Source organism: Spodoptera frugiperda, chromosome 12 (genome assembly GCF_023101765.2).
Source record: "Spodoptera frugiperda isolate SF20-4 chromosome 12, AGI-APGP_CSIRO_Sfru_2.0, whole genome shotgun sequence".
In the NCBI taxonomy this organism is placed as follows: domain Eukaryota; kingdom Metazoa; phylum Arthropoda; class Insecta; order Lepidoptera; family Noctuidae; genus Spodoptera; species Spodoptera frugiperda.
Genome location: NC_064223.1, coordinates 14,298,837 through 14,546,099, shown reverse-complemented (window position 1 = coordinate 14,546,099; position 247,263 = coordinate 14,298,837). Strand labels below are relative to the sequence as shown.

The 247,263-nt window shown below is 36.8% G+C and overlaps 14 protein-coding genes and 1 long non-coding RNA gene across 20 annotated transcripts; 9 read left to right on the top strand and 6 right to left on the bottom strand.

Moving 5' to 3' along the window:
* Positions 1 to 6,485: 6,485 nt before the first annotated feature.
* LOC118262727 (cytochrome P450 9e2) lies at positions 6,486 to 14,745 on the top strand. Its single transcript, XM_035574297.2, has 8 exons — positions 6,486 to 6,622; positions 7,020 to 7,222; positions 7,881 to 8,016; positions 8,098 to 8,193; positions 9,127 to 9,348; positions 13,118 to 13,218; positions 13,497 to 13,665; positions 14,016 to 14,745. The coding sequence occupies exons 1-8, from the start codon at positions 6,502 to 6,504 to the stop codon at positions 14,180 to 14,182; spliced, it is 1,215 nt and encodes a 404-aa protein (XP_035430190.2). The 5' UTR covers positions 6,486 to 6,501; the 3' UTR covers positions 14,183 to 14,745.
* Positions 14,689 to 17,526, top strand: LOC118268700 (putative nuclease HARBI1). Its single transcript, XM_050697653.1, has 5 exons — positions 14,689 to 15,030; positions 15,388 to 15,584; positions 15,851 to 15,983; positions 16,325 to 16,463; positions 16,547 to 17,526. Exons 1-5 carry the CDS (start codon positions 14,689 to 14,691, stop codon positions 16,969 to 16,971), a joined length of 1,236 nt encoding a protein of 411 aa, XP_050553610.1. The 3' UTR covers positions 16,972 to 17,526.
* Positions 16,808 to 144,926, bottom strand: LOC118268702 (myb/SANT-like DNA-binding domain-containing protein 4). 3 transcript variants are annotated; one of them, XM_050697655.1, is made up of 5 exons: positions 144,627 to 144,926; positions 123,984 to 124,094; positions 18,036 to 18,215; positions 17,515 to 17,954; positions 16,808 to 16,957 (listed from the first exon to the last, which is right to left on the bottom strand). In XM_050697655.1, exons 1-5 carry the CDS (start codon positions 144,762 to 144,764, stop codon positions 16,912 to 16,914), a joined length of 915 nt encoding a protein of 304 aa, XP_050553612.1. In that variant the 5' UTR covers positions 144,765 to 144,926; the 3' UTR covers positions 16,808 to 16,911. The 3 variants fall into 3 exon arrangements, with proteins under 3 accessions (XP_050553612.1, XP_050553611.1, XP_050553613.1); XM_050697654.1 differs by having other exon boundaries at positions 16,815 to 16,960; positions 144,627 to 144,921; XM_050697656.1 differs by lacking the exons at positions 123,984 to 124,094; positions 144,627 to 144,926 and adding exons at positions 22,229 to 22,445; positions 22,543 to 26,679 and having other exon boundaries at positions 16,815 to 16,960.
* Positions 144,927 to 145,304: 378 nt separating this feature from the next.
* LOC118263071 (tubulin beta-4B chain-like) lies at positions 145,305 to 147,013 on the top strand. The gene is made up of 2 exons (XM_035574847.2): positions 145,305 to 145,543; positions 145,659 to 147,013. The coding sequence occupies exons 1-2, from the start codon at positions 145,487 to 145,489 to the stop codon at positions 146,940 to 146,942; spliced, it is 1,341 nt and encodes a 446-aa protein (XP_035430740.1). The 5' UTR covers positions 145,305 to 145,486; the 3' UTR covers positions 146,943 to 147,013.
* A 2,124-nt stretch (positions 147,014 to 149,137) lies between these two features.
* On the top strand, positions 149,138 to 150,964 carry LOC118263072 (tubulin beta chain). Its single transcript, XM_035574848.2, has 2 exons — positions 149,138 to 149,361; positions 149,571 to 150,964. Exons 1-2 carry the CDS (start codon positions 149,305 to 149,307, stop codon positions 150,843 to 150,845), a joined length of 1,332 nt encoding a protein of 443 aa, XP_035430741.1. The 5' UTR covers positions 149,138 to 149,304; the 3' UTR covers positions 150,846 to 150,964.
* A 140-nt stretch (positions 150,965 to 151,104) lies between these two features.
* LOC118263070 (tubulin beta chain-like) lies at positions 151,105 to 153,049 on the bottom strand. The gene is made up of 2 exons (XM_035574846.2): positions 152,806 to 153,049; positions 151,105 to 152,439 (listed from the first exon to the last, which is right to left on the bottom strand). Exons 1-2 carry the CDS (start codon positions 152,860 to 152,862, stop codon positions 151,147 to 151,149), a joined length of 1,350 nt encoding a protein of 449 aa, XP_035430739.1. The 5' UTR covers positions 152,863 to 153,049; the 3' UTR covers positions 151,105 to 151,146.
* Positions 153,050 to 153,989: 940 nt separating this feature from the next.
* Positions 153,990 to 163,093, bottom strand: LOC118263069 (alpha-1,2-mannosyltransferase ALG9). Of its 2 annotated transcripts, XM_035574844.2 has the most exons (10): positions 162,850 to 162,995; positions 162,642 to 162,679; positions 161,356 to 161,522; positions 160,927 to 161,113; positions 159,472 to 159,671; positions 158,765 to 159,042; positions 158,418 to 158,575; positions 157,690 to 157,874; positions 157,127 to 157,348; positions 153,990 to 156,606 (listed from the first exon to the last, which is right to left on the bottom strand). In XM_035574844.2, exons 4-10 carry the CDS (start codon positions 161,052 to 161,054, stop codon positions 156,317 to 156,319), a joined length of 1,461 nt encoding a protein of 486 aa, XP_035430737.1. In that variant the 5' UTR covers positions 161,055 to 161,113; positions 161,356 to 161,522; positions 162,642 to 162,679; positions 162,850 to 162,995; the 3' UTR covers positions 153,990 to 156,316. The 2 variants fall into 2 exon arrangements, with proteins under 2 accessions (XP_035430737.1, XP_035430736.1); XM_035574843.2 differs by lacking the exon at positions 162,642 to 162,679 and having other exon boundaries at positions 162,850 to 163,093.
* A 3,096-nt stretch (positions 163,094 to 166,189) lies between these two features.
* On the bottom strand, positions 166,190 to 169,772 carry LOC118262897 (pre-rRNA-processing protein TSR2 homolog). Its single transcript, XM_035574551.2, has 4 exons — positions 169,550 to 169,772; positions 168,564 to 168,699; positions 168,247 to 168,383; positions 166,190 to 167,873 (listed from the first exon to the last, which is right to left on the bottom strand). Exons 1-4 carry the CDS (start codon positions 169,652 to 169,654, stop codon positions 167,697 to 167,699), a joined length of 555 nt encoding a protein of 184 aa, XP_035430444.1. The 5' UTR covers positions 169,655 to 169,772; the 3' UTR covers positions 166,190 to 167,696.
* A 282-nt stretch (positions 169,773 to 170,054) lies between these two features.
* Positions 170,055 to 187,281, top strand: LOC118262823 (DNA topoisomerase 2-binding protein 1). The gene is made up of 25 exons (XM_050697174.1): positions 170,055 to 170,284; positions 170,802 to 170,953; positions 171,098 to 171,230; positions 171,748 to 171,855; positions 172,249 to 172,508; positions 172,988 to 173,163; positions 173,831 to 173,928; positions 174,339 to 174,455; positions 175,039 to 175,263; positions 175,612 to 175,795; positions 176,239 to 176,379; positions 177,758 to 177,942; positions 178,368 to 178,540; positions 179,086 to 179,285; positions 179,744 to 179,938; positions 180,464 to 180,583; positions 180,899 to 181,048; positions 181,298 to 181,452; positions 182,314 to 182,418; positions 182,546 to 182,596; positions 183,100 to 183,280; positions 183,858 to 183,997; positions 184,435 to 184,635; positions 185,456 to 185,679; positions 186,296 to 187,281. Exons 1-25 carry the CDS (start codon positions 170,195 to 170,197, stop codon positions 186,486 to 186,488), a joined length of 3,957 nt encoding a protein of 1,318 aa, XP_050553131.1. The 5' UTR covers positions 170,055 to 170,194; the 3' UTR covers positions 186,489 to 187,281.
* Positions 187,282 to 189,353: 2,072 nt separating this feature from the next.
* On the top strand, positions 189,354 to 190,182 carry LOC126911264 (uncharacterized). The gene is made up of 2 exons (XR_007705781.1): positions 189,354 to 189,582; positions 189,735 to 190,182. It is a non-coding gene; the product is annotated as an uncharacterized LOC126911264 (long non-coding RNA).
* On the bottom strand, positions 190,104 to 197,425 carry LOC118262818 (uncharacterized). 3 transcript variants are annotated; one of them, XM_050697343.1, is made up of 6 exons: positions 196,542 to 196,704; positions 195,399 to 195,577; positions 194,502 to 194,668; positions 193,569 to 193,735; positions 190,576 to 190,681; positions 190,104 to 190,248 (listed from the first exon to the last, which is right to left on the bottom strand). In XM_050697343.1, exons 2-6 carry the CDS (start codon positions 195,574 to 195,576, stop codon positions 190,156 to 190,158), a joined length of 711 nt encoding a protein of 236 aa, XP_050553300.1. In that variant the 5' UTR covers position 195,577; positions 196,542 to 196,704; the 3' UTR covers positions 190,104 to 190,155. The 3 variants fall into 3 exon arrangements, with proteins under 3 accessions (XP_050553300.1, XP_035430324.1, XP_050553301.1); XM_035574431.2 differs by lacking the exon at positions 190,104 to 190,248 and having other exon boundaries at positions 190,314 to 190,681; XM_050697344.1 differs by lacking the exons at positions 190,104 to 190,248; positions 196,542 to 196,704 and adding an exon at positions 197,279 to 197,425 and having other exon boundaries at positions 190,316 to 190,681.
* An 8,075-nt stretch (positions 197,426 to 205,500) lies between these two features.
* On the top strand, positions 205,501 to 207,384 carry LOC118263077 (cytochrome P450 6k1-like). Its single transcript, XM_035574858.2, has one exon. The coding sequence runs from the start codon at positions 205,616 to 205,618 to the stop codon at positions 207,104 to 207,106; it is 1,491 nt and encodes a 496-aa protein (XP_035430751.1). The 5' UTR covers positions 205,501 to 205,615; the 3' UTR covers positions 207,107 to 207,384.
* A 2,572-nt stretch (positions 207,385 to 209,956) lies between these two features.
* LOC118263048 (cytochrome P450 6B6-like) lies at positions 209,957 to 211,781 on the bottom strand. Its single transcript, XM_035574806.2, has one exon. It carries the CDS (start codon positions 211,743 to 211,745, stop codon positions 210,258 to 210,260), a length of 1,488 nt encoding a protein of 495 aa, XP_035430699.2. The 5' UTR covers positions 211,746 to 211,781; the 3' UTR covers positions 209,957 to 210,257.
* Positions 211,782 to 214,990: 3,209 nt separating this feature from the next.
* Positions 214,991 to 218,277, top strand: LOC118262778 (uncharacterized). The gene is made up of 3 exons (XM_035574374.2): positions 214,991 to 215,143; positions 216,413 to 216,772; positions 217,227 to 218,277. Exons 1-3 carry the CDS (start codon positions 215,101 to 215,103, stop codon positions 218,186 to 218,188), a joined length of 1,365 nt encoding a protein of 454 aa, XP_035430267.2. The 5' UTR covers positions 214,991 to 215,100; the 3' UTR covers positions 218,189 to 218,277.
* A 4,911-nt stretch (positions 218,278 to 223,188) lies between these two features.
* On the top strand, positions 223,189 to 225,064 carry LOC118263005 (cytochrome P450 6B6-like). Its single transcript, XM_035574731.2, has one exon. It carries the CDS (start codon positions 223,287 to 223,289, stop codon positions 224,772 to 224,774), a length of 1,488 nt encoding a protein of 495 aa, XP_035430624.2. The 5' UTR covers positions 223,189 to 223,286; the 3' UTR covers positions 224,775 to 225,064.
* Positions 225,065 to 247,263: the final 22,199 nt, after the last annotated feature.

The following is a 247,263-nucleotide window of genomic DNA, read 5'->3' as shown; positions in this document are numbered from 1 at the left end:
GTTAGGTTAGGTTAGGTTAGGTTAGGTTAGGTTAGGTTAGGTTAGGTTAGGTTAGGTTAGGTTAGGTTAGGTTAGGTTAGGTTAGGTTAGGTTAGGTTAGGTTAGGTTAGGTTAGGTTAGGATAGGTTAGGTTAGGTTAGGTTAGGTTAGGTTAGGTTAGGTTAGGTTAGGTTAGGTTAGGTTGAGGTTAGGTTAGGTTAGGTTAGGTTAGGTTAGGTTAGGTTAGGTTGGTGAGGTTACGGTTAGAGGTTAGGTTAGGTTAGCGTTAAACCCTCCAGGTTAGGTTAGCGTTAGGTTAGGTTAGGTCTAGGTTAGAGTTAGGTTAGGTTAGGTTAGGTCCTAGGTCTAGGTTAGGTTAGGTTAGGTTAGGTTAGGTTACGGTTAGGTTAGGTTAGCGTTAGGTTAGGTGTAGGTTAGCGTTAGGTTCCAGGTTAGGTTACTGTTAGGTTAGGCTCTAGAGTTAGCGTTAGGTTAGGTTAGGTCTCCAGGTTAGGTTAGGTTAGGTTAGGTGCAGGTTAGGACTACCCGTTAGGTTAGGTTGAGGTTAGGTTCGGTTACCCGGTCTAGGTTAGGTTAGCCGCTCTAGGTTAGCGTCCAGCGCCTAGGTTAGGATTCGGCCCAGGTTAGGTTAGGTTAGGTTAGGTTATGCGTTAGTGTCACCGGTTAGGTTAGGTTCACCGTTAGTGTTAGGTTAGGTTAGGTTAGCGTTAGGTTAGGTTAGGTTGGGCTTAGGTTAGGTTAGGTCTGCATAGGTTAGGTTACTTCTAGGTCTCAGGTTAGGTTAGGTTAGGTTAGTCTTCCGTTCTCCTAGGTTGTGGTTAGGTTGAGGTCCTAGGTTAGGTCTAGCGTTAGGTTAGGTCCTAGGTTACCGTTAGGTCCCTCGGTTAGGTTAGGTTAGCGGTTAGGTTAGGTTAGGTTAGGTTAGGTTAGGTTAGGTTAGGTTAGGTTAGGTTAGGTTAGGTTAGGTTAGGTTAGGTTAGGTTAGGTTAGGTTAGGTTAGGTTAGGTTAGGTTAGGTTAGGTGAGGTTAGGTTAGGTTAGGTTAGGTTAGGTTAGGTTAGGTTAGGTTAGGTTAGGTTAGGTTAGGTTCACAATCCCTCCGCCCTCAGAGAGACTTTGGTGTTCTGACTCCTTCACTATCTGGTAGAGGCGCTCGATGGCCGATGCCACCTGGGTCCTGATCTCCGTTTTTAGGTTTCTTGCAAGGCCCAGTTGACGTTTGGCTTGTTTTAGCCAGTGTCGCGCCTCCACCGTGCGGTTCTCGAAGATTCGAGTAGGCGTAGGGGACTTCGGCGAGGGTGCGAGCTCAGGAGACTCGTAGTCTCGAGCTTCCGAGCTCTGTAGCATGCCTGTCGGAACCACACTGCGCTGTATTTTCGCAGGTGTAGTGGTGGTCTCGTAGACCAGCTTTCGGGTGGCGTGTTTGGAAGTCGCCAACGTTGCAGGACTGTGAAACATGTTGGAGAAATAGGGATTCTAATTTCAAAGAAATAGGAGCACCCGGTTTATAAGGTAAGGTTGAACTGTTAGGTCCCTGGTAAGGTTAGGTTAGGTTAGGATAGGTTAGGTTAGGTTAGGTTAGGTTAGGTTAGGTTAGGTAAAGAGGTTAGGTTAGGTTAGGTTAGGTTAGGTTAGGTTAGGTTAGGTTAGGTTAGGTTAGGTTAGGTTAGGTTAGGTTAGGTTAGGTTAGGTTAGGTTAGGTTAGGTTAGGTTAGGTTAGGTTAGGTTAGGTTAGGTTAGGTTAGGTTAGGTTAGGTTAGGTTAGGTTAGGTTAGGTTAGGTTAGGTTAGGTTAGGTTAGGTTAGGTTAGGTTAGGTTAGGTTAGGTTAGGTTAGGTTAGGTTAGGTTAGGTTAGGTTAGGTTAGGTTAGGTTAGGTTAGGTTAGGTTAGGTTAGGTTAGGTTAGGTTAGGTTAGGTTAGGTTAGGTTAGGTTAGGTTAGGTTAGGTTAGGTTAGGTTAGGTTAGGTTAGGTTAGGTTAGGTTAGGTTAGGTTAGGTTAGGTTAGGTTAGGTTAGTTTAGGTTAGGTTAGGTTAGGTTAGGTTAGGTTAGGTTAGGTTAGGTTAGGTTAGGTTAGGTTAGGTTAGGTTAGGTTAGGTTAGGTTAGGTTAGGTTAGGTTAGGTTAGGTTAGGTTAGGTTAGGTTAGGTTAGGTTAGGTTAGGTTAGGTTAGGTTAGGTTAGGTTAGGTTAGGTTAGGTTAGGTTAGGTTAGGTTAGGTTAGGTTAGGTTAGGTTAGGTTAGGTTAGGTTAGGTTAGGTTAGGTTAGGTTAGGTTAGGTTAGGTTAGGTTAGGTTAGGTTAGGTTAGGTTAGGTTAGGTTAGGTTAGGTTAGGTTAGGTTAGGTTAGGTTAGGTTAGGTTAGGTTAGGTTAGGTTAGGTTAGGTTAGGTTAGGTTAGGTTAGGTTAGGTTAGGTTAGGTTAGGTTAGGTTAGGTTAGGTTAGGTTAGGTTAGGTTAGGTTAGGTTAGGTTAGGTTAGGTTAGGTTAGGTTAGGTTAGGTTAGGTTAGGTTAGGTTAGGTTAGGTTAGGTTAGGTTAGGTTAGGTTAGGTTAGGTTAGGTTAGGTTAGGTTAGGTTAGGTTAGGTTAGGTTAGGTTAGGTTAGGTTAGGTTAGGTTAGGTTAGGTTAGGTTAGGTTAGGTTAGGTTAGGTTAGGTTAGGTTAGGTTAGGTTAGGTTAGGTTAGGTTAGGTTAGGTTAGGTTAGGTTAGGTTAGGTTAGGTTAGGTTAGGTTAGGTTAGGTTAGGTTAGGTTAGGTTAGGTTAGGTTAGGTTAGGTTAGGTTAGGTTAGGTTAGGTTAGGTTAGGTTAGGTTAGGTTAGGTTAGGTTAGGTTAGGTTAGGTTAGGTTAGGTTAGGTTAGGTTAGGTTAGGTTAGGTTAGGTTAGGTTAGGTTAGGTTAGGTTAGGTTAGGTTAGGTTAGGTTAGGTTAGGTTAGGTTAGGTTAGGTTAGGTTAGGTTAGGTTAGGTTAGGTTAGGTTAGGTTAGGTTAGGTTAGGTTAGGTTAGGTTAGGTTAGGTTAGGTTAGGTTAGGTTAGGTTAGGTTAGGTTAGGTTAGGTTAGGTTAGGTTAGGTTAGGTTAGGTTAGGTTAGGTTAGGTTAGGTTAGGTTAGGTTAGGTTAGGTTAGGTTAGGTTAGGTTAGGTTAGGTTAGGTTAGGTTAGGTTAGGTTAGGTTAGGTTAGGTTAGGTTAGGTTAGGTTAGGTTAGGTTAGGTTAGGTTAGGTTAGGTTAGGTTAGGTTAGGTTAGGTTAGGTTAGGTTAGGTTAGGTTAGGTTAGGTTAGGTTAGGTTAGGTTAGGTTAGGTTAGGTTAGGTTAGGTTAGGTTAGGTTAGGTTAGGTTAGGTTAGGTTAGGTTAGGTTAGGTTAGGTTAGGTTAGGTTAGGTTAGGTTAGGTTAGGTTAGGTTAGGTTAGGTTAGGTTAGGTTAGGTTAGGTTAGGTTAGGTTAGGTTAGGTTAGGTTAGGTTAGGTTAGGTTAGGTTAGGTTAGGTTAGGTTAGGTTAGGTTAGGTTAGGTTAGGTTAGGTTAGGTTAGGTTAGGTTAGGTTAGGTTAGGTTAGGTTAGGTTAGGTTAGGTTAGGTTAGGTTAGGTTAGGTTAGGTTAGGTTAGGTTAGGTTAGGTTAGGTTAGGTTAGGTTAGGTTAGGTTAGGTTAGGTTAGGTTAGGTTAGGTTAGGTTAGGTTAGGTTAGGTTAGGTTAGGTTAGGTTAGGTTAGGTTAGGTTAGGTTAGGTTAGGTTAGGTTAGGTTAGGTTAGGTTAGGTTAGGTTAGGTTAGGTTAGGTTAGGTTAGGTTAGGTTAGGTTAGGTTAGGTTAGGTTAGGTTAGGTTAGGTTAGGTTAGGTTAGGTTAGGTTAGGTTAGGTTAGGTTAGGTTAGGTTAGGTTAGGTTAGGTTAGGTTAGGTTAGGTTAGGTTAGGTTAGGTTAGGTTAGGTTAGGTTAGGTTAGGTTAGGTTAGGTTAGGTTAGGTTAGGTTAGGTTAGGTTAGGTTAGGTTAGGTTAGGTTAGGTTAGGTTAGGTTAGGTTAGGTTAGGTTAGGTTAGGTTAGGTTAGGTTAGGTTAGGTTAGGTTAGGTTAGGTTAGGTTAGGTTAGGTTAGGTTAGGTTAGGTTAGGTTAGGTTAGGTTAGGTTAGGTTAGGTTAGGTTAGGTTAGGTTAGGTTAGGTTAGGTTAGGTTAGGTTAGGTTAGGTTAGGTTAGGTTAGGTTAGGTTAGGTTAGGTTAGGTTAGGTTAGGTTAGGTTAGGTTAGGTTAGGTTAGGTTAGGTTAGGTTAGGTTAGGTTAGGTTAGGTTAGGTTAGGTTAGGTTAGGTTAGGTTAGGTTAGGTTAGGTTAGGTTAGGTTAGGTTAGGTTAGGTTAGGTTAGGTTAGGTTAGGTTAGGTTAGGTTAGGTTAGGTTAGGTTAGGTTAGGTTAGGTTAGGTTAGGTTAGGTTAGGTTAGGTTAGGTTAGGTTAGGTTAGGTTAGGTTAGGTTAGGTTAGGTTAGGTTAGGTTAGGTTAGGTTAGGTTAGGTTAGGTTAGGTTAGGTTAGGTTAGGTTAGGTTAGGTTAGGTTAGGTTAGGTTAGGTTAGGTTAGGTTAGGTTAGGTTAGGTTAGGTTAGGTTAGGTTAGGTTAGGTTAGGTTAGGTTAGGTTAGGTTAGGTTAGGTTAGGTTAGGTTAGGTTAGGTTAGGTTAGGTTAGGTTAGGTTAGGTTAGGTTAGGTTAGGTTAGGTTAGGTTAGGTTAGGTTAGGTTAGGTTAGGTTAGGTTAGGTTAGGTTAGGTTAGGTTAGGTTAGGTTAGGTTAGGTTAGGTTAGGTTAGGTTAGGTTAGGTTAGGTTAGGTTAGGTTAGGTTAGGTTAGGTTAGGTTAGGTTAGGTTAGGTTAGGTTAGGTTAGGTTAGGTTAGGTTAGGTTAGGTTAGGTTAGGTTAGGTTAGGTTAGGTTAGGTTAGGTTAGGTTAGGTTAGGTTAGGTTAGGTTAGGTTAGGTTAGGTTAGGTTAGGTTAGGTTAGGTTAGGTTAGGTTAGGTTAGGTTAGGTTAGGTTAGGTTAGGTTAGGTTAGGTTAGGTTAGGTTAGGTTAGGTTAGGTTAGGTTAGGTTAGGTTAGGTTAGGTTAGGTTAGGTTAGGTTAGGTTAGGTTAGGTTAGGTTAGGTTAGGTTAGGTTAGGTTAGGTTAGGTTAGGTTAGGTTAGGTTAGGTTAGGTTAGGTTAGGTTAGGTTAGGTTAGGTTAGGTTAGGTTAGGTTAGGTTAGGTTAGGTTAGGTTAGGTTAGGTTAGGTTAGGTTAGGTTAGGTTAGGTTAGGTTAGGTTAGGTTAGGTTAGGTTAGGTTAGGTTAGGTTAGGTTAGGTTAGGTTAGGTTAGGTTAGGTTAGGTTAGGTTAGGTTAGGTTAGGTTAGGTTAGGTTAGGTTAGGTTAGGTTAGGTTAGGTTAGGTTAGGTTAGGTTAGGTTAGGTTAGGTTAGGTTAGGTTAGGTTAGGTTAGGTTAGGTTAGGTTAGGTTAGGTTAGGTTAGGTTAGGTTAGGTTAGGTTAGGTTAGGTTAGGTTAGGTTAGGTTAGGTTAGGTTAGGTTAGGTTAGGTTAGGTTAGGTTAGGTTAGGTTAGGTTAGGTTAGGTTAGGTTAGGTTAGGTTAGGTTAGGTTAGGTTAGGTTAGGTTAGGTTAGGTTAGGTTAGGTTAGGTTAGGTTAGGTTAGGTTAGGTTAGGTTAGGTTAGGTTAGGTTAGGTTAGGTTAGGTTAGGTTAGGTTAGGTTAGGTTAGGTTAGGTTAGGTTAGGTTAGGTTAGGTTAGGTTAGGTTAGGTTAGGTTAGGTTAGGTTAGGTTAGGTTAGGTTAGGTTAGGTTAGGTTAGGTTAGGTTAGGTTAGGTTAGGTTAGGTTAGGTTAGGTTAGGTTAGGTTAGGTTAGGTTAGGTTAGGTTAGGTTAGGTTAGGTTAGGTTAGGTTAGGTTAGGTTAGGTTAGGTTAGGTTAGGTTAGGTTAGGTTAGGTTAGGTTAGGTTAGGTTAGGTTAGGTTAGGTTAGGTTAGGTTAGGTTAGGTTAGGTTAGGTTAGGTTAGGTTAGGTTAGGTTAGGTTAGGTTAGGTTAGGTTAGGTTAGGTTAGGTTAGGTTAGGTTAGGTTAGGTTAGGTTAGGTTAGGTTAGGTTAGGTTAGGTTAGGTTAGGTTAGGTTAGGTTAGGTTAGGTTAGGTTAGGTTAGGTTAGGTTAGGTTAGGTTAGGTTAGGTTAGGTTAGGTTAGGTTAGGTTAGGTTAGGTTAGGTTAGGTTAGGTTAGGTTAGGTTAGGTTAGGTTAGGTTAGGTTAGGTTAGGTTAGGTTAGGTTAGGTTAGGTTAGGTTAGGTTAGGTTAGGTTAGGTTAGGTTAGGTTAGGTTAGGTTAGGTTAGGTTAGGTTAGGTTAGGTTAGGTTAGGTTAGGTTAGGTTAGGTTAGGTTAGGTTAGGTTAGGTTAGGTTAGGTTAGGTTAGGTTAGGTTAGGTTAGGTTAGGTTAGGTTAGGTTAGGTTAGGTTAGGTTAGGTTAGGTTAGGTTGGGTCAAGAATGGAAGGACATGCGCTCCACACTGAGTCCAGCGTTCACCAGCTCGAAGATGCGTCTGATGGTACCTTTCATGGTAGAAGTCGGAGAGCAGATGATGCAGTCACTACATCAAAGTATAAAACAATCCAAAGGTGAGTTTCACAAATGAGTCATCATCCTTTTTGTCCATATCTTTTTGTCTCATCTCTTTTTTGTCCATATTGCATGTGCGAAGAGTCTCCTTTTTTTAAATTCGCCTTTAGATTTCATTACATATTCGCCATTTTTAACCATAAAACCGCCTGTGTCGCATATATGCGACGCATATTTCCGTGTTCCCGCCGCTCATGTTGTATTGCTGCGACAGAGAACATAACTACATTATGTTTTCGTTCTATTCAGACGATTACTTGGTAATAAAATATTTAACTGGGCGGTTAAAGGTTTAATGACATGACTATGATCATCATTACTTACGAAGTAATAAAATATGGGAATGCGAAGCAGTAAATAATATTTGGGGATTTTAAAACCTGATACTCTTTACAGATGGCTCCATAGACATAGAATGCAAGGACTTAACGACCAGATACGCCAACGATGTGATAGCGTCCTGCGCCTTCGGCTTGAAGGTGGACTCTCACAATGATAAGAACAACACCTTCTATGCCCTGGGCAAGGAAACCTCCTCGTTCAACTTCCGACAGATGATGACCTTCTTCATGCTCATTAATGCACCAGCTTTAGCTAAGGTACGGCCAATAATTTATTTTGTTAAAGCCTTAACAAGTTCTTTCCTTTTTTAAAAACGTTGCCCTACATTACGATGTTTTCCTGTGTCGTGGGTACGTTTACAAACATACAAGTTCACATACACATTACACACAAAAGAATTTTTGGTATAAACAAAAAGTTGCTCTTGAATCGAACCCACTACACGTTGCGTGGCAGCCAGTTACCCAGCCACCGCACTGACTGTGCAGTCGACCATAACTGCCTAAAGAAAACTGTTGAAAGCAAATCCTCCGCTAAGCGTCGGTCACCAGTTACCGACGTGGCGGTTACCCATGTTAATCAATTGTTCAATAATAAATGTACACGACAATTACATTTAAAATGTAAATATTATGATCGACATGTAAACATTGAGTCATTCATTCAATAATGTATTCTATACACACGACTCAAAGTTCAAGGTCATTTTGCCGCGGTTGCCATAACAAAGTAAGTGTGCGAGCGACGCAATTAAAATTTAATCTACCGGTCACTTGTGTGTAATGGTATAGTAATGGTATTGATATAGAAGATAACAGTAAATACAACATAATATGAATAATTATGTTAATACCACTGCCATATCTGTAAACGATCAAGATTATATTTCAATGTAATTTCTACTCTATCCCGCAGTTACTAAAGTTGGATTTCCTCTCCGAGTCCTCCAAGGAAGCATTCAAGAAGCTAGTGCTTGGCACAATGGAAAATCGAGAGTTAAAGAATATCATCAGACCCGACATGATCCATTTGTTGATGGAAGCTAAAAAAGGTAAACATAAGAAAATATAAAACACTGATAATGTTAATATAATTGATAAGAATGATATTAATAATGACTTTTTAATTACAGGTAGATTGACTCATGATGAAATCAAAACCAATGATCTAGCAGCCGGATTTGCGACCGTCGAGGAATCATCTGTAGGACAGAAAGAAATCAATAGAGGTATGTATTACGTGGTGGTTGACTGTCGTAGTGGCACGGATGTTTAAGACGCTCGCTTCTCACACATGAGAGAGCGGGTTCGAAACCTACCAACGGCAAATACCAATGCGACTTTTTCAAAATTATATGTACTTTCTAAGATTGTTTAGACACAATTGACATATGGTGAAGAAAAACATCGTAATGTAACCTGAGCTTATAATTTCTAATTACAAGTTTGAAATCGCCAACCCGCATTGAGCAAGAATGTTGATAAATACTCAAACCTACTCCATGCGAGAAGAGGTTTTGGTCAACAGTGACCATTAATAGGGTGTTGATATGCTGTATTACAAAGTAAAACTTAGTTTAGACGTCAATGCAGCAAAAACTGATGCATTTAAAGCTGTTATTTAAATAATTTTAGCTAAAGTTGTTAGTGGATTATTAGATATACAAAAATGCAAACAACGTCACGGTGATTGACGGCCAAAATATGAATGATATTAAAATCTCGTTAGATGGATAAAAACGTTTGATAAAAAATATCATTCGTACAAAACACGGATGTTCATTTTAATAACACATTGACTGAATCTGTGGATTGTATACGAATCACTTAAAACCTGTATTAGTACTAAACTTATTCTTACGTCATTCACGACTTTACTGACTTGTGCCAGCGGCTTTGCCCGGTTTTCTGTGGGATTAAAAGTAACCTATGTAATACATTTTATAATCTACCCCTGTTCCAAATTTCATCTTGATCCTTTTAGACGTTTTGACGTTAAGTGATATTAGATATTATTAGTTATTAATTTTAATGTCTCTATCCGTACTTTAAAACGTTTTTTTCATTAATTAGATATTATTATAGAGATATCATCATATTATAGAGATTATAGATCATAGAGATATCTTCAACTTAACTCAATCACATCATTATTCTTCTAGTATGGACTGACGAGGACCTCGTGGCGCAAGCAGTACTATTCTTCATAGCTGGTTTCGAGACAGTATCATCAGGAATGTCCTTCCTTCTCTATGAGCTGGCTTTGAACCCCGATGTCCAGGATCGGTTGGCGCAGGAGATCAAGGAGAATGACGCTAAGAACGGCGGCAAGTTCGACTTCAACTCCATACAGAATATGGTCTATATGGATATGGTTGTGTCAGGTAAGGTTTATGAAGATGGTTAATAATTATTGTAGAAGTATTTTTTATGGTATAAGGTAAATGAGTAGACGGAACACTTGATGGTAAGCAATCACCGCCGCCCATGGATACCAGAAACACCAGAGGCGTTACATGTGTGTTGCCTTTTGGGGAGTTAGGAATTTAAGGGTTGTAGGGGAATTGTTGAGGATTGGGAAGATTTGGAAGCGGAGTAACTGGGCCTCCGTTAACCTCACTCACACAGCGAAACACAACGCAAGCGTTGTTTCACGTCAAGATACCTACAAATTAATATAACGTAATAATTCTAGAAGCTAAGCTACAATAGAAATTAAAGTAGCACAAACTATAAAACAATAAAATAACAATAATGTTAGAAACTAATCTTTTTTTTTTTTTTTTAATTTATTCAATTCAATTCTACAATTAAGTTTATATAAGTTAATAATCGCCAAACTGCTTTGGCAGTTTGCAGGCGTTTCGCTCATTAACATAATTACACATGTAGAATATCTAATTACTAAATGAATATCTATTTACGTACTCCCTTATTCATTACTTACAATGTTTTATTTATGTATTATTTCTATTTATACACAATTTATTTTCTTTCCCGTATCCAAGCATATTTTTAATTTTTCTTTTTAATGTTAATTTACATGTTATTTTTTTATCTTCCCTCAATTCTTCATACTTATTACATAATCTAGGTACCACATATTTTCTAGTTCTTTCCCCATAATAATTATTCACTTTTAACTGTTCTAACTTGCCCTTCTTGCTCGACCTTACACTGTACTTAAATATTTTTTAAGTTTTATATTCCTCCATATAATATGTTTCTAGTGCTATTAAATATCTTACTTTTTCATCCACGGGTATAATATTACATTCTCTAAATATTTTGTTATAGTCATCTTTACATTTTTGTTTTGTTTTTTTATCCACTATAATTTTTAGGAATCTTAATTGTATCTTCCTAATCTCTTCTATGTATGTTTTAAATGTTAATCCATAGCAACTTAATCCATAACTAAACAATGAATCAGCCAGTGCATAATAGACCATTAGTAAAGTTCGATTATCTACCATTCTTTTGAGGTTATGGAATTTACTAAGAAGTAATCTTAATCTATTGCATATTGAAGTTACCTGTGGTTTCCAATTAAATTTTTCATCTATTAATAATCCCAAGTATTTGATAGTACTTACAAGTTCCACTCTTTCACATTGACACACACTGTTTTTGTGTAGGCATTCAAATGAGTGCCCAACTATGTTAATATTATTGGTTTGTCTTGCGATTCCACTGTAGGGTGAATGTATATGCATACACTTTGTTTTATTAGCGTTAAGTATTATTTCATTATCGTGAGCCCATTTATTTATTTTATCAAAATCATTTTGCATCTGCGCTTCCATCTCTTTTATGTTTTTGCCGGATATTAACATACACGTATCATCTGCATACATAAACACCCCACAGTAGTCCACTACATTCACCATGCTGTTTACATGCATTATGTAACCCACCGGTCCATATACGGATCCGGTGGGTACACCCAGTGTGACATTCGCCTCTGCCCCCTTTGTACCATCTACAAAGGTACAGAGCGTCCTGTTCTTCAAGTAGCTAGAGAAGAATTTGTTAGTAGGTCCACTAATACCACACTCGTCCATAGCTTGCAATAACTGATCGTGGTCCAGCGTATCAAACGCCTTTTTGAAGTCTATAAACAGTGCTAGTATTTGATCCCTATTGCTAAGTTTCTCATTTATGTAATCTGTAAATAATGTCAGTATGGTATTAGTGCTCCTACCTCTCCTGAAGCCGTGCTGACAATCAGTTAATATTTCATTACTTTCCAAAAAATTACTTATCTGTGCTACTACTACTTTTTCGACAATTTTGTTAATAACAGATAATACAGCTATAGGCCTGTAATTAGTGTAGTCTAGATGACATCCTTGTTTATAAATGGGTCTAATCAGGGCTTTTTTTAGATTTTCAGGGTATATTCCTGTTTTTACACACATATTTATGAACCTGGCTAGTATTTTACTAAAATCATTATTTAAAAATTTTAAATCCTGTACCCTAATCTGGTCCATACTAGGAGCCTTGTCATTATTTAAGCTTTTTATAATTTTACTCACATACTCAGGAGTTACCTCTTTAAATCTGAATGATACTATGTTTTTATTTACATATGTGCTTCTATCTAAGAATTTGATACTACAACTATGTTTTAATTTTATAATTTCTTGTGTAAAAGTATATGCAAATTTTGTACATATATTATACATGTTATCAGTCCTTCCTAAGTATTTCTTAATTGTGCTATCAATGGTAACTTTTTGTTTACCTATCCATAAATTAATGTTATACCATATTTTTTTAAAATCACCTTTACATTTGCTTAATTGTTGCCGTCTATGCCTATTTTTCGCAGCATTCACTGATTTATTGACTTTATTTCGTAGTTTCGTATATTCTAACCTCTTATTCATATTTGATGGTTCAGCCTTCCAGATCCTAAATAGTTCATTTTTCTTTGTAATTAAATTGATTAATGTGTTACTCACCCACGGTTGTGTTATTCTTCTATTATTTTGATTAATCATAACCATACTTTCAGAGTAAATGCTGCGGAAAACAAGACACAGTTCACTATACAACATTATTGGGCATATAATATGCATATAGTCCATCCAGTCAACACCGTCAAGTTTTTCTTTCACTAATTTATTACTCAACACAGCCCGGCCAACACTATTATTGTTAAACTTATTTACGCACGTTTCACACTCAATTCTTACGCCTGTCATATGATGATCTGATAAGCCGCATGCAAATGTGTGCGTGGAGCTGCACTTGGCCGCGCCACTGACTTGCACCCACACATGGTCAATGCACGACGTCTGTAGCTGTCCTTCAACTATTGCTTCCCTAGTTATCGTTGTAGTAGGCAACGCAATCTGTAGGCCGTGGCTACACAGAGTATTTTTATAGTTACTTATTAATGCATTCTGCTTATTTCCTAATAAGTCTATATTCATATCTCCGATGATGATAACGTTTTCTTGAGTGGGTATATTCTCTAATATGCGTTCCAAATGTTCAATAAACTGCACTTTGTTTTTGTTTGGAGGTCTATATATACCAATAATGTTTAGCGAATAACTCTTGTGAAGGTCTATTTTTCCGTAAACAACTTCTACTTCTGTGCTGTACGACTTTTCTTCCGTAAAATTTAAATTTTCTTTTATATACATCAATATTCCCCCTCCTCTCCTGTTACTTCTTGTGTATTCAAGAGTATTATATCCATTAATTTTAAATAATGGCAGTTCTTCATTTTTTATATTTATTTCTGTTAGTATTATTATGTCTATGTTAAATTTATTTGCATTTAACAACACTAGTAATTGATTGAATTGTTTTTTTAGGGACCTGATATTAATATGTATTATGTCTATATCTTTGTTATTTTTGTTCAAAATATAGGTACTCCATTCTTTTATACATTCATATTGATGAAATTCATAATCTTGTTCATTTTTTTGTAGCTGTAGAGGATCGAATTTATATGTATTGACAAATTTCTTAGTGTATCCCAGGCCTTACTTATGGAATGTTATTGGGAATCATTCTTGGTGGCCACTTCATTCGTGGTGGTTTCACTATGTCCTCTGCATCGCGGTACACGTCCTCCTGATCTTGCTCAGGTGCTTTGGGTGTATTATCTATCGATATTTTATTTTGCAGAACTTCTTCGACTTTGGCCACCTGGCGTTGCTCTCGACAGACTGTGCACTAAGGACTACAACTTGGGCAAACCGAACCCTAAAGCTGAGAAAGATTTCATTGTAAGTAAAACCTTATTACACATACATAAGGTAAATAACTACTTTTTATTTTAATGTCCGTCTCGTAGATTATTTGAAAACATTAGACACGTATATTTTATTTTCTTACGGAAGCAAATACTTTTGAAGATATATTGATTTGAATATCGTGTGACGTCATTTGTAGATACGTTTTATACATAGAAATGATGTAAGTTTAGAAGTGGGGGCAACCGATTCCTAAATTCGCCTTTGTATCAAATAAAATATTTTTAACGCTCAATACTTTTGTTTTACAGCTTCGCAAAGGCACCGGAGTCTGGATTCCAGTGTACCCAATCCACCGTGACCCTCAGTACTTCCCGAACCCTGACAAGTTCGATCCAGAGCGCTTCTCAGAAGAAAACAAACACACGATCAATCCTGTTACGTATATGCCCTTCGGTGCCGGACCTAGGAACTGCATTGGTGAGTGGGATTTGAATTTTCTTTTAGCCGGTAAACGAGAAGATGGATTACCTCATGGTAAGCAATAGCCGCCGCCCGAAACACCCGAGGCGTTTCAAATATGTTGCCGGCCTTTTGAGGATTAGGAAATTAAGGGTTGTTGGGGAATCAGGGATAGAGAAGACTGGGAAGGGGTGTAATTGAGCCTCCGATTTAGTAAGTCGATGGGTATATAAAGCTATCTACACTTCATTGGTATAAAAACACAAGAAAATAGGCAGTTAATAAACATGCGAAGAAGGAAAATGATAGTTGAAGTTTTACTGGTGTAAAAAAATATTCTAAAGAAAACTCTGTTTCATATTCTACAGGGTCCAGATTTGCACTATGTGAGATGAAGGTAATGGCCTACCAGATCCTGCGTGAGATGGAAGTGTCTCCTTGCACGAAGACCTGCATACCAGCCAAGTTGTGCAAGAATACTTTCAACCTGAGGCTCGAAGGGGGACACTGGTTGAAATTCAGACCAAGGACTTAGAAGAAAATAAAGAGCATTTTATTTAGTTTAAGCGATATTCGACTTTATTACAAAGAGATTTGTCTGCCCTTTGAGCAATAGGTAATTATTGCCAAAATATTATTTGTTGTTTGTGACACAAGTTGATTAAGTATTCATAATGTAATTGTTAATAACTATAAAATCAAATTGGAAATCTATTTGTCAGCTGTTTAGTCTAGATTCATGTTCTGTATCCTCAGTACGTATTTGTTTTATGTTCAACGAGATCGAAACGAGAGTACGTTTCGCGCTGTTATTGGTTGGTTTATTCGTACTGCCCAATCAGGGGCCGTATTATGAACTCTTATTTCCAGTCAGTTTACGCCGTGAATTGAATTGCCTGGCTAATTCGTATTATGAACACTACTGCCAGCCAGTCAGTGGTCACGTGACAACACAGACCGATTTCTGCACGACTTTTGGCTGGCTGGCTGTCGTTTACGCGTATTATGAACTCTATTTTGACGTTTCAATTGCCATGTTAAATGTCAAATTATGACTTTAGAAACCATTCAATAAAAGCTTCTCACTTGCCGCTTAAATTGAATTGTTTAATTTTGTTTTGGGTTTTAAATATCACAATGTGTGACGAATTAATATCCTTCGATTTTTTGGAAAGTGATGACAGTAGTGACGAGGAGGGACCTAGGCACCAAATGGTCAAAAGGCGTAAAATACGCCAAGAATGTGATCCATTCTCGATCGAAGACCGGGAATTTATCAAAAGATATAGGCTTACCAAGGATTTGGTACGGAATCTTTGTGATGAGCTTAAACCTCATATGTCTGTGCCAAAAAAATCAACAGATTTGTCTGTAGAGACCAAGGTTGGTACCAAGCTGCTTATTTTTCTAGTGCACTGAATAAAAAGGCCATGTATTTATATATACATATTTGGTATTATTTTACATTAATAAAATAATGTTTAATTAATATCTTTAGTTGAACATTCATATATATTTATCTTAACATTAAATACATCTATCTTTACAGGCACACCTAATACGATAAATGCAGTACTTATAAATTTAAAAATAAAAACCAAATATCTGTATGAACACAAAATTAAACTTAACATTAACCTAATACTTACTTACTAACATTTACAAATTATAGGAACTCTTTAAACAATTATACACCAATTCAAACAAATCCAGCCATAACTAACTGTTTTGTCATTTTAGGTTTTAGTTGCATTATCTTTTTATGCGACTGGGTCTTACCAACGTCCCATTGGAGATATTGGCTCACACTCCATCTCCCAGCCAACAGTTTCAGTTGTAATAAAAGAAATTACAGCTTTATTGAATTTGCCTCAAATAAGGGCAAAATATATTAAGTGGCCACAATCATCATCAGAACGCCGTGCTAATGTTGTAAAGTAAGTTTAAAAAAACATCCTTTTTTTATCATGTACTCCACTACTACCACCAGGCATATAAATTAAATACACAATACAATATACTACCACCAGGCATATTCATAGCATGTTTACAAAATAGTGACCATATAGGCCTAAACTAAAACTGCCTAAGTGTGGCAAAAAAATAATAATAGACTTAGACTTAAGACTTACTTAGATGTCTGTGACTCATGTCTTTAAATGTATTAACCAGGTTCTTATTTAAGATAAACTTTGTTTTTCAGATTCTATAATAAATTTGGCATGCCCGGTGTGTTGGGCTGTATTGATTGCACCCATGTTGCAATTATTCGCCCGCAGGAACATGAAGAGAGATATTACTGCAGAAAACAATACCACTCTCTTAATGTACAATTGGTAAAAAAATTCATAAATAATTATTAGGATTTATTTAAATTAAAAGTAACAAAAATTAAAGTTATATTTATAATAAAACAAGAAACTTAATAACTATAATTACAACATATTTTAGATTAGCAATGCTGACATGGAGATTATCAGACAAAAATTAAAAAGTAACAAAAATTAAAGTTATATTTATAATAAAACAAGAAACTTAATAACTATAATTACAATATATTTTAGATTAGCAATGCTGACATGGAGATTATCAGACAAAAATTAAAAAGTAACAAAAATTAAAGTTATATTTATAATAAAACAAGAAACTTAATAACTATAATTACAATATATTTTAGATTAGCAATGCTGACATGGAGATTATTAGTGTGGATGCTAGTCATGGAGGTGCATCGCATGACTCATTTATTTGGGAGAGCCATCCACTTAAACCATATATGGAAATAATTAATAGAAATGAGTCTGTATGGTTACTGGGTATGTAAAAATAATAAATATAAATGAATGTAATTATGAACAGTACACAAATTGGATTTTCATTGGTATTAATTTATTTTTAGGTGATTCTGGCTACGCCCTGAGGAGGTACATGATGACTCCAATTGTCAACACCTCTCCAGGCTCTCCAGAAGCCTCTTACACTTACCTCCACACAAAAACCAGAAATATAGTTGAAAGAACTATAGGGTTGCTAAAAGCAAGATTCCGGTGTCTATTAGTACACCGGGTCTTACATTATTCACCCATAGTAGCAGCCTCAATAGTCAACGCTTGCACAGTGTTGCACAATATTTGTGTAAGAGGCAATGTAGTAGAAATACCTGAATTGTCAGAGGAGGAGTTGGTGTACGAAGCAAGCATGCAGCAGTCACAGCCTCACCATGCACAGGGTGCAACAGGCAGCGCCCGTGAGTTGAGAGATGGCTTAGCTGCTAGAAGCGCCCTCGTCACTCGTCTCTCTGCCTCCCGTTCTTCTAGACAATAATTTTTATATACATTTATTAATGATAAACAAATACAATGTAATATCTTGATTTGGCTCACGAGGTTGTCGACATGTGGAATGTGGATTTGGCTATCGTTGTGCCGATAGTCGTATCGGCCAACGGATTAATACCCAACAGCCTCACCTTAGGAGGCTGGGGTTGGGCGGATGGATCAAGGGCCTGATGCAGAAGGCAGTACTCCTCGAAACGGCACGTATTGTGAGGAGGTTTCTGTCTCTGGAGCCCTAACCACCCGGTAGCTTGGACCATGCTCCCGCTAATGGTCGGCTCCTATTTTTATATTTTTAAATATTATTTTATTTTGTATTTTTTAAAAATGTAAATTTAGAAAATTTTAAATAAATGTTAATAATAATAAATACAGACTTGGTTAAGTGGGACCTGAATAAGTGAGAAACCTCCACAATGTTATGTTATGTTATGTTCACCTCCATTAATGGAACCCTCTGTAAATGAGACAAATGTTTATTTGAGATGTCTCACTTAACGAGGTTTCACTGTATAATAAATGTATGTATTACCTGTCCATTTTATCCGCTATTTTATTAATTCCTATAAGTATTTGTTTTAATGATTCTGCATTTTCTCTTTCCACTGCCAATCTTTCTTGGTCCACTGCCAATCTTTCTTGGTCCACTGCCAATCTTTCTTGGTCCACTGCCAATCTTTCTTGGCTTAATTGTACGAGTTGCCGGCGAGCCTCCTCCTTGCTCATGCCACGTCGCCGGCGTGAACGTACACGGGGTACTAAGCGAGGGAGTGGTATTTCCCCTTGAAGAGGTTGTACCAGAGGAGGCTGTGTTGGTAGCCCCTCCTGCTGTGGTATTACTGGTGGCACCGCTGCCGGCGATGGTACCTCTTCCTGACGTGATATACTCTCAATTAAATTAGGTGAGTCTGCAGGCCAGACAACCATAGCCCCTTCTGTTGCTGCAGCAGAGCTAGTGATGGCTTGTGGAGCCTGAAATGTAATATATATTTAAATTAACTATGCATTTTAATAAAATTGCAAAACATATCATAAATTTTGTTTAATACTTACAAAAGGGTCCACCTGTACATTAGGTAATCCACTACCATAACCCTCACCCATTATTGATATAAATTTTTTTTCAATGTCGCTGAGAGGAGGGACACTTGGAGGTCCGCCACCAGTCTGAGTCTGCGAAAGTCTGACTGTTGACGCCCTTCTTTTCAATTTCGATTTATAGTCGACCCAATACTGCAAGAAAAAACCAACTACATATTATTATCACATATTACATATACTACATATGTAATGGATGTACAAAAGTGTATTATTTTATAATTATACAGTTAGTATAATGTTATGTGATTGTACATAGGTAACACAGACAGCAGTAATACAGTTTAACACAATAATCTTAAGTTAAGTACACTACGGGCGTTTAGGGCCGACTGGCGACGTGAGGAGCGGTGGGGACGCCGCGGCTTGCGTTAGCGCGCGAAGCGTGTAAACGACGCGTCGGATGATATTCTCGCTACACACTCCCCCTCTAGTTCGGACATAGCGCCCTCGCGTTCGGACTAGCATCGAATTTACGGGGTCGACCACGCTTGCGCTTCTTACGAACCGGAGACACGATGTCGCCGACGAATGGCGTTAAGTGTGACTCATGGTACCGTCCAATGTGTTCAGCTCGCGTAAGTCCCTCGATAACATAAATGGTGGAACTTACCACTTCCCGAATACGATACGGGCCGTCTCTCCTAGGGATGAACTTCGCGGTTTGTCCACGGCCTGCGTCGTTCATACTCTGCGAACGAAGCCACTTCAATATTTATCGTCGGCTGCGACGTGGAGGAATCGTGTGTATAAGCACTTTGGAAACTTACCTTCCCGTCGGCGGCCGCGGCTGGTGCATCTTCCTTGCACTTGCCTTTACAAGTGGGACATTTCGACCGTATAACGCCTTCACGACCGCAACCATAACAAGCTAACTCATTACCTTTCGACTTACACTCGTCCATCGTGTGTCCGAAACGTTTGCAGCGTGCACAGCGTGGTCTAACACGTTTAGAAGTCGCGCTACTACTATCTATGTTCGAACTAGAGTCGGACGTAGTCGTTTGAGGGTTGACATTTTTCACCGCAGCCGTTTGCGGGTTAATATTTTTACCGGTCGAGGTTGAAGGGTTATCTTTATCACGTAAGTTCGTGTTCGCGGTATTATTGTTGTGAGACGATGTACTAGATTGGTTCGCTTCGCCCAGCGTCTCCTCTACGTACCTAGCTCTCTCAAGTAGACAGTCGACACTACTTACGCTATCACGCGGAACACGTTTGCGGATTCTACGGTGTAACAGGCCATACACTATATCGAGTTGCATTTGTTCTGGTAAAGGATATGGTAACTGCGAAATGTTAGCACGCACACGCGAAATTTATACGTCGGCACTTTCACTTTGTTGTTCTGTCGCGAATATGTCGCGTAAGATCCTGTGGGCTGGGCGCGCCGCGCCGTACATGAAGCGCAGCCGGCGTAACGCGTCGTCCCAGCTTTCCACCGTAGGTCGCACTCCTCGCCACCACACGGCGGCGTCTCCGGTCAGCAGCATCGGCAGTCCTCGTAACGCGTGGTCGTCTGATACGCCTGCGCACTCCTTGTATACGAGCACGCTCTCGATGAATGCTTCCACGACGTCCGCGTTGCAGGCGGCTCCATCGAACCGAGCCGTGCACTCCTGCAGCAGGAGGTTGAGTCGACCTCCTCATCACGCTGGCCAGGATCCTAGATTGGTCTTCTGACATTGTGATCATATTCGTATCGCGTCGGTCCGTTGTAGTAGGTGACGCCGCCGCCATGTTGTTGTCCGCGGCGGTTCCCGCCACTCGCGTATCCGTGAACTCTTCGTCACTATCGCTACTGCGGTTCTCGATGGCCGTCTGTCCGCGCGTTTTCGGCATCTTCTCGAGACACGACGATTACAGCCTCGGTACAGTAGGTACACAACAGACTTCAACAGAGCGTGGAATACGTTCGCACTCGCGTAGGTACTTTCGAGCACGAGCCACGAGTTGGGCGCAATTTTTGTAATGGATGTACAAAAGTTTATTATTTTATAATTATACAGTTAGTGACAATCACATAGGTAACACAGACAGCAGTAATACAGTTCAACACAATAATCTTAAGTTAAGTACAAGGTAGGGCGCCGCGCGACGGAGTCGCGCGCGCATGTGCTTTCACTACGGGCGTGTAGGGCCGACTGGCGTCGTGAGGAGCGGTGGGGACTAGGGAATCCAATCCGGACTATCCGTAATCCGAAAAATCCGGATATCCGTACATTTTTACTCGAGTTGTCAATCCGGATTCGAAAATCAAATCCGCGGATTTTCTGAATAATAAGAAATCGTAATTCGCAATGACATTATCACGCGTATGTTCGGCTCGCGTCCTCCAGAGGTAGTGTTGGTTATTCCGCTTAATATAATTCGGCTAATAAATCGATTAAAAACAGTTAATAGTCATTAATAGCCAACTATGGATGATACTGTTAATGTTATTTTAGTGATTGGAAACTTCCCTTCATGGTTTTCAGGCTTAGTAATGTCAGATTAGACTTAATTTTCATCATATTTCTTTATCTTTTTTTTTTTTTGAGGGGGAAAATCATCCAATGACTTCTCCCGCCCTAGGTGAGGCGAGAGGGAGTGTCTTCTTCTGCTTTGAACCGGAGCCCCGGTAACCTTTTACGTTGTCCGCAGCTCCGGGTCGGGCATCAGCCCTGCTGGGCCTCATCTGTGGTGGTCTGGCTCTTTGAGGCGCGCGCGGAACGCGACGCGCTGCACGCACGGGTCTGGTTCTGGTCGGGCGGCGAGCTACCCTTGCTCGCCGTCCGCAGACCCGCACTTACGGTGGCCGGAGATCGTCACGCGATCCCCGACGCCCGGAGTGTCTACTGCGGCGGCTAGGACGTGAGGAGGATCGTTCTCTCACGCGCTCCGTCTCCTCCTTAGCTAGCATGACTGCTTCGCAAAGGAGGAGACGGCGTCCCATCCCCCCTCGCTCCGCACCATGGCCTGAACCAGAGCCGGACGCGAGAGGTCACCGTCGCCGATCACATCCCTAAGGACACGGCGGTGCTCAGCCCATGCAGGGCACACCGCTACTGTATGCTCCACTTATAATATTATAATATTATAAAGCTGAATGAAGAGTTTGTTTGTTTGTTTGAACGCGCTAATCTCCAGAACTACTGGTCCGATTTGAATAATTCTTTTTGTGTTGAATAGTGCATTTATTGAGGAAGGCTATAGACTATAAAACATCACGCTATGACCAATAGGAGCCAAGCAGAGCGGGTGAAACCGCTTGGAAGTAGCTAGTAGTAAATAAATGTGCACTTTAAAACTATTCTGTAGGTCTACTCTAATTCAAAGAAAACGAAGTTTTGTCCAAAACTTCGCAGATTTCGTACTACAATTTTATTCTATTTATTGCGAACTTACGGGAACCAAAATAAACGAATGAAATGAAGATAAATAAATAGGTTTTGATATGAAATTAAAAATAAAACGTTATTTCAAGTAATTCTATTAGTAAATCAAGAAAACCTACAGCTGAAGATTAAACGAAATTTCGGATTCGAGAACCGGAGTAGGCCCCCTCTGGTCTATTTAAAAATTTTCAATCAGCTATTTACATAAATTTTTGGTAATTAATTTTTTTATGCTTAGTTATTTTTTTAATTCCTAATCAGTCATTTAGTTTTTTATTTGTTGCTCAAAAATAATTTCCTGCCTAATTACTGCTAGAAACACTGGATTCTTCAAAATCTCCTAAGTTTGGTACATCGATTGGATCGGACGCTAACGGATTTATTTCTGGTGTATTAAGAAGTACAGGTTCATTACAGTCACAGGATATTTCATCGATTTCTGATGTTGAATATAAAAAACTTCATATTATTAAACTAACATAAGTAGATTTGTTTATTTTCATGAAAAATCCGTAAAATCCGGATAATCCGGATTGGACCAAAAATCCGTTCTTAAAAATCCGGATTTTCAAAACACGGCGGATTTGCATTCTCTAGTGGGGACGCCGCGGCTTGCGTTAGCGCGCGAAGCGTGTAAACGACGCGTCGGATGATATTTTCGCTACACATATTATTTTGTTAATTTGTATTAAAAGTCTTTCATTAATCAATTAAGAAGTTTCATTCAATGTATAAGTAGAATTAAATGAAAATATAATAATAATTACTCACAGTACACCAATCCTTGCCGCTTTTCACAGCGCCTTCACCTTGCGCGTTCAAATGCTCGGAAACATTTTCCCACATCCTCCTTGAATGTTCCCGAGCATGAGCGCTTTTATTATATCCTAACGCCACCTCTTTATTAGTATTTAGGAAGTCCCACAACACTTCTAGCTGGTTATATGTTACCCGTCGACGACGATTTGGTAGACTTTCCGAAGTCGAGCTAAATAAGTAGATAAGAATTAAAAAGCCGTTTAATACGATTATATTAGTAAATTTTACCTATGAAATCATAATAATTCATTTTAAAAAGTACTTACGCCATTATTTCGTTCTTTGAACAAAGCACATACAATGCCACCAACCACTTGTAATTCCCGCCTCTCGTTGAGTTGAATCAACCGCAGTGTACAAGCTGCGTTCGAAAACTATATCTATATCACATAACGTACAAGTCCAATTTAAATTGTTATCCAAGGTCAATATTATTTGATTTATGTTTCACTATGTTTTGTACGTATTGTTTTATGAAATATACTATTTTGGGAATATATTTTATTATTTTTTAATACTAAAAGAAAACCGTAACTTACCGATAAAAAAATATGTATACTTCCGAACGCTGCCGGCAAACATTACAAACCAGCCATAGACAAAGTGAACAATTCAGAAGGCGGCCTAATAAATGTATGTCATAATACGAATTTTAGCCAGGCAGTTTACGGGCGTGAAGTGAATTGCCTGGAACTTGCATGGATGTTTAAAAGTTCATAATACGGCCCCAGGGGCCGTATTATGAACTCTTATTTCCAGTCAGTTTACGCCGTGAAATGAATTGCCTGGCTAATTCGTATTATGAACACTATTGCCAGCCAGTCAGTGGTCACGTGACAATACAAACCGATTTCTGCACGACTTTTGGCTGGCTGGCTGGCGTTTACGCGTATTATGAACGCTATTTTGACGTTTCAATTCTCATTTTAGTTGTCAAATTACGACTTCCAAAACAATTCAATAAAAGCGTCTTACTTGCAGCTTAAACTGAATTGCTTAGTCTTGAAAAGTTTGTTTTAGGGTTTTTATTTAGTGTTTTTATCATAATGTGTGAGGAATAGGTAATAATTGATTTTTTGGCAAGTAGTGACGAGGAGCCGAGGCGCCAAATGGCCATACAGCGTAAAATACGCTAACAATGTGACCCATTCTCAATCGATGACCGTGAATTGGTTAAAAGGTATATTCTTACCGAGGATTTAGTGCGAATCTTTGCGATGTGCTTAAACCTCATGTCTGTGCAAAAAACATAAAAAAAACATCAAAAACATTAATTGCAAAAACATTCAGAAGATGTCAGCCAAAACTTCCCATCGACATCAACAGAAGAGGCTTTTAAAATAAAATAAAAATTCAACAAGTACTTGTAGCAACCGAATAAAATTGCAAATAAAGGAGAAGGGGACTTTTGGGCCCAGCAGTTAACTAGTTGAAATGTATATTAAAAAAACCGTCATATTTTTCTAAGGGAAATCACAAAATATGGTACCTTGTTTCTATCTATACCTAATGCGCTCTAACAAGGTGCGGCTGACAGATTCAGTAACGTTTCGTATCACTCTTGAAAGTTGCTGCGATTTAAAAATTATGCCTTAATATTTTAGCTGTATCACATTCGTATTATGTTAAATCATTCGAATGCGTAGTTAATTAAAATAAAACCAACCGGAATGTTCTAATATTCAATTAAAATCTAATGAAATGAAAAATAAAGTAAAGTGTTATGCGTATAACGTAAAGCCATAGTCGTGTTTAGTGATGGGATGTACGGCTACGATGGATAGGTAGTCGATGTTTTTTTAGAATAAAAAACGAAAATCGTGCGTCGTTCAATTATCATTCTTAAAAAACCTTTAATTATGTGGGTAAATCCACTGTAGACGCGGCTCTCTCTGTCCCAACCACAGTGACATTATCTGAGCAGAAATATGTAGTAGGCATTTTTCTAGACATTAGGATAATGCGTGGTGGTACTATTCCAACATATACAAACTAATATATCCTTGTTTTCTTCACGGTTCTGTAAAACTGTAACTCTGAAACACCTCAGGACTCGGTCATAAAATATTTATTTTGACAAGTATATACACGTAGTTAGACTGCACAACTAAATAACACACACATTTCATAAAAAAATTCAAGAGAATTAAATGTATGCTGCGAGTATCGATAGCGATAAAAAAAGATTTTTCTAATGTCCATCCCTAAAGAGAGACGTCAACGTCATACTGGCATCTGTCAGCCGCACCTTGTTAGAGCGCATTAGGTATAGGAAGCGAGAAAACTTAAATTAAGTTATAAAACTAAATAATCATTTATGTATAACGTACTCCTTGATTTAAACTTCTTAAAACACTTCTGTCTGACATCAGTCAGTCACCGATTGACAGATGACACTCGTTCGTTGTGTTTCGTTCTGAGTGCGTATTTTCCATATTTTATATTTTAACCCCACGACCTCGGCTTTATAAAGGACTTTTGACGGATCTTGTATCTCTAAATTACCTGACTCTCTATTTTGGACAACTGTTTAAGCCTATCAATCGGATATTGACGACATGGATCGCTGTGTAAATTGTACGATTGCGACTGGTCGCAGTAACTCTATTGGCAGAAGAGTCTTGGAAGATGTGGCGATTTTATCAGTTATTCGTCAGTGGCGTGCATCACAGCATGTATAATATGGTATCTCAGTTGGGAAAGATACCAAGAAAATATACGTACCCCGACTGCCTACACAATTCTAAGATGACATTCTCCTAATTATTGAAGATGAATAATACATATTTTATACTAATATTGGTGTTTTATTTATATATCCTCCTGTCCCTTTTTTAGTTTTTAAAAGGTTAGTGCCTACTGCTTCTAATGGCCTATGCACACCATGTTTTTTAAACGTGCCGGTGCCGCGCATTTGTATCGATACAAACGTAATTGTTTTTGTTTCATTTTCAATGTATAAGTAGAATTAAATGATAATGATGATCATTCCTCACAGTACACAATTCCTTCCAACTCTTCACAGCGCCTTCGCCTTACGCATTCAAAAACTCGGAAATATTTTCATTTTCCCACATTCTCCTTGTAGGTATGCTTTCGAGCATGAGCGCTCTTGTTGTACCCCAACGCACCTCCTTATTTGTGTTGAGGAACTCCCACTACACTTCCAGTTGGGTATCTGTTACCCGTTGACGACGATTTGAAGGTCCACTTTCCGAAGTCAAACTAAATAAGTAGGTAAGAATTAAAAAAAGCCGTTTAAAAGGATTGTATTCGTCAATTTTACCTATGAAATTGCACGAATTCATTTTAAAAAGTACTTACGCCATTATTTCGTACTTTGAACAAAGCACATACAATGCCACCAACCACTTGGTAATTCCCGCCTCTCGTTGATTGAGTTGAATCAACTGCAGTGTACAAGCTGCGTTCGAAAACTATATCTATATCACATAACGTACAAGTCCAACTTAAATTATTATCCAATGTCAATATTATTTAATTTATATTTCACTATGTTTAGTACGTATTGTTTTATGATATATTCTGTTTTGGAAATATATTATCTTATGTTTCAATACTAAAAGAAAACCGTAACTTACCGAAAATAAAAAATGTATACTTCCGAACGTCGCCGGCAAACATTACAAACCAGCCATAGACAGAGTAAACAATTCAGAAGGCGGCCTAATAAATGTATGTCATAATACGAATTTTAGCCAGGCAGTTTACGGGCGTGAAGTGAATTGCCTGGAACTTGCATGGATGTTTAAAAGTTCATAATACGGCCCCTGAGCGACTAACGCGCTCTCTTTTCAATTACTTTAAACGTAAAGCCAACTCATACTATGGTTACTGGACTTAATGCCCTCATATTGCAAGCATTTAGTATCTTTGTGTGCTTTTAAGGGTACTAGAATAAGACCCTAAATTATAATTGGTTTTTTAACGAGGACTGATGTATAAGAATAATTTTGTTTTACACTAAAATAATAGGTGCAATATGTGTGATTTTAATAATATAATTTGAAAAGGATCGTTTATAAGTCAGTTCCAGCTGTTTGATTGAACCATAATTTTTGGATGCTATCTCCCCGGCAAATATGATGGCGCAATTAAACAGTTTACTACATACTATTATGATGTTTTGTTTAGTTATAACTAAGTTTAATTTAATGTGATATATGTTTTTATAGGTTAAGGTTGTTTTATTACAAAGTATGTAGGTAAGTAAAATAAATGAATATGCTACTATTTGTTGTATCCTTTTTTAATACCAGCGCCATCTTCTTATTTAGTACCAAAACTGCTATTCCTATTTTGGCTAGAAAATATAGGGACTATGGAGTACACTCTCTGAGTACGGCACTCAGAGTTATTTAATGGTAACTTATCCCACTTCTTAGCAATTGTTTTCGAAACAATATTGTGGCTAAGGAATAGTTTAAGTAACAATCAAATGTCTCTGAGTGCGGCAGTTAATGAGAAGAGTTGTACATTGATTAGTACGTTTCTAATTCTGTATTTGGTAGTTTGATTATAGTATAAGTTCTTGTAAATAAATCTGGTAAAGATGAAAACTTACTTTGATTAACAATATTTACAGAAAACAATAACAGATGGCGCTGTTACCAAAAACCGACGCGCCCCCAAGAGTGCTAACCAAACTTCCTGATAACGACTTTAGTTTCAGGTCACTCGCACCATAACGTGAAGGCGAGAACATCCATCAAAGTTACTACCTCCATGTCAAGGAACTGGGCCAAAGGAAACTGCATTTAGGTCGTCTATAACTCACTCTTTGTTCCTTTTATATTACATGTATCTTTAAAATAAGGTCGGCGTACAAACAAGGTGAGGGGTCGTGCACATGAATCAGAGCTTCGATTTGAGACGGGGAAATAAATGTGTGTGGTGCCTTTGTTCTCTTATTTTCATTCGGAGGACGTGTGCAAGTGTGTTGCGAATGGAAAGATGAGAAATAAAACAAACTAGGATTGATATTTACATCATTTCTATGCCGTGTGTTGATGGGAGAATATATTCCGGATCTGCGGACTACTATAAGGCTATTATCCGTTATTACTCGAGAATTTATATAAAAAAAATAATGTAAAGAAGTATATACACATTATTTACACATTTTGAGTATGCATCCGAAAAATTACGATGTAAAGAAGTATATACACATTATTTACACATTTTGAGTATGAATCCGAGAAAAATGCGAATCTCCAATGACTACTTATTTCTTTCTCGCATTATGATATTAATTTTATAGCCCTTCACTAAGCTTGCAGTTAGCCTACATGCTATAAAAGATTCCGCACCTAACATCTTTCCATCAAGATAATTAAACTTAAGATCACTTGCTGAAATAAGTTCAATCAGTTCACACTACACTAATTTCTTCAAAACTACTTACTATGGTCCTAAGATCCGCGAACAAAATAAAGTGGTCCTTCAACGTCACCAACTTACTCAACACACTTAAACTAGAAATTAGTTCAATTAAGAGCATAAAGTAGGACTGTAATGTAGTCTACATTACCATCATCAATCTACCGTCTATCACTATTAATCATTGCCCCGTATCTTCCGAGTTCCGAGTTCCGACTACATGTAAATATGACATTTTCGGTAGCCCATATTTTACCGCGACGTGGGTCGCCGCATATGTTTGAGCGCTCGCTCATATTATGAAACTGTCGTTCAGTTTATGTAAATTTTAAGTTTATGTTGTTGTATACCTTTTGGTTACGTTATATGAAGTTGTGGGGTAAACTTATATTGCATTGTATAAGGTTTAGCTTCTTGTGGTTCAGCGAGCTTTAGGATTTTTTTATAATAACTATTGACAGTCGGGATTCATACAACATTAACTAAAAATAAAGGTTTACTCTCGTAAGTATATTGAGAATAGCTGTACTAGTTTCAAGTCACAGAGAGACTCTTCCTCATGACCAGCGTGTTCGGACTTGGAGATGTCGCCGACGGAACTAATAGTACCGTTCTCAGTATTATATTTACGCGAGTAAATCGTTAGTTTTAATAATTGAGTTTCAAGTTTTGTGAATTCATTTTATATAGTGATCGACTAAAATATTTTCTTTCTTTTAGTACCTTATCTACTGAAAATGAAAAAATCTATACACTCGTACCTACCTAAATAATTCGTAAAAGACCCAATCATTATTTCTTCCAGACAGGCACATGAACCATTTGTCAAAGCTGAAAGAGCAACGATTTCCACTCTATCGGTCAAACAAAAAAACCTTCATTAATATTACACGGCTTTTTTCCGATATTTCGAAACATATTACCCATAAGTAATTTCTCTTCCCAATACTACCAAAATAACCCTATACACAGCAATGAAAATTCATTATTCGTACCTGAACCTTCGCTCAACTATTTCTGTGACCCCGTTTTATTGGTATAAAGGAATTCAAGACACGCCGTGATTATCCGTGCGTTAAGATTTGCCGAAATACTTGGCTTTGAGCAACTATGCGTGACGGAGTTTATTCCTGAACGTGCAAGCTCTTGACAACAATTTATGAACGTTTTTAGGGTTGGACCCGAGTACTTATATCCTTAAACTACGACCAGCAGTATCGTGACTAGAGATAGGCAAAGAGTCTGGTTTGAACTAGTTTTCACCAATCGGTAATCTGCCCATCTCTATTGGTGACCTAAATGTGATTCTCAAGTTACCTCTAAAATTCCATCTTCAAAAAGGAGCCTTTGTCAAGCATTGGATGGCTAATATTATTGACTTTACTTCGTAACTCGGCTAGTTCTTTACAGTTGGCATTTTAGGGGCGCTTTTCCACCAGAGATGTGCTATGTAGGTAAGCTACGAAGATGTACAAGTTAAGCTGTGAAACTATGTGTTTCCACTAGGGGTCTACCTTTATTAGTAGAATTTTTTTGGTCATAATTTTATTTTGCATAACAACGCATGGCAGAAACTTCATTTCGCAGAAAATCATTTGGTATACCATCATTTGCAATACATTAAAAACGCATAATTTTGTAAGTCAGAATCATCTTTAGGCATAAATTGAAACGCATAATAATTGAAAGGTAGAACCATCATATTGCAGAATGTTCACTGTCAGAATCGTATTTTGGCATAAATTTCATAACCATAATAATTAAAATGTAGAACCATCATATCTCAGAATGTTCACAGTTAGAATAGTCTTTTGGCATACTTTTAATATCCATAATAATTGAAAGACTCATCTATCACGCAAGTATGCAGCATGCAAGCAAGCATGCAGCATGCAAGCAGGCTTGCAAGCAAGCATGCAAGCAAGCAAGCAGCATGCAGCATGCAGCATGCAGCATGCAGCATGCAAGCAAGCATGCAGCATGTAAGCAAGCATGCAGCATGCAACCAAGCATGCAGCATGCAAGCACGCATGCAGCATGCAAGCAAGCAAGCAGCATGCAAGCAAGCATGGTTTCCGTCACGGCTCCGGCGCTGCGGGGCTCCGGCGGCCCCACGCGCGCTAATCGTCGCAGACGGCTTTCGCTCACCACCGCAGCTTCGGCTTGTTGGCCGGCTTCGCCGGCCAGCCTCAGCAGCGGCGGCTCGCTCATAGCCGCCTGCTCCTCAGCCCGCGGACCGCCTCGCCCCTCCGCGCCTACGCGATTTTAAATTGCACTCTAGGGGTAGGACAGACAAGACTACGTGCAGTCGGTTTTGCAGCGATTCGGTTCTGTCACTTCACTAACTTTTATTCTACCATCTTCTTAATATGCCAAGTGAAATTATGCCAAACAATCGTCGCTCTAAATAAACGTTATGTGAAGCAAAATTATGCAAAATTAAGCTTTGCCAAACGTAATTATGCCAAATATCCACCGTCTTAAAAGTATGCCTTTGTAAATTCGGACATATAAATATTCGGCAAAACAATAATTATATTAAACAATTTTTATGCCATATGTATATTCGTTTAAAGAAAATTCTGCCAGGTGTGTTATGCCAAACAAATTTCGGAGCATTAAAATTCTGCCAGATAGAGGGAACCCTTCCACTAGTGCTAAGCTACATGAACCAATAAACTTTGCTTGGTGCAAACCAAACGCATCCACAGCAATGTAGCATAGCACATAGCTGGTGGAATAGCAACATAAGGGTCGTATATCCTACCCTTTGGGCACCTTATAACTAATTCACCCGCTGTCCGTCTTCCTGTCCGTCAGTCACACCACTGCGCTCTATATGTATTTTGAGCTTAGATAAACATGATTTTTACAGTTTATAAAGACACCAGTGTCATCAAGCTATGTTAATTATCTAGATATATCTAGAAATTCTGAGACTAAGGTAAAACCATTGTAAAAAAAGCTTGTCCTTTATAAAAAAGTATAGCAATACCATTTCACGCTAATTTGGAAGAAAAAGAGATGTAATTGAACAGAAAGAGACCATTATAATGCTTCTGCATCAATAATTTACTTACTTTAGTTTACTAATGAAACCTTTTTTCCAAGATATGTAATCATTATTTTTATTTGAAATAACATAAATATTAGATATGTCGATCACTTAAAAGGAGACACTACAATATTTTGGATGTATTTTACGAAACATTAGGTAGTGTTCTAAATCATTTCGTGAAATAAATAAAACAAATTTTATATTGTTTTAACTTTGATTTTTGATTCGAAATGTGTAACGTAAACCTTCCTCAACAGATAGACAAAAAGCGTAAAAAACTGTCCATCAGTTTCTAAGTTTATCGCAAATAGACAGAGATACACTCAGTAAATTAAACAATGCAAAGTCTCACTCCTACCTAGACCTACTACACCAACGATCGAATCAATATCAGCCACAGAGAAAAAAAAATCAAACATTTTAGCATTCAACCCGCTTCGCGCCTCGTCTAGTGACAAAGCGCAATCGCTCCGGTCCCGCAGACCCCGTCACCACGCACAGTTACCCGTGGTAATAGCTTTTCTACCCGGTTGGGCACCGTCGAGTACGTTACTTTATTCCACTTGTTATTATTCTTAATCCTTTTATACCCACCCCGAGCGGCGAAGGGTTAAATTTATGCCATAAATTTTTAGTTGTCTTGAAATTTTGCATGAGTATTAGTTGTGACTTAGGGAAAATTTATGATCGTATGAGCTTCTTCGTAATCTTATGAGCGGGATTTTATGTAAATATATTTTTGTTTGCTGAATTAAATTTCGTTTATGTGATACTAGCTTCTGCCTGCGGTTTCACCCACATTCACGTCAGATAAAAAGTATCCTATGTGTAATTTCAAAAAATAATCTACCCTTGTGCAAATTAAATCCCAATCCATTCAGCCTTTTTGACGTGATTGAGTAACAAACATACACATAAACACAAACTGTGAGGTTGTGAACTTTCGCATTTATAATATTAGTAAGAAATAAGATGAGTTTATAATAGATACTTCTATTTATAGGAGACAGACATAAGATACTTTTTATTCACGAATTTTCTGAAAATCTTACGGGAACGGGCAGAAACGGGTTTGCGCGTACTAAGTGGCAGGCAGAAGCAAGTCCAGAATAAAACTCACTAGTTATAAAATGCCAACACAGCAAAAACTCACCGTGCTCATACAAACGATGACCTTTCAAACAATTCCTACTGATCTAAGTTGGCCGGAGTTGGGAACTTTGTAGGCATTCAGCGCTTACAACATTTATTGCAAGCGTAGGCAAAGTTTAGGTGCAAACTGTAGTCGCTCTATAGAACTCCGTAGTTCTTTGTTAAAAAAAGGAATAAAGGTCATAATAGATTGTTTTTTAAAACACGTTGCCCCGTCCTGTGCTGTGCTATTTTCTCCTGTGCCGTGTGTGCGTTTACAAACATACCGTATTCACATACACATGACGCCCAGACCCGAAACAATAATTAGCGGATCACACAAAGAGTTGCTCCGTGTGGGAATCAGACCCGCTACCCGTAGTACGGCAGCCGGTTGTCCAGCCACCGCGTCAACCGTGCAGTCGTAGATTACCTGATGGTAAGCGATCCGCACCACGTATGGACACCGGCAACACCAGAGAAATCACGAGTGCGTTGCATACTTTTGTATGCTTTCTTGTAAGTTTATCTTTTGGTTAATTATATCATTACAACTAAGATATAGGGTATAGATAACATCATCTTGATGTATCAGCTATAAGGTGATTAGTGTTGCAGTTAGGCCTCCTAATGACTTCCGACCCGGAGATCGACCAAACCAAACCATATTTGTATTATCTCTATCCCACCCAAAACATAAATGTGAAAGGCTGCCAAGTTCGATAATATTGGAATGCTTCGCCTATAAAAGAAGTGAGATCTAAATAAGTACCAAGTTCCATACACAGACCTCAGTTAAAAATGATATAACAAGTTGGCAAGTTTTCACACACTTTGTTATAAACCTACTAAACGTAATGAGTCAAGTATATAATTTTCTGTTAAAACTTGCCAAGTTATATCATTTTTAACTGAGGTCTGTGTATGGAACTTGGTACTTATTTAGATCTCACTTCTTTTATAGGCGAAGCATTCCAATATTATCGAACTTGGCAGCCTTTCACATTTATGTTTTGTGTGGGATTTCATTTATTTTTGTTAGGTTTATTTTCTTTTTTTCTTATTTTACTTTACTTTGTCTAAATACAAACCTTCGTAACGAATTTTAGGTCGGTACGACCATTGGAAGATATAGATAATTTTTTTGTTTTAGTTCCTTAGGGGTATGAATTTACACCTTCATTATTTTTAAAACCGTCTCACACTTGGCCATTTTCAGATTTTTTCCTTTACCTTGACCTAAAGACCTACCTCCATGCCAAATTTCAAGTCAATACGACCATTGGAAGTGGTCTAGGTTTTTGATGAGTGAGTGAGTGAGTGAGTGAGTCAGTCAGTGAGTGTATAGTAAAAATAGCGATTTTCTGACGTCTATATCTCAAGACCTACAATAGGTACATTAATGAAATTTTGTATTTTAGATAAGTAAGTAGATCTCGACAGATACTAGAAATTTCATATGCGTAGATAAAATAGATTTTGAGTTATAGGTGGGTCGAACTTGGCCCGAAATGGTTCGTGTAATATAACCCACGGCCGGTGTGTCGCTTTTTTGCTCGAACTTGGCGGATACACTGCCGTGTGTCTAGATCATGATAAATTACTGTAAAGCGACTTTTATTACATTTACTATTAAATCAATTTTCCTTTGCACTCAAATTTTCTATATAACACATGCCAACTACAAGTAAACCTTACACAACTACCTGTAGATCACACAACTATGTGTTTTGTGCGAGCATCGAATATTTTGGCCGACCCGACTTAGGATTTTGTGGTTTGCAATGGCCTTATGTTACTGACGAACTACTATAACTTCCCTTTTTATGCGTGGCATAACAACAAGTCTATAGCTCTGTACTTTTTATGGGATATAGGACTATTTCTACAATATCACTAAACTGACAAATGTTCGTAGCGACGGTGACAACCTAGAAAAAAATATTGTCGTTGGGAACACCAAAGGCAAGAAATCGCGCGTACGTTCCCTAACGAGATGGAGCGATTAAGTGAAGAACTCGTCCTTAAGATTTTACACGAGGTTGTAAGAGATGCACTGAATAGAAGCCGCTGGAAGCAGATCATCCCTTCCAGATGTAACCTTGATGCTGACCACGATCCTGAGACATGAGGGCACAACCAGAGAGAGGGAGAGTCAAACGAAGACAAGTATTTTACTTTTTATCAACAGTCTGCAATAGTCCTCTGTTACTATGAACCTTCTCTATACGAGAGATTTTGCTATAAAGCCGGCAGAGACGATTTTTAGATCACAGTTTTTCACAGCAGCAGTCAACAACACACATCACATATCATATCAACAGCCTACAAGTGAATGCTACTGTTTCGTACCCGCACTCTCAAGCATGAGAAGCGGGCGTCTTAAAACCCCGTGCTACCATGACACTTCCAGGTCATCGCGACAATAGTCACAGTCAGCAGCACAGCGACATGATGAATATATTTATTTATTTAATATTTAACGCCTGGCGTTAATGCCATGGGAATTATCTAACAGTCTGACCAAACTGACTGAATATGTCAATGTAGAAAATAAATAAAAAGTACAGTCCAAAAATCCAATAGTGAAATTCAATTTCAGTAAACACGGTCAACCCCAAACTTTGTAAATACATAAATAAATAGAGAACCATACAGTTTCAGCGGAATCCTACTAATTCCCGTTGCAAGTTTAATTTGTGCCAGCTACATTTTACACGTGTACAAAGTTAGTTAATTGAAAATAGCTTTTACTGGCCCGCTAATTGAAAAGGAAAATGTAGCGTAATGTATAGTATAAATTAAAATCAAAATTGCTTAATTAATAGTTGTCAACAGAATACATGATAAGCTGTTTAATTTTTAAAATATTAGTGAGTGGAAGAGCCGTTTTGACAAAAAATTACAACATAAGAAGAGTATGTAGGTAAAGGTGCATATTTAAATGTAACACTTACAAATGTGTTCAGTACTTACTTTGTAAAATAAAAAAAGTAAAATTCCTTTTAGAGTTTTGAATTTATGTCCTTTTTTGAGGAAGGAAAATCATCATAACTTCTCCCATCTTAGGCGAGGTAAGAGGGAGTATTAGACTCTTTACTGACTAAAAACCACCCCGTTCCTATTCCCACCCCGTTTCTATTCACCATTATACCATAGGGCCAAAATGACGAATATTCTACCTAAAACAGTTCGTCAAATAACAACTTTATTTTTCAAATTCTCCTCTTTCTAACATTTTCCTTCACAAAGCGATCAGATCAAAGAATAAGGATCGAGTTTTCCTTACATTTCAAAAAGTTGCATTTTCTCAACTTTATTTCGCACGAGTCAAAGCATACACAAGCACATTTGATTCCGTATATCGTAACTCAATGCAGTTACCTGGTCCTTCGAGACGAAATGGTACACGCGACTCTAGAACGTTATTTCATACATTTTATTTCTCTGGAGAGCTGAAAATGGCGTGGTATTACGTTATTGCATTTAATATAACATAGAGACTGATTGAGTTTGTTGTAGTTTATTCGATTTGAGTTCAGTTTGTGACTAAAATACTAACTAGTTAATTTTAGATTTGATCATTGGTTGAGTAGTCGTGTGCAGGTTCTTTGACTTCATTTCCAGATCAGATTTTTAATGGGACAAACCCGCCACAACCTTCTAAACCACTGCAACTTCTGTAAACCAGCACCTACAGTTGATTTTTTGTATCCATGAAAACACCAGAACACTGAAGTACGACGTGTCCCAGGGATTCGGAGAAAATCAAACTGCCTATAATATTTAACCTGGTCTAGTCTTTCTTTTCTATTCTTTCCTTTTAAAATTATATCTTCTGATGATCCAAGACAGTTTTTCATATCCCTGGGACACGTCATACTTCAGTGTTCTGGTGTTTTCATGGATAGTGTTACATTTATAATAATACCTCTATCTAATTTTTGCAGAATAAATAGCGGAATCCGCATAAATTTTGCATAAATATTTTTTTGTTTAGTATAATAAGGAACCATATATCTTTTACCTACATACATTAATAAAGAATAGAAATACAAACAACAATATACTTATACAGATAAATAAACAATCATTTTCAATGTTTAGGGAATCAAGCGTTAACTATACATAATAGGGTAGCAGTAACCAAGCCTCCCTATACTAATCACTTTGCGGATTAAATAATTACGTTGTCGAGTGTAATCTGTCACAGAAACTGGATTACGCGTATTGGTAGCAATTCTCTAAATTATTACAACATGTATCCAAGGACCAGGATATCAGAGATAGTGGATTAAATTGAGTTATACGCTAGAAGTATTAGAGATTGACTTCTAAAGGTGGAGTTAAAAAAAATTGTACTTAGTACAAATCTTGGCATAAATTTTTGCTAAATGTATAAGCCAAATTGGTGTTACAACAAGTGATTATTTATAATGGATTTTTTAAAGAATACCAAACCTTTTTTTACCACCCCGTTCCTAATAATGGCTGCTTTGCGAGCCAGAGCTCCGGTAAACCCGCCAGGTAGTCCACAGATCCAGATCAGGCATCAGCCCTACTGGGCCCGATCTGATGGGTCTTTCAGGCGCGCGAAGTATACGAAACCTACACCTTCATTTCAGTTTTAGTTTTAGATGCCTCTGTTTTTTTAATCGCAATGTCAACACAAAGCTGATATAAATGCACCCTAGTTTCACGCAAACCAAACTTTAGATTTCTCTTTAGAGATGAAACCGTTAAACTTTCATAACGCTAAACATAGTTTTACAAACATACTGTTAAACATTTCTATTTAAAATCCTGCACATAGTTAGGAAACGAGATACTATCAAAAAGTAGTTACACAAATAAAAGGATATGTTTTGAGTAGTTTAGTAAAATAAGTAATTAACACGAAACTCCTTCAAACATGATAAACTAGAAATTTTGCACATGGCGTACCAAAGGACCCAGTTGTATTTTGTTTTAAGACCATATTTCCACCGAGCTGCAATTTCTGCAAGCTCTTCATAAAGGCGGATACACACGTGCTGAGTTAATTTAGACACGTAATACCTGGCAAATTATTCTGTTGGCTTAAATGTAGGTTGCAAAATGTAGTGATATTCATGTTTAAAATTTGGTTTATACATTTTCGCTTCATTTCTACCAGTACCAGAAAGATCTGGTTCTTTTTTTCCATGAGTATAGAATCGATGTTTAATACCATTCAGCTTAAGGTAGGTGGCAGGATATAAACCAATTGTCTGTTACTTACAAGACAAGATAAATTTTATTGTTTCTCTTTTAAGCTTCCAGCCATACCTTACTAAAATGTTTGGAGGTAAGTTAGATCTTTAAAAATAGTTTGTACAAAATATTTGACATGGAAACAATTATTTATTAATCTTTGTCACTTTTGCGCTTTCAGCACGTCAAAAACTATCTCACCTCTATCTTAACTACACAACAAGCTATTCTAAAATTCCAATCAAGCTCAACTCTCACGCTAACCTCGCTCCAAAGACCTTAGCCCATAAAAATTGACCTATCTACTCGACAATTTTTAAAATAAACGTAGAGGCGTGACATTATAACTTGTTGGGTTTCCTTGCTCAGTGCACCCAACGCGATGGGATTACTATGCTCTCGGCAGCTGAAGGCAGGATTAACGTTTAGTGGCTCAGCTTCAGAGCTCAGAACGTGACGATATTACATTTATAATGTAGGTATAAATTCAGTTCCATCTTTTCTGGAGATTTCAAATATTATGACCATTTATTTCTTCCATAACATAGGACATCATCATAGGATTCATCATGTTTTTGGCTACCATTCATCATTCATTATTATCATCGCCAAATTGTCATTATTAAGTGTTTGACTGCCAATAGAAAACTGTTGAAGGCAAATCCTCCACTAACGTTGGTCACCGGTGACCACCACGGCGTTCAATGTGTTAAATACAACTCAGAAACCAAAGTCATCGCCTTGTACTTAGCATAGAAAGCCTGCAGATTTTCCTATAATAATAAGGTAAAACAGGTATAAAAGTTACCATATTTCATCTTCTACTAGCCAAGATAACACAAAACATACACACCCAAGTATCTTTATATCGCAATGGAGTCGATTAATATCAATTTGAATTACTTCACGCGAGGGACTGACTAAAATATGTAAGTACTTAGTTGCCCAATACTGGAGTAATTCACTTATGACTTGGAACATTATTATTTACGAGGGCAGACGCTCAAGACATCCCCAGATAGAATTCTTGACCTTAGGAATTAAGCAGAACAAATGGACACTTACATTTAGCTTACATCTTCTAAACGTTGATAAGAAAATCACCTAATTAATATGAGAAAATGTTGAAACTGTAGAAGAATGTAGTAACCATCTGTCTTCTCCTTGTCTTATACTAAAACAAATATCTACAAAACACAGGCAAATTTCGAAATAAGAGTTTCTTAGAAATAGTAATACAACGCCGTAGCCCAGTACAATTAATTTCACTTAAAATGACGTAAAAACTTTACCTTATAGAACAAAAACAAAGTTGGCTAAAGCCTGGCAAAATTAAAAAGGTATCCATTACAATCAGTTAGGTTGGACGGTAGAATATTAATTAAACGGTTCGTGAATAAAAGAGAAACATATTTCATGACAATGGGCGGCCATTTTTTATTGGACGTAAAGGTAGGTATATAGTTTGTTTAGCTACATTGTTTCCCAATTCACATTAGCTCACCGCCGCGGCCGCCAAAAATGTATATTTACCAAACATAGAACGTCACTTTTCACCGACCTTTTTACTGATATCACAATATTGTCACGCACGTCAAGACTTTGAATTTCCACGAAGAGGTAGGTTCGCAATGCCATTGTACAATGTACATCCACTTTTCACCATTTTACTTTTATATTATTTTAAATCAATGTTTCAGAGTATCAGTCCAGTATCTGCCGACAAATAAAAAATACAAGAATATTATTGTTCATCGAAGTCAAATAATAAAATCAACGTAATACCTAGGAACGTTAAAATAACTAAAATACATTTGTATTTTTAATTCAAATATCAAGTTCAAAGAATTATTTTTGTATATTTAAATCACGAACTGTTTCTGTATCGAATAAAAAAAATATATCTCGTGACTCCGAATTCCAAAATGGAATGTGTTCGATTTTCATAACGTATTTTTATTACAATTTGATTTCCATTGGCAGAATGAAATGAAAGAAAAGGATAAAAAATGTTACATGTTTTGCTATCCTATTAGGCATAAAACCCGTTTTAACCAGTCGTCATATTTCGCGACCTTTAGCTTTGTTTATTTATAATTTCATAGGAGAATTTAATATTTTTAAACAGTCCCTTTGTTCCATTTTTTGTAACATTTTTGTTCTTTGTTAATAAGCAAGTTGTTGTAATATTTTCGCGTATAATAATTTAAATATTTTAGTCAGGTTTTTTAGTATCTAAGCGGCGATATTATTTATGATAATGGAACGACGCCCTTCGTCGAAATATTCACGGAATAATTTTTAATTTCCCTTTTCCTTTCATCTTGAAACTAAGAAATGTTTCAACGTGTTCGTAGAGAACTAATTATTATACTTTCTATTTAAAAAATGTAGAAACGAGAATTTTTCCGAGAAAAAATGGTTCTGAATAAGAAACAAGCGGTGTACTTGTGTAACTCGATTTAAAATGAATTTATGTTACTGTTTCATTTAAAATGTATATGAGCCGGCGGCAATACGAGCTCTAACAATTATGAAAATAAAACTACTGCGTGCTGTATCGCTGGACTTCAATTATTATGACGTAGGCAGTGTAAGCCTGAGGCTTTCTATTGTATTTCCCTCTATTTATTTCGAGAATACATTATTAAATACAGTATATACTTGTAATGAGGAATGTTTCCATTAATTGGAATATAAAAGATGTTTGAAGCTTCTTTTTATGTATTAACAAGAGGTTGCTAGTTAGTCTGATATCTTTTTAAAATATTACGGTATTTTTAAGATTTCTCATAAAATCATTCTTGAGCTTTGAACTGTTTAGGAAGCCAAGCCTTTAAGTATAATTTCTATTAACAATTTTAGTTTCTTAATTCTTAGCATATTTATTCTAGTATCATAACATTCAGTAAGTATAAAACAAAATCTTCAGGTTTCTAGGAAATCGTAAATTTCCCAGAAATGGGAAACTAGAAAATTATTTCAAGAAGGACCAAAACATAAATATACTTCTAAATTCGGACCATGAACGTGACTTGGCTTGAATTATAAATTCTAAATTTGGACATCTTAGAAATGTAGTTAAAATCGTTAATATCGAAAGACTTGTGTGTAAATTAGTCGTAAAAATGTGTGAAGTAGTGAAACGTGGATTATATGAACACATTTACAGTAAAAATAGATGAAACGAAATACAATTTGAGCAACGATTTCATGAATTTTGAATCACGAAATGTGTTACATTAAAAAGGTGCATATAATGATTATTATGGTGTCAGTGGCTAGTGGCGGCTTTCTATTAATAATCATGACGATGATGGGAATAATATTATCATAACTTAGATTTAATTAAATAAATAGTATGCTTCATACGAAATCTCGATAGGACTCCAGATTACCATAAACCAACATGGTCCTTCATCACCCAAAACTGGTCCTTCGGTACAAATCTAAATTTTGCAGCAATTGAATCTGTCTGTCACTTCAAGGTTAAACATTAGATAAGGACGAGCGCACACTGAACTGTCCCGACTGCGCTTAAAAGCCAACTGTCAGTATAATTACAGATTATTCAACTTTGTTAACTTTAGTTCAGAAGTTCGATGCGCCTGTGAGCCTGTGACTACGGCCGTTCTGTCCCTAACTTTATGTAATACTAATTCATTCGTTGAGCGTGAGAAGTATTTTAAACAGTTACAAGAAGCTGGTGTAACAATGTAATGTAATCATGGCGTTAATTGTGTAATTTATTTTAATTTTAAGAAAAGACGTTTTGCGTGTTTTAATTTTGTACTAAATAGAATTCAGCTGTGTTGGTCGCAGACTTGATAGTTAAATATGATGTATTGAAGGTGATTCTTGACTTTTTGTACAGTTATTTATTTACTAGTATTAAGGCATGTCAACAGAATAAACACAGTTAAATAAATTAACTAAAAATAGTGAATACGACGTCGAAGTCGCCGCGTCTGCGCACGCTGCTCATGAAGAAGAGTCCTTCTGTGACTCGAAACTAGTAGAGCTCAGTATATTTACATGAGTTAACTGCGTAAGTATAAGGCAACTGGTCTAACAATTCGAACAGTCTACGTCACAAAAGTCACAGTGTACAAAAGTTAAGACATATCCTAACAAACCCCATTGCGTTCAAGTATGACACATGATCAAAGCAACAATCAAAGTATAGCACCATTTAAATTAAGCAGATGTTTGTTTAAACCAAGACCACGTTCATTTATTACAGCTTCATGTAATCTTTATTCACATGAAACAGAATCGCATACCATTGTCACATTGGTCCAACATTATGACGCTTATAAGGGACCTGACTACTTCAAGTGGAACCTTTCCTTTATCTTACCGTATGCTCATTTCTCGGTCCATTCACAAAGCTATGTTTTGACTGTAACATATTGTCTCTAAATGGTAGAAACCTTGATCTATTTATGTGTGTGTTGTTGTGTCTTTGATAATTGATAGTGTTACAGATTTTTACAGAAAACTGTTTTGGCATCAATATAATTTCTGCTCTCATTTCAGAAACCCGAAAACCATGTTACACAAGTAAATATGTAATAAAATAGAATAAAAAAACACGGTATGAAGCTGAGAAAAGAAAGAAGAGATTCTAGTGTCATTCTAAAATGTTCATGTTGTATATGTCCTTGAAATGTGTACTTATACTTGTATACTAGAGACTTATTAATATTCTCACCTTTGGTCCTTTTCGTCACTTAAACGCAAAAGGTAGAAACTAAGCATTGCTGTGTCATGTAAACGTGTTCCTTTGATACACTTACAGTTAGGCGGGCGTGACAAAGCGCTACCTTCGCGCCGAGACAAATTGGTCCTTTTATATGAATATTTCAAAACGTTACTTGGTTTATACAAAGGAGTAAGCATGTGAGTCTACTAGTAGTACTAGAATTTTCACCATACTTTTGCTTTGTTTAAAGTTTTGACTAAATAAAGATTGCAAAATGCATACTGTCTTTATCTTTTACTATAAAAGTCTAAAGTCTCTTCTAAGGTGGTTACAAGACAGTTATCTCTGCATCACCCAAAACTCAACTAGTAGACAAACTCTAAGGCATTTTAGTTGATCTGTACAATGTACATACCATCGTATCATCATCATCATTATCGTCTTCATAATCATGGTTGATTATGCGCCTTGTTGTTACAAGGCATCCAACGACTTGTATATCAGTATATTTTAAAAAAATAAAGGAAAAGAAATGAACTTTACAAAAAGGAAATTTAAAATCACTAGCACGTGCTATTCTCTTTGTCAAACACAATTTCCACTCATAGTATCTATATAACAAGTGACTATTGTAAATAAACTGACATTTTTGCACAATAGCGTCGTCCAATGGTGCATAGTTGTGCAAAATGTATTGTGCACGAACAACATATTGTGTTTGGAAACACCTGATGCGTGGACCATTGAAACGTTAGAGAATTTATTTTCGTGTACGTTTAATGGAACGGTTTTTGTCGGGGTCTGTATAATTTATAGGGGACATGGATATTTTTGGATTTGTTTTTTTTTATTTTGTGTGTCGTATTTTTTGAAGTTAAATAATACTTGTATAGTTACATAAAGTAGGTACTTTTAAGTAAAAAAGAATGGATTATTTTATGTAACGTTTTATTTCTATAAATTACAGATGATGTCTGAATTTAAACAGTTTTCCTCTCGTAATTTAAAAGACCAAAATATAAATAGAAAAAATATTGCTTACAAGACCCCGAAGGTAAAAATATTCGAATAAAAATACCAGCAACTAATAAAAGAAATCACCAGCAGCCACTTAACAAATAAACCCAACTCAATCACTCTCAACTCAAACACAATACTACTCAAGTAAATTGTTTGATTAAACAATAAAAATAAAATAAAATAAAACAAAAACAAGTGAGTAAAATATCAATCCAGGCAGAAACATTCAACCTCTTTTATAAAAAAAAAACGACAACTTAACAAAAAAAAAAATTCAATCAACGTACTACAACTACAAGGAGATTTTACTCTGTCTCGGAGTGATACCAACATAATAACAAGAAAAAAGATGGCCGCCAATGGGTCACAGTGCCGATGAATCAACAAAAACACTACGCTGTAGTAGTGAGTGTTCATTATTCTGAACATGCCACAACGGCAGGAGTAACCTTGGCATTGGGGGCGGAGTGACCTTGGCGCGTACCCAAGCGCCAAGTGGCTTGAAGCGTAAGACTACGGCGGGTTAAATAAGGAGCTTGAGCGTCCAAGTTACAGGAGTTACGAGATTTGAATAAATTATCGAGAAGTTTGTTTTGTATAATAATTTTGTGACGTTCGAATAGGAAAGTTATGAAATGTATTAGGGTAATTATTATGAACTGTAAGCCAGTAAGTACGTTTAAACATAAACGTATAAAATAACGGTTTACTGATTAATGATTAGAAAATAAAAGCTCTACCAGTTTCAAGTTACCGAGGGACTCTTTAACATGAGCAGCGTGTACAGACAAAACTCGAAAGTCGAAACTAGTAGACTTTTTCTCAGGATATTTACGTAAGTAAACCGATATTTTTAGTTAATTTAGTACGTCTCATTAGAGTTATCTTAAAATCTTTTGTCCCAGTCACAACAAAGACGAGCAACAGTTCCTCTCCTATCGTAATATACGACAAAGCTTAAATACACCACACCTCCGCCTGGAGACTGTACCAATATACAAGTACATATAACAATTTATTTATAGTAATAACACCCCCATCTCGGATCTAAAGCCTCCTTATAGGGTTGTCACAAAATATCTACTAATTGAAATAGAAATGTAATATAACGAATGAAAGCTTGTCAAATTCAAATATTGATTTTATTTACGTTATGACTAGCTTTTTTATAAGTAGTTGCAGAGTGATGACAATGTCCACACCGAGTTGAAATAAACCATAGTTTCATTGAAGTTATATTTATACAGAACTCATAGTTTATTACTAGTTCATACTTATTTAATTGTAAGTCTGTATGGTATTTAAAAGAGAACCCTATAAGTAAAGTATGAAGTAGGGTTTTATATGTTATACAAACTGAGAAAGATAGCAAATCAACGCTATATAAATTGGACTACTATCAAAGCTTTAGTGTTTACAAAAACAGAAACAAATTCCCCCTCTACGTATCTAATAAAAATAGTACAGCTCATGCTGCCTAAAGATAAACAAACGTGACTTTACATACATAAGAACAAAGTTCAGAATGCCATCGATCGCTTACAGAACAAAGATATTAAACACACATATTCCAATCAAAACACAACCTTGTACCCATTGTAATACAGTGTACATTGAATTTAATATTCAATTCGTTCATATTTACCTTCGCTACATCTCATAACTTGTTACAATTGTACACATTTTAGGCAAACAGTAGTCTTACTTTCATTTCTACTCCAATAAAGTCAAATCCTCAAGAGAACGTCCCGCGATATGGTCCTAAATAAATGATATTAAACGTGAGTTGTTTTACTGGTGTTTGTTCTTTATTATTTACCTTTGTTACTTCGAATCCCTAAAGTAGACTGCCCTATCTCCTGAAGGTTAAGGGTGAAAGTCCATTATCGGGGTTAACTGGCGCATTATCGTTTTGGTCCTTTTATCCGAATATGACAGTACGTATGGGGACGCGTTTTATAGACTGTAGTGAAGTACTACTGTTAGTATTATTAGCATTGTAAACTATAGTTTTCTCTAGATTCTCCCATGTAAATAGACTTAGACTGAGCTACATATATGGTGTTCCTGGTGTCAGTAAGTGGTGCTAATAAAATACTATTAGCTCACAATGTTTGTTGACTTCAAAATTAGTAGTCTAAATATCATCGATTTAAGTCAAGTATCTCTTTTTTGATCATCAGAAACCATTACCCTATAGACTCAAAATCATTCATATGCCAGATCTTCATAATCATATGACAAAACCACGCCTGACATCACATGATTGACTAAATCAAGCGTTAGAGTTGCCTATAATGTCAGCAGCGCCACAACAAAAGTGTAAATCGATCGTCAAATGCTAAAATTAAACTCGTCTTTAAATAAATACAGCGACGCGAGTACATTTACTGTGATTGGCAGCCCTAAGGACTAGACTACAAATAGTTCTTGATACATTGTCATGAGTTTATGACATTTTCGTTTTCGGTTAATGAGTGAATTAGATGTTTTTCTAAAGATTACTAAGTAAGTATTAAATATTAGTGATATTTATCAATATGAGTTATTGAGTTGATGAGACTTTTATGACTCATCATAATTATCATCATATCAACCATAAGATGTCCACTTCTGAACACAGACCTCTCTCAAACCTCACTTGTTCACTCGTGCGAGTGTGTATGTTGATGTTTGATTTGTTTTAATTTTCAGTCATTTCCAATATAATATTATTAATTATAATATTACTAACGAAAGATTTATACAATGTACAGTCAACACACAATTTTCATGTAATCATGTACAAAGATGATATTATTTTGCTTTTTCATAGTACATTAGTCAGCATTTCTCAGACAAGAGAAAACTAGTTTACCTTTCTTTGGATTCGATTAAAGAAACTTCCAATTTTGCTGAGCAAAAACTGACCTAAATCAACAGGAAAAACTTAGTAATTGACATCAGATTTGTTTGGAACATGACGAATGAGAGAACAATATACTTTCTAACAGTTTTCGATATGGTACAAAAAATAATGGATGTATAAAAAATTATAAGGAAGAGTAAAGAAGCAAAGATACATATGTATGTAATAAGTCAATAAGTTAGAATAACTACGAATTGAAGCCATTGTTTTAATTAAATTATTACTTCATAGTACTTATCTTGAATCAAAAATGGCAATAAGTTAGTCAGGTTTATCGAGCCCTTTCGAATAACAAATCTTCAAAACCTAATTAAAGTCTGTTGTTGTATATGAGACTAAAAAATTGTCGAAGATAGAGTGTAAAATATAAATAAGGCAAACACCATAAAGTTATTTAAAACATCTCAAACGTGGTCCTTTAGTACGCGAACAATCTCAAACCAAAATAAACTTAAATCGAGAAAATAAACAAACTCCAGCGAGAGAAATCACGACGATCCCTTTATACTAAAATCGGTAAATAACATTAACATAATGTTTTATACATTTACTCTAATATAAGAAAACAACCGAGGGAAATCACAAAGGTGGTATTGTAATAAGAAATTATTCTTGAATTTACACAGTAAATAAATAGATCAGAGTTTCAAGTGAATGCCGGCGGCTACTTCGTGAAATTCTCTTAAGGATTGTAGGAAGTATATTCTTTGATACGAATGTTTGTGAAGCTCCTTTGACTATCCGATGTCAGGAGTGGCGGAGTAAAATGTATTTTCCGTATTGTTCTTAAAAATACATTCTTAAAAGTATGTTAAAAATTTCCTACATAATTTAAAAATAAATATTTTTATACACATTTAGTAGGACGTTTTGGAAGTAATACAAAGAATTGCATTTCCAATTATGTGATTGAATAGATTTTCTCACACATCAGACCAATATTTAACAGAATGTGGGAAATAGGACCAATTCTTCTCTGAAGGACCAATCTTATCTGAGCACCTCTTTAGCCTGTACTGGGTTCCAAAACGAATTGCTTTTTATTAAGAACATTATAACTTTTGAACCGTAAACCTTCTTTTGTAGACTCTTCGAACAAACATAATTATAGCCTAAGCAATTTGCACGATAATTATCGAGCTGCTGGTTAGCGTGTCGCGAGTTTAATTCCCACACGAAAAAAAGGCTTTCTGTGATCCACAAACCCTTGTTTGAGTTCTGAAGCTGTTGTCTATGTGATTCCCAGGCCGTAGTCTTTGGACCACCAGTGGCTCGCAGAAATACACAATAGAATACCTCTATTCATTATATAGCTCGTATTATGCTATCAGAGGAACACCTGATTTTAATAATTCCAATAGCACATTTGTAAGACCCATGTAATAGTAATAGTGGTCCTTAACCTAACAAGAATGATATAAAAGTGGTGCTTAACCAAGAAACGGTTGTGAAACCCTACTATAATAAAACAAAAAACAATCACTAAAAACAAAAGTGTATCTTTCTGTTATTCCGTAACATAGTTTTTCTATTTCTCTCATCAACGATACTGTTCTACATTATTTACTCTCGTAATTAATTACTTTAGTACATTACCGTAATGTAATTACAACATATGTGATGTTAATAATTTTCTTATTTTTTGTTCACATTCAGGATAATACAATATTTTTTGTTCGATTGTAGGATTAAGTAACATGTATGGTTTAATGTTAATGTAGTTAATGCTTATAAATATAAGTTCACGTATACTTATTTTATTTTGCTTATATGAAAGTAACTCTTGTTCTTTGGCGAATTTCCATATTTCGGATTTTGTCGCGCAAAGATACTCCGAGCATAGCTCTCTCTCTCTCTCTCTCTTCTCTTTGCAGGTGGCGGCTTGTCGTTCTACGTGGAGGACCAAGGGGGAGGCCTTTGTTCAGCAGTGGACGTCTCTCGGCTGATGATGATGATGATGATGATATGAAAGTATGGCTACAATATTGTTGTGAGATTTCTGTTTTATAAATAAAGTGCTTTCTACTGTAATTAATCACGTACTGCTTGTTTTTTTCCGTAGTTGGTAGGTATATTGTATTGTTGATAACATTGCCCGAATGTTTATTTTTTAATCTTTAATGGTTACAATATACTGCAGTTTACATAAAAAAAGTTATTCGTCATCAAAACTTATAATTCCAGAATAGTATTAATAGCATACGTGCCGTAATGTGTACCTCTGCATACCTCGTCTGGGTTTAAAGGTGTGCTGTTAAATTTGTAAACTCACTCTTATCCGAGTTAAGACAAAAACAACAGAATAAGCAGTCAGTGATATTTTGAGCATTTTGCATATGTGAATCTTTTCAATAGCAAAAAACACCAAAATTCTACAAATAAATGAGATACGTAGAAAGGAACATTACAAGCCTCTGTAAGCAAAACGATAAGGAAATATATTCGGAAATTGAACTGCTTAGCCCCCGAGCGACGACGACGAGCGTGAACGTAGTCATTTATCAGGACGTGTCAAAACCACACCGCTTTGGTTTGCGGCATAGCAACGGATGTTAGGCAACGTAGGGTTGTGTCTGCGATGTATTGTTAGGAACTAAACGATGTTAATAGGTTAGGGGGCGTCCATAAATTACGTGAGGTGTTTTTTCGAATTTTTTGTCCCTCCCTCCCCCCCTGGTGAGATTTCGTGAGATTTTCTTCAACCCCCTCCCCCCGTCCCCAATCTCACGTGAGATTTTTCAAAATGTGGGTTTCTTATGTAAACGAGCTGGATTATTGTAAAAAGAAAAAAATAAATTGCTTTGTGCTTTTATTTACGACTAGTTAAGACTAGTAACTAGTTAAAACAAGAATATCTACTCTAATTCAGTCCATGGCGAATCATGCGCGGTCTTAAGAGAGATTATTGGAATCAACATGTCCATATGATTTTCAGTAAAATCATCTGCTCCTTCAACTTCGTTCTGATCTAGCCACTCTAAGCCGTTGGCGCTTGCGCACAGTAACTCATTAGCTCGTCTTGTGACAATCCGTGAGGGTCGCACTTTGCAAAACATACGTGCTTGCTTAGCTGGTATAATGTGGGCTGCTCGCCTGTGCTCTGCAGCTCTTGTGACAGATGCGTAGTAAATACCGCATGAACTGCAGCATCTTTTCTCTAAATCATTACGTACACTTGGGCAATAGAGATCATAAGGTGTACTGATGAAGGCATTCAGGGGTTGAATCGGTACGCACTGGCGTATTAGAAATGGAGCAAATGACTTTCCGTCATGCTCTTTAAAGTCCGGAATTGTCAAATGTCCTTCAATCTGAGTGATAGGGTATGGAGGTGGCAGAAAACGGTCGTGAAGAATCATATGCAGATCACTCCGGCGTGGGCTGCAGCACATTTGATCATCGCATTTTACTACCTAAAAAAAAAATTAAAAACAATTACCCTTAAAAATTAAAAAAAAATAGACACGCATAAAAAATTGATATGAGCCAACTAAAATATACCTGGAGTAAATATTGGCTCTCTCTAACGTGCTCAGTGTACCATTCTTCGGCTGGCAGGTCTGGAACGCTGGAAGTATCATTATTCGGGTCTATATATTTAGCGACTACTTCGTGTCCGTCAATGCACACTGCAGACCATATTTCAGCCAAAATTTCCCCTGCCTTTTGGAAATTATCCTTTTCCAGACTTTCGTCTAATGTTCTGCCGCTAGAGTCAAGATGCGTCCCAAAAGAATCATGGGGGAGAACAACGCCTGTCAGCTCTCGACTGAGTGGAGCCATGCGTCTCTCTACTCTGTTGAATGCACTCCTGCCAGGGGCATTAGTTACAATAAATACTGCGTCCAAATCATATTGTTTAAAATGCTCTATGGCGTGTGCGATCACTTTGCGATATCGCGGATTCTCGTCAGGCCCACCGTCACTTGAAATTATCAGAACAGGTTTAACTTTGCTGTCTTTATTCTTTATAAATTTGGAAAAAGACTCAATCGTTAAGAGAGTGTCCAAGTCTTGAGCGTGGCTAGTTGCAGTCGACGAAGAGTGCTTGCCACTTCGTATTGCTATGTAAGTTGGTCCACTATATGAAACAGCTTCTGGTCGTCCCATCTCATTAGGTTTTACTTCGCACAAAGCATACACGCTTGGAATTAATTTGTGCCCCGAAGCAATCACAAAGTCGTGATCTGGTAACGACACTTTGTATTCAACGTGCATTAATAATGGCGCCTGCTTGTTTGCCGCTGTCAGGCCAATGGGAACGCGGGCTTTGTCATCCTGAGATAAAAAAGTTACGGAGTCAGGACCAAGTACTGAAGCTATCGTTTCCAGCGACCTTATGGAGGCCACAGCAAAGTATTGGTCTTGGTGTGCTTTATGATGGTCAGCTTCAGGACGACTCAGCTTCACCGGCACAGTCACTACATGACGCTTAGCTTCTCGTGTATTTGCCCGTCTAGGCAATAGTCGAATATAAGTAGCACTTCGTGAAATATTGAATCCCAGCTCGCTTAGTTTATTTGTAAGTTCTGAAAGCGTATGGACCGTACGAACTATCTCACAACGACGGCGCTCTTCAGCAGAAGCACCAAACAAGGCTAAATCACTTATTGTTTTTAGCAATTCAGACTGTTCTACTTCTAAACGTGGGCGCCCAGGGCCAGCACGAGGCGTCAACGACTTAGCTGCATCGGGATTCTTTGAATCCCGATGCAGCTAAGTCGATATAACACAGATATAACACAGTAGTTAAAATCGTAGTGTCACGTTTTAAATATCTCAATTCTTACAAAAACAATGATACAGTAAAACAAACACAGTTATCTCCAAAAATATCACAAAATCTCACACTTTAATACAAATGGTAGAAAATAGAACACAAATAACACTATACGTCAATCAAAAAAAAAGCAAGCAAAAGACGGATTATCTGTCTCTGAATAACTGACAGTATGAATAGAAATCTTTATTTAGTAGTCGTCGAGTCGAGTGGTAAGTTTTATTTCCATTGCTAGCTGTGTAAGCAGCTTAGATATGCAATTGACAAGTCGAGGGAGTGATGGATTGCTAATCTGCGGATATTGTCGCTTTTGTGTGTGAATAAGTTATGTTAAAAAGACGGTTTGATTTTATGTGACGGTAGAAATAGTATGAAACGTGCGAGTGCCTGTTTTTGAAATATGGCGTAAAATACTCATAAAATAGAAGATTTTTAGCAATATGCTTGTCCTTACCTTACATTTAAAATTAAGAGTGAGTCATAAACATAGATTCTGTACACTCTTCATAATCGATTTCATAATTGATTTATCTTAAAAAATATAAGAATAGAACATGTTTTTAAAAAGGAATCACGTTCAATTTTCTTAACCGCCTCGCATTTTTTAAATCAGGTAATATCCCTACACCCTTCATCTAAGTCTAAAAAATACGATGCTGAAAACTGCATCAAAATCGGTCCAGTAAAACGCGAGATAATCGCACTTAAACAAACATACTGAGAACCTTCTTTTTTAATACTTATAGAAGTGAATAAACTACAACTACTTCTAACGTAACTCCTCATTTCGTACCCAAAGACCGAAGAGTACCATTGAAAAACTATTCACTGAAGGCACTACATTACATTATTTACAGTCTTCCAGTCTACATTCAGACTCTGTAAACAGGCTTCACAAATAGATAATACAAAAACTATTACATGCTACGTACGTGGTGAGAATCGAACGTTGAACGAACTGAGAACGAAATTGTGTTTGGAAACTTTTTTGGGAAATCGGCGATAAACTTTATAGTCGATTACAGTGAGGTAGCCTGTTGAATATGGAAGCGTTATGTTTTTTTTTGTGAGGATTTTTTTATGTTCCATTTTGGTAGTTCTTTTTTTGTTTATTTTCGAATTTAGGTTAAAAGTATTTATGTGCTTCGGCTATTTATATTTAAGCATTAAAAAAAATTGACTGCACAGTTGATACGGTGGCTGGGAAAATCGTTGTCGCGCAACGTGTAGCGAGTTCGATTCCCGTACGATGCAACTCTTTGTGTGGTCCACAAGTTGTTATTTCGAGTCTGGGTGTCATGTCTTTGTGAACGTGTATGCTTGTAAAAGCACCCACGATACGGGAGAAAAACACAGTGTAAGGCAACAAATTTTTTTATTGTTACTTTTATTTTAAAAAGACCTTTACTACATACGTCGCTCTTATTACATATGACACATAATAATAAAAATTGATATCTCTACCCCTTTGATATAATTACACTAAAATTTTACAAAGTTAAAAACTTATTTAAGATATATACAGTCCATAAAAAATAATCTCCACGGGGAAATTTCGTAGCAAATCTAAACGCCTACGAGCCTCGTAGCTCACCGCTATCGGCTACGTCGATCGTAGCAAATTGTGCCGGATATCGTAGCATCGAGCTGCTACAATCGCTACGGAGATCTACGATTTCCTACGAGTTATTAGGAAATATGCCTTTCAGTGGAGACAATGGTGTTTATGGAATTATCTAGATAGCTTTGTTAAGTATTTATGGATTTTGATTGGAATAAACAAATATTTTGATTTTAATATGTAAAACCGCTACAAACAATTTAGTTAGGAGTAAAATTATCTTACTGATTCAAAAAAATATGCATTCGAAGTTAGCAACATTGTAAAAAGACATCGTTTGTTCGCAAAACGAAACCAAATAATCCATTACAAAAATAAAACAGTTGAAAAAATACCAAAACAATTGAAAAATGGCATCGAGATAAAATCAGAAGATACGTGTGCTTCTATCAAAGTATAACACAATTTGTACGATTGCGGCTCGAAGGAATTGTTCCTCGCCTCGTGGACCACAGACCAAAGCCACTTTTGCCACAAATTGCCAATTTTTGATGTCGGATATAGAAGGCTCGGTCTTCATTCAATCTTCCTGACGTTGATAAGTTACGGGAAATAAATTGAAATGAATTTGTGATTACTTGGCCTACTGGCATACATATACCAGTTACTGACTTTGATTGGAACAAAGTGTGATTGGAGTTTCAGTTTAAAATTGTATTGCTGTCGATATTTGCAAGAACTATGAGCTCCAAAATATATGTATTTGATTTCTTAAATGCTTTTTACTTTTAAATTACATCATGCTATTCAAAACTGTATAAAATTCCTACAATTGTACTTTAAAGATGATGCACATCATCATCATCATTATCATGCATCGGTTGTTTTGCGGGCTGCTACGATTACGGACCCCAACTGTGGTCGAGGCTTTGAAATTACTCGTATTCAAGTAACCATCTATCGGACAATTACATTGGTAAACCATACACATAATCAATTGTATTAATCAAATATCTCTCACGATAGCCGATGACAGACAGACTGACAAAACGATTCAATTAGACGTTTCAATCAAAAGTGCCTAATTAAGGATTAATTGAAATAAATCCTTTGAATTTGAGTTTAATATATTTTCTCATATTGTAAAAATAAAAACACAAATATGCATTAACCCTAAATCGTCCAAGGTCACTGACAACCACTGCGTAATCATCCACGATCAATCATGACTCGACCATCATAAAAATGATTGCCACTAAACCTTGCCATAAAACTATGACAATAATATCCAAGTATATTATTACGAGGATACTGTTTAACGAAGCTGCGATCGACGCCATCATTTTATGGGGCGCAGTCTCAGTTTGATTGAAAGCACTTATTCTCGAGCTATGAACTCGTATTTATGATGTTATTATTTTATTGATGGAAGTCACTTTAGGGGGTGACTGTCCTACGACCTCGGGTAGTGTTTATTGTTGCACTTTTAAAGATAATAGGTAAAAGTAAGATAGATCTTATCGTAACGTCAATGGATAGAATCCCAGGTGTAAAAGTACAGTACTAAAATTTGCAATAGGTGATGTCATAAAATCTTCGGTTTTATAATATTTTTGATTGAAAAATGTACCAGACAGTAATAATAATGTATATTTCGCTAAGTAATTTCTAACGTTTTTGGTAGAAAATATTATTAACTTTTTTTAATATTTGTATATACATATATTGTAATCAACAATTCATCATTATTGTGTCAGCCACAAACGTCAACTGGTGAACAGACGTCCACCAGTAACTTCCAGATAAGTAATTTATCGCTTCAGAACAAAACAAAAGAACAAAATCGAATATCGATTCCAGAAAATTCTCAGAATGTTCAAAAAGTTATTTGAAAAAACAACCAGACATACATACATACAGAGAGAGCAATTATTCGCTCTCTCTTCGTTTAATTGTCTTTTTTCGTTCAGTCGACAGTTCAACGTGAAATTGCCATAGGAACGGCGACAACCGCTGACAACGCGAACTGAAGTGCCACGTGGTATGTGCAGACCAAAGAACACCTTTTTCCCAATAGCATAGAGTAAAATTTTACTTGTAGCAGTCAAAGCTATTTTTTTCTGCATGTATGCTGGTGGTGCCGAGGATTAGGTTGTAGATTTGCATTTGTTTATTATACCTAGTATGGAAATATTTACTTTTCCTATAGATAATGAAAATACAGAGATATTTCTGAGATTGTAGGCTTTCTGAAACCCAAATTAATTCGATTTAGAGACCGATTATTCCTTATTGATGATTCGGTTATAATAACGAAATCAACAAAATACAACTACACAAAATAGATCACCCAACCCAATACAACCCAACCATCCCACGAATCTTTATTCAATGAACATAATCTGACCATGTCAAAGACAATTCGTTTAGCAAACTCAACCCGATCCGGTTTGGCCTACATTTTACACCGAAACTAATTTGCCGGCTGATTCAAACACCTGAATCCTACCCCAGGTGGTCCCGAAACGACGACCAACAGTAATTCGACTAAGATGGAAGTTAAATTAATAAGAAATTGTAACTGTTGCTCGTCTTTTGTGGGTTCTTAGTTAATTTTAGGAAGTGCGTAAAAGTGTAAGGATTTTCCGTAAAATAAGGTAGGTAAAATTTTAAGTTACCAGTGGTACTTGCTCTCTATTGAGTCAATAATGAAATCTAGCTAGGAACTAGCATTTGTTCGGATGGTTTTAATATACTTTTGGTCCTATGTGATAGTCTTACTTAAATCTTTAAATAGTCTAAGTAATTTTCGGCTCATAAAAAGATAACTTGACTGCACGGTTAGCACGGTGACTGGACAACTGACTACCGTGCAACGTATAACGCGTTCGATTTCCGCACGGAGTAACTATTTGTGTGATCCACAAATTGTCGTTTAGGGTCTGGGTGTCATGTGCATGTGAACTTGTATGTTTGTAAACGCACCCACGATACATGAAAAAATCCTAGTGAGAAGCAAAGTTTAAAAAAATACAAAGACCCTAAAATTCAGTCATAAAAAACCAACGTAGTAACGACCTCACGATCAAACCGCGGCCCGACGTCATCAACTTAAAAAAATAAAGGGGTAAAGGCACCGTTTACAGCCCGTGCCAATATTCGCAACAGCAACAGCTGTATCGATCGTATGAACCAGGTCACCAAGCACCTGCAACTATCGACCAATGTTCTAGAACATTCTGTTAATGCCTGTTTTAATAATTAGGTCGGTGTTACATACATTATTTTTTGGTGTTTCGATTAAAAATAAGCTAAAAATTCGTCTTGTATCTGGTCCTGAGTTCCGAATCTGGCGTTATCTGGTCCTAAGTTCCGAATTTGGTATTGTCAGTGTTTGAGAGGAGTCATGTTACTACGTACGACACTACGTTTTGTCTGAAATGAGCAAGCGTTATTAATTTTGAGCTACATAATCTATGCGATACTTGCGATCTTTGCGATCAATAAAAAATTTACAGCGTAGGTATTAAACGTATGCTGATTTCTTTGGGCAGAATACATTAATCATTTTCTCTTCGCCAGCGAAAACAAGAATCCACGCAAGCGAATCACGTAATGGCAACGTAAACGTTGGTCCTACCATCCGAGCCTGATTACACCGACCACGTGACAACCGATACTACACGATCTTACCCGATCACCAACGAACGTGATGTTAATTTGCACGTGCAGCTTATTCACCGAGTACGGATATTAGGAGTACCATCTAATAGCGAATCAAACTGAGCTCTGATAAGCATGTATCTTTCAAACTGCTACCATTAAACTGCTTTCCTAGGGTAAGATAACAAACCCTTGACTCATCTTTTTTATAGAGACACAAATGGAATTATAGTCCAGCAGTGGACACGGGTTATTGAATATGATCTACACTACTAGTATTTTTATAATAGTTATCGTGAAACTAATTAGTTTACGTGCGTAAATTTCTTGGAGAAAAGCTCTACTACTTTCTAGTATGATGAAGAGTCCCTCTGTCACTCGAAGCTAGTAGAGCTTGCCTACATTAATGTACGTGAATAAACAGTTTTTTAGAAGCTACAAGCGAATGTAAATTGCTTTATATCTTTATTTGCGAAAGGTATTGTTTTTAACACACCTTTTCACACACCAGGATGGTACTCCATATCTCTTTTCTCCATGATAACAGTCCGCCGGTAGGACTCGAAGTCATTTGACCGCTATTACCAAGTGTATCGGGCAATTAAGGTCGCCACCTTACTGGGGAGTAATCACGCATAATTGTGTAACCCCAAAGCCATTGGGAGCTGTGAACGTGTTCGATGATTTAACTTGTTATGTGCTAGAGAGCAAACGTGCTGTAATTTCCAATTATTTTCAACGATGTACTTGTTACGATGTATTTTTGTAATTTTATGCACATTTGCGAAGAGAAAGAGAATGTTTATTCTTAGATGACTTAATGGACAAATCAAGCGGCTCGACCGGAGTTATACCACGGCCTTACAGAAAACCGACGTGAAACAAGGCTTTCGTTGTGTTTGATTGTGTGACTGAGGTTACTGAAGGTCTAATTATCCTATCCTCCTTCCCAATCCCTGATTCCCCAACAACACTTAATTTCTTAACCCCCAAAAGACCGGCAACGCCTGTTCTTGGGCGATTGCTTACCATCAGGTGTTCCGTCTGTACATTTACCAGCGTATACAATAAAAAGCAAAGTTTTGAAACAATAAGAAAACGACGAACATCCACAATTTTTAACAACGTAATCACGATCGAATCTCTGAAAAAGCAACGACCATTACTAATACCAATACACATATACACAATTTTTAGGTTGAAACAATTTGTTTTGCTAGCGAACATTTTGAGAAAAAATTGTGGCAAATAAACATCTAAGAAATCGTTTACTATCGACAGATATAGAACAATGTGGCGCCATCTATAAATACAATAATATAAACAAAACAAATACTACGTCTCAATCATCCAATGTGCTTATTTTAACAAGCATCCAGCACATCAACCTACGCTATACACTTTATAACGTTTTCAACTTTATTTTATAAGAGATAAGTTCGAAAATCGATTGCTGAAAATTAACAGATATGTATAGCTTCATATGCTGTTCTTCACTACTCACAAATCTCAATGTAAACTCATTCTATTAAAACATGAGTGTATTCTATTAATAATATGGGATGATGGTCAATGCCCTTCGTCCGCAACGGCCACATAGTGCCAACGCGTTGCCATTGGCTCTCGCTGCCAACGTAAACATGACTGACAACTGTTGAATAAAGGATTAGGTTCGGACCGTTTTATTTATGAGACGAACAAAATGGTGATTCTGAGCCTGAATTATACTGTGAATGGGACATTGTGGCAGCCATTACGGTCCTAGGTGGCGCAAAGGCGGAAACTAATGTTTCTCCGTTCCTTAAAAATGGCCATTAACAGAATAAAGTAGATTTTGCAAATAACAAAGTTACATTGCTCGTAAAAAATATGCAATTAAATCTATTCTCACTAAAAGCTGCTAATTTTGTGTTAGGGTAGTCTAGTAGCGCCTATTGCCTATTAGAAAACTTTTAAAAACCTAAACGTTCCAATAACACTTCGCCTCACCTAAGAATCGAAACCGAGACATCGCACTGTAGGCCCACTTGACTGACCACTCGATCAACTTGACTGTCTAATGAGGAAACCTGCGCTTATAATTTCTAATTATAAGTTTTAAAATCGCAACTTGTATTGAGCAAGCGTGGTGATTAATGCTGAAACCTTATCTGTGGGAAAAGAGGCCTTTGGTACGCGGTGGCCACTTACATCTGTTGATGCGATGCGATATGGTCCCAGACTGTTGCCACACAAAGTCATTGAACCTGTAACTCTATAGCGCTTTCACAGACTTAATGTATTTCCTCCACAAAGGAAAGATCGTTTCAGTACTGATTCTGAACGTTAGATAAAATTTGGTCAAGTCTAAGCTGTACTTATAGAAGTTTTGTATTGAGATAAAAGCTATTGAAAGTGGCACATAGAGAGTCTCGGTTTAAGGTTTATAATACGTGAAAAGGTAAACAGGTGTATTTAATGGTGTGGCGACATGTGACAAGTCACAGATGACGAACAACTCGACGGATGATGTCATAAATCCTACTTCGCACATATGAAGTTTACATGCGATTAAAAATGGATAGAAAATCCCAACGAATTATAGTTGGGCAGAAGCATGATCACCATTTTAAGACCATGGCTATGGCATGATTACTGATCTGATAATAGTTATGTATTTACCAAATATAGCATATAAAATTTGACTTTGAATTAAACATAAACACTTTAACACAAGAGCTGGTCAATTCTCTTCAGTTAAATACATTTGATATAGAAGAACTGAACATTAGATTCAAATGATTCAATTACCATAATTTCCATACTGAACCCCGAAAAATATTAAGTAGAATATCTTTGTTAATGTATTCGATGAAGGAAATTACGCAAATGGAGAAGGACACCGAATATAATGGAGTGTTTGATTACATAATGGAGAGTGCTTCTGTTTAGTGATCAAATGCATTTTGAATTATAATAATACTAGCTTCTGACAGCGGCTTCGAGTGGGATAAAAAGTATCCTATTACTTAAGTCGACTTATACCTTGTCTGTATACCAATTTTCATCAAATAAAAATCCGTTCATTAGTTTCAGCGTGATTGTCGGACAATACAATATTAGTGTGATGTATCACATTTCTACCAAGGTCGGCAAAGTTGCAAGGGTTTATTGTCAGTTATGTTATGATTACTTATGAGTTGGTAATTATCCATGTTACATAACTTGATGCTGATGATCAAGTTATAGTTCGGACGTTTCTGTAGCAACAGAAATGCACAAATCATACTACGGCAGCAAGCAACATTTTTAAATTCCAAATCACAACATTTCAAAGAGTGTATTGACGTATATTATATTTTTATCCAGTATATTGTAATCCAGTCTCCCATTTCTAATACGACGTGTATACAAAGCGAACTTTTAATACTGAGCCATTAACACTACCCAACATTTATTTTATCTCTAGCCTTTTTAACCAATTAGACAGCAACATTATCAAAAAAAAAAATCCACTAAGAACCCAAAACGCTACAACAGTAGAATCACCAAACCGACACGTAATAACGTACGAAAGATCTTCCCGTCAAGTAGATCCTCGTACGCTGGAGCTCCGGATTACATGCCGATCGCAAACCAATTTATTTCCTCCATTAAACGTGTGAAGTGATACAGAAAGCGGAAATTTTATACTTGTATGTAACCTATGAAGAGATTCTCCGCGATGAGAGAGAAGTGGAGCATTCTTTTATGTTTCGTTATTAGAGACTCCAGTTGTTATATTCGCGTGCATTGTTCTTTGTGAAAAGATACGAGTATGTTATTTGTGAAACAGCAAGAACTTTTTAAGATATTTTAATTAAAATATTTACTTTATTTTGATAAGTCCAATGCGTTTTAGTTAATTCTAGCTGTGTTTGCGATAAGTCCAGTGCTTCATTAAAATCTCTACACTCACACTTAACCCTAATATTATAAATGTGAAAGTTTAGTTGTTTGGATGTTTGTCCGTCAATCACGTTGAAACTACTCAACGGATTTTGATGAAACTTGGTATACAGACAGTGCACGAGCTTTTTATCCCACGAGAATGCGAGCGAAACCGCTGACAGAGGCTAGTATTGTTTATTAAATCGTTACACGGTATTTACTTTATAAAGTGGTAAGTGACATATTCATAAGTAAACAGTCTCAATAAATAGATAAAGACTTAAATTCTTACAAATAAAAAACTGATTTTCATGTAACACACTAAAACTGCCACAGCCAATAACAGGTGGTGTGACGTAAAGTGGACGCGTGTGATTGGTTAATGCAATATAGTAACGCATCGGATTGGCTGAATGAATGGCCACTGCAGACATAGAACGACATTGATTGGTGCCACGAGTAACCGCTGAATGAGATTTAAATTTAAATCCATTTGTTGCGCTCGGATCGAGAGCTCAATATTGGATTCGTGTAAAAAAGTAAAAATAGTAAATTGTGAGCAGCGAGCACCTTGTTCGAGAGAGCTCTCTTCAATTGCAACTGTCTTTTATGGGAATCTGAGTTCTTTTTTTCCTCATTGATATTTTTTTTTACATTTCTTTACTAGTGTAAAAGGATCATCAAGATGAAAGATCTTCATAAAATTAAGTAAATATTAAGTACATGTAATGTCATATTATTCAGTTTTTCTTCATTATTTAATGCAAGAATGTATCTGCCTGACATGCCTTAAATGTGGTTCCCGTTCAGGCAGTTCTGGCAGGCATATCTGTGCATGTAGAAGTAGCTAATATAGGCGCACTATTTATCACACACCGCAAATGTTTTCAGAAAAACCTAACAAAATCTTTTGCTGTTTAAATATAATATCGTCCAACAACTCCCAGTTAGAAACAAGAGAAGCAAGTTCTCTTACAACTAATGAGTGCACTGTTGTAAATGAACGTCCATTTATTGCAAGCGACGGACTCCACCGTCGTTGCGTACACGTGTCGTCATGTAAAAATACTCCTACATGGCTAAAGTGTAATTACATTTCTCTTAAGAGTGTTTCTCGCCGGAGAGAGTAAGTTTTTAATTGTTTACAACTTTAATGGTAGCATGGCTTTTTTTACACCTGCTCGCTAGATGTAGGTAAGTGGAAGAGTTTTAGTTCACTCTTTATCTGTTTTTTTTTTATTTTATTAGTCTCATACAATATCAAAATTAACAGTCTGTCACTGTCCATTGCTGTACTAGAACTATTGTAATGAGGTGTTACCCAATTTCTGCCAAATGTATAATTGTTAAAAATTGTCGTGGTGGCCCAGTGATTTACGACGTCCGCTTCTCATGCGTGGGAGTGCAAGTCCGCATCAAGCAAGCGTGGTAAGTAATGCTCAAACCTTCACTGTGCGAGGACCTTTGGTCAACAGTGGCCACTTACGAATGCTGATGTTGTTGTTCAAGTTGTATAGTTATTTAGTTAATTCGTTTTGACATTCGTGGTAATAGTACGCTTATCAAATGTATCTACTACCTATACATATGACATTAAACTACTCGGCCTGTCACAAAATGCCTTCCAAAATAACTCTTCACATGGTTACCGTATATTTTACTTCCTTCCATTTCCACACACAAAACATTCACAATACATGCCAATACTAATGATACACCACTGAATACCAAGCTGATTATAAGAACCAAAATTGCTTGCAGGCTAACCACAGAGCACTCTATCAATGGAGGCTGACGTCGTTTCAATGTGACGCTATATTGGGCCCTCTAATCAATTCGGTCGGGTCGCGGCGAGTCCATCAATTGACGTCGTTACTTCTATTACAGTATTTTACTGCGGGAAAAATGGAGGTGATTTGTGGCTGTGTACATTTTAGGTAATTAAGTTTCTTGTGTATACAGATACATACATATAAAGTCATGGCGGTTTTTTTATGGAAGAGGACAGTAGTAAACGTGCATACGTGTCACCTGGTAAGCAGTCAGCGCCGTCAATAGACACCCGAAACACCAGAGTAGTCACAGGTGCGTTGCCGGGTAAGGTTGCCCTTTAAAAAGGAGTACGCTCTTTTCTTAAAGTTTTGAAGGTCGTATCGGCTCGGAAATACCGCCGACGACAGCTCACACACTGTAGGTAGAAACTACAGAATGCTACATATTCAGATTCACGCATAGTCTAGTTGTATAAGCACAACAGATAAATAATAGCAGTACGATATTTCCACATTTAAAGAAAAAAAAATACCAATGAACAATAGACCTTTTTCTTTCTCTTTATTACAACAAAATGAACTAAAGATACCGTTTATATAGTATCTAATGCTACCAGCCTGTACGCTTTTATAGGCATCACGCAAAAAATATTACAGAGAAGGTCTAGACTAGCATATAGGGTACTTTTTATATTGGGAAAATAAACGAGTCTCATGGGCACGAATTGCCACGCAAACGTTACTTAGAAAGGGTTAGTCATTTTTGAAAAATATGTTCAATTTATTAACAACATCAAGTATATTATTTCCCGAAGGAGTAGACATTTTTGATGTAGGAGAGCTATACGTTACGTCGGCCGACTGGACCGGAATGATAACACGGTCGCGCAGAAAATTGCCGTGAAAAACTTTGGCGTTGTGTTTTGCTGTGAAAGTTATGTTACCAGAGGTCCAACCTTAGCCTAAAGGCCTGCCGTGGCAGGCCAAGTCCAAGTGCGTGCACTCGGAATTCTTCGTAGAGTAATTTTCCACCAGGTGACAATGTGCTCATTTACCCATTATCCCATAAAAAAGATTATAAGTAATTTGTAGCAAATATCATCATTAGGTGCGTTACGTTGCTGTGGATGCGTTTGGCTTTCTCCAATCGTATTCATTAGTACGTACATATAGGTTAGCACTGGTGGAAACGGACTCAGCTAAGCAATGTTTTTGATATGGAAAACCGCGTGGAAATGGTCAGATAGTTTCACAGCTTGGCTAATAAATCTTCGTAGAACAGCTACAAACCACATCTCTGGTGGAAATTTTTCATGTTTTTGCATTCTCCTTTATTCTAAATCGAACAAGCTTTCATAACATACTGAATAATGGTTATTTTTCCACATGACCAGACCGATTTCACCTCGAAATTTGATGGCGTGGGTCTGCCCATATGAAAAGGGTAAAGGTACCATTTATACATATCTATTTGAGGCCACCATCAATATTAGAGGAAAATATTGTTCCTTTCCAAAAGGTATAGTCCTGACCGCAACCCTTTAAAACTTTAAAATAAATGTTTTCGTTTCATTTTAAATGTGGTTTCTGTGAAATGTACCTAAAGAGAGGTAGATAGAGTTGAGATTTTTACTATTGGTTTTGTAGTTAGAAGAATGACTGCTGATTATAAGGTCTGGATCTGTATTTCTAGGATTAGATGTCTCCTTAAAATGTTATATGAGGCTCCCTCTCGCCTCTTGTGTGTCAGACTCCTTCTGACTAAAAACCACCCCGTTCCTACTCCTGCCTTTCAAGCCGGAGCGACCATGGCTTCCGCTACCCGCTAGCAGCTTCGGATCAGGCATCGGGCATCAGGCGTCAGGCGGCCGGTACCGCGCGTTTAATTGAATTTTATTATAAGGTTTGGATTTAAATGTTATAAATGAAGTTCAAAAATACATGATTTTTCAATACGATTTTTATGATTATAGGATAGGCTACATTACCTTTCATTCCGTGAGCGACACTGAAGTAGTAATTATGAAATTAGTATAATTAACTAGATCAAACTACAGTTCACGAACAAAAATTTTAATATTAATTTTGGTTTACCGACTGGGAAATCAACACCTGTCTCACTTAAACTTACTAAATGACGTCACAATACTTCTGCACTACAGAAGAAAAATTCCAGAGTAAATAATTTGACTGCACAATTGATGCGGTGGCTGGGCAACTGGCTGCCGTGCAACGTGTAGCGGATTTAATTCACGCACGGAGTAACTCTTTGTGAGATCCACAAATTGTTATTCCGGGTTTGGGTGTCCTGTGCATATGAACTTGTATGTTTGTAAACGCACCCACGACACAGGAGAAAATCCTAGTGTAGGGCAACGTTTAAAAAAAATGTACTTTAAAAGCTATTGCCATCACATAAAGGCCTCCAATAACGACTTTAGAAGCAGCAGATGGTGGATCAAGGGGGTCCTGCATAAATACGGGATCAAATATCACTCGGACCTCAGTTCGGAAAGCCATTCCGGACCCGACCATTTGTGTAAGGTTTTTATTATAATAGTTCCATGAATATGATAGTGACTGCTAGACTACTTGACCTTAAAAAGTATTTGGGTGACTTGAAGATGGGCTCGGTGTCTAGTAATGTGAGTACCTAACTGGAAGGTACTGTTAAGTGTGGTGTGTGGATAAGTCAGAATATTAAAGGCCGTCTTGGTCCATTAAGTGTGGGAGAGCCATGGTTCGGCACGAATGGGCCGGCTCAACCGAAGTGATACCACGGCCTCACTGAAAACCGACGTGAAACAACGCTTGCATTGTATATGTGAGGTTACTGGAGGTTACTTTGGTGTTTGGTGTTTTATGTGTGCATGCACGGCTGCGATTGTTGACCATCAAGTGTTCCATTTGGTTGTTAACAAACTTATAAGATAAAAAAAAACAGTGTTTGCTATGATATATAGTAATAAACATTATGATATGACTTTCTTTACGCTTCTGTTTAGTATATTCGTATTACAAGTTGTACTCTGTATACACGTGTCTTTCCTCGCAATGTCGCAGTTATTACGAATAAACCACGACTCATTAATATTTGCAACTTACAACTCGTTGTCAACTCAAACGTTGAGTTAATTAACTTTTTCACGAACCACAGAATTAAAATTCCATCAAACAATTCTGTTTGTAGAGATCAGTGGTCACAAAGTTGAATTGGAGAGAATTTGTGAATGTATTCAATATTCTTTATTTAATTTATTTTTATTTTATGTTTAAGATTTTGATTCCCTTAAGAAGTGAACAGAGGTGCACATGCACATATACGCCAACCAATGTAACTCCCGCTTTTCACCAGTTATGTTTTGAGTCCCACGTAACAGAAGATGACCCTGTTACTATACAATCTTATGTATTACGAAGAAGGTAAACAAAAGTCACAAAAAACGAAAGATTATTATTCAATCATGTTATGAGCGTGGTGAAAATGTAGACAATGGCATTAGAAAGCCAATTAGAAAGTCTGGCACGGCGTGGTTCCGAATTGTAGCTGACAGCGTGCTTACGGCGCGCCGACTGTAAGCTGCAAGCGCGCAATACATCACTTATGTTTATACGAATCTTGAAGTTGGGATAAGGAAAAGATTTAAAAAGATGCATGTGTTCTGTGAGACATAAACTAAAAGGGAGTTTTCGGCGGAAATATGTGAGTGTAGAGGAAAACGAAAAAATAAAATACGTCAATAAATTAGTTCTCAAATAACAATCACTAAGATTGTCTTTAACAACAAAAATAACTTTAAAGAAACATCAAATAAAAATACAAAAAAAAGAAACGAACACGCGATCACCTTGAACACTTTTAATGTGTTCGGAATGTGCGTAAAAGATTAACAATGCACATTAATCTCGTTATCAAAGGCTAAAGGTAATGGCCGACAGATGGAGCCGCTGTGGTTAATGTGTTCACTACAATAGATCTTAGAAATTTTATAGACTTTACACAATTTTATAGCGTGTGTAATATAATTGGTATTTCCTGAAAGCATTGACATATTAATCTCGGTGTTATCTACGTCCAAAGTCAAAGTCAAAGTCAATGAATCCTAAATTTTGAAGCGTCATATTAAATGGTCCGTCAGTCTGTCTGTCAGTGAAGCTAGGAGCTCATTTATAAAGCGACCAGAAAAAGAAATAGGAAAACTTATATGGAGCTATGAATATACAAATATTGAAAAAAATATGTGCATCTTGGTTTAATATATTCAATTATTAACATGAATTCAGTTCTGTTCTGATTACATTAGTGATTACTAATCAATAACGTGCAATAATTTTACTTTTTTGCGACAGTACAGTTTCAAGTACACCTATTTTCCAAAGCTATGATATTTTTACAGTCTCGGCGTAAGTCCGGAGTACTAAAATGATGTCTGTTACGGACAAAAAATCGCGTGTACTCGTAGCTTTATCTTTACGAGCAAGTACTTGCGATATGGAAAACTTTATGTTTTGTTGAAGAACGTCCAAATGTCTTTGAAGCCATTTAGATTTGAAAAAACTGATGGCTACTAGCTATGTGGAACATTAGGTCATACTTTAAGTTGTCTGGTTCAACAGTCAGTTTGATCGCTGCGCCAAAGGAATAGACGTACATTTTGGGCTCGTTGTGTGCTAGACATTTAGTAAATTAACTAAAAATCACGGTTTTCTAACGTAAACTAATAGAAAAGCTCTACTAGTTTCGAGTTACACTGGGACTCTTCATCATGAACAACATAATTTACGAGAGAAAACTGTGAGTTTTAGTAAAATTTAAGTTTGCTCTCTGCAAAAACCTAGCTGTTTAGTAGCTTAAAACTTGTTAAAAAAAGTATTATCAAAACAATTTGATAGTAAAATTAAACAATATGGACCAAAATTTCAACAACAAATTCATACAAAATACCTTCGAATATACCTACACAAAAATATCACTTAACTGATGTAGTGTAGTCAATTTGATTGATAACAAAACGATAACATTTGCTACCATTTTAGCAAATAGACTTTCCGCGAATTCATGATTGTTATTCCACGCTGTCCAGCATTTTAGACAACATAACCGTAATGTTTGATTACTAAAGATAACACTACACATCAAATCCATTACACATTACAAGTCTACCGAAATAAAAACCATAAAAATATACAAACAAACGCATTGTTTAATCTTAATACGACGTGGTCAACTGCTCATCTCAATCAACTTAATATATAAAATTAAACCTTACTTCTAATGCGATAGAGACTATATTACATTACTACAACTGACATGTGGTTACCAGGGCCGGCATTGAAGTTAATACTTGCGCGTTGGTGAACATTGACATTACAAAAACATGGCTGACATGAAACAGACGTCAAGCGTAAACCGAGAACAACAATAGATACGCTATTACATAGTAAAAAAATGTAGTTCACAACACGAGTTCAAAAAATCAATCAAATATACTAAGACCTAATTATACTCAGCTTACTACGACTCGGTAGCAGCGCAACAATCGCCGCGTCGTATGAGCCTCTAGGATGGCTTGAAACTAGTAGAGTTCCTCGGCAAACAGTGACGTGGGTAAGCCGATAACATAATAATTAATTTATTACGTCTCACGAAAGTTATTATAAAACCTATTATGGTCCGAATTTCTTCGTACTATGCCCTAAGTATTGGCACGTACCCCTAAACTTTTGGAGAGCAACAAGCATCTAAAGACACTGCAAAATGGCAAAGTAAATGTCGAGATCCAGCAATATTCCACTAACTACAGAGATTACCTCGATAAGTTTCCAACTTTTAAACTGACAACACCATTTTGGAAACTAGCGCCATCTACACACGCCAAAAATGACAGCGCTCTTTGAAACTTCTCCCTTACTCGCATCAGAACTAACCCAATTACACAAACGTTAGCAACACATTCGCAGAATATACAGTTCAACAGTTTTGTAGAACAAAGTGTGGACCAAACATTGCAATGTTAGTCAGATTGACTGACAGTTGATTAGTTTTCCGAGAAACCGACGTAAATAAAGTAGTAGGAGTAAACAAAGCAGTAATAATTATGTGTTCCATAAATATTTAGAACATGTCTACTGGTACTCTTTATCCTTGTCTGTCAAACGACTTGTTTGGGTTCAAATGACCCTTTACATTGTAAATAAACGAGGTTTATCAAATAATATTTTTGATTAAGATATGTCACGTCGCGTCGTCACATTTAAACGTTCTCTACCACCGTATTATAGTGTAGGGTTTACTAAATGAAACATAACTAATTTTCAGACCACCACAGATGGGGCCCGGTAGGGCTGATGTCTGAACCGGAGCTCCGGACTACCTAGCGGGTTTACCGCGGCTTCGGCTTGAAAAGCAGGAGTAGGAACGGCTTGGTTTTTAGTCAGTCACACTCCCTCTCGCCTCGCCTAAAGCGAGAGGAGTCGTTGGATGATTTTCACCCTTTAAAAAAAATTCAGACTCTTTGATTGTGCATTTTGCACAGAAAGTGCTAAGAGCATTATTATCCTTGCTAAGCATGAAAATCAAGATTCAAGTGACCTGAACTCATGAATCAAAGATTAAACTCACGTGATTCTTTATGTCTTTGTTGAGACTAATGCAGTGACATAGGGCGAAAGTCTTTGTCATTGAAAATTTTATTGTGAGAGCGGTCAGCCGTGTAGAAGATAAGAAGTTTGACCTTGAGAACACCAGACGGGACAAGATAGACGGATTTTAAAGAAACCATTTTATAATAGGACTTTATAAATCGTAGTACAATTGTGATTGTTGTGGATTATGTGTGCAACGTCACGCCTTTTATCCCAGAAGGGGTAGGCAGAGGTGCACATTACGGCACGTAACGCAATGTACACCAACTTTTTACCATTTGTGTTATTAATCCCATGTAATAAAAGGTGAGCCTATTGCCATATACCGGGCACAATTCCTGACTCCGCCGTGCTACTACTTTAGAAGTTTTCCTAAAACCGAAAAAGGCTCAGTAATACTTTGCTATTTAATATATCACCAGTCATGTAGGTAATTTATCCAACTATACCGAGGATACGTAATGGTCGCTCTGATTGGTTGATTTATTTAAGCCGGCCAATCAGAGTGGCCAACGCGCTCTCGTTTCGATTACTTTAAACGTAAAGCAAACTCATACTACGGGTACAGGCTATTTTAAACAATGCACTATGCATATCAGCTAAATAAAAAAAATAATCCTAGAAACGTCATGCAAATGTCACTCGTTTGACATTAATGACAGGTGGGTAAATAAAAACAATATGGCGGCGCAACCCTTTACGTCTGATGCTCATGCATTATTTATTGTTTTGAAAGGAAAGTGCACGCTACACTGAGTCGCGGTGGATGTTGAATTCCAAAGAGTATTCATATGAATGTGGATTACTCATTGCGGTTTTACATATGAGATATGGCTATTTTTATTTATTTATAGAATGGTGTATGAATAAGAGGCGATGGTCTTTATTCAAGTAATGTGAAATATGTTTTACTAAAAATAAGAATAAAAGAATATTTTCAACAGGCTCACCCCCTATTACATAGGACTTATAACACAAACGGTGAAAAGTGAGTGCACATTGTATAGCGGCATTACGTGCCGTAATGTGCACCTCTGCCTACCCCTTCGGGGATAATATGGCGTGACGTTCTGTTGTTGTTGTATTTTATTTAAATTGCAGTTCGTTACGAAAACGAATAAATACATTATATTTTGGTTATTCAACCAAAAAAAGGTTCTAAAAACATAAAATTTCAGCCATCAACAACATTGTTCCAATTTAAATAAGACCCAAATAAAAAATATCACTTAAAATTGTGCCTGCGAATGAAACACGCCTGATGGATACTTTGAAACGTGATGAAGAGGGTCCATTGAGAACAATAGTCCAGCATTACTCACTGTCAAGCGAAACGTACCTAAGTGTTATTTCAAAAATGAGATTCGGAACGATTATCTTAAAATGCGACACGATTTTCATTGCTGTTGTTCCGAAGAGCGGGGTTTGAGTACCTCGTTTATAAAGATATAATTTTTATTTTCTGCTGAGCAATCATTCATAATAGTTATCATTTCGTCTAGAGATTTGAAGGTTCAAGCGACCATTTTTTTCTTATTTTGTTAATAATAAACCACGGCTGAATGAAAAATAAAAATAATAGAATCTTATTGTGTCTACGCTAACGCGAACGTTGGCATCAATTAATTATTTCACCGAAAAATATTCTACTATTTCGTTCGCTGATTTTTTATTTTTTTCTAAACTCATTCACCTCTCCTCTAATTTATGGCTAGATTAGGTTCCAAATGAACATAAAAAACAGTCATAAATATATCAAAAATTTCAAGCCACAAATATCTTAATCCCCTATGAATAAAGCTTTAACAGAAACGGGAAACAAATTGAAAACCCTTACTAATCCCACAAAATTCTTTTTAAAATCCTTGGAGCGCGCGGTGGAAAAATAATCCCATGATTTTGAAAGACATTCGCCCCTTATTACTTACGCTTTGATTATCTCCCAAATGTGGGATGTTGTGCATCGACCCATAACAGAGTGCTAATATTGTCTGATGTAGATAAAGTCGAGAGTCGCGTGAGTGCGGTATGGAAAGTGATATTGTATTTCTGATCTGACTGAAACAAAACCTGAATTAAATGACAAGGGAATTTGAACTGTATTGTTGAATTTATGTAAATAAGTATGTAATGTACCTACTTATTTACATGTACGTAATTCATTCAGTTCATCCGTGATCATGGCGCTTGCAACAGTGCCGAAATATCGGAAATTCAAAGACATTAAACACGGTAAATATCCCGTCTCAAGTTCTAATGATAGTGTTAGTGACCATGTCATGTATGTAATTGCGACTGCACGGTTGGCGCGATGGCTAGGCAAATGGCTGCCGCGCAACGTGTAGCGGATTCGATTCCCGCACGGAGCAACTCTTTGTGTGTTCCACAAATTGTTGTATCAGGTTTGGGTGTAATGTACATGTGAAATTGTATGTTTGTAAACGCACCCACGACACAAGAGAAAATCCTAGTCTATGGCAACGTTTAAAAAATATATACATTTTCTGAACCCACACACTACCATTGCAGTATAAGTTTACTTATACAATTAGCAATGTCTTTATAGCTTTTGAAAGTAGACTTTTTCTTTATGTTACGTACTACTGGCGGAAATAAGGCAGTTCCTTTCAGAGTCGGTTGAACAAAAGCATATTGTGTGCAGGCGGGAAATAACCTCTATTCTCTACAACGTTGCTTTAACCGTTCTTAGGGGGAAAAATGACGTGTCACACATGGATTTTTCGTCAGTTTTATTATACATTGTATATAGAACGTATCATTATCTAAATGCACATGTAACTAAATATTTCGATTGGACCCAGTAGGGCTGATGCCAACACGGAGCTGTGGACTGCCTAGTGGGTTTACCGGGGCTCCGGCTCAAAAAGCAGGAATAAAAACGGGGTGGTTTGTAGTCAGTAAGAGTCTGACACTCTCTCGCGTCGCTAAAGTCGGCAGATGTCAGTGGATGATTTTGAATTAAATATCTGGCACTCCCTCTCGCCTTGCCCAAGGCGGGAGAATTCATTTGATGATTTTCCCCTTAAAAAGACTAAATATTTCGGTAGTTTGCAAATATTTTCGCAGGATACAAATATCCAAAATATTCTCAATGTCAATTTAGCCATAAGATAACTCTCATTACGATTAGAGAAACGGGACCCACCTGTATTTATAATTAAGGACCTATATCAACATTCATCTCTAAATAGAGATGAATGGAGATGAATGTTGAGGGGTAAGGCTTAGGATAACAGACACGGTGTTATATACGATATTTGTATTGATGTCTTCCGTGATCATAACTAACTATCCCTTTAGACAATGAGTACAAAATGAATAGGAATCCGTCACTCAATCTACCCAAAGCCACATCACAATAAATCTTTGTTTACCATTCATCCAGCGAGGGTATCCCGTAAACAATACCTACTACAAACTAAACACAACATCGGCTATAAAATGTGAAATAACAAATCGATTTTCTGTCCCTTTCTAAGTACAAACATTAATAAAGGACAGCATCATCCCTTTGGCTTTATTCCAAGTTTAGGTTTATGACAGGTGAACGTTTCAGGGCATAGCCTTAGATGTTTTGTAGTTCTGATATGAACTTGAACATTTCTTTCATCTGTACACTAGACGACAGATGTCTTTTTGTCTGTCTGTTCATGTTTTAGACAACTTTCCCTTTTGACTAGAAGCTATGTCTGACCTTGGAGAAAATATTGTCTGTTTTTAAATATCACTGGTATAGCTTAAGTTATTATATCTTTATACATATATAGCATGAAGATTACTAATATTACTAAAATGAAACTGTAGGATCTTTTAACAATATGTTACGTGAGTTCCATCGTAACTTGTTCCAAACTTAAGACTTAATTCCATGATAACTAACGAATTAACTAATTCAGCCTCTGCCGACAGTGGTTTGGCTAAAATACTAATAAATATTCAATTATCTAACTAATAAATACTCAATCATATACTTGAAAATATTAAGAACAATGCCATCATATAGGGCAAAAACCACCAGAGAAAAATGTGATATTACGTTTTGGAAGTTAGAAAAGTACAACAAATATGAACGAAGAGGACAACACATTACATTTCATACATTTTGATTACAAACAACTCCAATGCAAGAACCAAAATAATATTTGAAACGAAACGAAACATTGATTACATTTTATGGTTTACCATCCAAACATTAGAACAATCACCTTTTAACATGAATAAATAAAGCGACCGCGGGACAAACGTTATTAATAAATAATGGTTTAACACTGAACATATTGAATCGTCAGTAATTTATTCATACATTTGTTCCTATCTTTATTACTAAGTTAATCGGATTAGGCACGGCCTTCTGTTATTGTTATTTTTATTATATTATCAACTAACATTTTCATCGCAGTAGTGTCTGTATTATAAACCGACTAAATGAATATAGGGATGATGACAGGGTATGAAAATTAAAAATCTGTTAAGTCCGTCAATTAGGTAATGAAAATATATTTATCTATCTCATTTATTTTATAAAAGTTTCAGGTTTCATGACTAGACCCATTTTGATGAATATTTGGTACACATCTGCAGTCATTTCTAGATCTATTTGGAGGAATCTTTGGTACCTATAATTGACAAATCATAAAAACTGTTATAATCTAGTCTATGCATCCCCGTCGTGACTTGAAATTAGTAGAGCTTTCCTGAATTGGTTCACGCCGTTACTTTAAATAAATTTAGTATGTTTGACGATAGTTTTTATACATAAACTAGCTTTTGCCCGCGACTTCGTTCGCGTGGAATAGTGACTTCCGGCAAATTTTTGGTTTTAACCACATAGTTCCCGATCTCGCGGGATCTCTTCAAAAATGAGATGTGGAAGATATTCCAGGGAACTCTTCAAAAATCAACATAATGAGCTCTGCGTTTGAATTTAATAGATGTATACTCACTTAGGGCATTGAAAAAATAGTTTAAAAACGGACTTAAACTAACTTAAAACTAAAGAAAGCTACGAATTACGAATTTATAACAATTAAAAAAGAAACTATATTACAACCTATCCTCTATGCTATAATAACCAAGCTTAAACTAAATAATTTAAAAGAAACGACTTAAATCTAATCTAATTAAAAAAAAATAGACTTACAATTTTATTAAAAAAACCAACTACAGTAACTACTAATAATCGATATCAAACTAAACCTACGTTAAATAGTTTAACCAAAAAACCAGGAAAACCTAACAAATAAACTTATTAATTGACAAATACAACGAAACCAATTTAGAATATACGAAACAGCAGGACCACTACAGACAAATAATCATACGACTGATAATACACTTTTTCTACGATAGTACCGAAGCGCTCGGCCGATACCCAACCAAATGAATGTAACGAAACCATAGCGCGATCTATTTCGATCCCAACGCCATCTATCGAGGATAAAGACAACTTGGATTATTTATTTATACTCCGTTCGGGCATTTTCTTTACTAAAAGTTTAATTATATTGATATTATTTTTTTCATACCTTTTTACTATTTATTTACTTTTTTCGATGAATTAAAACAATAACATGAACCGAAGTCGTGTAACGATCGACATAGAATTATCTATACTCCGTTAGAGCATTTTCTTTGTACTAAATGTTTTATTATATTGATATTATTTTTTTCATACCTTTTTACTATTTATTTACTTTTTTTCGATAAATTAAAACAATAACATGAACCGAAGTCGTGTAACGATCGACATAGAATTATTTATAAATAATTTATTTCTTATTTTTATTTTTTGATTTTTGAAATAAAAATATATCTATGTCCTTTCTAAGGTTCTAAACTATATCTGTACCAAATTTCAAAAAGTTAATTACATTTTTGGGTTCGACATCGACATAACAATAACCCCTGCTATTTTTTTTATTTTTATTTTCAATGTACAGACAGCACTTTTCTACGATTTTATTATATGTATAGATAGACTGATAGTTTATCTATTATAGCAAAAACAAAACCAATACAAATAGACCATATTTTTTTTAATATGTTTCTGAGTAGCCTGTATTATGTTTTGTTAAATATCTAGCAGTACTAGGTATTGTAATACAGTTCCAGACAGTACTAAGCGAACAAAGCATTAATATTAATGATGCTAATTGAAGATTCTGATTAATTAATTATGATTATTTGCCTTCAGCTATTGTATTAGTACTAGCAATTGTATTATCTCGCTAACATTATAAACTAGCTTCTAGTCGCGACTTCACCCGCATTCCCGTGTAATAAAAAGTAGGTATGGGTAACTCTCAGGGTCGACACCTACCAACGGCAAGTACCAATGTGATATTTCCCCATTTATATGAACTTTCTGAGATTATGTGACACCACTGACAAACGGTGAAGGAATCGTAAAGAAACGTGGGCGCCAAATCGCCAATCCGTATTGAGCAAGTGTGGTGATTAAATGCTTTTTGCTAATTTTATTATTGTATCTTGAACTTAAGGTACCTAACAATACACCAGCTTCGTTTCAAGACTCCATACTTTCACCAAGAACCTCAAATCACAAAAAGTGTTAAATCCCAGAATCAAGATTAAAACCCGTTAGTCTACAGTCAGCCCTTACAATTACTTGACCGAGGACCTGGAAATCTCCATAAAATATAAATAACTACATATTAATATAATAGAAGTTCTTAGAAAACTCATTTATATTATGAATGTAGAGCATTTCATTTGATTAATTTGCATGTTTGAGGCGTAGGCGCCAACTATGAGGCCATGGTTAATACAATGGGTGAATATTATGAGTAAGATCCTCATTTCATATTCGAAGATAAAGAACATTATTTCTTCGCTTTGAACTGACTTGCGACTGCACGGTTGGTGCGGTGGCTGGGCGACCTGCAGCCACGAAACGTGTAGCGGAATCTATTCCCGCACGTAGCAACTCTGTGTGATTCACAAATTGTTGTTTTGGGTCTGGGTGTCATGTGTATGTGAACTTATATGTTTTAAACGCGCCCACGACACAGGAGACAATCCTAAAATGGGGCAACATTTGGGAAAATAACTTTTTTTATTGTAATATATCGTCTCATAGCAAGATTTATTCATTATTTAGTTATATTATATTCGTATATTTGAATATGATAGGAACAATGCCAAACTCAGTAGAACCAAAAATCAAAGAACAGATATTCAAGAATGTGATAAATATAAAAGTGACAGGAATCACTGGTGCGCGAATTTAATTTGAATATGATGGATGTTCGGCTTCTTTTAGGGATTTTAGCAAATCCTGTTTCATCTGCTGCCGTCAACTTATTTAAGGTGTTCACGCGTCAGTAATATCCTGTTACTTATGCCCTAAAATATAATGTGTGGTTGTTTTGCTTACTCATGACCCAACGGGCATGTTCTAAGATTAAAAGCCTCTAAAATAAAAGATAAAAAGAAAGAATATGTAATATCGAAAATAACTGAAACATTTAACCAACTCTAGGATCGAACCTGAAACCTAATCCTAGTAGTCTGAATTTTGTTCCTGGCTGCGAACTACCTAGCGGGTTTAACGGGGTTCCGATTTGGAAAGCAAGAGTAGGAACGGGGTGGCTTTTAGTCAGTAAGAGTCTGACATTCCCTTTCGCTTTGCCCAAGGCGAGTGTCATTGGATGATTTTGCCCCCTCGAAAAAAAGCAGCCTGAATTACATCAATCTACAAGGCGGTCCTTGCAAAATAAAATCAAAAACAAAATATATCTATTTCAGGATACGACTGAAAGGCTTTGACAAGTCAATAAAGATCGTGAAACTTCAGCCGGGTAATATCACTAAATACTTTAAACGAAATGTATAAATTAACGTAAACAGCCTTAATCGTATTTTACATTAAATTTACAAATTCTGAATTAAGATCAAGAGATTAGCGTTACGAATAATTTCAGCTGGGAAATTCTTGTAACTATGAGGATTTTCAGGCATTAGTTTTTTAGTAACGAATGGTCTAATGCCGGGTACAGACTGAAGCCTCGTCGCCTTTAGGAACATTTGTCGAGCGACATGTGTCCCCAGAGACATCGGACGATATCAGACGACGTCCGAAGTCATCGCCGCGACATTGTTGAAACTGTTCCTTGTTGCACAGTTAACATTGTCGCGGTGGTGTCGTCGAATTTACCTAAGTGTAGGAGAGCTACTTCGGCACGAATGGACCGGCTCGAACGGAGTGATACCACGGCCTCACCTGACACGGCCAAAACTGACGTGAAACAACGCTTGCGTAGTGTTTCGTGATATGAGTGAGGTTACCGACAGCCCAATTCCTCCCTTCCCAATCCCGGATTACCTAACAACCCTTAAATTCCTAACCTCAAAAAGGCAACGCGCTTGTATCGCTTCTGGTGTTTCAAGTATCCATGGGCGGCAGCGATTGCTTACCATCAGGTGATACGACGGCTCGATTACGCCGGCGTGTTCCATAAAAAAAAATCTTCATATAATAAACATTTTTCTGTGAAATTTTAAACAGATAGATTATGGTCTTTAATAACAGATAAGAGAACTTGTGAGATAAAAATTCCCTAGTTTTTTAACTCACGGGAACGCAGCTAAAGCCGTTTGGCAGAAGCTAATGGATCGTAAAACTTAGTGAGGTTATTTAATGATCGTACTAATAGTTATTTCTTCGAATATTCGTATGTGAAAGCGAAGCAGATATGTTTTCTCAGGGGAAGAAGCTTACGGGATTATACCAGGATTAAGAAGTATATCATCATGGGATGACGTGAGGATTATCTTTATGCTAAACTTTCTGTATTCTTAAAGCAACGTCACGCCTTTTATCCCCGAAGGAGTAGGCAGAGGTGCACATTACGGCTCGTAAAATATGTTTATTCGGACTATAATGTTTATTGATAAAACTAAAATAAACATTGGTCGAAGGCCTATTGAGAGTACGGATCAGAATTCTATTCTTTTTTCAAATAAACCCTGTCAAAAGTCTAGTCAAAGTATTGAGATTTGATCCGAGAATTGTTTGTAGTGTTTAGAAGTACAGTCGTTTCTTGTTACCTATACTGTAAAAAAACCCTACAATAGTAAAAAATTCAAATAAAATATTTATTTCCAAACACCAAAACGATAATAATCCGACAATCCAAATCAAAGGGGACCAATAAAATAAAAATCAATTCAACAATAACAGCTATAAAATAAAATAAAAATAAAAAAATCCTATAACCAAAATTATTGAATTGGATCAATCTTTTTTTCAACGCATTTCAATTTATTTTCCCTTCAGCACACCCCTACCGTGAGTTGCCAGAGTTCGTTGAATCAAAGAGATCCCTCGCTTGGTTCAAGTTGAGAGCGAGCTAGGGTTGGCACAATTATTTATTTACAATACGAAAGAGGTCGAGAAGTGTTCGCGACTTCTGAAGTTATTTTAAGTTTGGCTCGATGCTATTGTTCGATTGTTCTGTTATTCCTTTCCCTTAATCCGATTGTAGATTTGGTTCAGTTTTAAATTTGAGTTTTGAATGTACGGATTGGTAGTTCAGGCTAAACTGTGCCTTCTATGCTTCTAATAAGGTATGATTTACAATGGACGATGCATCATACATTCCCATTCAAACTTTAAAACATCGTGTTTGTCTTTCTATTACGTCGCAACAAAGGCACTAGGCATAAGGCACTAGGTTTGGCCAGCGGGAGCGCTCGTGTTTCTATGCTCATACCAAATCGACCCAGTCCGTACACAAATTTTCATCAAAGTCCAAACAAACAAACTTTCACATTTATAATAAGTATTAGTGCGATGATTATAATACCTGGAGGCTAGATAAGAGGCTAAACAGTAAGCCCACGACATAGCTTTGACCATGCAGGCAAAACCATGGGCAGAAAGCTAACTATACTACAAATAAAATTATTTGCCAACGCGTTGTTACAACACATACAACCGTTTCAACCTCACAAAAGCCACCAGACCTAGTAAAATAAAAAAAAAAACCGCAACCACTACAAAAAAATATATATATTTTAAAAATAGAAACAAAAAAAAAATATATGTTGAGTTTCCAGCCAGGCCTACTTTGATTCTCTTTTTAATTCCGAAGTAGGTCGCGGCACGCTCGCGGTGTATCGGTAGCGCCTCATGAGAGTCTAGGACTTGTAATGTGGGCTATTGTACGATGAAAATGTAGGGAATACGAAAAACTGGGCCGACTGGTTCGTAGTTAGTTAACAGAGTTTTAATATTTTTTGCCGACGTTTTTGTTGTGTGATTTATAAGGCGTAATAATAAAGTAGGTAAGGTGCACACATAAAATGGAACAATTACAATTCATGAATTATGTTTTGAGTCCCACATATAATAAGTGAATCTATTTTTTTTTTCAAAAATCCTAGTGTAACATTTTGACCCGCGAATCGATCTCCAAACTTGTTGATCGGCAGTGTCATTTACAACCACGTTACTAACGACTTACTGATTAAATAAGTCAAAATAATTTATTTCAATTAATCACTTTTATTTCAATTAATCACAAATTAGGCACTTTTAAAACGTCAAAATTGAATTGTCCGTTGGTCTTGCAGTTTCAAATGGAGAAGAACGAGCAAGAAACTCTAATGATTTTAAAATCATTATTCAATAATGAGGTCTTATTAAAAAATAAGACACAAGTACAAGAGTTGATTGCTGCAAACTTTTAGAAAGGACATTTGAATTTGGAAATCCAAGAGACGGTAGAACTTTTTTCATTTTCAAACTTCAAACTTGAACAAACCTCCAATCAGGGAAACCCGAAAACTTGGTGACACACACACACATACACAAAGTATTTACTTTATAACTACGCCAATTGTCTCACTCACACAGTCACAATCACAAGTTTGAACTTGAGTCTTGAACTGGGAGGAAGAGTTTATGACATTTCCATTTCGTCTTTAATTTTTTAATTTTCCAAACTGGTGAAGCTTGTTATATTCTACTCAAAATATAATCTACATAGAATTAAATTCGCAGAAATATATTTTAAGACTTATTTTAACAATTTATTTTTTATGGAATAAGCCGGTAAACGAGTCGACGGATCTCCTGGTAAGCAATTGCCGCCGCCCGTGGACACTTGAAACACCAGAGGCGTTACAAGTGCGTTGCCGGCCTTTTGGGGGTTAGGAATTTTGAGGTTGTTGGGGTAATTGGGCCTCCGGTAATGTCATTCACACAACGAAACACAAAGCAAGCGTTGTTTCACGTCGATATCCTGTGAGGCCGTGGTATCACTCTGGTGGAGCCGGCCCATTCGTGCCGAACCATGGCTCTCCCACTCTAATTTCCTCAAGTTTTATTTGAGGGAAATTTTGAAACCTAAAATTAAGTTTTAACTCTGATCTTGACCCAAATCTTCCACTCGTCTTAATTAACCAATCAAAAACAATAAAAAAATCAGCCTAACATCGAAAACTCGTCACAACATTTTTTAACACAACCCGTGACGTCATTTGATTACACATCATCACCTATTACATACATACACATATTTCATAAGCATGGCAGCATTTTTTCCCACCAGGGAGCCTTTTCTAAACGTCACCGACGCGGATTGTATTGGCAGATTTGACAGCTGTCATAGACACGTCATCGGTGTGAATATCGATTATAGTAATCGAGTGTTACGATGTATTTTGTATCGATATCAGTAATGTATTCATGAAAAGTGACGTTTTATCGAGTTGGTATGATTTTTTGGTATCTGAGACGAACTAATCGAATCTATTTTTGAGCCTGTATCTGATGTATGACTGTATTTAATTAATAACTGTTGGTAGTGGTACCGGTAGATTTAAATTCACCATAGTGGGTGGCCTACTCTTCTAGTGCCTGTTGTTAGCCCACTTAAGGACATATCACTGCCGTTTAAAAATGCCGTTCCGTTTACCTGTGTGATGATCCTTACTCTACATTATTGATACCGGGCAACAGCGTTTTCTAAGGGTTTAGTAAGAGTTTATCTTACGTTCAACGATATCGAAACGAAACTGCGTTTAGCGCTTTGATTGGCCGGCTTTGATGGAACAACCAATCAGAGAGCACGCAGTCTCGTAAGCCTCTAGCAAGCCTAAATACCAAGCGACGAGATGACAGCAAACTCTCCTATTTAAAGGAAGACCATAGTCCAGTAATGAACTGTTCATAATATTCTAACTTGTTATTACTCATTGCTTACAAAATACACAAATAAAACTAACTTCAAAGTACTAAAGTCTGGCCAAGTTGTTATGTTCATTTCAATCACAATAGAGCTTAAGATCAGTTGAATATCATGTAAATCTCAAAGTGTGAAGTCTAGTCAAGTTGTAAAGTTATGTTAAGTTAGGAGTAAGTTGTGTCTGTGACTTCTGCACTCGGATTATGACGTCCAACTTAGTGGGATTAAGTTAAAGTTGGATACGGAGTATTCAAATGATGAGTTTCATACTTAAAGTCTTAAACTATCTGGCTGCGGAACGAGTTATTCATACCATATCGTGGGAGGATTAAAAAGTAGTTAAAGTAGAATTATTTTATAAGTAATTTCATATGTATTATAGACTTTATTCTCATATAATAAGGAAGTGAGTCTCTTGTATGTATAGATATACTATAGTACGAGACCTCGTTCAGTGGTCTGATTGGCCAGTGTGTAAACCAACCAATCAGAGCACCGAACGCGCTCTCATTTCGATCTCGTTAAACGTAAAGCAAACTCGTACTAAGGGTACAGGCTACAATTCAGACTTTGTAGTAACATACCTGTTATAACATAACTGAGAAATTTTAAATAAACCTAATAAATACAGAAGCGATTCACTGGTAAAGTCTACTAAATACGTAATAAAAACCCACAATAATACTTTGCTCACCAATCAAACCCGAGATCCTTTGCTAAACTGTCACGACAACTGGAAGTTTTCAATTACTTCCATTAATGTATAATGACGTCATCGACCGTCTTAGGTTTTGCGAGCTATTTGATCGGCTAATGGCGCGCCTACGCACATACTTGTACAAGTTGAGCAGATTCGACAACTTATAAAACTAATTATAAGGTAACCTAACCAAATAAGGCCTACCTTATTTTTATTACCGCCTAGCTCGTCGGTTTAAAATGACAATAGGCTGACAATTTCAAAATCTTATATTTATTTATTAAACTTAGTAATAATGGAATCAAAATGGCTTTAGAAACAAAAATTACAATTTTGTAAACACAAATAACTAAAGTGTCACTTTGGCCTTATTGGGAACCCTATGTCTTAATAAGGCCTCAATAAAAACTAGTAAGTATTCAACTTCTTAATTATAACAAAACTTTGTCAATGCTTATAATAAATGTAATGAGATCTTATTAATTAATTTTGGTCATTATACATCAGGCTAAACGAGTTTCTCATCATGTAATACCAAGTAACATCTTTGAAGTCATCGGTACCCCAGCATCAGTCAAACGAATGAGAATAACTTCTTGTTCTGTAGCCAATTTAGAAACCGACCCAGCTTTCGTGTAGTGGAAACCACTCTTTAGATGATGCGTACTTCTTTGGAAGTTATATCTGGCTGCAGCAGCCTACCGGGTAAAACAGGGTGCATAAAATTCGAAGGGTGAATAGATACTATGAAGAATTTCCCGATATCCATTCACCCCTTTTCTGTATCTATTCACCCCGTTTACCCCTTTCTACCATTTTAACAGCGTTTTCCATCTTTTGCAAAATCCATTGGCTTTCTTTTTGACAGAAGCTGGTGATCCGTTTTCTATGAAATTACTGAAAAACAACTATGCCGTAATAAGGCCTACACGTTTCTTTTGTAGGCTTTATTAGGGCATGGCACATAGGTAAACAAAACAACGATTATATGAAATACACCGATATTATAGCTATTTCACTAATGTGAGGAGATGGCTAAATGTATAATTGTCATATAGACAAAACACGGCACGTCGTATACTGATAAATATAAAAATACTAACAGTTTACGCTACTAGAATTTTATAAAAACTAAAGTGCGCTCCACGTCGTGATTGTTTTCGACTGTAGGTTCCAACAGAATCGCGGCACGGGTTGCTTGCTGTGCTCAAATTAGTTAAGTAATGTGCATGCACACTTCTACTAACTTTGGCGACCATTTGACATCGGGAAGAGGGAAATTTTCAAAATAGGCTTTATTGGGGCATAGGCCTTATTTGGTTAGGTTACTATATTTAATTAATTTAATTAGCTCTTTGCAAGTTTATCTTGATTACCTATACTCTCGTAGATGTATTTTATTACATTTAGTTAATTGTTTAATTGGTGTCATCCAAGTCAGCCCATACCCTGTCTGTATACCAAATTTCATCAAAATCCGTTCAGTAGTGCGGGGTGATTGACGGACAAATATCTAAATGAACAAACTTTCACATTTAGAATCTTAAGGTAATTGTCAACATGCAACGGCAATTGACGATTATAAGACAAAAGCTTGCATAGAAAAATCAAAACTGTGTCCACTGAGCGACAATGTTGCGTTTCTATCACTACCAATTCAATCCGCTTTCATTTGTAGGTGCATGCATTCGTCAAATGCCGCGGCGTGGACATTGAGCTCGTCCTCACGTCCCCACTAGGAACATGTTCCTTGTCGCATAGTCAATAATGTCGCGGCGACATCGCCCGACATAGCCCGATGTCTCTGAGGACACATGTCGCTCGACAAATGTTCCTGATGGAGACGAGGCTGTACTGTCTCATTTTTAGCCTCTCCGTTATGTCAATAAAAGTATGTACATTTCATCATACGTATATTGATAGAACATATCTTGTTAACCGCAACGAAATATCGTTATATTAGATCTGTCAGCTCAAATATCCTTCGAATTCATCTGTTCCGCAGATAAACAACAACATGACACGAGATGATAATCTTTCAATATTATAAATGTGAATGTTTGTGAGTTTGTGTGTCTCAATCACGTCAAAATTGACTGCACGGTTGGCGCGATGGCTAAGTGACCGGCTGCCGCACGAAACACTCTTTGTGCGATGCCCAAATTGTTGTTTCGAATTTGGGTGTCATCTGTATGTGACTTACATATTTGTAAACGCACCTAGGACAGGTATTACAGACAGTACAGGAAAAAATGCTAGTGTGCAATAAAAAAAATGGCTGAAGGGATCGGGATGAATTTTGGAACTGGGGTAGATTATGGTCTGAAATAACACCTAAGGACACTTTTATCCCACGGTACTGCGGACGAAGCCACTGGCAGAAGCTAGTCTTTGACGAGTTACTCCTGAAGCTTAATCTACCCACCAAGTTTTGCTTAAAGCCACAATCGGTAATTCAGTTACCACAAGTTTGCATACACACGGCTTATTATTGCGGTTAACTAAACGTAGGGTCTTTGAATTCATACCTTGCCTAAGGCGAACCCTTTCATAGTGAGTACCTCCATATTACAGGGCTCATAGACCCACGTAAAGTTTACTTTGAACCAGAAAAAGTACGATTTAAAAAACCGAACAAGTAATATATAAAAATATTAAGTTAATGTTAAACTTAATGTGCTTAAATTGTATGGTCATCAAATTTTAAGAGAGTATACTAAATGTCGGATTGATAAGACGTCAAGAAGAGGATTATATTTTTTTTTAAATTGGCCCAAACAACACACAATTCAAGCTTAATTAAAGTGTTTAAAAAATGCCTCGTTTGTTGAGCCAAACAATGGGTCGCAACTTGGATTCTTGGTTCGGGCAAAATTATAGCGAATTTCCTACTCCGATTCTCGAATCCGAAGTTTCGTTTAATTTTCGGCCGTAGGTTTACTAATAAAATTACTTAAAATAACGTTTTATTTTTAATTTCATATCAAAACCTATTCTTCTCTCAAAACTTATATCTTCATTCGTTCATTTTTGTTCACGAAAGTTCGCAATAAATAGAATTGTAGTATGCAATCTGCGAAGTTTCGGACGAAATTTAGTTTTTCGTTGAATTAGAGTAGGCCCGTATTTGGGTTTTGTGCACGGTGAATAGCAGCGGGTTAATAAATAATGTTACTGGTGGAAAGTGGTCGATACATTGTATATATCTGTACCGCTTTCTACCTCTTCGGTAATTAAAAAGCGTGATATTATAACTATAAATGATTGTTTTGTTGACAGGATTGTTTGTTTGCTCCACTTTCACGAGAAATAACAGAACGATGGATTAATGTGATTTGTATGAATATTTCATGTGACATAGTCATTTTTTACCGCGGGAAACTATAGCGTTCCAACGGAAAAAACATGGATGGTAATTCCTGTAGTTTTTTTTTATTAATGATTTTGTAAAACTATTTTATTTTTTTATTTGGATTAGGAAATCTCTTATCTCTTTATTAATCTCTGAAAAAACATAATTATTCTAGTCTAGAGAAGCCCCCAGACCACCACAGATGGCACCCAGTAAGGCTGACGCCAACCTGGAATTGCAGACTGCATAACGAGTTACCGAGGCTCCAGCTCGAAAAGCAGGAGTAGTAACGAGATGGTTTCAGTCAGAAAAAATCTGACACTCCCTCTCGCCTCGCCCAAGGCGGGAGAAGTCATTGGATAATTATCTCCCCTCAAAATAAGGGTAGATGGTATAACATAAATAAATAATCATTACACGTAGTTACTTCAAACTGAAATCATTAATTGCATTCATGTGTAGGTATATAGATATTATTTCTGGTTCCGAAATTTGAGACAAGGGTCTCAACTAATAGCAATATAAAATCCTTTTCTACTTTTATCTTCTTTGTACCATTAACTTTACCATGTATCAAAGGTCAATCGAATATAACCCATCGAAATCTCGTTACACGTTCTCAATCGTTCGAACTTACTCTATTCTTGGTAATTTGTCGAAGACGAACTAAAAGTATCTCCTAAGTACACTCTATCTTAAATATTTAATAGGTTCCAGCTTTCTACAATATAGTAATAGATTGCATAAAGTTACACTTCAACCAATTTGCGGATTGGTCAGATTTCAGAGCTTCGTGCAAGCCATAATTAATAATGTAACGTCACGCTGTCTTTATAATATCACATTGGAAAATATAGACAGAGGTGTAACAAAAAAAATACTAGCATTTATCCAATAACATTAATTAAAAGCGACTATTTTAGAAAATCTATCAAATTTTTAAGTGTGTGAGAGCCATGCTAATATGTGGAACTGCCTCACAGAAAACCTACGTGAAACATGAAGCTTGTGTTGCTTCGTTGTGTAAGTGAGGTTACCAGAGACCCAATTACCCCCCCCTCCTTCCCAATCTTTCCAGCCCCCGATTCCCCAATAACTCTTAAATTCCTAACGCCCAACGGCAACGCACTTCTAACGTCTCTAGAGTTAGAGACCATCAGGTGATCCGTCTGCTCGTTTACCGGCTTATACTATAAAAATAAATTCTAAAACCCCTTACTACTAATCACATTTGATACTTTGATTGACAAGCACCACAAAAAATACACATTAGTCAACATTACCCAAGTATATCACAATCACGTCACGGTCATCACGAGAAAGTAAACAACTGCGCTGTTTGGTACACGCACACCAACAAAAACATCACAAAAACAATAATTTTCCATGGAAATGTTACCGTTTTATCTTCCTTTTATACTCAACACCCATATCGTATAACTTTTAATGTGTCCCCGAATTGCTTTTGTGACATTTGAGAAACAGAACGGCCGTCAAATGATAATGGCGTCTGATTATTTCCGCGCTCTCCTGTCTGACTAATATTTGGACTAACTAAGCGCGGATATTATATCGGTGAGTTCTGATAGACTGACTTTTTCCAAGGTAATTAAATTAAAGGCCTTAGAGATTGAATTTTTTTTTTGTTGTTTTTTTTTTAATAAAATCGTTGCCCCACTTTAGGATTTTCTCCTGTGTCGTGGGTGCGTTTACAAACATACAAGTTCACATACACATGACACCCAGACCCGAAGCAACAATTTGTGGATCACACAAAGAGTTGCTCCGTGTGGGATCGAACCCGCTACCCGTTGCGCAGCAGCCAGTTGCCCAGCCACCGCACCAACCGTGCAGTCCTATAAGTCCTGAATATTGCGATGCTAACAATAATGAATACGTCCATATGCATGTCCTGTTGCAAATAAACTCTCTTTTTATCTTTATGTTTATCCTAGCGATTTAATACTGCCCTTAAGGTTAAGCGGACTATCTTTTACGACATGAGTCGTTACTAAAAGAAGTTATGCATGTTTATTCGAATTATCTCCGGTTTTTACCAAAACTAAAAAAATATATTAACATCTACACTAAGATAAAGCTGAAAAATTTGTTTATTTCTTTGAATGCCTTAATCTGAGGATCTGCTAATCCGATTTGAAAAATTATTTTTGTGTTCGATAGTCCATTTATTCAGGAAGGATATCGTGCTGAAATCAGGTGCCGAGCAGTGCCGGTAAACTGTGCAGGAGTAACTAGAATAACATAAAAATAGTGCTCTATTTCTAACCCGTCATAAAAAGCCAAGCGTTTATGCGTAACTAGATTAACAAGCTAAAAAAACAATTACTATCATCCCACAACACCTATCACAACCAGCATTAAACACGTGTAAGCTTCATTAAAGAAACCAAAGCTAAAGTAACATAAGTCGACCAAACACGTGCTCAAATCGTTAGGAGTAAAAATACCGAGCAATTACCAACCTACGAGACTTAATGAATCGACTGTTACAAGCACGACTTCTCACTCTTCTACGCAAGAAGATTCTCGAATCGCATCTAAAAATATTATAGGATTTTTCTTAGGGCAGTTGCAATCATGACTTCTTTCTGAGTTCAAAATTGTCAAGAAGGTTTCATTATCATAACATTCGTATTCATAAGGCCAAGTAAAAATTGTTGGTGATTTAAAAAAATCGACTTCGTCAAGAAATTTCTTGTTGTGGTAATTAGCTAGTTGACTGATAGCAGTAGCTTGTTGTATTTTTATCACAATAAGAAAACAACAAAATATCGCGCGCGCGTTTTTTTTGCGTGATCAGCTGTTAGCAGCGAGGCGCCCGCGCTCGCACGCGGGCGCGGGCGACCAGTTATTTGGTAGGTATTTCGGAACTTTACTTAACTTTACTTTGTTATTGTGATAAAAATAAAACTAGTGAGTATACAAATAAAGTTTCTTTAGAAAAGTTGCTTGTAATTATGAATGCAATCACGTGTTTAAATAACCTTCACTATTTACCAGTCACCCTATTACCCTATAAATGGCATAACGTACAAAAAGTGTTACACCATTTAACATTTGCACCTCTAGACTAAATGTGCCGCTATGTACTTACGAGATTGTATTGCGGTGCATAGAGCCTTATTAGTGACGTCACAGCCTCATTAGGAGGGTAATGCGACGCCAAATTAGGTTAGCACAGACCTTTCAGGCCTTTCAGGCAACACAGGAAGGAAATAGAGGCGGCCTATTTATAAGGCTCTTAATGTTGTGTGGTTATCTTTAGTGTTTTAGAAGGGTCGCTTGTTATTATGTATTCTATATTAAATTCTAATGTATACTGTACTACATATAATACTAAATGAACAGCTTTCTATGAGTTTTAAATGTTGAAACAACCTTTCGACGGTTATGTTTTTGTTCCACGATTTCTCGACAAGTTTCAGGATATGCCAGGGGCCTATAATTATGATCAGTTTGCACGTCATGGCTAGTGTCGCACAGCCAAGACCCAGAGTGAAGTAGAAAATCGATTAAAATTCCAGTAAAATAACTATCCTGCTTGACCTGAAAATTAAACCCAAAACCTGCAAATTAGTCGCGCCTGCATCTGGCCCTCATTAAATTAAAAATAAATATAAATCCACCAAAATATCAACAAAACAGTTAATGGATATAGTAATTGATTACAATAAAAGTCTTTATTCACCAATGTGTCCAGTCACCAATGTCCTATTAAAATGTAAAACATAAAATAAATTAACTCTTGAATTCAAGAATAAATACAACCATATTCATCGTTAACAAATTATGAATAATGCGTACAAAAGGACCAATTTACCTTATCATTATTGGGAAATGTCCACATCAATATATTGCAACCAATTTATTTGTAAAGTGCATTCTGATGATAAAGCATCAGTTAATTGAATAAACTTCCATTATTGATTAATTAATAAGAGTTTATTAATGACTGTGTTTGTGAAATAAATGGATTTTACAGCTGAATGAGAGATTTAAATTATTATCGACTAGCTTTTGCCCGCGACTTCGTTCGCGTGGAATAGTGACTTCCGGCAAATTTTTGGTTTTAACCACATAGTTCCCGATCTCGCGGGATCTCTTCAAAAATGAGATGTGGAAGATATTCCAGGGAACTCTTCAAAAATCAACATAATGAGCTCTGCGTTTGATTTTAATAGATGTATACTCACTTAGGGCATTGAAAAAATAGTTTAAAAACGGACTTTAACTAAAGAAATATTATAATCTTTCCGAACTTAAGATGAAAACTAACTTAAAACTAAAGAAAGCTACGAATTACGAATTTATAACAATTAAAAAAGAAATTATATTAGAACCTATCCTTTATGCTATAATAACCAAGCTTAAACTAAATAATTTAAAAGAAACGACTTAAATCTAATCTAATTAATTTATAAATTAGACTTATAATTTTATTAAAAAAACTAACTACAGTAACTACTAATAATCGATATCAAACTAAACCTACGTTAAAAAGTTTAACCAGAAAACCAGGAAAACCCAACAAATAAACTTATTAATTGACAAATACAACGAAACCAATTTAGAATATACGAAACAGCAGGACCACTACAGACAAATAATCATACGACTGATAATACACTTTATCTACGATAGTACCGAAGCGCTCGGCCGATACCCAACCAAATGAATGTAACGAAACCATAGCGCGATCTATTTCGATCCCAACGCCATCTATCGAGGATAAAGACAACTTGGATTATTTATTTATACTCCGTTCGGGCATTTTCTTTGTACTAAAAGTTTAATTATATTGATATTATTTTTTTCATACCTTTTTACTATTTATTTACTTTTTTTCGATGAATTAAAACAATAACATGAACCGAAGTCGTGTAACGATCGACATAGAATTATCTATACTCCGTTAGAGCGTTTTCTTTGTACTAAAAGTTGTATTATGTTATATTTTTCATTGCTTTTTACTATTTTGTAAAAACAAATTTCCAATGAATTAAAACAATAACATGAACTGAACAATTGTAATTACACCATTGCGCGATCAACGCCATCTATCTACGGAGTATAGGAACAGCCCGACATTGTTCAATTCCGTACTATAAGTACGAAATTGAACAATAGATGGCGCTGTATGTCCGGAATAAATTTATATTTTATTTTTTTTTATTTTTATTTTTATTTTATTTTTATTTTATTTTTATTTTATTTTTATTTTATTTTTATTTTATTTTTATTTTATTTTATTTTTATTTTATTTTATTTTATTTTATTTTATTTTATTTTATTTTATTTTATTTTATTTTATTTTATTTTATTTTATTTTATTTTATTTTATTTTATTTTATTTTATTTTATTTTATTTTATTTTATTTTATTTTATTTTATTTTATTTTATTTTATTTTATTTTATTTTATTTTATTTTATTTTATTTTATTTTATTTTATTTTATTTTATTTTATTTTATTTTATTTTATTTTATTTTATTTTATTTTATTTTATTTTATTTTATTTTATTTTATTTTATTTTATTTTATTTTATTTTATTTTATTTTATTTTATTTTATTTTATTTTATTTTATTTTATTTTATTTTATTTTATTTTATTTTATTTTATTTTATTTTATTTTATTTTATTTTATTTTATTTTATTTTATTTTATTTTATTTTATTTTATTTTATTTTATTTTATTTTATTTTATTTTATTTTATTTTATTTTATTTTATTTTATTTTATTTTATTTTATTTTATTTTATTTTATTTTATTTTATTTTATTTTATTTTATTTTATTTTATTTTATTTTATTTTATTTTATTTTATTTTATTTTATTTTATTTTATTTTATTTTATTTTATTTTATTTTATTTTATTTTATTTTATTTTATTTTATTTTATTTTATTTTATTTTATTTTATTTTATTTTATTTTATTTTATTTTATTTTATTTTATTTTATTTTATTTTATTTTATTTTATTTTATTTTATTTTATTTTATTTTATTTTATTTTATTTTATTTTATTTTATTTTATTTTATTTTATTTTATTTTATTTTATTTTATTTTATTTTATTTTATTTTATTTTATTTTATTTTATTTTATTTTATTTTATTTTATTTTATTTTATTTTATTTTATTTTATTTTATTTTATTTTATTTTATTTTATTTTATTTTATTTTATTTTATTTTATTTTATTTTATTTTATTTTATTTTATTTTATTTTATTTTATTTTATTTTATTTTATTTTATTTTATTTTATTTTATTTTATTTTATTTTATTTTATTTTATTTTATTTTATTTTATTTTATTTTATTTTATTTTATTTTATTTTATTTTATTTTATTTTATTTTATTTTATTTTATTTTATTTTATTTTATTTTATTTTATTTTATTTTATTTTATTTTATTTTATTTTATTTTATTTTATTTTATTTTATTTTATTTTATTTTATTTTATTTTATTTTATTTTATTTTATTTTATTTTATTTTATTTTATTTTATTTTATTTTATTTTATTTTATTTTATTTTATTTTATTTTATTTTATTTTATTTTATTTTATTTTATTTTATTTTATTTTATTTTATTTTATTTTATTTTATTTTATTTTATTTTATTTTATTTTATTTTATTTTATTTTATTTTATTTTATTTTATTTTATTTTATTTTATTTTATTTTATTTTATTTTATTTTATTTTATTTTATTTTATTTTATTTTATTTTATTTTATTTTATTTTATTTTATTTTATTTTATTTTATTTTATTTTATTTTATTTTATTTTATTTTATTTTATTTTATTTTATTTTATTTTATTTTATTTTATTTTATTTTATTTTATTTTATTTTATTTTATTTTATTTTATTTTATTTTATTTTATTTTATTTTATTTTATTTTATTTTATTTTATTTTATTTTATTTTATTTTATTTTATTTTATTTTATTTTCTAGGTTCTAAACTATATCTGTACCAAATTTCAACCAAATCCGTCAAATAGTTGCGGAGATTAATGGTATAAGCATAGAATGTTCGACGTGATTCTTTAATTTGACATAACTTTTTTATTTATGATCCGATTGACATGAAACAAACACTAAATGTAAATTTAAGCATCCCACAATATATTCGTGAAAACCGCATCCAACTCGGATCAGCCGTTTCTGAGATTAGCGCGCACAGACGAACAGACAAACAGACAAACAGACAAACAGACAAAAAAAAAGTTAATTACATTTTTGGGTTCGACATCGACATAACAATAACCCCTGCTATTTTTTTTATTTTTATTTTCAATGTACAGACAGCACTTTTCTACGATTTTATTATATGTATAGATTTATTATTGGCACAGAAAAAGCTTTTAAAACTTAGATCTTCATTTAGGATAAATTGCAATCCTTGGTCGTCATTGAGTATAGTAAATTATTTTGAAATAGGATATTACATTAATGGAACAAACCCAATCCTAGTAACATTATACTCGTAAATTTTTGTTTGTTACTACAAAAAGGCTAAAGGGATTAAGATGAAATTTGGCACAGGGGAAGAATATGGTCTGGAATAAATATGATGCTTTTTATTCTACACAGATGCTAGTGTTTTATAAAAACAACTCAACTATTTTACAGCTAATCGTATCTTTCTTTGAACAAATTTAAACGTCGCACTTTACTCTCACCTCCATCTGACTCCTACATACAACAATTCTTGAAACTTAACCAACTTGCTTGACAGCAAAGATGACATTATCTAATACATATACACCATCTAATTTCACAAAACAAAAAGCTTGATTGAGGTCTTAATGCGATAAGGTGTAACTAAATGACATTGCGACTTTGGTCCTTTGAGTCTACAAACAATAACTTTTGTAGACAATGAAATGTTACTTGAATGGGGGACATCTTGCAAAATTATATTAATTACAAAGTTAAATTGTATTTTCTTTACTTAATAGGAATTGTATTGTAAGACTGTGGTAGAACGGATATTACTTGATGGTGTCATTTATTCTTATTTTGGCGGGCTACCATTTTGTTTATGGAAAACAATTATATATTTTTTTATATTCCGAAAACTGCCTCATTGATGAGATTACTGAGTTTTATTAAATATCAATAAAGTATACAGTATAGAGATCACTCATATAACTTAAATGAAACTACAGGTATTACTAGTCCACAGAAGCCGAGTAAATATTTCAACGAAAACCGAAAATGTATTGATCTTTGGGTTAGCTACTGGGCAATTTCGTTCATTTTTCGTATATTGTCAGCCAATATAATAACTAATATGTGTTTTAAATTAAGTCATAAGAGGCTTCCCCATACAGTATACTAAAATTAAAAATATTCAATAAAATACTTAAAAAGCATTTTTACGATACAAAATAACAATTCGCTCCAAGCACTAATATCAAAATTGTTGTATGTTATTCTATACAATATAGGTCACAGGTATTGTAACAACCCCTTTGGCTATACCAGGTATGATATCTTGTTATGTCATGTTATATTAATTTTCTGTATCAGAGCCTCCCAGCACAATATTAATAATACGTTAATTATATTTTGATTAATACGTTCACAATACACGTTAGATTAACAATATAATCATGTGTACACGCTTTATATATTAATACACTAGCTTATTATTACTAGGTCTAAAATATTTGGCTACATGAAAATATGTACTTATGAATAAGTAGGTTTTAATAGAGCAAAAAGCGAATGCTTCACCTACAACTCTTTTTTTTTAAATACGTTGGGATGGGATACACTAGATTTTTCTCATGTGTCGTGGGTACGTTTACAAATATTAAAATTCACATACAAATGACACCCAGACCCGAAACAACAAATGGTGAATCGTAAACAAAGAATTGTTCCGTGCAGGAATCGAATCCGCTACACGTTGCGCGGCAAGGTTGCCCAACCACCACACCAACCATGCAGTTAAAACTAATTCCAATCCCATTTTTTACTCGAACCACTAACAGTAAAACTCGCATTACACGTAGACGTGGTTCCTTTTGATGAAATTAATTTGATGCTCGACGGAGCAACATAGCGGGTGTCAGGAACACGACCAGCCTCAAAGAGATGTACAAAGATAGGAGTACAAGGAGAGTGAAGGATACTTGATAATTTTACTCAGTACATTGGTATTTTACTAGAAAAAAGTTTTGGGACCGACTGCGTACCAAAGGACCACGCTTTAGGCGATTATGTTGTGGCCGTTTGTAAATGTGGTCCTTTCTATCTGTCTACGTATTTAGCCAGTAGAATTTACCTGTAGCATTCATGTTTGTGTATGAATAGTTTCTCAGAATTTAATTATTATTATTGCTTTTATGGTCTTAGTGGGCGTATATGACTGTGTCGCGTTATATCAAGCTGAAGGCTTTGAAGTTTACGAATAGCTAGTGATTTTACAGCCATAAGTTTTTGTTTTAAGCTTATAGTAATAGTCTCGTATTGGTACTATACAAAAATAATTAATAAAATGATGGAATATTACATATTTCATTAGCCAAAACTCTGGTTCAATATTACGTACTATAATCATTCAAAACTTTCTTTAGTAAATAATTAACAACCGTTGAAGAAAAGTCCGCGACACAGCTGTGACAATTAGTCAACAAAAGTAACTAGAAACTGGACAAACTTCTTACTTCTTCACTTCTTAGATCGAAAGGTGGCAGAATTTTGCAGAAATCACGCGTCAATTCTAAGAACTTTTACAAATGATCGTTAAAGTTTATTTCGAGGCAGTTTGTAATTTAAAATGGAGAGGGAATAGTTAATGTGACTGCGTAGTTTAACAGGCAAAGTTTAGGTTAAATTGTGCTTAAAGTAAGTAGTAAATAATAGTGAAAATGTTCTAGACTTAAAAGTCAGGCGTAATCATTTACTTAATCACTATTTCTCCTTATAGATTAAGTTCCTTAGAGATGTTAAGAAATTTCTAATAAGTTGGTTGCTTGGTATTACTCGGAATGTTAAAACTAAATGGTTTTCTCTACTTAGAAATTATCTCAAAAACCAACAAGCAACCACGCCCTCCTTTTTCGGGTAAGTAGGTGAAGTTAAAATGCATACTAAATTAAACATAGGGAACAACCATGAACTCAGCTATTGAACATAAAAAAGATCTGGTTAAACTGTACACAAAAAGAAATCTACTTACAACGTTTTGACTGCACGGTTGGCGCTATGGCTGGGTAACCGGCTGCCGCGCAACGTGTAGCGGGTTCGATTCCCGCGCGGAGCAATTCTTTGTGCAATCCACAAATTGTTGTTTCGGGTCTGGGTATCATGTGTATGTGAACTTGTATGTTTGTAAACGCACCCACGACATAGGAGAAAATACTAGTGAGGGGCAACGTTTAAAAAAAATCGGTACTTATACGTCCAGACTAAGTTTATTATAATTAAAATTCTAATATAGCACGTTTAAACCACAAGCACATAAAGTTAACTACCACCACCACCACTAACCAGGACCACGAACTATAACTACGGTTACACCTGTACATTGTTCATATCCACATGTTCGTAACGGTTCTCAAGAAGTTTACGAAGCCATTAGTTAGGAGCGAGCTCAACAGGTGACGGGAACTAACTGTGTAGTGGAGAACACGCTAGTACTGCCGCACTCAGTGTTGTTATACTAATTAATGTGTAAATTGAAGATATTGTACATAATATTCGATGTATGTCTTACAAACACATATTTTGGTAGTTATATTATTAGATTAATGTAAAAAGAAGAGACAATATAATAAATACGTTGAATAAACACGATCTTAATTCTGAACTATTATAGCTATTGTTACAATCAGAAGGATTTTATAAAAAAATGCCTAATGACTTATGGAGTGAACAAAAAAAAGTGTTCAATTACAAAATGTATTATAGTAAAGTTGCAAAATTGCAATAGGGGGTGAGCCTCCGTGCTACTATTGAGAAATTTTCGAAAAAAGAAAAAAGCCAAGCATTACTTTTATATGTATCTCAATAAGCCCGTTTGAATAGGGCAGACGTGCACCATCGTAGGCCGCATCATCACTTACCATCAAGCGAGATAGCGGCCAAACGTCGACCCATTTAACATAAAAAAAAATCTATCACATTGACTTACTATACGACTTAATAAAATACAGTTAATCACAAAATATGGACCGAAGGACCAAATTAGGACCAGACCACTATCATTAAACTGATCCATAAAAGCGATATGAAATTAAAAGAAAATAAAGCGGCGTGGCCATTATGACCAACTTAATTTAATAATAAATCGTTACGGCCATTACTTTAATAATTAATTTTTGCGATAAATTATCTGTATGAGGATAATGGGATTGTTTTAATTATTTTCGTATTAATGGTATCGATAAGTAAAATAATTTAATGAATCGGTCGTGTGTAAGTGATCATTTTGTATGATACATTTCGTAATTTGAGCTGAGAACGATATCGAAAGGTGCGGATTATACAAAACTGTTTTTATTTTTAATTATTATTATTTTACCAAAATTATAAGATACACGATTTGTAACTGAGTTTATATGTATGTGTAAATATTTCATAAATATGAAAAGAATTACCTATGTTGACTTCTCTGCATTAATTTAAAATCAAAATAAAAACACGAATTTACTTCAAAAAATCGTCTACAAACACATCCATCAACTAACTAACTACGCAATAAAGACGATAGATCCACAAAATGCGCCATTAACCCTTAAAGAAACCACGTCGGTTCAATTAAAAGGCCGTTCCAAAGGGGTGATGCCAAATATGTACCGACATTGTGACGTCACAAGCCATTAAATTTTGCAACCAAAGACATTTGTGGGGCAGACCTGTGTAATATTGTTTTATATTAATATTTACTTATTTTTAGCTGGTATTGGGGTGTGGGTGTGCTGTTTGGTAACTGTGATTATGATTGTCAGACTGATAAGGAGATTTAGTTTAATCAGGTGTGTAGCTAATTAAGGTTTAGGGTTTATGCACGTAATGGTACTGATTTGTGAGCATAGTTGACGCGGTAGCTGGGCAACTGGCTGCCGTGCAACGTTGAGCGGGTCCGATTTCCGCACGGAACAACTCTTTGTGTGATCCACAAATTGTTGGTTCGGTTCTGTGTGTCATGTGTATGTAAAATTGAATGTTTGTAAACGCACCTACGGCACAGAAGAAAACCCAACTATGTTTGGAAATGCACCCTTCCACGTCCACACAGAAAAAAACTAAAGAATAGGGGAACTTTTAAAAAAAAGAATTTAGAGGTTACTCGACTAGTTTCGAAGTAAGTCAGGGGCCTATAATCATGGGTATCATGACATGAACGATAAGCGACGTGACACGTATACTGTATAGCCACCCAACTGAGAGCTCAGAATGGGCATGCAGTTACGGAGTCATGCGTTCGGACACGTTGCATTAAGTGATTCGGATTCAATTATTCAATTTGTCTCCCTAACTGAAACATTAGTATGCAAATGGAATGGTGATTAACAGGCGGATATTGTAACACGCCCTGAGCCTTAGGGTGCTCAGCCAGGACAGCCAGATCCGAAACAACAATTTGTGGATCATACAAAGATTTGCTCCAAGCTGGAATCAGTCTGTGCAGTCAATGAGTGTTACATTAAGCATGTTTTATTTTGTTAAACGAGCAGACGTATCTCCTGATGGTAAGCAATCGCCGCCGCCCATGGACACTTGAAACACCAGAGGCGTTAGAAGTGCGTTGCCGGTTTTTTGGGGGTTAGGAATTTAAGGGTTGTTGGGGAATCGGGGATTGGGAAGGGGGCAATTGGTGTTTAAACACAACGCAAGCGATGTTTCACGTCGGTTTTCTGTGAGGCCGTGGTATTACTCCGGTCGAGCCTGCCTATTCGTGCCGAAGCATGGCTCTCCCACACTTATGTATATGTAATTACTACCTATCTCATGGTAATTAAAAAGCACGATTTTATGTCATGTTATAAAATATTGAAATAATATTCTGTACTGGCTTTTTGCTAATACTACAAGGCACCTGTACATCTACCTACACTGCCAAATATCCGGCAAAAGTTACAAAGCCGTTGCGACGAATAGTTTCCAAACTTCCGAAAGCCGAATACCGACAAGTTTCAGTTATCTCTTAAACCGAATATTAGAACAACTTTTGCACTAGAGATGATTTCATAGAGTTATGTACAAAGTTTGTCTAGGTTGTATTTATACCTTCATTCAAGACTAGGAATAATGAGGAATGCTAATACCTAGGTCGTTGATAGTTTTATTATTGAGACATAAAGAGTTTTATACGGTCTGATATCACTCTTAGTTGATTCAATAGTATATTTGAATGGACTTATTTGAGGAAAATTTCATAATGACGTAATCACAATAATATTTTGAATGTGAATGTTTGTTTGTTTGTTTGGGTTTTTGTCCGGATAACGGATTATGATGGAATTTGGTATACAGACAGGGTATGAGCTGATTATCCCACGGGAACACGGGTAAAACCGCTGGCTGAAGCTATACATCATGATACATAAATGGTATCTTCAGATAGCTTGTAATTTTAATGTTTTGAAATTATAAATTACTACGGGATAAACAATATACGCTACACCTGTAAAAAAACATATAAGGGTTATAAATTCCTACTGCGTATCCCAGGACCATCTCTATTCTTTAACCAGAACTACCAGTACATCAGTCTGCCGATAAAATCAATCTACACCTTCTAGTTCCATTAAAACTTCAACGATATATTCGCTACAGTACCCGAGCCGAACTTTGGTGCAGTTTATATTAATCCACGTCCAAATACTTTGGACAGCGGTAACATTGTAACGGGTAGAAGACTACGGCACAAATTGTGATATAAATGTCAGACATTAATGTCTGTAGTGTTCACACTTATAGGACTTGTTGACTAATATTTCAGGGGGTACCACTCGGTTACCGTGGCTCTGGCTCAAAACAGGAGAAGGAACGCGGTGATTAGTCTGATATTCCCTCCCGCCTCACCCAAGGCGGGAAAAGCCATTGGATGATTTTCCCCCTCAAAAAAGGCGGTACCACTCTTTATGTGATCCACAAATTGTTGTTGGGTCTAGGTGACATGTGTGTGTGAACTTGTATGTTTGTAAACATCTATGAAGTTACTAGCACCTATGGCAAAACAAAAAGCCAAGTGTGAAGCAAAGTTTTAATAAATAAAAAAAAGACATAATAAAGATATTAAGTTGTTCATTTAAATAAGACCGTGGTTTACTGACAGCTCTTAGCTTATAAATCTGGTTTATTGTGCCTGTTATGTGTGCAAGTACTAAAAATATTTTCATCTTAACTGTCAACTTTAATCTCTAATAATGAAGACACAAAGTCTAAAACAGCATTTGAAACAAAGAAAATGTTTTAAACAGTTGGGAATTTATATTTTTATTCATATGAATGTTGTATATTTTCAGTTTACGAAACTATGATTGGCGATGGACGTTTTCATTAGAACACAGTAAAAACCTTTTTTGAAAAAAGGACCCGCCTCCATTCTTTTTAAGTCACGTAATATCCCTAAAACCTTATCAACTGTCTGAAAAATACTATACTGAAAACCGCGTCAAAATCGGTTCAGCCAAACGTGAGATAATCGCGCACAAACATACATACATACAGGTCAAACTGAGAACCTCCTTTTTTAATTCGGTTAAAAAATATTCATAATTCAACTACAAAATTGGTATCTAAGAGTATTTCGCGCATAGAAGGGAAAAAGACAAATAAAAAAAAACTCTCCCACACTACAACCCTCAGCCTACACCTGCCTGAACACCTTCAGGGCAAAAAGCACAATATTTTATCTTGCCTATCTGTTCTCACCAAGGCTCGGAACCGGTTTAAAAAATACCGGTTAATACCGGTTTATATCGGTTTTCCTCCGAACTTTTCTTAAGAACGTGAACATTAAAGAACTTTATTTTAACCTAAATTAACCGGTTTATTCGACGAGGGGCATGTCGGTACACGCGTTGAAATATTATTATTGAAATAAGCTGAACAGCGCGCGGCGTTTCTTTGATGTGCGTCGTATTAACCGGTTTTTATTGCTCTAAACCGGTTAATCCGAAAAAACCTTTATGAAAATACTGTTCCACATACCGGTTTAAAAACCGGTTTCGCGAACGAAACCCAATGTAAAGGTTTTGCGTACAAGTACATAATAACGGTTTGAAAATTTAACCGGTATCCGAGCCTTGGTTCTCACAATCTTCTATTCCCTTTACACGTGGTTTGCTATACAGGGATTAAAATAAATCTCATTGTATACCTGTGTACTAAGCATTTCTGCTCTTAATTATAAATTAATCCGAACATCCTACTTACAGTCAACCAGAATATAATTATACTAGCTACACAAAGGAACCGTTTTGAATATTATTCAAGCCGCTTTCTTGAATCTTAATGCTGTTCTCACTAATATTTAAGTTTGGAAAGCTTGTTTGTTGGTTAAGACTAAACTGCTTTTTTTTATTTTTATTTTTTTTTGAGGGGGAAAAACATCCATATCCCGCCTTGGGCAAAGAGGGAATCTCAGACTCTTACTGGTTAAAAATCATCTCGTTCCTAATCCTGCTTTTCGAACCGGAGCCCCGGTAAAACCGCTAAGGCGAATAAACTACTGGAGCAATTATAATGATTTTTGGCCTAGGAATAGATAGGATAATTATGCAGTTTAATTTGCTTAAAAAATCTATTCACAGTTGATGTAATGAACAAAATCCAATCATTCTAATGCATACCCCCCCTCTAAGATAGTTACTGTAAACCTTTTTAAGCCTCAATAAACATCAATTCCTACATATGACTGGCAACCTCTAATAATTTATTCTTGTACAAGATCTGTTAGTCTGTCCATCCATTACCGTAGAAGGCCACATAATGGTCGTTTCGAAGTAAATTGACCGAGTTAATGGCATCAGTGATCCTGGGACCATTAAGTTAGCCGATCGAATTCCCAGCTCGAGTGGTCTAACGTCTCACTGGATGCAACTGGAGACGTCTACAAAGTTGCGGACAAAGACGGCTTTATTTTAAAGTAGAAATTAGCTTTCTGACTTTTTGCTATCCATTTAAGTCCCGACTTTATTACCTTGCATTAGCATGCATGTATTCCTCTGCCTACCGCTTCGGAAATAAAAGGCGTGACGTTGCACATGATACACTTGTTTATGTATATCTATATGAACCAAAGATTTATGTATTCAATAAAAAAAATAGCTCAGTTGTGCATTTTCAAACGAATACTAAAAGTGTACCTTTTCATGAAAATCTCTTAAAAAAGGCCTCGTAATTAATAACATTAATAAATTTCAAAGTAATACAACTTTAATTAGAAATTTTTCATTCATTAATCTCGTCTGAAAACTTTGTAGGTATAGTGTCAACTGAAAATTGCGAAAAACTTTTTTCAGCTAATTATAATTTTGTAAATTACTTATTATGCTTTTGCTAAAGTTTATTTAATTTTTTTGGTAACAGTCTCTAAATAGGTATTAGAAGAAAATGTTATAAGATAACATCACACTTTTATCGAAAACTGGTATAGTTGGACCATTACAAATGTGCGAACTGTCATCACTGTCATAAGTAATTTTGATTGGTTGGTTTATTCGAGCCGGCCAATCAGAGCGTCGAATGCGCTCTCGTTTTGATTTCTTTAAACGTAAAGCAAACTCGTACTAAGGGCCCTAATGTTTCGCTACTAATATATACAAGTTTGTAGGCTAGCCACATTCTTTTGACTATGAGCAGACTTATTTTATCCCTTTTCTTTTCAACAATTTCGTAATAACCCTTGAATAAATAGTAATTAAAGTATGAAATCTTTTGTTTAAAATCCCAATCTTTATATATATAATTCTTCTGTAAGTGTATGTCACTGAACTTCTCTTAAACGACTGGACCGATTTTGATGAAATTTTTTGTGTGTGTTCAAGGGGATCTGAGAATGGTTTAGATTCACAATTTTGTCCGCTGGACAATGTTTTTTAAATTAATTTTTAATTTATTAGTAGTTGTTGATTTTGGAACGTTTTACATTGGATCCGACGTAGCTAGAAATTAAAGATTTGAATATTTTGTTAAAAATCCCATACCTATATGTAAAACATCTTTAATTCCAGAATATTCTTCAATAACCCATTTTTACGTACATAAGTCATACAAAACTTGAAGGTCAACATATAAATAACGTATTTTCATTCAAAAAGCCCTTTGTTAAGTTCGGATCCATGTTTAGCCTTAGGTTAGCATGTAACACGACCCGCCTTTAACATGAATTACTCCTGTAGAACCAGATTATAATAATAATTCATAATTATAATCTTGTTACTCCGTCTGTACATTATTCTTTCGCCTTGTTAAAACTAATTACTTACCGATCGTTGTTAGTTGAGACTTGAGGCCGTTCTTTGCAGAGTAGCAGTTAGTAACATTACGCCGGGTGTTCGTTAAAGGGTAAGTAGATGGTAATGGTAAAATTTTGTGTAGCAGTATTGTGAAACAGAAGTTGGTTTACCTATAGGTTACTGAATAATTTGACATGATTATATTTTATATCAATTTGCTTGATAATTCGTGGTGGCCCGGAGGTTTAAGACGCTATTCATGCAGAATGCGAGTACGAAACCTACCACCAGACCAGAACCAGATCCGTACGTACGAGCCGTTGCGTTTCGCGCGCGCCTTAAAGAGCCATCAGACCACCACAGATGGGGCCCAGTAGGGCTGATGCCTGATCCGGAACTGCGTACTATCTAGCGTGTTTAGCGGAACTCCGGCTCGACTAGTCAGTAAGAGTCTGACACTCCCTTTCGCCTCACCTATGAAAAAAGTAGTCATTGGAAGATTTTCCCACCTCAAAAAATAAGGCCCTAAAATATTATATATATTTTGTCAGACACAAATAGATTGCGTTACTAACTAACCACACTGCAATCTAAATATAAAGAAAACCTAACATTACGACATAACAGGTATTCCAACCGCACAAGAGAAACCTTCCTACATCAGTATCATGATTGCTCATCACAAGACAATTTCCTTTAACGCACGCCTATCGCTGATTCCATTCCAAAGCATCCACTTCTAAGAAACGCGACAGTTCAGCCCATCAACAATTTAATCAACATTGTGACGTCACTTCCAAAATTTCGGATCAACGAAACAAACTTACAAACAACACATCTTAAACTAAAATGACATTGAAAATTGAACCTTATTCGTTAAAGATTACGGTTGTGCGGATTATGTTGTGAGCCGCTTAGTGATGTTGTCAATTATTAGGCCACCGTGGAAGAGATTTCTCGTGGATTATGGAGCTACGCTTTTAGTAATTTTCCGTATATGAATAGTTTAAGGTTTTCACGTTTAAATGGAATTGAAAATTTTAAGTCGGGTTCGTCACTTTGTTTTATATAAATAAGGACATCTAAAAGCATTATGAGTCAGCCTTGTTAGTTCAGTAGTTACTTTAGTCGTCATACAATGTCTTTGTTTGAACCTAAATCTGGTAATCGATGTTTCGACTCGATCATTCTTGGAAACAGAGAGTCTATAATAGTGTTGTTGTCAGTTCTCAAGGTTTTGGTCCATAGGTACACGTTTCAGCAAATAATACAACGTCTGTTTTGGTCCTTAGGTACAAATATTTCAAAAAATATCTTACCTTTTCATTCTAGTTACATAGCATAACCTTCTAGTTACAACTAGCTAACTAGAATTAGCTGTTCGTAACATTAAGCCATACGAAGAAAACAAAAACAAAAACCCCTACAAAATAGTCACTATCCAAAATCACCGCTACCAAACTTTCACAAAATTGTATCATTACACAAGTACACAACAATATCAATTGTCTACTAATAGACTGTAACCGCAAACCCAACGAAGCAACATAATAAGAATCAATATGCAAATCTCAATTTGACATCGCCCCAATCCGCGGGCAATTTAGCGTCCTGAATCAAATTCGTACGCCTTATTAATTCGTACACCCATCTGTTTCGTATCCCCGTCTTGGCTTGCTGTCTCTGAACCAAATGGGTCAAGGTTTCAAAGACATAACCCAGTTGAATGAAACCAAATGTCAGCCAATAATACGAGTGGATTACTAGAGATTTATTCGAAGTCGGTTGTATTTATCCCGGCTTATGTCGTGAGCTGGGCTGAGTCCTGTATGGAGTTTCAATAGCATATTCAAGAGCTCACAATATGAATTTATGTTTGTTATTCTGTGAAAAGAGATGTACTAATTTTAAATGGTCATGTCTCACTGAAGAGAAATCATTCAGTTCTTGTTAATAGCGTTATCCTGGATTGAAATCATTCAGTTCTTGTTAATAGCGTTATCCTGGATTGAAATCTAGCTCTTAATAAAAAAGTCTGTAGAACCTAATAAAAAAATATCAGGCTAGACTTCTAGACTCATAAATAAAAATAGAGTGTCTGTTTATTATATTCACGTAACGTCTGCTTTTTCGGGCTTACATGCATATGAATATGCATACGATACACTCCCTAGCACAAACATTATATTTTTTTGTAGATTTGGCTTTGTGTTTGTTCTGGCTAATCTTTGAAATGGCTATACCTACCAATTTTAACAAGACTTTTATTGGCAGGTAGCTGATGTACTAAGGAGTAAATTTGACTACTTTTACTAGTCACAAAATCCGTAATACACGCGCGTGAAGCTATCAGCTAGTTTAATACCTATATGTATAAAATAATAACATTCAAAAACTCATTTTATTAATACGGAAAGTGTTTTACTAACACGTTAATTGTCTAACTTAGCACAGAGTCAGTCAGCGGCCATATTAGTTGGAGACAATCTAGCATCAAAGTCGTGCTTCTACATAGGGAACACATATTACCAACGCCTGTGTATTGTGGACACACAGTTCCTAATTAGTTAGTAAAACTTCTCCGTGAAAGTGTGATTGATGAAACCGTGACTGTTTTTCCCAGAAAGGCATTATAAACATAATTAGCAGCATTTTTTTTTTTGCTGTCGTACATGATGATTTTACCGAGTCGTTAATAGGTTTACTACATTTAATACTTTTACATATAGATTTGGAACAACAAAGATCATCCAAATATATGATGTCAGTGATGATCCAAGTAAAACATTGCGGTTGCTATGTAAGCAACCAAGCATGAAATCATTGCAATGTTTGCAGTGTCGAATTGTGCCATTAGTCATCCGCTCATTACCTAAACGATACCATTTACTTTAAAAATAAAGTGATTGATTAGAAGCTTCTGTCAGCAGTTTCGCCCGAAGTTCCATGGAATACAAAATAGACAATGTTTTATTCCAGACCATACTGAAAGAAAGAAGAAAGAAAATTTAAAGAAGAAAGAAAAATTAAGAAGAAAATAGTCACCTCCGGTTTATATACCGTTTTAACGTGTTTGAGGAACAAACACATACAAAGTTTCGCATTTATAATAATGTTAGTATTAAGATTGAAAATAAGAGCAAAAATGGCAAGTAAATAGAAAAAATAAATTAAAAACTAATAAACCCACCAAACGAACCACGAAGACAGTAAAGAGGCACTCTAACCAACTAAAGAACTAAAAGAATCCAACAACTACATTGCCTTAATAAAATAGACTTTAAGTGCTTGATAACTAAGTCTTCTATTGCTAGAGCTAGCAAATGTCACTCAGTGGACAACCCTTGCTACCTACCTGGTAGACAAATTAGATTCCAACTGCCGCGAACCGCTAACAATTGTGAATAAACAAGATTTTACAAGAAGGTTTATTTCTTTTTTTTTTGCATGAAAGTGATGAGTGGTCTAGAATTCATGACAAGTACGAAAAATCGATATCGATAATCGACACGTCAATCGATCAATAGTGAAATTTCCTTTATGATATCATCATTATTTTACTTCAACCATAATAAATAAGAATGAAAGTACTTAATAATAATTATGTCAATTGGCTCACGAGGTTGTCGACATGTGGAATGTGGATTCGGCTATCGTTGTGCCGATAGTCGTGTCGGCCAACGGTTTAATACCCAACAGCCTCGACAACCACCTTAGAAGGCTGGGGTTGGGCGGATGGATCAAGGGCCTGATGCAGAAGGCAGTACTCCTCGAAACGGCACGTATTGTGAGGAGGTTTCTGTCTTTGGAGCCCTAACCACCGGTAGCTTGGACCATGCTCCCGCTACTGGTTGGCTCCTATTTTTATATTTTTAAATGTTATTTTGTTTTTTATTTTTATAAGTAATGTTTAAAAATATAATTTTAGAGTGTTTTAAATAAATATGTAGAATAAAGATTATGTCAACATTTATAAAATATATTTTTAAAATCTTATATTAAAACTATTTTGGAGTGAGAACTGAGACACTGAACCTGAATTGTACATTGACTCGTAGACGGATTAAAAATAGATTGTCCTATTAAAAATTCCTGACTTTTATTTATGGACGAACGAAACAACAAAATTGAAACGTCAAAAGTGCAATCTTCGTGAGCGATGGCGCGAGAGTGATTTAAAAATCGAACAGTTTGCAGAAACTCAATTTCGGTTACTGTATGCGGCTTACTGGCCACAAAAGACGTTATAAAATTGAATATTTGTTGCATACCGGCCACGTAACCTTTGGATTTTTAAAAATGGAAAATTGAGTGAATGAAAATTCTAAATCTGTTTTCTATAGGCTATGTTTAGCAACTATATACGTACGATATACGCCTTAAAAATGGAACGAAAAGAAAAACTAAGATATCTTATCTATGATCATACTCATGGACAAGATTACAAGTCCAAGGATACATTAGAACTTCAGTTTTAAGATAAAACAATTCATCATCTGCTCGTCAATCTCATTGAAAAACAGCCGACCTTTTTACTATTGAACTTGACCTTATTCCTACACTTCGTCTATGCGACGCATTATTCAAATATAAATTCAACTTTATTTCAAAATTAATAAGGATAAAAATTCTATGAATAGATATATAGGTTGACCTGGTGCCGTTAGGACAATGAACTCGCAAAGCACTCACGTCATTGCATTATCTGCAACTTATGCAGGCTTTATTGAAAAAGCCTTTACAATCTTCGTTTTTTTTTTTTGATGGACAATCATTCAATGACTTCTCACGCCTTAGGCGAGGCGAGAGGGAGTGTGAGTCTCTTACTGACTAAAAACCACCCCGTTCTTACTTCTGCTTTTAGACCCAGGGTAACCCGCTAGGCAGCCCGCAGCTACGGGTCGGTATCAGCCCTACTGAGCCCCATGTGTGAGACTGTGGTGGTCTGGTGGCTCTTTGAGGCACGCGCGGATTTGCAGGACAATTTCGTAACTTCATAGTTATCATAAACAAGAAGAGTCGTAAGTTTTATATTCATCAGATCTATTATAATTAAACGCTGTACATGTCACACAGTCTACAGGACATTCCTTCGATCAAATATAGAAAAAAAGAAATAAAATGATCAAAGTTTAGCATTAGAAAATGCGGGTTTAACAAACTTTTTTGTAGTAAACCACTTCAGTCAATTAATATTGTTAACCATTTTTTCAATAACACTATACGAGTACATATACTAAATTGCACCTGCAGTTTAAGTGCTAGCAGATATTACGAGCAGCATAAACCCCAAAGTACAGCCCAGAGGCCAGTACAGGCCAGTACGGACCGGTATAAACCGGTACATTCCGCTTTGTTTACGATCTCTATTTAATCTGTACACAGCGGCAGATACCGCGCATATTGATTAACAGTTTACGATTATTGCGCTGTAAACTATCCCCACTCGAAATGTTATATAAAGATTACGTGAGACAATAAAATTTGGGGAAAAATCCATTGTTATGTCAGCTGTAACTTGCATACGTAAGTCAAGGTTGAAACGCATTTTTATACAGTTTTTTGTTCATCAGTATAGGTAGTTAACATACTTTTCTCTAAGGACCAGTAATGGAAATCAATCTTCCGTACCGAAAGACTGATGAATTCCTTTATTTGTCTAAATCAAGAACTCGGATACACTGAATTCTTCTTATTATTACTGAATTCTTCTTAATATTCTTCCGAAAATCGGATACTCAATAAGACAAGTACATAACAACCCACGCTTTCACCAAGAAAAATAAAAAATATTCTCAAAACACAGCACCAAACTTTCACCACAACCTACACCTGAGCTTAGCAACAAAAACCGCTATCAGTAGCTGATACGTTACATTTGATCTACGCTAGAACTTAGCAACAAACAAAAGTTACGTGATACGTTACACTTGAATTATTTAACACAAGAAATCCCTGAAGACGGTTGCTCGTCGCTCATTAGGGCAACACACGGAATGTTTACAAACAAATGGAGCCCTGCAAGGGTGTACAATTACGTTACACGTGGCGCACGTACGAACGACAATTAGTTATTTATACAAACGCTTTTAGGATTACACTAAACAATACTCCTTGACTTACTGTTCTACGTAATGGTTGTAAGCGCGGTTGCTAACTGCCGTACTCAAAGACATTTAATGATTACTTAAACCTTAGTAACGATTTTGTATTAAAAACAATTGCTAAGGACTGGGTTAACCATTAAATGACTCTGAGTACGGTGGTAAATGTTAAATTGGTGAATATTTAAAGACTACTAAGTTTCTGCCTCGTTGTTCAAGTAAATCCTAATGCAACTGCTAAGTAACGGTGTCGGGTTCCATTCCCACATCATATTAGAATAGAATAGAATAAACATTTATTTCAAACAAAAGCCCATATATTGTTAGTAACATATAAAATCCTTATAAAACTATTGTTAGTAAATACACAGATAAACACAAAGAATATTGAAACACCACACAGTAGCGCCGTCCTATGCCAGGCCCTGGACGCGACCACCCTCTGCCTAATCTCATGCCTGGCTAAGAGCAACATTAATTAATATATTTCTAGATAAAGTTACTTTGATTAAAACACTAACTAACGAAACACCGAGGGATGCAAACCACTTAATTAATCGCACGTGGCATGCTATAAACAAATGAGTATTGTCACTTGCACGTGTCTATTCTCCGGACATAAGGACCGAGATGAGGGTCGTCTATATGCTAGAGATTAGGACCAGCGAAATGACAAAGATTATTTCCCTGGGTAACCCAAATTTATGAGGTACTAATTTACTTAGTTTATTAATAAAATTATATTAATAAAGAATAGTATTACATTATTAAAAAATAATAAGTTATTAATCAAAACTGGTGATATGTACTGCATTGTGCGATATAACGTAATTTTTTTCTTTGGTTGTCCTCAAAAAATATTGAATTCTTTTTTCCAAAATTGGATCGAGAACTTAAAATACTACGTTTTAGATAATATTATTTGTCCAGTGAGACATCTACAGAATATTCTCATACATAATTATATTCATACATGTATATTTAACGTACACAAACAGTAATTTAATATTCTATTAAAAACATCATTTCGATAATGATGTTCGGTAAGGGTTGATTTCTATCTCATCTGTCCCAGCCTAATATCGCTGAAGATTTTACCCTAAACAGAAAATATAAATGGAAAAAGGGAAAGGTTCCTTTTATACATAATATGAAATCTGTAACGAAGATACGCAAAGTCCAATTACATTAGAATATTACATTAGATACGCTTTCCTATCTTCTTCGGGTATATTTTTTCACCACGTCCAATTTAATAAATGTTTCCAATGTCAGCTTTTAGCATAATCAGCTATTTTCTTCGCCACTTTTGAAACCCCTGACGTAAACCCCAAGAATCATGAGTCAGCTGAGCCATGTGGTTATGAAATGTAGTCTTAACAAAACTGCTAAACAAAATTGTGTTGTAGCAAATCACTTTAAGGTACAAAATAAATAAAACTAACACAGCGCCAATGACTATTTTTATTAAAACCATTTTTATTAAAACTATTTCATTTGTATTGGCTCCGTTGCGCAGTTGAATTAAAAACAAATATTTTATTATTTACGTTACCTAGTACGCACAAGGTTAATATTTTGGCAATTTATTTGCCATTACAAAAATATCGTGTTAGCATTTAGATAGCATATTGTTTTCAGATTACTTAAAATTGAGTATTTATTAGGAAATTTGTGATTTATTTTCGTATGCTGAAAGTACTGTTTGGTCGATTTTTAGGAAACGATGGATGAATCGTTTATCTAAATAAAACAATTGGTCTTTTATATAATTTTCGGCAGATAGTACTAAATGAATTATAACAAAGTAAGGAATTGTCACCGGTCGATGTTTGAAAACCCCAACTAAAACGTCTTGTGTTTGGTGTGATGATAAAAGCCCTTTTGACAACAAAAACACGCTTCTTCTTATCGTTTTTAGACCTTTAGACTTTTTCAAAAACTTTAAAAGATTTCTAGTGATACCCGACATCATCCAAACCTCTTCTATATTTAATCTATTTCGGTAATGGCAACGCGTCTGTAGGTCTCAACCCTTTTCAACGTGGATTGAAAACCTCTCTCATAAGTTCACGCTTTCATTTTTACATCAGACGTGTAGGCTCACAGATTTATATTGTTACAAACTCAAATGTTTCATTTCCAATGAAATATATTGTTCTACAAAGTCACGAAGTTCAGTTTCCCTTGAGAAATGAGAGTATATTACACTTTTTAAAGGTTTTGTTAGTTCAATTTAATAAGTTCGTGTATTGGAAAAGGCTGAAAAAAAATCTGGTTTCATATTAAGTTTGTATATCTTTGAATCCCCAAAGGGTTAGGCCACGTAACACGTACCTACATTTATTATTAGTAAGTCTCATTGTTATAAGGGAAGCCTAGACATCATTGGGGACGTCATATGTTGAGTAGTGGACGTCTTGTGACTAACATAAGGATGATGACTGCCAACTAACTATCTTCCCAATCCCCGATTCCCCAATAGCCCTAAAATTCCTAACCCCCAAAAGGCCGACAACGCACTTATAACGCTTCTGGTGTTTCGGGTGTATATGGGTAGCAGCGATTGCTTACCATCAGGTGATCATCATCATCAACCGAGAGACATCCACTGCTGAACAAAGGCCTCCCCCTTAGCCCATCAAGTGATCCGTCCGGTGAATCCGGTGGCTTATATCATAAAAACATCTCGTCAGAATAATCTGACATCAAACACATATTCATTCTAATTTCGGACCAAAGGACCACAAATCACATATCTCATACTGATTCAAAAATCGATCTTGAGAACAACCATCGCGCTTACCACAGCTCGACATAATAATAATATGCTAACCAAATATTAATTCTAACCGAAACACAAACAAAAAATTATAAAGTTAAATCCGAAATTAAATTACCTACATCAAACAAGAACTTAAGTTAAAAAACTGTGTACACAGAAATTATAATACCAGTACCTATATACCACATAAGGCTATTCCAATTATCCTTTACGCAAGCAAAAGTTGAGTTATTTAATTCAGAGTTCCAAAACGTAACTCGTTAAGTTACGTTACGGATTTTTGTAACGAAACGAGCGTCTGTTCTGAGTAACAGTTCGAAATTACTTCAGTTTTTTAGTTTTTGTTTCGTATTTCTAAATTATTAGACAAATACTGATGTTGTTTCAAGCCTGTAGGGTATGGAACTGCTGCCTAGCGGGTTACCGGGACGCCGGCTCAAAACCAGGAGTATGAACGGGGTGGTTTTTAGTCAGTAAGAGTTTGAAACTGGGCGAGGCGAGAGGGATCGCCTTTCTTATATGACAAAATAAAAAAATATGTGTCGAATATTTTTTCATTACCTAACTGACGGACTAAATAGATTTTTAATTATCATACCCCGTCATCATCCCTATTCCCTGTTAGAAGAAAACAAGATGTTTACACTTGCTGCTAGGTACCATCTTGTGACCAAAAATACGGCAGCGAACTTTTTAAAATTCTAGAAGGTACCATGTATTAGGCTTGCCAATTAAATGGGATATACAAGGAAGAAGTGGGTGTTACACTTTAATCTACCTTTGAACAAAATAATGTTATGTTATTTTATATTTTCGAAATTTTAGACAAACACCGGCATCGCTCCGAGGGTATGGCTTAAACACGATATTAAAAGGTTGGAGATCAAAGGAGTTTTTGCTCGCTTGTAATGGCCGAACGTTTGATTTCATATAACTTATTCTGTAATGGTTTATGTTTCATTCGGTAATTAATGTTCGCGTAAATAACATTTAGCTTTGTATCTTTGTAGATAAATCTGTTAAAGGTAGGAGAATTAACTGGAATTGAAATGTATTATACCAGTAACACCTACATACATATGGTGAATAAGCCTTATTTAAAATCTATATATTAATTATTAGTCAGCCTCATATGGAAAGATTGAATATTGATCATACTCGGAGATTTTATATTTTATTTTTAGCTTCATATCTTTTATCCTGCCTATATGGGGGTGGAGGTGCACGTTACGGCACTTATTGCCACTGTACAATGGACACCCACTTTTCAACATTTGTGTTAGATCCCAAGTAATAAGGGGTGAGCCTATTGCCATATGCCGGATACAATTCCAATCTCAGTGCTAGTAGCATTGTACTGAGAAATTTTCGAACAAAATGCCCAGATGACCCCTTGTCGGCAGTCGCACTTGCAAACATTCGACCATCGGGGCATTCGAAGATTTCAAACTTATAATTTGAAATTATAAATCCAAGTTTACTCAAAATCTTTTCCTATACCATATACAGGGTGACTTTGAATTCGACGTATTCCTCTCGGGAGCTGATAATACAACTCATTTCCTACAATATTAGCCCTGAGGTCCTTGGGCGGAAACTGGCTAGTTTCTGAGATATTCAACATTTTTGGTTTTGGTAAAAAAATCCCGAATTGATTACAAAAACATCAATAAATAAAAAAATACTGGTTGGATTTTAGTTATTTTGGTTTTAATCAGTTGCCAATGCATCAGTTATCATTTACAAATACTAATAATGGCAGAAATATCATTCGTTTTAAAATAGCAAGTAATTTCCTATGAAATTTTGTTTTGTTTCACTAATTTGGTCAATAGATAACTGGATTTATTTCGAAAAAAATATATGACACTAAGCGTACAGACTATTAGAAAAACTTCCTTGGTTTATTAGCTACCCAGAAACGTAAAATTATTTACAAAATTCCCAAAAACAAATGAATTAATTGATGATAAGTAGAGTGTAAAGAGAAAAGCGCAATTTCAAAAACATCTTAATTTGCAAAATTTTGTTCAAAGTGACTTCCCCTACGACGAATACATGCCCGAACACACTTCCTTATCTCTACGGTCGACGGTCACTCTTGAACTGAATATGCGTCTTATTTCGTAATTATCTTCAAATATGTTTCGGAGAATATAAATAAGGGACTTCATGTAAAAATCAACCGGCGTTAGGTTGTGGTCATTATGCATGCCATGTAGTTGGACCGCCCTACCAATCCAATGCCTGAGAATCAATGAATCCGACCATTACCGCACAATAGTTCGATAATGCACGTGTCAATCGTCATGTGGAATAAATTCGTCAATTAAATTAATGAATTAATTCAATACGTAGAATAAGTTTATTCATCTTGTTTCTAAATTCAAATTTAAAACAATGACCCTAGCACATTCCTTAAATTTTTTTTCATAATTCACATCATTTAAATTGTTGGATGAAAAGTAGGGTCCAATCAAATAATTATTTATGATACCCCTGCAAACATTTGAATTAAAACCAATATGCGCTAACGATGGTTTACTTTTTTCGGATTTTGTTGAGTTTTTGTGGCTAATAATGGATATTGTGATAGTTTATCCAGCGTACTATCGAACTACTGTGGGGCAATGGTTGGATACCTTGGTTCCCAGGCGTTATATTGGCATGAGAGTCCAACTACATGGCAAGCGCGGTCTCCAGAATCTAACGCTGGTTGATTTTTACATGAAGTCCCTTGTTTATGCAGAGAGTATTGACCGAGCATCGAATTCTCCTCCAAAACATAGTGACGAAATAAAACGCATATTCAGCCCAAGAGTGAACGTCATAGAGATAAGAAAGTGTGTTCGAGCATGTATACGTCGTAGGGAAGATCATTTTGAACAAAATTTTGCAAATTAAGATGTTTTTGAAATTGCGCTTTTCTCTTTACACTCTACTTATCATCAATTAATTCATTTGTTTTTGGGAATTTTGTAAATAATTTTACGTTTCTGGGTAGCTAATAAACCAAGGAAGTTTTTCTAATAGTTTGTACGCTTAGTGTCATATATTTTTTTCGAAATAAATCCAGTTATCTATTGACCAAATTAGTGAAACAAAACAAAATTTCGTAGGAAATTACTTGCTATTTTAAAACGAATGATATTTCTGCCATTATTAGTATTTACAAATGATAACTGATATATTGGCAACTGATTAAAACTAAAATAACTAAAATCCAACCAGTATTTTTTTATTTATTGATGTTTTTGTAATCAATTCGGGATTTTTTTACCAAAACCAAAAATGTTGAATATCTCAGAAACTAGCCACTTTCCGCCCAAGGACCTCAGGGCTAATTTTGTAGGAAATTAGTTGTATTATCACCTCCCGAGAGGAATACGTCGAATTCAAAGTCACCCTGTATAATGTTTAAATAATTAAAATATAAATTAAATACATATTGTAAAACGTCTCATTAAAACTTGATTACACCGTAACACAACTAAACAATATATCAAAAAACATAGAAAAAAATCTTTAAACAATAAGTCTTGACCGAATTACCTTATATTTAAATTAAATTTTCCCATATTTACAAACTTGGATCACGGAGCACTTTCACAATACCTCTGTTTGATGTTCGATATCACCTAAAGGGATCTTCAATTTAAGATTTTAGGGGCCAAGGCCTTCCCGGCTGTTCTCGTAAACAAATATATTATTATGTACATAAGGATCAATGTGCCAATAAACCTATGTCAAAGTCTTTGAAAGGTTCGTACGTAGCTATAGCGCGAGCGGAGAGAAGGGAATAATAATATGATGTTTTGAAAATGTTTCCTAAAATATTTTCCAGTTAAATTCAATAATGGTTAAGTATCTTATGGGTATATACAAAGTATTACTGGGTTGTTTATGGTTTTTCGAAAAAATTCTCAGTAGTAGCACGGAGTCTGGAATTGTTCCCGGTATATGGCAACAGGCTCACCCCCTATTATATGGGAATTATAACACAAATTGTGAAAAGTGGGTGTACTTTAACACAGTAGCATTACGTAGCGTAATGTGCACCTCTGCCTACCCCTTCGGGGATAAAAGGCGTGACGATATCTTATATGTGTTTGTAGTTGAAATTTTTTGATTGTCCAAACAGGATCATGCTCTTTGGTGGTATTCATAATAAACTAGTATAAGTTATCTATACTTAATATAAAATTAAGTCGGGATTTCCTTCCTGGCGCTATAACTCCAGAACGCACGAACCGATTTCCGCCGTTTTTCATTCATAGGAAAGGTCTCGGGCTCCGTGAAGTTTATAGCAATAGAAAATTCAGGATTTTCTTTAAGAGAAAAGCCGGAAAAGAAGGAAAATCATTGGTGGCGAAACGGAGTTCGCCAGGGTTCACTAGTAACTGTTATAAGTATGATATATTAGTTCAAAGATAATAATCTGTGAATCACAACTTCGTACTATTGTCCTATAGTGTTTTATAGGAATTCTCTGCGTATACACATTTCTCAACGAATTGACGATTTTACGTTTGTATTAATATTTACTCTACACAAATAATATTATTTCAAGATGAATATAATATTGGTAAGTTACTCGTACATTTCGACTTCAAGTAGTTTGCTTGTCAGCGGTCGCCTTAAGCTCAAAACGGACACGACTAACTTTAATGACTTTCATAAATCAATATTGGCTAACGTATCTAATAAAACAATGAAGATAGGCCTCAAACGAATTACGGAACGGACTGCTCAAAGTTCCAAACCACCAAATTACTTCAATTATAATTTGCATTTAATAATTCTGAACACAAATTCAGAAATGGAATTGAATTATCTAAATTGAACTGTCATTGGTCGCCGTACTGTCACTGTAAGTACGTTAGACGGCCATATTGGTATTCCATTTTCAAATTCAAATGACGCCATGTTTGTTTTGCATTTGACAGTTATTATTTCAAATAAATTAATTATTATTAGAACATCAATTTTGGTGATTAATTTATACGTATTTTACCTGTTTTGTTGACTATTACTCGTAAACCTTATATTTATATTCTCTTTGAAAACTTGGAAAGAACGTAGATGATTAATTAGGAAGTTTCTTTTGAAAGTTATTTAGAGTCTTAGGGGAGAGAAATAGGGAAACTTGTATCATTTATTTGTCATTTGGGCTAAGAGTTTTTTAAGACAAAATTGTTATATTACAATACAAAAACAATAACACCAAATTGTTTAGTTAATCCGACTTTATTGTAAATGTATGAGTGAACAAGCAAGACTAGATTAGTTTAAATTAATTCCGAGTTAATATTAATATTAATTGCACTGGCTTTACACGAGTATGTGTATGTACCTACATTTCCCGAGTAATAATTAGATATTATTCAAACAAGTTCCACGTTACGTTCTGCATTAAAATTCTCAGTAAAGGCTCTGAGTATATATTATTATAATTAATTTATTGAATGAAATAGTAGCAATAGATTTTTGTTACCTCAGTAAACATTAATATGTATAACAAATATACGTATGCGGAGGTATAGATCGGAGGATAACACTATCACACTAATATTATGCGTGTAAAATTTTGTTTCTTTGGATGTTTGTCCGTCAATCACGCTGAAACTACTGAACGGATTTTGGTTAAATTTGTTAAACAGATAGGGTATGAGCTGACTTGTGTGATAGTACTTTTTATTCCACAGAAATGCAGGTGAAGTCGCTGACAGAAGCTCGTGTTTAATAATCAGACGTCATAATATCTAATACAAAAAAATCTATAGATAAGATACGTAACATCACGCTTTTTTAAGCCCCCAAGACGTAAGTCTCCGTACCATTACTGTTTTTTTTTTAAACAAAACGTCTTAGTATTACATTACCCGACACACAGTCATTGCGAGACCTTGCAGTCATTGCAGGCTTTTATGATCACTCTACCAACGGGGCAAAATCGTCTAATGTGCAAACATCCACAGCACGATTTAACAACGAAAAGCTAGTGAACAATATACCACTGCTAAAAGAAGAAAATGGAAAAATAATTTTCTTGAAATACTCTACGTTGTACGTAGAAAATCTCGGTATTAAAACTATTGTCCTACGTTTTAATACAAGAACGCTTTTATATTGTTTTGTCTCTGTCCGGACGTGAATAGGAACAAATGGTAACATTTAAAAAATATGTATTGTATCTTATTTTCCGACCGCAAACAGACATGAAGGTAAATAATAGTTTTCAAATAGATAGAGAAGGGCTCTTTAATAATTATTTTTACACGTATTGTGCGTGCTGGTGTAAAAATGTAATGATACGAGTTATGGCATACTTATGTAGACGATAAATTATTATCTGTTTTGTTATTATAAATTAGATTTTCTTAGCGCCTGTTTCACCACTTTCATATAAGTGCCCGATAAACTTATGTGACAGATAGTGCATACAAATTATGTTCTTAATTCAAAGTTATCTTCTATCTTCTATCGTTCTACAGATTCACATTATGAAAGAAGTCCTTAAATGTAGCTTTATGAAACTGAAAATGTATATTTGAATATTAAATAAATAAATGTCTATCTGTATGTATAATAAATATTGACTGTTTTGAGTAAATTTGTATATATTTGGGTACAATTATTAATCCGAAAAAGTTTAATTTGGTATCTAATATTATCATAAAAAATATTTTTACGCATAAAATTTGTGTTTTTTTTTATATTGTTTATAATAAAAATCTCTAATTGTCTTTTATAATATAGCAAATTTTAAAAGTAAATATAGTAACAATCTGAAAACAATTAACAGAAATTAAAAACAACAATCAAGACGTTCGGTCCTTCGGTACGCACGCGAAATTAATCGTAAACATGAATGAAACAAGACAAAATTTTGCCTGCCACGTGAAAGTAAGAATCCAGACGAAATAATAATATTAGTACTTACGTTGCAAATCCAGGTGATCAGGACAGCACAGCAAAAATTGTGCAAGAGTTATCAAAATAAAAACCAGGTCAAATTTACGAAGAAACACACACTACAACACTAAAACTTACAGGCAAGGCATAGTACGCACGAAGATCACTTTTAAGGCATAATTTATTGCGAAATAGAAAGTTTAAAATAGATTTTCATTAATGATTTTTAGGTTTTTATATCGCACTATTTTTCGTTGCGACCGACATAGATTGAACGTCTGCCCGTCGCAGCGCCGAAAGCGCGACTGACGAAATCTAGGCGGGCGAGGCGCCGAGCAGTCTCGGCAAAGCAGGTGTACAACGCTGACATACACGGCTATGGATGAGGCATTACAAATAGGGATGACACGGTAACGCTATCTCTTTTATACTTATTTTAGCACCGTACTGGAATGTACTACGCTAGAAAGGGAGAGTGATACCGTAGTACGCTAGCGTTTCTAGTAAGCTGTAGGCCTTTGTCTCCGCCCCGCTACGGCGCTACGCGGGTTCAGTCTGACGTTTAAATATTAAAGTCCGGAGTGTATTTAAGCACACTGAGAGGGCATTATTTAGGCATAAGGGTCAACATGATCACTTATTCAAATGATGTAGACAATTATAGAATACTTTGTTTAAATATGAGCTTCAAATTGGCACTTTATTTAAATTTTTACATTCATTTCATGTAAATATGCTTGTTGATTTTTTTTTCTCTGCTTCTCATTGTAACTGTTTATCCAATAGATTAAACTGGATGTGTTGTAGACGGAGCTCATCTTAGTTAAAGGAATATAAGCAACACCGACTTTACTCTCAAATTCGGTACATATGGAAAAAGACAAAAAATGTGGCTTAGATGATTGAATACAGCTAATTCTAAGCTGATCATTGACAAAATTGGTAACTTTTTAAACAAAAAACTAAATATATCTTAAAAAGTTACATAACATGTACTTACGACGACAATAACACAAAAATATTATTCACATAAACAAAAACTGATATGTTCAAAACAAAAGTGAAAGTATGACGCAAGCGAATCCGGAATTAGTTCCGGAGCCAGATCGAATCGGAAATAACTATATCTAGGCCAAATAGGGTGATGGACTAATTCGGAATATATTTAGTTATCTTTAGCTTAATTTATTTCTGGATTAAGCTAAACAGGTCAGCTAGGTATTTCATGTATCACGTGTATAAAAGTTGTGGTAAATTTTGGAGTCCAAAATAAATATTTAATTATATTTTTGCTGGCTTAGAGGTACAGACCCGACCGCAAATTAAATGAACTAACATTCAGTTGAAAAAAAAGCATAACATATCTTTTTTTCGTTAACACAATTAAGTTACTTTTGACCTCTTTGTGGACTTTTTGTAATCTGTGACTTTGTTTCTGTTTTCTTTGTATTCTGTCCTGTCTAGTTGATTTTGTGTGAAAAATATAATATACGTACAAAAATCCCCCATAAACCCCACATCACACTAATATTATAAACTAGCTTCCGCCCGCGACTCCGTCCGCGTGGATGTCGGTCTTCGCGTGGATGTTTTATTTCTCCATTTTGAGGAACTCTAACAATGACATCTTATAAATATCTATTGGAGCCAAATACGGCTAGGCCCATAATAATTAAGGATATCCCTCTACTGCTGTTAAGCTTGCGTTCTGTAGTATAAAAGTGAAAAATTAAGATTTTTTTTTCTACATATTTTTCCAGGATAAAAAGTATCTTATTTTATGCCCAGGATAATAAGGTATAATTATATCAAGTTTCATCGAAATCGAACCGTTAGTTTTCACGTGATGCCTGAACATAGAGATAGACAGAAAGACAAAAAAAATTAATCACATATTCCGGTTTTGTATCGATCTATAATTAATAAAAGTACCTACGCCTTTCCTACTTAATAGCAACTAAGCGTAATTCATGTATATATTTGGTGTTTTTGTACCGATTTCTATTATTTTTTTTTATTTAATAGGTTGTTTAATGTTAACATTTTTTAATTAGGGATGAATGAGTGTCATAAACGTAAGAATAGGTAGACAAATATAATCAGAAAGCTTCGAACTGCTAAGTTATTGGGAGTTATACGTGTTATTGTGAATCAACCATAAAATATAGACATTTGCTGTCGTGGAATATTTTTTAAATAATTTTAAGGAGAACATTTCCGTCATACAGGATTTCTGTGTAGCTTTAACCATTAAGGCTGCACACGCGACGGAAGCTTCAAAAATGGAGTAAGTTCTCCGGTTTTCCCAACATTTCCCTTCACTGCTCTGCTCCTATTGATCGTAGCGTGATGAAAAGTATACTATAACCTGCCCAGGAGTATGAAGAACAATTGTACCAAGTTTCGTTGAAATCTGTCGAGTAGTTTTTGTTTCTATAAAGAACATACAGACAGACAGACAGACAGACAAAAATTTTTCTGATTGCATTTTTGGCGTCAGTATCGATTACTAATCACCCGCTGATAGTTATTTTGGAAATATATTTCATGTACAGAATTGACCTCTCTACAGATTTATTATAAGTATAGATGTGAAAGTTTGTTTATTTAGGTGTTTGGAAACTACAGAATGCATTTTGATGAAATTTGATATACAGGCAAGGTATAAGCTGACTTGAGACCCTTGGTTATTCCACGGGTACACTGGTGAAGCCGCTGACTGAAGCTAGTACTTAATAATATTAGCTATTTTGGCGAGAAGGAGTAACAAATCTACAAAGATCCCAACAAACTTAGTAACAAGGATATCCATGACCATAAACTAAATCAGTAATTCACATAAAAATATATTACAACCCGCCCCTACACTCATTACCATCCTTCCATTAGAAAATGTATCAAACATTTATATAAAAAAAAAGAAATAAGCGGTGTATCAGTAAGTCAGCGTGGCCCATCAATCATTATGGTAAAATGATTATTATGATTGATCGCGCTGATGACAAACCGTATTGACGAATAATTCCCCAAGCCATAAACTGAGGTTATAAAGAAATTACTTTTTTTAACTTTGACCCACTTTATGATTTTCTTTTGTGTCGCGGGTGCGTTTATAAACATACTACAAGTTTAGATTCAGATAATAAAATTCTATTATAATAGTAAAATTATACAACTTTACCCAGACTCGAAACAACAACTTGTGAATCACACAAAGAGTTGATGCGTTCGGGAATCGAACCCGCTACGCGCGCTTGGTGGGTTTTAATCTGACACTCCCTCTCGCCTCACCCAAGGCGGGAGAAGTCATTGTATGATTTTCCTACCATTAAACAAAAACAGACGCAGAAGTTTTAAAAAATAAAGTAATAACTTATCCGTATCGAAAACTAAAACAAATCAATCAACGGAATTCATTCAAAATGATAACTAATGTCTTCGTTTTGTAAACAAAAGATTTCATAAATAAACTCATTTCAGCTAACATCTGTTACCTATCTGTTTTGGTAATTTTAAAGCAAAATATTTATTTTTCCGTCGATATATCAAAGCCAGTGGATAACAACAAATATTTACATATTTAATTTAAAGGTAGTTAATTAACAAATCAATACTGCGACAGTATCCATTATTATCTATAATAAATTAACTTAATACTAATCCTGCCTATAAAATAAAAACATGTATCATAAAAAATATTCAAACATCAATATTATAGAATATTGATGTTTGAATATTTTTTATACAGTAATAGTACTGTAGCCAACCCTACTACGGCGTAGACTCGTAGCTCGTAGCGCGTAGCACGTAGACAGCCTACGAGACAAGCCTACGTGCTACGATTTAGTAGCCGATTCTAAGAAAGATGACTTTAGTGTTTATCATAAAGATAGTTGGACTCCCCTCCTTCTCCCAAAAGGGGGTAGGATGAGAGGGATGAAAAAAAGAGGGAAAGTGTTCCAAATGACTAAGTGAAGACAGTGACGCTACTTAGTGTGAAGTCATGTAACATGTGGGAGCTATGACGCGATACTTTTAGGAAAAAATACGATGACGTCACACTTGGAAGAGTTTGGTGATACACTTGGCAAGGTGGACTCAGTAAGACCTACTTACTATAGCTGTCCCATTTTTCGAGGGTAAATAAATGATTTGTTTATTTTTTATATTGAGTTAATAAATGAGGATTATAAATGTCTGTAATCACACTAATATTATAAATGTGAAAGTTTGTTTGGATGTTTGTCCGGCAATCACGCTGAAACAATCGAACAGATTTTGATGAAAATTTATATACAAACAGGGTATAAGCTGTCTTAGGTGATATGACGCTTTTTTATAAATAAGTGAGAGTTAAACCTCTTTATACATAACACATATTTATAAAACGCAACAACAGCATGCAATAAAATACAATTTTAATTAATTAATTCATAAATGACATTGTCATCGTCGTCATTTAACAGCTTGACATAAATGATGACAGATGCGGTTTTATCCCGGTTTATGGTGATATATATTGAGGTTTGTTTGTACGCTCGATTACGCAGTAATTACGTGGTCCACAGCCCGTGACAGTCTTCGATGAACTATGAACCTACTTTATACATATAAAAAAGTTACTCTATATAATAAGGGGCATTGTATTCTACTTTGTTGTAAAGGCATAAAGAAAAAAATATATACTGAAATTGCATTAAACAACCGAAAGTTTTAGCTTAACATATGACTAACCTGACTAATTGCCACACTCAGAGACATTCAATGATTACTTTAACTTTTCTTTAATAACGATTTTGTATCGAAAACAATCGACAGGGGCTGGATTAAAGATCCACTAAATAACTCTCAGTGTCTGTCAGTTTTTGCGCCGTGTATACTTTTATTTTTATTTTATTTATTGTGTATGTTTATTATTTTTGTAATCGGTGCAAATAAACTGTTTTTCTTTCTTTCTTTTCTTTACGACGGTAAAACGAGGAGGCTACGAGAAAGTACGTCACAATAATATTTTTTAATACAAAAATAAATACTACTTCATTTGGCATCAAAATAAAAAAAGGTAAATAAAACTCAATACAATACCACAACCGATCGACACAAGAGCACATTAGTAAAATAAATAAAAAGAACAAAAGAAGGCGATCGTTTGTTCTCTTTTTAAATGATCATAGAAAGTGCATCCGTGCTTGTACTACTAGAACATAGAGTGAGTATGTATGTGTGTGTGTGTGTGTGTTCTGTACTTAATGAGGCACAGATAGCCATCTGTTTATCACAGTACAGAGGTTGGAGATGTTTAAAGAAAACAATTTAGAAAGGGTTCTTTGTAAACGATAAGGATTGCTCTGTTTAATTCTGTGCTAAGATTTTTTTTCTGTAGTAAGTATATATTTTTCTTTAGATAATTGTTTTTTAATACTTGATCCAATTTTAGACTGTACTGTGATTAGGCAACCGCCTACCACGCAACGTGTAGCGGGTTCGATTACCACACGGAGCAACTCTTTGTGTGATCGACAAATTGTTATTCCGGGTCTGGGTGTCTTTTGTATGTGAATTTGCATGTTTATAAACTCACTCACGACACAGGAGAAAATCCTAGTGTGGGGCAACGTCTAAAAAAAGAACAAAAAATCTTAAAAAAGTATCCATGCATCGATATGATACGAGTGGCAAATATAAACCTTATTCGTATTCACAGAGAATTTAATCAAACAGGTAAACCACTGCAGTTTAGTAAAATAAACATCCAAGTTTCCAACAATATAAAAATTCCAAACACATTTTTAACATTTTAAACTTAAAAACTTTCTAATAAAGTTTAAAATAAATCCGCGGCTAAGGCACATAGAATACTCCACGTACGTCACGGGGTATGCCCCACTTACGTCAATCTCGGAAATTACGCTGTCGTCCACAATATTGGAAAGTGTCTAATACAATATTTTGTCGCTCATATCACATGTAGAGGGTATCCGAGCCAGAATGTAAATTGGAACCCGTCATGGATATTAGATTGTACGACGCCAATCGGAAGATAAAAACTCTTTAGTATAATGTTAGATGTACATTTGAAATACGTTAATTTATCTTTAGGTGTTTGTTATTAATTATTAAGTCTTTGACTGCCAATAGAAAACTGTTGAAGGCATATCATAGTCAGGGAGGCTGTGGCAAAATTGTAACTTTTTATCTTAAGTTAACTTTCAATATGTATATGTTCATAATATCATAACCACTTTGTTAAAATTGACATTACCTATTTCTAGTTTCGATATAGCAGTTTTCTACTTTATAGATTAATAAACCATGCTCGAGCCAACTCCTTAAAATTCCTGAAAAAAAAATCAATATCAAAACTTATATTCTATTACTCACGTCCTTTTCCTTGGCATAGTATAGGGTGCGCCCGCGCAGCCTGAAGTACCGGCGCTGCCATCGCTGGAAGCTGCGCGTCTGCTTCATCAGGTAACCCTCCTTGACCACGGGCTGGGGACAAACAGACAAACATGGTATACAACAAGTGCCTTTAAATATTGTGACTTAAAGTTCTATTTATGGTACAGAGGAGCAAATGAGTAGAAGGATGAACCAATAGTAAACGACTAGCTCTGTCTATGTCACAAGAACATAAACGGACTTTTAAAAATGACTGCACGGTTGGTGCGGTGGCTGAGCAACCGGCTGCCGCGCAACGTGTAACGGGTTCGCGCACGAAACAACTCTTTGTATGATCCACAAATAGTTTTTTCGGGTCTGAGTGTGTAATGTCTATGTGAACTTGTATATTTGTAAACGCAACCACGACTCAAGAGAAAATCCTAAAGCGGGACAACGGTTTTAAATAAAAAAAAAAGAAAAGAGAACGCTGTTAAAGGACTACTTTAAGGACTAAAAAACAATTTCCAAACAATTTGTTTTAAGATCTACCAATACTAACGTTTTAACACAAGAAAAATGGAAATCCCACATTTATTACTACACATTGAACCATTAAAAACCCCATCTCAATAATCCAGGCCATCACACGTTCTCATTTACAAGTTAATTTCAACTTTATCACACTAGGAAAAGGACACAAAGTCCTTCAGCCGAGTGCCGTAGACGTCTCGACGCCACGTGAACAAACCCGTGCGGATAATTATCAAGACATGCGGAATTAAAAAGAAAGATGGCGGCGTCTGTGTTCGAGACGTAAGTCAAGAAAATGTAAAGTTTCACGGTTTAACTACTCTCGGTGTTTTCTTAGTTAGTTTTGAGGTCGATAACTATAAATATTGACTACCTCGTTGGCCGAGTCGTCGCAAGTGCGACTGCCGGACAAGAGGTCTCGGGTTCGATTCCCGGGTTAGGCAAAGTATTATTACTGGTTTTTTTCGGATAGCACGGAGTCTGGAATTGTGCCCAGTATATGGCAATAGGCTTATCCCCTCTTACTTGGAACTTATAACACGAATAGTGAAAAGTGGATGTACATTGAATAGCGGTGCCGCAATGTGCACCTCTGCCTGGTCTTTCAGGGATAAAAGGCGTGACGTTGCATACATAATGTGACCTGCACGCTTACTCTTGAAGCCAATCTCAATATTAATGCAATTTCAATCAAATAAAATCTCTATAAAATGTATCATTGTCAAAACTATACAACCACAATCGTAGCTATTAACATAGCATTCAGAGTACGGAATACGAGTATAAAGCTAAACTCTACTGAGTTTAGCTTTATACTCCATACCTTACCATATAGTTAAAATTCAATATCCACGCAATACGGATGCAATAGACGCTAGGGTTGCAATAGAATAATAGGAAATTTCACAACACCTATCAATGTCTATCGATCGAAATTGGATTCAAGAGTAAACCCCAAGATACCTTGCCTAACCGTAAGTCAATGTATGAGATTTGAGGTGCTCCCCACCAGAGATGTACTTTACTACGTTGCTGTAGATGCGTTCAGTCTGCGGATTTACCGGGGCTCCGGCTCGACAAGCAGGAGTAGGAACGGGGTGATTTTTAGTCAGTAAGAGTCTGACACTCCCTCTCGTCTCGCCCTGGCGAGAGAAGTAATTGTATGATTTTCCCCCCTTAAAAAAACCACTAATCATATTCATTGGTACGCATAGCATAAACCTTCTCCTAAGTCTGAAAAATACTACGCTGAAAAATGGCATCAAAATCGGTTCAACCAAAAGCGAGATAATCACGCACAAACATACATACATAGAGGTCAAACTGCCTCCTTTTTTTTTGAAGTCGGTAAAAAATGGGCACTCCTCTAACGATCTCTTCAAAAATAACAAGCTTAACACAATGTTACGACACTAAAATTGGATAAACCAATCGACTGATCCAAAAATGCCGGCTAAAGTATTAAACAAAATCGAAAATTAATATAATTTCAACGGATATAATATAATGTGCTCTTTAAAATAATATACAGAACCCAATTACGTAGGAACGCGAACCACCTCTTTGTGGTTTCACGGGCCATCAAATTTTAAGCGAAATACAGGGTCATACATATGTGTGCACATATTATATTTAGGTTTTGTTTATGCCATTACAATGACGTCATTTAACATAATTTAGTAAAACACCTGTTTTATTTTTCCACCAGAGATGTACTATGCTGCGTTGCTGTAGATGCGTTTGCCACCAATCGTAATCATTGGTACACAAAGCTTAGCTCTGGTGGAAATAGACTCAGTTAAGCTATGTATGTTTATGTTTTAAGCCGGTAAACAAGCAGACGGATCACTTGATAGTAAGCAATCGCCGCCGCCCATGGACACCCGAAACACCAGAGGCGTTAAAAGTGCGTAGTCGACCTTTTGAGGGATTAGGAATTTAAGAGTGGTTGGGGAATCGGGGTTGGGAAGGGGGGAAACCCGTAATTGGGCCTCTGATAATCACACTTGCACAACAAAACACAACGCAAGTGTTGTTTCACGTCAATTTTCTTTGAGGCCGTGGTATCACTCCGGTCGAGCCGGCCCATTCGTACCGAAGCATGACTCTCCTTCACTTAAACTTACTCCTTCGTGAACTAAACCGTTTGATGTTAAGTTAATATAATTAGCTTCTCATCATGTCACAGCATTAGCTACTTTGAAAACTCCCAAATTCGTTTGTAAACTGAGAATTTACGATGCCTATAATTTATTTCAGAATAATCTTCACAGTTGAGGAAACTTTACTTAAAGGATTATGAAAGAAAGCCACTGGGTAGGCACTGTTCCAACTAATATTATAATGGAAAAATAAATTACCTCTTTGTTACGTTTTTATAATATTTTAATTGCTAATCCGACTCTACTTTATTTAAAAAATAATGTTGTCTGAATAAGGTTTAGTAGTAGTAGATTATTTTAAAACGTTAGACAAGTATTATTTATTTTTTTACGGAATAAAATATTATACTTTCGATGATATTATTGATTTGAAATATCGCGTGACGTCACTTCTAGGTACGTTTTATACGTAAAAATTACGTATTTGCTACTACTCCCACTTTGATTGGTTTTATATAAGTATTGTTATCTTATACGATAAAAAATAGGTGTCTAATATTTTTCAAATATTTAACTGACGGACTAAATAGATTTTTAATTTTAAATTAAATTGATTTTTATCCCGTCATAATCTCTTTTACTTATGTACATATCCCTTGTGTTTATAGCAAATTAATCCTAGTTAGTAACGACAGAGGTTTCAAAGTCAAACTTCTATTACTGACAATTTCGGAATGCTTTTCATTTTTCAGAAGTTTAACTTGTATGAGAGTGACGGATGAACTTAGAAGACCTCATACTTGGAGCTTGGGAATTGGCTGTCATACTTAGGACCACAGTGAAATAATCTTTGCACTATTTCCGAAGACGAAATAATTACCTTAGTTTTAAAAATCCATTTTGTAAATGTTTTACTGCCTCGTTGGTCGAGTGGCTCGCAATTGCGACTGCCGGACAAGGGGTCTCGGGTCCGATTCTTCGCTCTTTTCGGTTTTTCGAAAATTCCTCAATCTGGAATTGTGCCCAGTATATGGCAATATGCTCACCCCCTATTACATGGGACTTATAACACAAATGGTGACAAGAGTATATTGTATAGCGGCATTACATGCCGTAATGTTCATCTCTGCCTACGCCTTCGGGGATAAAAGGCGTGATGTTGCGTTGCGTAAATCTTTTAATTTAAAACCTTAATGGAACAACGAATAGAGTCGTTATTGCATTAAATACTTTTTAATACCTTCTCCACAACGCAGCGTCATAAACGATTTTAAAATTAAAAATGGAAGCGCACAAAGGACTTTTCTCTCCGACTACAATTAAAATTTAACTTTAATAGAGTTTAATTAAGGCTTAGAATGTTTTGCGTGCTAAATAAGATGACAAAAGACTTCCTATCTATTGTCTTTATGAAGATTTTAAATAGAAAAGTGTTTTGCGTTTATTTATTTTATTAACTGGATAAACCAGAGGATTTTCTTGCATTCGTGGGTTGTAAATTTTGTAAAAATCCTTCGTAGAGTAGTTTTTTAATAGACCAAAAGCCTTTAAAATTAGTTCATCAGCTTAATATTATGGGTTTATTGAAATCTACCTCGCTGGACCCGTTGGTCGAGTCAAGGGATTTCGGGTTCTGAGTAGCAGCACGGACCTCTGGAATTTTGCTCAGTATATGGCAATAGGCTCATCCCCATTACATGGGCCTTATAACACAATAAATGGTGGAAAATTGATGTACATTGTATATTTTGGCATTACTTGCAGTAATGTGCACCTCTGCCTACCCGTTCGGGGATAAAAGGCGTGACTTTATTTATTTATTTTATGTAAACCAAAGGATCACAGTAAAACCACTTTAAACATATGAATTAATTTATTATTACAACACAACCAAGTTTACCTTCACAAAACAATCAATTCAAAAAACATCATAATATTATAATGTTTTCTCTTCTGTGATATTATCACATAACACTCATATACACACTTACAACATAAATAAACCTATAACAGTTCATTTCACTCACACCATGAACTGCACCTGAACTCGCTAGTTTGTCCAAGTGCTCTCAAGATGTCGGAGGAGCAGTAATGGGCCTTCCACTACACTCCCAGCACTAGCCCAGCTCAGAGCCAGTCCGCGCGACGTTGTAAAGAACACTCGCGCTGCTAATTGGACGAGCAAAATGGCTGACGTAACTGAGACCGTTTAAAAAACTTTTGTGTGCTACTATTTTTGAAAAATGAAATTCCATGATTCTCTATTTGTGGTATATTCAGTCAAATATCAATTTAGAAATGCTTTTGTTTAAAGAAAAACCTCCAATTCTTTCGCCAATTACCTTGACCGTCAAAAGGAGTAAGTAGTTGAGTGAATAGATTAAAGTTCGGTTCTGTTCTTAAAAGAAGTTTTAGGGTACTTTTACACCAGAAACTTGCTATGTAGCTATGCTACGAAGATGTAATAGGTAAGCTGTGAAACTATGTGAGTGTTTCCACTGGTACTGATTGATTTGTAGGGAAACCATCCTTAGCATGCATTTATAGCTCGTATCCATAGCACGCATCTTTTCATATAAACAACATAGCTTAGCTGAGTTCGTTTCCACCAGTGCTAACCTATGTGTACCAATGAATATAATAGGTAGAAGCCAAACGCATCCACCACAGCATTGCACGTCACTGGTGGAAAAGCACCTACCAAGAGTCCCTAATCTGAAAAAATCCTTTAAAACCTATTTGCTAACTGCAATAACTAAGACGCAGTCAATACCTAATGAACAGGAATAAAAACTAAAGGAATTCTTCAAAACCCATATTCCTAGAACCTCATACATTACATTTACCGAATGACACTGCAAATTGAAACTAATTCTTTGAACTCCGCACTGGAACACTACAGGAAAACGAATTCCCATTAAAGAGTCACAATTTATGAAAGAGCTTTCTCATTAGGTGACAATTTTCTAGTATAATTGTGAATATTAGTTCACACGAAGTTGACTAACCTAAGTGGTCTCGTCTACTAGTTTGCGTCATTGAGAAATATACAGATGTAGAATTTCCAGACGGTATGAAAAAAGCTATTCCCTATTTCTTATGTCATTTCATTTTAAATCTATTTATAATCGACTATATACTTCCACGCGTTTCACCCGCCCTGGTCGACTCATATTGATGGTAGCTTAATGTTTTCTAACCTATAGCCTACTTCGATTAATGGACTATTCAACACAAAAGTAATTATCCAAAGCGGATTAGTAGTTTTGGAGATTAGCGCGTACAAACAAACAAATTCTTCAGCTTTATATATTATTTATTTATCACATTAAACATTAATATTTAATGTACACAATACCATTAAATAGTCGTACATAAAACGGCGAACTTAATGCCATATGGCATATTATAAGTATAAATTAAGAATTTAAAGTTACAAGCTTCCATAATCAACTCACTTTCACATGTATATTAATAACTTCTTTAGATAACCTAAAGATTATCTACTATTGCACAATCTTAATACAGATTAATAGGTCTTAATTAAAACCCTCCCAAAACCAATAACCCACTCGTTAACCAATAAATCAATCGCTCCACATAAAAAGTCCTTTACAAACGCGAGCGAAGACACCGTGAACTCGTTCCCTTTATATCTGGTGTATATAAAATTATAAAAAAGCGATGTTCCGCGGAACAAGCGTATAGTAAATCAATTAGTGTCACTACGCAATACACTACAACGGAGTTTGGAAGAACGCCAGAGCGTAAACAGTGACGATACGTAGTACTGGCAGGGATAGCCAACCGTGGGCACGCGTATCGTTTTTATATTTATTTTGTGTTGATGAAGCGAAAGAGCTGTGTAAGAATCGAAGCAATTGACGTGCCATAGTCTCTGCCTACCCTCATGATAGGCGTGAGGTTTTGTATGTATGTACCATTTTTTTGTGGGATATTTCGCTTGGTGATAAACTATTGACACCGCCTATGAACACCCGCAACACGACAGAAGTTATAAATGCTTTGCTAATCTTTTGACAGGGATTGAAGGATTGCAAATTTGGGGATGAGGGAGGAGAGGATTTAACTCCCAAAACGCTTACGTTGTTTCACTCTGGTTTTCAGAGAGGCATTGTTATCACTACTGTTCTGTCAGCCCATTTGGGCCAAAGTATCACCCTCCCACATTCAAGATACATTCCTTCCCATACGCAACACAATATTTACCTAACCATGTTGTTAGAGCAAATTAGAATACATAATCACCAGACGTATTCTAACTGTGTTGCAAATTTCATCTCAATTTCTTCAGTCGGTTTGACGTGACGCACCAAACAAACAAACATATGTGAAAGCTTGTATGTTACAAGCTTTCACATTCATAATATTATAAGTACGATAAACATTTCTTTACAAAACATCACATTGATACATAAAGGTTCGCCATCTCTGCACTAAAGCATATACCTATATAATATTGTATACAGCTGATGTGTGGCGCGGTCATTGAACCCGATCGTAAAACAAGCCTATAAGACACTTATTCAGGACGATGGTTATTATGTTTTGATTACGTTCGTGATTTTAATGAGGAGTTAAGTATTGCGATGAGTCCTTATCCCCAATACGGGTTCAGTTGCGCAGAAAATAAAGTTTTGTGTAAACTGTTTACATTATCGTCGAGTTTTTGGTACTGATCTTTGAAGGATTTTGGAGGCAAATGAGACTCGCGAATTATTATAATTAGTATATTGCGAAAAGAAAAACTTACAAGGGAACGTTAATACGTTATTACAAAATACAAAAAGGACGAATATAAAGGCGACATACATAAGATGCGCCGAGCAAGGACACAGACAATATAAAGGTGAAGTTATACTATTGGGGTTGCGTTCACTCATGACTAACACCCTCCCCAGAACGCAAGCCCCATCTTGGTTAAACAATACTGATGTTTTTCTAATGTAGTTCCTTTTGTTAGGATATCTGCTATCATCTCATTCCCCTTACAATAACAAAAATTAATATCACAATTAATAACATGTTGCTTAAGAAAATGGTGTCTTATATCTATGTGCTTAGTTCTAGGTAAATAACAATCATTCAAAGAAAGTTTTATGGCACTTTGACTATCACTAAAGATAACGAGAGGTTCACTCAGCTGACAGCCGAGCTCCCCGCCGAGCTGGCGCAGCCACAACGCCTCCTGCGCCGCCGCAGACATCGCCATGTACTCTGCCTCTGCAGTTGATAGCGCCACGGTCTGCTGCTTACGTGACGACCAAGAAACAGCACCTCCCTGTAACAGAAATATGTAACCAGTGCACGACTTGCGGTCGTGCACATCGCTGGCCCAGTCTGCATCACAATATCCTGTGATACTTGCATTACCATCTTTGGTATATATTAGTTTTAAATCCTTAGTTCCCTGTAGATATCTTAGTAGTCTTTTTACAGCCATCACATGTTCAGTCTTTGGTTCGTTGTTGTATCTACTTAATGTGTTCACAGCAAATGCAATATCTGGTCTTGTGCCCTGAGCTATGTAGAGTAAGCAGCCAATGATCTGTCGATAAGGGTAATCAGTTCTCACTTCAGCTTTCACATCATTGTTAAATTTTTGTGCAACTTCGATAGGTGTTTTAACAGCATTGCATTCTGACATCTTGTATTTATCCAAAACTTCACTTATATATTTCCTTTGATCCAAAGCAATTAAATTTTCAGCTCTTGTTATATTAAATCCTAAACATTGACTAGCTTTTCCTAGGTCTTTCATTTCAAAGTGATGCATTAGTTTGTTCTTCAACATTTCTTTAATGTTTTGTTGTGAAGTAAATATGAGTAAATCATCAACCCATACAGCAATGAAAGTATTCTTTTCTGCATTGTAGTACACACACGGGTCAGTCTTACATTGTAGCATTCCTATGGATTGGAGAACATTGTTTAATTTTGTATTCCATAATCGACTCGCTTGCTTTAAACCATATATGGACTTATGCAGGTGACATACTTTTGATCCTTGCATGTACATTTCTGGCTGTGCCATGTAGATGTCAGCATCTATTTCTCCTTGCAGGAATGCAGAGACAGCATCCATTTGCTCGATGTCCATGTTATGTTTAGCTGCCAGACTTACTAAAAGACGTATAGTAGCATATCTTACCACTGGAGAGTAAATTTCTTCATAATCTATGCCTTTTCTTTGTGCAAATCCCTTTATAACTAGCCTCGCTTTGAAGCGAACAACTTGTCCAGCCTCATTGGTCTTCGTTTTAAACACCCATTTTGAAGGTAATGCTCTCTTATTGGTGGGAAGATCGACCAAGCTCCATGTGTTGTTCTTCATCAGGGAGTAATACTCTTGATCCATAGCTTTCCTCCAGTGCTCAGCTTGTGGAGATGATAAGGCTTCTTGTACTGATTGGGGATCAGACAAATTAGTATACAAACAGCATAAGTTATTCTCACTGCTTTGTTTCTCAACCTTACTGCGTGGTCTCAAAGTCATATTTCTAACATAGTTCTGTGATTTACATGCTTGCCTCGGAGGTTGATAAGTTTCATCCAAATCATCAGTGCCTGAATGATATTCTTCGATGGAATCTTCATCTTGTGAGTCATCATTATTACCTGTGGCCGTTGAACTTTCTGATTCTGAGATTGGCTGGTCTGAACTATTCTGCACAAAGCTGGCATGGCGATCTTCTTCTTCTTCTTCTTTAGTAGGTGAACTATCGCTGCAAGGGAGCTCTGGAACTGGAACATTATTTTTACAAGACAAATTGTTTTCAAATTTTTCATGAAAAATCACATCTCTACTTATGACTATTTTATCGCTGTTTATATCTAATAGGCGGTATCCTTTGGTATTGTCACAATATCCGATCAGTATCATCTTTTTAGACTTCTTATCCCATTTCTGCCTTTTCTCCTTTGGAATGTGAACCATGGCCTCTGTGCCAAATATCCTAATATGCGACAAATTAGGTTTATACCCATTCCACATCTCAAAAGGAGTTTTGCCCTTCAGAGTTTTAGTTGGACAGCGATTTGTAATGTAGGAAGCTGTAGCTATGGCCTCAGCCCAGTATTTCTTTCCCAAATTGGCATGAAATAGCATGCATCGAGCACGCTCAACTAGAGTACGGTTCATCCTCTCTGCGAGGCCATTGTGCTGAGGTGTATAGGGTGTTGACGTCTGATGGGTTATGCCCTGACTAGATAAGTAGTTCTCAAAGTGATGATTACAATACTCTTTACCGTTGTCAGTTCGAAGAGTTTTTATTTTCTTTTCAAGTTTAACTTCTACTTTTGCTTTAAAATCTTTGAATATTTCCAGAACATTTAACTTATCTTTCATTAGGTACACATGAACCATCCGAGTGTAATCGTCCACAAATGAAATGAAATATCGCATACCTGAGCAAGACTTGTTCTCCATCGGTCCGCACAAATCTGAATGAATTAGCTCCAATGGCTGTGTGGCTCTGGTACCCAAATTGCTGAATGGAAGTCTTGATTGTTTACCTTCTGAACATTGTATGCATGTGATATCATTCTCCTCACCCCCAGTCAGAGTCACTCCCTCGGCACATGAAGACAACTTATTTAAATCTGAAATATTGAGGTGAGCCATTCGTAAATGCCACAGATACTTATTATCCACACTAGTGGATAAGTTAGCAGCTTCAGTATCACTAACTGTGTTTAGCACATAAAGTTTATTACTAAGTGCTGCGGAACAAATTAGCTTCCTATTTTTATCATAAACATAGCAGCTTTTGTTATTAAATGTTATGGTGTACCCACTTTTGACTATACTACTCACCGAGAGTAGATTAGCTGCTAAACCAGGAACATATAAAACATCCTTTACCTGTATATTTCCTCGGGCTAGTTTAAGGTTTACACATCCAATACTATCTACTGACAGTGGTTCCTTGTTGGCCACCGTAATAGCATTCACTGGTGGTTTGGTGACATTGTACATCCAATCACGCCTGCCAGTCATATGCATTGATGCACCGGAGTCCACCAACCACTTGTTGTTTAATCCTTCCAGTGTCGCTGAGAATGCTGCAACAAAATTTGTACTATCTCCTTTTTCATCTTGTTTATCAGCTGTATTCCTCTGAATCTTACAGAACTTTGCATAGTGGCCATATCTGTTGCAATTGTAACACCTTACTCCTTTTAATTTCTTATAGTTAATGTATAAGGCTGCACCTGAATCTGCTGGCTTTATTTCTTGTAACAACTTAGTTTTTATAAAATCAGCATTGATTTGTATGCCAGAACTTTCTAGCCCCATAATCATAGGTGCATAAACATCAGGAAGACCTGCAAGCATCAGTGTTCCGAGCCACTCCTCATTGATATCAAACTCAATACTTCTAAGTTTGTGAGCGGTAGTCATTATCTTATTAATGTAATCTTCTACACTGCTGCTTGATTCCAATGTTGTGTTGACTAAATCTTTCAGTAGGCCCACTTTCCTTGTCAATCCTTTGTCATCGAAGGCCCTTTGTAAGTTGTACCAAACCTCACGTGCGGTCTTGCAATCTTGTACGTGAACGTAATTTTGGGGTTCAATTAACAGGATCAGCTTGGCCTTCGCCTTTACATCCTTTTTAAGATCTATTTTGTCATCCTCACTGGGGGGCTGCACACACTCCCAGAGGTCCTCATGCTCCAGATAGGTTCTTACACTGAATTTCCATGACGCGAAGTTATCACGGCCTTTGAGTTTCTCCAGATTGAATTGATGTGAGGCCATTCTAGTTGACTTTGAGTGAATCTTGATGATTTTTACCAAAATTACGTTTCGTCTTGCCACGTGGGATTCGAACTGTTTCACCGTCGCCGGTATACTTTTATATAAATATGAATTTACGGTCGCGATCTATAAACCTGTCTGATTGCCAACCACGCTCTGCTACCATGAAGGATTTTGGAGGCAAATGAGACTCGCGAATTATTATAATTAGTATATTGCGAAAAGAAAAACTTACAAGGGAACGTTAATACGTTATTACAAAATACAAAAAGGACGAATATAAAGGCGACATACATAAGATGCGCCGAGCAAGGACACAGACAATATAAAGGTGAAGTTATACTATTGGGGTTGCGTTCACTCATGACAACAAGTATAAGGTATAATTTTATTATAACTTTCGTGAGACAGCATGGCATGGCTTGAAACTAGTCGAGTTCCTCGTCAAACAGTTACGTGAGTCAGCCGATAGCATAATAATTAAGTACAAGGTACATATTTTTTTCCGAACTTTCCAAAAAAGCTTAAAATGCATCTGTGACGGCGCGGATATCCATAGGCTTCACAGAACTTGACTAAACCTCAGTAGCGGCAATAACCTGGTTCAAAGAACTCTCAAGAGAGGCAAAAAAAAGAGAATAGTGGAAAAAGAGAGAAAACTAGATCTATATATTAATACGTGATGCAAAAACTTTGGACCGCTTTTTACGAAAATTGCGCGGACGTAGGAGCATAAAATTTGGTACACTTATAGTTTATGTGTAGGAGAAGTACAGAACGCTAATATTTTTCAAAAATAATGCTTATTAAGTACATTAAGGTGAAGGTGATATTTATGTCCTCGATGGGCAGGGGTCTCGGCATCAAGTTTCTTCCATGGAGGATCTTGATAAGATCGACCTCCCGTCCGACGCCGAGCATCGTGCACCTGGTCGTCCTGAACAGAGGGTTGTGCAGCCTGGTGGTGCCGCAGCAGCCAAGGAGATAGCTCCGAAGCCCAAATTGTCAAAGCGTGTTACACGGAAGTAACTACTTGCAAAGTTATTATCATTATTTCCCTGTTGGTAGTCCAGGTAAGCAATTCTTTTTATCCCTAGTTATATTCCACCGTCACTCTGTATTTATTACAATTTATTTAAACTGCGGTAGCGGTAAATTTGTTATCATAATAACTGCTGTCAAAATCAAACATTGAATTTGTGTCATCTGTCAATTCTGTCAAACTATATCTCTTTTGTCAATGCTCCGTTCCGTTACACGCTTAGCTTTTTATTTCCGATGTTGTTCTTGTATTATCTTTCTTTAAAAATATTTTTATTTGGACTACCATACAATTCTTTAACATGTTTTTTTTTCTGTCTTTTTTTTTTGTTTTTTGTCTTGCTTTTTTATTTATCTTCTGGTTGCTATTTTGTTACGTTTCTATGACAGATCAACTGGCAGATGGATGAAGAATTAGCTTAGAAACTTAATTTTTATATATTAATTTATTATTGACGGATATTATTAATTTATTTTATTTTACACAAATTCATCTATATTACACCTACACCATATACACATATTTAATTCATGCCAAACTCGAGTTACAACAGCGACTCTGATGTGTTTCTTTCTTTATCATCAGACGATGACAGTTTTAATAGTGTCCCTCCTCCTCTAGCTGACTCACTTGTATCTATTTTTTCTGATGTTTCTCGGAACTTCAATGTGGTCCACATAAATGCCCAAAGTGTTCCGGCTCATTTCATTGATATGCTGACAGTTTTCAATTGCAAAGATGTCCATGCTATCCTTATTTCCGAGTCATGGTTAAAGCCTTGTCTCTCTTCCTCATCCTATGAACTTCCAGGATTCAATCTCATCAGGAATGATCGGGCGGTTGGGGGCGGTGGTGGCGTGGCCATCTACTTACGTAATAACATTTCCTTTACCGTTGTTAGTGTGTCCGCGCAGCCACCTCCTCCAAACGGTGGTGAACACCTTTTCCTGGAAGTTGAATTACACCACTCTAAGATTCTTCTTGGAGTTTTTTACTGTCCCTCTCTCCGTATAAATTTCTTTTCTTCCTTCGAACACCTTTTGGAATCATTTGTCCCTTTATATGACCACACCATAATTATGGGAGACTTTAATACGTGTCTCTTAAAAAATGATTACCGTTCTGCTTCTCTTACTCAAGTCATTGAATCAGCTAATCTCTCATTACTAAATCTAAATGCTACTCACTATTTCCCTAACTCTGTCCCCTCACTACTTGATTTAATTTTAGTTTCCTCTCCTAATCACATTGCCAAACATGGTCAGTGTTCTGCTGATCATTTTTCTTACCATGACTTAATCTATGCTTCTTATAAGATTCGACCCCCCAAGCATAGTTCGAAAATTCTTTCTCTTCGCAATTTTGAGGGTATGAATGTCGAACGCCTGAGGGAAGATGCTAGCAATATTGATTGGACTCCTTTGCTTCAATCGTTGTCGGTCGACGATCGGGTTGAGATTTTGACCTCCAACATCATACAACTGTACGACAAGCACGCCCCTGTCCGGTCCGTCAGGGTCAAGCACCTTCCCGCACCTTGGCTGAATAACGAGATTAAAACTCTTATTGCTAGGAAATCCGCTGCCAAGTTTAGGTACAAAATCCGGCCAAACGACGTTAATAAAAATAAATACATCGCGATCAGGAATCATTGCAACAAGGTGTGTAGGAATGCAAAACGCCAACACATCCATAAATCACTTCAAAACAGCGATCCAGCCAAGGTCTGGAAGTTTCTTAGATCGCTGGGTGTAGGCAAATCTGCTCAAAGCTCTCTTCCAAAAAATCTGAACTTTAACTCACTTAACTGTCATTTCTCTTCTTCGCCTGTCCTTGATAGGGCAACCAAAGCTTCTACTTTAAATTCTCTTTCACTCCTTCCAATTTCAACTACTTCTCGCTTCGAATTCAGTCGGTTTACCGAGGGGGATGTTAGAAGATGCATCTTATCGTCTGCTTCCAATGCCGTTGGTAGTGACTGTGTTAGCCGTAAGATGCTCATCCCCATCCTTGATCAAATCATTCCTGTAATCCTTTTTGTTCTTAACTCCTCAATCTCCGATAAAACTTTCCCTAAAAGTTGGAAAGAGGCTCACCTTATCCCGCTACCCAAAAAATCCAATCCAACTTCCTTTACCGACTTTCGTCCCATTTCCATACTCCCATTTCTATCCAAAATTCTAGAGAAGCTGGTCCACCAACAACTCAGCATTTTCCTATCCAAACATAATCTCCTTAGTCCCTTCCAATCTGGGTTTCGACCGGGGCATAGCACTACAACGGCTCTTGTTAACATCACAGACGATATCCGGTCGGGCATGGAATCAGGAAAGTTAACGGTTCTCGTACTCCTAGATTTCAGCAACGCTTTTAACACCGTTGACTTCGATTTATTGCTCGGCGTGCTCAGCTCCTTTGGCATGTCCCCATCGGTGATCGACTGGTTTCGTAGTTACCTGTTCGGCCGCCGACAGCGTGTTCACTTTGATGATTCTAAATCTTCATGGTGTTCCACTGCTGCCGGTGTGCCACAGGGCGGCGTTTTATCTCCTCTTCTCTTCACTCTATTTATTAATTCTATCTCTCAAGGCCTGTCTTCTTCCTACCACCTTTATGCAGATGATCTTCAGATCTACACCCAAGCCTGTCTTGAGGATCTTCCGGCCGCCATTAGTTTGATTAACGTCGATATGGCACGGATAGGTGACTGGAGTTCTAGATTCGGTTTGCTGGTAAATCCGACTAAAACACAAGTGACGATCATCGGTAGTGCACGTACAGTCTCCAAAATTAACTGGGCGAGTCTTCCCCAGGTTTCTTTTCTAAGTTCAAACATTCCTTTCTCTCGCGATGTTAAGAACCTGGGGATTTACATCGACAGTAACCTGTCTTGGAACAAACAATTGCAGGAGGTCAGTCGAAAGTTGTTTGCGTCTGCGGGCTCCTTGAGGCGACTTCGTAATTTCTTACCCACAAACACCAAAATTGCACTTGCTCAGTCTCTTCTTCTACCAATACTCGACTATGCTGATGTCAGCTATCTTGATCTCACCCAAGAACAATTAGACAAGCTTGAGCGACTTCAAAACCTTTCTATCAGATTTATATTTGGTTTGCGCAAGTATGATCATGTTTCTGAATTTCGTAATAAGCTCAAATGGCTTCCTATTCGCCTTCGTCGGAACGCTCATATTCTTTCTTTATTGTTTAATGTACTTTTTAACCCTGCTGCCCCTTTGTACCTAAAGGAACGCTTTCAGTTCCTGGGTGTCACGCATACGAAGTTCCTGAGATCATCGGAGAATCTTAAGCTCAGCATCCGTAAGCACTCCACTTGCTTCTACGACAAGTCCTTCACAATACAAGCGGCTCGGTTGTGGAATGCATTACCAGTGGAAGCGCGACGTGCAAAAACTCCAGGTCAGTTTAAAAGGCTTGTGAAGGAACACTACCTGTCATTGTAGTTTTTTGTATCCTTGTAATTCGAGGACACACACACACACACACACACACACACACACACACACACACACACACACACACACACACACACACACACACACTATATAATATTAGTTTATTTATTACTTAGAATTATGTCCAATTTCTCATGTTATTATAGTGAATTTTAGAATAGTTTGTAGATTTTGTTTTTTAGTTGTTTTTTTTTTTGTTGTCTTCTTTTCTTTTCCCTTTTGAATTATTGTGCACGCACTACCCATTCCCAGATCATATAATAAATTCCATCCAAAGGTTGTCTGGAAGAAATCGCCGTGTGTGATAAGACCGCCCATTGTACTATAATTACTATTAATTTCAATGTAAATGTGTTTTATGTATGTGTGCAATAAAGTATAAATAAATAAATAAATAAATAAATTAAATAAATAAATAAAACATTACACACACATGCATATATCTGATCGTATTTGACAAAACGTCAAAATCGATAGACATTGCGATGGTATTCTCACGTCTCATATGAAAAGAGTTTTATAAAAGAGTTTGATTGAGTTTGAGTTAAATAAAAATTATCCTTGAACGTATGTTAAGTGGTAACTATTGTAAATTAAATCGTATATGGTTGAATTTCGACCACTAGGCGACCACTAGTAAAGATAAATCTTTGACAAAACATAACTTTTCCGAAGTAACTTTGTAAGTTCCGTTCTACTTTCTATTGTGTATGGGAGACTATTGTTGTTAGCTAAAATGTATAAAAGTATATACTATCCTAGGGTGTGTGTTGTAATAAGGCAAGTTTATCAGCGTAGCATGGTATTTTGAAAAGATTAAGTAATGTCTCTGATAAATCTGAAGCTCCTAAGCTCGATCATCTCTTAAACATTCCAACATTCAAGAAAAGAGCGATTTCCTTCATAAAAGGCCGGCAACGCACCTGTGACTTCCCTGATGTTGCGGGTGTCTGCTCGTTTGCCATATTCCATAAAAAAATCATGATCAAGACTCGACTAATTTCCAGCCAATAGCAGCGCGACAATCACCGCGTCGTGAAATGCTGCTCCTGTATATGAGCCTCTAGCATAGCTTGAAACTAATCGAGTTCCTTGTCAAACAGTTATGTGAGTAAGTCGATATCATAATAATAAATTGAGTAGGTATGTCTCACAAAAGTTACAATAAGATCAAAACGTTAACAAAGCAAAGTCATACAAAATAAGCTTTACACTCATTAATAATAATTGCTACAACGAAAATAGGACCAACATCACGTTCCATATCAATCAGTCAGATTGCAGATGCAGAAATATGATTCAGCGTGGAGTTCGCATCTCAAGTATAATTTGATTGCTCCGGATAAAACGCATACTGCGGAAATACGCCTCTCGGCTTTCCCCTTTCATTCAATCTCCTGTTGCAATATTCATTTTACGCTTCTCGGAATAGAGTTCGTTTTGATATGGAGTACCTACAGACTCCGATGTTCACACTTTTCATTGTAGGTGGATAGTTTTTTTTTTTTTTATTTATAATTAGAAGTTTATTTATATGGTGTTCGGATTTAAATAATGTTTGCATGGTTTGGTGATCTGAGATGCTTTGAGATCTCAGGTTATTAAGATAATTTAATACTGACAGAATCATCCATGAGCTTTATGTATCTTAAATCCCCCAAAGTAGCTTACGCCGCAATTGCTGCCGCAAACACAACAGCTGCTACACTACCTAAGCAGCTGAAAAGGGGTAAGCAGAACCGGCGCTGTGAATCCGTAACAACGATTCCAGTACAGCGCTGTCCAGAAAAGCCTGAGTGTGATGAGGATGGCTTCATCAAAGTTCAAAAGAAGAAGAAGAAGCCTACTTCTCGCAATCAGTGCGGTACTGGACTGACCGGACCTAACATGCTGCTGCGTCCAGCTGTGCCTACGACGCTGCTGTATGTGTCCAGACTACACCACACCACGAAAGTTGAGGACATCGTGGAGTATGTGAAGGTGAAGACCAACTGGACCTTGAGGGTCGTAAGGTTGGAACCGCGTCAAAATACCAACTTCAAGTCGTTTGTGGTGCGAATTCCAACTCAATATCTCGATAAGTTCCTCAAGGCAGAATTTTGGCCGAAGGGTGTCATATACCGACGTTTTCGAGGCAGGCTACGTGACACCGAGCAGCGTAATACGACGCCACGCATCGTCACATCGTGTGACCTCAATAATTAATATAATAATTATGTATTTATAGTATTTTATAATATGTTTTAGTATAGTATTATTGTATTAATATGGGCCTTCGTTGCCTGATGTAAATCAATAAATAAAAATAAAATTAAATGCACTTATGGTTTTCTAAGGGCTCGAATTCTATAGTTTCATCTTTGATCTATATTTTTAATGGAGAGAGGTTTGTAGATGAAGGAAGTTTAAAGTTTTTTTTTTTTTATGGTAAAAGTCAGTAAATGAGCAGACTGATCACCTGATGATAAGCAATCGTCGGTCGTTGGGAAATCGGGGATTGAGAAGATTGGGTAGCGAGATAATTGGGCTTCGGATAACCCCACTTACACAACAAAACACAACGCAAGCGTTGTTTCACTGAAGGTTTTACTGAAGAAGATAAGAAGTTTTTTATTGAGATAGTGTTTACAGAACGATGTAGGGTTACATTTTCTTTCTTTTCCCCTTAGAACTGCACTGTACTCACACAGCTACATTTATAGAACCAGTAGCTCTTAACACACTTAAGACAGTGACCCACAAATGGGTTAGCTAAGCTCCCTCATAGGGAATCGGAGAAGACATACAACATACACACATACATAGATCAACGTAAACACTGCGACACGGCGACACTTAGAGCTGAACAAAACCAATATACAACGACCTCGCTTTGTGTAACCTTTCTGCGTATACGAGGGTCAGTTTACACTGGTGTTGTATAACTTGATGTGTAGTCGAGTAGAGTATAGAAGGTACAAACACACAAAACGGGAACAGTGAAAAGATTGACAGCCACCGGACATCCGTGGTCCGACGTGGTGTAACGTAGGGTGTCTCTCATATAGGCAATTGGGAGACAGTACCTACTGACAACTGTCAAATGTTAAGATAAGATAGTCGCGTAGTTGAATTCGCGTGATAAGGGTTGGTATGCTGTTAAGGAATTAGGTAATGTCTTGTGTAATGTGAGCAGAATTTGTGTTGTTTGGGGAATTATTCGTGTGGGGGAATGTCGATGTTAGTTAGGTGTGCTGTGTGTGATTGCTTTTTGAGTTTAGTTTTGTCTTGCGGATGGTTTGGTTTTCTGCTGTTCTGTCTAGATACAAATAAATGCTTAGAATATGCAATACAATTTCATTTGGTTCTTATTAAATAAAAATACTTTAAGATGGCTAATGTTTTTCAATTTTGATAAAGTCTAGGAAGAAAAAAATCCAAATGTCAGAGTCTGCTTCGAAAGTTTGAGAAGAAGCATTACCGCACTTTGGCACTACTATCGAATGACGACGATTTATGATTTCGAATTCGTGAAAAAGGGTTCGATGTTTGATGTGGGGGTAGTCTCACCTTAGCATCCCTTAACTATCAATATTCCTTTCAGTAGGATAGCGAGCTTTTCTGGTCATGTGTGAATGATAGTAGGAATATATATTTTTGAATAAAAATAATATTTGTATAAAATCTATACCTTAAAAATGTGGACTAAATATCCATACACGAACAATGCAAAAACCTTCTTCCAAAAAATTTGGCCTAGGCTTTACAGGTAGTAATTCTAGTAACAATTTATATTTCAACGTAACCTACCAAAATACAAGCATGACAATTCTATGAAAACTTTGACCATGACAAATCGAACTTTTGCCAGTACTGCCCACCACCTTTTTTGGGGCGATACCCAATCCATTAGCTGGAAAGTGGTTACTTAGCGATAATATGCAAATATTGGTCACAGAAACGGGTCGATTGTAATAGGATTCCACTAATTAATAAAGTGATAGCACCCATCGTGTTGGTAATACAATAATTGCCGCTGTTTCCAATTAAACTAATGTATTCATAATAGTGTTCGTATTTACGACGGAGGATCTTCGTAATCCAAATTCACTTAGCGAACTAAAAACATTAGCTATTGAAACGCTACAACTACAAAAGAAAAGCTTCTACTGTCCAAACTCTCGGTAATCAGTCTTCCTAAATGAACGATATTTTACCGCCAAAATCCATGGCGCTCTTATTGGCCCAGGCCATTTATCATCGTGTCGAAAACTAAGGCGGACTGCAAAAATAGAACGCCCACTCCAACTTTATCAACATCTTTAGACGAAAATTAAATAAACCAAAGGTATATTCGAATCTTACGTATTGTATTTGATAACAATTGCATTGTTCTAGGACCGCTGAGTTCATTGAACCACCTGTCAGAGCAAGGAGATCAATAAATATGAAGGATCAAGTTTATCCTGGGGAAATCATTGTCACCGTACTACCCCCTCCACACCAAGCTTCGCCTCCCCAAATAGGTCAAACTCCACATCTCATTACTTGAGCACACAAAATGTAATACCATCGCTACACAAACATTAGAACTTGAAAAATTGATCTTCGAAAATTGTGTCCGGGCACATGGAGCCCCCGCCCCCCGCGCGTTGACAGTTGGCACGCCCTGCCGTAGGTACAACAACAGATCCTTTACTATTATCTCATTAGGATGCTACTCACGAGTCTCCCGACGCACTTGCTTGTTGATATCCTCCGAAGGAGTCTCTTCCTCTCCGTGTCATTGTCGCTGTCCGTGCTATCCTCACAATAACCAGGTTTTTTCTCTTCTGCGGTCGCATTCCCACCGGCCACTGACATCACTCCACGGGCGTTCGCACACCACACACACGGCACTCATTAAACACAACTACATCATACAGGATAAGCTAATAATTTACATTGTATAAACGATTCGCTACCTCGGTGACATTTCACGCGAACGCCATGACAATAGTGACAGTCCGCCGCCGCTGAAAACAAAACAACCCTGTAAGGTAGGTAGCGACACCTAGTAAGGGAGCGCGGAATTATTTCTTCAATACGTCGCTGTATACCTGAAATAGAACTCCTGAAACTTTCATTTCTACGTAGCTTTTTGGTTCTTGTTAACTCCGTTAGATGACGTTCATCTATTGCTTCTATATTTAATGGATGGGTAAGCAGAATGGAGATCATTTGCGTTAATTTTAATACTTATCCTGAAGAGTTTGGTTTTGCTGAAGACGGGATAGCCCTTTTTTCAAAATGATTGTATGGCTGGAAAAAGTGCACTGGCCGATTTGTTTACTTCTTAAAAAAATAAATTAATCTAGAACTCCAATTCAAAATTCTCGAACGTCAAACTGACCATTTTTGAAATCACTTTTCTGAAATCCGACGTAAAATGCACACGGTGTAATTTTTGCGTATAGTATTTTTTTTTTTTTAGTTTTTTTTATTAGTTTAAGCTAATGTTAAGCAGCAATTTTGAGAAACAGTTTCGATAATTTTACGATAAATTTTCAAGTACCTAATATAAATCTGCACGATAAATTACCAAGATGAGGGAGATCATCAACCTTCAGGTTGGTTCGTGCGGGAACCAGATTGGTGGAAAGGTGAGCAACTATTCTATATCTTATTCTATAGTGTACTTAAAGGGATCCCTAATGACATAAGCCAAAAATTTCTTATCCCATAACTAGTTAGTAAAGTATTCCTAATTGTCTCCAGTTCTGGGAGGTGATATCAGACGAGCACGGCATCGACCCGAGCGGGTGCTACCACGGCGACTCCGATCTCCAACTGGAACGCATCAACGTGTACTACAATGAGGCGTCCGGCGGCAAGTACGTCCCCCGCACCATCCTCGTGGACCTCAAGCCTGCCACCATGGACGCTGTGCGCTCAGGGCCCTTCGGCTGCCTCTACAGACCTGACAACTTCGTTTACGGACAGAATGGTGCCGCCAATAACTGGGCACGCGGCCACTACACTGAAGGAGTAGAGATCCTGGAGTCCTGTCTCGACGTAGTGCGTAGAGAAGCTGAGGGCTGCGACTGTCTGCAAGGTTTTCAAGTATCTCACTCGCTCGGGGGCGGTACTGGCTCCGGTTTGGGCACTCTCCTAATCAACAGAATACGCGAAGAGTATCCCGATAGAATCATCCTGACATTCTCTGTATTTCCGAGTCCGAGGGTCTCGGACTGCGTAGTGGAGCCGTATAATACGACATTGGCAGTGAACCAGCTGGTGGAGAACACCGACCACACGTTCTGCTTAGACAATGAAGCGCTGTACGACATTTGCTTCAGGACGCTGAAGCTCACCACACCCACGTACGGCGACTTGAACCACCTTATTTGCGCCACCATGTCCGGCATCACGACGTGCTTGCGCTTCCCTGGCCAGCTAAACGCAGACCTGAGGAAGCTCGCCGTCAACATGGTGCCGTTCCCAAGATTACACTTCTACACCCCCGGGTTCGCGCCGCTGACGTCACGGGGCGCGCAACAGTACAGAGCGCTCACTGTCCCCGAATTAACTCTCCAAATGTTTGATGCCAAGAACATGATGGTTGCTTGTGACCCGAGACACGGTAGGTACCTGACCGTGGCCACGATATTCAGAGGACGTATGTCCATGAAGGAAGTGGACGAACAACTTGTGAACATACAGAACAAGAACAGCACATACTTCGTAGAGTGGATACCGAATAACTGCAAGATAGCAGTTTGTGATATTCCGCCGCGAGGGCTGAAGATGGCGTCCACTTTCATTGGAAACACGACAGCTATCCAGAGCATATTCAAGAGAATAGCGGAACAGTTCGTGGCCATGTTCAGGCGGAAAGCATTCCTTCACTGGTACACCGGTGAAGGAATGGACGAGATGGAATTCACGGAGGCGGAGAGCAACATGAACGACCTGGTGTCGGAGTACCAGCAGTACCAGGACGCGACGGCAGACGACGAGGGAGAGTTCGACGAAGAAGCAGAAGGCGAGGGTTTAGAATAGCAATTAACATTCGGTTATGTGTTTGTGTTTGTCCTTGTGTATGTCCATATAAATATAAAACTGATATTCTATTTGCTTTTTCTTATTTAATATAGCAGGGATCAAATACCTTACGAGCAATATTATTTAGCTAAGCTATGCTTAGTAGCCAGCAGACAAATAAGCTTTGGACAGGTATTTGCGCACCGCGCATCTATACAGATGCTACATACTACAGAAAAATGTTTACGTAATTTTTTTGTAAAAATCCATAGGCGTTAAGAATGCTTGGACTAGTTTGCCTATGCACACCACGTTTTTTAAACGCGCCGCCGACGCGCATTTCTAGCGATACAGACGCGATACGCACGCAAGTTAGACGCAGCCTGTAGACATTTGCACACCTGACGCAATGAAAACGCGCGTGTGTAGCGATGCAGACGCGATGCAAATGCGCGTGTGTATCGATTCACACGTGCTGGTGGCGCGCGTTTGTATCGATACAAACGACAACAAACTGCTCTGCTGAAGAAAAACGCGCCGGCGACGCGCGTTTGTAGTGATACAGATGCGATTCAAACCCGCGTGTGTATCGATACAGACGCGCGTTTGTATCGATACACATGACAAGAAACTGCTCTGCAGGAGAAAAATGCGCCGGCGACGCGCGTTTCCCAAACGCGCGTTTAGAAAACGTGTTGTGCATAGGCCCTTAAAGTCGTTTAGTTTTAATAACGCGTGTCATAAGAACATAGGCTTAATCTATCTATCTATACTTATAATAAATCTGTAGAGAAGTCAATTCTGTACATGAAATATATTTCCAAAATAACTATCAGCGGGTGATTAGTGATCGATACTGACGCCAAAAATGCAATCAGAAAAAATTTTGTCTGTCTGTCTGTCTGTCTGTCTGTCTGTCTGTCTGTCTGTCTGTCTGTATGTTCTTTATAGAAACAAAAACCACTCGACAGATTTCAACGAAACTTGGCACAATTGTTCTTCATATTCCTGGGCAGGTTATAGTATACTTTTCATCACGCTACGATCAATAGGAGCAGAGCAGTGAAGGGAAATGTTGGGAAAATAGGAGAACTTACTCCATTTTTGAAGTTTCCGTCGCGTGTGCAGCCTTAATGGTTAAAGCTACACAGAAATCATGTATGACGGAAATATTCTCCTTAAAATTGTTTAAAAAATAATCCACGACAGCAAATGTCTATCTTTTATGGTTGACTCATAATAACACGTATAACTCCCGATAGCTTAGCAGTTTTGAGCTTTTTGATTATATTTATTTTGTCTACTCTTACGTTTATAACACTCTCATTCATTCATCTATACATAATATAATAAATCTGTAGAAGGGTCAATTCTGTACATTGAAAATATTGAATTATTTTATTTATTTTTTTCTATCTGTCTGTATGTTCAGGCATCACGTGAAAACTAACGGGTCGATTTCGATGAAACTTGGTATAATTATACTTTATTATCTGATACTTTAAAATAGGATACTTTTTATGCTGGAAAAATACGTAGAAAAAAAATTATTATTCAGTTTTATTCTACAGAACGCGAGCTCAACAGCAGTAGCTCAATAGAGGGATCTCCTTAATTATTATGGGCCTCGCCGTATTTGGGTCCAAGATGTCATTGTCAGAGTTACTCAAAATGGAGAAATAAAACTTCCACGCGAAGACCGACATGCGCGCGGACGGAGTCGCGGGCGGAAGCTAGTATGCAATATGTAAGCGCACACATATGTACGTAATCTGCGTACACATGGTAAACCTTTTGGCACACGCACAACTCGTATGAGCGTTGTGTAATTGTGTATGTCACATATTTGTCTTTATAGTTGATACTGACACGATACCACACACCACTACCAGAGGGCTTAGTAGTCGGTTTCGTTCAACGTACATACAGTACGAGCAAACACGCAACACGTACGCATGTTTATGCGATTATGCGAAACGCATATGCTGTAACGATGGTATACGCGCAGAAAAATACGCTAATCTGCAACTGCCCTAAAACACTGTTCGTATAATGAATGGTAGGCTTCACTAGGTACTATTAAAGATTTACTACAGTTATAAAGGAGGTTATAATACAACCCAGGCAGAAATACCTGGCCATCTAGATTTCATTTATGAACTGGGTTTTTGAAAACCGATTAAAATTTTTCAAAACATTGACAAAAGAATGCACATGTCTCATTATTAAAGAAAATTTCGTGTACTATGCACATACAGTAATACGTTACTATTTTTTTTATAGTTTTTTTTATTACTTAAGCCGTTTGATGACAAATTAAACTAAAGTGAAATCTTAACATCATAATTTAGGCGCTAAATTATTTGTGGAATTTGTGAAAATGAGGGAAATCGTCCACATTCAGGCCGGGCAATGCGGAAACCAGATCGGAGCCAAGGTAAGCCACAATTCAATCTACCTGACGTAGCTATGAAGTTTGTTCCTCTCGCTGTCCATTGCAATGAGTTTTGGTCCCAGTAGGATCCAGTTTAATAAGATAGTCTATTGATTGATTAAAACAAGGACTTCCTGCTTCCAGGCCTTGTAATCTAGCCGCTAATGTCCAGTCCCCATTACTAGTTAACTTAAGTCTGTTTTCTTTTTCAGTTCTGGGAAGTGATTTCCGATGAGCACGGCATCGACTCCACGGGTGCCTACAATGGAGACTCCGATCTGCAACTCGAACGCATCAACGTGTACTACAATGAGGCTTCAGGCGGCAAATATGTGCCGCGCGCTGTCCTCGTCGACCTCGAGCCCGGCACCATGGACTCTGTGCGCTCCGGACCTTTCGGCCAAATATTCCGCCCCGACAACTTCGTCTTTGGACAATCGGGAGCAGGAAACAACTGGGCCAAGGGCCATTATACTGAGGGCGCTGAACTAGTGGACTCGGTCCTTGATGTTGTTAGGAAAGAAGCTGAGGGGTGCGACTGCTTACAAGGCTTCCAGCTTACCCATTCTCTTGGAGGCGGCACTGGCTCCGGAATGGGCACCTTGCTCATTTCCAAAATAAGAGAAGAATACCCCGACAGGATCATGAATACCTTCTCTGTAGTCCCCAGTCCGAAAGTATCGGATACGGTGGTAGAGCCCTACAACGCAACCCTGTCGGTCCATCAGTTAGTCGAGAACACCGACGAAACCTACTGCATTGACAATGAAGCTTTGTACGACATCTGCTTCCGAACTCTGAAGCTGACTACCCCAACATACGGAGATTTGAACCACCTGGTCTCGGCAACTATGTCGGGCGTCACGACGTGTCTCAGGTTCCCCGGACAATTGAATGCAGACTTGAGGAAGTTGGCGGTGAACATGGTACCTTTTCCTAGACTGCATTTCTTTATGCCTGGCTTTGCTCCGCTGACATCTCGGGGAAGCCAGCAGTATCGCGCTCTTACTGTACCGGAGCTCACCCAACAAATGTTTGACGCGAAGAACATGATGGCGGCATGTGATCCTCGCCATGGGAGATACCTCACCGTCGCCGCAGTGTTCCGCGGCCGCATGTCCATGAAGGAAGTGGACGAACAGATGCTCAACATCCAGAACAAGAACAGCAGTTACTTCGTAGAATGGATTCCGAATAATGTCAAGACTGCCGTCTGCGATATACCTCCGCGAGGTTTGAAGATGTCTGCTACGTTCATCGGTAATACTACGGCAATACAGGAGCTGTTCAAGAGAATTTCTGAGCAGTTTACTGCCATGTTTAGGAGGAAGGCCTTCTTACACTGGTACACCGGTGAAGGAATGGATGAGATGGAATTCACGGAAGCGGAGAGCAACATGAACGACCTGGTGTCGGAGTACCAGCAGTACCAGGACGCGACGGCAGACGACGAGGGAGAGTTCGACGAAGAAGTGGAGGAAGAATAAATGTTTAAATGTTTGTACGTGTCCAATGTATTGTGTTGTCCATGTCCTTGTTTAGTGTTAGGCGTAACTATTCGTTTTGATGTTTTATAATTTTGTTACAATAAATATTTAAGTAACAATACTGGTTTTAATTAGAATGATGATAGAATATTAATTAACTCGGTCATAAACAGCAACCGATTTTGTTTATCTGGCACTACACAAATTATTTTAGCTGCCAGACGCTTTATTTTGTGTCGATTATAATGAAACAACGAAATCGATCTCAACAAATAATTTATTAAATTAAATACATAATAATTCATCCATCACTTTCATTGGCTTCCTCGGCTTCATCTTCATCTTCAAACTCCTGGTCCTCACTGGTCGCGTCCTGGTACTGTTGGTACTCCGATATCAAGTCGCAGAGGTTATTTTCAGAATCGCAGAAGTCAGCCTCATCCATACCCTCACCTGTGTACCAGTGTAAGAAGGCCTTCCTCCTAAACATTGACGTGTACTGCTCCGAAATTCGTTTGAACAGCTCCTGAATAGCCGTAGTATTGCCGATGAACGTAGCTGACATCTTCAAACCTCGTGGAGGTATATCGCATACAGCAGTCTTCACGTTGTTTGGAATCCATTCCACAAAGAACTCCTTGTTCCTTTTCTGTATATTCAACATTTGTTCGTCTACCTCCTTCATCGACATTCGACCGCGGAAGATCGCTGCAACGGTCAAATATCTGCCGTGACGAGGGTCGCACGCTGCCATCATGTTTTTGGCATCGAACATCTGATGTGTTAGCTCTGGTACTGTAAGAGCTCTGTACTTCTGACTCCCTCGTGACGTTAGTGGAGCGAAACCGGGCATGAAGAAGTGTAGGCGAGGGAATGGTATCATATTTACAGCCAACTTCCTTAGGTCTGCGTTTAGCTGCCCAGGGAACCTTAGACACGTCGTCACACCCGACATGGTACAAGATACCAGATGATTCAAGTCTCCATACGTAGGAGTCGGCAGCTTTAGTGTTCGGAAGCAAATGTCGTATAAAGCCTCATTGTCAATACAATAAGATTGTGTGGAGTTCTCTATCAACTGATTGACTGCTAAGGTGGCGTTGTACGGCTCCACAACCGTATCAGAAACCTTAGGACTGGGCACCACGGAGTAAGTAACCAAAATTCTGTCTGGATATTCTTCGGTTAAATTCGCCAAAAGCAGCGTTCCTAGTCCAGAACCGGTGCCGCCTCCAAGAGAATGGACTAACTGGAATCCTTGCAAGCAATCACAGCCTTCGGCTTCTTTTCGTACAACGTCTAGGATAGATTCAAGCAAATCTGCTCCTTCTGTGTAGTATCCTTTAGCCCAGTTATTGCCTGCGCCCGTGACGCCGAATACGATGTTATCTGGTCTGAATAGCTGTCCGTAGACGCCTCCTCTAATGGAGTCCATGGTGCCTGGTTCTAAATCGACTAGTACAGCTCTAGGGACATATTTGGGGTATTGTCCCTCGTTGTAGTAGACCTGTATGCGTTCCAATTGAAGGTCGGAGTCGCCGTGGTACTGGCCGTTTGGATCAATGCCATGTTCGTCGGAGATCACTTCCCAGAACTGGAAATAAAGTATAAGCACTGGTGTTGAAATTGAATTTAGATGCAGATAAACTTTAGCTTACACTTTATCTATATTCTATTGAAGGTATTTTCCTCTTAAAAGGTCTTCTTTTTAGTGCGATAGAGGGTAAACGAGAAGGTGTTTACCTAATGGATATAAGCAATCAGCGCCACTCCTGGATAAGGTTACCAGTAGCCTAAAAACACCCTCCCCCTCCCACTAGCAATTTTTCTGCCGCTATGATTAATCAGATTATCTATCTGCTCGTTTGGAGCCTTATGGTATATTTAAGCATACAAAGGGAAATAGGGACAGAAAAAGCGATTTTGTTTTATACTATGTAGTAAAAACTAATCAGATTACCTTAGATCCAATCTGATTGCCACACCTCCCAACTTGGATATGAACAATTTCCCTCATCGTAACACGGAGAATTTAACGAAAAACTAAACAAAAACTCCAAAAGGAATCTTAAAAAACTAATTAAAAAACAGAAAGCGTTATAGTAAGCCTACATTTAATTATAATAATTAAAAAATTAAACTATACTAGCTTACAAGCTAAGGCGTTTTGTTTCATGGCTTACTAGAATATGTGGGTCTTGGAAAACCCACTAGATTCACTGTATTTTGAATAAAGTTCAAAAAGGTTTCGATACTTTTTTTATATGAATTGCCTATTCCTTTTTTTATGTTCTGTAGAGTAGACATAAAATAATTCTACTATTTTTTAACAACATGATTAATGAAATGATTTTAATTACCATGTATACCATCACCAAAATATTTGTAGACCTTTTTTAATCACCTTTATTCAAATTGGTCATTTCTCACACAACAATAGGTACGATTTTATTGTAACTTTCGTGAGACATACTAAATTAATTATTATGTTATCGGCTTACTCACGTTACCGTTTTTGCGCCGACCCGAGAATCGAACCCAACACCTGCGCAGCCGCCGGCGAGCGAGTCTAACGAGCCAACATCGTCGCGCGCGCCGTATAGTACGCGCGATTCCAGGCAGAGGGCGCGATGGGCGCGTAGCTCGAATCGCCAGTAGCAGTGCGACAATCGCCGCGTCGTGTGTTGCGTAATGCTGCTCATGAATATGAGCCTCTAGCATGGCTTGAAACTAGTCGAGTTCCTCGTCAAAACGTTACGTGAGTAAGCCGATAACATAATAACAATAGGTACTTGGTATTAGCTACGATAAATTCATAAATGTGTGTAAATACATTCAAGTGTGCGAGAGCAATGCTTGGGCACGAATGGCCAACTCGACTGGAGTGATACCGCGGCACCACAGAAAATCGACGTGGAACAACGGTTGCGTTGTGTTTCGTTGTGTGAGTGAGGTTACCGAAGGCCCAATTACCCCCCAAAACTTCCCAATCCCCGATTCCCCAACAACCGATTAATTCCTAACTCCCAAAAGACCGGCAACGCACTTATAACGCCTTTAGTGATATCGAGTGTCCATGGTTATTTTAGCGGTTTATGCCATAAAAAATCACCTTAAACTCGATCGATAATAAAACACGCCAAAATAAATGAATAACTTTAATAATAAAAAATATAGAACAACCACAAAACAATAGTCACATCAAAATTGCGTCGTGCTTATAAAAATGCAAAATACAAATTAATTTGTCTAGCTGAAGTATTACTACATGGTAATAAAGCCTCGTCCCCACTAGGAACATTTGTCGAGCGACATATGTCCCCGGAGACATCGGGCGACGTCGGGCGATGTCGGGCGACTTAGGCTGACATCGGACAAATGTTCCTAGTGTGGACGAGGCTTAAGAAATAAATAACAACTACAACTCATAATTGACTCGCATTACAAACGTGGAAAACGATTATGCCTAATTTTTTTCGTAGACCTTTCAATGTTGCCAATAGATGGCGCTCTCGTCGTTTAAAGGGGATTAACTAAAAAACACGGTTTACTCACGTACATTAATGGAGAAAAGGCTCTACTAGTTTCGAGTCACAAAGGGACTCTTCTCGGGTTTAAGGGGGAGTTTACAGTTTCCGATGAAACTGGTAATAAAACATGTATCCGGTACTCTAGTGACGTCATAAAAGCGTTTGTTTCACACTGTATCTGTGACTTTATTTATATCTTTTTTTATTTAAGTATTAGGTATATTTCTTTGTACCTTAACTTACTAAGCATCTGAAGTTGACTTAAACATATTATCCTACAACATTATTATTGCACTAAAAACTTACAACTAATTAATTATTACTATTGGTGTCTGCGCAGACGAGAGTCTTTGGCTCTTTTAACACGAAATGCCCTTTCGTGTTGAAAGAGCTCGACCTGATTGACACCACAGCCTCACAGAAAACCGACTTGAAACAAAGCTTGTGTTGTGTTTCATTGTGTGAGTGAGGTTACCGGTGGCCCAATTACACCCCCTTCCCAATCCCCAATTCCCCATCAACCCTTAAATTCCTAATCCCCAAAAGGCCGGCAACGCACTTCTAACGCCTCATGTAATAGGGGGTGAGCCTAAAACACAAAAAATAATCTGTATTCGTAAAAAAGCACCTCGTCTGAGCAGACCTTCATTTATATTTTATATTATAATATAATTTAAGCATATCATTAAAAATTTGTTAAATAATGACTAGTACCATTATTTAAGTTGGTATCTATACATACAGCTATTCAGTGCTCTCGTAAAAACATATAATTGATATGTTTTCCTTCATTTATTGTTTGAGTGTACCCTGGGTGAATAGACATACAACCTGTAGAATTATTATTATTAGTAAATTAACAAGAACTGTTGTATTTTATTAGCTAGACTATGTAACAAAGGTTTTCTTACTAAAATGTCGATAAATATTCTTTATACTATAACATTTTAAATTAATTATTATGTTTTTCGGCTTTCTCGCGCAATTATTTTCGGCGACAATCGCCGCGTCGTGTGTCGGAATGCTGCTCATGAATATGAGCTTCTAGCGTAGCTTGAAACTAATTGAGTTCCTCGTTCGAATTATGTGGGTAAAGCCTAAAAACATAGTAATTAAAGATTATTTATTTCGAGTGTCAAAAATCTGGTTTGTACTTTTGACAATCAACTATAGTTTTTTTTTTTTTTTGGTCATAGCATGCTTAATTATTTATACATAACTCATTAACAATTCATTTATAGATAAAATTTCCTTTTATCAATTTCTTTTCTAATAAATCGAATTATTCTGCTACTGAGACACAACAAAACTTAACCTTTAATACAATGTATACTCAATGGGGGCTACAGCAATTCCACTTAACAGATGACGTTAATGTCAACCTCCTCTTCGTCGTCCAATTGGGAATTAGCAACACTTACGCCATTGGACGGCAAAATTTTGACAGCTGCAGTGATTGGACAAAAATACCTTTTGTTAGATAAACGCCATCTGTTGAGCAAAAAAAAACAGTAGCCCCATTCATCTCTATTTGTAGATGGCAGTGTAGTGTTATAGATTCTATATACACTTATTTATATGGTAACATTACATTGTAAGTACGTACAATGATATTATATCTTCACATTTACTCAAAATAAACCTTTTCATAGTAATATGTGATTAGTTGCATAAATGGGTAGCGAATGTATTGGGTCCATCTTCAAAATCCTAGCTGCCATTGAAAATTTCATATGTTGTCCAGCCCAGAGATCAAAACTGGGACTACAAATCAGATTGAAAACCATCCTCATAGCTATTAACAGAGGTCTGCAAATCAACATGAATAAAAAGATGGTACCAATTATCTACATCAGCGCCATCTATGATCAAAATCAACGTGTTTTCTGACAAAATAAATTAAAATTAAAATATAATATAAAAAGGAACTTACAAATTCATTTAAAACAGCACCTTATTCTTCAATAGATACATATTAGCGTAAACATTCTTTTTACTAGACAAAACTGGTACGTAGAACGCTCTGAACACTTGATGGGACTTTTTGGCGTCCAGTATTGGAACACTGGAGATGACCTCCCATGTAGTGGAGTCTTTATGGTACGCGGGCTCAAGTGTGGATGGTCGGCCGATGCTTGAGTCGACTAGGTAGTGGCATTCTTTAGGTTTTATGTAGGTTCTGTTGTCCCCTTTATTGAGGTCGTTGAAATGTGGGTGGATGAGGCGCGTTGCTGGAAAGAGATAGAAAAATAAAATTAAGTGTGTTGCTTTAGTCTTATTTGGATAGAGGGAGTGACTGACTCAATAGAGCTATACTACAATTCAGATAAGATCTGTTTAAAACGAAAAAATTAAAAACCTATAACAGAAAACTTGTATTAGGTGATTGATTCGCGAAAATCGATATTTATACAAAAATCATTAGATTGAATTTTGTCGTTTCGACAAAGAAGTCAAACTAAGATAAGAAATATGGTGCCATAGTAACTTTTATGCAGCTCAAAATTATATATCCAATGATGTAACACACATAGCTATTGGAAGTGGGACCAGATTTCATAGAAACTGGCATCATCCTTTACATATAAAACTTTAACAAACATTCAAATAAAACGTAATTACGTTACGACTATGGGCTCTTGTCCTAACTTGAAACCAGTCGAGCACACTCATCCAACAATTTACGCACAACAAAATTAATTTCAACAGACAATTATTCATCATCACCAACATGTGTTAAGGTAAACTCACCATTATGACTATCAGCATAAGGTGCAGGCAGTTGTCCATTGAACTCACTGGGGATGAACCTGACACTGTACCCGTCAGGTAGGTGGAAGCTAGAAGGGGAGCGATGCCACTCCTTGCCGAAGCAGACTGTTAGTTCTGCACCTTCGGGCGATGGAGGCAAGTCGCGGAGTATTCTCATAGGTCCGTGGTAGTTCGTGTATAGAGCTGCTATGCGGGATAGACCTGGAATTGGGAATTTGGTACTTAATTGTCTGTTAGTATGGTTCATTTTTTATTGTGTGTTGTTATTAAAATATGTGGGAACAACAGTTTACGGATAATATTTTCTGTGTAAGTAGAGTAGTAATGAATATTAAGAATATTCCTTATTGATCAAACTTACTTTCAGTAATTTCAAAGTTTAAAGTAAAAATGAAGATAATGTCGCTAGAACCTACTGGTAAAGGTACATTACACAAAAACAAAACTAACACAACAAAAATATACAACCAAATTCAACTCTTACACCCACATACATAAGATCGAAAATCCCACATCAATAAACCCAGAAATTTAATACATACCAGCAAACCCGGCAATAAGCACACACATGACCATAAGAGGGCCGGTGTAAGCGAGATAGTGTCTCCTCTCTCGCTCCCTCCTCCAGCGGAACAGCTCGGTGCCGACTGCGAACGTCAGCTTCTGTAGACAGTCGAGTGCTATCGCGCCCGCCAGGATTATCATACTGTACGCTGGGTATAGGAACCTGGGGATAGAAAGGATGAAGTAATAAGCATAATTATGCTGTTTTGCCTCACAAGAAGCTTTGGTATTTCACATTTTAGGGAACAGTAAATAAAGTTCTCTAAGAAAAAGAAGATCCTCCGACCAAGCGAGGTGATAGAGGGAGGGTCAGACTTGTACTGTCTAAAAACCACCCCGTTCCTACTCCTGCTTTTCGAGCCGGAGCCCCGGTAACTCGCTAGGTAATCCGCAGCTCCGGGTCGGGTATCTTCCCTTAGCTTACAACACCGCTTAAGTCATTTTTACCAACTTTACAGGAGACGAAAAAAACTGTCAGTGTTGCGACGCCAACCGACTTGAATGCTGTCACTATTTTTTTAATTACGGCTTCTGATTAGCTGAAATCTATATCTATCATAAAACCAATTATTCATGTAATGGCAACGACGCATTTTGGAGATGCGCGTTGCGCGTCGTCTGTACAATGTAAAAACTGCAAATTTTCGACTTGAGCGGTGTTTTTAGCTAAGGGACGATAAGTAAGTCAATAATACTGTTAACATACCTCTCTTCCTTATGCGGTTGCAGCATGAATACAGCCAGCCACAGTACCAGTGGCAGCAGATCCAACCAGTACGGAGCACAGAACGCGGCCCGCGCAGTAGACCGCCCAGCCACCGCCGTGCAAGCCAGTAGAAACACTGGACACGATAGACATAGCACCTAGGGAGAATAGAATTTAGGTAAAAACATACTCTATTTTGTCTAAGTGAAGGTTGAATTTAGAGTGACAACTTCAACACCAAAATGATATAGTAATATAATTTATTGCGAGTAACATCTTCAACAACGACAGTTCAAATTTCAACACAAATCCACACAAAATAAGGCACACTATCAAAAAAAACTCACCCAAACAATATTGAAGTTTAAGAATCCGTTCACAAAATAGTAAGTCCAGGGTTCCACACCGTATAAATCAGGTCCATGTTCAGTGAAGATGTTGTAGGCGATTATATTCCACGGAGCGACCACCAGCCTCCCATAGTGCCAAGAATCAACTAATACTGTTGGTACAAATATAACTACCAGAGATATCACGGACCATTTTATAAAGTCCAGAATTTGTCTCTTCATTAAAATCATGTCAATGGCGATTGGTATGCCTAGTAGAGCTGTGAACGGCCAACCTGCAAGGGAAATTGGTTTTTAAGATTTGGGATTAGAGTTGTTTTTAGAGTAATTCGATTTTGTACATTGTGTAGGCAAAATTTGGTTGAGTAGTCACAAGTATTGACCCTGTAATTTTTTGAACAAGAAGGCTCGTGTTCGAAATTCGAATTGAACGCAAGTACTTATTACTTGAGCTTTCAATCTCGACGTAAGAAAATTTGGAAATAAAACTGCCTTTTTGGTGGAGTCATTACTAATTTAAATTGCATTACTAATCTAAATACCAAGTCAGAGTCTCAAGTTCGATTCTCGAATTGAACATAGCATAGGACTAGTAACAAAACTGCTCTGTATTTTATTGCTTCGTCTTGTATTTGACTTTGTTTCTCAATTTGCAGATAAACAAATATTTTACGTGAATAACCAAACAAAAAAAAAACACTCACTAAGCAGCGCCGACACGGCAGTCAAGAATATAGCAGTGGGGTATCTGCGGCGCCACCAGCAGGCGAGCGCCGCACTGGCCAGCGCCGCGCTCCACGCCGACGGCAACATGGCCGCGCTGCACGCGAACATGCCCGCCGCTGGTAATGTCATACCCAGCCATACTCGACCTACGTGCACGCCGAACTCATGGCATATTGCTCTGCGGAAGAAATAGACGTTATACTTAATAGATTGTTTTAGTCTATCATTTCATCACATCACATCAATGGCCTATAAGTTGGTCGCTGGTGACCAAAAGCGTCTTCTCACACGGAGAAAGATTGTGCATTAATCACTACGCTTACTCAGTGCGGGTTAGCGATTTCAAACTTATAATTAGAAATTATAATCCCAGGTTTCCTCACGATGTTTCCCCCATTATATGGGTTGGAAATCACAGTTTATTGAAAGGTTCAGGATTATTAGAGAACAGTACTGACTGCTCACTGTTACATACATATGAAGTACCTTAGTCGGCTCTTATGTCACTCTCGGTAAGAGTACAAATCTATACATAGTATAAAACAAAGTCGCCCATTTTGTCTGTAGTCCCTTCGTATGCATAAAACTTTAAAACTACGCAACGGATTTTGATGCGGTTTTCACTAATAGAAAGAGTATTTTCTCCGACAGGTTTTTATATATAATTGAAATACATTGAAACTATATTAGCTGAGTTATAGCGATTTATGTCCAAGAAGTCAGAAAAAAATCTAATTGAAGATTGCATTTGTGCGTGCGCCGCTTATACCGTTGGATACAAGTAAGAACAATGTATAGCAAAAACATTGGTCTTTATTAGTTCTACAAAAAAGTCCGCGATGACATATATCCAGCTTTTTTATTTAAGTCACAAAAACTACTTTTCTGTATTAAAAAAACATTTAATTCGTTGGGTGATGTTTAACCGGTGATATAACCAATAATACATATATCCTTATCATAATAAGTAAGTTCATCATCACGAGCATTTAATTTAGATTATTTTTGCAGTTTACAGTGTGTTATTTAGACATATAGTTTAGGAGATATCACGATATTAGTATTGCGGCACGGTACGGGCCGGCCGCGGCGGCGGGGGCAGCGTCCCTATAAATAATATTAAAAAGTAGGTACTACGACTTTGATCTATACATATAAGACAAAAAAAAATCTGTACATTACTTAAATATTTTTTCCAAAAACTGATAGGGGGGGCGATCAAAGAAGAGTCACAGAAACCAAAAAACATTTTAATATTTTAAACGCGGTTAAGGGAAAGAGAAGTTATTGTGAATTGAAAATTAGTATCCAATATGTGTTGGTGCGTTGACTGTATTTGTCGAAGTAGCGGGATACACGCAAACGAAGTTGCGCGGGTCAGCTAGTACAAATACATAACACAACGAAAGACTGATCTTAAAAACAACACTTACTTGTAAAACATAAGCTCAGCGCAAGCAGAGAGCACAGCTAGCACAATCCGTAGAGCATAGAACACAGAGACAGGAGTCATGAACCAGGACAATATCTTCGCAGGTACCGCAAACAGCCATAATGGCATATACGACCTTATCGCATAGTCTGGACTGTACTCCCAGGTTTGAAGACCGCTGCCATACACTGAAAGAAATATTAACGTTGATTAATTTCAAAGTTATATGAATTATGATCGACAAAACTAGACCTTGTTTTGTTGTAAATAAGGCCTAATTTTGGGAGTCTAAAGAACAGGTTTCTTAGAAACTTTGATTGTTACACAAGTTGTTCTAGTAAGCAGCAGCATGTAATAATACTAAAATGTTTTCTATTTTGGTACTTTTTAAAATATCAAAATTCTTTTATTGCATTAAGAGAGATCTTACCCAAGTAATGCAACGGCTCCCAGTAATTATAAGTCTCATCGCAATCAGCTATATGTCCCCAGTACGCAGACACAATGCGGGCAGTCAGCAGTAGTCCGAGTGCTACTGCCCCGCCCGGGTATGCTATACTCCGCAGGTCTGATGGAGCGTTTGTTACTAGGAACTCTCTGTAAAATATTTTATAGAATAATTAGTACATAGCCTAGAAATGAGACTAAGTAAAATAAAATGTAATGGTTTTTATTCCGAAAGAGTGAATAGCAGAGGAAGCACTATACACCCACTTTTCACAAGTTATGTTGTAAGTCCCTTGTGATTGAGTGCGAGCCTTTTCCATAGACCAGGCTCATTTCCAGAGTCCATGCTACTACTCAGAAATTTTTGAGTTTTAATGTGCCATGTGATGGACACATGTTTTGATGAAGTGTCTTAATTCTTAATTCACCGATTTGGACTGATTTAGTCTTTAGACATTAATTCCCATTCAAAATTAGGTTTTACAAATGCTTGCAATGCAATGCATGATGAAAGATAAAAATGTTTCTGTAGAATCATGTTCCTCAGTCATTAATTCTCAATGGACAGGTTTCTTAAGTTCATATTAATGCACCTGAAGAAATATGGTATGGGATTATGTTACACAGAAGAAAAATGTATAGTTTTTATTGAATATCTTATAATGTATAAATCTAATCTGGAATGGAATATAAAAAATAATATTCCAGATTGTTTAGCAGGCAAAATGGGATACTGGTCAAGAAAATCTGTTTTTTAAATTATTGATCATTAAAATAGGTAGTTAATTAAAATAAAAAAACATACATGGGATACATTAGCTATTGGGAATCTCAACAGCAATGTTTCATTTATAACTTTACTTCTTGATATATTGTAGATACAATAGCTCAATGTTTATGAAAGAAATAAACATCAGTCAGTAGAGTGTTTTAGGGGTAAACAACATAATTCTTTGGTAGCATACACTAATAAATCAATGAATGAATGTGTATGAAATAGCTGTTAACCGGCTGTCAGAACTGCTGACGTAATTTCATGCTAAATAACATTCTTATTGGAATCCTATTAGAAACATGTACACTAATCTATGGATTAGTAATTATTACACTCATTACCCCATTAATAATAAGACTGGCACATATGTATTGGCTGTATATTAAATTGGCATTGACTAATGTAGTAATAACAAAAAAAAATAGCACTTCAGTCAAAAATAGTTTTTGTTAGTTCAGCATCATGCTTAATTAACGTCAGCGGACGGTTTTTACCTTTGTTTGAGTACGGAAACGTCTGGATAAGCGCCAAACTGTAGCACCAGCAACAAATTAGAGCATTGATGAGCCAAAATAAAAATTATTATAACCTATAAATGATGCCAAGTGTTTTTATACCGCGAAACAGTAAGCAAAGTTTAGATTTAATAATAGACATTAATAAAGCGTATTATATTATTAGCTGAAGGGCTTCCTTACATACCCTTCGTTCGCTTTTCGCTTTCCTTTGCTAAAACTTGTAGCCCTTTTAGCTCCGTTCTTATTGTGAATACTCCGTTGTCTAGCCGTCAAAGGCATTTTTTATGTATTTTGTTGTCTAAATCATTAAATTCACTATCACAAACGTAAGAAATTCACGTAAATGAGAATTTATTTTCAGAAGTTTACGTACGAAATCTCCGCAAAGCTGAAAATGACACACACTGACTGATTGACATAACAAGAGTGACGTAGAAGTTGACATTGACATTGGAAAAGCGTTTACGAAGCTTATCTTTTGAAAAACAACGAATTATTTTTTTCTGCTATGCTATCTACGCTAACGCCAAAAACTATTTTCAGATTTATTATTATGCTTAACGGCATTGAATAGCATAATATTAAATTATTTCTGTATTTATAAATTCTTTGATTTGTATTATTTTTTCTTGACGCGCCTCTCCGCTGTAGTGCCGCGCTAGTGTGGTTTCACCTTAATTGCCCACAAAAACATCCAAGGAACAAAGTAGCAAAATATTTTTCTACCTGCATTTTTTTATTTTTGGTTTTCAATTAACTAATCTTTGTGCTCATCATGTCAAAAAGCCATGAACGTCGTCGTTCACGAGGCCGATGTCTAGGCGTGTCGCGAGACGAGTCCACTAGCAGTGGAACCGAATGTAGGTCGCGCCGTAAATCACGACGGAACCACCGTCGGGAACATGGCGACTCCGAGGAAAGCTCTCATCAGTATCGCCACGAGGCTCGCGACCGCCCGTCGTTCTAGATCTCGATCTGCGACATACTACACCCGTTACGTGCAAGGCACCCTTCAGTGACGCCACGTACCAATTGCTGTTTTCTGACTTCGAATACTTAGATAGGTCGATAAGTTTTGGTCAGGTACGACCGAGCTCGATAGACTTATTCTGTTGTTGGTTTCAGAGGTAGATGGGTGTTAGTCGACCTACAATGGGATACGTTCCCCACCTATGGCGTTAGTCGCCCACCGGGTTAGTCCCGCACCGGCATTGTCCCGCACAGGCTTTGTCCCTCACAAGCTTTGCCCCGCACAGGCATTGTCCCGCAGAGGTATTGTCCCGCACGGGCATCGTCCCGCACAGACATTGTCCCGCACAGACATTGTCCCGCACGGGCATTATCCCGCACAGGCATTGTCCCGCACAGACATTGTCCCGCACTAGCATTGTCCCGCACAGGTATTGTCCCGCACAGGCATTATCCCGCACAGACATTGTCCCGCACAGGCATTGTCCCGCACAGACATTGTCCCGCACAGGCATTATCCCGCACAGACATTATCCCGCACAGGTATTGTCCCGCACAGACATTATCCCGCACAGACATTGTCCCGCACAGACATTGTCCCGCAAGGTGATTGTCCCGCACAGACATAGTCCCGCACGGGCATTATCCCGCACAGACGTTGTCCCGCACGGGCAGTATCCCGCACAGAAATTGTCACGCACAGACATTGTCCCGCACAGGCATTGTCCCGCACAGACATCGTCCCGCACAAACATTGCCCCGCACAAACATCGTCCCGCACAGACATTGTCCCGCACGGGCATCGGCCTGCACAAACATTGTCCCGCACGGGCATCGTCCCGCACCGGCATTATCCCGCACAGGTATTGTCCAGCACGGGCATGATCACGCACAGGCATTGCCCCGCACAAACATCGTCCCGCACAGACATTGTCCCGCACAGACATCGTCCCGCACAAACATTGTCCCGCACAAGCATCGTCCTGCACAAACATTGTCCCGCACGGGCAGTATCCCGCACAGAAATTGTCACGCACAGGCATTATCCCGCACAGACATAGTCCCGCACGGGCATTATCCCGCACAGACATAGTCCCGCCACACGGACATCGTCCTGCACACACATTATCCCGCACAGACATTGTCCCGCACGGGCAGTATCCCGCACAGACATAGTCCCGCACGGGCATCGTCCTGCACAGGCATTATCCCGCACAGACACTGTCCCGCACAGACACTGTCCCAATGGCGTTAGTCGCTAGAGATGGGTCGTATTTATTAGAACAGATCCCAAGAACAGGTAGATTGCGATACTAGGCGGCACTTGTTCTCACTTTGACAGTACCTATATAGTATCATGAAGTATTGCAAATTCTAACTGCTCCTATCCTATCGCGTAACGTATTTGCATTTCATTCGTTCGTCAGTCACTTGAATTAAAAACCCTAATTCAAAGTGCATAAAGGCAAAAGGTAACGCGATGCAGACGGGTATTGTGCAAGAACATATTTCTGTCCTTTTTTAACCACGCTATTCTGTAGTCTTCCCATCTTTATCTTTCAACACGTGAGCACACGCGAGACTAGTCACATAGTGCACCTAGTCCCATATTTACCTAGTACGACCCATCTCTATTAGTCGCCCAACAATGTGATGTTTCCCTATCAACAGTGTTAGTCGCATGTGGCACCCATGTAGCGTTAGTCGCTTTAGTAATGTGGCAATAGTTTAAGATGGTTGGGACGCCTACAATCTTATATTATTAGCCATTTTCCTATTAAATTTGTGCAATTAAGTGATCCTTGCACGTAAGGGTGTATGTCGAGATCGAGATGTAGAACGACGGCGGTCGCGAGCCTCGTGGCGGTACTGATGAGAGCTTTCCTCGGAGTCGCCACGTTCCCGACGGTGGCTCCGTCGTGATTTACGGCGCGACCTACATTCGGTTTCACTGCTAGTATTCTATAAATGCGCATCTGCGGACGATGAGCTGGAGTACCTCGCCATCCAACCTGGGGCCTTAGTCTGCTATTAATAGAGCTATACAACCTACATAGCTCCGTCTCTCTTGCACTGATCAATGATCGACCACTCTGACACAATTGTAATAGCAGACTAAGGCCCCTGAAACCCTCGTGCGTATCGCGCGCCGCGTTCCGTGCGCACCTCAAAGAGCCGAACCAAAAGCAGCTAATGCCCAACCCGGAGCTGCGCACGACCTAGCGCAATAACCGGGGCTCCGGCACGGAGAAAGAGTAGGAACAGGGAGGATTTTAGTAAGCAAGAGTCTGACACTATTTCTTACCTCACCAAAGGTGAGAAGTCATTGAAATGAATGAAAACTAGTATTTTACCAACCAAAGAGTGCAATATATGGAAACCAACCCAGAAATCGCACCCGAGATCATTTGCTGTTACTAGCGGTCAACGAACTAGCAGATGTGTGCGCTAGGCTAGCACTTTGTACCCTAAGCACAGAATACTACCCTATAGGTAGTATATGTACTTTATAGTAAAACGATAAAGTACAAAATATTAAATGAAACTGCAGCATCAACATTAATATACATATTTATTTATGTATTTAATAAGTAGTTTAAAAATAAATACTTTAAATACAGTGTTGGTACAACACACTTGTCATACATTCTATCTACAAAGGTACCCTTACCTAAGTAGCATAATATTTTTTATTGTACTTCTATAAGTACTCGGGATATACCACAGAGTAGACAGCAAATGGAGTACTCACGAATATCAAAAATATTATAATATTGGTTGGTTCTGTAAGCTTTTTGAGAGTCAAATATATTCATATTCACAGCTAAAAATATTAAAGTATTGAGCAAAATCAAATTTTAGACTAATGAAAATTAAGTGTAGAGTATTATGGAATCATAAGTGTAATTGCTGTCAACTTCCTGGTAGGGACTATTACGTGCAAAAATATTGAAATATTCTGAACATTCTTAAATATTCTATGATTGAGTTCAAAATAAAGACAAAAATATCATTTTCTCCCCAACATTAGTAAAAATTCTAGGTGTTCCCACTATAGGAGCTTGACATTAAACATTAGGGCCCTATGAATAGAGTCGATTTGATACTAATATCGATACAGGTACTTACAACAGCACTCAGATCAATTAATTAAAAGAGACGCTTTGAAAATTACTTTTCTTTTAAGGTACATACACCAGCAAAGTATTTTCATTGAATTTTTGACTTTACACCAAAAGGATAAAGTTGAAAATCTAATGAAACGATATATTTGACAGAAAGAGGTAAGCCTGCTGGCGTCTGTACTTTAAAACCTTTACAAGCTCTCATATAGAGTCGCATGCCCGCTGCGAAACCACTCCTTAAGTGACATGTTTTATTTAGTAATATGTTTACTAAAGGTAAGCGTCCACAGACCCGCATCGTACGCAACACAGGCATCGAACGGATCGCATCAAACGGATTAATTTTTCAGTCTGCATCCACGGTATCGTCAGCGATCGGATTGTCGACGCGAGTATCAGCAATCGGATTACCGAAGTCACTTTCACTCGGATTTTTGGCATCAGCATTCCGTATGACGTATGTTCTATACAAGACAAATTAAAATGCGTTGCGTGCGATGCGTCCAATGCGTACGTTGTGTGCCTGTTGACGCTTACCTTAATACAACATGTCACTAAAACATTTTCTAAGTATCAAATCAATCCTATTAAACGTAATATTATACATCGAAAGCTTTATGATTTGTTAAAACCATTCAACAACTATAGTTGTTCACATTTGAGCTGCTTATAATATTTGTGCTAATATAACCACATACACTTATTAATTAGACATTGAAATAATTAGTTTATACTGTGAGCTCTATTTTAATGATACATGAGCAAAGAAACTACTTCGTGTAAATGTGCACCTTATCACAAATAGAATAGAAACGAAAATTATGTGAACTTGTAATACAATGTAACTTTAAATCTATATAGTAAAAACTAGATATGTTTTTAATCATAGCAGCTCAAATGTGAACAAAATTTTGCCTATATAATTAAAACGATTGTTTTAATTTCTTCTCCTCGATCTGACTACTGTCCACCCAGGGTCTCCGTCCTCATCCATAGGTTCTGGTTCTTGCCTTGGCTTCGATGACGAGGCCGCTGCCCCATTCATATTGTTGTCAGGCACGTCATCATCATCGTCACTACTGCATGTTGAATCATCATCGGGATTGCCATGGCACTAGAAAACAGAATTTTACACATGAATATTTAATAAAAAAATTCTTTACCAACTTCAAGCTACCTATTTATAAGATCACAATAAGACTTCTCTTAATTTGAGTGCGTACTCCATTAACTAAAACTCATGGTTTTAAGAGGAGAAAAGCTCTAGTAGTTTCAAGTCACAAAGGGACTCTTTATCATGAGTATTCATGAGCAGCGTGGGCAGACGTAGCAACGTCAAACAGGCTACTGGGCTGCGTTTTCGTCAAGCTTTTGTCCAATAATTTATATAAGTATGTCTCAAGATAGTTGTTATAAAAATAGGGTACTCCATTCATTGTATACTCCATGTTACAGTAGCTATTTGACAAATAAACATGTCTACTTACTTGTGGAGGTACTGATTCATGTATGGGCTGGCTCAACCATTTCTGACATTTGGGCATTGCATCTAGCCTAGCTCGGAGCTCATCATGCCGACCTTCTTTGAGGAGAGTTAGAAACTGTAGTAGTAGCACTGCTATTTCTGTAAAGAAATGAATAAATAAAGTAAAAACCAGATCAGAGGTTCTATTTTGTTCCCTTATCCCTCTCTCATGGGATGATAATCTGTAGATGTGGCCAGTATTTGCCTTATAATGCAACTAGATCTTTATCACAATATTGCAAATAGATCTTTATTACAAAGATGACAAAGTTAAAATACCTTTGGGCGAGTCATCATGACAGACTGTCTCAAACTCCTCGTCCATCAGATCTTCAATGACTTCAACGAGTTCGTCTCTGTCTACTACATTCTCAACACAATATCTTGCTATGTACACTGCCATCAGTTGTGCAGTCTGAAACATAAAGACATTAGCAAGTTAGTTAAGTTTATAGAGCAAGTTAGTTAATGAAGATTAATTCAAGCCCTTCTTCTACACTAAAACTATAGAATAGAAGAAATTAAATAAAAAAGAAACGTTGCCCCATACTAGGTTTTCCTCCTGTGTCGTGGGTGCGTTTACAAACATACAATTTTACATATACATGACACTCAGACCAGAAACAACATTTGCAATCACATAGAGTTGCTCCATGCGGGAATTGAACCTGCTACACATTGCGCATTTGCCTAATCATTGCACCAGCCATGCAGTTAGGAACCATGCAGATGGTACTCAGGAATAACACATGGGTAGTTTACTTTATAGCCCAGTAATGCAGGTGTAACAGCTGCGAGGAGTTTGTTCATAATGTTTATGGGTAGTTACTATAGTTTATAAAGGCCATGGTATTCAAAATGTTTACTATAAAGGATTATAAATATTGTTAAGTAGCTGGCTGTATCAATCCTAGGTTGACATAAACTTTATAAGAGCTTAGAATGAGCCAGCAAGAATTGTTTATAAATATAGCTCCATATATATGTTGAAGTATGTATGTGTTGTATATTACAGAGTAATAAAATAAAACATAAACTTCACTACAATCCATATAAATTTCAAGCAATATACCAACTTCATTTATATTGTAGGAAAAACATGCTGTGGCACCAATTTTTAAATTAAATAAATATTTTGACATGCACCCACTATGCTAAGTGATCGACAAGATGTTATGCTTTTTACATCATACACGGATCATCAATAAATATTTTAAAGACATGTTTGATCGAATAACACATTATTTTATTTAAAATAATATTACCTTTTCACCCCCTGGTGCACCCATTCCATGTTCAACAGCCAGTTGTAACGCTGTCCAGTTATTTAAAACTAAGTCCACAATCGGTTTAAAATCGTCGTACAACATTATTACGGTTTATATTTCACTATAACTTGATAATTACTTTGAGATAGAAAACTCTCACATTTTTATAACCTCTTTGAGGTACAATTTTTTATCGATTAAACGTGAACGAATGAATGAATGAAAATACAGATCACATTTTTATGACATCTTTTAAAACGTTCGGAAAGTTATGCAAGAAAATTAATTTATAATGATAATCATTACTGCCACTGCACCAAATATAAATAGTGTGGATTTAAACGAATACCTTTTTATCAGAATACTATATAATGTTATTTTTCCCAACAAAGCCATATATTTTATATCTTAAAGAAATTATTCACGCAAGTTTATGTTTTAGAACGAAATCAACAAATGGCGGTAAACTTGTAATTCAACTGTCAGTTTAATCGTTCATCGTTACAAATCATTCGGTCAATCTTTCAAAAATTTGTAAACAAATCACGTTGAGAGGTTAAAAGTAGATTTTTCATGAAAAGTATGTTTTTCGGGTGAAAACTGGTGTGTTGTTAGTTATTTTTAAGACAAAATTGTGCTGAAATGGCTGAAGATATAAGTGTAACGTTTATTATACCAAAGGATTGCCGATCTGAAAATGAATGTTCTGAAGACATGCAACTTGCCTTTCTCGTAAGTTTTACGCTTGAAAATCCTTTTATATAACTCTCTAAATGATAGTCTCAATCCTCTATTCATTTACTATACTAGAATAAACGACTTAATCATTATTTGATGCGAAAACTGAACTGGAGATCATCATAAATATGTAATGACTTGATGACGTTCTTGTTTTGGTAAAACGGATTCCTTGCTTCGTTTTTACAGCTTTACTGATTTTATAAACGACTCAATGACCGAGATATGTATTGATAAAGATGTTATCATAATGATACAATGAATTTATTTTTGTAAATAGCCTACAAAAGAGGACTTCTACACGTCAAAACCATTATAAAAAGAGATAAGATGAGATCGTCATTTCTTAACAGATTACTCTGACAAGAAATGCCGAAACAAACTCAGAGGTCATATATCTAATTATAAACACTTTTTGATAATATTATTAGTCTGTATAATACTATTTGACTAACTTTAGTCTACTCTATCTATTATTGATAAAACAACATTTACTGTTATACCTTTACAGACTTGTGAGCAGCACTGTGGCGGTGGTTTAAAAGCACAGTGGGTGCATGAGAGCAAGTGGACAAAGTTTGAAGGGCTCACAAAGAGAGATGTGTTTGTTCTGACAGAGTTTGAGGGAGAACTGTATGGGAGACTACAGGGTACTAAGTGTTTGTAAGTATAACTCAAGAATTGGTTCCTAGCATAGTAAAACAGAGGTAAAGTCACCAAGATGTGACTCTCTGGCTTGACTTGCTGTGGCTTACTCACATAAGATTTAATTATTGTTGGTATATTCAGATGTATTCCCAATTTCAGATTAGTTGGTCCTCGTTGCTTATCATGCTGTCTGACAGAAGGTACGCCCATACCTTCGGGCCCGGAGCCTGTCTACACAATAGCCATGAGAGGTCTAACCATAACTGCAAGTGGACTCTCAAAGACACAGAAGGTATGGACACTTTGTTTGTGGTCTCATTCCAGTTACTATTGTAGAAGTAGTTGTATATGGGGTGACTGGTAATTAGTGAAGGATATTTAAACACACCATTGTATTCGTGATTACCAACAACTTTCTTAACCTCTTGTATGCCATATATAAGACAACAATAGAAAACACATTGTGTCTCGCGTGGATCTGCGTTCCAAACATATGAAGGGTTAAAGAAGCTTTTTTTGTATACTGATTAGTTTTATTTTTATCACAATAAGAAAACAACTAAATTTCATGCACATTTGGGCTTTTGCATAACCAGCTGTTAGCAGCTAAAATTCCAAAATACCTACCTAGTTACTAGTTATCGACAGCGGGCACCTCGCTGCTCACTGAGAAAGCGTCCATAATAAAATTTAAAGTAAAGTTTAAAGTGCTTTGTAATAATGAGTCTAAACACGTTTTTAATATAGTTCACTAATTACCAGTCACCTAATAGTAGTGATTAACAGTATCAATATTTTCTGTGTTTCAGGAAGAAATAAAGAGGAAAGTACATTGGATGGGTGGTATATACAGCACTGTGCTAACAGATGACACCACACACTTGATATCCGACACAGTGCTCTCTGATAAGTATATTGTAAGTACAAACTGTAAAGATAAACTATATAATGTTAAAAAAAATAAAACAATCAACTAAACACTAGATTTGCCCCAAAATTTCATTTGTGCCCTATATCATAAACTGGCTAGTACCACGCGGTTTCACCAGCTCTGCTAGGCTCCTTTTGGTCGTAGCGTCGTTAGGTTATAGCCTTCCTCAATAAATGGTCTATCCAACACAAGAAGAATTATTCAAATCAGACCAGCAGTTCCCGAGATTAGCATGTTCTAACAAACAAGCAAACTCCTTAGCTTTATATATTAGTATAGATACAAGAATGTTTGTTTATTTATTTTACATCTCAGGAACCATAAAATGCCTGCAAATTAATCATTCACAGTGACACAAGACTATTCAAATTCTTTACAGAAATCAGTCGAAAAAGGAATTCCCATAATGGCAGTAACTTGGATCCAAGCAGTTTGGGAGGCATCCCTTCAGCTGAATGTCAGTGCTTCCTCATCAGAGTTCCTCGTCCACCGTCTGCCACCCTTCACCAACCTTCAGGTCACCACATCAGGGATCCCGAAGAAGGAAAAGCAGTTAATCATGAAGCTGGTGAATGAGCATGGTGGACAGTTCTCAGGGGCGTTCCAGAGTGAAACCACTGATATTGTTGTGTTGACCAAGTTAGTATCTCTTTATGATATTATATCTTTCCACTGGGAATGGGCCATTTGTAATTATCAGGCTACTTTTTAAGTAGTGTGTTGTAATTTAAATTTAGAGCTCCATTGACTGTGCGGTTGCCACAATGGTTAGGTGATCGATTTCTGTATGAAACTTTGTAGGTTTGATGCGCGGCTCAAAACAAGACTGCTTCCGAAGATCTTAGATGACAAATCCTTGGGAATGACACATTATAATGGACATGCTACTGGATGTGGGCCATGCACGATCATTCATCGTCCCACCACAGGGCAAAGGTCTCAGCATAATCCCTCCAAGACAGTTTAGCTCGGCTTGCATGCAAAGCTTGGAGATAAAACAAACTTGCGGCCAATCCTTGTTATAGATGTCGAGTTCGTTCAAGAGAAAATTAGCTACATAAATTAGTTAACTAGAGTGGTGTCCAATAATTATAATTTGCATTCCTTTTAACTTGTAGAGAAGGCGTAGGCAGTGAGAAATACAAAGCGGCTTTAGAATACGGCAAGGCGGTTGTACTACCGTCGTGGGTGAAGGATTCAGCGGCTAAAGGAGTAGCGTTACCCCTGGCGAAGTATAGAGTCGCCGGCGCATCCACATCGTCACCTCTCGCTGAATCCCGCCTACCTGATATGAGTGAGTATTTTGAATTCGTTTTTTGGCTTGTAAAATATATTTTTTTGGAAGATTTGACACTGCTTTGCCTGTATCGATATTGGTTATTAAATCATATGAGAAAAAGTTGTATATTTATGTATATTTTTTATTACAAACCCGGCAAACTTCGGACTGCCTCAAAAAAATTTTCTAACCTTTTTTCCGTGTTCCTTGCTGGATAAACCATCCAGCTGCAAAAATAATTCAGGAACAAAATTAGCGAAATTGGTCCAGGCCTTTTCGAGTTTTAGCGAGACTAACGAACAGCACAGCAATTTATTTTTATAATTTTTTTTGTTGTGATGCACAGTCAGCTGAGTTACAGTACTCTCGACGGATCTTGGCAGGTTTGAACTACGTGCAGAAGGCTGCGCAATAAGTATTTTTTAGAACTAAATGGTGGCATGAGGCGAGGTGCGGGGGGCGGCGATCTAGGCTAGAGATTGACCATTTCTAAATACAATTGACCCTTTACACCCTTTGCGCAGCCTTCTGTACGTGGTTCAGACCTGCCAAGATCCGTTGAGAGACAACAATACCTATGGTCTTAGTACTGAATTTTCTTTTCTTACAAGAATATAAATAACTTGGCTGACATTCTTAGCAATCTAAATATTTATTAATATTTGTATTGTGTATTCCACAGGCTTGAACTTCTCTCGTATCACAAATGTGAGGGCGCCGAGTAATTTTGTAGATGAAACGCGGTCCGCAGACGCAACTATGTTGTCCGGTAAAATGAAGGTGATGTTCTAGTAATAATGTATCAGAGATATTGTAAAGAACATTTTTTGAAAAGAGTAACGATGGAGTTTCTTGCTCGTTCTTCTCCATTCGAAACAACACTTTGGAACGAGCGCCTAGCTTCACTAACAGACAGACTGACGGACAATTCAATTTAACGTTTCAAAAGTGCCTTATTTAGGATTAATTGAAATAAATGCTTTGACTTTGACTTTATTTACCACTTTGTCCCGTTAATTAAGATCTCTTTTCCTAGGTGCTTTACGCAAAATTGCTTTATGGTAGGTTACTAACTTCTATTTACTTGTGAGGCTATTCCATGTAAACTAACAATCAAATATCTGTTTATTAGTGTAGATTTATCTATATTTTATTGTAGTCTTAGTTAATTAATCGTATTCTTATTCCAGTTCACACAAGACACGAAGAAGGGTGATACTTCAATAGACAAGGAGATAGTGACTGCATTCGAAAGCTTCGACATGAATCTCATCAAGAAGGCTGGACCTATCTTTGATGGATTCTGTGTAAGTTTTTAACTACTTTTTTATCATGATGCATTATCGGTAATGGAATGGAGAATGGTATGGAGTTTGAAATTAGATTTGTATGGTAATAGGTCCACTATATGGGACTCATAGTTAAATCGTCAATAGCTATGTGGTAATCTTTAAAGAGTGTGACGTTATGTGTCGTGAATACGACAATGATGATGCTGATAACGATGATTAGTCTTTTGCGTCCGTGTCATTAGACTTGTGCTTATGACTCTGGATTCCGATCATAACTTGAAATTGATCAAGTTATCTCGTCAAACAGTTACGCAAGTGAGTTTGATTATTCATATTTTAGGGAACAGCGAGTAAAGTTCCCTAAGAAAAGGAGGATCCTCCGACCAGGCGAGGTGATCAGCCTGGCGGGCTTTCTGCCCAACTGTTGTTTGTTGGGATTTTCTATCCGTCTTAATTCGCATGTAAACTTCATATGTGCGATGCAGGATATTTGTGACGTCATCCGTTGATTTGCTCGTCGATAGTATATGTGCGACTTCTGTCATCTGTCACTTGTCAGAGTGTCGCCACAATATTAAACAATAATTCATGTTCACAGATCTGGGTACACGGCCTGGAGGGCTTGCCCCGCGAGCGTGCGATGGCGGCAGTGTCCCGTTGCGGCGGGGTGCGGTACGACGGGCCCCACCCGCGGGTCACGCACGCCGTGGCCGCCCCGCACGCGGCCCGCGCCGCACGCGCTGACCTGCCCGCCGTGCCCGTACTGTCGCCCATGTGGCTACTCAAGAGTGTCGAGGCTGGGAAAGCCTTGGATGAGGCACAGGTAAGAGATTTGTGTGTTTTAAAGTGTAGAGGTTTTTGTATTGAATTCATTTTGTATTGAATCTGATTGAAACTCAATATTAGACTTTATTAGTATTGGTTGAAAAACCACTTTATGAAACGAATTAATAAAAAACATCCAAAAGTTCCTAGTGTTGCTTTATTGTTTTATATTATTTCGAATGTAAGCATTGGCATTACTCATGAAATGACTCTACTAATTTCAAGCCATGCTAGAGCCCATATTTACGAGCAATGACACACAAACTTGTTAGTAGAATCACTTGGTTTAACAGCTACATGACCTACCCATACAAGATAAATAATTCCTACAATCCTTTATCCGCAGTTCCTAATAGAAGACAAACCGAGTACGCCAGCGAAGTCCAGCGCCCGCAAGCCCCGCTTGGAGCCCGCGTCGCCGATGAGCAAACGTAACCTCGCCCTGCTGCGCCGGGGACCGCTGGACCTGCCGCCGCCCACGCCTGAACTAGAAGAGCCTCAAGATGAACTTGTCAACCATTATCTTAGCCGTGAGTAGTAATACTAGTATTGATTGGTATATTTTTTGTTTGAAAAGGATTGGCTACAGAAAGCTCTGCATAGGGACGAGTGAAAGGGGGTAGGGAGGCCTTTGCCCAGTAGTGGGACGACCATGGCATAAAATAAATATATTTTTTGTGGGGAACTCGTGGAAGTATATACATTCTCCTATTTATTAAACTTATTATCAAAGCGTATTCAAGCACTTTTGAACTAATTCTCCCAGTTCTTCATCAAGTAAATTATACGAGAATATCCGACTAGTTTCGAGCCATATTGGGGCTCATAATTTGCGTACGATACATAAGATGTTACACAACATTTAGTACAATTTTCTATAGTAAAATTCATATAAATATCAATAAAGATACTCAATAATATCAGTAAACATGTAAAATCTAAAGTAATATTTACCATTTTCTGTCTATGCCAGAACATATAGAACCAGAAAGAGAAAAGACTCCGGAGCCAGTTCGTCAGGAGTTGGCACCGCCGGTACGACTGGAATGTCAGCCTGACATCACCGACGATGTGGCCGAGGATCCTACCGAAGAGATCGAACAGATATTCAGAGGTAAGAGATAAATACTTAAAGGTACATTTACGAATTATAAATTTTTCACAAATTACGATTTACCATGGCATGAGCTTCTGTCTAATAACGTCAGCTTATAGGCCACATACATTAGTACAGTAGTATATATATCTGTTACAGCCAAAGTAATAAATCTTAATATTATATATACTGTCTAGTAATTATATATAACGACTACTCAATTTAGATAAAGTGATAAATGACACAAAATTAATCACATTTACTAGCAATTTTATATACTATCTTCGAAGACTTGGATAATGTAATAAAACGAGCAGCATGCAAGCAAACATGCAGCATGTAGCAGGCAGGGTTTCTGTCATGGCTCCGGCGCTGCGGTCCTCCGGCGGCCCCACGCGTGCCAATCGTCGCAGACGGCTTTCGCTCACCACCGCAGCTTCGGCTTGATGGCCGGCTTCGCCGGCCAGCCTCAGCCGCGGTGGCTCGCTAGCAGCCTCCTGCTCCTCAGCCCGCGGGCCGCCTCGCTCCTACGCGCCTACGCGATTTTAAATTACACTCTAGGGGTAGGACAAACAAGACTACGTGGAGTCGGTTTTGTAGCAATTCGGTTCTGTCACTAACTTTTGTTGCACAGCATATTAAATTTTTAAACGACATTATTATTTAATTGTTACAGGAACTTATAACAAATTAGTTTGATCGAAATTATATATAGGGCACTACAAGTTCACTACCACCATTTCCTACATAAGTCATTAGGCCCACTGACGTTATGCAACTCAAATTTATGCCAAAACAAATTAGTCTTTGTTCTTAAAGACTAATTTTTATTCTTACAAGTTATTCTTACAAGTAAGAGTCTTGTGACATTTTGAGTTACACATGTATTATTACTTTGACTAACTTGGACTTCCTATTATGAATAATGTCCAGATAAAGTGATTAATTTATTACATTGTCTAGTGAATTTGGTATTTATATACAGTTATTCATAATGACTAGTCATTATGAATAATTGCTATTTAATCACTCTGACTGTAACATATACATCAGTGAGTATAGATGGGCGATTTTTAAACGACGATAAATACTGAGTGTCTCTCCGTTTTTACTTGAGTATTAATACAAAAAGTAATTACTCAGTATTTTATCCGTTCTGAGTATTTATCCCGAAAAATTGTTCATCTCTACAAACAAGTGACTTACTATGCTATCAGAGTTTTTTTAATTCTCCACCAATAGTTGATAAATCTATTCAGTAGTTTCTTAGTTTCATCATCATATCCCTCAATAATTTCCAGCGATCTGCATCCAATTTTTTTAGCTTACTAACTTACTTATTGCTGCGTAAATAAATAAAACGGAAAAACTTCTTCAATCCCTTCTCTTTCTATAGGTATAAAAATAGAAGTACAAGGCCTAGACGAGGAGGCCCTGTGCGAGTTGGGCGCGGAGGTATCGGCGGCGGGCGGGACCCTGGCGGGGCCCGGGGCCGGGGCCCCCTACGTACTGGTGCCGCTGGACTTCGAACTGCACGAGCTCGTCACCAAGGATGCTGAGGCTGTTACCGTGTTTTGGGTTGTAAGTATTATATTTTTATTATGTGAGAGCTGTGGTTTCTAAGATGCCAGAGCCAGCCAATCAAAGCATCTAACGTGGTCTCGTTTTAATCTCGTTAAACAAACTCTTATTAAACCCTTTGATTTTTTTTTATGTAGAAACTGTTATGTGCTGTCCGGTTTGGTAAACTTTTTTTTAATACAAGAAGTGAGAATGTGAGTCCAGATATGACTTGAAACTAGTAAAACTTTTCTCGAAATTCTCGAATAGTGTGTTTGTGAGTAATGTTCAAATACTCAAACGCCACTCAATTTTAAGACACTATCAAGAATAGTTCTATTGCCTCAAATTCTTAGTAAAATAACAGATATAGTACGATATTTAAATATCTGATTTTGCACTCAAAAATACTGTAGATAATGGCTCTTTGTCTTCACTCTCCTCAGAAAGACTGTCTCTCCCAACAAGAGTTGGTCCCGATCCAGTACTACCACCGGCCGGTCCGGGTCCCCACGTGGGCCGGCGCGGGCCCCCTGGCGGGGGTCGTGGCCAGCCTCAGCACGTACAGCGGGGTCGAACGAGCGTTCCTTGATGAACTCGCCAAGCTGTTGGGTGCTACGTGAGTAAATACGTTTGTAGATGTATTACAGCTGATATTAATTATTGATCTTAATGCAAAATCTCAGGATCAATCTCTACTTGAGGTATACTTAAGGGTGACGTGTACTTAAGGTTCAAAATTAACCACTATCCAAAACCTATAGATGGTTATTATTTGACGGATAATTTTGAAAAACGGGTTATTTTTCGAAAGATAATATTATGTCTCAAAATACTGCAACGCCGCAACGTCACGCCTTTTATCCCCGAAAGGGGTAGGTAGAGGTGCACATTGCGGCACCTAATGCCACTATACAATGTACACCCACTTTTCACCATTTGTGTTATAAGTGCCATGTAATAGGGGGTGAGCCCATTGATTGTCTCAAAATACGTATGTAAAAATATGTGTCAAAAAACGTATGTGTTAGTTAAGCTAAATGTAGTTTAATCATGAATGAACTCATAACTTTCTGACACATACATAATATTGAAAACCTCCCAAATTTACTATAAACTAGCAAAATTACTACTTACACCCCAACTGCTTTCCCCTAACAATAGCACACAACTCCGTTTCTGTCGCCGTAACACAGCGAACGCCCTAGCGTCGACCCACCTGATATGTCCGACCCCGACCGGGGACAAGTACCTGGGGGCGCTGAAGTGGGGACTGCCGGCAGTGAGGGCGACCTGGTTACTGGAGTGTGCCAGGGAAGGGACCAGGGTCAGTGAGAGGGAGCATCTTGTTGGAGATACTAAAGGTTTGTTACATTTTTTTTGTAGGACTAGATTCTGCCCGTGACTTCGTACACACAATCTCGTTTTTTTTTGCGTTTCCCGTAGATTTTTTTTATGGTATAAGCCGGTAAATGAGCTGACGGATCACCCTGATGGTAAGCAATCGCCGCCGCCCATGGACACTCGAAATACCAGAGGCGTTATAAGTGCGTTGCCGGCTTTTTAGGGTTTGAATTTCAGGATTGTTGGGGATAGGGGATTGGGAAGGGGGATTTGGTAACCTCACACAAAAAACATAATGCAAACGTTGTTTCACGTCGGTTTTCTGTGGTCGTGGTATCCAATCGAGACGACCCATTCGTGCCGAAGCATACTCTCCCGGATTTTCGGCAAATACTTCTATCCTTAGGTATAATATCCTATGTCCATTTCCTAGTATTTTTTTAAAATTATGTTTATTATCTTGTTCTCAATATTTCAGCGCCACCATCGCCCCAACCGCAACCAGTAGAAGAGGAACAACAACCACTGGAACCCGAGCCGGTCCCCGAACCGGAACCGATGGAAGTGCCCGTGACAGTAACAGACAAGGAGAACGCCATGTTGCCCCCACTAGCCCCCGCTGTACCTCGACGGGGATCTATCCCGAGTAGGGAGCAGACTCCTAAAGGAAAGGGTGAGTTCTAGGACTTTGGTCCACTTATAGACTGTTTTGCCGTTAAACACCAATAAAATATATTACCAACTAGTAAACCTGTTACCAATTTTCCGTTTTCCTGCTTTTATCTCAAAATTTTTCCTGAATTTTCTTTGCTGTAAACCTCACTGAGCCCAAGATCTTTCCAACGAATGCAAAAACCGTAGAAATCGGTTGGTGCGTTCTGGAGTTAGACGAGTCTACTTATTTATTTATTAGTTGGTATAACTACTTATATTTACTTACTGTAATAAACAATAGCAACATTCGGCTTTAATATTCGGTCGGTATTTTCGGTCAGCCTAAAACTAATGTTTTTCATAGTCCGTGTCTTGCATCGGCATTCATTGTTTTTGTGATTTATTTGTTGATAATACTTTATATTCTAGCTTTTAGGAAGTTGCAGTATCTAGAAATATATGTCGGATTCATTCCATGATGTCAATTTATAGTTTAATTGGGGATTGTGACTAAAACTATATTAATTCTGTGTATTGTTTCTAGATGGCGACGAGATGTCCCCAGCATCTCGTTACATAGCGATGGCCCGACAAGGTCTGCTCGGCTGTGACTCACAGGAGACGCCCAAACGGGTGGCCGACCTCAAAGATGATGCTAGACAAGGTATAATAATTATGTTACTTACTATTATTACGAGCGTAAGCAGATGTGTAGTTATTGTAGACACACAGTTTCGCCGTATGTGTGAAGTTACTTGAGACCTATCCCCTCAAATCCCTAACCCCTAAACGGTTAGTGACTCATTTGTAACTCCTTTAGTGTTTTGGGTGTCCATTGACGTTGCCGATTGCTTATTATCCTGGGATAATAAACGATAGAGCCCTATACCAATAAAAAACGTGAAATTTTCTGTTAATATAGAGTTATAGAAACTTAATCTGTGTCGTAACTTAATCTAAACATCATTTTTCCTTGTAGGTGGTGAATGTGGCGTTAGAACACCCCCACTAGAAGATGCACTATCGACTCCAAACCTGGCCGCTCTAAGTCCCACCACTCGACGTCGGCTGCAAGCTGTAAGGAGGGGGGAGATGCCATCCGATCCTATACGTACCCCTACTGATCCTTGTAAGTATTATTACAAAAATAATAAATTTTGTAAATCTATATTTGGAAAGTAAATCTCAAAGTCTTGATATCTTGAAGTCTTTATAGAGATTAAGACATCCAGGTACATGAATTACGAGTTACATTATATAGGAGATACTCTTCATATTTGCAAAAAGATACATAATCTTAATAAAGCTTTTTTTTTAAGTTAACCGTCTTCAATTTACTTTCTTTTTAACTGATATTAAAATTGTATGTATTTTCCAGTCGAAAGAAACGCCCAAACTCCGGACAGTGCATTCGGCGCGGCTCTCCGTCCCGGTTCCGGCCGTATGTCGCCGGAGGCACGGAAGCGGCTGTGGAAGTTCGTCGATGGGTTGCCTAGCAAGCAAGCTGAACCAGCCCCGCGGGATAAACATACGGTAAGTTTATATTTGACGTTTTAAATGGGTAGTACAGGGTCAGACTGGTTCCGGAGCTGTGGTCTACCTAGCGGGTTACCAGGGCTCCGACTCGAAAAGCAGAAGTAGAAACGGAGTGGTTTTTAGTCAGTAAGAATCTGACACTCCCTCTCGCCTCACCCAAGGCGGGAGAAGTCATTGGATGATTTCCCCCCTCAAAAAAGGTCACGATGTTGAAACGCGAACGGCGCTCTAATTGGTTGGTTCATTCGAACCGACCAAACAAACTCGTACTAAGTGTACGGAGTTTACAGAGTGCTCATAATAAAAATTATAACATCACAAACATATGAACGCAACAATATGAACTTTGCACAAATGAACGCGTTGCGCGTCATCGCAAGTAACATCTTTGATCCGTAAGTAACATTTTTGTATAACCCACAAATTGTTATTCTGCGCCAAATACAAATTGTTAGTATGTATATTTGTAAATATTTTGTAAAATACATGTTTTTCTGTGTAGCATTCCAAATCAAACGGATGTGTTGTAAGTTGTTTCGTCCTCTATTGCTATTAGAATGATCGTCATCGTCACGAAAACCAATGAGAAGGTGGTGTAGCCACTCATCAATATGTGTTGTATGGAAATTTTGACGTACAAAGCTTCATTCACTACTCAACTTAAATCTTCATATTTTTTATCCCATGGCGGATTCAATTGATGTTTTCTTTTCTACCTCTGTCTATTGGCTAAATTTGTGTGTAGCTTTTCGTACTTATTATACTTATTTATACATAATTATATATTTGTTTATATTATTATTATCTTGTGTTACCTTTTGTTTTTCATATTGTTATTATTTCTTGTGATATTTACAGCCTTTGTCAGAGATCCGCAATAGATTTTTAGCGCAGTTCAACGGAGATGCGCCCACGCCGCCTTCAGAACATCCCACTGTAGCGCCTAGGAAGCTGCAATTACAGGTACGTTTTTATTGTTATGTATGAGTATTATTTTTCATATATTTTTTAGTAAGTTAATCTTTCATGCAAATCGTCCAATCGATTAGAGACTTCAGTGAAAATTAATTGATTGATATTTTATTCCTAGGACCAATGCGAGACTCCACCTGCAAAAATGGCGAAATTAACACAAGACCAGGTAAAATAGAACATTTTATAGCTAGTTTTTTTGGAATATTTATTCTTTGCGCATAATGACATAAAGTTAATAAAATGGCATTTAATAAGTACGTAATTAATATCATTTACTTATATCTCAACCATTACAGTATTATTCGCGTTACTATTGCTTGCTGCGGTAACTTTGACTCACATTCTATAACCAATAGGAATCAATAAGAAAGCGTATATTAGTTTTTTATTGATATTAACGTTATTCCCCTTTTTTACGTTTGATGGTTCGACGTTTGGCCGCTATCTCCATCTGATAGTAAGTGATGGTGCGGCCTTAACGCTGAAGTACGTCTGTCCTATAGCAACCTATTCACTCGGGCTTTTTGAAGACACCCAGGTTATACCCATCAGGAAACACAGATTACGGTTACGGAACGGTATTCCGAACCGTTCCGTAACCCGGATCCGATCTTACGGTTACCATTCCGTATCGCGGATCCGATCTTACGGTACCATTCTTATTTCTAGAGTCCAGGCGGCGTAACAACCCCAAGTACAATCGCAGTAACGACTCCGAAGCCCGCGCCGTCCCCCGCGCTCCCCGCGGCCGTGGACGCGCAGCTACAGAGACTCAGTGCCGCGCTCACCGGCAGGCTCAGCTCGCAGCGACGGAGGCATAGGGACTCTACGCCCACTGTACCTGCGCCACGTGAGTTTAATAAATACCTATTTCTTTGGAAGTAGATGGAATATCAAACTGACTGGATATGTGAATTCGACGATCTGGAAATCATTGGGGGAGGTCTATGTTAATCAGTGGATGACTTGCTACTGATATGATAGAGATGAAGTATGCGAAAAACCTTCTGCGGTAGCAGCGGGGGTGCAACCGAAGAGACTACCAATCTCAATAATTTTTGCGCCGAACACACAGACTACACTAAATCGAATTTACCCCAGGTTAAGCTATCAGCTCGTGTGCCGCCTATTCAACAAAAAAGTATAAAATATTAATGAAATCGACCCTTCACTTATCGGAGTGTTCTATACCCTTAGTACGAGTTTGCTTTACGTTTAACGATATCGAAATGGCCGGTTTGAATGAACTAACCAATCACAGCGGCATACGGGCGCTCGTACTAAGAGTACCTGTTCACTTTTATCAGACTGAAGGAAGGGTATTGTTTTTCGTGCATAACTTGTATGTTTTGGTCCTTTTTAGTTTTGTTACAGTCAGGTATTTTAGCTGTTATTAATTAATTTGTTGTATTGTCAACATATTCCAGTCCCCGACTCGGAGCCGGCCCCCGAGTCCCAGCCCAACACAGTGGGGTGGGACGACACTACGCCTGCGCAACAACCCGAGCCCGAACCTGAACTAGAACCGGCGCCTATCAAGCGGTTCATGCTGTCTTCTAATGTTGATGTGAGTGTTACTATTTTTTAACAGAAAACCTTTGTTTTCAAGTAAAAACTAACTATAATTGATTCTAGATCGTGCCATTAGAGTTTGCCCGCGAATTAACATTAATAGTGATTCTTAATATTTAATGAATTGTTAGGCCGCACTGACCGCAGTCCATCAGGTATGATTCCTTCGTCTGGTTAGAGAATTTTTTACGTTTCTTTGTTTCATAAAGGGTTAATAAACCTAAATTTAGAATTAATTTTCTGTAATATTTACAATGTTTTAGCAAAAGTTATTTTTTTCAGCATCATGACATGTAATAACTTACTATCGTGAGAATTGCTGCTTACTATTGCTGGTTATGAAAATAAGACTTGAAACTAACTAAACTTTCCTCTACCACTTCACATAACACAGCCGTATATTTATATTAATTTACCAAATTTTTGTTACAGAACCGAGAAGAAATAATAGCAATGATAGTCCAGTTGGGCGGCGAGGTATGCGAGGGCGCGGAGTTGGACCCCGAGGCGAGCCACTTGCTATGCGCGGCGCCCGGCCGCAGCGAGAAGATGCTCGGCTCCATCGCCGCCGGACGGTGGGTGCTACACCCCGTCTATATTGCCAAGAGCCGCGCCGCCGGACAGTTCTTACCCGTGAGTTTGATGATATAATATTATTATTTTTATTATTTATTTATTCCTTTTCCATATAGATTACATTATAATATACTAAGCCCCATAAAACCGTTGTAATGGTTTGACTGTGGGGTCGCTGAGTCTCTATGTTAATAGTTATAATAACCTTTCGTATACCTGTATATAAGGCAACAATAGAAAATAAAAAGAAGAAAGAAAGAAAAACAGTTTTTTTGCACCGATTGATTAATAAAATAAAATAAAAGTATTGACGGTGCAAAAAAGATAATAGGTATATGTATAATATTGTGTCTCGCGTGGACCTGCGTTCTGGCACACGATGGGTTATGGTAAACGTCCCCAGGTCCGCATCGTACGAATCGTACGCATCGGACGGATCGCAATAAACGGATTGATTGCGTCCGCACGATGCGGATCAGTGGACGCAGTTTTATGAGTTTCTATATGAGATAAATTAAAATCCGTTGCGTGCGATGTGTGCGATGCGGGCCTATGGACACTTACCTTTGATGTTGGTTAGGTTTGGTTATGTTTCTCAAAGATTTTTGGTATATTTATGGAATTTTGTATATTTAAAGCTAAACATGGCGCGGTTAATCATTCTGACCTAGTTAGAAATAAGTTTGGTATTCTTATAATACCTTAAAGTTTCGTGTATAGATAAAATTGCAAGTTTTCTTTATTTAGCCTTTTGCCATCACAGTTTCTATCATAAATATCAGTGATAGTTTCATATTTCCAGTTATCTATGTTTGATCCTTTCCAAACTTACCTACACATTGAATTATCTCTATAAAATCCACCTAATCACAAACAGGAAGAAGAGTACGAATGGGGCAACCCCCTCGCGACGTGCCTCCCCCCCCTGTCGGGCGCGGAGCGCACCCTGTCCCGCGCGGCGTACCGCTGGCGTAGTGCGCGCGGCGCCGGTACGCCGGGACCCTTCCACGGCGTAGTGGCGCTGCTACACGTGCCCCCGCCGAGACGGAGGCTGCTGGCCCGGCTAGTTACTGCGGGGGATGGACAGGCACCGGAGGATGAGTGAGTATTACTATCCTAATACATTCATTAATAATAATAAAATTAAATAGCCTTTACACACACATAACGTCACGCCTTTTATCCCCGAAATGGTAGGCAGAGGACGGTGCACATTACGGCACGTAATGTCGCTACGTACACCCACTTTTCACCATTTGTGTTATAAGTCCCATGTAATAAGGGGTGAGCCTATTGCCATATCCTGGACTAAATAGCCTTTATTGTACACCTTTTAATAAATTAAGCAAAGGTTAACATCTTATAGTATGATAAGTGTACAAATTCATTATGTGTTAAAACTTACGTAGCTATTTGGCGAGGTAACTCAATCAGTTTCGAGCTATGGCTGGGATTCATAGTTATTAGTAACTTTACACGAAAGCACAATAAAAGAGTTAACTTTTTACCGTTTACTGTTAACAGTACCATGAATAAATAATAGAGCTTTAAATGTGAGATGTATTATCCATTTTCATTGCTGATAGTATGATTCCCATATAATAGCGAGGAGTCCCTATCATGATAGATAATCTTAATAAAATTAAGTCGATTCAAAATTCAATGTCTACTAGCCAAATGCTCACTAAAAATAACACAATATTTTCACCCATTCCAGGCCACCATACACAAATGAGAACATAACAGTTTGCTTCGCGGACATCAAGCGCTATCCTTTATCAGACAGAGACAGCGCGTGGCTGATTTCAAAGAGGATACCAGTTTGTGCGCCCGTACTACTCAGCTCATACCTTACCGACGATCCACCGCCCAAGCCTGAAGACCACTGCTTACCTGACTTTAGACCCTAATCTTAAAGAAATAATGACTTTTCTAGCTTGAGTCAGAATATATCTTCTATTGCAAAATAAATGCTCATCCGGACTATGAACATAATATTGGAATTTAGACCCTAAATGTATATGTATGAAGTCTTTTTTTCGCTTGAATCAGGTATGTCTTATAACTTCGTAAAGATGATCCCATCTTAGTGACAGTGACATTTTAAACCTTATCTGTTTGAAGTTAGAGTTCTTTATTGCGAACTTACGAAGTGACTTTTTTGCTTGAAGCTGGTCTTTCATGCATAAAGAACACCTAAGTTTGATTGAAATTTGCTTGACTTTGAACCTTATTTGTATAGCCGTAACGTCTTTTTTTGTTGACATTTGAATTAAACTATAGATAGAAAAAGTACTACATACATCATACTGTTTAAACACCTTTCAGGAGTCTATGAGCGACGGCAATTGCTTACCATCAGGTGATCCGTCTGCTCGTTTACCGACTTATCCAATAAAAAAAAAACATTGCCTCTATAAAAAAACAAGTAGTACATGTATTATGAAACAGTACTGAACGCTTAATGCCGCACTTAGAGACATTTAATGATCACTTAAACTATTCCTTAGTAACGATTTTGTTTCGAAAACAATTGCTAAGGACTGGGTTAAGTAATCATTAAATGTCTCTGAGTACGGCAGTTAAACATACAGAATAAAGATAATATTTACATAAACGTTGACTGACATGTATTATTGTATATTAATAGTTATATAGCTTTCTTATTTTGTGACAATAATAATGATTAAACGATGTTGTCTATTTGCGTGTTTTATTTATATATTATAGTTACTTGGTAGTAACGGAAAAGTTTCTACTCTGTTACGCCTTAAAATAAAGATGAACTGCAATTCAAATTTTATTAAATTAATGGTCAATGTAATATAAATAACACAACAAAACAAAAGAATAATATTAATATTACACGTGTTTGATAAATATGTATACAAAAACTAGCAAACCCAGCGAACTCCGTTTCGCCATCTGCTCTTTTCTCGTTTTTTTTTTTAATTTTGCTTTGCTATAAACATCACGGAACCCGTTACCTTTCCATCGAATGCAAAACCGTGGAAATCGGTCCGTGCGTTCTGGAGTTATAGCGTCAGGAAGGAAAACCCGACTTATTTTTATATAATAGATTATATAATATAAAACAATACACTACTAGTACTTACATACATAATATATGATAAGCAGCTTAATAAAAGGACCTTACCTATAAAAATATGTATAAAAATATATTTTAAGTCTATAATTATATCTAAATCACTAGGTCTATTTTGTGCCCTATTCAAAAATTTTCTCTATCTACTGAAAATCACACACTGTGCTTTGAAGAGCATATTTATACCTATCCACAGGGCGATTTTAAAAACAATATTACAATTTTAGGAGATGGACTCGTTATTATAAAGTTGTTTTATTATCTATTATTAAATTATTAAATAGGTAGTTTTAGCTGTAAATAATTGTCATATAAGTTTTTAAACTGACATGGTCACTAACACTATTATTAGAACTTATAACGGGATATTTTACCATGCTTATTTTTTATTACCGAGTTAATCCAATCATGGCGCTTGCAACAGTGCCGAAATATCGGAAACTCGGTAAAATGAATAAACATGGTAAATATCCCGTTATAAGTTCTAATATTAAATAATTGTCATTATTTAAATAGCCGACCAGCAGTGTTTTCTGATGAACTGGAACCCGCTTATCAAGCGTGGATAAGGATGATACCTACACCTTATTGGCTGTTCATTCCATCAATCACGTGAGGTTTTTTTTTTAATCAAACATGTAAATAGTGTTTTTAAAATTGTCCTGTGTGTATAGGTACTTATTTACTAGGTACTTAAAAGTAGATAGGTACTATGTTTTTTTATTACTTTAATTAATGTGGAATGATAGGTATAATTTATTATATTAATTGACTTAATTATTCATTTTTTATTGTCAATTATATTGATAACAAAGTTACAATCGTGGACTATTTTGCAATAATACTTAAAAATAGAGTTTTAATGAATTTATTTAATAGATACAGTTGACACACGATAATTCGAAATTCGATGGACTTAAAATATTTCGTTTTACCGCATGTTTGAATATCAAATGGTTCGAAAATATATATCTACTCCTAGTCTTGGTAACATCTCATATTGCACACATTTGCTTAAACACCTACACAAAGTTACTTTATATTAACTACAACGACATAATTAGAATTCATAGGGAATGTTAAAAATAATTAATATATTTCTCCTAAAAATATACGTCTATTAAAATACAAGTAAAATTGGCTAAATATATACATGTACCTTTCTATTAGGTATTAATATTTACTTTTCTCTACTCCATGAAGCAAATACAAAGAGGAGATGTCATAACTAGTTTTCCCTTTAACATAATGCGTGCCACGTTATGAAGCGTGCAAAATGTTACACCAAAACACGCCCCTTATTTACCTCTCTATTATCCATCTAGCGGTCCCATATTACAAAAAAGTTGTGGCATATCCTCTTTGTACTTGCTTTATGGTCTACCATATTCATGGTTGCACAACCAAGACATATTATTCTATTTATACCTAGTTATGTTTTCATCAAACTATATAATTCTATCATGGCCTCGCTTTTTATCATCACATATTCGACGGTCAATATATATACTGGTTGCATGGTTCTACGCTTAGCAGTAACACTAAAAGAAATATTGTTCTTACAACAATACAACTATTTTACATTTTTCTATAAACTTTACTCATAAATCGTTTAACCATGACTTTAACACAGCTATTGTTGTCGTCGGGGACAGTTGAGGCCGTTCAAAGAATTCCTTCATGGTGGCGGTTCCAATGCTAAAAGAAATATGGTTCTTATAACAATACAACTATAAGGTACATTTTTCTATAAACTTTACTCATCAAATCGTTTAACCATGACTTTAACACAGATATTGTCATCGTCGGGGAAGTTGAGACCGTGCTCAAAGAATTCCTTCATGGTGACGGTTCCAATGGTAAAAGAAATATGGTTCTTATAACAATACAACTATAAGGTACATTATTCTATAAACTTTATCATCAAATCGAACCATACTTTAACACAGATATTGTCATCGTCGGGGAAGTTGAGACCGTGCTCAAAGAATTCCTTCATGGTCGGTTCCAATCAAAAGAAATATGGTTCTTATAACAACACAACTATAAGGTACATTATTCTATAAACTTTACATGGTGGCGGTTAAAATGGTAAAAGAAATATGGTTCTTATAACAATACAACTATAAGGTACATTTTTCTATAAACTTTACTCATCAAATCGTTTAACCATGACTTTAACACAGATATTGTCATCGTCGGGGAAGTTGAGACCGTGCTCAAAGAATTCCTTCATGGAGACGGTTCCAATGGTAAAAGGAATATGGTTCTTGTAACTATACAACTATAAGGTACATTTTTCTATAAACCTTAGTCATCAAACCGTTTAACCATGACTTTGACACAGATATTGTCATCGTCGGGGAAGTTCAGGCCGTGCTCAAAGAATTCCTTCATGGAGACCTTTCCAATGGTAAAAGAAATATGGTTCTTATAACAATTCAACTATAAGGTACATTATTCTATAAACCTTACTCATCAAACCGTTTAACCATGACTTTAACACAGATATTGTCATCGTCGGGGAAGTTCAGGCCGTGCTCAAAGAATTCCTTCATGGAGACCTTTCCAATGGTAAAAGAAATAGCACGTTCTTAAACAATTCAACTATTGGTACTTATTCTATAAACCTTAGTCATCAAATCGTTTAACCATGACTTTAACACAGATATTGTCATCGTCGGGGAAGTTGAGACCGTGCTCAAAGAATTCCTTCATGGTGACGGTTCCAATGGTAAAAGAAAATTAAATATGGTTCTTATAACAACACAACTATAAGGTACATTATTCTATAAACCTTAGTCATCAAACCGTTTAACCATGACTTTGACACAGATATTGTCGTCGTTGGGGAAGTTGAGACCGTGCTCAAAGAATTCCTTCATGGAGACGGTTCCAATGGTAGTGAAGCCGGCTCTTGTGGCACTGATCTGTGAAGCCGGACCCGTGAATACTGTAGATGTTGCTTTAACTCCGTGGTGGAGACTTAAGGGCTTTCTGTAAAAGATTGATGATTGTTGTTAGTATTTCTAGTTTCGTTGTGTGAGTGAGGTTACCGGAGGCCCAATTCCACCTTCCCAGTCTTCCCAATCCCCGATTCCCGAACAACCCTTAAATTTCTAACTCCCAAAAAGCCGGCAACGCACTTGTAACGCCTCTGGTGTTTCGGGTGTCTATGGGCGGCGGAGATTGCTTACTATCAGGTAACACGTCTGCTCGATTACGGGCTTGTTTCATAAAAAAAGTTATTCTATAACATTTTATAGGGCTGATCTGTACGGTATGCTTGGTATGAGTATGCTTTACGTTTAAAGTAAATTAATTGCACGGTTGGCGCGGTGGCTGGGTGACCGGCTGCCGCGCAACGTGTAGCGGGTTCGATTCCCTTTGTGTGATCCAGAAACACAGGAGAAAATCCTAGTGTGGAGTAACGTTTTTTTTTTCTAAATAAAAGAGACGAACCAAAAAAAAAAACAGAAAAATAATTGATATAGGTCAGTACCTATCATTTGCCTACTACAATTTTGTCATTTTTATTTTTGGTTCAACAAAATATAGGTATCTAGTTACTAACGAGCGATGCCCTTACTTACAACGTTATCAGTAACCATACAAAATAGAACTAAAACGTATAAATTAGACTTAGCGCCTGTTTCACCACCTTCATATAAGTGTCCGATAAACTTATGTGACAAATAGTGCAGTGGCGTAGCGTAGTGGGAGCGGCAGGGGCGGCCCGCCCCGGGCGGCTCTTTTTAGGGAGCGACAAATTTTAAACAATAAATAATAAAAATATTTTGTAAATATTTCAACCATTTTATATTTTTTTCGCAACTAGAGATCGGAGAAAGTAGTGATAGTGGGGATGGAACCTTTAACGAGTGGTCCTGCCCCGAGAGGGGCACCTGAAGCAAGAATCCGACGAATTGTCGGAACCGATTGGTAGGGTAAAAAAAGTGAAGGCGAAATCAAGTTCCCACGACGTGGGACTTGATGAGGCTCAACGCCAACTGAGGGCGTCTCTGGCGCAAGCCAAGAGGGTGGAGGCGCAAAAGGACCTGGAGGAGAAGGTCGCCGCCAAGGAGCGCGCAACCGGTGCCGCAAGGTCCAAGGCCGGCTACGGGGCCTCCAACGTCCTGTACGCAGACCACTCAGTGGCCGAGCTAGCGCAAATGGCGCTGGAGGACAAGGAGGAAATTTTGAAAATTTCTCAGTCGTAGCACGGATTATAGTGCATACAAAATCCATTCTTAATTCAAAGTTAACTGATACATAGCGGCTATCCAGACATTGTGAAACAAGTCCTTAGTACCTACTGCTATTTGTCAGTAACAAAAACACCAAAAAAAATTAAACAAAAAAAAAAGATTAGACTTTAAACTGTGATTTGAACGCAGTTAGCACTTACCTAGATATATATCATTATTTCAAACTGATGCAACATACAAAAACTTATCCTAAAATAACAAAACTCTTCATCCAATTCATAACCTTACTACAACAGGATAAGATCGAAATTGCATTAAAAGTATACCAGATTGGTATAGCATTACATGCAGCCGTCTGTTCCTAAGTGTATCTCGTAGTGCAAGGGCGTACAGAGGTCAAATCAATTCACAATCTGACCCTATCTCTCAATAAAGGAAACGAGCGATTCATTCCATTGAATGCGCTGACAAACTGAATTAAGATTTATTAAAGTCATTCTTAGGTCTAAAGCTTTCTTTGGTACAGGTTATGGTACGGAGCGAGGGACAGTCAGTCATATTAGGCATTAAAAAGGATAAGATTTATGATAAAAAAAAAGTATAACAAGGGCACGGACCGAAAGTCTGTGGAGCTGGCTGCCGCGCAATGTGTAGCGGGTTCGATTCCCGCACGAAGCAACTCTTTGTGTGATCCACAAATTGTTGTTTCGGGTCTGGGTGTGAGGTGTATGTGAACTTGTATGTTTGTAAACGCACCCACGACACAGGAGAAAACCTTAGTGTGGGGCAATGTTTAAAAAAATAGTAATGTAGTAGTAAAAAAGCAGTCATACTAGCTAAGGAGGAGGTGGGGCGCGTGAGGGAAGGAATGTCTTTACGCTCCACCTCTCACAGGGGACACTGGGCGACGAGGATCGCGCGATGAATTCCAACTTAAGCACGGATGTGCGAACGGCGAGCATTAATAATTGATATTATGTAGGTACATAAATAGGTCTCACACATGGATAAGTATGATTGATTACATTTTAAACGGTGTACCAGTTGAATCACCGGCAATTATTTTGTTATTTAGGAAGCATTCCTAATAGTACGAAGGTACTGTAAAGGCACAAGGTAGGAAGGTATTGTAAACAAAACAATCAGGTTGTAATTTTGTCCAATTCTCTGTACTTTGGTAGCACAAAAAACCTTTGAGTAGGTACATTGATATGTAGGTACTGCCTGCTTGTATCAAACTTACGAGGATCATACTAATATGTTGATAATGATATTTGTCCGTCAATCACGCTGATAGTTCTTAACGGATTTTGATGAAATTTGGTAAACAGAATATGAGCTGACTTGGGTGATAGGATACTTTTTATCCCACGGCAACGCGGATGATGCCGATGGCAGAAATAATATTATTAGAATACATAGGTATTCAATATCTAGTGTTAATTTTGTGTTTGTAAACACATCCACGACACAGTAGTACCTAAATACCATTGCAACGATGGTAACGTCAAACATTTTATTTCCGAAGGGGTAGGCAGACAGGCAGTCGCACTTGCGACCACTCGACCAACGACGCGACACAGTAGTAGGCAACAAATGACGTAACTTGGGATAATCTTTAAAAACAGAAAAATAATTAAGGAAATTTTTAAACACAAGTAATTACCAAAACTTACCTCGCAGCCAAGATCCTGGCACCGAGTCTTGAACCCCTGTACTCTCGACACACTACAAGTCCCAGGGCATACAGGACCTGGCTCATGCCTAGGTATTTGAAGGCATCTATCTTTTCATCAATTACTTTCAGAGCTGCATACAGGTTCTTAAAACCTTTTCCTTCTACCTGAAATAATAAATTATCAAGTGCATTGCTGTATTCTTTTGATTATTAGATGTTTAGTGAAATATGGGAAAAATTTTCTACAGATGAAAACTTGAAGATGGTAGACATGGATGGCAGACTTATAGCAATTCAAAGTATTACATTGTTTTTAGTGTGTACAATGTATGTACTTTATGTATGTATCATTTGGCTAAAACCTGGTGTTCAATGTGTAAAAGTGTAAGGAAAGAAAATTCCCCGACAAAGTTCCCTAGACAAGATTATTTATTTTTGATATCCATATTCGTTTATTCACCTGTGAAGTTTCCTAGAATTGAATGAGTACAACGAAACGATAAAGTCAAAAGGGGTTTTTAGGGGGATAATCATCCAATGACTTCTCCCGCCTTGGGCGAGGCAAGAAGGAGTGTCAGACTCTTACTGACTAAAAACCACCCCGTTCCTACTCCTAGTAGTCCGCAGCAACGTTCAGAACTTCGCATGTGTATTCTCTGTTCAAACCACGCCCGTTTTTCATAGATCCTTTTTCATCTTTCATCACATTTATACGTACGTCATATAACATAACCTCACGCCTGTCTCCTTTGGGACGGCAGAGAACGCCAATTGCCACGATTCTCAATACTTCTTTCGCTTTTCATGTTTACTCATCGCTAGAGGACGCCTTAGATGGGCATAGTATCGACCAGTTTGGTGATATATTAAAGAAGGGCCAAGTTAAAAGTAGCCAAGTTAAGTAGATAAGCCTAAGGTATAAGGTACTCACAATGTCATGAACTTCTTCACCCTGCGTCTGAACGAGGCACACGTTTAACGCGACTAGTTTCTTTCTGCCATCCTTCACTTCATAACAGGCCAGTGACATGCGTTGTGCCAGGTATCCTCGCCAGAAGTCGCTGATACTTCTTATTGATACTGGATCCTCTGTGATTTCTACAATCATAATTAAGTGTTTATTAATATAAAACATCACGTTACGATCAAAAGGAACCGATCGGAGCGGATGAAACAGCAAGGAAGTAGTTAGTTTAATTTGATACCTAAGATTAGCACGTTCAAACAAACTCTTCAGTTTTATATAATAGTAAAAGTGCTTTAATTTCAAGTCTGATTGAGAATTTTGGTCCTAAAAAGTTAATGATATATATCTACTGTAAATATCTAACCGCCATAAGACATAGAGATTGTCAGTTGTACTTCGCACTAGTAACCATAGATGAGGTTCATGGTGTTTGTCGCAAAAACAAAGACGCGGAAACTAATTATAATGGTGTTCTATATTATGTACCTACATATTATGTATAATCAAGGTTATTTACCATACCCATCTTAGAATAATTGATTACTTTATAATGATATGATATACTTACCCGATTGTATAATGCGTTTGAGATTAGCGTAAACAACATATCTATTTATAGGTAGAGTAGCTTGTTGTTTTCATAACAAATATACCTATCTATGTAGTTTCTTCATATTATTTACTTGCTGTTTGTGAAAATACTTTTTAAACTGACATGGTCACTAACACTATCATTAGAACTTGAGACGGGATCAGTTTATCCGTTATCATGGCGCTTGCAATTCACTCATATTTTGACTCTAGTTCCAAGACCTACTAGTTACAAGCAACAATTTTAAAAATACTTAATGATTGACTTACTGCTAAAAGAACACAGGGTTTCATCAGGGCAGAGATTTTCTACCAGTATCTTGATTGCCTCCTCATCGTGCTCTGGGGGTAAATCCTGGATGATCCAAGTGGTCCCATTGTCATCTACCCACTGGTCCCAAATTAGGGGACAACTGGAGTCCCAAACTCTTTTGAAGCCCACCACCATTCTATAGGAAAAATGTTTAAGTTTTATTATTAAGTGCACGTATTAGGTGCCAGGTTCTAAGTTATTAGTCGTTCTGAGAATTTTAGGAAATAATAATTCTGGACGGCTCGTTGGTCGAGTGGTTGCAAGTGCGAATGCCGGGCAAGGGGTCTCGGGTTCGATTCCCGGGTCGGGCGAAGTATTACTGGGCTTTTTTAGGTTTTTCGAAAATTTCTCAGTGGTAGCACGAAGTCTGGAAATGTGCCCGGTATATGGCAATAGGCTCACCACCTATTACATGGGACTTACAACATAAATAGTGAAAAGTGGGTGTACACAGTGGCATTACGTGCCATATTGTGCACCTCTGCCTACCTAGCGGGTTTGGGGATTAAAGGCGTGACGATATGTATGTATGTAATAATTCTGGAAATATACATACAGTCGACTCTCGATCATTTAAACCTTCAATAATTTGAACAGCACAAACAAACTCAGAGGTCATGAATATGAGCCTCTAGCATGGCTTGAAACTAGTCGAGTTCCTCGTCAAACAGTTACGTGAGTAACCCGACAACATAATAATGTCAGTTGATTATTGAACTTCATTATTTCGTAACACTAAAGAAGCAATTGTGCCCAGCGAATGATAATAACCTCGTTCCCAATTACCTATTTGACTGCCCAAAACTAATTGCTATGTATGTGGACCTCTGACCTACGACGTTGGACTCTAAAGGGAGCTATGTTAAGTATCACTACATGCATAAAACAAAGTCGCTTTTTCTGTCCCTATGTACCTATGTACCTACAAAAATAAACATAAAATGTTTTTAAAAATGTATATTTGTATGCGCATAATAACTAGCGAACTACTGGACTTAATTAGATAAATCTTGTGTACTCCGCTTATATACATCACCACCGGGTAAATCCAAAGTGAAACAATTATAATTACATTGAAAAAGAAAACCTATTTAACTTACCTTAAAACTCAAAATTAAAAGTTAAACTTAATTAATTTAGACACTATTTAGTTATCTAGGTGCACTGTATAGACGTTGTGATCTAGACACGCTTGAGAGCTAACTGCATAGATCATACAATGCATGCACTTGTTTAGTATGTATGTATATTTACGTAGCATTAGGGCAAGTACACACTGGGCGACGTTTAAATTATTGTTGATCGAAGTTTAAATTTTTTGATATTAAGTTTTATTATAATGATCCCGGTGTTTGATATAATTATGCTATGTATCTCGTAGATCATTCTATAGAAAAGTAGTTGTCTTTTTACTGGGCTTATTAGTTATTTAGTATCGATACACTTCTCATTAGCAGGATGGACTGAACAGACTGAAATATTTAGGCACTTTATTTGTTGACATTTAAAAAGTCACTATTTATGGTATGAAAATTGGAATAAATGATTTCATTTAGATTCTGTTAGTCAGGCATTGAAAACATATTAGATGTTTTGGATAAAATTAAACAAAACAAAACATAGAAGTGACGTCACGTGAAATTCAATATAATATCGTAGAAAGTATTTGCTTCCATAAGAAATACAAAAAAGAAATACGTATCAAGAAGGACATTAAAATAAAAATTAGACATCTATCCCTTTGGGTATCGTCAGGAACACTTTTATGGAGGTGTACGTAGCTAAAGCAAATTTGGATCAGCTGAAAAAAAAAGTATTTTTCAATTTATCTACTTACATTATAGAGCTAATGGCAACAGCTATATAAACTAGTCACTGGTTCAATTTTCACGTATAATTCTTTGTGTCTAATTCAACTAAACTTTCTAAAACCACACGCGTTAATAAATAGTTAACTAAAACAGATGGTGTCACCGTACAGATAGCTAATGTACGACTGTGGACTCGACTGCTTCCTTACAACACGCTTACCTAGACCTAGATAAAGGGAATTAAATGGACTTCTTACTGTCGTACTCAGAGACATTTTTTAATCGATTCCTTAGTAACGATTTTGTTCCAAAAACAATTGCTAAGCAAATTAAGTATGGAAGAGTTCCCAATTACCCCCTTCCCAATCTTCCCAATTCCAGATTCCCCAACAACCCTTAAATTCCTAACCCCCAAAAGGCCGGCATCGCACTTGTAACAGGTGTCAGGTGTCCATGGGCGATGGCGATTGTTTCTCATCATGTAATCTCCTAGTTTACCGGCTCATACCATAAAAAAATACTAAGTTAAGCCATACCATTGAATGACTCTGAGTACGACAGTTAGAGCACGTTCGCATTGCTCTATATAATAGTTAAGGAAGGAATGCTGGTCTATTTCCTTTTCATTTTAAAATTCACTAACAAAACATATTGAGTAGTATATAGGACATAGATATATGATGGACTTCATATAGGATGAATTGGAAACCATGTAACAGAACGAGCTGAATTTAAACGCGGACATACGGAAAGGCAAGTTCGCTCTGGCGTCCATATTCAAGGTGGATAGACTTGGTAAAGGTCGCTAGATGCTGGTCGCTTTGAATTTATTGTGGTGACTTATGTTAGCAGTGGACGTCTTGAGACTGCTATAATGTTAATGGTGATGAATGATGAATGGAAAGGTAAAGCAGAAGTCAAGCATATCAAAATGGAATGGGAGTTCCATTAATCCTCAGTCTCAATCCCATTAGGGTTCTTTTTAAATCTAATATTGTATAAAATTCTCGTATACTTATATTAATGGACTTTATCTCACAGAGACAACATCGCCTAGTACCGATAAAATTATAATAACCTATATAAAAAAAAACTAAATAGCTACAAATTCAGGGCTGTTGTTGTTGTTAATTTATGAAAACCCAGATGTTATATCAGACAAATGAAGTAGATAAACATTACAATATTTTTAAAGTAAGTTACTTTATTATGAACTATACTTTACTCGTATCAAAAGGATGACTATTTTGTTCTGATTAAGTATTTTTGAAGATTATAATGAACAAACAAAGTGACATTAGTTTTATCATTGTAGTATCAAACTTGTGCAGTTGTAAGACACAGTCAGCGGCTGTTGATGTGATGTATCATATGTGTGTAGTTTAGGAGAAGTTGACATAAGACACTTTTATTGAAAATCTTCAAATGTAATTCAAAATTGAGCTCCAGGTACCTTGTTTGGCAGATGCGCTTAAGAACTATTTTTCTTAATTATTATGTTATCGGCTTACTCACGGCTTACTCAGTAGCAGTGCGACAATCGCCGCGTCGTGTGTCGCGTAATGCTGCTCATGAATATGAGCCTCTAGCATGGCTTGAAACTAGTCGAGTTCCTCGTCAAAACATTACGTGAGTAAGCCGATAACATAATAATTAATTTAGTATGTCTCACGAAAGTTACAATAAAATCAACTATTTTTCTGGTTTGAAACAACCTGTATCCATTCCACCGGCTCGGTGTGTCTTTGCAAAGTCGTCATATCAAACAAACAAGAATATTTATGGAAGTAAAAATAACATTTCATTGTTCACTCCAAAGTGTAGATTCCTATGGATTACCTAAATATCAAATCTTATCTTTGTTATTATGAACATGACAACAAAACCCGAAATATCTAGTTTGATGCAGCTTTTCACCAGTCATGTGCATGTTAAGAACGGACTTTTTTGGTACACTGTACTATCGGTTATGTAGATTATTTTTGTTCATACGTATTATGTATTTTAGACTTTTATTATATTTCCTAAACTATTAGGTAATATATCATAAACATAACACATACGTCATGCTGTTTTTAACGGTTTAATTTAGCTTGATTGGCTTGATTATTAGCAGCGGTAAGTCCCCTCTTTGAGGAATGGCTTGAAAGGCGTTCCGGTCTTCATCTACCGCCTGAGGTAAGTGCTTACCGGACATGGAAGTTTCGGCAGGTACCTGTTTCGGATTCAGTGGGAAGAAACGCTCGGATGTCGTCATTGCGATGATCATTCGGAGGACACGATGGTGCATATCTGCGTACGGCAAGCCGCCCGACCAGCACCAGACCCGTGCGTACGGCGCGTCGCGTTTCGCGCACGTCTCAAAGAAGCAGACCACCATAGATCTCAGTAGGGCTGATGCCCGATCCGGTTACTAGGAAGCAGGAGAAGGAACGGGGTGGTTTTTAGTCAGTAAGAGTCTGACACTCCCTCTCGCCTCGCCCAAGGCGGGCAAGTCATTGGATATTTCTTTTTATTACATTTCATAGTTCCTTCCTTCCTTAAGTAAGTCTACACGCGGCATAATACAGCTAAACAAATAAATATCCCTCATTCTGTTCTAACCTTTATTGTCATACACTTAGGTACTATCTCGACCTTGTCTCTCTCAATAACAACACATTACGGCACTTATACATACAAGTACAAGCAGATAATTGTTCACTACATACAAAACAATATTACTGGTTATTTTCCAAAAAAAAAGATAGCAAAAAAAATGTAACATCTACTTATTTTAGTTTTTTTTTTATACCTACAGTGTGTAATCGACTTTTGAATTCTCATTGTGATGATGGTACTTTTATTCTAATTGTGACTGTAAGTCGTTGCAATAAGTATTGTTTTTGAGTTTCTTGTGTCTGTCTCCATATTGACATGAAGGTTCTCGATGATATATCTTATTTATTTTTCGAATGACAGAGGTGTTTAATGAAACTTAAACTTTTTGATACAACTTAAATATCTTATACTATAAATGACTACCTAGTTGGTCGAGTGGTCGCAAGTTCGTCTACCGGACAAGAGATTTCGGGTTCGATTCCCGGGTCGGGTAAAGTATTACTGGGCTTTTTTCGGTTTTACAAAAGTTTCTCAGTAGTAGCACGGAGTCTGGAATTGTGCTCAGTATCAATAGGCCCCTATTACATGGGACTTGTAACACAAATGGTGAAAAGTGGGTGTACATTGTATAGCGGCGTTACGTGCCGTAATGTGCTTCTCTGCCTACCCCTTCGGGGATACACGGCGTGACGTTGCGTATATATAAAAAATGACCTACGATACCGTTAAGGAAAATGGTTTGTGATTATAATTATTATCTTCCTAGTTATTTATTACATAGTAAGTAAATAAATTATAATGCCATTAGCTTTAATTAATTTAATTATAGATACACTTATCAATAATCAATCAAGTTCTTCTATTATTAATCATTCTTATCAAACAATTAGATACATAATATACATACAACAGTATGTAAATGGAACACGTAAACGAGCAGACGCATCAGCTGATGGTAAGCAATCGCCGCCGCCCATGGATCAAGTATCCATGTGCGGCGGCGTTACAAGTGCGAGTATATCCTATAAGCACAGTTATTTACATATCTGCATAGAATATTCTTTCACCGGGGTAGTTTTATTGAGGTAAGAGTCCCATATTTTTTATGGAATAGGGGGCAAACGAGTAGACTGGTCACCTAATGGTAAGCGATCAGCGCTGTCTATGGACAACCGCAACACCAGGAAAAATTCCGGGAACGCACCTGTGACTCCTACAGGTGCGTTCCCGGAATTTTAATAAGAAGTACGTTCTTTTCTTGAAGGTACGGAAATACCACCGACAATAGCTCATTCCACAGTTTTGCTGTGCGAGGCAAAAAGTTTCGAAATATTAAGAAATATTCCCTTCCATTCCTTAGTACTTTTCAAAAAACTAGGCGTCTTTTGAAGGTCTACCTATCCGCATCATAAAAAAAGAACAAAGGCCACAACTGCAAAGTAATATTTATATTCGTGTAATAAAATGTTTAATCATAATTTCTGTGTGTTTTATTAACTTAAAAAAAAAAACATATCTTTTGCATGTTACTACTACTTAAACTACTTTTACTATCTCAAGGCGAAGAAAACTAATTAGTCTAGTTTTTGAGGAAAGTGAAAATTTCGTCTAGGTATTTACTTGTTTTGAATTTATTACCTCGAAATTATTAGTTGAATTAGTTAGTTGGCCTAAATATTCTTAGTGAAATTGAGTGAATTTTTATCTTAATTAGATAGACACCACAGACAAACGATGAAAGAAAAACATCGAGAGGAAAATCTGGGTTTATAGTTCCTAATTTATAAGCTACAAATCGGCAACTCGCATTGAACAACCATGGGACGCTTAAACCTTCTCCGTGCGAAAAGAGGCCTTTGGTCAGCAGTGGCCACTTATAGGCTGTTGATGTGTGAGATGAGTACGTACAACATAAAATACTAGCATCTGCTAGCATCTGGGCGTGCCACGCCCACGTTCCCGTGGGATAAAAAATATCCTATCACACTCATACCAAGTTTCATGAAAATTCGTTTAGCACTTTGTTTCAGCGTTATTTGACGGACAAACATCTAAATAGATACCCTTTCACAGTTATAATATCCGTGTGATTATCTTATTATCCTTTCAAAGTTAGAGTGTTGTAGACCTAATAATACACCACCTTTTCATAGGTCATGTGAGAAAGTAATATTTATTACGTCTGTACTGCGACAAGAGATAAGCAACAAGGTGTAATACATTAATTAGTATCTGCATTGTAAAACTAAGCTAACTTGTTTTCGAAAGAAAATCACGTGAAACCCGAAAAGGTCGTTTGAACTTGCTCAGTCCACTTAGTACTAGTTTGCTTTACTTTGAACGAAAACGAAACAAAAGCGCGTTCGGCGCTCTGATTGGCCGACACGACTGCTAAATGACACATGGAAAATGAAAGAGTTTTGGTTAAAGATCACTCAAAGATTTACTGAAAGACTGAATTTACGGTACCTAAATAAAAAGTTTCTATAGCGACATCTAGTTTCACATTAACAAACTAAGTACATTATGTGGTAAGTAACTTCATTGCACTAGATAAAAAGTTCGTCACTGGGTCGGTAGATAGCGATATTCTACAGACAGACTAGTTGATATTGTGGAATAACTTCAGTCTCGAATACCGAGGCCATCTAAGTGTTCATGAGCGGCGGCGATTGCTTACCATCAGGTGATCCGCCTGGCGCCTGATTGTTTAACGGCTTATTCTGTAAAAAAATCCCACAAAGCTCTAGGGTCGACGGCGTTCTTAAACATCGCATTTGTATGACTAAGACAATATTATACATTAACATAATATACTCGTATCAAAGTGTAGATTCCTATGGAGAAGTCTGACCAGTCCCAGTTGACAGCACCCGTTCACGAACATGAAACATACACCAACACCGCCCAACTCAACCATATTGCAGGGAATCGAGCGATCCAATGCCCGTGGCACCGCCAATGAATGAACATGACAACTCCAAGCTGACACAAGTGCATTCTACTAGTCTTATTCAATTGTAGCTAATTACAAGGCTCTCACATTTACAGTAATTGTATAAAGTTTAACAGAACACATTGAAATAAAAATAAATATTATTACATTAATGGAATTCGTTTTTTTTTCGTTATCCTGTGGAGCCGGACCAGCTTGCCGCCAAGCATTTTTATCTTCATAATCATTTACATTGTAGTATGCTTTTCTACATAACGATTTCTTTATACATAGTTTAAATTTTGATTCATTCAGATTCTGTATTTCCATTGGAACTCTATTTTAACACAGAATCCCATAGAGGACAGACGTAATTTTGACAATTTGAAAAATGGTTAATCTATCCTGATATATAGCTTGATAGTTGTGTCTGTTAGACACTATAGCACACAAATGTAGCTTTTTCCTAGTATTACCCAACGATAAATGAAGTATTCATACTATGATTATCGTTATTATTTTGCAGTTAGTTAGTTTTTTGTAGCATTTTGTGGTATCTATAATACAATTATCGTTTTTTGCCAAAATGTTGGCTTAAGCTTAGGCTAAATTTTAGTTTAGGGTTAAATGAAATTTGTGTCAAATAAAATTTTAGTTATTATTTCATTATACTTATTCAAAATCCTCTAAAATTACATGTTTAACTACTAGTTATAAAATACAATATATAAAAATATTAAAAAAAATAAAAATAGTGGTCCAAGCTACCAGTGGTTAGGGCTTCAGACTCCGTAGACAGAAACCTCCTCACGATACGTGCCGTTTCGAGGAGTACTGCCTTCAGCATCAGGCCCTTGATCCATCCGCCCAACGCCAGCCTCCTAAGGTGGTTGTCGTGGCTATTGGGTCTCCGTTCGATACGGCTATCGGCATAACGATAGCCGAATCCACATTCCACATGTCGACAACCTCGTGAGCCAAATCAAGATATTTTATTTGTTTATCTTTCTCAGCTTTCACGAGGTTCTCGTCATGGGGGATGGCGACATTTAGGTAACTACTAAAGAATAGTTTCTACTTGTTCTTTTCTTGAAGGTTGTTGTACTATAATTTCAAAACAATAATAAGGTCGTTACAATATATTTACTTTAAATGATTACCGATTAAAATATGTGTACTTTTTGTGGCAGATTTTTTTAATGGATGGTATCATAGACACATGAAGAAAAAAACACGGAGGTTAAAATTTGAATCACTTATGTTACTTGCGTGACTCGAAATCAGTTTGGAATATACCAAAAAATATATAGTAAGCATAATCTTTAATCCCATTAGGTGTAGCTAGAGATGTACAACTGCACAATTTAATGTTTCGCACACTTTTCTGACCCATTAAATCTCATATTAATATTAATAAGCCGTGAGTTTTTTTTAAATTAAGCTCAGAATTACAGGCTCCTAGATTGCTAGATAGGGATGGCTACATATGATAGCCGAATTTTCAAACCAGCCAGTATTTTAATGGAAAATATAAGTAAGTGGATAAAAAAATTAAATCACCTCAACTTACGGAACGTACCACTGTGACTTTTTCCAAGTTAAACGTACTTTCTACAATTATTTAGATACCACTGACAAACGGTAAAGGAAAACATCTTCAAAAACCTGACAGAGTTTGGAATCATCAAGCGTGACCAAGCAACGCAAGCAACGTCACGCCTTTTATCCCCGAAGGGGTAGGCAGAGGTGCTCATTACGACACGTAATGCCGCTATACAAAGTACACCCACTTTTCACCATTTGTGTTATAAGTTCCATGTAATAGGGGGTGAGACTCCGTGCTACTACTGAGAAAAACCGAAAAAAGCCCAGTAATACTTTGCCCGACCCGGGAATCGATCCCGAGACCCCTTGTCCGCGACCACTCGACCAACGAGGCCGTCATTAATTTCGGTTAGCAGTGGCCACTCAGGCTTATGATGTTGATGATACACGTGAATACAAAATGTTGAATTTTTTATTTGATCGTATCAAGAAATGTTGCATTCAGTAAAAAATGCGTCTGCAGGCAATCGTTATCATTTTGTTTTGAATACTGAATTACTGACCCACGCACGTTTCACAAATCCACGTGACGGCGACGTTAAGATAAAATATGAATAAACTAGCTTTTTCATGCGACTATGTCTGTAACTGTGACTGTCTCTATGTGATTAAATTTCTTAGTAACTAGTAAAGTAAGACATTTATTAGTTTGTTTTTTATCAGTTTTGTTTTTGATCCCATTGTATTAGGGGACATAATTCTAGACTCTGTGTCTACAATCAAATGAAATATTATCAAAGCACTATGTCTACAATTACAATCTACATTTAAATGACTGTTAGTTTATTGGTCGCACACTACTACAACTACTTATATTTTTTTTTATTTATAATTTTCTTTTAAAACAACATTGCCTCACACAAGGATTTTCTCCGGTGTTGTGGGTGCGTTCAAACATACAAGTTTACATATATGTACATATCACACTTAGACCCTGTGTTATACTAAAAAGCAAAATCGGCTAGGTCTCAATATAGATGTCAATATCACTAATTTTTTGCATCAAGTCATAGGTTAAAACAATTTAGAATGTAAAATAAAAATAATGATTGATAAAACGCTACGCTATGCTTACATTTGTTCTTCAGTTATACTTAATTATCGTTCATCGTGTAATGTGAGGTAAGCACATGGACGGTTGACGCACATGGCTTTATAAGCTACGATCCCACCGTGCGCTCTGCCAGTTGCCATTTGAACTCGAGCAGAAATATCATCTAAAATGCTGCCGGTGTTACTAGGCGTTGTTGGTGTAATACTAGCTCTAATATACCTGAAGGGAATATACAACCAGTACTATTGGAAGAAACGTGGTGTGGCCTTCTACGAAAAGCACAAGACTGGAGGACCCCTATGGCAATTCTCCATCGAAGATCGATCATTCTTCCAAATCCTAAACGATATCTACTGGAACTATGAAAAAGAACCAGCTGTTGGTCTTGGCTCGTTTCACGATTTAGGACTCTTCGTGAAACATCCGACTAACATACAGCACATCGCACAAGTTGACTTCCATTCCTTCAGTAGCAGAGGGTTTGCGTTCACTGAGGACGATGTCTTGGCACACAATGTGCTAATGCTCAATGGTCCGAAATGGAAGCTGGTTCGGCAGAAGGTGACACCAATATTTACAACAGCCAAACTTAAAAACATGTTTTACATTATCGATAAAAGTGCTCAGGACTTCATAGAGTATTTAAAAGAAAATCCAGAAAAGTTGAAAGGAGATCTGTTCGATACGTTGGGAAATTACTGCAATGCCGCCATTGCCGCTGCAGTATTCGGAATCCATACACGCTCAACTTTCGATTCTCCATTCCGTCTAATGGCTAAAGAGGTTCTGACTCCTACTTTTACCACAAATTTGAAATTCGCGTTAAGTGGAGTAAGTGAATCACTCTTTAAATTTTTGAAACTCAAGTTGTTTAAAACGGAACAAGAGAAATCTTTCATCGCAGCAATCAAACAAGTGATAAGACAACGAGAACAAGAAAATGTTAAGAGACACGATTTCATAGATATATGTGTAGAGCTCCAGAAGAATGGGACGATGGTGGATCCAGACACCGGGTATAAGCTGGAGCCGACAGATGAGCTGATGGCCGCCCAGGCTTACTTTTTCTTCTTGGCAGGTACTGACCCCACAATCGCCGGAATCTTCGGAACTTTAATGGAATTGGGAAGACATCCTGAGTTCTTGAAAAAGGCACACGAAGATGTGGATAGAGTTTTCGAGAAATACAACGGGAAACTAACGTACGATGCAGTTGGCGAAGTGAAGTATTTGAAAAATGTATTGAGTGAGGTCTTTAGAGTGTATCCTCCGATTGCTTTTGTGATGCGACAGTGCGTACAAGATAGTGTATTGCCTGTAGGCAATATTCCCGTTCAAAAAGGTGTGAAGATATTTATACCTATATTTGACTTGCATCATGACCCTAATTATTTTCCGGAGCCTGAGAAATTTGATCCCGATCGCTTTGCGAGGGAAGGAGAGATAAATGATACATCTTATATGCCATTTGGTAAGGGTGGTCGATATTGTATTGGAGCTAGGTATGCTAAGATTCAGGTCCTGACTGGGCTAATGCATCTACTAAGGCATTATACAGTACGTACATTTGTTAGGAAAGGGGGTGTTAAGTACAATAAGGAGCAATTTCAAGTGCGTTTGAGAAATTGTGATGTAGAGTTGGTGCCTAGGAATTTGTGATAGGTGCTGGTGCAAGCAAGTGTGATTGCTATTATGTTTCTAGCAGAGGTTATTTTTACTTGTATGCGTAGAGATTAATGTTGTAGTTAGTCCGTAATTTAGTTTCGAAAGTATTGTGTCTTTAATTTTATGTATTAAATTATTTTAGTAGTTACCAGCAGTTATCTAGAGATGGGTGATTGTGTAGATTCTTGGAATATTATTTTAAATATTTTGAGTGAATCTGTAAAAATAAATTAAAGTTTACATGTGTATTTATTTATGCATGCTTAACATAACCCTGTCTATTATTTTCTGTGGATAAAAGTGACGTGTTATATTCATTTTCGTCAGTAATATATTTGTCGCGATTCCAATTAATTTATAAATAGATATTTTAATAATAGCTTTGCCCGATAAGACCGGACCTTGAAATACTTAAAACAAAGAACATTTCTTTGATAATACAATGTCACATCTGTGTCGTGTTATCGTCTGGAGTTTTAAGGCGCACGCTTCTCACGCATGAGAGTGTGGGTTCGAAACCAATGTCACTTATAATTTCTAATTTTGAATTTGCCAACCCGCATTGGGTGGTTGGTGGTGATTAATGCTATAAATATTTTCCGTGCGAAGAGTGCTTTGGTTGGCCGTGGTCACTTATATAGTGTTGATGATAAAAATGCTATAAAACCTTCTCCATGCGAAGAGTCCTTTGGTTAGCAGTGGCTGTTAATAGGCTGTTGTTGATGATGATGATGAAACGTCACATTCACTTATCACCAATTATATTACAAGTCCAATACAATAATATAAATGTGTACACTGGGAATCATAAAACACTGAAATGTTATGAAGTTAGAAGCTAGTTTATATTCACGAAGGTAGATGGCGTTGTATTCAAATAACGACTAGTGAATTAAATACACCTTATGTTTTCTTATCAGTATTTTAAAATAATTCAAAGGAAAATACAGAATTGCATAATATTTACAAAAAAGCACCTTAATTTTTTTATGACCTAATGAGCACAAACTCCCTATTCTCAAATTCTTATATCCCAAAAAGCTGGCAACGCGTAACTCCTGTTGATCAGTGTTGAGCAATCAGACTTGGTTAAATGACTCTGACTATGGCAGTACTTGTTCATTATAGAGTACTTTATTTATTATTGAGTGTTTTTTAAAAGGATATAACGAAAACTGATAACATAGTATAAAATAAAAATGTGTAACTAGATTTGAGGTAATAGATCATCTAATATATAAAATTTCCATGTCACAATGTTAGTTACAGTACTCCACCGAAATGGCTTTACTGATTTTGAACAAATTTTATATGCGTATTCAGTAGGTCTGAGAATCGGCTATCTATTTTTCACTCAACCTATATTCAACCATTTTTTTTTTAATTTTGGACTATGTAGGAACGTTATAGGGCAAAACCACATTTGCCGGTCAGCTAGTTTAGTATAATTTTACAGCTGCATTAATTTTCTATTGCAATCGCACTGTAAGTAACACGTTTTCATTTCACGTTTCGTTGGTACGTCTTCACCAGGAATATGAAGGTCCTCAATATCTGATACTGATTGACAGACCACACAGTAACAACATGGAGCAGAATTAACTTTTGATCGCGTCGCTTTTATTTATTATTTATTTATTTAAAGCTTTATGCACAAGTACATGGGTGGACATAATGCCGTTGGCATTCTCTACCTGTCTGACCCTTGGGTGGTGCAGAGAACATAACAGGCGGGTGCATGGAACATGATAGATTATTTAAAATGAGAAATGATACGATGTATATCGAACATATACGCAATAATACATACTAGTCCTATAAACATATATTTATAATAGTGATATAATATAATATGATACATACATAAAAATATATACATATATATATATATATATAAATATATATAAAGATACATATACACATAAATAATACATACTACATGCAGAAAATAGTCAATGTGATGAATCAGCCAACCTCTTTAGTAAAAGCTCGCGAATCTTCCTCTTAAAAGTTAAACGACTTGACACCATCCTGATATCCCGGGGGAGCGCATTCCACAGAAAAATGCCTTGCACGAAAAAGGAAGAGTGGAGAAAGTCAGTGCGATGAGTGGGACATTGGAGAAGACGGTTATGGGACGAACGGAGTTGTTTATTGTGGTTATACGCAGATGTACTGGAAATAGGGGGATAGATAACTAGGCGAAGAAGGAGTATCTAGAAAGGAGAATAGAGTGGTTAGCGCCCTTTGCTCCCTGCGCTGGCGAATGGGCAACCACTTTAATTGCAACCTATGTGCAGAAATATGATCATATTTACGCAGGTTGAATACGAATCGAATGCAGTTATTCAGAAGTCGGTCAAGTTTATTGAGGAGATCTGCATTCAGGTCGTAGTAACAAACATCAGCATAATCGATAATAGGAAAAACCAAGGCCTGCACCAGCATAGCTTTCGTAGCGGAAGGAAGCAAGTTCTTCAGTCTGTATAGCACCCGTAGTGATCCGGTGACCCTTTTGCATACGTTAGTGACCTGTGCATGCCACTTCAAATTTGAATCAATGCACAGCCCCAGATCCTTTACCTCACTACTCAGAGGGATAGCCACATCATTAAAGGAAACAGCCGGTAGATTGGCCCTGTCAATCCCGCTCAGCGTACGGGTGCTTCCTAGGATAATGGCTTGGCATTTCAGTGGATTCACTGAAATGCCAATGATATATGCCAATGATATATGCCATCTTTTATCATGCACAATGATATATGCACTGTACATAACCAATTAATAAATAGTTCCTTAGTCCATGGTTGCACTAATAGGAGACAGTAAAAAACAGTAAACAATTGGGGAGGCCTATGTCCAGCAGTGGACTGCTATAGGCTGATGATGATAGCTATATCACATAAACAATCTTAATAAGACCGATTTACGGTTTTATATAGGTCTGTACATCATTATTTACACACAACACATCTAACAGTAACGCACACATTCTTACTATTACTTATAAGAATTCCTAACTGTAAGAATAATTTAAAATTATGTGTAAATAAATACCATTTAAAATTTTTTCATAATCCACTTTCAAAACAAATTATTTACAAGTCCATTGTACTAGCAATATACATAGTAATTTTTGCAACAATCAAAGTTGCCGTGGAACCAACTCGATATCACAGTTAGCGAGTCGCACTTGGAACTGCTCCTTTCTGTACCGAACACCACCCTCCTTGATGTGTGTGACCAGCGTGTAGTTCCTTAGGATATGGGCGATGGCAGTCAGGATCTGCATGCGAGCATATCTTGCACCAATACACAACCTCTTACCAATCCCAAACGGCATGTACGTCATATCACTCACTTCTCCTCTAGTAAAGCGGTCAGGGTCGAACCTCTCAGGTTCCGGGAAATATTTAGGATCATGATGCAGCTCATACATAGGTATGAATATCTTCGTACCTTTCTCAACAGGCACATTGCCTACAGGCAGAACCGAGTCTTCCACACACTGGCGCGAGTTGAAGCCAATTGGAGTATGCAACCGAAGACCCTCATTCAATACACATTCGGTGTACTTCAGTTCCAAGACTGCATCGTACGTCAGCTTTCCTCCGTATTTCTCGAAGATGGCATCTACCTCATCCTGTACCTTCTTTTGGATTTCTGGGTGTCTGCCCAGTTCATACAAAGGCCCAAACATACCAGCAGTTGTGGGATCAACGCCAGCCAAGAAGAAGAAAAATGCTTGAGCAGCCAATATCTCGTCTGTTGGTTCCAAAGAGTATCCAGTTTCGCTGTCCACCATTGGACCACTCTTTTGAATATCCTTGCACAAATCTATGAAGTCGTGTCTGACAGTACTATCTGACCTGCGTTGTTTGAGTACCTCTTTGATTGCTCCAATAAAGAACTTCTCTTGATTTTTGAAGAATTTTAGTCTCAACGCCCTAAAGAGAGTATCACTGAGGTTATTTATAGCGAATCTTATATTTGACATCAATGTAGGAGTCATTGCCTCTTTTGCCATAACGCGGAATGGAGAATCAAACGTTGATTTCGTGGTGATTCCAAATACAGCGGCTGCGAGAGCAGCAGTACAGAAATGACTCAAATGTTCGTATGTGTCACCTTTTAGTTTTTCTGGGTGTTGCTTCAAATGTTCTACGAAGTCTTGAACGCTTTTGTCAATAATGTAGAACATGTTCTTCAGCTTCGCTGTTGTGAAAAGCGGTGTCATTTTCTGTCTGAGTACTTTCCATTTCTGGCCGTGTAGGAACAGAACATTATTAGCTAAGTGATCGTCTTCTAAAACTGTGATTCCTCTGTGATTAAACTTCTGGAAGTCAGTTTGTGTGATGAACTGAATATTGGTTGGATCCTTCACGTAGAGTCCAGGTGAGTCGAGTGAGCCCATGCCAACAACAGGCTCCTTTTCATATCTCCAGTAAAGTTCGTTGAACACTTGGAATAATGGTCTTTCTCCCGTCATGAACTCCCACAAAGGCCCGACGGTTTTATTTCTTTGGTAGAAAGCTACTCCTCTTTTCCTCCAGTAGTTTTCATTGTATCTTCCTCTGAGGTATGTGAGAGTTAGTACCACGATGGCTACGGCGAGTATGATTGTGGCCAACATGTTTCCTTGTCCAAACTTGTCTAATCTTGTAGATTGTTCCGCTGTAACTGATGAACTCTCAATTCGAACGCTCCTTTTTATAATACGCTCGGTGTTAACAGCTGATACGATAACGATATATTTGGACTCTCCTTATCTATTACAGTCTCGAATATTTTTGTTAGTTCGTGTTATCAGTCCTTCGTTACTCATTACACACATTTGATTTTAGGGTATTCATTATTTACCTGTTATGTACGATACTAGTGATAAGTTCTATTAATAGCATTTTAAATATATCATGCACTTACAATAATATTGCACAATATGTTTATTTTTATTGTGCAATAGTGTTTAATACTCCTTTACTTCTAGACGGTCAATGAACTCACAATAAAATTAACTGACGTTTGTGATCAACATATTATTGCGAGCAACGAAAAAAATCACATTGTGCAATATTGAGCGTGCTCGGTACACGATAAACTATTACACAATATTTATCATCGCCCAAATTTTTGCTCACTGATTGCGCAATCGTCAAGCAACCGCGGCGCTATAAGCCTAATGCAAAACATCGAACACGTTTTTATTCTAAACTCAGTATTGTTTATAGATACCATGCTTTATGACTAAATAAGTTTTGGTGTCGTCTCTCTCATGTTCGGCATTGGTTCAGGCCATGGTGCGCAGCGAGGGGGACTGGGATGCAGTTTCCTCCTTCCGCGAAGCAGTTATGCTAGCTAAGGAAGAAACGGGGCGCGTGAAGGAACGAACCTTCTCACGCCCCAGCCGTCGCGAGAGACACTCCGGGTGTCGGGCATCGCGCCACGATCTCCGGCTACCGTAAGTGAGGGTCTGCGGACGGCGAGCAAGGGTAGCTCTCCGCCCATCCAGAACTAGACCCGTGCGTGCGGCGCGTCGCGTTTCGCGCGCGCCTCAAAGAGCCATCAGACCACCACTGATGCTGGAGCTGCGGACTGCCTAGCGGGTTATCGGGGTTCTGGCTTGAAAAGCAGGAGTAGGAACAGGGTGGTTTTTAATCAGTAAGAGTCTGATACTCCCTCTCGCCTCGACAAGACGAGAGAAGTCATTGGATGATTTTCCCTCAGTTCCCTTAAATTGTTCCTCACTATATTTTCCTTACCTACCTACGTTAGGAAGTACAAATAAAGTCTATCTACCTATATACACCAAATATATCTGTATAATACACCAAATCTCATCAAAACCCTTTCAGTAGTTTCAGTATGATTGACGGAGAAACATCCAAACAAACAAACAAACTTTCAGACTTATAGTATTAGTGTGATAGTGTGATTATATCATTCGAGCTATACACAAACATACATTTCATTGAGTAATTTTGATTTATTTATAGATATGTGTTTTTGTCCACTATTGGATGTAGTAGCAGAATTATCTGAAGATGTCAATAATATTGCACAACTGAACGTAAAATAATTGAAGTAAATGATATTGAAATACCAAATCTATTTTTACCGATTGGATTTACAATTGTATGACGATTATATCAGTGTATTATCATATGTCCTTATGTCATAATATTTTTCATTTTATCCAGATAATGATTTGATAATTCCGTACCATGTTGTTACTGTGTGGTTATTTTTTTATGAAATATAACATAAATGAGCAGACGATGGTAAGCAATCGCCGCCGCACATGGACACTTGAAACACCACAGACGTTACAAGTGCGTTGCCGGCTTTTTGTAGGTTAGGAATTTAAGGGTTGTTGTTCGGAAATCGGGGATTGGGAAGATAGGGACGGGGGGAATTGGGCCTCCGGTAACCTCACTCACACAACGAAGCAGCATGTGTTTCACGTCAGTTTTCTGTGAGGCCGTGGTAGCACTTCGGTCGAGCCGGCCCATTCGTGCCGAAGCATGGTTCTCCCACACTTCTGTCAATCAGTATCAGATATCTCCGACCGTCATATTATTTCTGGTGAAGACGTACCAAGGAAACATTAAATGGCGTGTTACTTACAGTGCGATTACAAAACAAAATTAATGCAGCTGTAATAATACTAAATGATCTATAAATATACATCAACATTTTTAATTTTATTTTATCTTATCAGTTTTAGGTACCTTTTTTTTACCGGATGCATTTCTGAGAGTGTGCGGGGGAATTGCACAACTTGGCCGCATCATCACTTACAGGCGAGATAGCGGCCAAACGTTTAACGGCCCATTTAACATAAAAAAAACCTGTACAAGTACTGTCATACTCAGAGACATTTGATGAGTACTTAAACTATTCCTTTGCAAAAGAAATTAATGCTGTAACTATAATTATACTAAATAATCTATTGCATCAAAACTAGTAGTTAAGTATTAGTGTGATGATATTGTTCCTCCATCTACCCGTCGGTGAAGCTACGTTCTTAATAATAATATGACATAATGGCTTATATTAAATTGGTCTAGTGGTGCTGTTGATACTCGTTGAGGACAATGGCATTTTGTCCTTGAACTAGACAAAGTTTTTTTTTAATAGGGTAGATGACTAATTTTTATTTTAATGTCCGTCTCGTAGATTATTTCTAAAACATGTATTTTTAATTTTGTTACGGAAACAAATACTTTCGAAGATATATTGATTTGGAATATCGCGTGACGTCACTTTTAGGTACGTTTTATAAGTAGAGATGAGGTATTGACGTACTTAAAGTTTGAATCGTTTTATCTAAATATTGTTATGTTATACTAGCTATTTCCGCGCGGTTTCACCCGCTCTGCTCGGCTCCTATTGGTCATAGCGTGATGTTTTATAGCCTATAGCCTTCCTCGATAAATTGACAATCCAACACAAAAAGAATTATTCAAATCGGACCAGTAGTTCCGGAGATTAGCACGTTCAAACAAACAAACAATCAAACAAACTCTTCAGCTTTATAATATTAGTAATAGTAATAGTATAGATGACATAATAAAAAAACACGTGTCTAATATTTTTTCATTACTTAACTTATTTTTATACCCGTTGAGGACATTGACATTATGTCCTTGAACTTCGTAACAGTTCAAGTAACATAACTCTTTTATAAGTTTGTATTACTATTTGTGCATTACTGAATACTTCGATGATGAGAATATGTACGAAGGCAATGCCTATTCAAAAACACATTGACACTGAGACGATTTAATGGTCGTTATTATTGATTTACAGTTTCGCCGGTTTGTGAAACATCACAAACTATTGCAGTAATTTCTCATTGAATGGCTCGGTAAGCGGATACAATTGTTTGTTACTTTGATGCCATTGTCACAGACGTAGGGTTCTCACAGTTACCGCGAGAATTCCAGTTAGTTCAATAAAGTTCTTAGCAAGTGATAGATCAGTGAAAAATGCAGGCTTTATACATCATGCTCGTTTTTGGAGTCGTTAAATGTGAGTCCCATGTTTTTGGAAAAGTCACTTGTAAAGGGTAACTAGTAGCTCTGTAGATAATGTTTGGTTATTTTTTTTACGAATGGTTTTACGGAAGCGTTGTATTGTGGATGGATTAGATTGAAAATGTTTTATAATTAATTTAATAACAAATAACCTCGGGCAAAGATCAATTTTGTAGTGTTACAATTTTATCAATGAAGGAAATAAAAAATGTTTTCGTTATAGATTCTGGGTATTAGATGATTATTTTGTCTACCATGAAGTAAATACAAAACGAAGACGTCAAAACTGGATTTGCATTTAACAAACCATGCTGTTTGTAAAGTCCAGCGATCCCCGTAAAGTTCCCTCTCTATTTTCTATCTAGCGGTCTCATACTACAAAAACGTTTCCGGTTGCCACTTTCTGAGCGCTTATAGACTGCCTACACCTTTTTACTTATAATTTTCTACAACTTCTCGCACGGAGAAGGTTTGAGCATTAATCACCACGCTTCCTCAATGTGGATTGGCGTTTACAAACTTATAATTAGAAATTATAAGCCCAGGTTTCCTCACGATGTTTCTTTCACCCTTTGGCAGTGGAATCTAAATGATCTTAGGAAGTACATGTAACTCGAAAAAAGCCATATTGGTACGTCCGTTGGTAGGTTTCGAACCCGCACTCTCTTGCATGAGAAGCGGGCGTCTTAAACCACCTACCTCGGGCTACCAAGACTATAAGTTGAAACTTTACAAGTAAATTACGAGTGCTATATCTAAGCCAAGTTTGGTTCAACATTAAATATGGTTAAAGAAATGTGACTACTCTTGTGCCAACTACTAGTGATTTTTTTACTTTTTGGCTTGTTGGACACACTTTAAAATATATGATGCTACGATATCTTCGAGATTTTTACTGTCTTTGTTTCAAAATATGGATAGTAAGTCTAAAGCTTCTTGGGAATTAGTATGAAAGTTCTTTCTTGTTCTTGATTTTTTTTTTGTTAGCTTTAGCTCGTTTAACAAATCATCTTTTTAGACTGAGTAAGACATGTGACTTTTTATACATTTTAACGTCTTACTATTAACATTTTTCGCAACGTCATCGTTGCAAAGTTAAGCTTTTTATCCCCGAAGGGATAGGTGGAGGTGCACATTACGGCACGTATTGCCGCTATGCAATGTACAACCATTTTCCACCATCTGTGTTATAAGTCCTAGGTAATAGGGGGAGTCTATGTAATTAACATTATTCTATTTTAATAATATTTTAATTTTCTTACAGATACAAGCAGTCAGTTTCTTGCACTAGGACCAAATAGAAAAGCTGCTAAATCGGCATGCGACCCGTCAGCCAAGTCTTCGTTAGTGGAACATTTCTTCAACATCATATTCACAGAATTCCACAACACGCCACCAGTTTGCGTCTGCGTCCAAATGTGTCCAGAACAGCCGACCTACTGCTACCCAAATGGATGTTTACGTAGAACACCTACTGAGAAAAACAAGAAACTCGATGTTCCATTACCAGTAACTCGAGTCAGTGAGAACACTAAACCCATTTTCTTTATTGATGAGAAGAATGATTTCATGAACGACTTTCTATCGAAGAACTATCTTGATGATGCTCCTCCTGCAAGTCCAAGTAAGTTCATTAATTGATTTAGATAATGCTTAGTTCTTTTTTATGACAAACGAGTATAGTCGGCAAACGAGCAGACGGATCACCCGATGGTAAGCAATCGCCGGCGCTCATGGACACCCGAAACACCAGAGGCGTTTGAAGTGCGTTGTCGGCCTTTTGGAAGTTAGCAATTTAAGGGTTATTGGGGAATCGGGGATTGGGTATTGGGTTAATTGGGCGTCCGGTACCCTCACTCAAAAAACACAAGCTTTAGTTCACGTCGGTTTTCTGTGAGGCTGTGGTATCACTCCGGTCGAGCTGGCCGATCCGTGCCGAAGCATGGCTCTCCCACACTTCTATGGTTCCATTATGATAATATAAAAATACGAAATATGGTAACTATACTTATAATTTCACGAATGCCGCATACAAATGTAATACTAGTCATATGACAATGATAATAATTTTGTTCTAGCACCGCCAGCGACAGAAAATGCAATGGTATCAAATATGCGTCCCGACCCTTTCAAAGACAGATACAAAATTCTCTTCAAATACAAGAAAATGCCAAAAGTAGAACTGAAATACAATCTCGGTGAACAAGTAAAGAATATGAAATCAGACATGTTGAAACCAGAAAGTGTAGATGTGTCGAATACAAGATGGCCAGTGAATAAGATCGATCGTCGATTAGGTGGTAAGAGAAAAGTCCATAGTGAACCACCAGTACAGAAAGGCTCAACTAATCCAAGATATTTCATGTCCATGCTTCCTGATAAACATGACATAGCGAGCTATCCACCAAAATACTACAAACGAGAGCTAGCCAACAACACACACAACGAAAGCGATGGAGTCGATATCAAAGCAATCTATGTTGTGGGTAAATCTGAATCAGAAAGTAACGTGTTCTCTCTAGAAAAACTAATCGACAGTTTAATCGAAAGCAGTTTCGAAAACAACGTTACTACTACACCTGAACCTGCTACAGAAACTGTAGACAACAATACAGCTGTTGCTAAGAAACATTTAAATAACACAGAGAAACCAAATTCCAACAAACGTTCAATGAAGAATGAGACTATGCATGTAATCTCAATGAATTTGACGAACGAAAATATTGACAAGAATAAATACTCAGACGATGGTATGGCGAACAGCTCAATGAATGTGAATGATATGATTGCAACTCTGTCAAAGAGGATAGAAATACAAAACAATACTAGTTTAGAAATGATGAGGAGAATAACTGGAGATTTTGAGTTTGAATCGATGAATACTACAACTGAGAAGCCTATAGAAACGTCAGAGCATATAAATAATGAAGAAACCACTACGGAATATGCAACTACAATGGCTGCAGAACACGAGTCTAGGACAACTAGAAAGATAAGACAGAGAATAGTCAGAAGACTTCATCATACTAAAATTAATTAGAATAAATCCTATTTCTGTTTATAGTTGAATCTCTTTTGTATTGTCGGTATAATAATTATTGTTTTGATTATTAAAAGTAGTAATAAACAGCAAGTTTCATTGTTACGCCGCGGTTTTTTAATATTTATTTGCTTTTCTCCCATGAAGCTCAGTATGGTTAAATAGCTGTTGGTATTTTTGAGAAAAAGAGACAGTTGATATTTATAGAAATAAGTACTTATTTTAGTGGTCATTAAAAAAAAATATCAGCAGACAGCAGATTTTATATTTTTAAACGTTGCTCTATATTAGGATTCTCTCTGGATACTGTCTCCTATGTTTTTGGTGGTTTATAAACATATAAGTTTATGTACACATGACACCCAGACCCGAAGCAAAAATACGTAAATCACGCAGAGTTGCTACGTGCTTGAATCGAACCCTCTACACGTAGCACAGCAGCCTGTTACCCAGCTATCGCGCCAACCGTGCAAACTGCCTTCAACATATGCATATACATTGAAGATCCTATAAGAGATATAATTTACACATTCAATACAAAGTCGGTAATGGAATAATATTGGACGTGAACGTGTTTTCAATTACAATCCAGAGTCAGTGTAAATGGGCCGAGCACAAAGAGAATACGTGATGTGTCAAGTTTTTCAATAGCTTTGCTTATAACACGAGGTATTACGGAAACACGTATCATTGTATACAAGTACGTATCATGAGAGGAAACACAGAGAAGGCAACTTATTTGAAGTACTCTTTGCCAGTTTTGATATTAATCTTTGGCGATTGAAGGCTTGTTGTTACGAGTATACATACAGGATTCTATCTACAAATGTCAATTCCTATTGGTAGTCACGACTATGATCACTTTTTTATGGCAAACGAGCAGACGGATCACCTGATGGTAAGCCATCGCCGTCGCCCATGGACACTCCAACACCAGAGGCGTTACAAATGCGTAGCCTTTTGGGGGTTAGGAATTCAAGAGATGTTGGGAAATCGGGGATTGGGAAGATTGGGATTAAAGTAATTGGGCCTCCGGAAACCTCACTCACACAATATAAGTGTTGTTTCACGTCGGTTTTCTGTGAGGCCGTGGTATCACACCGGCCCATTCGTGCCAGAGCATGGCTCTCCTACACTCAAACAATAAAACAGTCTATGGCTTATAATTATTTTCTCATGTATGAGCCTATATGGGTCAAAAAATCTTTATAAGAACGAAAAATTTGCAACCCCAAAAAACCCAATCCTTTTCGCGATACAGGGATCGTAATGTAAAAAAACGCACACAGTGCCAATTGTACGGAATTAATCCGCATCGTCCAGCTAAATTATAAGCAATGAAAACTGTAATTTTGTAGGACGATACAGTTATACCGTGGAATTGAACTCAGAAAGGGTTGAATGTAATGGCAGAAAACATCTGGGTCCATTTTGTGAAATGTGTCGAACACCGCTTGCGTTATGCGAAAGTTTCTCAACCTTTTTGGTTTGGACTGACGATGTTTTTAATCTGCTTTTATTGTAATTTCTCAAGAGGGTTAATAGGAATGCTTCTATAATTACACCATTAATGTTAAGTAGATGATAATAAAACATGAGTTTGTAACAGTATACTCGAGAAATTACATCTACGATCATTTTGCTTAGTCTAGAAGAGTATATGCTTCTGCTGCTACAAAAATGGCCTATTAAGGGTATTGGATATTGTAAAGGTTCGGACTCTTGAGTAGCAACACTAGAGCGCTAATCCGTATCCGTGGATATTGAACGAACTAGATGGTATTGAGTTTTTTTTATTCTTCAATGACTTCTTCCGCCTTGGGTGAGGCGAGAATGAGTGTTAGAATCTTACTGACTAAAAACCACCACATTCAGATATCATAGAGGATATCTGAATGATATCACATCAGGAGAAGCCTGCTTATTCCGTACTCTGAATGCTATCAAGAGTAAGTGCCCTGGCCCGTGGTTTAGGCATAATGCCTGGCCCTGTTTTAAGGAAAACGCAGCTGGTTAAGACAGAAGAAACACAATATCCAGCTTCGGTATCCAAGAAAGTGTTGAGAACCAGAGCAAATGACCTCGATTAGTGCTATTATAGCGATATAAAAGTAGGATATTAACAGTAATAAGCTTTCATTGGCCTGTATAAGATTATTAGAAGAATATAGCTGTGTGCTAGTGTGTCTGTATGTCTTTTGTATGATGATAGCGTCTCGTATAACGAGTTTGTTAGTTAGATGTTATGGCCAGATTAAATGGTTAAGGTATGATTTCGCTTTTAGTGTTTTTTCCATATACTTTTCAGAAGTGGGTGGTTTGATTAAGGAAAATGTTCTGTTTATTTGGCGTTTCCCTGTGCAGCACTATAAATGTGATATTTATTTGATGGATTTTAAGGAAGGTTACAGATAAAAAATGATCCATGACGATAGAATCAAAATAGAAATCAAATCCAGACTCCCACGATCCTGATCCGGAGCTGCGGACTACCAAGCGGGTTTACTCGGACTTCGGCTCGAAAAGTAGGAGTAGGAACGGGGTGATTTTTAGTCAGTAAGAGTCTGACACTTCCTCTCACCTCGCCATTGTCCGCAACACCAGAGGAGTCTCTGGCGTTGCAGGTTTACCTGGGCGGCACTGATTGCTTAACATCAGGTGATTCGTCTGCTCATTTGCTTCCTATTCCATAAAAAAGTGAACTAATCTAGTTAGACATACTGGCCACCGTGATCGGAACCTATCTATAGCATTGAAAATTGCACACGAAAATACAAAATCATTCGATTGAAACGTGATTTGATACATTATCACTGCTACATGTTTGTTTAACGTATTGCAAACTACGTATTATTGTGTTCTCTTGTTGATTACTCGTATCAGTACCGAAGTGGCTTCCCAACCGTACTGTGAAGTATATCAGCACTACTAGATATTATTTCATTCATTCATACTGTTTGATTCAATGTTTACGGTTTTAGTATGGCTTGTCTATATAGAGTGAAATTTTGTGTGCCATTTTTGATTTCAGTTTTTTTTTTGGTTAGTGAGTCGTGTTTGTGTGAAAGATTTTGTATGATCATTGGAGGTAAATGTTTGTTAATTGATGTGTATTCGAATAAATGTCTGTATTTGATGATGGATGTAGCCATTTCAGTTGTATTTGCACCAGATTTTTTTATAGACATTTATCGAGGAATATTTTCGACCTGTGCCTCTGTTTACCCTTTTTGGAGGTATCAAAGGCGTGATGTTATATTATATGCCTAAACATATTCGGTTATATGAAAAAAAAAACTATAGATACATATAATCCCACACGATGATCTCTCTTTACTTAATGATCGAATTGATGACCTTGAACTCAAAGAGTGCGGTAGCAAATATTGGATTGAGAACATGTGCTCTTTCAACATATGTGTACAAACATGGTTAAACATTCCATTCAGTAAAATTGGGAACCAAGGTATTGTATGGTAGATTAATCTAAGTCATAGAACCACCAAACTTAGAAATTGGTGTATAACCTTACTAAGGCCAAAATCATCAACAACGCCATCTATGGAGAGCAAAACCGGTCGCAAGGTGACTGGAAACTGGCGTTAGTCTGTTGCTAAGGTAAACATTGGCGCAGACAGTACGTCTGGTTCGAAACCGTATTACATAACGCGTTCGTAGTCACACTCCGATAGCAAAAAATAAACAAGATAAACTTATCTCTGGGTAAAACATTTAACCTTTTTATCAACATAATTGTGCTGTATCATCTTTCATATTACTTTGTTTTGGTGTAGGTATATTATTTTTAATAATCCGCTATAATAACTTTTAATAATTTTATTTTGTTTAGATACCTGACTATTTATAGGTACTATTATTTATGGGTACTAAATGTAACAGGGCATGGCATTCTAATATGATTGAAAATGGTATGTATTATTTTCGGTTTTTTTCAGGATGGACCTAGATCTCCCGATGTGGAAATATGATTATAATTACGAGATTAAATAGGCAACCATAAAGTCGAAAATTGCTTGTGTTTTTGCTGGTCATAGTATATAAAACTTATAGTATAAATGCTAGTCAAAAATGTTATGTAATAGAATAGAAGAGTAAGTATTGACATAAGCTTAAGACTTTGACTTTGACTTTGGAGATTGGGGATGGGACGAGGATAGGGTCTCCGATATCCGATTGTGATTCTGGTAATTTAATTATGATTTTTTATGTAACAATTTTTCTTTCTAGAATGGGATCAATAAAATAATTGGTGAAAAGTAAGTATTTATTTATCAATACAGCTAAGTTTTCTGTTATTATTGTAGTACGGAGAATAGACGTCTTAGTTTTTTCTCTAGGCTTTATTATGTACTAATACACATGAATAAAGTGTTGTTTGTTACTTCGATTTCCAAGTCATTGTCGTTTTTACAAGAAAATTACTGTTCTCCGCAAATATTGCATGCCGCTAATAAAATTTGCAAACTACAAATATCATTGTACAATAATGACTTAAGTACTAGTTATTTAACAAAATATGAGTTGGTATTTAACATAATTGAGGTCTGGTTTATTAAATTGGATGACTTTTTGAATTTTATGTTGAACTGTAAGTATTTATGGAAATAATAATATAAATTATACGTATTAGTTTTTGTACACGTGTTATAGGCTGGTATTTTACGTCGTAAACCTTCTTTTTCTTTTGAATTACTCTATTAAAAACATATCAAAATCGGTTGCGTAGTTTTAAACATCGAAGTATACATAGGGACAAATAGTGGAAAGCCACATTGTTTTATTAGTTTAAAAGCCATTCTCCAGTAATATTGTAAATAACAAGTAAATAATGAAAATCATAAAATCAAATGTTTATAATTAGACTCGTAAAATTACCAACAATGACAAACAAAATATCGAAGATGCTATTCTATGGATAGATAAAGAAAGCCACAACCTGCCATGTGCCGAGTTCAAAAATATCTTTATCGTATCAGCTGTAAACACCGTGCGTATTATAAAAAGGAGCGTTCGAATTGAGAGTTCATCAGTTACAGCTGAACAATCAACGAGATTAGACAAGTTCAGACAACCAAACATGTTCGCCACAATCATACTCGCCGTAGCCATCGTGGTACTAATCCTCACGTACCTCAGAGGCAGATACAATGAAAACTACTGGAGGAAAAGAGGAACGGTTTTCTACAAGAGGAATAAAACCTTCGGCCCTCTGTTGGAGTTCATGACGGGAGAAAGACCATTGTTCCAAGTGTTCAACGAACTTTATTGGAGATATGAAAATGAACCTGTTGTTGGAATGGGCTCACTCGACTCGCCCGTTCTCTATGTAAAGGATCCAACCAATATTCAGTTCATCACACAAACCAACTTCCAGAACTTTAGCCACAGAGGAATTACAGTTTTAGAAGAAGATTACCTGGCCAATAATGTTCTGTTCCTACACGGCCCGAAATGGAAGGTAATCAGACAGAAACTGACACCGATTTTCACAACAACAAAGCTGAAGAACATGTTCTACATTATCGATAAAAGCGCTCAGGACTTCGTAGAACATTTGAAGCAACACCCAGAAAAACTAAAAGGAGACACATACGAACATTTGAGTCATTTCTGTACCGCTGCTCTCGCGGCCGCTGTATTTGGAATCTCTACAAAATCGACGTTTGATTCTCCTTTTCGTGAAATGGCAAGACAAGCATTAACTCCTACTTTATTTTCAAACATCCGATTTGCAATAAATAGCGTCAGTGATAAACTCTTTGCAGCATTGCGATTAAAATTCTTCAAAGATCAAGAGGGTTTCTTTATTGGTGCAATCAAAGAGGTACTCAAACAACGCAGGACAGATAGTACTGTCAGACACGACTTCATAGATTTGTGTCTTGATCTTCAAAAGAATGGTCCAATGGTAGACAATGAAAGTGGATACTCAGTCGAACCAACAGACGAGGTGATGGCTGCTCAAGCATTCTTCTTCTTCTTGGCTGGCATTGATCCCACAACTGCTGGAATGTTTGGACCTTTGTATGAATTGGGCAGACATCCAGAAATCCAAAAGAGAGTACAGGATGAAGTAGATGCCATCTTCGAGAAATACGGAGGGAAGCTGACGTATGATGCAGTCTTGGAACTGAAGTTCACCGAATGTGTATTGAATGAGGGTCTTCGATTGCATCCCCCAATTGGCTTCAACACGCGCCAGTGTGTAGAAGACTCGGTTCTACCTGTAGGCAATGTGCCTGTTGAGAAGGGTACGAAGATATTCATGCCTTTTTATGAGCTGCATCACGATCCTAAATATTTTCCGGAACCTGATCGGTTCGACCCTGACCGCTTTACTAGAGGAGAGGTGAGTGATATGACGTACATGCCGTTCGGCATTGGTAAAAGGTTGTGTATTGGTGCAAGATATGCTCGAATGCAGATCCTGACTGCGTTCGCTCATATCCTAAGAAACTACACACTGGTCACACACATCAAAAAGGGGGGTATGCAGTATAGAAAGGAGCAATTCCAAGTGCGACTCGATAACTGTGATATTGAGTTGGTTCCACGGCAGCAGTGATTGTTGTAAAAATGAATTTAGCTAGTACAATGGACTTGGACATTCTATTGTTGTAAAATTGTGAAGTGTTTGCTATGTGGATAGTGAAAATTTGTCTAATACTACTAGTACATGTACTGATTTATATTTTTTTTATTATTATCACAGTCAAGATTTTTCACAGTAAGAGTTTTTAAGCTATTGTTTATTTTTTTTTGTGTCAATATGTATAAGAAGTCGCAAGAACGGTCTTATGATTAGATTATAAAATGACATGTTGGATGTCTTAATAAAATGTGATTTATACTAATTATATTTTTATTTTCTTGTAAGTAGACATAGACAGTTAAGAATAAAATACCCGTCACCGAAGTAAGTACGACTGGCGGAAGATATCGTGCGGTGTGCCTCAGGGATCAGTCCTGGGACCACTGCGCTTAGGTTTCCAACCCGAACTCACAATTATTTATTGACTGATGTTCTAATCAGCAGACATACGTGCCTTCCAATGTCAAAATCACATTGATGTAGGGTTGGGAATGAGTGCGAGTGTGAGCATGTTATTGTTTGATATAACTGCAATTATGTACAGATTGTAAATGTTTAAATAATATGCGGATCAAATTCAAGTTCGTCATGAAGTATAAATTATAGTAGTATAGTAAGTATAAGTATATATACATACAATTTCAAATACATAATTATATGGCATAAATCAACTCTAAACTGCTGCATACATAAACACTATAGGTATGTCTAAAAGAAATATTATTAGAAGTTACTCACGCTGCAAATAGTCATCCCGGCTTAATGTGTCAAATGGAAAAACTTTTCCGAGTTAGTAAGCAAAGACTTTCAGTATTTCTTTGTTTCTTGTACAAATTGAATATTATATTCTTCTCTATTCTTTATTACAGTGATGGGGATGATGTTTAATCTTTGGAGATCTGGGTGGTTTTGCAAAGACAGGCAATTAGTGATGTTGAGCAGTGTTTTAATGATTATTTTGTTTATTCAACAAAACTCAAGCTGAATTTGTAATAATAAGTTTTTTTTTCTTAGACTTTCTTGCTTTTTTTCTTCATAAGAATCTATGTATACACTTTGGATCAAACAAATAGCTTCACTAGAGGATTGACTCAAAACTGTCTTTTTGGTTTAATTTCAATTAAACCAAAAATGCACTAATTGAAATGGGGATACTCGGGCGGATAACGGGCGTTATCCGGATTCTGTTCTAAAAACTTTTTAAATCAATATATTTTTATACGATTTATAATTTCCATTTAAAGACTAAAAAGTGGCATTAAGTATGTTCACAATTATATTGACTTTGTAGACTTTTTTTGGCCAACAATGGTAAAAATCTTGATAGCTCTGTAGGACCGCCCAAAATGATTTAAGGTTGTTCCATAAACTTCTTGTAGAAGATAAAAACGGAATGTCACATTTATCTTCAAGCTTAGAATTGGCTAGGATTTTTCTTTTTATTACAGATTTATATATTTTTTTAAATACCTTGCCCAACTCCAGTATTTTCTTCTGTGTTGGAGGTGCGTTTACAAACATTTAAGTTCACTTACACATCACACCCAGACCCGAAATACGAATTTGTGTATCACACAAAGATTCGAACCCGCTACACGCTGCGTGGCAGCCGGTTGCTCAGCCCATCGCGCCTACTGTGTAGTCATAATATACTTACGTTGTGTTGTTGCATGGCGACAAAAATCAAGTTAACCGATGCAATATTGTAATTAATTTACTGGCTGGCTAACTAGCTGGCTCATCGTACTTAAATCAGCGATATCATTCCAGATTTGATAGTAGCAAAATTTTGAATTAATGTTGCAAAATTTTGGTCGATTTACCAGTTGAATAATTAAATCAACGCCTATTTCAAACAGTGTATGTTGTTTCTTGAATTTCTGCATTCGAATCGTTTTTCTCCATTTGAAGTTGCACTTTAGAGTATCTAGCTTCACTGACAGACAGACAGACAGACTGATGGACAATGCAATTTGTCGTTGGAAAATGCTTTATCAAGGATTAATTGAAATAAATTCTTTGACTTTGACTTTGTTAACATAACATTAAAACTTTTACAAGCCTATTTCTATTATTTCAAGGAGCAATTTAACTATCTAAATTGACTATCTTAATAACAAAATTTCCTTGAACCAATCATAGACTTTAGCCACTAAAAAGTTTTCCAATCAATCATTAATTAGTGCAAAAACCATGATATGAATGGACCATCGCAGTCCATTTGCCAATGAGAGGTTAATTGATTGATCCAACCCGTGAAATTGCAGGATTGGTGTCCATTAAATATTCAATTATTCTGTGTAAGGGATAAGATGGGAATCGATCTCAAATCGAGGAAATTACTAGGAGATAATTAAGTTCTGATCTTTTATGTAGGAGGCTGTGGTTAGTATTAGATTGGGTTTAAGAGGTTTGTAGATAAATTGAGGGCTATTCATACTTTAAGGTGTAGTTGGTTACCAGGTAGATTTTTGTTATGGTATAAGCCGGTAAACGAGCAGACGGATCACCTGATGGTAAGCAATCGCCACTACCCATGGACATCCGAAACACCAAAGGCGTTACGATTAGGGAATTATAACATAAATGTCAAAAGTGAGTGCACATTGTATAGTGGTATAATATGCCTGAATTTGCACCTTTGCCTATCCTTCCGGGGATAAAAGGCGTGACGATACAATATCTATTGAGAACATCATAAAATTATTGGTATTTGAGTTTTTACACATCAGTCTATTATTACATATCTACCTGCAGGAAGACTAGAGATTGTGTCAAAATATATTTATATATTTAATCTTTAATGTACTCAATACAATATAATAGTGGTACATAAGGCGAACTTAATGCCATATTCTTATACTCTACCCATACATTCTTACCCACTATCCATTCTAAAGTTTTATTCTAGAAACGGATCTAAAAAATGTGTTGTTTACACAGGGTGACAGGAAAGTGTAGGAGTTTTGTTTATTTGAAAAATAGTTGTACGTAGGATGCGACGCGACGCCAGGACTTATATAGGAGATAGTAGCATACATATTATTCGCTGCAGTTGTTGTAAATAGCATGCAATATAGGTACATATAGTGTATCTTCTCAGCTGAACTAGATGGTATGATGTTTAAATTTTATTGTGGCAGTAACCCGCACTTATGCTTTACAATTTTCAATTGCTATGTTATGAGTCCCATATAAAGAAGTAGTTGTAGAAAAATCATTATTATTACAAGCCCGTTAGAGTCTATTTTAGACGCTGTAGGCCTTCTCTTTAAAAATGGGGTTTGCTATTATTATCTATACCTCTGTATGTGCGTTAGAGATATTAGCTTGTGACTACTCAATCAAAGAAATCGTCTGTTATAATATCTTCTCTCTCTCTCTCTCTCTCTCAGAAAATCTCGAGATTTAAACGAAATCCTCTAATTTAAAAAAAGAATTTAACATCGAATCTTCGGTAAGAAGTTTATCCAAGACATAACTCAATTTCTTTCGTAATTTACGAACGATAAACAGATTGGGTGCTCGAATGCTTTCGGGATTATTCGGCAAAGATCGGGATTTTATAAAATCGAGTTGAGCATCTTCCTCCCACAGTTACATAGCTTAGTATCAGTGGAAACGGTCACATAGTTTCACAGCTTAGCTATTACATCTACGTATCATACCTACATAGCACATTTCTGGTGAAAAGGCACTGTAAAGGTACTTACTGCATAATTTTTTAATCAGCATTTTAAAAGTACAAATTAATAGTAATCTTCACTACCCATTTTTGCCACTATCCTTTGTAGTTTCCAGTACATACATTATCTAGAGTTTAAGTGCTATAACTTGATACTTATGTATCAAGTACCAGTGACAAACCTGGTAGTTATCTACCAGGTTACACATGTCTAAATAATTCACTGCTTTCAACATGCCAGCGACTGAACCCAATCAAAGCAATTAACATTACTCTATGTACAATGTACAATAATTTGTAATCAACGCTGTGTAAGGAAAGTGCCAATTATATTCTGTACAGACGTGCAACTTTTAGTTGCCTGGATAGGAGATTTAGTTGGTCTACTGAGACTTTAAAACAGTAATATGAAAAGGGATACTTTTACTGTCATAAAGCTTTATAAAACACGGATAGCTCCATACGCGAGAGTTATACCGGGCAGAACTGCCTGAATGGGTACCACATTTCAGGCATGTCAGGCAGACACATTCGTGCCCTTTTTTGCCGGACATATTATCTGTGCGTGTATAGCTAGCTAATGGGAAGTAGATATCACCCTCTCACAGTATACCTGCGTGTAGTGTGTGACGTAAAGTTACTGTGTTTTTTCACTATTCTGGATATCCAATCCACTGTTCGATTATGTTATGATTTTCGAGGTGTCCTATTCCTTGGAAGCCATGACACAATCGAAGAGTTTTCTACACGATCTGCAACGAATTTGTAAAAGCACTATTGGGACAGGTGTACTTAGACTGAGGTCTCCACGTACTATCAGGTGGGCTGTTAACTTTGTGGCTACCGATATGATAAAAATGTTGTCGACTCCAGCAACAAAAAAGTTGCCCGTCTACACTAACTCTAATATATTGTATAACACGCACAAGTGATATAAGTGGTGTAGAATTGACACCTCAATAACAAGGCTCGTTTATATTGAGTTATGAGCGATATTGAACCTTAAGACCTGATATCAGAAGTGTAATTTGAGGATGGTTTAGTGTTATTTTAGATTTAAGACGTACAATCTTAAAGGTCATGAGTTAGTTCTGTTGTTGTTTATGTCTGCTCTTAACACATCGCCACGTAAGGGAGCAATAAAGTGACTTTAATGCATTTTTGTTTTATTTGTTTTTTTTTTTAACTTTGTCGCGCACTAGGATTGTTTTATGTGTCGTGGGTGCGTGCGAGTATATGACACCAAGGCAGAAACCAACAATTTGTGGATTACACAAAGAGCTTCTCCGTGCCCGAATCGAACCCGCTATATGTTGCATGGCAGCTGACTGCCCAGGTACGTCTTTTTTATGCAATCGAGCAGTCGTATTACCTGATGGTAAGCAATCGCCCAGCCCATGGACACTTGAAACACTAGAGGCAAAGTCATGCCGGCTTTTTGGGAGTTAGGAATTAAATAAGGGTTGTTGTTCGGGAATCGGGGATGGGGAAGATTGGGAAGGGGGAATTGGGCCTCCGGTAACCTCACACACAACGAAACACAACGCAAGCGTTGTTTCACGTCGGTTTTCTGTGAGGCCGTGGTATCACTCCGGTCGAGCCGGTCCATTCGTGCCGAAGCATGGCTCTCCCACACTTGCACGTCGCCGACTGGGTAATCAAATTAGCCACTGCGGCTGGGTGCGGCTACTGATCGCTTCTCTCTGGTTGATCTGGGTGTTAAAAATAATTATATTAGTGAAATTGATCATTACTGATTGCAAAATAAAATTAGTTTTAAGTGTTATTTAATTACATATCTAGTTTAATTATACTTTTCTATCCTTGAACAATTTCAAGGCACCTAAGTCAGAAAAAGAAATATTTCAAACAATTTTCATTAGCCAAAAACTTTACAACCAAAATTAAGATTACTTAGCAAAAGTCCAGCCAACACAAAACTCTTCTATAACTAAACACATAAAGCAATCAATTGAAACAAATACTACTTAACAAAAAAAATAAAAAAAAACAAAAGAACAAACAACATTATTCTGTAAAGTAATCCCAACTTTTTAAACACGTACAAATAGAAAATGCGACAGGAATTCGCAATTTAAACTACGTCCGAACTCATTTACAAATGGTCACCCTAGCTGGGACGTAAACTACATTCTTTAGCACCAAGGAACAGCTTGTTCCAGCTCCGGGCACCATGATTTACATAAAAAGCGGACAGTCCACGTCCCGCTCGCTCGTAATTGGACAATTTTGTTACTCCACTTTTTTAATACTATGCGCTTTTGCAGTATTTGCTTGCTGGCATGCTGTGGAGATATCAGAAGGTTTAGGGATTCCGAACTATTATTTAAATTAGACCTCTATTTCGACCTCTTTGGTCTAACGTTCGTAAGTGCGACTGCTCACCAAGGAGTTTTAGATCTAATTCCCAGATCGGGCAAAGCATTGTTGGGGTATTTTCACATCTTCAACTGGAGACATTGAAGAGCTTCAGCATAAATGATCCGGTTCAACTGGAGTGATACCACGGCCTGTGCAGTTTCTCTGTGTAAAAGAGGTCACTAACAGAAAGTAGGTAACTCTTCATTGGTGGCGTTGATCAGTTACCACTATCTGTTTGCTTTTTTTATAGAATAGGGGGCAAACGAGCAAACGGGTCACCTGATGGTAAGCGATCAGCACCGCCCATGGACATCCGCATCACCAGATACGTTACAGGTGCGTTGCCGGCCTTTTAAGAAGGAATACGCTCTTTTCTTGAAGGTCGTATCGGTTTAGAAATACCGCCGACGACAGCTTATGTTTGTTGTTTTGCTCTCTATTTTAACAAAAAACAAATACCCATTAAAATGACTTAAGCAAAGGAGTTAAGTAAAGTGGATTTTCTGTCACCCCCTTTAAACAATATCCGCCCGTTAGAGTCCAGTTGTTTATACAATTGTCAGTGTTGTTTTAAGCCAGTCATTACTTAGAGCGGGAAATTGGAACGCCGTGATGGTTCACAACTATTTGGATCACTAATTGGATATTGCTGCAGTTATTTTCATAACGAAAGGTTATTTTTAAGAGGTGAATGAACTATTTTACATGGCTTGAGAGGAAAATTAAAGCTTTTTGTGATATTTTACAAAATTCATACGGATTCACTAGAATACTATAGACTGAGACATTATCTTGTACTTGCTGAAGCATTAACAGTGAAATAGACAAAAAAAAAAAAATACTTTGTGCGTTTGTATTACGTAATCTCACGATCTCTAATATTATAATATGGTTGACATTTCCAATGGAATTCAATTTCAGAAAGTAACAAATAAAAATATTTTACATTTTCGCGCAAAATCCATACTTTGATAAGTCGCCTAGTAATCACCGAGTTAGCTCCCCGACTGTACCTATAGAGGTGAACCGTGTAAAAATGTTCGCAATACAATCTTCGCGCCAATCACCGCCTTCAAAAACTTAAATCGAATGAAATTGATTGATCATACTTTTGTACCTTTTTCGTGTTTAAAAGTTACTGGAACTTTGAACTGTGGGGAAACTCTATGAATAAAAGAATTTCTTTTGAAATACTCAGCGGCGACGGTACGATGCTTTAGTTTTTTTTTTACTTTAACTTGTATTTTCACTAAAAGAGATGTTCGGCATTTTTTCTGTTTCAAACTTTTCGCGCACTCGAACGTAGACTCAATGAGCATAAAATTTACACCGAATTATCTTGTGTAATTGGCTCAGTATTCTAGTGAGTGAATAAGAAAGAATGTACTTAATTAGATATATACTTTTGTTTGAAAACTGCTAATGTTGTTACTTCTAATTCATGTATCTTATCTTCTATGACCTTAAACAAAGTTATTTATTTTAAATATTTGTTTATTTAACGAAATAATCAATTTATAAGTTTAATCGCTGTCTTACACCTTGCTATAACAAAAATGTCGGGCGTCATAATATAGAATCTTATCATAATATGAGATCTTTTAAAAATATTTTTAATCGTTGTCTGACGCCTTGCTATAATAATAATGATAGGCGTCACAAAAAATAATTTAAGACCTTGAAAACGAGTGCTATTATTTAGTAACCTTCAGAAAAACCCAGGAATCGAAGCCAATGGCAAGAAACTTCTTCCATCTCCAGTTTTAATTTTAGTACCACTAACCGAAATCCGACTAAAACTTTGTAAACGTCTACAACGATCTAGCGGTGGTTCGTACAATGTCGCTGTGCCAAAAGGCGCTCATTACGAGGTAGTCACGTAGCACGCAGATTGCCTTAATGTCTCCATCGGAACTGTTGACTAGACCTCAACCTCAGGTGACGGGTTACAAAGATAGTTTATTGCACAACTTTGCTTTAGCTTTGGAATCGTGTACACAATGGCTGGGATGGGCTGAAGTGTTAGTGAAGGAAGGAGGTTTTAATAGAGCTGATGATCCTATGCTTGTAATAGGTGATTTATTTATAGTTTTCGGTACATACTTGTGCATTGTATGTATCTTCAAAAAATATCATAATATGTTTCATATCACAATAGCAATACTTGTTCTATTTAAATAATGTGATGAAATGATCAAGATCATGAAGACATGAGCCTAATGACAACTTGCTACTTACATCTACGACTTTGATATAAATTGTAGGTACCTAGAAGAACTTTGACTGCCTCGTTGGTCGAGTGGTCGTAAGTGCGACTGCCGGACACGGGGTCTTGGGTTCGATTCCTGGATCAGGCAAAGAATTACTGGACATTTTTCGGTTTGTCAAAAATTTTCACTAGTAACATGGAGTCTAGAATTGTGCTCAGTATATGGCAAAAGGCCTTGTAATAGGGATTACATAGGACTTATAATACAAATGGCATTACGGGCCGTAATATGCACCATTGCCTACTCCTTTGGGGATAACAAGCGTGACGTTGCATTGCATTGCATAAACTTTTATGTGTCCAAAACTTTTATTTATATTAACCTTTTTCCCATTAGAAGGTACTCCAGCTACTACAATAATGAATATCGAAGCACCTAAGTCGTATAGTTATGGTGAAAAGTATGTATTCATTAGTACCCAGCCTGTGCCTCGCACAGCTTGGTTTAATGTTCCTTGCCGTACAACTATCTCGCCCCAATTTATAGCTCCTTCGCTTGCCAGCCTTGAATAAAACACTTCCCATTTTTATTATTACTTTTTGTAGTCTTACAACTTTAAATTAAGATGACTGGTGGACATACTCGGGACTGGTGAAGTTTAGAAGTATCTTTTTAATAAAAAGAAAATGCTATACACATGGGTTGGAACTAAATTCTAACCTTTAGGTTTGGCCGTCGAGTCAGACGACTTAGTATTTCAGGTCTTGTTTAGTAATCTAAATCTTGGCTTTGTAAATAACTGGATTAAAAAATTTATTGGCTAAAAAACATGAGTAAATTTTCTCAAGTCTTCAAAAATATCAACATATTTGCATAACTTTAAACTATAATAAAATCGATTCCGCGACGAACACTTTTGTACAATAAAATAAAATTAATATGCAGGAATAAAATTAAAAATAAACGCGGCGTCCTATTTTATTTGGTAGACAATAAATTTACGTTTATAACCATTAAAAAGCGTGGAGTATCGACACGGGAGTTATTTATTCAACTCCAAATGGATTGAAAGTGATTGATGTCGGCACTCGAACTGTTGGTATAAAAGTTGCTATAAATCACTTTATTGCCCATTGCTGTTCTGTGATGTCGGTTAAAGGAGGGTTTTGTGTTTTGTTCTGTTCTGTGAATGGTTTTGGTAAAAGGACTGCTTGTTCTGTGACTGTTGATTTAGTAATAGTGTGGATTGTGCAATGATGATTTTTTTGGTTAATTTATATTGGACTTAGTCTCTTCGAGACTACATCACCCAAGTGTGCAATTTTACTCTGTGTTTTTCAATAGGCGCACTAATTCTGTCACTCTGTCAAATAGACTAAAAATAATATGAATTGCTGAAACTTCTATGCTTTAAAAAAGAATTTTCAATGCAAAATTAGTTACGGTTATGTTTGGATACTTTTTTCAAGCCTTATCTCAGAATTTGTCTTCTAATACAGTTTGGAATTTTCTAACTGTCTGATGGCGAAGAAGAACATCATAAGGAAACCTGGGCTTTTAATTTTTCGCCAACCCGCATTGAGCAAGCGTGGTGATTAATGCTCAAACCTTCTCCGTGTGAGAAGAGGCCTTTGGTCAGCAGTGGCCACTTATAAGCTGTTGGTAATGAAGATGAATAGTTCGACACAAAAAAACATACAGATTGCAATCTTTTTCATTCATACATATTATGATTGCGATAAAACATTGAACAATTCAAGTAATATTCCTTCACATCGAAATATAACAAAACAGACACGTCCTCAAACTCGTGCTACCCGTTATCATAAGCAGTAGTTTCTAGTTGAGAACTATGCACGTGTCTGGCTAAGTTTCGATCTAGTCTGTTTGAAGACGGTTTGCTTACGACGCTGCGCTCAATGGAGTGAGCTGTTTCGTTGGAGATATTATTATGTTTATGTACAAGTTGTTGTTTATATGAAGCGATGCACGCGTCCACGTATTTGTACCGCTATTCTTAAGTTTTTTGACATATTTATTATATATTGTGCACCCTACACATACACACACACAACGTCACGCATTTTATCCCCAAAGAGGAAGGTAGAGGTGCACGTTACGGCACGTAATGCCACTATACAATGTTCACCCACTTTTCAATTTGTGTTATTAACTAATAATTTGTGTTAAAAACTATGTAATAGGGGGTGAGCCTATTGCCATATACTGGACCCCATAATTTAGTCTAAAGTTAAGTTTTCATAATATACTATATTTTAACCAGTCAATTGTGTGTCGAACTTTATTTAACACTCTTATTTAAATTCCTAACCCCCAAAAGGCCGGCAAAGCACTTGTAAAACCTCTGATGTTTCGGGTATTCATGGGCGGTGATGGTTGCTTACCATCAGGTGATCCGTCTTCTCGTTTATTGGTTTATACTATAAAAAATAGTGGCTGCAGAGTACTTAGAATATTTAATAACTACCCCTATTCTCAGAGCTGAACAATTTTAATTATATCTTCTAGAATTTCTTTGTCGTTCTAGAGTAGTTAATAAAGAGTTTCCAAATAGTAAGATTTAATAGAAATTGTTTTGTTTCAGTTCCATTTTATTACATTTCTCTCATAGAATAATTATGTAGTCTATTAAGTTTATTCGCACTTAATGGGTTTAATGCCCGGCTGAAGTAAATATTACTTTGTTGTGTATTTTTGTTAGCTAAATGTTATTGAAAAAGGGAGTAAGTCTCTTGGTAATCACCAACTACACATTTAAGCACAAATAAATGTAAAATAATGTATGTCCTGCTTGATAAACCACTTTTATGAACTCTTGAACAAGCAACGGTACGCCTTTTATCCCCGAAGGGGTAGGCAGAGCTGCTCATTACACATAATGCCGCTATACAATGTACACCCCTTGTTCACCATTTTGTGTTAAAAGTCCCATGTAATAGAGGGTGAGCCTATTACCATATTATTATATTGGATAAGATACAACCCTGTAAAAAGCTGTATAAATAAAAGTATACAACCTAATACCATTGCATACAGCTTCTGTAATATACTAACGCCTTGATGCTTTGAATAGCAACCTCGTCCATCCACGTTGTCAGACAAATATCTCACCCGGGCATACCGTAGTAGCAGTGAGCGCTACGCCGTAGCACTGTGCTACGAATGCATATCACTGTGCTACGAATGCGTAGCAAACATTTTTTAAACGTGTTGTTTGATAACAAGGATAGATCATGGATTCATAACAACCTTATAATACCTTATTATTTTGTGTAGTATATATAGTGTTTTGATATTTTAAGTTCACTTTGAAACACTGTTTTCATAGTTTCCACCAACTGATAAGTAGATAAAGAAAATCTTGAGAAATTTCCAAGCAAAATAATAAATAAAGCAGAAAATGTGATATTGTGTACTGTATCACATTTTCCGTAGTGCCGCTACGTTGTAGCTCGAGTAAGCCTCTTTGGAGCAAAGTTTTTCAATTAAAAAGGTTTTATAGCGACCACGTTGGGCGATGTATGATATTGTGAACAGTTTTTGTTGCGTAATGCTATGATAGTTGATAGCTCCAGTTCTTACTTAGTATTGCAATAAATAACCAATATAACAACTAATAATAATAAACATAAGGTTGATTTTCCTGTGATACTTCAAATGTATTATGTAAATGTAATATATTTTTCGAATTTTATTTTCTGTTCAGTATCTTTACTTTTTTCATAAAATGTATATTAATTCTGCAATTTTATATTTTAAAATTGGTTACTTTATTTCTGTACGAAAAATCGGCTTTTGTCGAAATTGGAGGCTTGATTTCAGTATTTATAATATGAAGTGCGCTAATGGAAAATACGAGTATATGATAAAAAATGGGCTTAAATATTAATAAAAATAATAGCTGCAAAGAAATTCTTAACCACCCTTTCGCAATAAAACGAACAATAAACTCCAAATTCAAATTTAATTTAAACTCCAACAAGAATGTCGTCGTGATAAAAACAAAATCGTCTTCGGTAATTTTCGTGAAACATCGTCAAGATTCGGTCTTCATCGCTCACCGTCGACAGTGTCCCGAACGCATTCCATTTTGAATTGAGAACGTCCATGAATTGCCGTTTTTGTTGTCGCTCGGTTGGACAGGCATGTGCCAGTTCAAAAGGGAAGATTGAAAAATTTTCCCGCGTCCTACAAAATATGGAGAGGGATTCTTAACCCTCGACATGTTGAGAAGGTACTGTAATATGTTGCACTTCAGCGTGAGTGTCGAATAAGATTAATATCTTTAAAGTTTAGATTTTAGTTTGTAAATATGCGTTTTGATAACGCTTGTCATGTGAACATAGACTTATGAGTCACCTATAATAGGGAGTGAGTCTAGTGGCGTACACTAGGTTAAATTTCTATTTCTGTGGATACGGAGAATTTTGGAAAACTGAAATATTCAAATATTCAATGTTCGGCAGTTAGACTGGTATCCATCAGATTTAAGGCAGTTCCAATAACTTTGTAAACTAGTATTGTTTACGAAATTTCAGGTAGTATGCTGTATACTTTCTAACAAACCATATTTTATCGTTTTTTTAATATTCAAGACTATAACGATTTCTTTTGGTATATTTTTAATGCAGGGCAGTTTTTTAACTTTTAACTTGACGTTTATTACTATTATACTATACACTTTAATGCTTCCTCCATAAGGACCAATTTCAATTGTTCCACATCTGTGACGTCAGCAGGCTTGCTTAGGAAATGATGCTGCAGCGTGAGGTCACGTAGTTCAATATCTGTGTCGAGTAAAAAGATGGCAAGTCCAATACCGAAGCTATAGTGCTACGGTGCAGCTTGCTAACATTACGTGCTATTTATAACCAGCTGTTGCAGTTCACGACTTTAGCTGTTATTTCTTTAAGTAATATTACTTTTTTTGCAAAATCATCCAATGACTACTCTCTTGAGCGAGGCGAGAAGGCGTGTCAGACTCTTACTGACTAAAACCACCAAGTTCCTACTCCTGCTTTTCGAGCTGAAGTCCCGGTAAACCCGCTAGGTAGTCCGCAGCTACGGGTAAGTAAAAATAGCACTCAGATGTTTTATTTTTTTGGGGATAAGTTGGGGTGATAACTGATTTTATTTTACCTCGTCATTTTGTTGTTTCTACCTATTTATACTAGTATCGGGAGTTATTCTTTAACTGGCAATAGCTGATAGATACCAAACATCCCAAATCTAAAATTCGGACTATTACTAAGTTTACTCTATTTATGCTTTGTCCAACTTGGACTACTTGCTCGGTAGTCACAATCGCAACTACATGACCAAAAAAAAAATCAGTGTTAACTAAACATGTTACAAACCACAGAACCCTGAAAAAAAGTCAGCCTCCATTAAAAATGCAACAATATAAATCACGGCCTAACACACAGCATCTCATAAACGCAACTACGCCAAACAAATGCACATTTTATGGCAAGCAAAACAAAATATATGCCCCAGTTAATCCATTCACGATAATAACATCGCAGCACCGGTTTTAAGCACAAAAGCAGCTGACCTCTTTTAAAAAAGGCAACAGAATATCACCCTGTATTTCAGTATCCCGTAATAATATAATATTCTGAATAAATCAGAATTCATTTGGCGTATGGTCTGTATGAATATTTACGAGTGACGAGCATAAAACTTGCATCCTGTATTTAATTTATTTAATTTGTTATGTGTGCGGATTGGTTAATGAATTGACATTCAATGTTGTGTCTGTACATAGCTTTAGGGTGATTTTCTACCAGCGATGTGCTATGCTACGTTGCTGTGGATGCGTTTAGCTTCTATCAATCATATTCATTAGTACATATAGCTTAGTAATGGTGGAAACGAACTCAGGTAAGCAATGCTTTTTACTATTGAAATAGATCGCATATGGAGGGCTTGCGGACTATTATCGATACAACTCAATATCGGTCACATAATTTCACAGGTTAGCTATTACATCTTCGTAGCATAGCTACATAGCACATCTCTGGTGGAAAAGCACCCTTACATTGACACGGTTTTGATTGACAGGGATTTATATTGGTATAACTGAAAATCGTATCCTATATTGGCAAATCTCATATACAGCCACAAAAATATTACCATTAGATTATTTCATCATGACCTGAAAGAAAGAAAAACTAACACATATTCTATAAACAAAAAGTCTCATAGTTAGAAAATTTCAAAATCCCAAAACAACAATTTGAACAAAGCTTAAAACTTCGGCTACCATTAACACTTAGAATCCCAAGCTTAGACACAACTGCGGAACGTGAGCAGTAATGCATATAATACAATATAAATTCCCATAGACCGCACGTTTGCTGTAATAAAAGGTTATCCCGAGTCCACGAGCCACTTCCATGTAACGCGCAAGACTGTCGTTATACCCACTACCTAACAAAAGAGATTTTATTCAAATAGTCTGGCACTGGGTTTATATTGAAATTCTTGTGGGCGAATCTGGGACTTTTTTTTAAAAGTAGCTTGCAATAATTTGAAAGTTTTAAGTCAACGTAGAAATGTAAATTGAATAAGTTTTTTGGTGATAGTGCGGCCTTTGCTTGCTTTAGCGATTTATGTTGGAGTGGAAATTAGTTGAGGAACAGGTATACTTTGGATTTGAGATTTCGTAATGAAATTGACGTCTAGAATTTTTATTTATCCTATGCTATAGGATGCCTGCATGGATTAAGCTCCAAGTTGAGTGAATAGTAGTTGCGTCGGGCAAAAAGTGCTAATGGATTTTTGTAATGAAAGTTATCACGAAATGGCATATTTTTTTAAGGGGGTAAAATCGCCCAATGTTATTACTTGCCTTGGGTGAGGCGAGAGGGAGTTTCAGAGTCTTACTGAGTAACAACCACCCCTTCTTTAGCTTTTAAAGCCACTGTCCTTCGTCTGCTGGATTTAAGAAATTCTTTGGTATTTAAACACGGTGCTTGCAATAAAGAAAGTTGTTTCATACAAATGGCATAAACGCTAGTACAGATAGTCCTCTTCACGTAATCGGAATTCATCATCAAGAATGGAATAGAAAGAAACCTCGAAGTAATAACTTCATACACGAGTTATAGGTAAAATATTATTATTACTAATGAGATTAGAGTTTTCAAATATTCAATCACTCTGGTGGCTGCATTTGTCTCTTCATTTCCCAGTTTTACTTATGCAAATAAGTTTCGACAGCGGACGAAAACCTGCTGAAATGAAAGCGTTTGTTTCACTCACAGAGGGACCATGGAGTTGGGTTCGTGTTGTAATTTATTGGACCCGGATAAAGTGCAGGTAAACAGAGAGAGATAGAGAGAGAGCATTATTTTTCCAGATTACACTTATAACTATGGTCACCCGGCAAACCCAAACTTAATAGACAGGTCTTTGAATGCTTTTACTCGTATTATATTTGTTTTATCGTCACGCCTATTATCCTCAAAGGGGTAGGTAGAGGTGCATATTATGGCACGTAATGCCATTACAATGTACAACTCATTGATTTTATAAGACCCGTGTAATAGACTGAAAAGTTGCAGAGGTCTCTAATTATATCTTTTCATTTATTTAGTTAAGACAGTTGTTAAAGCCCTTAGGATGTATCAGACTTGATTTTCTCAAATCACAGAATTTGGTGTCCAAAATGATGAGTAGATCTTTATCTACCAGATTGATACCGAAATCCCCCAAAAACCGACTCACAAAAAACACAAAACGTACTATTCCATTCCCTTTACTGTTTTATGAAGGAAAACTTTTTGCAGATGGGAGAGCGGCGAGCTCTAATGACGCTGGGTCACCGGCCGCACCGAATATCCTATAATGGACCATTGTATGTACACATGGCTGCACATCAACCTACACAAAACCAGTATAAACTGACTCTCGAATGTACGAGAAGATCATACAAAGTGAGATCAAGATAAACTGGATTGTATAGCTCGATGCGGTACCACTGCTCAATGATGGATAGCCACAAATATTTTAAAAAGAGAATGTGCTTTATTCTTCTTTTGAAAGATTTTGAACTCAATTGCTTAGAGAATTGTGCATTAATGAATTATTTGGGCATAAGATAGTGAGGCTATGCAGTCTTGTTGTAAAATACAAAGTAGTAGTATTTAGTAAATAATTTATTGTACTTTTGTTATTTTTTACTGTAGTTGTGTTAACAGTTCGTTGACTTAATACCAATCATGATTGTTCTTATGATGAGTCTGTCCTGCAAGGGTAAAGGCAGATAGTTATCAAAATCATTATCACCAACAGTTGAAAGAGGTTCACTGCTGGATAAAGGCCTCCCTCTTAGTCCTCCACCCCGAACGATAGCTCGCCACCTGCATCCACTTGCATGCAATAATAAATGAACTCAAACATGATAATGAGAGAGCTCGCTAATGGTACATTACAAACATGACACCATAAAAATCAGCATCAAAAAATTTGCTAGGAGTTTTCGGGAAAGTAATAACAAACACACACACACACATACATAATAAAAAACCGACCGCCACGGGCGTCAAACTCATAAAAATCCTTTTTTCACCGAGGTTAATGAGAAATGAGTAGAACCCGATGTTTTTAACGTAAAAATATAATATTCTGCAGAATCTAGCAACAAGTTTTTCCGTCCATAAAAATGTGCAGTGAGGTTCTCCTTAAAACCTTTTAAAATGTGGCGTCCTTTCATAGCCGAGGGGAATTTTTAAAATGTATCAACACTCGGGGTAATATGGACGTTGACTTATTTTGAATTTTCTCATTAAACTTGAGTGTGAAATGTTTTGTCTTATTTTTTAAGAGGTAAGGTAAGATTTTGATTGTGTATTCAAAGATATGAGTTAATGGATTGAACAAGTGGACAAGCGTTAAATGAATACCATTTAACGGCTAATGTAATCTAACATGGCTCATGGCACTGATCTAATTTGCTATTTAGGTGGAGAGGGCGAACCTTCTTGAACCCTGAGTATGTTCCCAGGGTAGGATTAGAGGTTCGAAGTCAGAAATTCTATTAATTGCTTGATCTTTGTTGAGGGAGAAAAATCATTACGCCTTGGGCGAGGCGAGGAGGAGTGTCAGACTCTTACTTACAAAAACCCACCCCGTTCCTTCCACTCTTCCACTCTAAATAAGTGATAAGTAAAAAGGTAATTATAACTTTTCTGCGTAAGCACTTGTAGGTATATTAAAATTCAATTGTTTTTTAGTTAAATTCAATAACCCTATTGCGAAACAAAAATTCAGAAAAGCTGATAATAAGAAAACAACCAAAATCTACAAGACAACGCCCTAATTCCAAAAATAACAACGAATCAATGATTATGATTAGTCCTATTAACCCACAAATGAAAATAAGAATAAAGATGGAAGTACAAAAATACGTTAGCACGTATACGTAATTCATCTTCGAGAGTAGGTCGATTAGATTGAGGAAAATGTACTAATGTAGCCCAATTCTCTGCCAATGACGGAGCAATTTGTCTCTTAGAGCCACTCGAAATTTTAAAACGGTACGTGTTTCTACTTTTTATTCTTAGTCTTTTAGTCTTTAGTTGAATATTTGGGTTTTGTTGGAGATTAAAAGTGGGTGTTAAAATTTTATATACACTTTTAATCAGATGTGTTATAACTTCAATGTTTTTGTTCAATGAGGTTGAGTCTATTGCTAGCTAGCGTCTAGTTTGTAGATCAGAAACAGGAATCGAACGAGAGACCATTTGGTCGATAGTCATGTTTGCCGTTACTCGATCAGCTATGTAGTAATTAAGATTTGATTGTTAGGATAAATGCCAGTTGTTATGTTCAAGATAAAAAATAATTTAAAAGGAAATGACCTGTCCCAACTTTGACCAAGCAATTAAATCTTACATATCAGTCCACACAGACAAAACGTAATACCAAACCTCAGTAGCCGGATATTCATACAAATTGCAAGGTACTGCAGCTTCCGGGAATATCGATTGGCGGAACAACCGGCATGTAATAGAAACAAAGGCTCTTGTTATAGGATTCGGACGCACCAACCGCAAGGTTTTATTGGGAATGTTAGCGTTCAACGGTCCGATTCATAATGCGGAAGTAATTTTGTATTTGATCTCTGGCATTGTCCACGTGTTTTAGATTTCACATTTTGTGTGATTGACTGACTATTGAAAGTTAATAATTCAGAATCAAGGTGGTGGTAGTTATACGGAACATAATATCGTAATATCTTGTAGTAACACTCGAGTTGTAGATAACAGATGTCCTGTAAATAATTAACTTAATTAAAAATTCAGTACAATATGCTTAACAGCTGTATTTGTTAAAACAATACAGTTTTGGGGATCCAAAATTACGTACAGAATGTACTGTAGCTAATTTGATCACAATATCTTCCACCCATTGCTTAAAAGGATTTAAAATAAAATGAAAGATGGAGTCTAGATGGAATCAAACGTCAAAGATCTGACACAGACACTATCAGTCGGAAATTCCCTTTCCAATCCAACTTGTCCTTTATTTGTGTTATCGAAAGGAAAAGGAAAAGAAATTTCCATCTGTTCAAATTGATGCTTTCTTTCGGAATTATATTTTCTATATTCTGTTATTTCATCGTACGCCACTTGGGTAGCAAAAAGTTTTTGGCGCCGAGCAATTTTTGTTAAGCAGTTTTTTTCGAAGGGATTGCAAGATTCCCTTTCCGTATGCTGGCCGAGATTTTATTGAATGCGAGTGTTATTTGGGGTTCCGGGGTCATGTGTTATGGTTTATGTGTGTAAGTGGATTTTGATTTCAATGCACGTTTAGCTAAAGTGGTCAGCTGTTATGTTTTTTTTTAATCAATCCAAATAATTACTTTGTAAATATACTTACTGTAATTTTTTTTGAGATTGTTTCAGCTATTACAGCGTGGCAGTATTCGCTAGCATCCACAGCTTATAAGTGGCCACTGCTGACCAAAAAGCATCTTCATGGAGAAGGTTTGAGCATTAACCACCACCTTTGCCCAAAGCAGGTTGGCGATTTCAAACTTATAATTAGAAATTGTAAGATCAGGTTTCCTCACGATATTTTCTTTTATCATTACTCAGTGGTGTCGAAATATGCTTAGAAAGTACATATGTATAAATCCGGAAAAAAACACATTGGTACTTTGTCGTTGGTACGTTTTAAACCCGCAGAGAAGTCTTAAGCCTCCGCGTCAACACGACGTGGCAGCATTACCACTACATAATTCCAAACCATTTTAATTCTCAAAAAACAAAATCGTTCCCCAATTAAACCAACCTACTCATAAGACTATTAGTCTATTACTTAAAGTAAAGACCAAATGGACACACACGATTATATGGATGTAACTGGATATTACCCTAAATCCTCGCTGGGACCATTAGACTGGACAAATGGGATTAATTAGAGATCCCACTTGGCAACTTGCGACCTACTTAAACATAACGCCGTCACAAATTGGCAAAGGTATCGATATCCGAGACGTGTAGGTGTTAGGGAGGCCTTTTGGTAGATAAAAGATTTGTTTCCTTGTTTGGATGAAGGTGTGAATTGACGAGGAATTTCTTGATATTAAATGTTTTTTTTAATTAAGTTAGACTTTAAAAAGTTAGAGTTACCATGTCAGCGATGTATTCAAAATAGGTCAAATTAAAAGTATCCTTAACCGACAGCATGCATGAAAAGACTGATGGCTATTGATGAAGTGAAAGAGGTACGTAAAATTCGTAGCAATTGGTGTTCCATCAAAATATATTACCAAGACGAAATCATTTTACTTCTGGAAAAAAAAACGATAGAAATATTACGGTGTATGTTTTCGCGTTCTATTCGTGGGATAGATACTCGAAACTGAAAAGTTTCACAACTAATTATTAAGCTAAACAAAACTAAGATTATTAATTAAGATAATTAATAGGTAACTAAGGTTGGTCTTCGTCAAGTTTTCAAAGAGTAGGTACTAGTTTAAAATAGATCACGATTACACCTAACTTACTGCCGAAACTGCTTAGAAATTAATCTATCAAAAACGAAACCAATATGTCGACTTCAAATAGTGTTTTTTAAGCAATGAAATGTCGTATATAGTCCTAATAAAATACACTCGATTGCTTAACGAGACTAAATAAAATGTCTTAAAAGAACTTACTATTTCTATACACCGATAAAATCACAACTATATACATAGGTATAAGGTGTTCTAAATATATCTGTCACGGTTTTACTGGGAGGTAGTGTTGTGTTTGAAGATTACAATAGTAAATATAAATTATTGATTACGAAACTTTTTTTCATACAAAAGATCTACGTATGCGTTTGTTATGAAAGAGCTATCTCTTTCACTGTCTCTGTCGCTTCGTCAATGAAAACAATTGTTATCAATCGTTTTCATTGACGAAGCGACGATGTACGTAAGGCAGTTGTCCCACCGGCAACGATGAACGAGTAACGAGTAGAGCTAGAACTAAAAACGAGTGAAAACAAAAACAAACAAGTGAAGCGAGCACTCGCCGGCAGTGTGAACAGTCAGCGATCAACTATTTGTATATGCATCTCTTTTGTTTACACGGAAAGTATATCTATTGTACGTTTCTTGAGCGAGAAAATAGCTGATAGTTAGTCGTTCACTCGCCGTTGGTGGGACAACTGCCTAATTGTGAACCACTTTATGCATAGTATAGTGAATGTCTATTTAACCTTTTTACGTTCTTAAATTGAAGGAACTGGATCGGGGTACAAAATTTCTTCACTATTGTAATCTTCAAACACAACACTACCTCCCATTAAAGCCGTAGCAGATACATTTAGAACATCTTAAAATATAAAGTAGTGATCATAAAGTTGTATCCAGCATAGTAGCGTAAAAATATTCGCGATATTCCAATGTATGAAGGAAATAGTCTTATAAATAATCGTATAAGGATGTAATTGGAAAGCGAATGGAAATACATCAGCCGAAAGAAATATAAATAACCTTAGATCTAGGGGCGTGTAGACAGGAATACGGAATTTCAAAACTGCATGCATGGATGGCGGTGGAGTGTTTAAACGGGATAGTGTGCTTGCGTGATTAGAACTGGTATGTGGATGACTTCCTAACACGATACAAAAGAAAATAATTTAGGATTGAAGTGCAATTTTTTTTTTCAATTAATAATTATGTTTTTCTGCTTACTCACATAATTATTTGACGAGGAACTAGACTAGATTCAGAGGAGACTAGTACAGTCGCAGCGCGATAGTCGCCGCGTTGTGTGTCGCGGAATGCTGCTCATAAATATCATTCTCTAGAATAGCTTGAAACTAATCGAGTTCCTCGAGTTCCCACTTTCTACATAGTTTAGTAAGCATATTATACCTCTTTTTGCCCTGTAAACATATTTAAAAAGTTTAAGTAAAACTATTAATATATTTCTGAAAGTAAAAACTATCCCAAAAATTCTAAATCACACGACCAGTAAACTCGTCAACAAACAGCAAATTCAAACGGGCCACGATCCCGAACTGCGGGAAGCCCACGGGAAATGTGGTTTTATGCGAACGCTACACAAATAAACTGGTTTTAAGAAACCCCCAAGACTCGGTAAAACTTGTCCGGTACCCGTACGTAAAATGCTTTGGAATTCAACGCGTGGAACTGAGTTGCATTCTAGTTGAACTTACAAAACTGTTATACTGGTATTGATCTTTAGTACGGTGGCCGAATAATTAAACTGGGCTCTTTGATCTTTTTGTTGATCGCAATGTTGTTTTAAAGTGAGGAATGGATGGAGTCAAGATTTGTTTCGGTATAGAAAATAGTTTGTTTAAGGTTTTCTGGCTTTCACTCTATTGCTGAAATGTCGTAGAGAGGTTTAAAGGCGGAAGCACCCGCTTCTTAAGCATGAGTGAGTTCAAAATGTGATAAGTATTTACCAATGTGACTTCTTTATTTTATTTTATAAGATTATTTGTATTTGGGAGTGGACACTATGAGTGCTTTTCTATCAGAGATGTGCTATGTAATTATGCTACTAAGATGTAACTGTGTGACCAAGCTGTGAAACTATTTGACCGTTTCCACTGATACTACCAAGATATGTAGCTGTGCGAGGAAGATGCGCAGCTCGAGTATACGATGTATCGATAGTAGGAAAGCCAT

What these genes read in the sequence shown, in the direction of transcription:
- LOC118262727 (XM_035574297.2), top strand. Translation starts at nt 6,502, where the DNA reads ATGCGCTCCACACTGAGTCCAGCGTTCACCAGCTCGAAGATGCGTCTG. An exon ending in AAGTATAAAACAATCCAAAG is followed by an intron (nt 6,623 to 7,019) that starts GTGAGTTTCACA and finishes TACTCTTTACAG; the next exon opens with ATGGCTCCATAGACATAGAA. An exon ending in AAGCTGAGAAAGATTTCATT is followed by an intron (nt 13,219 to 13,496) that starts GTAAGTAAAACC and finishes TTTGTTTTACAG; the next exon opens with CTTCGCAAAGGCACCGGAGT.
- LOC118268700 (XM_050697653.1), top strand. Translation starts at nt 14,689, where the DNA reads ATGTCAAATTATGACTTTAGAAACCATTCAATAAAAGCTTCTCACTTG. An exon ending in ATTTGTCTGTAGAGACCAAG is followed by an intron (nt 15,031 to 15,387) that starts GTTGGTACCAAG and finishes TTGTCATTTTAG; the next exon opens with GTTTTAGTTGCATTATCTTT. An exon ending in TGAGTCTGTATGGTTACTGG is followed by an intron (nt 16,464 to 16,546) that starts GTATGTAAAAAT and finishes ATTTATTTTTAG; the next exon opens with GTGATTCTGGCTACGCCCTG.
- LOC118268702 (XM_050697654.1), bottom strand. Translation starts at nt 144,764, where the DNA reads ATGTCAGTGGCCGGTGGGAATGCGACCGCAGAAGAGAAAAAACCTGGT. An exon ending in ACTATGCCAAGGAAAAGGAC is followed by an intron (nt 18,216 to 123,983) that starts GTGAGTAATAGA and finishes TTTTTCTTGCAG; the next exon opens with TATTGGGTCGACTATAAATC. An exon ending in ATGTACAGGTGGACCCTTTT is followed by an intron (nt 17,955 to 18,035) that starts GTAAGTATTAAA and finishes ATTACATTTCAG; the next exon opens with GCTCCACAAGCCATCACTAG.
- LOC118263071 (XM_035574847.2), top strand. Translation starts at nt 145,487, where the DNA reads ATGAGGGAGATCATCAACCTTCAGGTTGGTTCGTGCGGGAACCAGATT. An exon ending in GGAACCAGATTGGTGGAAAG is followed by an intron (nt 145,544 to 145,658) that starts GTGAGCAACTAT and finishes AATTGTCTCCAG; the next exon opens with TTCTGGGAGGTGATATCAGA.
- LOC118263072 (XM_035574848.2), top strand. Translation starts at nt 149,305, where the DNA reads ATGAGGGAAATCGTCCACATTCAGGCCGGGCAATGCGGAAACCAGATC. An exon ending in GAAACCAGATCGGAGCCAAG is followed by an intron (nt 149,362 to 149,570) that starts GTAAGCCACAAT and finishes TTTCTTTTTCAG; the next exon opens with TTCTGGGAAGTGATTTCCGA.
- LOC118263070 (XM_035574846.2), bottom strand. Translation starts at nt 152,862, where the DNA reads ATGAGGGAAATTGTTCATATCCAAGTTGGGAGGTGTGGCAATCAGATT. An exon ending in GCAATCAGATTGGATCTAAG is followed by an intron (nt 152,440 to 152,805) that starts GTAATCTGATTA and finishes CTTTATTTCCAG; the next exon opens with TTCTGGGAAGTGATCTCCGA.
- LOC118263069 (XM_035574843.2), bottom strand. Translation starts at nt 162,944, where the DNA reads ATGCCTTTGACGGCTAGACAACGGAGTATTCACAATAAGAACGGAGCT. An exon ending in TGCCGTGTCGGCGCTGCTTA is followed by an intron (nt 159,043 to 159,471) that starts GTGAGTGTTTTT and finishes TTTCCCTTGCAG; the next exon opens with GTTGGCCGTTCACAGCTCTA. An exon ending in TTATGCTGATAGTCATAATG is followed by an intron (nt 156,607 to 157,126) that starts GTGAGTTTACCT and finishes ATCTCTTTCCAG; the next exon opens with CAACGCGCCTCATCCACCCA.
- LOC118262897 (XM_035574551.2), bottom strand. Translation starts at nt 169,654, where the DNA reads ATGTTGTACGACGATTTTAAACCGATTGTGGACTTAGTTTTAAATAAC. An exon ending in GTGCACCAGGGGGTGAAAAG is followed by an intron (nt 168,700 to 169,549) that starts GTAATATTATTT and finishes TTTATGTTTCAG; the next exon opens with ACTGCACAACTGATGGCAGT. An exon ending in TCATGATGACTCGCCCAAAG is followed by an intron (nt 168,384 to 168,563) that starts GTATTTTAACTT and finishes ATTTCTTTACAG; the next exon opens with AAATAGCAGTGCTACTACTA.
- LOC118262823 (XM_050697174.1), top strand. Translation starts at nt 170,195, where the DNA reads ATGGCTGAAGATATAAGTGTAACGTTTATTATACCAAAGGATTGCCGA. An exon ending in TGCTCTCTGATAAGTATATT is followed by an intron (nt 171,856 to 172,248) that starts GTAAGTACAAAC and finishes AATTCTTTACAG; the next exon opens with AAATCAGTCGAAAAAGGAAT. An exon ending in CCCCGCGGGATAAACATACG is followed by an intron (nt 181,453 to 182,313) that starts GTAAGTTTATAT and finishes TGATATTTACAG; the next exon opens with CCTTTGTCAGAGATCCGCAA.
- LOC118262818 (XM_050697344.1), bottom strand. Translation starts at nt 195,576, where the DNA reads ATGGTGGTGGGCTTCAAAAGAGTTTGGGACTCCAGTTGTCCCCTAATT. An exon ending in AACCCTGTGTTCTTTTAGCA is followed by an intron (nt 194,669 to 195,398) that starts GTAAGTCAATCA and finishes TTATGATTGTAG; the next exon opens with AAATCACAGAGGATCCAGTA. An exon ending in GTGAAGAAGTTCATGACATT is followed by an intron (nt 193,736 to 194,501) that starts GTGAGTACCTTA and finishes TTATTATTTCAG; the next exon opens with GTAGAAGGAAAAGGTTTTAA.
- LOC118263077 (XM_035574858.2), top strand. Translation starts at nt 205,616, where the DNA reads ATGCTGCCGGTGTTACTAGGCGTTGTTGGTGTAATACTAGCTCTAATA.
- LOC118263048 (XM_035574806.2), bottom strand. Translation starts at nt 211,745, where the DNA reads ATGTTGGCCACAATCATACTCGCCGTAGCCATCGTGGTACTAACTCTC.
- LOC118262778 (XM_035574374.2), top strand. Translation starts at nt 215,101, where the DNA reads ATGCAGGCTTTATACATCATGCTCGTTTTTGGAGTCGTTAAAT. An exon ending in CGTTTTTGGAGTCGTTAAAT is followed by an intron (nt 215,144 to 216,412) that starts GTGAGTCCCATG and finishes ATTTTCTTACAG; the next exon opens with ATACAAGCAGTCAGTTTCTT. An exon ending in TGCTCCTCCTGCAAGTCCAA is followed by an intron (nt 216,773 to 217,226) that starts GTAAGTTCATTA and finishes ATTTTGTTCTAG; the next exon opens with CACCGCCAGCGACAGAAAAT.
- LOC118263005 (XM_035574731.2), top strand. Translation starts at nt 223,287, where the DNA reads ATGTTCGCCACAATCATACTCGCCGTAGCCATCGTGGTACTAATCCTC.